Source organism: Perognathus longimembris, chromosome 8 (assembly GCF_023159225.1).
Source record: "Perognathus longimembris pacificus isolate PPM17 chromosome 8, ASM2315922v1, whole genome shotgun sequence".
NCBI classification, from domain to species: Eukaryota; Metazoa; Chordata; class Mammalia; order Rodentia; family Heteromyidae; genus Perognathus; species Perognathus longimembris.
Window position 1 is genome coordinate 887,873 of NC_063168.1, and position 284,866 is coordinate 1,172,738.

Below are 284,866 nucleotides of genomic sequence, written 5' to 3' on the forward strand. Positions count from 1 at the left end.
ACAATTAACCCTCTATATCTGAAGGTCCTCATCACAAACCACGGCTCAAAAATATTCAGAAAAATCTGCATCTGTGCATTATATGTGCATACTTTTTCCTTTACCATCATTCCCTAAACAAAACGGTATTAACAGCTATTTAAATAGCATTTATATCATATCAGGTATCATATGTCATCTGGAGATGTCCGAGGACTATGCATAGGCTCGGTGCAAATACTACGCCATTTTATGTAAAAGACCCGAGCATCATGGATCTGTGGTGTGGAATCGGAATCAGTCCCCCCGTGGACGCTGGAGGATGACGGCAGCGTTTCTTCTTTTGTTCTCTGTGGTTTCTTTGAACCTGTTGGGATGAGGTTTAGAAGTTGGTGGTCCAGTTGTGCTGTGACATTCCACAGGAAAACAGACACCGCCACCTATAGAAGCCTTCCACTCCAGTTCAGCGCCACGGTGAGACTCGCAAGTGGGCCGACCTCGCTGTAAATGGAGACCAAGAGGGAGAGACTAAATAACCGTAAGGCATGAAGTAAGATCTGAAGGAAATTATGCCAGGGGAGGAAAAAAAAGCCAGTTACAAAAGATTTCGCATTATCTGACTTAATTTAGCATTCTTGGAATAACAAAATCATCCAAATGGAGTCCAGGATGCAAGGAGTTGTGGAGACAGGTAACTGATTGTAGCGTCAGAAAGGTGGTAGAATAGGTTGGTGGTTACACAAATTTATTATGATAAAATTGCACAGACCTAAAAATACACACACACACACACACACACACACTGACACAAATGCATTACAATGGATGAAATCTGAAAAATCTCTGTAGGTTGAATGTCCAGTGTCCATTTCCTAGTTTTGACAGTGTGCTACCTGTAAGATAGACAGTGTCCTTCGCAAGGCATTAGCATTAGGGGACACTGGTGAAGGGTACACAGTATTTGTTTTAGTTTCTTATCACTTACCTAAATGAGTGATAAGAGTATTATTTCAAAATAATGGTTTCAAAGTAAAAGTTTTAAAAGAACGACAACAGCAAATCCAGGCAGTACGTGCCCCGGGCCTTCGCCTTCCCCATGGTAGCTTGGACCTGGGACAATTCTATATGTTGTACATATAATAAATCAATTCTTTTTATTAAATAACCTAATGTCTATTTTTTCAGCCTGTGATGATCTGTACCTCTTTAATGGACAAGGGGAATAGCTGTAATATTTGTATTCTAATTGTGCATTAGGTATTTTATTTTAATCCCTACATCTCAGTTCTTGTAAAAGGAGCAAAACCAACTTTGGGAAATAATTTTTACTTCCTCCACCAATCTCAATTCAATACAAACTTCTATAGATAGAGAACAATTCAGGAGGCAAACATTTTTATGAAAGCTTTAAAATGACCGTTAATGTGCAGCAGCCTAGGCCTAAGCTGCGTGTAGTCAAATTAAGTACAGCTCTGCATTCTTGCAAATCCACAGGAAAACTAACTGCCCTTTTGTTCTTCTTTAGTTTTTTTTTTTATTTGAAATTTTACACGATGGGCTCAGGAGGATGCTGTAACTTTGCTCACTGTGGTTTACTTTTAACAAGTGTTACAAGTGTGGAATCACAGTGTCCGCTGTTTACAGTTATTGCAAGGCCAGAGGTGTGTCTTGAGACCAGTGCACCTATCCACACAAAATCTTATGATATGACAGCTTTGATCTCCCAAAGGGAGAATGGAGAGGGGGGAGGGGGGGAGGAGAGGGGGGAAAGGGGCAGAGGGAAGGAGGAGGAGCAGGAGAGGGGAAGAGGTAGAGGGAGGGGGGGAAGGAAGAGGGAGAGGGGCAAAAGGAGAGGGACAAGGGGAGGGAGAGAGAGAGTAAGGGAAAGGGAGAGAGGGAGAGGAAGAGGGAGAGGGAGGAAGGGAGAGAGAGAGAGAGAGGGATAGGGAGAGAGAGATCTAAGTTTTACTAGTACATCACTTTTAAATGTCATTGTGTAGAAGTGTTAATTAGCCTCAGTGCCCATCCTGGAGGGAAGGGAGTTGGGACTGGTGGTACACACCTACAGTCCCAGTACTCAGCAGAGGCAGGAGGATCACCAAGGTCTAGACAACCTAAATTACATTGCAAGACCATGTCTCTCTCAAAAATATTTTAATTAAAAAGAAGAAATGAATCGTTTTACAGAAAGGATTACAGCATTCTAACTACACCCTTCAAGAGACTCAGCAAATCTATACATTTGATAACACTAAACTTTTCTTAGTAATGTACTAGGGCTTGAAATGTGAGCATCTCACTCTTGCTTGAACCATGATCCTCAGATCTCAGCCTCCTGAGTAACTAGGATTATAGGAATGAGCCACCGGCACTTGGCTGGTAACACTAAATATTTTTTTTCATAGCACTCATTAGTTCTATGAGTGCTATGATTTGACTGGGTCCCCCTGAAAAAGGATGGGTTGTGAGCCAGACCTGTCCTGGCAGTGCTCAGACAAGCGTCTCCCTTAGTGACGTGCTGGCCGTGGCTAGAGCGGAGAAGGGGCAGCATGCAGGAGAGGCTGTCCTCTCTGGCTTTGGAGGCAGGAGAACAATCCTAGCAGCTCACAGGTTCCGCCTCAGGTTTGCGTCTGGCCCAGGCTCACACCCCACTCACTTCTGAATACCACAAAGACATAAAAAGCCTCACTGCATGATATTAATGACCACAGAACTTCAGACACCTACCGGCGTCACAGGGCAAGAAGGAAGGAGTGGCCTGGGCGGTGGCTCACGGCTATAACCCTAGCTCCTCAGGAGGTTGCGGTTATTGGGATTCAAAGCCAGCCCGGGAAGACAAATCAGAGAGGTTCTTAAATTAACCAGCAAAAACCTGGACGTGGGGGTATGGTTCAAGTGGTAGAGAGCCAGCCTTGAGCAAAAAAGCTAAGTGACAATGCAAGGCTCTGAGTGTGTGGGGACACACACACACACACACACACACACACACACACACACGGAAAAGATGACAGAGTAGGACTCAAACCTCGGGTGCTGAACCCCATGAGCAGGCATGGCCTTGGAGGGCTCCTGAATACTCCATCTCTTTAGAGGGCAAGATTGGAGAGTGGCAGTTGAGGGGCTGTTTAATAACACAGGTCATGGGCACTGGTTGCCCCTTCGGCCTAAAGCTTCTTGATTCGAATGTTTGGAAAGTGCAAGAATTCTTTGGAAGAGTATTTGTCCTGATATGTAGCTCAGGCTGGCCTCAGGTGCCCCATCTTCCTGCCTCAGCCATTGAGCACTTGAGTTATAGGCATTGACTATCATACCGGGCCCTTTTTCCTTCTCTTTACTGGAAAGACCATCAAATCACAAGGAATTCTTGAATCACAGATTAATAGTGTTGTAGGAGAGAGAAAGTTGGGGAACACTGGAGTTTTGGAGCTTGAAATAACAGGCAGGAACTTTCATTGGAACCTAGAATGTTTGCCATGAAAATATTTCTTAAGAATGCTAGATAGGGGCTGGGGATATGGCCTAGTGGCAAGAGTGCTTGCCTCGTATACATGAGGCCCTGGGTTCGATTCCTCAGCACCACATATACAGAAAATGGCCAGAAGTGGCGCTGTGGCTCAAGTGGCAGAGTGCTAGCCTTGAGCAAAAAAGAAGCCAGGGACAGTGCTCAGGCCCTGAGTTCACGGCCTAGGACTGGCCAAAAAAAAAAAAAACAAAACAAACAAGAATGCTAGATATATTAGTATGTGCCAGTCAGTTTGGAAGGAAGATATCCAACACAACCATTATTCATCCTAGCACTGAAGTGCAATGTTTATTAATAAGGGTATATTTGTGGTCTGCTCATTGATGAGACCTTAGTTCATGTGGCTATAGAAACTGGAAAGAAACCTAAGGAGGTTTTTGTGGGTGAGGGAAAGGAGGATATATATAGCAAAGATCTTTAAGTAGGAGGGTATCAATTCACACAGAGCTCAGCCCTCCACCTCAGAAGCTGTTCTCTCTCCTCTCACAACATGAACTTGTTTTGTTCTGAGTCAGGATCTTTCTGGGTAGCTCAGGCAGACCTAGAATTCACTATATATCCCAGGTTGTCCTCGAATTTGAGGTCACCTTGCTTCAGTCTCCTTAAAGCTAGTTATAAGGTGTTGGGTCACACTCTGGCTTCCACATTTGCTCAAGGTTACCTTTGGCTATTTACCAAGGGTAATTTACCTAGTAAATTGATCAGGCCTAACTTCAAGACTTGGTAAGCTGATTTCTTTAAATTACACCAATGGAAAACTACCAAGGAATAATCTGCTCATATTGTGCCTTATTTTCTGGAAGGGTTCCATCAATACCATTCTTTAAAAGGAAAATCAATCAGCTTACAAAGTCAGCACACAGAGTACTGAATGTTGAAGATAATATACTACATTTCTTCTCATTCACTTAGTTGTTGTAGGCTTTGTTTATGACCAAAAAAGTCTGAAGATGTTGGTGAGAAAGGTAGATGGATTACCTATAGCACGGGCCCTAGGTCAGAAGCATGCCTGGTGGCTCATACCTATAACCCCAGCATTTAGGAGGCTGAGGCAAGAGGATTCAGTTTGAGGCCAGGCTGGGCTACACCTTAGACCCTATGTGAAAAAAAAAACAAACCTACATTGGTGGTGGTCAGAGCAAGTGAAATTGGTTGAGCCTGGAGGAGTGTAGTACAAAGAGATAGATGTAAGAGACACAACTAGCCTGTCTGGAGCTGGGGGGGGGGGGGGTTAGTGAAGGAGCTCTGCTTTGACTTGAGATGGAATCTACTGCAGGAGGGATGTGGAATGTCTTGAATAGATCACATGGCTACTAGTTAACAACAGAGAATAAAGGTAAACATTTATGTCAAATATAAAAGCAAAGACTACTGAAACTATGTCTACATAAACATCTAAGCCAAGTTTATACACTTGCCAGGTATGCAAACTCACCAAGGGAAAAGTTCATAAATGGAAAAAAAGTGAGAGTTTTCAAGTGGTTATGTTCATTGAAGACTGAAGACCTACATTCTGGATAGGTTTGAACTTCAAGGGTTAAAACAAGTCCCTGCAATCACTGGCCAGGAAGAGAATCTTCAGTTAGGGTGAGAAGGAGCTGAACCCAGAACAACTCCAAGTGTGCAGCTGTTCATGGACATCAGATGGCTAGAACCGGGCGTGCTCCACTGTGATACTCCACCCCGGTGTCAGACAGACCAGGGCTGCGTGTGGGATGTTCCCCCCTTACGGGTGGGAATGGAAATCTCTCAGGAACTCTGGCAGATGACAGGGCTCATCGCGGAGTGTGGCAGGGGAGGTGGTGATGAGAGTTAGGTCCCCATGGGCCTGGGGACCAGGAGAGGAGGACCTCTAGGTTTGGGCCTCCCTGGTGAGAAGGCTGGGGGTTGCCCTGGCGATAAGAAGGGCTGTGGGTGGGGTAGGCTTGAGAGGAAGATCGTAAGTTCAGTTGAGTTCAAGATGTCCACTAGAAACAATGACGTGGTAGGAGCTAGCACACCCCTGGACAGCAAGTGAGACAGAGCGGTCTAGAAACCCCAACAGTACTTGCCTTTCCCGACCCCAGATTTCAACTGACACACACATAAACACATGCACACCAACACAACACACGGTTGCCTTCTAAGCCTCCTCAAACATTTTGTACGATGCTGTGGGGTATGAATTGACGGATTTTCTAAAGTCTTACTGTGCTTTGAAAAGCAGGGACTCAAAAATCGCTGCTATTGAGAATATCCTATGAGCCGGGCACCATCTGATCTGCTTCCCACACCTGTCTCTTTTCCCTGATATTTCTTCATTACTGGGGTGTGACTTCAGGGCCTTGTGCTTTCTAGGCAGAAACTCTGCCATCTGAGTTACTCTGCCAGCTGGTATTTTCAAAAGTCCAACTATTAACATGCTAACTGGACAAATGGATAGGATTCACCGTGAAATTTTCTTACGTGCTATACTGTGCATTGGTTCCATCCACTTTTCTGCTCTTAGTCCGCCTTTCTGCTCTCCTCCTCTGACTCCTTTCCTGTTCTTCTCATAAACACATCTTGTTTAATATTTTGAAATGTATTAGACAGTTATCACACTCATTTACACCAAATACTTTCCCCAGCATCCTACAGCTAATAAGGCAGGCTAAGATTTAAGCTGATCTAGGGAAGGGAAAGAAAAATGAGGGTGTAAGATATCACAAGAAATGTATTCACTGCCTTATTATGTAACTGTACTCCCCTTTGTACAACACCTTATCAATAAAATTTTAAAAAAGATTTAAGCTGAGACATATCTGAGTGCCTTATAACTGTCTCCATTGGTCATTTACTAATCTGGGGATCAAGCGTATGGAAAATGAAAATCCTCAACAGCTCCTATCAGTCAGCACACATCAACTTGGTGCATCAGTCTTCAATCTTGAAGTGTGTCACGATCACCCAGGTTAGTTAACACGTGGATCACCGCACCTCAACCCAGGGTTTCTAACTCCCCAAGTTTGGGTGTAGCCTGTAATTTGTAATTTTTACAAGTTCCCATGTGCTTCAAGGAATAACACTGTGAAAACCACTGATTCAGTTGTTTCCCCCTGATTCTACCAGCTGGTAGCTGACAAATGCTCAGGTCTGTCTGAAGTCCAAAAATGGGAGGAGAAATGTTCACAACTCAGTGGTACGGAATGATGCTTGGTGTGACAGTTCCTGCAGCTTTAATTCATAGCTCTTTTGTCTGCATGGAATTTGAGTGTTAAAGGAAAGTGAATGATGAGGTGCTAGTGGCTAAATTTGAGGCCTCTCCAACACACAGGTTAACAAGGTTTCTAGCAAGCCATTTACCTTTATTACTATTATGCTCCTAGTGGTTACATCATCCTTTCCTGGAAAAAAAAAAAAAACAAAAAACGCTTCATCATCACTCCTACTCCCAATGCCCAAAAGGCATTTAGGTGTGTCCTAAAAGTCTACTGGGGTATTAGAAAGGCCCCCTTAAGAACCAGCAGGCAAGCTAAAGGGTTTAGAAGGAAGTTAGGCAAGAGAGGGGCTCTACTGTTTAAGCCTCATTAGCTTCATGCGAAATTGACCTCCAATCAAACATGCCTGTGTATGCCTAAGCTTATTGCAAGTTATTTCACAAGGGGTTCTTAAGTCTCAGTCTAGTAGGGCGTGTGGTTGATTGCTGCGGCCGAAGAGAACCCGAGCCACTCAGTGGCTGGAAAGACTTGTTTGCTGTGAACTTGGAATTGGGGGAAAGGCAGAAGCTCGCAGCTCGCGGGGAGGCTAAGCTTTGACCCAGCCCAGGCACTCATTTACATATCCCGGGGCTTCATTTCTTATGCTGGTTAGTCTTCCAGAAATCTCTTGCCTTAGGCACATACCAAATGCCTAATTTAGACATAATTATTCCTATCATATTACACCAAGGACAAATTTCAGCATGCATAAATCCCTAAGCTTAGTCTCGAGCACCGGAAAGAAAAACTGATTGCTCAGGTGAAGCACCGATAATCAGTTTAAAAATTAGGGTGCGGTTACTTCCAAATCATACTCACTTATAAATTCAAATGCTTGCTTGGCAAATATGACCGCTGCAGAGGAGGGCACTGTGCTCCTGTGGAAAATCTTCCTTAAACCCGCTTCCCTACCTATTCGGGGACACAGCGTGTGAAAATTCGGTTTGCGAACGCCTGGCCTCGGCTCAACACATGGCTGGCCCGGTGAGACGGTCCGGGCAGGCAGGGAGGAGGTGGGATCCGGCCTGCGAGGGGAGGGGAGGGCGCGGGGAGGGCGCGGGGGGGCGGTTCGAGGCCAGCCGCGGGCGGGCGGGCGGCCGGGGCGGGGCGGGCTGCTCCCCGCGCCCAGGCGGCCCGGGACGGCGTCGTGCCAGCGGCCCGCGGAGGACTGGTGCGGGGGAGCCTCCCGCGCTTCTCTGCGGGACCCCCGGGCACGGAAGGGCAAAAAGCCGCCTGCTGGCCCCACGCGGGCACGCGGGCACGGCGCGAGCGCCATCCCGGAGGAAGCACACCGGGGGCTGAGTCACACGCGGGGTATTCTCCACGTCGAGGGTGCGGCCGGCAGGAGTCACCGCGATGGCCTCGGCGCGCCGGGCCCGCCGCCCGGACGCGCGCTCGGACGCCGCCGGGGAGGCAGGGAGGGAGGCGGGCAGCCGGGCGGCCTGGCCGCTCGGAACACCGGGCCGGCTCTCCGCTGCGGCCTCGGGGGGCGCGGCGGCCCCGCCCACTCCAAGCCCCGCCCCCGCCCGGCCCCGCCCCCGCCCCACGACGGCTGCGCGGTGGGGGCCCACCCGTGCCCACGTGATCAGCGTCGCGGCCTCTGCGAAGCAGGGGCGGCCATCATAACTCCTGGCGGCCGGACCCAGGCCCGCGTCCCTCCTCTTCCCGGGACGGGCGGTGGTGAGCGGGCGACGTCGCGCTGCCCCGGCTCCGCGCCGGGCCTCCCCGAGCCGGCCCAGTCGCCGGGGCCCGCCGCCCCCCCCCCCGGGGGAACCGACGGCCGGGAGGCCCGCCCCGTGTCGGCGCGGCGGGGGCGGCGCCGGGGACGCGCCCCGCCCCTCGCAGGCCAGCGCCCGGCCCCCGCGGCCCTTGCCCGTTTCCAGTATGGCCGCCCGCCGAGCCTGACCCGCGGCCTCCCCGTCCCGGCTCCTCGTAGGCGATGCGGAGGCCGAGACCGTGACTGACACGCTCGCTCCCACGCACGCACGGACCCAGACCCACGCCGGGAGCCCGCGGCTGCGGCCCGGAACCGCCCTTCCGCCGGCCCCGGAGCCCGGACCACGGCTCCCGGGTCGCGCCGGCCCTCGAGCGCCGCGGCGCCCGGCCGGTAGGGATGGGGCAGCGGGCCGGAGGAGGAGCCGCCGCCGCCGCCTCCACGTCCGCCGGCGCCGGGCTGGAGCCCGCGGCCGGCCGCGGCGGGGGCCCGTGGAGCGCGGCCGCCAGCCTCCTGGGCGCGCTGCACCTGGTGATGACCCTCGTGGTGGCCGCGGCGCGGGCCGAGAAGGAAGGTGGGTGTCCGCGGCCGGCTGTCGGGGCGCGCGCGGGGGCCGCGGCCGGCGGGCGGGCGGGCGGTGGCGGCGGTGCCCGCGCCGCGCGGCTCCTGTCACGGCCCTGGCCCGACTTCGCGAGTCGGGCGCCCGGCCCGCGGCGGGCAGGGGCGGCTCCGGGCGCGGCGGCCGCGGGTCCGCGCTCCGCGTCCGGGGCGGAGGTTTTACCCGGGGCGCGCGGGGAGCGCTGGCCGGGACGCGCGGCGAACCCCGCGAGGCCCGGGGGAAGGTTCCAGGCGTCGGCCGCCCCCCGGCGTCGCCCTCCCGTCGCTCCGCGGCACCGGGGCGCCCGGAGCGCGGCCCCCTTCACCTGCCCGGGAAGCCGCGCGGAGCCGGGCCGCCCTCCCGGTGCCTTTCTGTGGGCCGGGTAGACTTGCCGCCTGCAGACCTTGTCACCATAATTTACAGCTCCGGAGAGGCTGGCGCCTGTTTTTAAAACTGGCCTTACTGTGACTGTAAAACTGGCACTTCGACCAGGGTTAAAAAAAGAAAACACTGTACGCTTGAAGATCAAATCCGAGTAATTCTGTCTGTTTCTGAGCCTCGGGGATAGGGAACAGGCACAAAGCTTTGAAGAATTCAGCAAAAGTGAATACTTTTTTTTTTTAGCCAAAAAATCTTGTTAGGTTAGCTTTCATTTCACATTACTACTACCAGACAATTAACTTTTTTGCCCTGGTAACTTAGAGTTGCTGTTAAACTTAATGACTAAAGTCACTTTATTGTTATGAGAGGCAACAGCAAGTGGAAACCAAATTAGTGTTAGAGTGTAGTTGTGGGTTAGTTGATTACTTCTGTTCAAAACATCCCATTCCTTCTTTAACTCTGTAAGTAACTTTAGTGTGGGTTAATACACAGAACAAACACCCGAGATTTGCCAAAGAATAATTGACGGAGGCAAGATTATTTCCACATATAATATTGCTGCCTTAGGACTAGTCAGGCCTGAGGTTGTGATAGTTCATCACTGCTTACATATCTGCATTTACTGTTCTTCTGTGTGATCATAGTACCCAGCATTTGGGCACGTTGTGGGTATTAATGAAACCTACTATATGGCTGTATTAAATGGAAAAGATCTTGGGGGTATAGTGTTCTTGCTTTTGTGTTCCTTTGCCTAGCTTGCATACAGTAGGCCCTTCCTTAACCTTTGCGGGAATGACTGTTTTCACACACTGTTAGCAGAGGGAAAAGAAGTAATGACAATCTAATAAAGCATGGAATTTGTATTATCCTGTTTGTTTTTTCAACAGTCATATGCTAATTTTCTAGGTACAGTTAAGTATACCTCTTATTTGAGAACTGTAGCCAAAAAATATGTTTGCTAATTCCCTATTTGCATAGTTTACAAGTGTTCTGCACTTCCCTCCTATCTATAGATGCTGGCAAGGGTTAGGCCAAGAGAATAGTTGCCAGGGTGTTGCGTATGAAAAGTGGTTGAATCAGCCAGTACTCCTGGCTGAATCAGACATCCTTTGTCACCCATGGTTCATCTGTATGCACAACTTTTATGAGCTAAGGAGTTGCTCAAGATATTGACAATGTAGAACATACTCTGCCTATCACAGATGGATCTGGTTCTAATCAGATATTTTCTGAAGACACCCCCACAAAGGACTTATGCTTCAAACCTATTTGGACATCAAATTCTGGTATAGGTTTTAATCTTTAGTAAGTAAGATGATTGATTGTAGTTGATTTTGTTACATGATTGTGACACTATGACTGGCACAAACATAACATTTGCCTCAAAAGAGTTCTGTTCTTTTTTTTTCTTCCAGTAAGTTTGGGCAGATTTCTGAATATAGCCAAATATTTACCCTCCTTTAATTTTTTGTTTCAAGTAATAACTCTTGAATTTTCAGTGTTAGGATTTACCTATAGCTTTAATGATGGTTCTCTAGGTATTTTGTATGCTTGTATATTTTTCTTACATTGCAGTAAAATTTTACTAGAAAAATCTTCAAAGAAAGAGAAAATTTAAGGCCTCCCGAAGAAAGCTGCAGACATAGATTACCTAATGCAGTTTTTCATGTTTGAACTAGATGTTGATTTTCTTGAGTAAGAAGCATGAGCCACTTCTTGTCTTCTTTATGTCTTAACACTCCAGAATCTTAACTGATCTGTGGGCGATGTTATCATGAGTACAGAGGAAAGGAAACCTTGAAACTATTTTGGCTATGTTCACAAGTTTGTTAGGACTTTGAAATAGTTACCAGATGGAGAAGTCACTATAATTACTACAGATAACTAGCTTAATTTGGGTTGGTATTAGGATTTTTCTTGAGGGTATGCTCTAGAAACTGAAATAGTGAAAGTGTGTATATACCCATGGTGAAACTAAATTAAAGCATGTATATAGATGATTGCAGTGTATGTACATAGTGTGCATATAATTTTGAGTAGTCTTTTGAGTTAAATCAGCTTATTGTGGCAAGCACATAAGCATTTAAAACAGTTTTTTTTTTTTTTTTTTTTTTGCCAGTCCTGGGGCTTGAACTCAGGACCTGGGCTCTGTCCCTGAGCCTGATCAGAGTTAGTGCTCTGCCACTTGAGCCACAGTACCCACATCTGTTTTGTTGTTATTGTTGTTTATGTGGTGCCGAGGAATTGAACCAGGTCTTCATGCATGCTAGGCAAGCACTCTACCACTAAACCACATTCCCAACCCCCAAATAAGCATTTTTAAGAAATCTTATACTTTGTAATACAGGTTCATTGTAAAATGGGTTTTTGGAAGGCATGGTGCCTTTTAACTCAGGGTTGAGAAACTATAATTTATCTACTAAATGTAAACTTGGACTATTTTCAGAAATATGGTTTTTTTTCCATTCATGACAAATTTAAACCTGAATGCTACCTGTATTATCATCAGTTGGTGATTAATGATGACAAGATAAAGTTTGACAGTCTTAAAACACATTTTTTGCCAGTGTACTGTTTCCTGTGCAAATTTTTGTTTTAATCTATAATTATGTTGTAAGTACAGAATAACAGTACAAAGTACTCTCTATAAAGCATAGTAAGAACAAAGTGCTTAGGACTAAGAGCCAAAAAAAAAAAAAAAGAGATTAAAAAATGTATTAGTGGGGCTGGGAATATGGCTTAGTGGCAAGAGTACTTTCCTTGTATACATGAAGCCCTGGGTTCAATTCCTCAGCACCACATATATAGAAAAAGGCCAGAGGTGACGCTGTGGCTTAAGTGGCAGAGTGCTAGCCTTGAGCAAAAAGAAGCCAGGGACAGTGCTCAGGCCCTGAGTTCAAGGCCCAGGACTGGCAATTAAAAAAAAAAAGTACTAGTGATTTGTCTTAGAATAGTAGAATTGGAGAGATAATTACTTTATAATGTAAAGATACATTGTAAATTGATTTTCTTTTTTTTTTCTTCTTTTTTTGTACCTGTCCTGGTGCTTGAACTCAGGGTATGGGCACTGTCTCTGAGCTTTTCTGCTCTAGGCTAGCCCTTTACCACTTGGTACAGTTCCACTTCTAACTTTTTTTTTCCCGTAGTTAATTGCAAATGAGAGTTTCATACACTTCCCTGCACAGTTTGGCTTCAAACTGTAATACTACCTTCAGCTTTCTAAGTAACTAGGCATGAGCCACCAGCACCCAGCTTAAAGTGATTTTCTTAAGAATGAGATGTCTTTACCCTCTTATGATGGTAGATGGTAGGGTCTGTTAGTAGAATAATACTTAATAAGTGCTTCTAATGATGACCGTTTCCCCCCCACCCCACCCCCAAACACAGGAACTGAGTGCTGTCCTTGAGCTTTTTTGCTCAAGGCTAGCGCTCTAGCACTTGAGCCACAGTCCCACTTTTAGCCTTTCGGTGGTTAATTGGAGATAAGAATCTCATGGACTTTTTCCGGCCCTCGGCTGGCTGTGAACTGCAATCCTCAGATCTCATCAGCCTTTCTAAGTAGCTACAATTATAGGTGTGAGCCACTGGAGCCATGCTTGAATTTTTACTTTTGATGTTTGCTTTGTTTTTTGAGAAAGGGTCTTAAAATGGGAACTTCACTGTGTGTAGTCAAGGCTAGTCTCTTAACTCTTAATTTCTTCCTACCTCCGCTACCTGGAGCACTGAGGTTTCCGGCATGAGCTAATACACTTATTACTAAACAAACCATCATTGCTTACTTTCAGTAGGAACTGTTTGATACTGTCACATACATTGGAGTCTTATTGTGGGAAAAGGTATGCCCTTTCTTGTACTAATAACTTTTTTCCTCTTCCTGCTTTGTACAGTGTATCCTGATCGTTACCTTTGCCTCCTGTGACTTGGGTTTTTTGATTGGCTTTTCCAGACCAAGAGGCTTTTTCCGCAATGCCGGTTTTTCCTTAATGTCTGTTGTAAGCAGCATCCGGTTCTGTTGCACTGCTTTGTGTTTCTTGGGTATAGTTGTGTTCTAGCTGTCTGTGGCTACACTTTATTTGAACATGTCCAGGGCAGGATTATCTTGCACTACCTCCAGTTTCTCCCAGTTTTTATTCATGCCATGATTTTTCTCCTTGCCACACTGGACTCATTTATTACCCTCATTTGATTAAGTGGGCTCAGGACCTGTGGCCCCTTTCTTTGGCCACCTGTCTCACAGTCTGTCCCTGGCCTGGGGCACTGCAGTAGACTTCTTCCATCTTCCACCATCAGTCCTTCACTCTCTCTTTGAATTTGCAGTACCTTATTACTCATTTGTCATTCATTCCTATGCTTAGTTGTGTACTGTCTTGTTCAGCTACTTTAAAATGAGTTCATAGGTGTCATTCTTTGCCCAGACTGGAATTTCTTTAGGCCAGAAACATGACTGAGGTTTAGAGTCTTTAGGACAGAAACATAACTTGAGTTTAGAATCAGAGTAGGTAAAAACCTCATCCTAGATGTAGGTGTCATTAGAAATCTACCATGATAGGACATTCAGTGACACCACTTTTTGCTTCCTCATATGTTTCATTACCTTGTAACAAAAATTATTTTTATGTACTTACCTAAGTCAGCACTTGCGTAACTTTGGGATTTGAAGATTTCAGATTCTCACAAAGCCCTAATGTATATAGTTCATAAAACTGAAGCATATAATGGTTAGCTAAATATTTAATGTATTGGTAAATATTTTCTAGAACTGGTAAGTGGTAGGGCCAGGAGTTTATCCCAAGCCACCCGTTCCTAGCACCAATGCCATGTATTGGGTTCTTATGAATATAGATTTTTATCATTATGTACCAATTGGGAAAAGAATAGACTTGCTAGCTGATGCAAAACAAATATTAAGTGAAGCACACATTGTTTTGGCTTTGCTTTTAAATGGACATATTCTGTCAGCTTGTTAACTATTAAAAAGTTCACAGCCTATTCTGAATTAGGATAGTTTTTAAAAGAAGTGAATGAATCCAGGAAAATGAATATTTGGTGTTGAAAGTGACTGATTTCTGTTTTCAATGATTTTAGGTACCTTGTTGTATTGCTTAGTTTAATATTAAACAATAGTGCATTCTGTAGCTACTCCTTAGCTCTAAAATTGGTGTGACAAGCTAGTGTGACTTAAGAAATACTCTTTGAAATTGGTTCTTTATTAAAAGGAACTGGAGGTAATCCAAGGGCTGGTACTAGAATTTGCTTCTGACAGTCTTTAAAACTTTATTGAAGAGTTCAGGGGCTTCAGAAGTGATTAATTTCTGGTGGTTAGTTGTTTCTTATGAAAGCTTTTGGGAATTAGTCTTTGCTCTTTGTAATGTTTATTTTACTGTATACAACAAGTTAGAAGTTTGAAAAATATTTTAAGGTATCAGAGGATTCTTGACATGGTCTGTCATGATAGTGTGAAACCTGCCCTATCTACTTACTTTTGTTTATTGCATTTTTTAAAAAATTCTGGAAAATAATTCAAAATTTATTGTCTTAATAATCACTAAGTGTATAGTTGAGTATTCACATTGTTAAATAGTAGTTCTCCAGAACTTTTTCATTTCATAAAACTTTTATACCCATGAAACCCATTGTCCCCATTTCTCTCTCCTCATTTTACACCCTTGTAGCCCTCATAACTACCATTTTCCTATTTCTGGGAATTTGAAGATAGATGCCTCATATAAGTATAATGATATAGCATTTGCTTGTTGTTGTTGTTTTTTTAGACAAAGTCTCACTATGTAACCCATGCTCTATCATACTGCCACAGCCTCTCAAGTGTTGGGATTACAGGTGTGTATCATCATGCCTCAATAGCATTCTTTTTTGACCTGCTTTTCTCACTTACCATAATACTCATAAATCTTATGTTGTAGCGTAAGATAGGATTTTCTCCTTTTGCCTGCTTTTAAAGAAGGAAGAAAATTACATTATACATATATACTGCTTTTTCTTCATTCATGTACACTTGGATTGCTTCTACCTCATGGCTTGTTGTGAATAAAGCCTTGAGGATGGATTTGTAAAGATCTCTTCAAAACCTTGATTTCAATTCTCTCTCTCTCTCTCTCTCTGTGTGTGTGTGTGTGAGTGTGTGAGTGTGTGAGAGATACTGGGGTTTGAATTTAAGGCCTTCTGCTACTAGGCAGGTAGTCCTATCTCTGAGCCATGCCATTCTGCCTGAAATAATCATGGTTCCCTTTTTGCACTAGTTATTTTGTCTAGGTGTGTTCTTGAACTTGACCTCCTATTTTACACTGCCTGCCATAGCTAGAATGACAGGCACATGGTACCACACCTAGCTTCTTCCTTCGAGATGGAATCTCTCAAACATTTTTTGCCTGGCTGGTGTGGAGCTGCAGTCCTCCTGATATCAGCATCTTATGTAGCTAGTAGACAAGTGCACATCAATGTACTCAAGCTACTGATTGAGGAGGAGTCTCAAACTTTTTGCTTAGACTGACCTCAGACTATGATCCTCCTGTTACCAACCTCCCAAGTTACTTGTATTACAGACATGAGTCCCCTTGAAGAGGCTGCACCTAGTGTCCTAAAGTCTCCAGCTAGGCCCTATCAAATGTGGCTGTAGACTTTTTTGACATGTGAGCATTTGGAAGCACATTCAGAATCTAGCCATAGGAAAAAGAGTGATGTCATTACCAATTAAAGAGAAAGTGATGAAAAAGTATTTCTTATGATAATATTTATACACTTTGGAGTGTCAGTACTTCAGGAATATATACCAGTAGTGTTTGCCTGTAATTGATGATGCCTATAATTCATAATGATGAATTATAATGATGCCACCATTGAGAACAGTGCTTAATGATGATTACTCATGTTTATCAAGCACGTTCTTTGTATCAGGCATGGTACTGATTATGTCCCATTCTTTTTCACAGTAATCCTACTTGTGTGAGAGTCTTTACCCCGAAAATCTGTTTGTCCTTAGCTACATTTTATCTACATCTATCTGTACTACTGGGGGTGCTTATTTGTGGCAGCTTAATCATTTTAACCCTCAAAGTGAAGCAATGTGATATCAGTTGGGTCTTTTTGCAAATACATTATAGAGATTTATTTTGAAATATTGTTTTAATTAAAATGTTAGTCTTCAATTTAAGACTAGAATAAATTAGTTGTAAAAACACACTTTGTAAAAGGTAAAAATAATTGTAACTAATCAAGAACCAACTTTAAGCACCTCTTCAGTTACCTCTTTCTGTGCCTGGTAATAATTTTGTATTTTTAAATTGGCTTACATTAGCTGTGGTGGGGAGGGGGTGGTATTTCATGGTTAATTTTCCAGACATACCCCCTCTGTCACTCTGCCTTCCCCATTTCCCAAAACAATTTCAACGGATTTTATTGTTCAGGACTTCATACTTACTCATGTTGATGTTCTACCATTTGAGCTGTGCTTCCGGTTCTTCCTGGTAATCTTTGGATAACTGTTTTACCATGTTGAGTATGTGCATGTGTGTGTGCGCACGCGTGTGCATGTATTCTTGACTTTGTTCTAAGATGTTGCTATATTTTTTCTCCTTCAGCTGTGAATTGAATCCAGAATTCATAAAATCTAGGCAAAGTTCTACCACTGAGGTACATACCCAGTCCCTTGAGGTTTTGCTTTGAAGGTATGTTATGTGAGTCTGGAGTAGTGTTCAGTTTTGGACTATTCACAATTGAGGCAGGACTCTTCTGAGTACTCTAACCAAGATTTCACAAATTCTGTTCTTTCTTTTGCCTCAGTTTCACTGGTTGGATTAGGCACCTATACCTGACCCTGTATGAATGCTGGGCACTGCTCCCTCCACAGTCTTTGAATGGTTTCTTCCCCTTCTCCTGTCTTAATTACTTCCCATACATATGTGAACAGTGCTTTGCTGAATAGGCAATGGGGCCCTTCTGTTATTCTTGAGAATTTGAAGTTCTTTCCTTTCCATGTTCTTTCCTAGAACTCTTACTGCCTCACTTTCCTTGCAGTCTCAGCTTTGTCTCATCAACTTAGAGAATCTACCAGGCTCTACCAGTTTGTCCTCCCTGCATTGTGGCCTGGTAACTCTCTCAGGCAGTAAACTGGGGCAGTCATAGGATTCACTTTGTTTCCCATCTGTAGTGGATTGTCTTAACTGACTGGCTTACTGAAAATTATCATTTACTGTATTCTAGGATTTGGGCTCTTTTAGGTTGGGAAGATTCTGTCCCTGTTGATCCATTATGACTGAAAGCAAATAGAGGCATATACATTAGTGTTTATTCTCCAGAACACTACTCTTTATTTTCAGGTGTTTTTCTTGAAACTTTTGCTACATAGAAAACTTGATAATTAATATTGAATAGGATAATGTAATAGGTTTCTTTTGCTGCTTCTGCTGTTAAACCAAATAACCACAAACTTAGTAGCTTTAAAACAACACTAATTTGCTGCCTTAAATTAAAAGTCTGAAATCTGTATCACTTTGATAAAGTTGAAATTTTGGTGGAATCATTTTCTTTCTGGAGTTGCTAAGGGACAATCTGTTTCTTGACTTTCTTTAATTCTTTTTTTTAATTAAACTTTTTTCTTTATTGTCAAAGTGTGGTACAGAGGGGTTACAGAGGGGCTGGGAATATGGCCTAGTGGCAAGAGTGCTTGCCTTGGTTCTTGACTTTCTGTCCGCTAAAGGCTATATATCTTGGCTTAGAAACTCTTCCTCTGTCTTCAAGGACAGCAGCTTTGGGACAACTCTTCTAAAGTGCCATCTCTCTGGTTCTCCTCTTCTGTTTCCTCTTCCAATTTTAAAGACATTGGACCCACCCAGATGATCCAGAATAATCTCTCTGATTAAAAATCAGCTGATAAGAACTGTAATTTATACCACACCCTCAATTCTCTTTTGTTTTTTGTTTTTTATTTTTTTGGCCAGTCCTGGGCCTTGGACTCAGGGCCTGAGCACTGTCCCTGGCTTCTTCCCGCTCAAGGCTAGCACTCTGCCACTTGAGCCACAGCGCCGCTTCTGGCCGTTTTCTGCATATGTGGTGCTGGGGAATCGAACCTAGGGCCTCGTGTATCCGAGGCAGGCACTCTTGCCACTAGGCTATATCCCCAGCCCATCTCAATTCTCTTTTGCCAAGTGACCTGACATATAATCATAGGATCCTGAGATTATGATGTAGACACCTTGGAGTGGGCTGGCAGATATTATTTTTCCCATACAGGTAAGTAAGTGGCTTTTCAGCATCATTATCTTTGCCTCAGACTTTTTTTTTTATAATAAGATTGGTTTTATATAGGATTTTCTTCTTAATCTCTACACATGAAAACATATTGTTAAAAACAATGGGGGGCTGGGAATGTGGCGTAGCGGTAGAGTGTTTGCTGTGGCGTAGCGGTAGAGTGTTTGCCTAACATGCACGAAGCCCTGGGTTGGATTCCTCAGCACCACATCAACAGAAAAGGCCGCAAGTGGCGCTGTGGCTCAAGTGGTAGAGTGCTAGCCTTGAGCAAAAAGAAGCCTGGGCAAAAAAACCAAACAATGAGCTGCCTAGAGCCCTGGTGGCTTTCATCTGTAATCCTGTAATCTTAGCTACTCTTGGAGGCTGAGCTGTGAGGATCAAGGTTCAAAGCTAGCCCACCCTGGAAAGTTCAACAGACTCTTAGCGCCAATTAACCATCAGAAAACCGGAAGTGGCACTGTGGCTTAAGTGATAAGAGTGCTAGTTTTGAGCTGAGGAGTCAGGGAGAGAGCTCAGTCCCAGAGTACAAGCCCAATGACCAACAAAAACAAAATAAAAAGCCCCTGTGTGAGCTGGGCACCAGTGGTTCTCTAATCTTAGGCACGGGAAGCTGAGACCTGGAGGATTGTGATTTAAGGATTCTGAATTTGGAGGTGTGGCTTAAAGAACCAACCAGGAACATGCTGGTTTCAAGTCCCAGTATGGAGGGGAGGGGGGTCTACCAAAACAATGAGACTGACTGTGTAGTCCAGACCAAACTTGTTGTTTGTGCATTTTTATGTGCTCATTATGTACATACACACATAACACTTAGAGGTAGCTTATTTTCATTCCAGATTGACTCAGAAATTAACTTTTATGCATCATTCACAGAGTTTTTAGAATTTCTCAGCCTGTTGGATTTGATTATCTATATAAACTCTTCAAACTTATGTAGAGACTGATTGCCACAAATTAAATTTTAGACAAATATTAGCTACTGTACCTTATATATGTGTCAGGTGTTTCATTCCTCTTAAAACTATATAATGCTATCTCACCCTCTTATCACTGCTTATTTCTTGTGTTCTTTGTCACTGTTTATCACATGGAACAGCTGTTCACTTCTTGTAGGAGCTTGTTTCCTATCAGGCCTTTAGCAGTGTCATCACATGCCAACAATGTCAGGGCTGACCAGGCCCAGAATTTTTTCCCTGACCTTTTCCCAGGAACTTTTGTGAAGGCATATATGTACTTGATATTGACAGAATAATTTATGTACATTAAGTTACCACAATGTTTCTGTGTACCAATTCATAGTTGCTGCTATAGATGTCTCATATTATATTTGATTGCTCTCTTCTTTATATGTTTAATTATTGATAAACTTCTACAGTAATTTATTTGAGTCAAAAGTTAATACTCAAGATGAATCTCTAATTTTAAGTATTATGTGTGCCTTACTCCCACCCCCCTAAACTGCATTTATAAACCATTCAAGTCCAAGAAGATTGGGTGTCAAGAGATCACAAGTGCCAGTTTCAGAGCACACAGTTAAGCCAGAAGGTATATGTGACATCTGCTGTTGCTCCTTTCTTCTGCTTTGCTGCTATGGACACATCCTTGGTGGAAATGAGTTAGATATCCCCAGCAGGGCAGGCTCGTAGAAGTTGGCCAAAGTGCTTAGCACTCTCCTTGAGGCAGAAGTAGGCTTGAGTTATCACCCTCCATTCCCCCTGCTCCTGGGACCTGGAGCCCAATCCTTTTAGCAACTGTTCTTGCACCTGGTTGATTTCTTCCTGGGGTCTACTAATAAGTAGATGAGGTCAAAGCTTTGCAGATGGATAGCTCTTATATAGTAATATTATAGTTATAAATCACTTGCTAGTTGTATGCTAATTTTTCTTGACTTTAAAATGGACATGCACATGCTTACTAGAGTTGTTCTACACTGTGTGTTAAGGGAATCTTAGTTTCTTAATAACTTTACATAGAAGACATTCTTCATTTTGTTTTCTCTTTTTTTCTATAGCTATTTGCTTTGGACTATAACTATATGTTTTACATCTTCTCTCTTTGTCTCTTTCTTTCTTACCAGTGGAAGAAACTGAGCATGCAGCCTTTGTCTCTTAGATTGGTTATTGCTATTCTTATTCTTTCTATTGAGCAGTTCTTTGGGAAAAAGGGAGCCTTAGGACATACCCTCAAAAGGTAGCCATTTGTTGAAGATGTTATGTTTAATTTTGATGGTGTATGCAAACATTTGTTCCAGTGGAAGAACAAATTTACTCAAATGCATGCCCTGGAGGATGGATCTCAAGCTTTGTACTTTTAGCTCACAGTAGCACATTCCTGGACACATTTGTGCCCTAACCATTGCCACACTGTCCTTGAGGCAGAAGTAGGCTTGAGTTATCACCCTCCATTGGCCCTGGTCCTGGGACCTGGAGCCCGATTATTATAGTAATTCTCAGTCACCAAGAAGATAATCTTATGGGATGTGGCACAGTTCTACAATAGAAAGGGGCTGGGTAAAATTTAGAGAAGGGGATGTGGTTGTATTATTATGGTAATATCAGATAGTCTGGGGTCATAGGTAAGGCAGCTTTGGAAGGATGATGGATGCCAACTACTTTGGGGAAAAGATGGGTTGGGACTTCAGTTTCACAATTCTGTTCCTCAAGGTTCTTACTATATCACCTTGCTCTTTTTTTTTTTTTTTGAGCAAGTTATATGTAGAAATGTATTGAATAATCTCCAGATAAGCTATGTGTAGCTATGTTTCTGACTCATTGTAGAATGAGTGCTTTAAGACTTTGGAATAGCAGCCTGGAAAGAGATGTACCAGCACAGAAAGCTACATTGGAAGCCTATCAGAGAAAGCCTGAAAGTGTTATTAATTAAGATCTAAAATGGAAATGTTTATAACATGCGTGAGACAGAAAAGTCAGCATGGAAGGAGGGTGGTGGGGCAGAAAGGTCCAAATAAGGGGAGTTTGGATAGGAGCCTGGAAGAAACTAGTGATAAAGTTCTAATGGGTTATCTAAGTATACATATGCTGCCACCCCCATCTTTAGGGAACTGGCTTAAGATAATGTACTATGTTTAGGGTGACTTCTCATTTGCATGATTGAAGATAAAATACCCAATTTATATATACCTCATGGCCCCAATATAGTAACAAATTGTTACTTAGAGAGTCAATATTGACATAATTATTGTCATATTGTCTTATCCTGGTGGGTGGGATGCATCTTACAAACTGGCTTGAAGTTTTGAGTTAGGGACAGAATGTCATTCCCTGATAGCAGTAGCTAGGAAACATGTTCTGGTCAGCCTCTGTCTTTACCACCTAAAGTCAAGTGGAGGTTGTTTAGAGTCAGTCATTCTTGCTTTGTGAGTAGTTTCCTACCAGCATATGCCAACACTCCTTGGCATGCTTTCTGAGGATTTCTGTTTTTTGTTTTGTTTTTTTGCCAGTCCTAGGGCTTGAACTCAGGGCCTGAGCACTGTCTCTGGCTTCTTTTTGCTCAAAGCTAGCACTCTACCACTTGAGCCACAGCACCACTTCTGTTTTTTTCCATATATATGGTGCTGAGGAATCGAACCCAGGGCTTCATGTATACGAGGCGAGCACTTTTAGCACTAGGCCATATTCCCAGCCCTTTCTGAGGATTTCTGTTTCTAACTAAGCATCTCATCATTCCAGAGAGAAGGGCAACTGCTGTGTCATCTGTGGTGAACATGACATACAGCAGGGGTTTGGTAATCCCATCTCTGCTGAAAGTGAACTACATGTGGACCAGTGGCTTGTGATCGTTCACACGAGTTCATGCTTGTGTCTTGAAACCTTAATACTTAAAATGTGTAAAAACTACATAGCTAGGATAGTCCTAGCAGAGGATCACAATAGCTCAATAGCTGTGTATATATGATCACATAAGATGATGCTAAGCGAAACGAATGCCAAGATATGGAAACAGGGTTTTCATTATTGTTGTTATTTTTAAGGTACTATGTGAAATTATTTCTTTTTTCTTTCCTATGGTTTATCCCCTGTTGTCAGTATTTTTGATTTTGGTACCCTGGGTATTGTATATATGTTTATCTGAATTAGGGAAGGGAAGGGTAACATCAAGATGATGAGACAAAGGACAAAGTGAAGTAATACAACAGTGAAATTCACAAGACAATATGTTGGAAATTAACCATACAACTTGGGGGGAGGGAAATGGGAAAGAATGAGGGAGGAGGTAACAAGTTTGACAAGAAATGTACTCACTACCTTATATATGTAACTGTAACCCTTCTTTACATCACCTTGACAATAAAAATTTTAAAAACACATATATTTTAATATTCTTTAAAAAAAGATTCTCTGAGCCCTTATCTGGCTGTCATGCCTCACTTCTTATCCAGTCACCAAGCTAGACTAAACTGGCAAATTAATTCATTAAGTTTTATTCAGTAGGAGCTATGCCCCAGGCTGAGTCTAGAAAGATAAGACATGGTTCTAGCCTTACAGAGTCTTCCATATGGTGAGGTGAAAGGTCTACAGACAGACATTTAGTGTTCAGTGTTTGAGTCACAACTGTCGATGTGTACTGGGGGTCCTGGGAAAGGCAGATCTCAAGTCAGAAGCCAGAGCGAATACATTCAGTGTGGTTAAGTTCACATACTTCAACTGCACTTCCTCCTTTTACACATGATCTTTAGCTTTGAATTAAGTATTTCAAGTCCCCAAGTAAGCAAAACACCTTTTGAACTTCTTGAACTTCTTTAGAATTATTAGTAACCTATGCAGTTTTGTTATAAAGTGTCTGTGAAGAGTTTGTATTTATTTTTCCTCTCCTTGTCTCCTAATCTTAAAAAAAGTAATCCAGTGTAAACAGTGGTATAAGACATCACAATAGGATGTTTTATATGCAAAGTCAGCTTGGTAGGATTAAAGAGGAGAGCATTGAGGCTCCAGTATTACTAATAACCTTGGACAAATTACTTACATTGAGTATGTTTTCTCATAGACTAAAGGGAAGACGTATTTTGTGGAATGTAGATAGTGTAAACTTTTTGTTTGAGTACTTCATCTATTTTTATATTCTCTCAACACTTTCAAAAAGCTTACCATTGCAAGATTTTAGTTGAGTATACATTTTTATTAAAAATAATTTTATTCATTAAAATATCTTATTTCCATATAATATTTATACTTTGATATTTTTGTTCTCTCCTTTTAGTTAGTTGGTTGAGAATTTAAAAATAAGTGAGTCTAATCCTCTCAAACATTCCATTTAGTGGCCACATAGGAGCAAATTTACCCTCTATATTGTTTTATGATAAACTTCTTGTTCTTTATCAGCATGTATTACTCATACACTTAGTACTTTTTTGAAAGTACTGTTGGGCTCTGGGACTGTGTTTATGACTTAACAAATAGTTATTAGCTTCCAAGAATTTCTTGATAGAGTGACGGGCATAGACAGGTAATTATAGTGTAAAGTTAAAGACACATATCAAATTGTATGTGTCATAGGAGGGAGTTGAGTTGACTCTATATATGTATTGATTGGCTTAAGATCTATGCTGGTAAGAGTATTTAAGTTTGAATCTATGTAACTCAGTTTCACTGTGTGTTAAAACCCTGCTCCAAGCCAGGCACCAGCGGCTCATTCCTATAATCCTAGCTACTGAGGAGGCTGAGTTCTGAGGATCACAGTTCAAAGCCAGACCAGGCAAGAAAGTCTGTGAGACTCTCATCTCCAAGTAAGCACCAAAAAGCTGGAAATAGGTTGTGTGGCTCAAGTTGTAGAGCACAAACCTTGAGCAAAAATGCTCAGAGACAGTTCACAGGCCCTGAGTTCAAGCCCCAGGACTGGAGCTGTGCACGTGCACATACACACACACACACACACACATACTGCTCTATGAGTTCCTTCTGACTCACCAACCTTCCTACCCATTTAATAAGTGTGCCTTCTATTGTTTTTTGAGATTGGGTCTCATTATGTAGTCTAGTCTGGCCTAGAACTCTTCATCCTCATGCCTCAGCTCAGCTACTATGTGTGCCTTTAAAAAAAATTTAAGTAGAAGGCAGATATTGAATACTGGGAAAAGCTTGATTAGAGCAAGCATGCATCTTCCTGATAAATGATCAGTCTTATCATTATATACATGTACCTGGCTGCCCATCTCTATGTAGAGAGAAACATAAAACAGACATGGAATACAGACTTGCTTGTGATTTTGAGCAAGAGATCTAACGCTCATGCCTTAGCTCCCTGATACATTTTAATAGAGATAGGACTGCTTGTCTTGTAGGGTTGGTGTAAGTTCTGAGTGACATAGTCAGTAGGGCTTGACATAGAGTAAGTGATAGATTAGTGCTGTTGTTGTTACATATTCATATCATGTTTCATGGTGGACTACTTACATAATACCGGGCGAGCCACATTGTAGTTATTTTCAATTGGACCAGATCAGCTCCTTGGCTGGAAGGTATTTCATACATTCAGCCCAGCAGACATTCATGGAGGCCCATGTTTCAGACACTGACTTTGTTCATTGATGCTTCAGGATGAAAAAGAAATGATCTCTGACCTCAAGAGATCTGTACATTTTATTTGTGTTGCTCTCTTTGTCTTCCCAAAGTGCTTTATTTAGATCAGGATACTCTTAAGAATTAGATTTGAAAAGAGAAGACATTTTAAAAATTAATAAAAGGGTCTCTCTTTTAAAGCAATACAAGCAATGGGAAATTGCCTTTTCTAGACCCTTATTAACCACTCCAGAAAGATTTTTGTTCAAGTTAGCTGTTAGGCGCCGTGCTGGTTTAAGTACTGCTGAGTATGTTGCAGTGATCAGGACAACCAGCTTTACTCTGTGAGGTTTACTCTGTGGATACATTCTGTCAGTTCTAGAAATCAATCTAACTTATTAGATTTTCATGGTAGAAATTTGCTTTATGACAAAGGAAAAATTAGATACTTATCAATGACAAACTAGTGGTAGCAAAGAAATTAAGTTAGATAAATTCACATATAAAGTTTTTTTTTTTTTAATTTTCTGAGCTGATAGAGGTTATACATTCCTTTAATCGCAGCCCTTAGAAGTACAGGCAGGAGAATTATTAGTTTGAGACCAGCCTGGGCTACATAGTGAGACCTGTCTCCAAAATGAAGGGCCTAGAGTAGTGGCTCACACTTGTAATCCCAGCTGCTAGGGGAGGCAGAGATTGGGAAAATCATGGTTTAAGGACAGCCTATGCAAAAGTTAAGTGAGATCTCATCTCAACAAAAAAGCTGGGTAGTGGTTCTGCCTGTAATCTCAGCTATGCAAGAGGTATAGATCACAGTCTAGGGTAGCTTGGCAAAAAACCACAAGGCTCCATCTGAAAAGGCTTATCACGGTTATCCATATTCATCATTCCTGGTGTTCACGAAGTGCTTGGCAGAGCAGCTCTTTGAGTGGCCCTGACAGTCGGTGTTTGGTGAGTAGTGTCTGTCATGTCCCAGATACTCTAGGTAGTAATTCCTGTTTTAACAAGAAATGTTCCCATAGTATATAAATAATGACACTGGCGTTAAGAGTCATTGTTTTCCTAAGTGTTCCTAATAGTATATTTTAAATAATCTTACTGTAGATTAAGCATCCCTTGCCAGAAGAATCTGCAATTCAAAGGTTTTTGAGTGCTGATATGATGCTTGCTACAAGGAGAAAATTCCATACCTGACCTGTCTTATATGAGGCAGTCAAACAAAGCACAGCCACAAGGCTGGGTATAAAGCTCGTGTGAGAGAGCCCTTGTTTAGCATGTGTGAGGCATTGGTATAAAAGGAATTCTAGGTTTTAGGCCTAAACTCCAAGGATTCCACATATGATACCTGGTCCCTGACTCCAATATGCCAGACAAAGAGATGTAAGTAATGGTAAAAGACAGAAAAAGATTTTTTAAATGTACTGTGGGCACATTGGAACAAGAGGCCAAGTGAGCATGTCAGTTCATCTTTTCCATATGGACGTGTGCCTTGGGTTTAAATAGAGAAAGAATTTGGGGCAAGTAAAGAGACATGTGCTTAATTATTAAACAGTCACAAGTTTGGTCTGGTAATTATCTCCCCGTTGGACAGGTGAGGCCTTATTAACCAGAAGAAAGTTGTTACCTGGTAAGGGGTTGCCTCAACTCTGTTGAAGTATGTTTATTCATCAGTAGTGTCCTTCCTGATTTAGTCTTGTCCTTCCTGATTTCTAGGAGGCTACAAAGTGACTTGAAGAGCTTAGGACAGAGATACAGAATGGAGGCAGGGATGCCAACCTTTTTTCCTACTTGGATATTTTTCAGGCTCAATTGAGGAGTCTTTTTTTTTTTTAAATTTTTCAGCCAAACCAGTGCCTGTATATCTGTTATACTCAGTTTGATCTCCATCCGGCTTTGAGGGAAAAATACAAATTAAAAAAAAAAGTAGGCATACTAACAATTACTTCCAATTACCTTCAGGCTGTCAATGTTAGAAATATGTAAAACATAAATGATTTGTGCCTAGTTTTAGATCCCATCCCTAAATATTCCAAAGTCTGAAAGCATCTGGAAAGAATTTCTTTTTTTTTTTTTTTTTTTTTTTTTTTTTTTTTTGGGGGGGTTTTTTTTTTTTTTATTAATTGGACATAAATTTTTTTACAAGGTGTTGTGCAAAGAGGGTGCAGTTACATAGTAGGGCAGTGTGTACATTTCTTATGATATCTTACAACCTGTTTTTCTATCCCTTGTCTAGGTCAGGTTGACATATATGCAATATACAATGTATCAAGAACATATACAGTATTCACAGACTTGGTCTCTACTGTCTCTCCGTCTCCCTTTGTTAACAGTCATATATCAGGGAGATCATGCCCCTTTGTTTTCTGTGTTCTAGGCTTGTCTCACTCAACATTATTTGTTCGAGTTCCGACCATTTCCCTGCAAATAACAATATTTCACCATTCCTAATCGCTATGTAGTATTCCATTGTGTATAAGTACCATATTTTTTGGATCCATTCGTCTGTGGAGGGGCATCTGGGTTGTTTCCATATTTTAGCTATTGTGAATTGTGCCGCAATAAACATGGTAGTACAAATGCCTTTTTGATATCTTGGATTTTGCTGTTTAGGATAGATGCCTAGGAGTGGTATGGCTGGGTCATAGGGTAGGTCTATATTGAGCTTTTTGAGAAACCTCCATACTGTTCTCCAAAGTGGTTGTACTAATTTGCACTCCCACCAACAATGGAGAAGGGTTCCTCTTTCCCCACAGCCCCTCCAGCATTTGTTGTTTCCTGAGTTCAGAGTATAGGCCATTCTAACTGGGGTGAGGTGGTATCTCAGGGTTGTTTTTATTTGCATTTCCTTTACTAGCAGGGATGTTGAGCATTTCCTCATATGTGGAAAGAATTTCTTAAATGTTCCAATTAAGGTGTACTCACCCTTACTTATCAGTTTAACCCTGTTTTAGGTAGGTATCTTCCCAATATTTGGTGGGATTAAATAAAAGTGAAATGCTTATAGATTGTTTAACACAATACTCCATATAGAGAAAGCATATAGTAGGTATTTCTAGACATTTTATTCCAATTATTTTTATTTTAATATGTTCTGTCTTGAAGTGAAGGTGTATTTTAAGGAAGAAGAAATCTGCATTAGCATTGACATGATAAGACATGTATCTCGTGTATTTAACAGTATAAAAGTAAATCCATTCTTAGCTGCATGTAAGTTTTGTTTTCTTCACTAACATTTATTTCACTATTTTAAAGGAAGTTATGGAAATAGTGTGGGGGTTTTCCTAACAGTTTCCCGAAAATTTTTTTTGCAGCTGGACTGAATTTACTCTAAATGAGAGATAAGTGACTGGCATGCCAATCAATAAGAAGTGACCCGAGTAGAAATTTCAAAAAGAGAGGTCAAAGATCAACCCTGAGTAAATTCAGTATAAAAATAGAAAGCCATAATTATCCTAATTCCCTGAATCTAGCCTAGCATCAGTATTTTTTAATATGGTAATCTTTATTTTCTCTTATCTGGAGACCTAGGAGCTCTCCTGTATTGTTGTTTTTCTTGTTGTTTTTAAACTAAAGCTGTGTGTAGTAATGAGTGTGTATGAATTGCTACCATTCTGTTGGTAGAACATCCAGGAATGTGAACTCTTGGTTTGCCAGTTTTCTTGTAAGAAGGTGGGAGTTTTAGAACATTACTATACTTATGCCACTTTATGTAAGCCTGTAGATTGAAGAACAGGATTTGGGCAAACATACTTGAGAAGGGAATTTTTTCTTTCAAATATTTATTTCTCCCATATCTAGATATTTTGAACTTTTGGCAGAAAGTTACCTCCATATATTTTCATGGAAGAAAAGACTTTTTTTTTTTTGGCCAGTCCTGGGCCTTGGACTCAGGGCCTGAGCACTGTCCCTGGCTTCTTCCCGCTCAAGGCTAGCACTCTGCCACTTGAGCCACAGCGCCGCTTCTGGCCGTTTTCTGCATATGTGGTGCTGGGGAATCGAACCTAGGGCCTCGTGTATCCGAGGCGGGCACTCTTGCCACTAGGCTATATCCCAGCCCGGAAGAAAAGACTTTTAAGGATAAGCAATGTAGGGAAACATTATTTGATATGTATTCATTTTTGTTTTGAGATATGGTCTCACTGTAAAGTGCATGCTGGTGTTGAGTTTGTGCTGCTTGCTCTTGCTTCAGCCTCTAGAGTGCTGGGATTACAAATCTATGCCACCACACCAGATCATTCCATTGTTTGGTTTTTGAAGTGAAAGCCGTATTGTAGCAAGTTAAAAAAAAAAAAGGTGTGGTTTGTGTGTGTGTGTGTGTGTTGGAGATTGAACCCAGGGTCTCATGCATATCGAACATATGCTGTACCAGTGAGCTATACATATACTCCACAGACTTTTAAAGCTGACTGGTTCCTTGGATCTTAAGGAAAAACCATTGAAATGCCAGCACAAGATCCTAGCATGAACTTACTAAAAGACTAAACTGAGGTGACAGCTATATATCTGTAAGGTTTATTACTGTAGGTAGCCAACGAGGGAGAACACCACTCGGTATTCAGGCAGGAGAGAAAAGTTTATTCCTGAACTGCTGGCCTGTGGCTGAGATGGTGCATGGCAGGAAGAAGGGCTGAATCACTGAGGGGCCCTGCCTTACCGAGGGCAGGGGCGGGAGATATGGCCAGGTGGATTGATGTGACCTCAGAGAAGGAGTAACTACCTCCAGGTGTGGCAGTTATCTAGGTAATGCAGGTACTGGGCGCAGTCTTAAATAGGTGGGGGGCATCTGCATGGAGCCCTCCTGGGGGTGGACCTTCCATTCTGGCTTTTAATAATTATGAAAAAGGATGTAGACTCTCAGGCCACTTCCTGCTGGCAAGGGGCATCAGTATTAGGGGCAAAGGTGGAAACATGGCCTCTCTGGGTGAAGGCAAGCAGCAGCTGTCCCTTGGTGGCAGATGCCGCCAGTCCTTGAATGAAGTCTGGAAGGGGTCTCATGAGGCAGGGGCTGAAGAGTTAAAAAATAAAAAAATAGAGAGCACACAAAGGCAAAGCGAAGGATTTAGGGCAGAAAAATTAAAAATTGGATGACTTGGCTAGTTCTTATACCTATCTCCTGTATTCCAGTCTGTCCTGGAGTTGGTGGAAAATGTCCCTAGCTACTTCTGACATCTGACAGCTGGGTAGGGAAGAGTATGCCGGACTAAGGCTGGATTGGAGAATGCAAATTTCTGTCTAGTTAGAAGTTTGTAGACAGGTATGGACATTAGATGGACAAGCTACTGTCTCTTGATACCCCCACTCTGATTAAATTTGAATAGGCAAGTATACAGTGACTCCATTTAGGATGTGACATTCTCCTACTCCTCTCCATGGAGGGCTCCATGCAGATGCCCCCCCCCCACCTGTTTAAATCTGCACCCAGTACCTGCATTACCTAGATAACTGCCAGGCCTGGAGGCAGTTACCTCCCCCTTCTCTGAGGTCACATCAATCCACCTAGCCATACCTCCCACCCCTGCCCTCGATAAGGCAGGGCCCCTCAGTGGTTCAGCCCTTCTTCCTGCCATGCATCATCTTGGCCACAGGCCAGCAGTTCAGGAATAAACTTTTCTCTCCAGCCTGGATACCGCATGATGTTCTCCTTCATTGGCTACCTGCTTCAGTAAACCTTACAATATTCCCTGAATATATTAAGAGTCTGTGCTAATAGGGGCCTAAAAATCTCTGTAAGGTGAACCCTTGTACTTTGTGAATTAGTTTATTCCACTGCTTCATGTTTTAACTAGTGTTAATGAAGTAAGATGTAATACTATATAACTCAATTTCACATATAGTTGTAGAAACACTTCCACAGACAAGACATTAACATTGTCTCAGAAAGTTCCCTCCTGCCTCCTTATTACCAGTGCCTTCCCCTCATAGCTAGTCCAACCTTCTATCTGCTTTTTTTTTGGCCAGTCCTAGGCCGTGAACTCAGGGCCTGAGCACTGTCCCTGGCTTCTTTTTTGCTCAAGGCTAGCACTCTGCCACTTGAGCCACAGCGCCACTTCTGGCCATTTTCTGTATATGTGGTGCTGAGGAATCAAACCCAGGGCCTCGTGTATAGGAGGCAAGCACTCTTGCCACTAGGCCATATTCCCAGCCCCCTTCTATCTGCTTTTTGTCACTGCACTTGCTTTTTTTTCCCCCCTCAATTTTTTGTTAGTTTACATTAATTATGGGGGGACTTTAATTATTTCCACAAATGTTTATGATGTGTTCCAATGAGTCTCACCCCCTCTATCACTCTCCCTATTCCCTTTCCCTTTCCCCAAAACAATTTCAGCTGATTTCATTGTCTTATTTTTATGGTTGAAAATAATCTATTTTGACCACACTCATCCTCATTCACCTAACCTGCTAGCACCACTAGTACCCACCCTGACAATCTATTTTCTCCACTCTCCCATCCCTCTAGTGTTCAACAGCTTTCATTGAGGTTCCTTACGCTATTTTCACATAGACTTTCACTGGGTTCCAAACTATTCACCTTCTGTATGTTTTTTCTTTTCCTTCTTATCCTAAGTAGTTTCTTTAGTTTGATTCATGTGCTCTGTGTGTATATGTATATGTCCATGCATATGTATGTCTTTTAGGTCTAGCTTCCACAGATGAGTGAAAATGTAGGATATTTTGGTGTTTTTTTCTTGCTGAGTATGCTATTCTACCATTGCACCCATTTTCCTGTAGATGTCATGATTTCATTTTTCTTTATGGCTGTTTAATATTCCATAGTGTCAGACACACAAATGCACACACACAAGGTTTTTTCTGCACTGATTGAGATGATCATGTGTTTTTGTTCTTGGTCCTATTGATGTGATAATCTTTTACTATCATTTAATTTACACATATTGATAATATTTGATTTATGTGTATTGCCTCTTTGGGATTTTAGATTATTATATTATTTGATTTGCATATATTGCTTCTTTGCATCTCTGGGATGAAACCAACTTGATCATGGTGTATGCTATTTTTTATGTGTAGTTTATTTCTAATTGAGAGGATTTTGTTGAGAATTTTTTGCATCAATGTTCATTGTCAAGACTGCTCTTTTGTAGCATCTCTGGTTTCATAAAATGAATTTGGTAGTATTCTTTTTCTCTTTCATGGAACAATATGAGTAGTATTGGTGGTGTTCTCTGAAGATCTAATAGAACTTGTCTGTGAATCCATCCAGCCCTGAGATTTTCTTTGTTGGTGACTATTATTGCTTCAGTTTCATGGCTTATTATAGCTTAAGGTGATTAATATCCTCATTGCTCAGTTTTGTTGTGTCACCTGGATATATCTAAAAGTTATCCATGTCTTTTAGATTTTTCCACTTATTTGAGTGTAGGTTTTCAAAGCATTTCCTCATCATCCTTTGTATTTCTTTGGTATTTGTTATGATATTCTTTTTTCATCTCTAAGTTTATTTATTTATCTTCTTTCCTTTTTTGGTCACATTAGCTAAGGGCTTATCGATGTTTAGGTAGGCAGGTAGGTAGGTAGAGAGATGGCTAGATATACATTTTTTTTCTAAGAGCCAACTTTTTCATTGATTCTTAGCTTTTTAGTCTCTTCTCAGTTTTTGTCCACATCTTCAGTATTTGTCTACTACTTTGGGGTTAGGCTTGTTCTGTTTTTGTAGACATTTGCATTGTATCAGAAGATTATTTGAGGTCTTTCTCTTTTTCTGTGTGTGTGTGTGTGTGTGTGTGTGTGTGTGTGTGTGTGTTTAATATATATAGGCTTTCAGGTCTATGAATTTTCCTCTCAACACTGCTTTTGTTGTATCCCAGAGTTTGTGGAAGGATGTCCTTTTATTATCATTGGTTTCCTGGAACTTTTTTATTTATACCTTAATTTCTTTATTTTACCAGATAAAAATATAGCTACTCTTGTCTGCTTTTGGAATCTATTTGCTTGGAAGGGCTAACCTGTGTTTGTCTTTGTTGGTGAGATATTTTTCTTATAATTAACAAATGCTTGGATTTTGCTTTTTGATTGGAGAGTTGAGCCAGTTGACAAAGTTAATACTGAGAGTTGTGCCATATTTGCCATCATTTTCTTTTTGTGATGCTTGCTGCTTTTCTGTCTCTGCTAACTACTTTTCTAGTAGGATTTCTCCTTTCCTATATTATTATTTTTATTATTATCTTCTATGGGTAAGATTTCCTTATTTATCATTTACAATGCTGGCTTAGTGTTCATGAATTCCTTTAACTTTGGTTTATCATGGAAGCTTTTTTATTTCTCTATCATTCTAAAGGATAGCTTTGCTGAATACAGTTTTCTATATGGAGTCCAAGATGTCTTGTGAGTCCCACTGGTATTTTCTAAGTGCTTTTTTTCAGTGTCTTTGACTGATCTAATTTTTCTGCTTCATCTTCAACTTATGATGCACATTTTTCATCTCCTACTATTCTGTTATGTAGGATTTTGATAGAGTTTTTGATTTGGGCAATTGAACTCTTCTTCATTTTTGGGATTTTTTTTACACTATTTTCATCTCTTTATTGAATTCCTCTTTCAAATCCTGTTCATTTAGTTCATTTAGCTGTTTGTATTTCGTTGTTTTAGTTCTCTTGTTTGTTTCAATCTTTTAGAATTTACGTAGTTTATTTTAAACACCTCTATTTCATTAACTGTTTTTTTTAGCTCATTGTTTGGACTTCCTTCTTCATTGTAGTATTACTGAGTTTTGAGGGAGACATGTTGCCTTATTTATTCATAAATTTTGTGATATTTCACTGGGGTTTATATATCTGGGTCCAGGATTTATATTTTCAATTGGTGGTTTCTTGCAGCTTCATTAAGTTGGAGTGATAGCTGAGTGGTGGTTTATGGACTGATGAGTTTCTGTTGACAAATAGTGTTCAGGATACTATGTGTGAGAGTCTTTTCCACTCATGTTAGGGAACCTTGGTTTCACCAGCTATTGCAGGTGGCAAACCACAGCCTTATGTTTGTGATTAAGTTCTGATGAAAAAATTTATCTGCTACTTTCTTGATCATTTTAGATCTTCATGTCTAGGAAGGTCTTCCCTAACCAGTATGGTAACAGGAATGAGAGAGGGAGGATAAATTATAATAGAATAATACTTGACATTTGGTTACATATGGATGGTGGGAAGGAGTGAAAACTAAGCTTTATGTGAGAAGTTAATGGCAAAGTGGAATGAGGTTCACAGAAAAGTAGTTAATGTCATATTTGATTAGGGATGGAGAAATGAGAAATAAATAGATATGTAGGCATCTCTATATTTATCTCTCTCTATATATTTATCTGCAGCTATACATATAAGATGTATAGTTTCCCCCTTCCCCCCTTGGTTTATCCCCTATTGTCATTGTTTTAGATTTTGCTACCCTGTGTCTTGTATATACATTTGTCTCATTTGGGAAATGGAAGGGGAATACAGAATGGTGAGACAAAGGGTGAACCAATGCAACAGCAATACTAACAAGACAGTGTGTTGGAAATGAACTTTAACTTGGAGGGGTAGGGGAAGGAGGGAAAGTGGGAGAAACATATAAGATGTATAGATATTGATAGATATATAGATAGATATGTAGACATACAAATAAACAAGCTGACAACACCATGATTGAGGAGAAGGAAGGAGCAAAGAAAAAAGAAGGAAAGAGAAAAATGTTTTAAGCAGAAAGTAAGCAAAAGCAAACAAACAAGGAGCAAATGATAGTCAGGTAATCAATCTAGTTACCAGGTATAAATTCAGATACTAACCAAGATGTAGGGGTAGGAGAGAGTATGGATAAGAGAAGAGTTCCTCTTGAAAGAAAAGTACGAATGGGTAGGGGCTATGGGAAGGGAATGAATGTGTTTCTAGAGAGAATATTAGAAGACAGATAATGAGGTTTAGATATAAGGGTTTCAGATAAAAGGAAGAGAGAAAAGCAAACTGTAAGAGGGGATAGCAGGTCTCTGTTAGACTGAAAGTTAAATAACTCTTACCTGATTTGTGGAAGAGAAAAGCTGTACTCCAAACACTTGAACCAATACAGGAACATAAACAATCAGACTTATATATGATAAATATGAATTTTTTATTTTTGTATATTTAATATGAATATTTCTATAGACTTCTCTAGGCTGCAAAGATATGGTTTCTTTTTTCTTCATTATTTTTTTTATTTTTTTATTTTTGGCCAGTCCTGGGCCTTGGACTCAGGGCCTGAGCACTGTCCCTGGCTTCTTCCCGCTCAAGGCTAGCACTCTGCCACTTGAGCCACAGCACCGCTTCTGGCCGTTTTCTGTATATGTGGTGCTGGGGAATCGAACCTAGGGCCTCGTGTATCCGAGGCAGGCACTCTTGCCACTAGGCTATATCCCCAGCCCCGTCATTATTTTTTAAAACTGTATTGTAAGGGTGATGTACAGAGGGGTTACAGTTACATAAGTGAGGTAATGAGTATATTTTCTTGTCGAACATTGTTACCCCTTCCTCGTCTTTCTCCCATTTTCCTTTCTTCCCCATCCCCTGCCCCAAGTTGTAAAGTTCATTAACAACATAGTATCTTGTGAGTATTGCTGTTGCATTGGTTCACCCTTTGTCTCACCATTTTGTTATTCCCCTTCCCTTCTCCAAATCAGATAAACATATATACAAGACACAGTGTGCCATAATCTACAACAGTGACAACTGGGGATAACCCAAAAAAGAAATAACTTCACATAATTCATTAAAAACAAAAAAAAAAACCCCCTCAGGTTACTATATCTTCGAGTTCATTTCAGTTAACATCATTTTATATGGTCATAAGATCCTCTGCTAGGACTATCCTAGACATATGCTAATTACTACAAATGAGGGAAACCATGGAGCCTATGTTTCTCGGGGTCTGGCTTACTTCACTTAATATGATTTTTTTTCCCAAGTCTTTCCATTTCTTTACAAATGGGGAGATGTCATTCTTTCTGTTGGAAGCATAGAATTCCATTACGTATATAAACCACATTTTCTTGATCCATTCATCTACTGAGGGGCATCTGTGTTTATTCCATATCTTAGCAATGGTAGATAATGCTACCCTGAACATGATTGTGCTGGTAGCTTTAGTGTGACCTTGTTTATGGTCATTGGTAAATGAGTTAAGCCACAGACAATCTGGGCGAAGTCAGAAATAGGAAAGGTAGGAACAACCATGAAATAAAACACTGCGACATTTAACTTGTACTGATTGCTTAGTGAAAGCATAACACAGTCAGTATAGTAATACATCTTAAGTGTGTTAAGCATATGTGTTGTATATGTAAATATTTGTAACTGTCATTCAAATAGAAATGTAGAATATTCAGCCTTCTTAGCATATTTCACTGAGAAATACTTCTCCATTCACTACTTTAATCATTGATTAAGTATTGGCTTTATAGGTATGTATGCGTGTTTTTGTAAATTTTTATTTTTTTGTGCTTATGCTGAAGCTTTGACTATTTCATTAAGTATTGTTTAGCTTAATGAGTAGTGGATGATAGCCATCATTATCATGTAATATATTTCTGAGGAAATATACTTGAATTTAAGAAGCCAGTTGGATTATGTAAGTATAAGAAATAAGACAAGGAAAATAGTTGGATTGGGGGGGAAAGCCTACCTGTAGTTGATGTGAGGTTATGATTTCAAATCCTTCAAAGACTATTGCCTAAAAATAACTGAAGAAGGGATATTGGCTATTAACAAATGGGCATATCAAGGTGTAACTCATGAACAGTAAACTACAATAAACTCAAAAGTTTTGGCTTTTATATCTATACCTGCAAAACGATTGTCACAATAAAGATCATGAACATATGAATCCCCGCAAAGTTTCATGGTTATCATTTATGATATTCTCCCCCATCCTCACTCCTAGGCAATACCTTTTCTGCATTGTCACTATAGATTAGTTTGCATATTCTAAAATTTTATGTAAGCATAATCATATACTATGTACTCTTCCATTGTATGTCTTTCAGCAATTTTCATCTGTAATGTTTTATGTTTTGATAGTTTGTTCCTGCTCTTGCTGTAATAATATTCCATTGTATGAATGGTTATACCATGATATTCATCTCTTTACCCATTGCTTAGAATGTAGTTGTTTCCTATAAATATTAATGTACAAGCTGTACTATACACATGTATTTCATTTTGTCTTGGTAAATTACTGGAATGGAATGTCTTGTAGGTAAGTATATGTTTAGCATTTTCAGAATTACTAACATCATTTGCAAAAGTGATTGTGACACTGTGACATTTTACATCACTATTAGTGGTTTGAATTCCAGTTCTTCTTCCTTAACACATGGAATGATAAGGATTTTGTATTTCAATCATTTTAGTGGGTACATAGTAGTGCCTCATTATGTTTTTAATTTATTTCACTAGTAAGGATATGTGTGTGTGTGTACTTGTGTGTGTGTGTGTACTTGAGAGACATGGTTTCATAATACTTCTGCCTGCAGTCTCCCACATGCTAGAATAACAGGTATGTGCCACCACACCCAGCATGACTAAAGATCTGGAACATCATTACATGTGCTTCTCTTTTGCTCGTTTGTTGTCCATCACTGCAAGTGTTCTTCCTCTAGAGCTGTGACTTTCACCCTTTTAGTTTTAGTTGATATTTCAGATAGGCTATCACCTTTTTGGGGGGAGGCTTCTCTTCTCGCTTTTCAGGCTATAATCCTCCTTACTCATCTCCTGGTTAGCTGAGACTACAGGCAAATACAGCACTCACCTAATTTTCCTCCTTTTTGCCAGTGCTGGGATTTGAAGTCAGGATTTTGCATTTGAGCCCCACCTCCTGCACTATTTGTGTTGGTGTGTGTGTGTGTGTGTGTGTGTGTGTGTGTGTGTGTGTGTGTACTATAGGATTACAGCCAATATCTGTAGCAGTCTGGTTTGAATTACCACCTGCCCCTTTCTGTCACCTGTTTTCTAGGACTCCCTCTGTATAGTGTTGATGATGTCTCATGATTCTCCTAAGGGGTTATTTATTCATTTCCTGCTTCTCAGAGTGGATTATCTCAACATGTGTCCAAGTACATGCTTGTTCCTTCTGCTTGCTAAAATATGCTGTTGCACTCCAGACTTGTAAAATTTCAAAATATTGTAGTTTAAAGTGCAGAATTTCTGTTTCCTTTTTAAAATTTCTTCCTCTGTATTGCTTATTTTCTTTTTGGTGAGACATCATTCCCATGCTTTTCCTTTGATTTCTTGCATCTAATTTCTTTTATTTCTTTGAGCATATTTCAAATAATTTATTTGAAGTCTCTATTTACTAAATCCTGTCTTTAGAGACAGTATTTGTCAGTTACATTTATTTTCTGTATATAGACCATACTATTTTGTTCCCTCTTCATCCCATTAGCTTGTAATTTATTTAAATAACTTCTAGTTGATTAAAATGGAATTCATGATAAAATATAAGATACTTGATGTATGATATAGGAAAAGGGCTTGGCACCCACACTAAACAAGCAACGCTTTTAAAACTAATGTTGATAGCAAGCAAATAAATCTTCATATGAAAAAAATCTTGCCCTTTATGTTTTTCTCATTTTTTAGTACAGCTACTAGAGAAAAATAATAAAAGCCCTAAAGTCTTGGTTTTCCTTTTTTGTTTTGGAGCCATAGTCTCATTTTATATAAACATTTTATACAACAAAATCTAGCAAGTGAGCAGCTGGGCCTTAAAAAGAAAATGATGTCTGTCTTAAAGGGTGTAAAGAATTATTGGAGCAAAACATAGTGAGAAAGTAGTTCTGATTATTTCTTATTATTTCCTTATCTTGGACTCCATCCCTTTCGTTCATTTCCTTCCCCAGTCTACATAGTATTTAAGACAAAATTCTTGAAAGCTTGAAATACTTTAAAATACTTAGAAAGAATAAAAATTCACATCAAAAAATGAGCACTCTCATCCAGAAACTTTGTTTCTTTACTTTTTTTCTTTGTTTTCATTGGGAACTGAGGATTTCCATTTCAGGTATTGTACTTTTCTATTTTGATTATTTTAATAATTACTATCTCTTTATTAATACTGTCTATCTGGTAAGACATCCTTGCTATACTTTGCATTCTTTTTTTTTTTTTTGCCAGTCCTGGGCCTTGGACTCAGGGCCTGAGCACTGTCCCTGGCTTCTTTTTGCTCAAGGCTGGCACTCTACCACTTGAGCCACAGCGCCACTTCTGGCCGTTTTCTATATATGTGGTGCTGGGGAATCGAACCCAGGGTTTCATGGATACCATGCAAGCACTCTTGCCACTAGGCCATGTTCCCAGCCCCACTTTGCATTCTTTAGATATGGTTTCCTTTAGTTCTTTGAATATATTGAATATTGCTGATTTTAATTGTCTACTAAGCTTGTCATCTGGGCTTCCTCAAGATAATTTCTTTTGAACACTTCTTTCCCTCTTTACTTTCTTTGTTTCTTTGCATGGCTCTCATGTTTTTTGTTTGTTTGTTTTTTTTTTGCCAAAAACTGGGTAATTAATATATAACGTGGCAGCTCTAGGCATCAGATTATTTCTTTTCCCAGGGCCTGTTTTGTTTAGTGACTTCTCCGAATTTTCTGAAGTCTGTCATTGGCAGTACACAACCACTGCAGTCCCTGCTTGGTTAGCTTCATGGTCACCTAATAATTAAAAAGAGGTTTCCATCAAAACCAGAGCTGGCAACTCCTTTGCCAAGAGGCTTTGATTGTACGAGCATGCACACATGTTGGGGTACACCTTCAGCACTCAGCTTGCTTCTGCTGTTCAGTATAACCTTAGGTGAGAGCCTAGGGCTTTCTGTGGTGTTGGCTTTCATGAGCATGGCATTGTGGATAGCCGGAAAGATGTGAGAGGTTTTTGAGGCCTAGATGGATGTCTTATTCCCAACTTTTTCTTTTAAACTTTTGAGTGTTGGATTGTTTGAGCTAGTTGTGTTATCCACTACGATAAGCCATATCCAAGTTTTTAAGTTTTGACTTTCAAGGTCAACTTTTTTAGGAGAGGTAGATTTGAGTTTGAATTTGGGACTCATGCTTGTTAGGCAGGCACTCCTATGTACTTGAGCCATGGCTCCAGCAGTTTTTTACTTTTTAAGTTCTGAGGGTCAAGGCTTTCCCCAGTGGGAAGGCTCTGGTCTGTTAAAGACAGCTTTCCAGGTGGAATCTCACAGAGAATTGCCATACATATCAAATAGTTCTCTGTAAATGAAGCTTTTGAGGGAGTGCCAAACTGCCCTGCCTCCTTTGGTGACTTTAAGGCTAGTTTTCACTGTGGTGGTTCTTGGTTGTAAAGCTGCTACAGAGCTAGAGAGAATAGAATGTGAAAAGATAAATCTCACTGTTTTTATAAAGACTCAGATTTTTGGGCTGGGGATATGGCCTAGTGGTAAAGTGCTCGCCTCGTATTCATGAAGCCCTGGGTTCAATTCCACAGCACCACATATATAGAAAACGGCCAGAAGTGGCGCTGTGGCTCAAGTAGTAGAGTGCTAGCCTTGAGCAAAAAGAAGCCAGGGACAGTGCTCAGGCCCTGAGTCCAAGGCCCAGGACTGGCAAAAAAAAAAGAAAAAAAAGACTCAGATTTTTAAAAATGAATTAACACTCATGAATTGCTATAAGATTTTGGATAATTTCCAAAATTCATAGAAAGTTTATTCAGGCACAATCAATTTTCTTGTTCTTTTTTATGGAGGGAAGATGTTCAAAGGTTCTTGATACTGCCATTTTTATTGGCAGTAGTTTGTTACTCTTGTTTTTCCCTCTTTCTATGCTATTTTTTCAAGGCATTATCTTCTGTTCTTGCTACAAGAATCATTTTTAATGATCAAATTAACTTTGATATTGGCATGTAGATCCTGAACTTATATTTCATAAATCTAATAAATATTACCCCATTTGGAACTACTCTTCCAAGAACATTTTTAATGTGAACTAGTGAGCAGGTAGAACAATTGCCAGGAGTTAACATTAGCTATTTGTATAGTAATTAGTGTTTTTAATGCAAATTTTATTTAGATAGATCACATCATTTCCTTAGTGACATCTTCAATGTTAATGTGTAGAAATAGGATTCAATTTTCAGGTTTTGTAATATATTTTGTAACTTGTTAAATTTTTCTTACCCTTCCATTTAAAAAAAATTTTTACATTGGCAGTTAGCAAGTCTGCAAATAGGGACAGTTTTATTTCTTTTTAAATGTATATGTCATTTGTTTCTTTCTCAGGCTTAATAATAGTGCCTAAAACTTCTGGTTTAGTAAGAGAAATGAGAGCCACAACCTTGACATGTTGCTAGTCTTGGAACCTAAACATTCAATTAAATAAAAATGATTGATATACGCATGAAGAAATGGTCAACATCTCTGGCCATAAAGGAAATGCAAATCAAAACAACACTGAGATTCCATCTTACCTGGGTCAGAATGGCATCATCAAGAATACAAATAAAACAGATTTGGGCGAAAGAAACCCTAATACACTTATAATAAACTTATTCAATCACTCTGCTTCTAGTTCTTGTTTTCCTGTTTTAACTAGATAGAAAGCTTCTAGGGCTTTTTGTCACTGTTTTGTGAGTGCTGTTCAGTTGCTACTTGTTAGCTGTTACGCTGATTACTTTGTCTTCTGTAGATGCTAAAAGAGTTTTTGAACTCTTCTTACATTTCATTTTATTAAAAGACGGTAGGAAGGAAGAAGGATGAAATGGGTGAGGTGAGCAGAGTTGAATATTCTAAAGGGCTTATCTCTTTAGACAGTCTTAAACATTATGTATGTGTATATGTATATATATTCAATAATTTTGGACCCATTCATTCTAATCCAAGTTTTGAAATTCCATTATCAGGTAGGGCTAGGAATAACATAACTAGAAAAGGTCATTTGCATCAATGAGAACAAATGCTAATCTTACACCAGAGGAATAAAAAGTGAAACTTCATGTATACCTTCAGTGTTCATTGGATGTCCTCTATGTGATAGGAAATGGCAGAGGAGAGCAGAAGTGGAATAGTTTGACTTGGGTGGAAAAGAAATGTAAGGCATAGATAGATAATAGGAGTTTCCTTTTTAAAAAAATCAGAATGTAAGTACTAGATGGTCAGTACAATAAAGAGTATACTATCTAGACTAAGTCATCTGGCTTGCAGATTTCCTACTCTCTTCATGCTTCCTTATTTTTGTGTTGTGTTGGGGCAGGGTCTCAGTGTGTAGCCCAGGCTGTCTCAAAACTCAGACTTCTGAGTGCTACTCTCTTTCTTCACTTGAAAGAAAAGCTAGATACATAGGATCAGAAAGTAAGCTAAAAGACTCATAGAACTGCTTTGTTAAATGGCAACTCTTTTGTTCAACTACTTAGAGGTGGGGGTGGGAGGAGTTGTGGATTTTCTTGGTGCCAGTCCTGGGGCTTAAACTCAGGGCCTGAACCCTGTCCCCAAGACTCCTTTTCTTAAGGCTAGTGTCTACCACTTGAGCCACAGTGCCAGTTCCAGCTTCTTCTGAGTAGTTTATCTTCAATAAGAGTCTCACAGACTTTGCTTCCCTGGGCTGGCTTTGAACCACGATCCTCTGATCTCAGATCTCAGCCTCCTGAGTAGCTAGGATTACAGGCCTGAGCCACCAGCACCCAACTTATTTAAAGATTAAAAAAAAAAAAGACAGTTAAATGCCATTTAAGGGCAAATGACGTTTTGTTTGCTATTTTTCAAAATAAACTTTGTTAGAACAATTTGAGATTTATTTTTGAAAAATTGCAAAGATAGAGTTTTTGTTGACCCCCTCACCCACTTTTTCCCTATTAATCTCTTCCTTTAGTATTGTGTGCAGTTTTTTTAAATTAATGGACCAAGATATATGTTAATATCAGAATTTCATACTTCAAATTTCTTTACTTTGAACTTAATGCTCTTTCTGTGCTAGGATTCTGTACATATAAGATACCACATTTATAACTATGTCTCTGTTGGCATCTTTTTGTCTATGATGGCTTCTGAGACTGTCTCCATTTCTGATGACCTATAGTTTTAAGAGTAATAGTAAGGAATTTAGCAGAATGTCCCTTAATTGGAATATGTTTGTTGTTTTCCTCAGCTGGGATTCTACATTTGGGGGAGGATGAGGGAGTACTTCAACATTTTTGTTACATCATATGAAAGGTACATACTGTCAGCATGACTCTTCAGAGTTAACCTTGATCTTCTGATTGAGTTAACATTTGCCTGATTATCACTATCTTCTTTCATCCCATACTGTATTCTTTGTGCGAAAGTCAGATTGTATCCTACATTTAAGGAATTGAGTTACTTTGTGGAGAGTTTTTGTTGTCGTTAGTTGTGGGACTTGAACTTAGGTGTGGGTGCTGTCCTTGAGCTTTTCTGTTCAAGGCTAGTGCTCTACACTTTGAGCCACAGTACCACTTCTGGTTTTCTGGTGGTTGGTTAGAGATAAGAGTTTCATGGACTTTGCTGTTTGGGCAGGCTTTGAACTTCGATTCTCAGATTTCAGCCTCCCGAATAGCTAGGATTACAGGCATGAGCCACCAGCACCTGGCAAGTTACTTTCTTGATAGCCGATTTCATACATAAATTATTGAGAAGTTCTCTAGGCGGATACTTACTTCTTTTCTCCAATTTAATTAGTAATTTTCTTATGTCACTATGGGCTCATGAGTGTTTAGTATATACTTCAGGTTATAATCCAATACTACTCCATTTTGTTGTTCAAATTGTTGTAGTTTTAGTCATTTGGACCTTCTTTCTGTTGACTCCTACTTTGCATATTCTTACAGATTTTTGGATTCTACTTTCTTTCTGGCACTACAAGATGCCTCGGTCTCATTCTATGTATTCTCTTCTCTAGTTTTAGAATCAGCCACTTGACCAGTTCCTTTCACTGAAGTATGGTCTTAGAACCCAAGATCTGGGTGGTACATGTGCTCATGGAGTGTCACTGCTTTTAGGTGATACAGCAAGGAAATGTATGGGTGTGAACTAACCTATTCATATACACATATGTATAATGTTGCCAAGCTTCAGTTCATACTGGTATCACTGAATTGGATCCATTATGACATGAATCATTCTGGCCTCTTTTTGCTTCTCTAAAAACCATGGTTCTGTGAGAGACCTGGTTCCCACATCCACCATCTATATATTTATTTGGTTGTTCATTCTAAAATACAGCACATATATACAGTTTCTTTGGTCTTTTAAGTTTTCACACATTTCAGCAGTCTCCCTTTCCTGCTTTAGTAAGATTGATTCATACCTTTGTAATAGAATATGAATCAATAATTAGAGAATTGCCTGTAGATTTGTATGTGGGCATAGGTTCAAGTCAGATTGCATTGCTCAACTGTCATAGCTTTTACTTTTATTTGTGAAGTTTTCTTGCTTTGTTTTTTTTGGTTTATTTATTTATTTGCAGGGTGCAGGGTTGCGGAAGAGTACTGGGTTTAAATTCAGTGTCTTTTGCTTGTTAGGTAGGTGTTTTACCATTGGCTCATGTCTCTAGCCTTACCTATGTTGTCTTCATGGTTCTGTTGCTTGAAACAGTAACTTCTTTTATTTTTTTTCCATTTTCCTTCCCACTTTCCTAGAGGTCCCATTAAGCTATTGCCCTCTGGCCATAGCATTACCACAAAATAGATGATACAGAGTTTTAGCTGATATTGTTTGGTGGAACATAGTTCCCTAGTGATTTTCCATGCCTTTATGATCTTTTCAAATAATCCATCAGTGAAATAAATGACTACATATAGTTGAATATGACTATTTTATGCTTTGTAATAATACAGCAAGAATAGGTATTAGTCAGGTTATTGAGACTACTTTGTTATATCAAATTAATACATTATATAATTTAAATGTTTTATTTAATACTTTTCAAAGCTGCCTATATTCTATAGTGGTCATATTTTCCTCTTTAACCATCACCATTAAGGAAGCAGTATGTGATTTGCTTTTGGTATTAGAGATTGCACCCAAACTTCACTTCACACATGCTAAAAACATGTGCTCTCCCAGTAAGCTACATCCAACAAGCAATGTACTTGTGTATATTTCTCTTTCTCAAGAGAGAAAGAGAATATGTTTGTGTGTATTTCATTTTCTCAAAAGAGAAAGGAAGTGAGAGGAGAAGAGAAGGAGAGGGAGAAAACGAGAAGGAGCAGGTGATTATTTGAAACCAGGTCGCCATGTAGTCTGGGTTGGCCTTGAATTCTTGATTTTTCCTGCCTCAGCCTTCTGAGTGCTAAGATTATAGGAATACACCACTATACCTAGCTAAAATATAAAGTGGCATTAACTTTAAAGTAAAATGTTCTACTAAAATCAAACGTGTTTCTGTCAGTGATCATCTGTTTTCTTTGCTTCACAGCATTCATTCAATCGGAGAGCATAATAGAAGTCCTGCGATTTGATGATGGAGGTCTACTACAGGTACTTTTCTTTTAAAGTTGATATTTCAGTGTTAAACCTTGAATAATGTCTGACTATATTTTATTTTAAAGTAGTGGTTTTTCTAAAATACATTCTATAAACTTTGTTTAGAGTCATTAGTGATATACAAACCTCATTAGTTAGATGAATTACCTTTTCAGATTAAAGATTTCTTTATAAAGCAAATGTATCAAAGCCCTTATAAGTAAGTAGATATCAGTCTAGAGGTGAAAGTGCCTGTGGTTCTGAAGGCGTAGAGATGAAGTCAAGTAGGAATCCAGTGAACAAAAGACTAAATTCACATGTTGGGCCTCAAAATGTCTATCTGGAAGAGAACTTCTCTAGAGAGTATAGTAAGTTTTATAGATTTCATTTATGTATTCTTGGCACTTGTAATCCTATGCTCCATCCTTAAATATATTATGCATAAAATTAACAAGTATGATCTAATATTATTTTATCAGACGTAGTTTAGATAACAGCATGAAACTTATTTCAGTCTTCTTAGTTAAAAATTACAAGACTTTCATACCTGAAATAGACAATGAAAGCCATCTTCACTAACACTGGTTTTTGGAGGATAGGGTAGAGTGGGGATTGAAACATGGTGTTTTATATGAACACACACACAGACACATCACGTACATATATAGCCAGGCTGGCTTAACTCACAAACCTCCTGTCTCAGCCTCCCAAATGTTGCAATTATAGCCATGTGCCATAATATTGGGTTCAGCCTCTGATTTTTATTGGTAGGTGTTTCCTCCTTTCTTTGGAACATTTATGATATCGTATGGCTAGCATTATTCATTATCAGTGATGACGGTGTCTTGTAAATGCTATGCTGTCTGGCAACATCATATTTAATGACAGTATTTTATTCCTTTTGTATCTGAGGGAAATCAGGTTTAGGTTAAGGAAGTGCCCAAGATTTCATGACTTTCCGGAATGGGATTTGGCACTAGAATCTTTGTTGTACTCACTCCAAGTATATTTGTTTCTTTTGTTATTGTCTGTAGTATATTGTTTACTCATTTGTAACCAAATAAACAACTGATGATTCAAAAGAGATTTCCTACAGCTTATAATAAAGGCAAAAAAAAAATCAGAGCAAGACAATATAGAAAATAGTTACTGGTAAGGACCTAGAATGAGATTTCTGTTTGCATTTTAGCATAGTTTTAAGTTTAGATTTTACATTCTAAGCCAGATAGTGGGGAGAAAAGTTATGGGTTTTAAAACTCCTTTTCTCTAGAATGAGACTAGTTTGTCTTCTGGGTGAAACCACTTGTAAATTTTAAAATAATTTTATCATTCATACCTTTTATAAGAGATGTTCAGAAACATAGCAGGCAGTGAGTGGTTACATGCTATGTGCAGAAAGTTTCTACAGGGCATTTATGTTTTAACCAAATGAAAACTGAATGTGACATAGTGAACTCAGTATTTTTATAGCCTTTCTACTAGAAAATGACCTAGTCTCCTTTTTTCTAGTTCTCTAATCTGTTCCAAGGTGAGATGTGGAGAACTTAATAGAATGAATATTTTACTCTCTTTATCCTGCAATTTCAGGATCTTGAGGGAAGATAAATCAAAACTGATATTTTGGAAATTTTCTTCCTTTTTTTTTAAAAAAAAATTTGTTTTGCCAGTCTTGGAGCTTGAACTCTGGCCTTGGTGCTGTCCCCGAGGCTACTTTTTACTCAAGGCTGGCACTCTACAAAGCACTACTATATCAGGCGTTTTCTGTGATTAATTGGAGATAAAAGTCTTATAGTCTTTCCTGCCCAAGCTGGCTTTGAACCACAATCCTCTGATCTCAGCCTCTTGAGTAGCTGGGATTACAGGTGTGAGCCTCTGGTGCCTGGCTAAAAATTCCTTAAGTATGGTTTGTTCTTTATTGATTGAGGGAGTGTCTTTGTCCTTTAAGAACAAGGTCACTAGATTATAAATTGGTAATCCACCCAGTCTATTTTGAGAATTCTGGAGTATGACTCACATTTTTGCTGAAGTTTTACCAGTCCCATCCAGAGGGACTTGGCTGTGGAAGAGCATGTGCATTGGGGTATGTTTTGCTTATATTCATTGGATCGTTGGAAATACTTGGGGTAGGGCTCAGTTGAGAGTGCAGAATTCTATGGCAAAAGTAAGTTTTAATCTGAGCAAGTGTTGGTTTACCTTGCCACATGATAAAACCTGATTAAAACTGCTTAATATCTAATGTTGAAGTGCTGCTTAAGAGTGTATTACGTACCTCCAAAATAGCTGTATGTGAAGAGCTTTATTTCAGTGAATCAGTTTTTTATTTCAATATTAAAGAATGTTTCCAGGAACAACAGTTTGGGTCTTTTTGATATAATGGTATTCTTTTTTTTAGCATAATTTACCAATAGATTTGACTATTTCTTAAGCAGTTCATGTTTTTTTCTGGTATATTTAGAGTGGAAGCAGGCAATTTGAGACCAGCCTGGCTACTTGGTGAGTTCTAGGCCACTCACTATAAGACTTCATCACAAATAAAAAAATTAAAAAAAGAGGCTAGAGGGGCTGGGGATATAGCCTAGTGGCAAGAGTGCCTGCCTCGGATACACGAGGCCCTAGGTTCGATTCCCCAGCACCACGTATACAGAAAAAAACGGCCAGAAGTGGCGCTGTGGCTCACGTGGCAGAGTGCTAGCCTTGAGCGGGAAGAAGCCAGGGACAGTGCTCAGGCCCTGAGTCCAAGGCCCAGGACTGGCAAAAAAAAAAAAAAAAAAAGAGGCTAGAAACAAAGAACACTTTACAGTTTTTAAAGTTTCAAAACAGAGCCAAGGATTACAGCATATGCCTATAATCCTAGTTACTTAGGAGGCTGAGATCTGGAAGCTGGAAGCCAGCCTGGCAGAAAAGTTTGAGACTATCCCTATTAACCAGCTTTTCATTAATTGGGCTGGGGGTGTGTCTCAAGTGACAGAGACAGAAAACAAAAACAGCAACAAAGAAAAAACCTCTTGTCTCCATTTCTTGGAGCACAGCCATGCTCATTGCAGCATTATTTAGCATAGCCAAGAAATGGAATCAGCCCAGATGCCCCTCAGTGGATGAAGTATATAGACACAATGGAATACTACTCATCCATCAGAAAGAATGATATGGTACTATTTGTAAGGAAGTAGAAAGACTTGGAAAAAATTATATTGAGGGAAGTAACCTAAAGAAACATACGTTTCATTTGTGGTAGCTAGAATGTGCCTGCAAATCTACACACAGGATGGTTAAAAACAAAAACAAAACACTGAGACATGATAAATTATACGGGTCTCTTGGCATTCATACATAGTGAGACCAAAAGAAGATATTCTTATGAGAAGAACATAAAGGCCTAATACCTTTGTGCATATGATCTTATCTACTTCCAATATGAGATTATTTGCAGAGAACCTTATGAAGTACGTTAAATTGATAAGAACCAAACTCACAACTTGAAGTAATGAAAAGCAAAGTTTACTCTTTACTCATACCCCAATTCTGGAGGAGGTGCATAATTTTACTTAGGAAAGGAATAAAGAAGCAGAGTCCAGTGTGATTATGATAAAAAAGCATTGTTTATGTAAATAGACCTGTTAAAATGAAATGCCCTTGTACAATTAACTGATACTGATAAAAAATAAAGAAGCAGTGTGATCACCAATTCGATTCCTCTTTTGAAGCATATTTACTTACAGCTGTACATAAATACCATTCATATGCCACCCAGTGTGGCTCCCTAGTACCACATGTCCTGCTATTAAGAAGCTCTAAGATGGGACAGGCCCCGTCTTACTTTAAAGCATTTAGTGCCTTGCTCACAACGGAGTCTTAACTCAGTTTTCTAATAATAAATTACCTTCAGTTGATTTTTTTTCTAAAAATACCTCATGTCTAGCAATAATAGTGTATATAGTTGTGACCACATTTAAAGTTATTAGGAATAATCTGGCCAACTCTAGCTCATATAAACTTAAAAGAAGTCAATATTAGCTATCTAATCATACTATGTATGTATGTATGTATGCATGTATGTATGTATGTATGTAGATCAGATCACCAGATTTCAAGTCTGACTGCTACCATTTGATTCTAGATTGCTAATTTGAACATTCAGAGGCCTAGTTTTCTTACCTCTAAATATAATCCTGCTGTTTTCAGTGTCTTAAAAAAGGAAGGGCAGTGCCAATTGCTATTTCAAATGAAAATATAAATTATTGTTATTTCTTTAGAAAGTCTAGCTTATACCCTGTTTTTCACAATTGGCAATATTTACGTATTGAACCAGATTTTATTGTTTGAGGTAGAGGGAAGATTGTCATGTGCATTGTGGAGTGTTTATCAGCATCACTTGATGCTAAGTAGTAGGCCCTCTCGCTTGTAACAACCAAAAATACTTCTAGCTCAGCAGTAGAGTTATTTGCCTAGCATATACAAGAATCTAGGTTGAATACCCAGCATCAGGTTTCTTTTCTTTTTAAACCTCTAGATATTGTTAAATACCTCCTGGTGGACAAAATTGCCCTAAGTTGAGAACCATTGAGTTACTGGGATAGAATTATTATTTGTGTTGTGTTCATAAATGCACTTAATATATGAGTGCATAAGTATTTTTGCAGAATCAGGTCTACTCAGTTGGAAGAATAGTCTGTTTTCTTTTCAGGTAATTCCTATTTGTAGTTGGAATGCTTTTTGACAGGTTGCTTTGAATTGATCTGGAATCTGCAGCTTACTGCTGAGTGGAGCTAATAAGAGTTCTTGTGCTGCAGATGAATGGAGTCTGAATTGGGGGTGGAGGAGTCTGTCTCTTCTGAATAGACATAGTGGAAAGACAATTTGCAGTAAGTTGGGAATTACTAAGTTCAAGCTTATCAGATTTAGTTATGTTTTTCTTGCAATAGTGTAGGATTTGTGTGGGATAAAAGATCCAAAACATATGGCCCAGGAATTATCTAGGGCCATGAGTACTCTTGGTAAACCCTATCTCTCATGTGAGTTTATGTAGTTCAGAGGAATCAGTGGTGAAATCACATGGTTATCCTGGGATTTCTTAACTTTTTTGTTTGTTTGTTTGCCCATTTTTGAAAAGTGGTACTATTTACTTAGAAAGTTTGTGTGGCTACCAGGTTGAAGGAGAGGAACACCAAGATTTTCTGCTCAAGTTCATTTTTCATTGTCATGTCTACTAGGCATCCAGGTCAGAAGACTGATGGTGAATGGAGATAAAACCTGAAGTAGATAGAGTTGTTAGGAATTAACAACTTAAGCTAGCTGAGAGTGCTTCCCTAGCAAATGATCTTCAGCACAGGAAAAACCTTAAAATATCTAAAAGTAAATTAGATCACTCAGTGGTTACAGAGAGAGAGATGGGTAGGGGTTAGCTCTGCCTGGGCCAGAGCATACATAGGGCGCGGTCAGGATGCGGATTGTCTGAGGAGATGGCGGGGGAAGTAGAAAGAGAGAGCAAGGCAGGTTTTTGTTATTGTCTAATGAAGTAACTGTCTTTTTCATGTGATTATTGGCCATTTAATTTTCTGAGTGAATTATCTTTGTTTTTTGCTTACATTTAATCATAATACGGCTTTCCCTTTTTTGTCTTTTCCTTTTCACTGTTGAATTTAAAATGTATTTATCAGGTTTTTTCACCGTAAGTTATTAATGTCGCAATCATTTGCTAGCCTTTATCCTTTTTGGTATTTGCTCTGTTTTTGTTCATATATGGATTTATTAGTTATATTGTATGGATATACCACAATCCATGTATCTGTTTACCAGCTGATAGAAATTTGGGTTATTCTGTTATTGAGCTATACGAAGCTTCGATGAACATTTGTATACAAGTCTTTGTATGAGTATATGCTTTTGTTTGTCTTGAGCAAGGATTTAAGAGTGGAGAAATTGGTTTATATAAAAGGTGCATGTTTAACTTTGTAAGAAATTGGCAAGTTTTTATTCCTAAAATGGTTTTTTATTTCATGTTCCCACCAACATAAATGTATGAGAGTTCTGTGTCTTCTATCAGTGGTGGGGAATGTCTGGCTGCATAAGGCTGAAAAATAATTTGCTTGTGATAGGACAGACACATAATGCTACTCACATTTCTCTTTGTCTTCCTGTGGCCTCTCTGCCTGTACTGATAGTTTTGTATGTCTGAAAATGGCCTGAGCTATGGCACCTGGATAACACTTACATTTTTATAATTAGTAGCCATTCTAGTGGGTTTGAAGTGGTATTATTATGACTTTGATTTGCATTTCTCTAATGATTATTGATGCTAAGCATTTTTCCATGTCTCTACTGGCTATTTGTATGTGTATATCCTTTAGACAAATACCTAATCAAGCCCTTTGCAAACTTCACTGTCTGTTTTTTTCCCCTTACTTGAATTATATGTGTTCTTTATGTATTCTAAATACTTACCTCTTATCAGTTATGTGATTTTCAAATAGTTTGACCCATTCTTTGGTGGAATGAATATAATTTTCATAATAATATATCAAAGTTAAATTTGTAGTACAAAAGCAAATTTCAGTGAGTATACATTTATCACTTAGACACAACTATTAACATTTTACCATATTTGTTTTATCTATAGATACATGTGCATACCATTTATGTTACTGAAACATTTTGATCAAAATTACAAATACTCTCACATCCCACATTGCAGAAGCTATTAGGCCACAAGGATCTTGTTTGTACACAGCTGGTAAGCGCTGAACAGTGATATAGAGCCTCACACTAAATGGTTGTAAAGGGAATCATCCTCATAGACAGGATTCATGTTTCTTGGCAAGTCATCAGTCACTTTGTTTAAAATTTGTTAAATTCTCATGCTTGAATTACATGTTACTTTGGGATCTGATAAAATCTGAAAATCCAAGTGGTATAAGGTAAAAATTCTGCATTCTTATAACTCTAGTACAAAGATCTGATTTGAGGTTTTCTTCGTCTTACAGACTGAGACAACTCTTGGACTCAGCTCATATCAACAGAAAAGGTAAGACTTACCTCCTTAGTAACACATACTTTCAGTTTCTTTTTCCTTTAGTCCTCTTCTTTCTGCACTGTTTTTTTGTTGTTTGTGTTACATAAATACCATCTCATGTATTTCTAAGTGTTGTTTATGGAAAATCAAGTTTAAATTTGTACATGATGCAGTTGTGTAACACGGTATCTTCTGTTACTGTAACAAGTACCTGAGAAAATCAACTTATAAAAGTGAAAAACATTATTTGGCTCACAGTTTGAACATTTTGGTCCATAGATGTTGGTCCCACTGTTTTGGCTCTGAATCAAGGCAGAAGGAAGAGCCTTAGGCTGAACAGAACTGGTCACCCCATCATCAAAGAGCAAAGAAAGTGAGGAAGGGGCTTAGGTCCCAGAAACCATTTCAAAGGTACCCCCCCCCCCACCCAGTGACCTAAGCACCTACAAAGGGTGTTTATTCACAACGAAAAATGCCCCTTGCCTTGTAAGAAAAGCAGCTTTGTAACTTGTCAATGACTTTTATCTCTACTTTTTATGGAATGACTGTTGCTACTCTCACTGACCAGGGGATCTGCCTGGTTTCCCCCAGAGAAGTTCAGCGCTGAGAAATCTGGTCTTGTAACAAAACAAATCTTGTAAACACAGGTTTTCTGTATTAATAGCATTTGATTTTACATCATGTACTATAAGAATATATGCATGTGGATTAGAAGATGCCCTCTCTGCTTCCCCATCACCAGATTCTTTGGTATTTTTGGTTCCTTTTCATGTCCTTTAGAACAAAAGATAAAAGTAAAATACTGGCCTGATTTCCTTGGCATTATCAGTGAAAGCCTGCAGCTGACACCCAATGGGAACAAGTGCTTTTTTAAAAAAAAAATTAAACAACCAGTCATTCCAGCAGCAGGTTATATTGAGTGTGTATTTGTGCTTGCACGAGGGCTTGAACTCAAGGCCTGGGTACTGTCCTTTAGGGTTTTTTTTGTTTTTGTTTTTGTTTTTTGCTTAAAGCTGGTGCTCGATCATTTGAGCCACAGTACTACTTCTGGCTTTTTGCTGGTGAATTGGAAAGAAGAGTCTCATAGACTTTCCTGCCTTGGCTGGCTTCAAACCATGATCTTCAGGTTTCAGCCTCCTGAGTAGACATGTGAGCCACTTATGCCTAGCTCCAGCAGCTGTTTCATGTTCACCTCAACTTTTACTGATTGCTCTCCTCTGGAACCATAGATCTAAAGGAGTTTAGATCTCAGCATCATGGTATAGTTGTAGCTCCTGTGGGCTGGCCATGTATTAGTGCATTTAGATAATTAACCTATTACAGACTTAAAAACTCAATTGCTTTACATTTCATGTTTATAGGAAAATATTCTGTCAGTATCTCTGTTCTTAGAATGAGAGAAGAGCAAATTGTCTTTAAAGACTCAAGTGGTAGACTACTTGCATAGCATTCACAAAGCCCAGGGTTTTGTCTTTAGTACCACATCTCCCAAATATCAGTAAATAATCTGATGAGGCGAGGTACATCACCGTGAAGGCAACTGTGGCAACACGAGAAGCTGTTGCCTCTTGCTTTACTACTGTAGTTCCATTTGGACTTGGCAGGAGCAGAGAAGCTCTTTCTTTTTAATAGACCTGGATACTTAAAGTACTTTGGAGAATGTCTTCAGATCAGCAGAATGTAGGCTGCATCAACAAAGAATTTTGTTTTGAGAGAAAAATGTCAAATAATCATATTACAAACAAGGCAATTAAGAGTTTACTTCTTAAAAAAAAGTTTACTTCTTTCTATGTAACAATGAAAAGCCTTCAATATTCACTGTTTTTTCTATTTTGACCCTTCCATACCTGTAATAACATAACTCCCTCTCCCTGTTGTACAATTTGCCCTTTTTTCTGATGCATTTTCTCAGTATAATGAATTCCCATACACACACACATAAAGATATAAAGTATATTTTCTCCTCTTGTTTTACTATTATTCACTATATTTGTCTGACTACCTCAAAACTTTGTGGCAGTAAAGTCAGGAATTCAGGAAGGGCACAGCAAAAATGGCTTGTCTCTGCTTCGTGAGGATCTGGAGCATCAGCCAGGGGAAGGCCAAAGCTGGGAATGACACGGTGTCTGGATGCTAGAGCCATGATCACTCACATGTTGCTGCTGGTTTGCTGGTTGGCACTTCATCTGGCTGTCTCCTGGATGCCTATTTGGAGACTTCTCTATGTAATCTTTTCACATGGGCTGTTGGGGTTTCCTGACAATACGATGTGTAGAATCCAAGAGTGATTGTTCCAAAGAACCAGTGGAAGCTGTATCTTCTTTTTGACCTACCCTTGGAAGTTGTAATGATAACCTCTGTTGCAGGCTTTTAATTACCCAGTAATGTAAGTGTTCAAGGATTTGGGGCAGGGATAGAGAGAAGAGACTGATACTGATTCAGTATTTGCTGACTCATTGTAGAATCAATACGTTTCACATTTTGTACGTATGACCAAAGCCACATCGTTGTTGGACAAACATTAGCTTCAGATTGTTATGCAGTATCCTATAAATATGGTTGTTACCTATGTTAGTCAACTGTGAGTATTCTAACAAAATACAATAGACACTACAAACATATGATCAAGTATATGATAAAGTTTTGGCCAGCTTATTTCCTGGTAAGGACTCATTTATTGGCTTTTCCTCTTCTTACCATGCCCTCACAGAAGACAGAGGAGAAGGAAGGACAATTTGACCAAGATAGAGCGTTCTTTCCTGATTTTTCTTATAAGAACAGTGATCTCATCATAAGGATCCATTCCTCATACCCTTGTCTAAAAAATTACCTTCCAAAGGCCCCGTCTCCAAATACCATCATATTGGGTGGTACCTTTAAACATACAAGCTTTGGAGAGACACAGTTCAGTTCATAGCAACATCTAAGTCTAATTTTAGCTTTTATGCCTCCTATCAGCCAATTTAAAAAAAAAAACTAAGAGCTATGTTTGTGGATTATCCCCTGCCATTTTAAAATATGTATGACATAGAAAAGCAAATACAATATCAGTATCAAGTGGCACATGATAATCAGAACATAGCCACCAATCCAATTCATTTTCGATGTGACCTCATGCTACACAGTCCAAATACTGCTAGAGCTCTCATTTAAACAATAACTTTAATGAAAATATATATGTAAAATATGTGTACTTTTATAAGAACAAACAATGTTATCTTTTTGTGTTAAAATTATTCTGTGTAAGGTGAACAAATGCAGCAGTAGTACTCAGTAGACACTATTGGGTGGGGATGGAAGTAGGGAAGAAAGGAAGGGGTGACATCCAAAAAGACCTATGAAATGGTAACTCCACTGTACATTGCCTTAATATTAACAATAAATTTTTAAAGGAAAAAAATTATTCTGTGTAGCTATCAGTTTGGATTTGAGTTTGAAAATTGATGAAGATGAAGACTATTATATAAGGTGGTTCTAATTGCAAAAGACCCTAAGGGAGTATCTTGTTGAGCCCTTTATTAGGCATATTAAAGGGATGAGACTTAAAAATCAACAGACTTTTTAAAATTTAATTTTCTCTTTATTGAAAAGGTGATGAGCACGCGTGTTAGAGTTACATGAGTAAGGTAATGATTACATTTGTTTTTAAACAACGTTACCCCATCCTTCATTTTCTCCTGCTTACCCCTCCCTACCCCCCTACCCACAAGCTGTAAAGTTGATATCCAACCTAGTGTCAAGTGAGTGTCATTGTTGCATTAGTTCGTCCTTTGACCTCCTGTTTTCTGTGATACAATCAACAGATTCTTATTCAATAAGAATTCATTGTCTTCTGCCTGATAGTCCAGTGTTTTAATATCTGCACAGTCTCATATTAAGTGTGGAATCTCCTGATATTTACTACATTTTCTTCACGAACTGGTATTTGTAAAACAGAATATATTATAAATAAATAAGAAGTGGAGGGGAATTGACAGCTGAGCAGCACAGTGATTGGAGCAGGTAGTTGTGGGAGCATTGGCAGAGTGCCCTGTGGCCACCCACACCACCAAGGCCCCTTCAGCTTTTGCTCTTTGCACTTCTGGGCCTGGGCCACCACTGTTGCTTCTTGTCTTCTGAACCTCAGGAGCCCTGCAGTTGCCCCATTGGCAGTTAGTTTTTTCTCTGGCCTCCAAATCCCTGCTTTTGAGTTTCTTTGGGGAGGGGCCAGTGGGGCTCCAATGAGGAAGACCTGGGTAGATAGGAAAGTCCCCCACTGAGCCTGCTGTGACAATGACCTAGGAGCAGCACTTATGAAGCCAAGAGCTAGCTTCCCTGAGCAGCCCACTGTAGCCAGCTTGTGCTGAGCTTTGTGGCACAGACCGCCAGGAAGTCGTCTTGAGGACTTCTGGTCCTCAGCAGCCATCACATCTTCTGTTTGTGGAAGAGAAAGAGAATCTAATGAGTCATGGCATCAGAAGAAGCCTCCCTCAAGGCACTAGAGAGTGATGACAGAATTTTTTAGGATTGTAGGACCAGTGAAAGAAAATGTGAGATAGAAGAACTTCTTAATTTCGCCCCATCAAGTAGGAGCCTGGAAATTCTGCCTCTATTTTCTCTCTAGCACTAGGAATGACTATGTCATGATGTACACTTTGATGGTTTGTAGGAGGCAACTGTGTTTTTTTGGTGGGAGAATTATTTAGAGAGGTTTGTAAAGAGATTTGAATACTGGGTATAGGAAAATTTCTTTTAAATTTCCAGGTGACTTGCTAAATGACCTGTTGCAAAGTCCTAGCTCAGCCAAAATTAAGAATCAACCTATTCCTATCCTTGATGAAGAGGTGAGTATATCTGTTTCCTTGCCTTGAATTGTCTGGCCCATCTGTTCAACTGGATTCCTCTGTCTGCCTGCATCACTTTGTCCCTCTTCATCAACATTTTTTACTTATCACACTTTGGCTGTGACATACAGGTCAGAAAGATGGCATCTGTGAATGGCAGTAGCCAGAACTATGTCTTGAGACGGGAGTGCAGCCAGCTTGGACTACAGGCCATGTTCTTCTTCAATGGACTCATGTTCAAGAACTTCATGCCTATAGAATTTGAGAAGTATTTGCTACATATGTTCCAGCAGACCTTTTCCACTTGCAGAAGATCACCAGGGATAGCAATGCACAGATGGTGAAGAGCAGGCTAGAAGAGCTTGAGAAAGCCTACTCATGAAGTTTACTTCTCTTGTTTGGATATCTGGACAGTCATTTTGGACTATCCAGCAAGCAAAAGGAAAAAGCAGTTCTCAATGGATCCAAGAGCAAGAACTACAGCAGACACCACAGCTCAATTCTAAGATTTGAAAGCTGCTAATTTTGAACTGTTTCTGTAGTTAGAGGTCAACCTAAAGAGGAGGATTTGAGAACAGCCCCTGGGCTCCCAAGGGGTGGGGGAAGGCAGTGGGGCCCAAAGGGCAGAGAGCAGAAGATCAACCATATGCAGGGCATTCAGGAAGTCAGCTGTTGCAGGGCCTTGAGCACTTGAGTCCTATGTGGCCCCATGCAGAAGGAAGAATCCCAGGAAATGGTCATTGGCCCGAGCGACTAAACCAGGCAGTGGCAGGATTCTCTCAAAGGTCCGCAAGACTGTGCAATTTGACTTGAGTCCCCCAAAAGCTACTGAACCTCCTGCTGCCAGGTATAAATGGACAGCAGAGAATACTCAACTGCTCCAGGCCGTTTATGGTAAAACAATGCAGCATGTCCTCAATGCCTGTTACCTTGAATATACAAAGTGTTACACTTTTAAATATCCTATTAACAAGAAACAAACAAGAAACTGTGAGCTCTCAAAGAGTTGAGGGCAAAGTTGTTTGAAATACCACCACAAAGGCTGCTTCATCAAGAGATGATGTTAAATTAGGAAGGTCCTTAAAATCTCGAGGAAGTTAAGGTTTGACCTGATCCCAAAGAGCAGAAAATCCAGCCCTTAATATCTGTCTGCTAGAGATGCAGCCAAGGAATTTAAGTGGTCTAAGGCTAACTCTCCCCCCAATATTGTACACAAGCCTCAAACCTCCCAAGAAGCAAAGGGAAAAACCACTAGACCCCAGGCTGCCATAGGAAACTAAGAGCCCCCAGTTAACTGAGGTTGTATTCATTGAAAACGAGTCTGCTGCAACTAATTGAGCAGAGGACACTGAACTGGATGAGGCCATAAACAGCACCAAGATCATGGATCAAACTGTTAGCCTCCCACAAGTAGCTGTCCAACCCACTGGGCTCCTACCTGCTATGGCCAATTCCTCCCAAGAGATTAAGCTTGGGAGGCCCTCAATAGGCATTAAAAAAAAAAAAAATGTTTGCCTCATTGTAAATCCTCAGAGCCAAACCACTGGACTTTTGCCAAGGGTACTGTGAAAACCAAAGAAGCTAAACCCCTTATGATGATTCAACAACAAAAATAGTGCAATGGACACTTCTGCCTACCAGAGTTAATCCAGCAGAATTTAAATGGCAAGAATTAAAATTTAAATGTCCCTGCTAACAGCAGGCTGAAGGCCATTTGTGATCTTGGAAATATTAGTCGTACTCATCCCCAAGTGGAGAAACTGCAAGATCTTCCTTACTAAACCTGTGGAGGTAAATATCCAAGGCCTCCCTCTTAGCTGTCAACTAAGGTCAGCAAACAATCTATGTGAATACGTGGATTCCAAGGACATCCTTCCAGAGTGTCCCAGAAGTTAGACACAATCACCAAATGTGAGAGACAAAAATAAATGCTGCAAACAACAAAAACTGCCCAGATGAAAGACAACTTAGTCAGAAAGACAATGGAGGGACCAAGGAAAGGTATCTTGTCTATTCAAGAAAAATTCAAATCTGTCAAGAACAGCTGCAACAAAATAGGAAGCAGCTACATGAAGAAACCATTATGGGCATAATATATCCTTTCTAGAACATTCAGCCATAAGTGATGAGCTTTATAAAAAAATATCCGATGGGCTGGGGATATGGCCTAGTGGCAAGAGTGCCTGCCTCATATACATGAGGCCCTGGGTTCGATTCCCCAGCACCACATATACAGAAAACGGCCAGAAGTGGCGCTGTGGCTCAAGTGGCAGAGTGCTAGCCTTGAGTAAAAAGAAGCCAGGGACAGTGCTCAGGCCCTGAGTCCAAGCCCCAGGACTGGCAAAAAAAAAAAAAAAAAAAAAAAAATATCCGATGAACCACCAAAAGAAATTTTTTAAGAATGTAGAAAGATTAAAGAAGTCTCCATCAAGCAATATGAAGCCAGCTACAGACCTTAAAGAACAACTCTTGATGAGCCAGTGATCAAAACCTCCTTACAGGAGTCGCAGGGTGAGAAAGCCGACATTGGTACAGTTGCTAAGGAACAGACTGTATGAAAGCCAGTTTCTTTAATAGAACATATCTACAGGCAAAAGTGAATGAATTAGACACTGTCCACCTTAGAGATGACACAAGAGAAACCACTTGGATTGTCAGGGTATGGGGGAATTGTTATGAAGGCTCTGATATCAACATAGACAAGGGAAAACAAACACAAAAGCCAATTTTTCTAGCCAGAAGCTAAATAGAAAAACCTAAAGTAGAAATTGGAGAAACAAAATAACAACAAAAAGAAATATTAATGAGGAGGAACTAGGCTGAAAACAGATATGAGCATAACAGTAGTCAGTACCCCAAAGATGCTCCAAGTACCACACAGAACCACCCAAAAGATACCATGAGTGAATCCAAAGTATTTCCTGCAACTACTCATAATTCAGAACCGGAACACTTGCATAAATTGCTCTAAGGAAGTCTTTTGATTTGCAGATTACAGATAATTTCTGCCATAGATCATTATTTTGGTTTTTTTTAACTTCTTTTTAGCTATAGGACACTAATTTTATTTTCATAGAGCACTAGTGACGTGCTTAGAATCTTCGTAGATTGTGATTGACATCTTAGCAGATGGAAAATTCTAGAATTGTTTCCCCCCCCCCCCCCCCCCCCCCAGAGCTGAGGACCTTGCGCTCACCAGGCAGGCAGCTCTTCCGCTGAGCTAAATCCCCAGCCATGAGAATTGTTTTTATTTGAAGTTTTTCCTCACAATTTCTGGGACTCATAAAGTTGATTCTACCACCCCATACCCAAAGCATTGACGGCACATTGGTTCATACTGCTGGGTTGGGGTTCTCCAGTCATTTGTGAGGCTGTGAACCCTGGCTTGGGAGTGTGACTCAGTGCTTGACCAGTGCTCCTGAATGGAAAGATATGGTTGATTTTGTGCGTTCCAGAGTTATGTGATGAAAAACTTCAAATAAATACTCCTATATGTTGTGTGTGTGTATACACACACAATTAAGCTAGCAACAGTTCAGTGTGACTTCAGTTCAGCATTTTTAGTGATTATATGTTTGTGTATACATACATATAGTATGAGAAACTGTAAACAATGAAAAATTTTAAAATAATTTTCTAGAATTTTGTCTTTCATTTGAAATTACTTCATATAAAATTAGATGAAAGATACCATTCTCCTTCAGGGTGGTTTAGTTTTAGCATTAATATTTTTTTCATATGTACTGTTATGCTTCCAAGAATTTTTAGGGGCTACAAAATTTTCAAAGTAATTTTTCCTTATGATTTTGGGGAAAAATGGACTCATACTGAATTCTTGTTCAGTGCAGTTTTAAATATTCACATTTACATTCTTTGGGAATGTGTGCTGTTGTTAAAAGGTATATTAATAAAAATAACTAAAATCCTTTAAAAAGTAGAGGAGAAAGGGTATAAAGGAGAAGTAGGGAAAACACTTGGGGCATGGGAAGAGTTGTCATGACTGAGAACTTGATAGGCCATTAATAGCGTGTATTAAAGACATGACAAGATGCAATTCACTTTGCAAAAGAAACCAGTGTGTTTGAAGAGGCTATTATAATCATGTTGTAAGCCTCAAGGGGTCGCGAGGTTCTTAAAGCGCACGTACTCTATAGGATGCCTGTCATTATCAAAACAGTGCACAAGCCAAGGTAAAAGTAGGGGATTCTGACACCAGAATTTGTCTCTTCATTCCTGGATTGTACAGTTTCCACTAGTCTCTTCTTTTGGGCACCCCTGCACATTAGAGATGGCTGAGATAGCTGTTTTTTGTTTTTTGTTTTTGGACCTATGGCATTTCTGCATGAGTCTCATTTCCCATGCACCCCCCCCCCGCTTCCCCCTCCCCCCCACCCCCCTCCCCCGGTATAATCTACATGCTGTCCTCTGGCTCTTCAGGAAAGCAATAGGTTCAGCCTTAGCCCAGCTCATACTGCTTGTCCATGATACCTGAAGCCTACCTTAAACTTAACATATGAGGGAGTATATATTGGAACACTTAATCACATGACTCTGTAGGTAGTGGATTGGATGCACTGATATTGGGCTCTGCCTAATATTTGGTTCACCTGTGCTTTGGGGATAAAAACCAAGCTCTAAGAGCTTCTGGGACATTGTGCAAAGGAAGGAGCTGCTGCTTTCACAGACTCAGAAGCGAGGGGAGTAAAAACCATGAAAAATAAAGGCAGTATACTTTTTTTTTAACTTCTGTCTTTGAGCTTACCCTTTCATGTGTGTGCACATGTGTTTGTACAGGAGCGTGCGCGCACACACACACACACACAGGTCCTGGGACTTGAACTCAGGGCTTTGGTGCTGCCCCTAAGCTTTTGTGCTCAAGGCTGGTGTTCTACCACTTGAGCCACAGCTCCACTGAAATATTTGGTGCCTAATTGGAAGTAAGTCTCACAGACTTTCCTGCTTAGGCTGACTTTGAATGACAATCTTCAGATCTCAGCTGCCTGAGTAGCTAGGATTACAGGTGTGAGCCATTAATGCCTGCCTTGACTTTTCTAATTTTTTAAAAATAGATTTAGCGAGTACAGTTAAATATTTTCTTTTGAAAAGTACAGGCTCCATAGTATGATAGAGGATGTGTGCATACAGAATTCCATCTATTCATTTGAGCTAAGAGATAAGATACTATAATGGATACTAGTTCTAGTTTAATGTCTTGTGACATGAAGCCAACTTTTGTGCATGGTGTCACCATTACTGGATGATTAGGAATTAGGACACTTGATTTCTGTTCTTACCACTGTGTAGTGTTAAGAGAAAATCTCTGACCTTTATAGCAAAAACTATTTTTAAAAATTGAAGAAAGAAATAGACAACATTAAGAAGTGGAAAGTCCTTCCATGTTCATGGATAGGTAGAATTAGTGTTGTGAAAATGTCCATATTGCCAAAAATGATCTACAAATTTAACTCAGTCCCCATCAAAATCTCAATGATGTTATTTACCTAGATAGAGAAAACAATCTAAAAACTCTTACGGAGCAACAAAAAAACCTCGAATAGCCAAAGCAATTCTAGGCAAAAGGTAAAAAAGAAAAAAGCAATGCCAGTAGTATGACATCCCAAATCTCAAGCTCTATTACAGAGCTGAAATAACAGCAATAGCTTGGTATTGGTACAAAAATAGGCCCAAAAATCAATAGAACAGACTAGAGACCTGGAACTAAAATCATATACTTACAGTTGTTATCTCATATTTTATATTTGATAAGGGAGCCAAAGATACGTAGTGGAAAAAAAGATAGCTTCAATAATTGGTATTCGGAAAACTGGACATCCATATGCAGAAACCTAAAAGTGGATCCCTGTTTGTCACCATGTACTAATATCAACTCAAAGTAGATCAAAGACCTCAATGTCAGCCCAGAAACTGAAATTACTGCAAAGAGGGGTAGGAGAAATGCTAGAAGTCATAGGAATAGGCAGAAACTTCTTGAAAAGAGTCCTAGGGGCATGACAGATAGGAGAGAGACTTGACAAATGGGGTTACATCAAAATAAAAAGTTTCTGCACAGCAAAGGACATAGTTATTAAACTAGAAAGACAGTCAACAGCCTGGCAGAAGATCTTTACCAGCAATACATCAGACAAAGGCCTATTATCCAAAATATACAAGGAACTCAAGAAAGTAACCCCTCCCAGAGCGAATACACCAATCACTAAATGGGCAAAGGAGCTAAGGAGAGGCTTCTTAGAATAAGAGGTAAGAATGCAAAGAAACACATGAGAAGATGCTTATCATCTTTGGCCATAAAAGAAATGCAAATCAAAACAGTTAGATTGGCCAACATTGTGAATTTAAACAATAAACATTGGTGGGGATGTGGGGAGAAAGGAACCCTGTTGCACTGTTGGTGGGAATATAAGCTAGTACAACCACTCTGGACAGTAGTCTGAAGGCTCCTCAAAAATCTAACCATAGATCGTCCCTACGACCCAGCCTTACCACTCCTGGGCATCTACCCAGAACATCACAAGCCAGGATACCATAAAGACACTTGCACATCCATGTTCACTGCTGCACTGTTCATAAGAGCCAAGTTGTACACACAGCCCAGATGCCCTACAGTCGATGAGTGGATAAAAAAAAAATGTGGCATCTATTAACAGTGGAATTTTACACAGCTATTAGAATACATAGAATACCATAGATTGAGTCTTAACTATGTTGCCACTTGCAAGGAAATGGATGGACCTAGAACAAATCATCTTAATTGAGGCAACCCAAATTCAGAGAGACCAATGACACATGTTTTCTCTCATACGTGGAATCTAGAGCTAAAATACATGATAAATTATATAGATCTCTAGGTGCCAACACAGTGAGACCAAAGGAGGATATTCTTAGGAGAGGTACACAAAGGCACGATACCTGTGTACACCTGGTCATATAAAACATCAAAATGAGCTGCAGGAAGTGAAAATGAGGTTTTTTTCCTTTCTTGCAGCGTTTTCTTTTTGTCTTGTTTTTTCATTTATCTGTCTTTGAGGGGGCATGGGAGGCACAGAAATGAGGGACAATGAGTGAATAAATTTGGCAGTGCTATGCAGTGGACAGTAAGTTGAAAATGAGCTATACGACTTGTGGGTGGGGATGGGAAGAGAAAACTGGGAGAGACTGAAGGAGAGGGTGACCTTGTCCAAATAGAAATGTATGCATTACCTGACTTACATAGCTGTAACACCTTTGTACATCACCTTTCTAATAACAATAAAGGTATTTATTTTAAAAAGGAAAAGAAAAGGGCTCTGGGCCTGATTTTATTTGCTAACTGAGAAAGAGTACTTCTCTGCATACTATGTGTATAATAGAAGGGTATTCAATTCTATAAGGTTATTTTGAGGGTCAAATTAGAAAATTCATTTGGTTTTCAGTAGCTTGCAGATGTTAAAACATTACGTGAGTATAAAGTGTGGGTATTTGCTAATTTGTTTGTAATGCTCATTATATATTCCTGTGTAATAAATTACCTCCAAATATTATTTCCCATTTTCTGTCAGGAAATAAAGAGTGGCTTAGCTGCATATTTGGCCCAAGCTGTCTCATGAAGTTGTAGTCAGGATAACATCTGAAGAGAGCCAACTAAAAGCCTCGTCTGTAAGGTTCTCTGCCATGTTGGCTCTTTCACATAATGGCTGCTAAACAACAAAAGTCTTCCTTGTTGGCTGATGTCAAAACGCCTTGCTTTACATGTAGAGCTCTCCATAGAGCCACTTAGCTGTTTCTATGACGTGGCAGCTGGTGTCCCCCAGAGCAGGTGACCCAGAAGGAAGAACTATGGGGAAACCACAAAGCCTCCTGCAGTTGGTCTTAGAAGTCACATGCCATCATTTCCACTGTATTCTATTTATAAGAAGTAAGTCATATCTAAGGAAGGGGGAGTTAAATCCTATCTCTTAAAGAAAGTATCATAATTTCCAGTTATATTTCAAAACTGCTACAGGGTTGATTGGCAACATAGCTAAGACTCCTTCTATGGTACAGCTTGTATTGTAATGGAGAAAATAGACGATAGGTAGTAAATAAATAAAATAGCAACTAGAGCGGTGTAGGACAGAGAAGCTTTCAGGGAAGGCCTTTGTGAGCTGATGCATATAAGCTTATCATATGAAAATCTTAGGGAAGAGCATTTCAGACATAGGAACAACTAGTATAAAGTCTTAAATTGAGACCAGTGTTGATACTATCATTATAAGAGCTGGAAATTTTGGTATATATGGCCCACAAAGTATTCCTAGGCCAAAAGTCGTGGGTTGGGGAATATATTTTATTTGGGTTTGAAGTTGGGGATTTTAGGGAATGTTTTTAGGGGTATTTTGTTTTGGTGCCAATCCTGGGGCTTGAACCCAGGGCCTGGGTGCCATTCCTGGGCTTCTTTTGCTCAAAGCCAATGCTCTACCACTAGAACCACAGTGCAGCCCTGGCTTTTGGTATTTATTGGAGGTAAGAGTCTAAGGCGTACCTGCCCAGGCTGGCTTTGAACCACAATCTTCAGATCTCAGCCTCCTGAGTAGCTAGGATAACAGGCTGAGCCACCAGCACCTGGCGGGTTTTTAGGTTTTTTTCAGGCAGGGCTCTGCTGTGAAGTTCAGGCATGTCTCCTATGTGCTGGGATTGTAGGCATGTGCCACCACACCGTCTCTTGGAAATATTTCTTAAAATGGCTAAGATTCCTTACAATTTGACTTAATTTGATAATTTTCTTATTATTAAAGACAACCATTTCAGTTGCCTATGGCAACTTGTAATCATGTAAAAGATTGTAAGCATTGTAGTTGTAAGATTGTAGTTTGATCCAGAACTTTCCATCTTTTTTTATTTAAATCTTACTGTAAAGGTGATGTACAGAGGGTTACAGTTACATAAACAAGGTAATGAGTACATTTCCTTTTGAACAGTGTTACCCACTCGAACTTGCCATTTTCTTAATGACAGATGAAACCACCTAACAGTTGCAGTTGACTGATGTTTTACATTTTGTGAAAAAGCTTAAGTTTATTTTTCAAGATTTCTTTTGAGTTTCTATTCATTTGTGTGTTTTTTTCTGTAGCATGCCCCCTCCCCCAACACGAGTGACATGTGGGAAAAGAAATGGTAATTCTTCCATAATTTTTGTGTGTATGTGTGCCAGTCCTGGGGTTTGAACTCAGAGCCTGGGTTCTATCCCTGAGCTGTTGTGCTCAAGGCTAGCCTTCTACTACTTGAGCCACAGCTCCACATCTGGCTCTCTAGTGGTTAATTGGAGATGAGAGTCTCATGGACTTCCCTGCCCGGGCTGATCTGAAACCATGATCCCCAGATCTGAGCCCCGTGATGAGCTGGGATTACAGGCCGAGCCCCTGGCTCTCAGCCTACCCATAATCCTTAAAAGTCAGTGTAGCAAGCTGATGTTAGGTAGGACAACTTACTTTAAAATGACTTCCTCTGTAACAGATTGGTATATTGTTACGGTTACTGGTATGTTGCTATTGCTGTTGGTAAACTTCTTTAAGTAAACTAGTATTTTTCAAAAAAAATTTGCTTTAAAATGAGCATGAGGAGAAATGGAGCTTGTCAGTGAGACATGCTCTAGTAAACTGGTCAGAATTAACAGGCACAACCAACCTCTGGGTGTTGCTCAAAGGACTTGACTAACCAGGTAACATTTCCTCACTAAAATCTACCTAAACCTGATAAGAACAGTGCAGGCCATAGTATTCAAGCTCCGGGACTGCTCCTGTCATCCCCACCTGTTTTCAGAGGGCTTGGCAGCTGAGCAGGAGTTCCCATCTCCTCCTGCTGTCAGTGAAGAGCTGTTCTAGGTGGGTTTGGCAGCCAAAAACCTAGGCAGATGCCCTTTTTCATCCTACCCATGCTACAAAGGCTTGAGTGGCTAGTGGCATGGCAGCAAAGGGTGTTTCATCCCCACAAGAAACAGAACACGGGGCTGGGAAAATGGCCTGGTGGCAAGAGCGCTTGCCTTGTATACATGAAGTCCTGGGTTCAATTCCCCAGCACCACATATACAGAAAATGGCCAGAAGTGGCCCCTGTGGCTCAAGTGGCAGAGTGCTAGCCTTGAGCAAAAAGAAGCCAGGGACAGTGCTCAGGCCCTGAGTCCAAGCCCCAGGACTGGCAAAAAAAAAGAAACAGAACACATCTATTCTGCATTTTTCAGTGACATACAGGAAGATATAAACATAATGAAGAAAGATGATTAATATAAAAAGGACCAAATGAAACCTTAGGAGATGAAAAATACTGTTTGGGGGAGGAAAATGTCACTGAATAAGTTAACAACTTAGACATTTGAGAAAGAGGGAAAAAGATCTGTGAATTCAAATGCATAGTAATAGAAGTAATCCAAACTAAAGGTGGGACGGAGGGAATGAGTAGAAAAAGAATGAACCAACCCTGTTACAATAGTAAACAATCTTAACATAGGTGTAATGACGCTCCCAGGGACAAGGGAACGGTCAAAAGTGTTTTGATACATCCAAAACAAGAATAACACAAAACCATACTCAGCCACAAAATATTCAAATTCATGAAAAACAGTGATAATTGTAGCCAAGGAGAGAATTACATAAAATGACTACTAGTTTTTCATCTGACCCAAATAAACACTAAAAATCAATAAATGACATCTTTAAACTATCAGAAGGAAAAATTGCCAATCTAGAAAGCTATACCCAACAGAAATATTCTTGGATAAAGCTAGAACATTTGTGGCTAGCAGACATGGATTTAAAAAAAGGTGGATAAATTGTTATAGGTAAAAACTCTAACAAAAGAATGAAGACCACCAAAAAGATAAAAATGTAATAATAAATAAAAGGAAATTTTTATGATTAAAAATTTAAATAAGTTTCAAATGTATATGGAAATGATAAGTACCTTGAATCATATAAACAAGTTTTGACAAGAATAAACAAATTGGAGGATGCTCTTAAGCCACTTGTTTTGAAGACCTAGTTTAGATAAGGCAAAATAATTTTTATCCTTAACTTGGACATACATCAAAATTAACTTAAAATGGAACATAATAGGCCTAATTTTAAAATTGAAAGCATTAAATTCTTTGAATAAAATGTTAGGTTACTTAGTGGAATTATTTGTAACCTGAATGAACTTGTCTCAAGATACCAAAGCATACATCATAAAAGAAAATGATAAATTGAGTGTTGTCTAAATTAAAAACTTCTGTTCTCCAAGATAATCATTAGTAATAAGAAAAGCAAGGGACAGGGGAAAATATATGTTAGGCTATCTCATATTGACAGTAAATAAATGAGCAGCTCTTTAACATTATTAGTTATTAGAGAAATGCAACATTAAAATGAAAATGTAAGGAATCAGGCATGCATACCTGTAATTCCAGCATTTATGAGGCTGAGGTGCGGAGATGTGAAGTTGAGGCCAGTCTGGGTTACACAGTGAGACTTCTTATCCCAAAAAAGTAGAACAAACTAAAATGTATTACAGGAGAACATACATTATCTTCTCGCTGACTTCTCTTAAGTCATTCTTTATTAACTGTCTCTGTAGTAGAAGTCACATTTGGAACCACTCTTAAGTGTTTGGTGACTGTGACAATCTCAGTGATGAGGTTCCCACCTGCACTTGTTTGTAGTTAGTGCTTGTTTGTGAACGGACATTGGCAGCTTCAGAGTTGACACCCTGTACTTCTTGTACTTCCACAAACACTAGGTATTTCACATTCAGGTAGAACCACAAACCATTCTTTCAGGAGATACTGTTATGGTAGTAGTTGACCCTGTGAAAACATGAATTCCTAGAACCCTGAGAAAGTCCTGTTTGTTTCATTTGGGAGTTGCTTGCTAACCAGAGTTACCATATTCAACCTGCCAGTCAGCCAAACAGCGTAGACCGTTTTCCAAAGGACTTGTATCTGTATCTCTAGTTATTCCTTAATTTGGAGCCAGAAAGTAGTCTTCAATCATTTTTGGGTTCCCAAATAATTAACATTTTAGTACCTTTTTCGCTGTCCCTCACCTGCTGATCCCCCCCGCCCCAGACCTCATGCCCTATCATCCGTATCATTTTTTATCTATATTCTGCCAGTGAGTGAAAACATGAAATATTTACCTTTTTGAGCTTGGCTTTTCTTGTTGTTGGTTTTTTGGGGTTTTTTGTTTGTTTGTTTTTGGCCAGTCCTGGGGCTTGAACTCAGTGCCTGAGCACTGTACGTGGCTTCTTTTTGCTCAAGGCTAGCACTCTACCACTTGAGCCACAGCTTTTTCTATGTGGTGCTGAGGAATTGAACCCAGGGCCTCATGTGTACGAGGCAAGCACTCTATCACTAGGCCATATTCCCATCCCCTTGGCTTTTCTTAATCCATTTGATGATCTCCATTTTCCTGCAGACATTGAAATTTCATTCTTCTTGATGTTGCACAAGCCCCCACTGACATGTTTGCCACATTTTATCTGCCCGTCAGTTGTTGGGCACTTAGGCTGCTTCTAGAGCATGGCTATTGTGACTAGTGGTATGAGTAACATGAGTAGGCAGGGGTCTATCTTGTATGTTGAATCCCCCTTCTTGGAATATTTGCCAAAGATCAAGCAAGGTCATGGATAGGACTCCTCAGCACCTCCATACTAGAGTTTGAACTCAAGGTCTCACACTTGCTAGATAAGCACTCTACAGCTGAGTCATGCCTCCAGCCATTTTTATTCTTGTTATTCTGATGTAGAGTCTTACTGTATATGCCTGGACCGGCTCCTGTTTTAGGCTTCCTACAGTAGCTGGAATGATAGACACCACTACATCTTTATTTAACTGGCCTAGTACCTCCAGCCTCCTGTGTAACTGAGATGACTGAAATGAGCCATCAACACCTGGTTTGATTTTAGTTTTTTTATGAACTTCTATACTAATTTCCGGTATACTAGTTTGCTTTCCCACCAACAGTGTATGAGGTTTCCTTTTCCCCACATCCTTAAGAGCACCTATTACTTGTCATTCTCTCTCTCTCTCTCTTGCAGAGCTGGGAATCAAACTTAGGGCTTTCTACAAGCCAGGCAACTACTCTTCCACTGAGCCCACATCCCAGCCCTGTTGTTTTTTCTTGATTATAACTGTTGTGGCTTGGATGAGATGGAAACTCAGTGTCTTTTGATTTGCACTTCATATATTTATTAGTCACTTGTTCTTCTGAAAAATGTTTATTCAATTAATTTGGCAGTTTATTAATTGGATTATTTGTTCTTTTGGCACTTAACTTTTAGTTCTTTATATATGTGTGTATATATATGTAGATATTAATCTTTTATGGATAGCTGGCAAACATTTTCTCTCATTCTGTAGGTCTTTCTTAAACATACTTTCTCATGTCAGAAGTCAAGTGCTCAACTAGTTTGGAGAATTAAAGAATTGATTCTTACATTTTGTCTTTTTCTTTACAGTATATCTCTGTACCGGGGTAATTGCAGGCCCATACGATTTGAGCCACCAATGCTGGATTTCCACGAACAGTAAGTTTTAGATTTGGGGGCTGTATATTTTCTTTAGAAATGTTTTACATGAATTTGTCTTGCTTTTTGCCTGGCTTAATCTATATGAGGAAGTTAAATGCTTAAGTCATCAGGAGAATAAATTATTTTAAATCTAGTTTAAAATTAAGAAACAGGAAGTTAGAAGTTTACTAGCTTGTAAAGTTAGATGTTCATTAACTTTTAAAGTGAAAAACATTCATAAGTTGCATTCTCTGATTCAGAGTATATTATCTTCAGAAGCATCATAAAATGTGTATATAGGCTGCCTTTTTTTTTTTTTTTTTTTTTTTTTTTTTGCCAGTCCCGGGCCTTGGACTCAGGGCCTGAGCACTGTCCCTGGCTTCTCTTTGCTCAAGGCTAGCACTCTACCACTTGAGCCACAGCGCCACTTCTGGCCGTTTTCTGTATATGTGGTGCTGGGGAATTGAACCCAGGGCTTCATGTATACAAGGCAAGCACTCTTGCCTCTAGGCCATATCCCCAGCCCCTAGGCTGCCTTTTTTGATAAGTATGCACATCATTTCTTATTGATATGGAATTGTTTGCTTGGTGCACATGCTTTAAAAGTCCAGATTTTTATACACCACCAAATAGTTTTGTCTCCAACTCAGAATGACAAAAAAGAAACCCACAAAAACAAGTGATACAGGTAGATTTGGTCCAAGAACAGAGTTGCTTCCTTAAAACATACTTCTGGCTTACCTTCTGTCTCAGGGACTTGGACTTCACACATCTCATATACTCAGGGAAAAAGTATTTTTTTTACTCTATTAGACTCTACTTCCGTTAAGCAGGTGAATGAGGAGAATATCTTAAGCAACTATATGAATAGTAATGTAACTATTAGAGCCTTTTCTTTCTGGTAAGTTAGCAAAACAAAAGAACACTTAAAAGTTTGAGATTTGTTTTACTTGTGTTTACACTTTTGGATAATGTTTTACTCAGATACTGTGCGATTTTGTGTCTTATATATCTCATTAACAGAAGTAATTATGTATAATTGCTTATAAAATTATATTCCATATAGCATTCCTGTGAGTTTATTTAAGTAACCTTATACTTAGACATATAGATTATTTCTTCTGGTTTTATTTATACTATTGCTACAGTGAATGCTTATGCATAGAGGCTGAACTTTGCTTTTTAAATTTTGAGTTTATAAGTAGATGGGTTAATGTTAAATATTTCCTTAGACTAAACTTTCAAAAGTAAAATAATTAAGCCAATCAATGTTTTTATTTTTATTTATTTTTTATTTTTTATTTTTTTTTGGCCAGTCCTGGGCCTTGGACTCAGAGCCTGAGCACCATCCCTGGCTTCTTCCCGCTCAAGGCTAGCACTCTGCCACCTGAGCCACAGCGCCCCTTCTGGCCGTTTTCCATATATGTGGTGCTGGGGAATCGAACCGAGAGCTTCATGTGTAGGAGGCAAGCACTCTTGCCACTAGGCCATATTCCCAGCCCTAATCAATCAGTGTTTTTAGAGCTGCTCTGAACAGATGAAAAAATTGATGCTCTTTAATGTTGCCAATTAGTATTTAGCCATTTTCACTATAGTAAGCACATTAAGTTTAGTTAACTTACAATTTTAGGCTGATAAATATCAAATATATCATTTATATTTGTATAGTAATTTTCATTGAGTTAAAGGTTATTTGATAGCAGATCTTCTGGAGCTTGTACTCATAGAGAAATTATTAATTTTAGGAGTAGCAGAAAAATCATTTAAATCAATATTTAATTTTTTTTTTTGGCCAGTCCTGGACCTTGGACTCAGGGCCTGAGCACCATCCCTGGCTTCTTCCCGCTCAAGGCTAGCACTCTGCCACCTGAGCCACAGCGCCCCTTCTGGCCGTTTTCCATATATGTGGTGCTGGGGAATCGAACCGAGAGCTTCATGTGTAGGAGGCAAGCGCTCTTGCCACTAGGCCATATTCCCAGCCCAATATTTAATTATTTAAATCAATATTTGGAAGTAGTTAATGCCTGTAAAATTGATCTGAATCGTGTGAGGTTTTGCCCTCCAGGTTGTCACTTACTGGTTAACAAGCAATCTTTTTTTTTTTTTTTTTTGGCCAGTCCTGGAGCTTGGACTCAGGGCCTGAGCACTGTCCTTGGCTTCTTTTTGTTCAAGGCTAGCACTCTACCACTTGAGCCACAGGGTCACTTCAAGCTTTTTCTATATATGTGGTACTGAGGAATCGAACCCAGGGTTTCATGCATTTAAGGCAAGCACTCTACCACTAAGCCATATTCCCAGCCCCCTGAATGGTGTGAGGTTTTAAAGACAGTAACGTTCAGATAGGACCTAAATCACTATTTTGTCTTTTTATCCTTTATCTCTCAATTTTGGTATTCCCTTTTCCTTACCTAGTTCCAATACATGTATATACAATATCCAGGGTACTAAAATCAATTACAGTGATATCGGGGGTAAAATCACAGGAAAGAGAGACAAAAGAAACAGGGCATAATTTCACATGGTATGTTAAAATTAACAACAACAGCATTATCCCACTTGTTTTCATAACTTGGAGTTCATTTCCCTTAGCATCATCTTATGTGTTCATATAGACATAGCTATTGAGCTATTGTGATCTTCTGCTGGGATTATCCTAGACGTGTACTAATTATTACCAATGAGGGAAACCATAGAGTCTATGTTTCTTTGGGTCTGGCTCACTTCACTTAGTATTTCAGTTGTTCCAAATCTTTCCATTTTCTAATGAATGGGGCAATGCCATTCTTTCTGATGAAAGCATAGAATTCCATTGTGTATATATATGTATGACATTTTCTTGACCCACTTATCTACTGGGGGCATCTGGATTAGTTCCATATTTTAAGTGATGGCAACTTGTGCCGTGATGCACTAGACTTTTTTATGAACCTGAATTTATTTGGTATATTAAAATCATCACCATGTTTTTTTGAACATTACTGTTTTCTAACCTCCTTTTTAACCATAATTAAATGCACATGCCTTTTTTTAACCATAAATGAGTGCACATATCTTTTAAAATCTCATTGAATTTTTCTGTTGCTTTACTCTTGTGGTGTTAAAGAATATCAAGCTGTATAGGTACAGTGTTAACACTTACTGTTCAGCATTTTTATGTTTTGTTTGTGTAATGATTGCTGAAACTAAGTTAAACAGTCATTGACTATGTCCTCAAGATATGCAGAATATTATAGTGAATCTTTAAGCTAGAAAAATAACTTGGTGTCATACACAGGGACAACTGATAGGAATTAAAGAAGCAGTTTGACTAGAATAAAATGAATGGGTTTCTTATTTGATTTGGTGATGGTCATACACAAACTGAAAACCCATGAGCTAAGATTTGCTGAAGATAAGTGAAAGATAAATGAACTTGAGCAGAATACAAACAAGGGTCAGGTGTCACAGGGAAGAAAATGTTTTGAAGCACTGGAAAGGAACTATTCCCTGAAGTTGCAAACTTATGTAGAGTTCCAAAATAGTGGAAATAAGCAAAAAGAAAAACTGGTTGCTGTGGTTTGTGTTAGGTTTTTAAAGTAGGTAGCCGGTAAAGGAGAACGCCACACGGTATTCAGGCAGGAAAGAAAGCTTATTTATTTATTTATTGCCAGTCCTGGGCCTTGGACTCAGGGCCTGAGCACTGTCCCTGGCTTCTTTTTGCTCAAGGCTAGCACTCTGCCACTTGAGCTGCAGCGCCACTTCTGGCCATTTTCTGTATATGTGGTGCTGGGGAATCGAACCAAGGGCTTCATGTATAAGATGCAAGCGCTCTTGCCACTAGGCCATATCCCCTGCCCAAGAGAAAGTTTATTACTGAACTGCTGGCCTGTGGCCAAGATGATCCATGGCCTGAGAGAAGGGAAAGAGAGACCCCCACCCAGCCCTGCCTTATATCTAGGGCAGGGGCAAGGGGTGTGGCCAGGTAGATTAGGAGGTGACCTCAGGGAAAGGGGAGGTAACTGCCTCCAGGTCTGCAGGTTACCCAGGTAACTGGGTGGAGACTTAATGAGGTGGGGGCATCTACATGGAGCCCTCAGGGAGAGGACCTAACATTCCAGCCTTTTAATAGTTATGAAAAAGGGCGAAGACTCTCTCTGGCTGCTTCCTGCTGGCAAGGGGCGTCGGCATTAGGGGTAAAAGGCAGAAATGTGGCCTCTCCTGGAGAAGGCGAGCAGCAGGGTCCCTTGGTGGTAGATGCCAGTCCTTGAGTGAAGCCTGGAAGAAGTCTCATGAGGCAGGGGCTGGACAAAAAAAATATTAAGGCAAAAAGAAGGGCTTAGGGCACAAAATTAAAAATTGGGTGACTTGGCTAGTTCTTATACTCAGGTATGGACATTAGATGGACAAGCTACTATCTCTTGATCCCCCGGCTCTGATTAATTTTGAAAGGGTGAGACAAAGTGACTCCATTTTGGATGCGATCATTTTCCTCTTACTTCACTCCATGATCCTTGTTCCCGGAACTGGCTGAGTCCCAGTGGTCTAGGTGCTTGTTGCTGGGATGGCTTGCCCCCGTTGGCATTCACAGGATTTGAACTCAGGGCCTGGGCACTGTCCCTGAGCACTTCTGCTCGAGGCTAGTACTCTACCACTTGAGCTCCACTTCCAGCATTTGGCTGGTAAGAGATAAGTCTCTTCAGCCATGCTTCCAGCCTGGCTCTTCGCTGGTTAGTCGGGAGATGGAGTTTGAGAGATTTTCTGCCCGGGCTGGCTTCGAACTGCAATCCAAGGCGTCTTTGCCACAAAAGCCCTTTTTTATTTCCAATTAAAACAACAAGGAGACCAAGGGGACTAGAGCTTACCTGTACCTTGTCAAGAATTGACCAAATACTTGCCAGAATTCTGCAATGACAAAATGATGTGATGTGTAGATGTGATGAGTTTTAGCACAGATATATAGCTAGATGGACATACTAACAAATGACATTTACACAGACACACACACTGTGCACATAGGTTTTACAGCATGCAAAAATGAATTTCAGCAGTAGACTCTTTTGGAATTCCAATAGTAAATGACATTTTTTTTTTGCCCAATATTTTAAAACCACGTGGTCGGTTAGAAAAACAATTTTGCTAGCAAACAACGATTTTCAGATTATAAAATGGAGAAACTATATTTTGATAAACTCCAGTGGGATGCCATGTTGAGGGGTGTGGCAGGAGGACACAAACACACTAACAGAGAACAGGTAGCAAGGCATAATGATGCCTGAGCTGGTTCCTGTTAAACCCAATATCTACCACGTGGTCAATGCTAGAGAAAAGAACTTTTAGATATCTTTGCTGACAGCGCACATTGGTGGTCAAGCCTCAGTATTGGAGGTCTGTAAAAAGAGGAAGCTTTGTGAGCAAGGCACGTTATCAGGATGGTACGACTTGGAGTTTTTATAAAGTAAGCAAGTAATCCGGCAGATGAGAGAGGGAAAAAAAGGAAGAGAAAGAGAGGAAAAGAGAGAAAGAGAGCCTGAATATAAGTGACTTCTGACCACTTACCATTGCAGTGGCAAAAACTGTATCTGTTTGAGTAATTCGAGCAGGCCTCATTGCACTGTCAAGAGGTGTGCTAGCAGTGTCCCGGCTCAGGTGTGACTGTGATGCAAAACCCAAAAAGCACGGGAGGGAGGCGCCTGGTGAGTGGATGAGCTTACTGGGCAGAAGCGGCAGAAGCGGACCGGAGCAGCAGCAGTTTCACTCACCAGGGTAGACAAGTGGTGTGGATGTGAATGTGGAGGCCAGCAATGATAGTGAAAAGTGCCACGTGGCATCTCGCAGCAGTTCAGTTCGTGGAAAAAGGGCCGTCAGGACTGGGATACTCCCAGAAAAAGAAGAAAAATGGATGGGAATTCCGCCTGTCCTGACTCTTAAGCCCCATCCAAGTCACGGCACCATATATGTTAGGTTTTTAAAGTAGGTAGCCGGTAAAGGAGAACGCCACGCGTTATTCAGGCAGGAGAGAAAGTTTATTACCGAACTGCTGGCCTGTGGCCAAGATGATCCATGGCCGGAGAGAAGGGAAAGAGAGACCCCCACCCAGCCCTGCCTTATATCTAGGGCAGGGGCAAGGGGTGTGGCCAGGTGGATTAGGATGTGACCTCAGGGCAAGGGAAGGTAACTGCCTCCAGGTCTGCTGGTTACCCAGGTAACTGGGTGGAGACTTAATGAGGTGGGGGCATCTACATGGAGCCCTCAGGGAGGGGACCTTACAGTTTGAATGTATTCATTTGTTGAAACTTCTCCAATATAATGATATTAGTCCTTTTCGAGGTGATTAAGTCATGAGAGAGTCTAGAACCCTCATGAGTGAAATTGGTTTCCTTATAAAAGATGCTATAATGATTGTTGGTGACTGGTGCCTGTAATCCTAGCTATTCAACAGACTGAGATCTGAGGATCACAGTTGTTAGGTTTTTAAAGTAGGTAGCCGGTAAAAGAGAACGCCACGCGGTATTCAGGCAGAAGAGAAAGTTTATTACCCAACTGCTGGCCTGTGGCCGAGATGATCCATGGCCAGAGAGAAGGGAGAGAGAGAGACCCCCACCCAGCCCTGCCTTTTATCTAGGGCAGGGGCAAGGGGTGTGGCCAGGTGGATTAGGAGGTGACCTCAGGGAAAGGGGAGGTAACTGCCTCCAGGTCAGCTGGTTACCCAGGTAACTGGGTGGAGACTTAATGAGGTGTGGGTATCTACATGGAGCCCTCAGGGAGAGGACCTAACAACAGTTCCATGATATCCAGGCAGAAAAATCTGTGAAACATTTACTTGTAATTAACCACCCAAATGCCAGAAGTGAAACTATGGCTCTACTGGTAGAGTGCTAGCCTTTGGCACAAAAGCTCAGGGACAGAGCCTAGGTCCTGAGTTCAAGCCTTCCCAAAGTGTTTCATCACACACTGCATAGCATCTGTAAGTAGAGTTGGGTCTATACAAGGTGGGAGTTATGGGCAGATAATGAATGTTCTATGTTACAAGTGTCTGTATTAAGCAGAACCAGGTGGAGATTTAAAATATGAAAGTATGTTTGTAGATTTATTGTGAGAAATTGGCTTATAGTGCTGTGGGTACTTGTTAACAAGCTCAAAATCTGTAGGTACAGGCAGTCAGGAAGGGAAGACCAGGAATAAGCTGGAACCTTCAGCGTAAGAGTTGACGTTTATTGTCTCTAGGCATTCTAGGGGGATGGAGAAGGAAGAGGGATTGTAGGTCCAGCCTGTGGCTTGGAGTCTCTTAGCTTTGAAAAAAACCTTATCACTCTATGAAAGGGCTCCTAACTAATTATCAAATATATCTACAGTAATTGCCCTTTTGGTTAACTTAAAGTCAACTGATGGGGCGCTGGGAATGCGGCTTAGTGGTAGAGCGCCTACCTAGCATGCATGAAGCCCTGGGTTGGATTCCTCAGCACCAGATAAACAGAAAAAGCCGGAAATGGCGCTGTGGCTCAAGTGGCCGAGTGCTAGCCTTGAGCAAAAAGAAGCCAGGGACAGTGCTCAGGCCCTGAATCCAAGGCCCAGGACTGGCAAAAAAGTCAGTTGATAGGGTGCTTTAATTACATCTACAAAATCCCTCCCAGCACCTACTAGAATTTTACTGTTACTTAAAGACTTTAAAATGCATAACTTAATTGACACAATAGATTTATTTTTAATACTGAATTAAATAAAAGAATTTAACACCTATAAGAATTTTCTGTATTTCTATGTAACCCCAGTTCTTACTATCATCATTAACTACACATTATAAATATTAAATGTTATGAGTTATAATTCCATCAATATAATTTTATCTTGCTTTAAGCATCCATATGTGTTCAATTAATGGAAATATAAAAAGAATACAAATACATGTTATATTGTACATATAGTTAAAATATTGCTCCCAATAGCACATAATTTTCAAAAGTATGTGTGGTACAAAATACCTTCTGCCTCTCTTCTATCTTCCCTCTCTCACAAGAGAACCTCATTTGTAGGTCACACTAATCCGAAATGTATTAGAAAAAAATTCTGGGGACTTGTAGATCAGCTCGGCCAGGTAGGTATAATAGAGAAACCTTATAAACCTAAAGTAAGATTCCTAAATTAACTAAATTAACTCAAAAAGAAGTACAAAGAAATATGGTTGGAAGCATTTGACTAGCAATTCTGGTTCTTCTTTAGAACCAGAACTTAGTTTTATAAAGCAATTTTAGGTCTCATGGGACTTTTTGTTTTGCTTTATTTGATGCTAGAGATTAAATCCAGGGCTATATGTGCTCTCCTTCTGAGATATATCCCCAGCCATTTTAAAAGTTTGTGTAGAACAATGAAAAGTAAAAATTACATTTTTACTGCAGAAAATAGCTGGGCATTGGGGTCTCACACCTGAAATCCTAGTTTTTCAGCAGCTAAAATCTAGAAAACCAAGATTAGAAGCCAACACAGCCTCCCCCCACTCCCCCCCAGCCAACCCCACCCAAAAAAAGTCAAGGAAACAAAGTAACCAGCAAAAAGCAGGGCTGGAGGATGACTGAAGAAGAGGGGAGGGGGAGGAACAACTCTCATTGGCTTCAGAAAGTAACTATTTGCTAAAGGAAATTCGATGTTTTTAAGATATATCCTCTTAAAGTTATAGGGTTCATTTTGTCACATAAAGCTTGTAAGTTGATTTAAGATTTATTCCTGCATTAATTCTTTTATGTCTTCAAACATTCCTGCTCTTTCCTAAATGAATACTAAGTGGTGTTTTTTTTAAATCATATTAAATTCTTCAGTACATCTGGGTTCCTGTGGTTCATGCCTGTAATTCTAATTACTTAAGAAGCTGAAAAATGAGAAGATCATAGTTCAAGACCAACCTGGGCAGAAAAGTCCATGAGGCTCTTTCTCAATCCATAACTGGACACAGTGCTTCACACTTGTCATCCTAAGTTATATGGGAAGCTGATATTGGAAAGATTGTGTTGCCAGGCAAACTAAGGCAGAAAACAATCTGCACAGAAAAAATAAATTTGCACAGAAAAGCTAGATATGCTATCATACACCTGTCATTCCAGCAACGACAGGAAGATCCCAATCCAGGCATGTACCCAGCAGGAATCAAAACCCTATCTCAGAAATAACCATGAATAACAGGGTTGGAGAAGTGCAACCCAAAAATCCTTAATATAGAATGTCACTCCTTCATGCCTGTAACCTATTCTGTGTCTACCCACTTTGTTTTCTTGTTAATACAATTCCAGTTTGTTGGGTTTGTTGTTGTTTTTTCATTTACCTAACCCTTAAGAAAAGTGACCATGTCAGTTTTAGCTTAGGAGTGAAATCCTATTTAAGTCAATTGTAACAATCACATTCTTGTTCAAGGTTGATATGTCCTAGTTCTCCTCAGTGTTATGTGGTCAGGTCTACTGAGGGACTGAATCACTCTAAAAGGAAACACAAGAAACACTTCTCTTCCATGGCTCTTTATGTCTGGGGTACTGTGGCAGTCATCTAGCAATCGATGAAAGATTTTAGTCTGAGGATAAAGCTAGAGCAGTTTAACAACAGAAAAAGGAAAAAGTACCTATGTCCTTGGTAGTACTGTGGAACTGCAGAATTCACCAGCCCTATAACTGTCCTACAGGGATCTTATTAGGTGACAGCCAAATGTGTCTCACTTGGTCTCTTATAGTGTACATGGCACTGCTGCTGACTCCTTCCTCTCAGATCTTTCTCCACCTGTACCCTCATGAAACACTGCACATTTTCCTTGAGGGCTTCTGTTCTACCCATTTCCTGCCTACATAGCTGCTGCTTTTTCCTTGTTCAAACCAGCCAACTCCACGTTTTGTCACTGAGTGATCTCTTCTATGCCTCTGGCATATACCTGTGATTTCTTGGCCTTGCATAGAGCCCTGTTTGCTACTCCAGTACCATCTTGAGCTCAACTTATTAACCTTGCTCAGGTTTTATTCTCTGTAATTGGTACCCAGCAGTCATAATCCTGAGGTTTTCTGCGTTCCTTCCGATCCCCCTGTAATCCTCACTGCTTACCTGTCCCTGAATGTGATTGTAACAATCACAGAAGTTCAGGCCCTCATTACTTCTCAACCTGACAATTACCACGTGTGATAGTTTTTGCTTTATGATCTATGCTATTTGTTTTGGGTGGGTGGGTGCGTATGTGTGTGTTTACTGGGTTTGAACTCAGGACTTCACACCTGCTAGGCTGGCATTCTATCAAGTACTAAACTCTTTTACTGATTATTTTAGAGGTTGAGACTCTTGGACATTTCTGCCTAGGCTGGCCTTGAGCTCACCACATGCTCTCAGTCTCAGCCTCTTGAATTACTGGGACTACAGGTGTGAGATACCTGTGCCTGGTGAAAAGTCTTGTTAATATTAAATTCTGATTCTGCCATTACTTGCCTACTTACCTCCCCACAAAATTGTTTCTTGTCGCTTTTGAGACAAATGTTGGTTATCTTCAAGCCCTTCACACTTGTATAGAATTACAGATCCTTTTCTGTTTTTGTTTTTTGTTGTTTTTTTTTTTTTGACCAGTCCTGGGCCTTGGACTCAGGGCCTGAGCACTGTCCCTGGCTTCTTCCCGCTCAAGGCTAGCACTCTGCCACTTGAGCCACAGCGCCGCTTCTGGCCGTTTTCTGTATATGTGGTGCTGGGGAATCGAACCTAGGGCCTCGTGTATCCGGGGCAGGCACTCTTGCCACTAGGCTATATCCCCAGCCCTACAGATCCTTTTCTGAAGTCACTGATTTTCCTCAGCTCTGGGCAGGATATCTGAACCTTGAGAATCTTCTCTAACAAGAATTTTTTTTGGCAATACTAGGGGGTTGAGCCCCATTCTAAGGGCTTGCACCATAGGCAATGTCTGCTGAATCATGCCTTCAGCCCTGATTTTTGCTCATTATTTTTGATAAGAGATCTCAACTTACAGCCTAGCCATGGTATACATATATTAGGTTTCCCAGTAGCTAAGCTAATAGTCATATACCAGTACATCTGGCTTTCTTTTTTTTCAATACTGGGCGTTGAACCCAGGACCTTAGATTTTCTAAGCAAGCATTCTACACCAGCCTTTCCTTTTTGTGTGTATTGTTTTGTTTGTTTGTTTTTTTCTTTTCTGGGGGAGGTGCTTATTTTTGTGCTGGTCCTAGGGCTTCATCTCAGCCTGGGTGCTGTCCCAGAGCTTTTGTGCTCAAAGTGAGTCCTCTACTACTTGAGTCACAGCTCCACTTCTGACTTTTTCTTGGTTAGTTGGAGATAAACCTCAGGGACTGCCCAGAATGGCTTTGAACCACAGTCCTCAGATCTCAGCCTCCTGAGTTGCTGGGATTATAAGTATGAGTCATCAGAACCCAGCTATACTAGTTTTAGAGATAGGATCTCACTAGCTTTATCCAGACTGGCCTCTAATGAAAGTAATTTTTGTCTCTACTTCCAAATAGCTGGGATTGTAGGCATGTACCACCACACCTAACTCCTTTATAAGTCTTCATCTGGTATTACAAGGGAATTGAACAAAATTAAAATAATTGTTTTCTTCATAGTCAAGTTCTCACTCTGTAGCCTAGGCTAGCCTTGAATCATCATGCTTCTGCCTACAAAGATCTGGGACTAACTGCCACCATGACCAGCTCTAGTATTGATAACATAAGAAAATTAATACTGACTGGTTGTGATAGAATAGTAAGTGGAACTCCTTAGGGTAAAAGTGGAACTATGTGGTGTCATCTGTGGACAACAGGATCTGTTGTCTAATTGCACTAGGACTTTCCTCTCTTCCATAGCTACTGCACTCTGAGCTTTTCTCTCACCACCAATATCCCTTTCCTACATTGATGGAGGAAACCCACAGACAGCTTTCAGATTCACATTCTGTAGCCTTCCAATGCAAGGAAGTATACCAGATTCTGTTCCTAGAGTGTTAAAAATCCCAGGCTAGAATAGTGGTCACCCTGGCTTGGGTCAGGTGTCCAACCCAGAGAATAAGAAATCATAAGATATGTGACTATTCAAATTGATAATGCATCACACACTATCAAATCTTTAATGATCAGTATTCCTACAGAGAACAGACTTCCTGGGCAAAACAAGCCTTCCTAACTCGCCCACCAGAAGTTTCTCTGGTATGGTGTTAGCCTTGCAGAAGTGGCTTGAATCTCCACCCAAAATTAAGTTTGGAGAACAAGACCGATGGTGTGTGCACGTGCACACACACTCCAAGAGAGTATCGGAAAGTTTATTGTACAGAAGCTCTCAAATGTAGGATGAAGTACTTCATAATAAACCCACCATAAGTTGAAACTATTATTAATTTGTAACACATGTATATCTACTATACATCATAGTTTAACCTGACCTCTCTTTTTCTTAGCTTTTCTTTCTTTTGTTTGTTGTTTGTATTCTTTCTGTAGCTTAAGAGTGAACTTAGTAAGTGTAAGCACATGCCCTGTCAGTGAGCTACATTCCCAGTCTGACCTGATCGCCCTCAAACTTGCTCAGATCATGCACATTAGTCTCCATAAACGTAGGCAAATCACCTAACAGAGCCAGTTTTATAATAACCTGCCGTTAACCCATGGACCTTACTAAATATCTGTATCGAAAGCACACTGGCCATACAGCACACATACAGTACCAGTTGTTGCTCCTCACAATTGCCTGGCTGATAAGCAGCTAACTAGGAGTTGGGGCTGGCTGCTGCTGCCTAACGTCAGGAGAGACGATCAGGCCCCATAGCAGTAGCTCAGCCAAAGATCAACTTCCAAGTACAGTTTCTACTAAACATATGTTATCGTTGGACAATTCACAAAATTGAAAAATCCTAAGTAGAGCTGTGGTAAGTTGGAGACCATCTGTACCCACAAAATGAAACTCCTTAGAGAGACCCTGGCAGGTTCCCAAGCATATCTGACAAAAGGGTTGAGTGAACCAAAAAAGGCGTCTGGCTTGGTTTTTATTGTGGTTGGGGGTGGGCTCAGCAGTGAAAGGAGGGAATCTTACTTGATTTTGAACTTCTCACTGGCTCTGAGAGTATGTGGGTTTTTTTAATTGGCTTGCCGTGAGGTAGAAAGAGGGGGCACCAGTGGGACTCGAACTCTGTGAGCAATGAACTATCACAAATGGACTAGCATCTTCTAAGCCAGGGGCCCCAGGCCCCTTTGTAGGAGTGCAGCAAGACGCCCCTTCTGTGCTAGGACATCCTGCACTGACTCCTGTTACCTGCAGCAGCATCTTCTATCCCTGGAGTGGATTTTACAGTGAACTTTAAACTTTCAGAAATAGGCTTTTCTTTGTTTTCATAATTCTGTTTAATTTGTTAATGCTGTCTTTAATTCTTTCTTGATTCCCCTCATTCCGTGCCTCCCACTACTCACCACAGCAGTCTGGGCACTATTACCTCCCCCCTTTGTCCCCATTCTCTATTATCTATGTGGTTTAATTATTTTTTTCCATAACAACTCTTCCTTTTCAAAGATTTGTCGCAGATAGTTAAAAAAACAACAAAAAAAACTTCAGATAGAAACCTGGTTTATTGACTTTGGTTTATATAATTATTAAGTGCAGAAAATTTTGGTTTCAAATCTAAACTTAAAAATGGCCATTTAATGACTTTAGGATAGACATTGCATAGATTGTGGTTAAAATGGAAGTCTACATTATCATAATAAATTCATTTCATGAAAGGTGTTTCTGTTTTTCCAGGAAAGTTAAATGTGACCTCTTTTAAAGGGATATTTATTAATGCCTCTGGTTTTTTTTGGTTTCTAACTAGTTGACCTTTTAAAATAATTTTTTATTATTATAAAGGTGATCTACAGAGGGGTTACAGTTATACAAGCCAGGTAAAGAGTATATTTGTTTTTGGACAGTGTCACCCCATTCCCCCCTCCCTTTCAGTTTTTCCCTCCCTTCCCCAACTACAAATTATATAGCTCATTTTCAACAGTGAGTAGCACTGCTATTTGTTCACCGTTTTCACAGTTTGTCCCTCCATTTCTGTGCCTCCCCTTATGCTACCAAAGACAGATAATTGAACAAACAGAACTAAAAGAAAATTTTAATTTTTTTTATTTTTGGCCAGTCCTGGGGCTTGGACTCAGGGCCTGAGCACTGTCCCTGGCTTCTTTTTGCTCAAGGCTAGCACTCTGCCACTTGAGCCACAGTGCCACTTCTGGCTGTTTTCTGTATATGTGGTGCTGGGGCCTCATGTATACGAGGCAAGCACTCTTGCCACTAGGCCATATCCCCAGCCCTAAAAGAAAAATTTTAAAAAGGCAAAAAAGAAAAAGATTCTTTCATTTCCTGGTGTTCATTTCAATAAATATTTTGTATGATCAGGTGCACATAGGTATCGTGCCTTTGTGTTCTTCTCCTAAGAGTATCCTCCTTTGATCTCACTGTGTTGGCACCTAGAGATCTATATAATTTATCATGTATTTTAGATCTAGATTCCACGTATGAGAGAAAACATGTGTCATTGGTCTCTCTGAACTTGGGTTGCCTCAAGATGATTTGTTCTAGGTCCATCCATTTCCTTGCAAGTGGCAACATAGTTAAGACTCAATCTATGGTATATCATGTATTCTAATAGCCGTGTAAAATTCCACTGTTTATAGGTACCACTTTTTTTGATCCACTGATCTCTTGTAGGGCATCTGGGCTGTTTGCACAACTTGGCTCTTGTGAATAGTGCAGCAGTGAACATGGATGTTCAGGTGTCTTTATGGTATCCTGGCTTGTGATGTTCTGGATAGATGCCCAGGAGTGGTATCGTAGGACACAGCCATGTTTAGTTTTTGTGGGTTTTTGTTGTTGTTGTTGTTGTTGTTGTTGTTGTTGTTTTTAGGAACCTCCAGACTGCTGTCCAGAGTGCTGTCTTAGTTTACATTCCCACTAACAGTGCAGTAGGGTTCCCTACCTCCCTTCCAACCTTGGTTGTTTGAATTCACAATGTTGGCCAGTGCAACTGGGGTGAGATGGGCTCTCAGGGTTGTTTTGATTTGTATTTCCTTTATGGCCAAAGATGATTAGCATCTCCTCATATGTGATATTGTTTTTGTTTTTGTCATTCTTCTTATTCTGAGAAACCTCTCCTTAGCTCCTTTGCCCATCTTGCGATTGGTGTATTCGCTTTAGGAGGGGTTACTTTCTCGAGTTCCTTGTATATTTTGGATATTAGGCCTTTGTCTGGTGTATTGCTGGTAAAGATCTTCTGCCAGGCTGTTGACTGTCTTTCTATTTAATAACTGTGCAAAAACTTTGCTGTGCAAAAACTTTATTTTGGTGTAACCCCATTTGTCAAATCTCTCCTATCTGTTGTGCCGCTGAGGCTCTTCTCAAGAAGTTTCTGCCTATGCCTGTGAGTTCTAGTGTTTCTCCTATTCCCTTTTGCAGAAATTTCGGCTTCTGGACTTAATGTTGAGGTCTTTGATCCACTTTGAGTTGATATTGTGCATGGTATGAGTTGAGCTTTTGTGAGAGATTATCCATTAATGCATGTTTGTGAAAATGGTAGGATAATGTGGTAAGTAAATAGTACAAATTGCTGTGTTGATTGAGCCCACCTTCCTTCCAAAAGCCATGTTTAACAGAATTCTGTGTCACTCTCATTCATAAAACTTGTCTCCAGACGATTGCTGAGCCGTTTCTTCATTGCCATTGCAGTGTCGTCTTTCTGTGGCCTAGGAAACTTGCCATAGACCACAGAATTACAGCTTACTTTCCAAACTCTGTAATTGATAGCTACTTCTCTGACTCTTTCCAAATGTGGATAGTTAGTCATTCATTCTGCAGCAAGCAGCACAGAGAACAGCTGTCTCCTTGCTCATCCTGATTCATCTATAAATACTTCACACTGTCCCTTTGGGTCTCCTCTGTATTTGGAGCAGCCAGTAATGGAAACAAACAGTACCTGTCCTGACAGGTGCCTGGACATCTTTGTTTTATTTTTAAACTTTTTCTGCATAGCCAATCAGGTCACACACAGGTCACACTTCTTGTAATAATCAGGATTCTAAGATCATGCAGGCCTCTAATATACCTACATATACCTTCCCATTATGTTTATCTGGGTATCCCTGTAAAAGATTTTGAAATTATAATTTAGGTGCCAGAATCAGTTCACTTTTATTAAGGAAATACTCTAGGAAGGTGGGACCTAGTTCCTGAGCCTCTTAGGTCTGGTTATAGCCAATGCAGAGGGGTCTTTTTGTTGTCTTTTAAGACAGTGTTTTACATTGTAGCCCAGGCTGGCCTCAAACCCTCACATTTCCTACCTTTGCTTCTCAAGGGCTGAAATTAAGATGTGTGCCACTAAAAACAACTCACAAAGGAAAATAAGGGGCTGCTATATGGAAAGAGTTTAAGAGGAAACTGAGTTTAGCCAACACCCTGGATAAGTTTAGAAAAGGACTTTTGAGTTTCAGAAGAATAAGCTTGCTTATACCTTGAGACAGAAGCCCTGTGAGACCCTGAGCAGATAAATCAGCCATTCTTACAGAATAAGTGGGCATCTCTTTAAGTCACTAGGTTTGTGATAATTTGTCACATAGGTAAATGAATGAATGTGTTGCGTATTTATACATAAGCATGTACTTTCCATGGTCCAGCGTCCATTCATATCACCAAGTGAACTAAGGAAAGTGATGTGTTCCTTCCATTGCACCTTCTGCTTCCTGTTAGGTGAGCTGCCCAGAGTTAGAATCTTGTGTGAACATGCAGGTCTAAAATTGCCTGCTTACAATCTTCTGACATTTCCCCTCTGTCCTCATAGCTCCAAACTTTTTGGTTCAGATTTCTTTGAACAACAGAGGGTGATGACCCTTCTTTTTTGAGTAAGAGTTCATCTCTATTGTATGTGGCTCAAGATTTTTCCTTGCTGATTCCTAGAAGAAAGAGCAAGACAGCCTCAATGGCCCTGGGTCTATAAGCCCTGGCCTGATGAGGCCATCTAATCACCTGCTTCCAGGCTCCTGGAACTCCCAGGCCTGTCCTCTTGTGCCCTCTCATGCTATACGTCATCTCCAGCTTGTTCTATCAAAGTGCCTATTTGTTGCACTAACATTATACACAAGAAAAATGAAGATCAAATTAATAAGGAAATGGCTCACTGGTTGTCAGTTAGCTTGCAGCTTATTTGAATTGTAAAAAACAACATTTTTTAAAAACTTAGTTTGGTGATACTGGGATTTGAAATCAGGGCTTTGTCTTGGTAGGAAAGGCCTGTACTGCTAAACCATGCCTACCACCCTGGTTTTGTGCTAGTTATTTTTTTAGTTTAATTTTATTGTCAAGGTGATGTACAGAGGAGTTACAGTTACATACATAAGGCAGTGAGTACATTTCTTGTCAAACTTGTTACCTCCTCCCTCATTTTTCTCCCACCTTCTCTCTTCCCCAAATCACCCCTCCTCAAGTTGTACAGTTTGTTTACAACATATTGTCTTGTAAGTATTGCTGTTTCATTGGTTCACCTTTTACCCTTTGTCTCACTATTTTGATGTTCCCCTTACCTTCCCTAATTCAGATAAATGAATATACAATACCCATGGTATTAATAAAAAATAGTGACAACAGGGGCTAAACCATAGGGAAGAAAAAAACGTAAGAAAAAAGAAATAACTTCACATAGTATATTAAAAATAACAACAATGAGGGGCTGGGAATATGGCCTAGTGGCAAGAGTGCTTGCCTCATATACATGAAGCCCTGGGTTCGATTCACTACCACCACGTATATAGAAAATGGCCAGAAGTGGCGCTGTGGCTCAAGTGGCAGAGTGCTAGCCTTGAGCAAAAAGAAGCCAGGGACAGTGCTCAGGCCCTGAGTCCAAGGTCCAGGACTGGCAAAAAACAAAACAAACAAACAAAAAACAATGAAAAACCACTTCTTTCCATATCTTAGAGTTCATTTCGCTTAGTATCATCTTATATGATCATATGTATATAGTCATTGAGCTATTGTGATCCTCTGCTATGACTATCCTAGATATATACTAATTATTGCCAATGAGGGAAACATAGAGTTTATGTTTCTTTGGGTCTGGCTCATTTCACTTAATATGATTTTTTTCCAAGTCTTTCCATTTCCTTACGAATGGAGCAATGTCATTCTTTTTGATAGATGTGCTGGTTATTTTTGAGATAAGGTCTTGAATCTTGAAGTCTAGGCTCATGTCAGGACTTCAGTCCACCTATTTTGGGCTTCCTATTACAGGTCAGATGACGGATGTATCTAATCACATCCAACCAGCACCTTTCCATTGAGATGGAGTTTCATGGAATTCTCTGTCTAGGCTGTCCTGGAACCATGATCTTCTCAATGTCAGTCTTCCACACAGCTTCAGATGAAAGACTTGTACCACCACACCAACTATGTGGAGAGAATTGGTCTCTTGAACTTGTCAGGCTGGGCTAGCTCAGTTCCCAATCTCAGCCTTCTAAGTAGTTAGGATTAAAAGTGTGGACCACCAGCACCTGGTAAGAGAATACGTTTTAAAGAAATTATACTAGTGAATTTTCAGGATATAAGGTGCAATTTTTAAAATTTCTGTATACTATTTGAGTATACTTTTATCCTACTGGCATGTCTATATAAAGCTTAAATGAGAAATTTTATCTTATACACTGTAATATATGCATATAGCTTATCCTTGAAGAATCTGGATCATAGTTTGAGGTCTCAGCTGGGTCTGTCCCTACTTCCCTAATTGGTTCCTGATTCTGGATTTCTAAACCACTTGTTTAAGGAATCTAGACTCCACCAGGGATAGAAGGAATTCATCAGGTCAGGTCTTGGTTTGAGGAGGTTAAAGGGGATACTCAGCTTCTTGCTCCTAACTCTCAAACATTCCCTTACATACCTGCCTTAGATAGCTCTCTGTCACTGTCTCAAGGCCTAAGCCTGACCTCATTCCTCCTGGCCCATAGACAGACTATTAAACCACAGAATTATGGCGGACTTCGTGATAGCCTGGCTATAAACCATGAAAAGATTTTAGCCAAGTTTTTGCTTCCCTGCATAAGACAAAGAAATTTTTGTGGAGTCTCTGAAGCAATGTGGGAAAAGCCTTCCTAGTGACAATTGATGGGGCAGGGTTATCAGCTCTCGGTGAGAAACTTGAAGGGAGGTTGTCTTTCCTCTCCCACTTGTACAAGATAGTGGCCTCTGCTGCTTTCAGAACACATGATTTGATTTAGACCTTAAGAGGCATCAGAATACATCTCCTCAGCAATAACAAGCATCCACATTATGAAGAAATTTTCAGAAAATAAGAGGTGAATTTGATGAAAGTAAGTTATATGCATTATGGAAATAGCATAGTGAAATTATTTGTACAATTAATGTGCACTATTAAATAATGTCAACAAATTAGTAAAACAGAATTCTTTACCAAATGAAATTAGTATAATTTTAACTAGAAGAAAACTGTCTTGTCTTGATTCATTAGTGTTAATCAGGTATATACATACCTAGAAGACATGCATACATAGAAATTTCAAATGGTGTACAAAAGCAGTACAAACTGTTACTAAAAACTTAGAAAAGAGCAGAGCATTGGTGATTCATGCATATAATCCTTGCTGTTTAGGAGTCTGAGACCTAGCAGATTGTGGTTCAGTGCCAGCTGGGGCAGAAAAATCCTCAAGATTCCATCTCCAAAATAATCAGTAAGGGCCAGCCTGGAGACATGGGTCACATGGTGTCCTCTGAGTGAGCATGAAGCCCTGAGTTTAAATTTCAGTATTAGAAAAAAAAAAATCCCGTCATGAGTTGTTTATCAGTTTTGGGACCTGGTGCATATAATATTAGTAATGTGTAAAGAAATAATTCCATCCCAAGAAAAATAAGCAAGTTGTTTGGTCCAAAATTCAACTCAACTGTAGATGAAGCAGATACTGATTAATTGGAATTTGATTTAGATGATACAGAATTTGAAAATAAAGTGAAATATGTGACCACATTAAAACTCAAGTTGAGTACATAAAATTCTGACCAACTTGTTACTTCAAAGATTTTACTCAAAAAGGGGTGAGAGACTAAAGATGAAATCCAAATGTGTGGAGGTTACACAAGTTTATAAGCAGTGAGACTAAAATTTCTATTTTAAGTTGATCATAACGGTTATATAACAAGTTTCCCTAATATTATGTTTTTAAATAACATTTGGTAGCATATTTTTTCAAGTTGGACTACTCATGAACCATAACATTAACTAGATAAGATTTGGCATTGATGCTAGATAAGAATGCTGGTCTCAAATATAGCATTCTCTTTCAATGCATTGACCTCAAGGAAATGGTTCACATAGCAAAGCTATCTTACTGACATTTGATTCTTCTAAATTTCAAAAAAGAGAGTAAGAGAGAGGTACTGGAGATACCTTATTGCATTTTTCAATAGTGGTAAACAGTTATAGAAAAGTATTACTTTCCAGACTGTTTCCATTACTGTAACATTATTTTCTTTTTTGTATGTGTATGAAATATACAAGACACATACAGTTGTACATCTACCACACACCTTAGAAATAGAACTTCTCGGGGCTGGGAATATGGCCTAGTGGCAAGAGAGCTTGCCTCGTTTACATGAGGCCCTGGGTTCGATTCCCCAGCACCACATATACAGAAAACGGCCAGAAGTGGCGCTGTGGCTCAAGTGGCAGAGTGCTATCCTTGAGCAAAAGGAAGCCAGGGACAGTGCTCAGGCCCTGAGTCCAAGGCCCAGTACTGGCCAAAAAAAAGAAATAGAACTTCTCAGAACCCAGACAGTGATGTATAACCCTCCCTGGTCATTTTCTTTGTTCTTCTCAGAATTAGCCACTGTCTTGAATTTCTTTGTTCCTTTTTTCCCCCCCAGCACACTGAGGATTGAACCTAAGACCTCACTCATGCTAGGTTTTTCTACTACTTGAACCATGGCCCCAACTCTTTTGGAGTTTGTTTTTTATTTATTTTGCTTTTGTTTTTTGAGACAGGGTTTGCTAATTTTGCCCAGGCCACACCCAAACATGGGATTGCCTGACTGTACCTGAAGAGTAGTTGAGATTAGAGATGTGCATTACTTTACCTGGCTGGAATGTTATTAGTGATTCTAGATTTTCTTTACACTTGTATTACATTTGCATACATGTCTCAATAATATGTTAGTCTTTTAACTTGCCCTGAAAAATTTGAATATTTTAAACATATTAAAACAAAAATTATACAAATGCTAGAGTATTCTTTTGTGTAACTTGTTACATTTGTAACCTTGTGTACCAGTGTACTGTATGATTTACATACCTGTGTTGTTGGTCCAAATCATCACTTTCGTTCTGAGTGGCCTCTGGATTCAGGCAAGTCTTGAGCAGCATCTTAGAAAGTCAAAACTTTGGATGTGGTCCAGTATTTTGCTCAGTGCCAAGGAGTAGCTCTGGAGAGGTGATTTGGTACCTTTTCCTTGAGGCTCCCATCATTGCCTCCTTACTCCTGCTAGCTTCTCTACTCTTCTGAGTTGAAGGAGCAGGCTCTTACAACAGCTTGGGAACCTTCCTTCACCCTACTCTCTGACTGTTAGCTCAGGCTGCCCTGTGCCCCTCTCTTCCACCCTCTGCCAGCTAAAGGCAGCCTCTGGCTCCCTCAAGGACTTCTCATTCATTTTTGCTTATTTCTTAGAATCAGTACCTCTCTCTAAGTTCGAAATTTTCTCAGCATTATTATTGGAGATTAGGTAGGAGTAGCAAGAAAATCCATCATGTACTAATTCGCCATCTTTAAAAGAACCCAAAACACCTGACTAATTTCCTTAAGTTAGTGAAAACTAGCAGCTGTCCACTGCCGTATCAACTTTGCCAACTCATAAATTAGAAACAAACTGAATTAAAAAAAGAAAGGGTAGAAGCAGAACTTGAAGGGAAGGGGGAAAGAATGATGGGCACTTGAATATAAAATGATTCTGGTTCTGCCTTGAAACTGCTTAGGATTTGAAGTTTATATAGAAACCTTGGGCTTAAATATAAAACACAAAATTTCAAAAAGTGTGGACTAATGAAGAGGAGAAAAGGGGGAGAATGCAATCAAGAATCCAATGTATAACTGCCAGGCTTAGCTCTACCTCCATCCGCGTGGAGGTCCTAGGCCTGTCCGCCCCTTCCGTGTGGCCCTCTATCGCCCTCAACGCATCCTCTGGCCAGAAGGAATTAACTGCGGGAGTGAAGGCCACGTGCAGCCTCGGTCAGCGTGTGGTCGCGAGAATGTCCTGCCCCCTCCCCATATTTCCCAAGGAAGACACGGGCACGTGGACTTCTCAGAGAACCCACAAGGGGTGTTCTGGTTTAATTAGGGGGAGGGCAAATACACTTATACCAGCAGTGACGCGGGAAGGAGAGGGACTGACCAGGTGCCAACGATAGGCTAATGAGCGTGCCCATCACGGTGATGTCACAGAACTTCCCGCAGAGGCAGAAACCTCTTGGCTCCACCTCCTGGGCTAGCCAGCACCATTCTGACACGTGTGCTCACCGCTGAGAGGCGGGGGCTGGCCTGGCTTCTCTTCCGGTTGAAGCTGGAAGGAAGTGGGACGGGCTAGCCGGCCGTCCCCTCTTAAAGGCATAGCCATCCCCTACATATAACCTGCAAATTAAAGAGAGAGTAGAAAGTTTCCATTGTGAAAACATAGGGAGTTAGGGAACATCAGATTGGGGAATAGTGTTTGCTGTTGAGGTGTATGTGTGTGTGTAGGTGTAAACAGGTGTAGTACCGTGCTTGGGGGTGCACACCTATAATCCCATCTCAAGGGATGCTAAGGCAGGTAGAGCCAAGAGTTAGAGGTCAGCCTGGGAAACATAGTAAGACATTGACTCAAAATATACACACACATATATATATTTCGTACATACACTCATGCATATAATATATTGAGTAACTAAATATATTGTGTAATTTTACATATAAAACAATTTGATAAATATTTGAATATGCTTGAAAGTGAATTTAATAACTTTAATATTTAATTTTTAACAATAATATCAAAAACCAGAATTAATATGTGAAGTATTTGTTTTGTTTTTGCAGGCCAGTTGGAATGCCAAAAATGGAAAAAGTCTACTTACATAATCCTAGTTCTGAAGAAACTATTACTTTAGTATCAATATCTGCTACAACATCACATTTTCATGCATCATTTTTTCAAAATAGGGTAAGTTTCTCTGCTTAAAATTATTTTTCCTGAATGTGAAATTGAAAATATCATGTATAATTATATACATATTAAACATATTAAATCAGTTTTTAATTTCAAAGTATACATTAAGCTTTAATGTGTAGGTTTCCAAACTAAGTAAAAAATAATTAATAAGCCAAGCACCACTGGTTCACACCTGTAATCCTAGCTACTCATGAGGCTTTGATTTGAAGTTCAAGATTTGAAGCCAGCCAGAACAGGAAAGTTGGTGAGACTTTTATCTCCAATTAATCACCAAAAAAGCTGGAGGTAGAACAGTGGCTCAAGCTGTAGAGCACTACTCATGCTCATGAGCAATAAAACTCAAGGATAGCACCTTCTGAGTTTAAGCCCCAGGACGGAGACACACACACACACACACACACGCACGCACGCACGCACACACACACACAGAGTTAACAAATAGGACCTCTCATAGGGAAGTAAATGAATGAAACTCCTTTTAAGGAATGTGATAAAGTCAAACTTCTTTTAAGTATGTGTCATGTTGGCTACTGTATTTATTTTGTATCATTCTTAAATTTTTGTATTTGTCCTTGCTCAAGTTCTTTTTCATCATTATCTTGTGAGGTAGCAACTTTAGTAAAAAATATAACCATTTTTGGTTTTGTTCTCTTTTCCTTTAAATTTATTTTATAAATACATTTTCAAGCCTAAGCTACTCAGGAGGCTGAGATCTGGAGAATGTCTCAAAGGCAGCCAAGGCAGGAAGTTTGCTCGGTTCCATCTTCACAATGTTCAGCTTTTTAAAAAGCCAGGTGAAATGTGTCTCAAATGGTTGAGCACCAGCTTAGCAAGTATAAGACCCTGAGTTCAAATTTGAATACCACCAAAAACTAGAATTTTATAAATAAAGGATATTAGCATCAGCATATTGCTTTTGGTAATAAAAAAATTTAATTTCCTTTGTGGAACTTAGGGAAAACATCACCTTTCTAAATATTTCTTAAAATACTTTCCTTTGAGTTATTTTTTATTGTTACCTAAAAGGTATTTTTTCAGCTAATGTACATGTGACAGTTGTCTCAAATAACAGAACTCTAATGTTGAAGGAAACCTGTGTATAAAAAAATGTAGTGCTAAAAAAAAAAAAAAAAAAAAAAAATGTAGTGCTGAACCCCAAGAGGTTTGCCCCAGTTCTGCAGTTTTTCACAATAGTCAAAGTGAAAGACGCCTCGTGTGCTGTCAGCCTGCCTGTGATTTGTGTAATACTATGCTACAGTTAATAGCATACATTATAAGCTAGAGAGAGAGATACCATCATACATAAATAGAACCACTTTCAGTTATTACAGTGTGCAGACATGTTAGACAAGCAAAAATGGAAACAATGCAAAAATAGCTCATGACCCAACTACACATTTTCTTTTTCACTTTTAACTTACTTTGCTAATTCAGATGGTGGTGTGTCTAAACACTCCAGCCTTCATCTGGGTTAATGGCCAGGGATTTTGCTGCTTTCATAATTAAGAGACAAAAATAAGAGTTGCAAGTATAGATTCTTGCTTGGCTGGATAAACAGTGCAAATAAGGGGAACTCTGGAGAGCATACGGCTCATCAAAGGGGATTTGCTTCAGCCAGTTGCCTTGTGGTAATATAGACCTTTGTGTAGCTCTTGAGTTTTCAAGAAGAGTCAGGGATAAGAAATTTCTGTATCTCAACCAAACAACACAAACTAATGACCACCCATTTGACATTTCTGGATGAGGTTCACCTAGGGACCTATTTTATAGAAGGAATTTTTTGCAGAGTAGTATTTCTGAAAATACTTTTAAAAATAAATGTATAGGGCTGGGAATATGGCCTAGTGGTAGAGTGCTTGCCTCATATACATGAAGCCCTGGGTTCTATTCCTCAGCACCACATACATAGAAAAAGCCAGAAGTGGTGCTGTGGCTCAAGTGGTAGAGTGCTAGCCTTGAGCAAAAAGAAGCCAGGGACACCGCTCAGGCCCTGAATTCAAGCCCCAGGACTGGCAAAAAATATATAAATAAAAATTAACTATAAGTAAACATATAAACACAAAAAATTATATACAGTTCATAGACTTCGTAAACTATGTAGAGTAGAATAGTTTTCATCATTTAACTTTTATTGTGAAAGTTAAAATGTGTACTGTGAAATATATGTAGTAATGTAAACCCAATAAAAATAATTTTTAAAAGCTTAAGTCTTTAAAGAAATAACCTAGTTTATGAAAATTCTAAGGTATTTATTTTAGAGTACTTTAGCTGTCTAACCTTGGTGATGTTTTTGTTATTGTTACCAATTTAATTTTATTGTTTTTCTTTTTCAGAAAATTCTTCCAGGAGGAAATACATCATTTGATGTAGTTTTTCTTGCAAGAGTAGTAGGAAATGTAGAAAATACTTTATTTATTAACACATCTAATCATGGGGTGTTTACCTACCAGGTAAGAACCAGAATTAGAACTTCTATTTATTTTACAGTCATTATCACTGACTTTTATGACAGACTTTTAAGAACTCACTTCAGAAACTTTGGAGATAATAGAAAATGTTAAGAGTTTAGACTTAGAATATTTTCATTCTCACCATAAATCTCCTATTCAATTCAGACTATGAACAAATGATCTTAAAATAGGTTTTGCTTTGTTTTTGAGGTGCTAGGATTGAAATCTAGGGTCTCATGCCTGCTAAGCAAATGTTCTACCACTGAGTTATACCTCTAGGTGTAGATGACATCCATTGTTGAGTAAACAAAAAGACTATTAGAGGAATAAAGATCTGTGAGGTATTCCTCAACAGACCTTAATAGTTACAGTGAATCTAGACTGTGTGAGGGTCAGGGTTAATTTGTTCTCCTGAGCCTTAATGACCACCTGTGTCCATATATAACCCTAAGTGTATCTCAGGTCAGTGTGCTTTTTTCCCCTTCACTACCACTGGTCCCTTCCTAGCGACAGACAACTGTCTTCATCAACTTCTTTTAATCTTTTTGTTGGCATCTGGTGTGTTCCAATACTAGACTGTAAGTTTCAGGAGAATAGGCACCTTGTTTATTATTAAATTACTTACTACTTAAGTACTCGTTCTTAGTACATCATAGACACTTAAAAAAAAAAACTTGCCATTTGAATATCTGGCTCACTCTGTTTAGTCAGCCTTGAGCTTTCCACTGTGGGCATGACCTAGAGTTGGGCTTGATGTTTCAACATTATCTGAGCCATGGTTGGAGTTAGGAAATCCTATTTTTTCCCTGTATGTTCCATGATTTCACGAGGGACTGCTATCATTTCAAGTTGCAATATATTATAGTAACATTTCCAAATGCACATATATAAAATAAATCAAACAGTGGCCCAAACTAATTAATAGAAGTGATTTTTTTGCATCAAAATTAGATTTAACTAGTTTTCCTAGGTAAAGCAGGCCTATGCAGTGCTACCTATTTTCTTATTTTAAACAGGTATTTGGTGTTGGGGTTCCTAATCCTTATCGATTGAGGCCATTCCTTGGAGCCAGAGTCCCAGTGAATAGCAGTTTCTCACCCATAATAAATATACACAACCCTCACAGTGAGCCATTACAGGTAAGTTTATGAAATGGGTTAATCCAATTATGCTTAGCATAAAATCTTAATTTATTATAAAGCTGTTTTAAATGATGAGTTCTTCTAGATTCTTCTAGATGCATTGAAGAGAGTAATACTTTCTGTACAACTTACTGTGGAGTTTGAATTTTGGAATATAGCAGTCTGGATGTAAAATTGGAGAATAATTTTCAGTCAACTATGGCTTTTTTGGTGTTGCAGTTTAGGTAGCTCTGCATTTTATTTGAATTTAGATTTTGCAGGCCAGAAGTTTCTACTTATTTGTGGTAATAACAATTTTTATAATATAGCCTGAAAATTAAGATTGAAGGAAAGGGTAATATAGAACCATGATTAAAAGCAAACTTATTCTTCTTTTATAAAGTCTACTAACTCTTAGCCAGTCTTTTAAAATTTTTTCTCATTAGCTCCTTGTCTTCTCTTCAGTGTTGAGTGTCACTCCCTGCGAGAATCCCTAAAATCTTCATTCCACATTTCAGTGCCTTCCAACTCTGAATATGCAGCCACTATAGCTTCTAAGTTGGCTTGGCCCTGTGTTAGAAAATGTAGATGTTGGCCAGAATTGTATATAGTAATTGCACCTAGGGCTCCAGAGTTCTTTAAGACCCTACCATAGTCATAATAGTAGCTCGAAAGTGCAGATAGATGAAAAAGAATATATTTTCTGGCAAGTACAGGCTTTCACAACTAAAATGGGTTTTGTCCTCCTAAAAGCTCCTGTTACAAATGTTTATAAAGAAAGAAGTGAAAGTAGATCAAAGACCTCAACATCAGCCTGGAAACTTTGGAATTACTGCAAGAAGGAGTAGGAGAAACACTAGAACTCACAGGCATAGGCAGAAACTTCTTGAAAGGAGTCCCAGGGGCACAACAGATAGGAGAGAGATTGACAAATGGGGTTGCATCAAAATAAAAAATTTCTGCACAACAAAGGACATAGTTACTAAACTAGAAAGACAGTCAACAGCCTAGGAGAAGATCTTTGCCAGCAATACATCAGACAAAGGCCTAATATCTGAAATATACAAGAAACTTAAGAAAGTAACTCCTCCCAAAGCTCATAAACCAATCACCAAATAGGCAAAGGAGCTAAGGAGAGGCTTCTCAGAAAAGGTAAGAAGGGCAGAAACAAAATCACACATAAGGAGATGCTTATCCTCTTTGGCCATAAAGGAAATGCAAATCAAAACAACAATTGGGCTGAGAGCCCATCTCACCCCAATTAGATTGGCCAACGTTGTGAAGTCAAACAGCAATAAACATTGGTGGGGATGTGGGGAGAAAGGAACCCTGTTGCACTGTTGGTGGGAATATAAGCTAGTACAACCACTCTGGACAGTAGTCTGAAGGCTCCTCAAAAATCTAACCATAGATCTTCCCTACAACCCAGCCTTACCACTCCTGGGCATCTACCCAGAACATCACAAGCCAGGATACCATAAAGACACCTGCACATCCATGTTTACTGTTGTACTAGTCACAAATAGCCAAGTTATGGAAACAGCCCAGATACCCTACAATAGATGAGTGGATCAAAAAAATGTGGTACCTATGAACAACGGAATTTAACACAGCCATTACATAGAACCATATATGTCATTTGCAGGGAATGGATGGACCTAGAACAAATCATGTTAAGTGAGATAAGCCAAGCCCAGAGACACAGGCAACTCATGTTTTCTCTCATACTCAGAAGCTAGATCTAAAATATACTGGTACATAATAAAGTGTACAGGACTGTAGGCATTATATACAGTGAGGCCAAAGGAGGCTATTCTTAGGGGAGGATCACAGAGGCACAATACCTATGTGTCTCTGATGATGTAAAATAATATTTATCAAAATGAAGCCCAGGAAATGGAATTGAGGGGTTTTTTTTTTCTTTGCTGTTGTTTTCTTTTTGTTCTGTTTGTTCTTTTCTGTCTTCTGGAGGGGAAGGAGGCATTACAACATAGAGGGACAAAGGGTGAACAAATGCAGCATTGGTACTACTCACTGTGCTCTATGTTCAAAATTAACTACACAACTAGGAGGTGGAGGTGGAAGGGGAAAAACTGGGGGAGAGAAAGGAGGGGAAAGGGGCGATGTTGTCCAAAAAGAAATTATTTTTTATCTGACTTATGTAGCAAAAAAGCCAGTTAAGAGCAGGATAAGGCACCAGTATGGGCACAAAAAAAAAGAAAAGAAAAGAAAAAAATGAAAGGGGAAATGAAGAGGATAAAAGGGAGATTTTCCTAAGCCTGAATAGTAAAAGGCTTAGAAATATAAACTAAAGTAGCAAGAAGGAAGTCTTTCCCGTAGACTTGCCTGATGTTGGGGGAGAATGGCTTCTAAGAGGAGCACTCTGTCCCAGTTTAAACTTAGCTTGATACTGTCATCACAAAAGAGGACAGTGCTTTTCTGTCCTGGTTTTCCAAGTAAAAATGTTTCTCTCTTGTCTACATCATCATCATCATTTGAGTCCTTTCTCTACACTATGTCATGGTGAGTTTTCCCTGTTCTGGTTAACTTTTTTCACAGACTTATACCTCAGAAATTCTTGCTACTTTTTTTCCTTGACTGTTGTTAATGAAAAAAATAAAATTGTCCTCTCATTCTGCCAAACCTTGATGTATAAGTTGCCTCACACTGCTGTCCTTGGGATGCTACAGAGTATTTAAGGAAGCTTGCTCCTTCATGGGAGGATGGAGCTCATGAGATTTGGCTCATGCGTAACAGTCAACAGTTGTTTAAATAGCCTTTCCCTTTTTTCTTTTTGTGCCTGTCTTGAGACCTGGATGCTGTCCCTGAGCATTTTTGCCCAAGGCTAGCATTCTGCTACTCAGGCTATAGTAGCTCCACTTCTGGTTTGTTTTTTTCTTTTATTGAGGTAGAGGGTTAATTGGAGATAAGAGTCTCGTGGACTTTCTTGCCTGGTCTGGCTTCCAGCCACAATCCTCAGATCTCAGCCTCCCGAGCAGCTAGAATGGCAGACATAAGCCAGTAGTGCCTGATTTAAGTAGCTTTTTCTAATCAGTTTTTAGAAACCAGCTGACATCCAAATGTTACTCTCTGAATTTACTTTCGATAGTCCTCTAGTTTATACTTTGCTTGTTTTGTGATGCTGGAAATCAAATGTTCTACCACCAAGTCCTAGTGATTGTGTGTGTGAGAGACAGACAAACAGACAGATGGCAGAGTTTTATAATATTTAATTCAGAATTTACCATGGTAGTCATTTCACTAGTACCCAGGAGAGCAAGGGGAAAACCAAAGTTGCATTCTAAAGAACAATAAAGATAGTTTAGGAATTTTTAGTCCTATAATACGTTAAGATTTGTCATTTGTCCTCAAATTTAAGAAAATATTCTAAAGTAAGAAAATGCATCTGATTTATTCTTTATACAAAACAAACATGATTCTCCCTGACATTTCAGCATTCACCTTTTTTCTTTACAATTCAGTGCTCATCACTTCCTGTGATGGTGAGAAAATTCTGCATCTCTTTGTCCAATATAGTAATCACTAGCTATGTGTGACCATTATATATACTTGAATGGGTAGCTATGGTGGCCAAAGAATTAAACATGTAATTTCCTTTTTATTTATTTTTTTCAGCTTTTTTTTTCTTATTTATTGTCAGAGTGAGGTACAGACAGGTTACAATTTCATACGTTAGGCCTTGGGTACATTTCTTGTACTGTTTGTTACCTCCTCCCTCATTCCCCCTTCACCCTTTCCCTCTCCCCCCATGAGTTGTTCAGGTAGTTTACACCAAATGGTTTTGCAAGTATTGCTTTTGGAATCATTTGTCTTTTTATCCTTTGCCTCTCGATTTTGATATTCCCTTTCACTTCCCTAGTTCTAATACCAGTATATATGTAATTTCCTTTTTTTATTTAAATTGAAATGACTGCATGTTGTTGATAGCTGGTATGTAGACTACACATCTCTTAATTCCAAGCCCTTACTTCTCGATACTATTCATACCTTCTTGTGTCTTTTCAGACTATTCTTTCATTTGGGACTATTCTGTCATTTATAGGCATATATGTGGTCACACAACATTTTTTGTTGGTATCTTTTTATATAAATTATATTTTGTATGTATTTTGGCTTTCCCTTTTACCTAAATTATACTAAATTAGGACAGATAATATTAGTCTAAAAATCAGGAATGTGGGGCTGGGAATATGGCCTAGTGGCAAGAGCACTTGCCTCCTACACATGAAGTTCTCGGTTCGATTCCCCAGCACCACATATATGGAAAATGGCCAGAAGGGGCGCTGTGGCTCAGGTGGCAGAGTGCTGTGCTAGCCTTGAGCGGGAAGAAGCCAGGGATGGTGCTCAGGCCCTGAGTCCAAGGCCCAGGACTGGCAAAAAAAAAAAAAAACCAGGAATGTGACAATGGTTCCTCATGGTAACATCATCTTTCATTTTGATTTCACAATTTAGTTTTTCTGTCTCCATCTCATACTGATTTTCCTCATCCTCAAAGTAATTTTGTTTCCAAACATTGTGCTTGTTTTCTTGATATGTTAAAAGATGTTAAAAGACATATATGCTGGTTATGTTGCCATTTTTTTCCCCAGAAAAAAAAAAATCTTCCCTTCCCATATCAATTAATGTGATTTTACAATAAGCACTCTCTAAGACTATTATGATAAACCTAGAGGCAAGTAGTAGTCAGACAAATCTTAGCTCAGTATTATTTGCAAAATGCCCTACTTTGTTTCAGCAACACATGCATATAGAAAAACAGAACAAAATCCTTAAGGTTATACTAAAGCTTCACAGTTTTACTTGCTTTTTTCCTTTTCTGTTCACTTTTGGAGGACTTTTTGTGATAAAAATAAATGCAAGCCTTCCATCACTACACCCCAAGTTAAAGTAAGTTAATCAAAAGTATTCTTTTCAAGAGCTAAAGTTACCCAGTCTTAAAGGAAAGTTTCCTATGACCCATTCTGTTCCTTGAAAACAGCTGTCTACAGTGAAGCTTGGACTCAGAGTCCTTAGGAACTTTATCTCCAATGCCAAACACTGGAAACAGCCTAAATGTCCATCATATGTGTATGCTTTAAAAACTGATTTAAGGCTGAATGCTGATGACTCACCAGTTATTGTATATCAGTGATAGCATCAATAAAGTTGTCTTAAGAAAAACACCAGCCAGGTGCCAATGGCTCACATCTATAATCCTAGTTACTCAGGAGGCTGAGCTCCAAGAAGCAAAGTTCAAAGCCAGCCTAGGCAAAAAAAATCTGTGAGACTCTTATCTCTAATAAACTACCAGAAAAGCTAGATGTGGAGCTGTGGCTCAAGTAATAGAGTACTAGCCTTGAGCAAAAAAGCTCAGGGACAGCACTGAAACCCTGAGTTCAAGCATCCCAATCAACAACAACAAAAGAGAAAAACCCACAGCATATGCTGGGGTGTGACTCAGTGGTAGGTGCCTGCCTAGCATGCAAAAGGACCAGCATTCAAACTACCATGCAACTTTTTAAATTCTTAAAAGCCACAAGCCATACAGCCATGAATGTTGAGATTTTGTTCCTAGCAGAAACCAAATACTGTGATATATTATTTTTGTTTTGACACGTGGTAATTGTGCAGACTTGTAAGTGACATTTTTGTTTTGACACGTGGTAATTGTGCAGACTTGTAAAGTCATAATGTGGCATCAGCGCATGCTTGCATTGTACAGTGGAAGTAAGATTAATTGTCTCTGTACCACCTCAGACATGTATCATTTATCTGTTGTAGAAAAATTCACACTCCTCTGCTAGCACCTTTGAAATATCCAGTGAATTATTGCCAGCTGAGAGCTGTCTATTGTTAAAGCACCATGCGGTACTACAGAGTATGAAAAATTATTCCTCCTCCTATCCAGCTGCCTTTTATCCATTAACAATCCCTCTTTCTGTTCCTCAGAAACTGAGTATTTTAACATTTCATTAGAATTGTTCTGTACACACCCACACCCACATCATTTTGGGAGGGAGGGCAGTACTGGGGTTTTAACTCAGGACCCCCCAGTTGCTAGGCAGGAGCTTTACCACTTGCCGCTTCCCCAGTCTTGAAGTATTTATCTCTTCACTATTTTGCAATTATTGTATTTATTGGATCCACCACTAGAAATGTGGCATGTGTGTAAGCACAGAAATACTTGGACAACTAAAATAAAGAGAATTTACATTTTTAAAACTTTTATTACAAAATAATAATTAGAGTGAGATCAAAGGAAGATATTCTTAGGAGAGGATCACATAGGTGCAATAGCTATCTATGTTCATCAGACCATGTAAAATAATATTTATCTAAATAAACTCCAGGAAATGGAAACGAGGTTTGTTTTTCCTTTGTTGCTGTTGTTGTTTTCATTTCCTTTTGTCTTGTTTGTTCATTTATCTTTCTTTGGAAGGGTAGGGGCACAGAAATGGTGGGACAAAGGGTGAACAGATGTAGCACTAATACTCACTAGACCTTATGTTGAAAACGAACTGTACAATTTATAGTTAGGGATGGGAGGCAAAAACTGGAAGAGCATGAGAGATGGGATGACATTGTTCAAAAAGAAATGTACTCTGTCTGACTTATGTAACCATCACTCCTCTGTACATCACTTTTACAATAACAATAAACAAATTTTAAAAACTTAATAGTAAAATTTAATAATAAAATAATAAATTATTGCATTTAGAAAAAAGAAAATTAAGTGTCCTGTAATGTTTTCTGAAATCTAGTCTCTAAAACAACTGTACTCCTTCCAGGTTTCATTTCTAGAGTTTTGGGGTTTTTTTTAGTTAAAAGTACTACCTAATTGCCAGGCGCTGGTGGCTCACACCTATAACTTTAGCTATTCAGGAGGCTGAGATATGAGGATTGCAGTTCAAAGCCAGCCCAGGCAGTAAAGTCTATGAGACTGTTATGTGAGACTCATCCCCGATTAATCACCAGAAAACGAAGTGGAGCTGTGGCGCAAAGTGAGAGCACTACCTTGAGCGAAAAAGCTCAGGAACAGAGCCCAGGCCCTGAGTTCAAAAATAACCACCTTATACTCAAAAGTAACATAACATGATACTTAACCCACATTTGTAACTGTAGGGGTATTTTCCTAAACAATTAGGATGCCAGACTCACTTCTCCCGTAACAGCCAATAACTGTCATTGAGAAGAGGATTTTGAATATGACTGTCATGTGCTCTTGGTATCCTAGGTTGTAGAAATGTACTCCAGTGGAGGAGACCTTCACCTCGAGCTCCCAACAGGTCAGCAAGGAGGCACCAGAAAACTGTGGGTGAGTGGAAGCACGTTGCTGTTGTCTGTGCTCAGAAAAGCCAAGCATCTTTCTTAAGTACCACAGAAACTACTTAACTTTTACTTCCTGAAAAGATATGGATGACTTCTCCTTAATTAATATATTAGTGCTAAATGTATATCAAATATATTTGAAAATGGGTGAGAAAGTAAGAGGAAAATATAAGTTGTAGATGAAAAAAAAAGACAAAATTGGCCGGAACTTTAGCCTTCTGTATGGAATAGAAGTCATCAGCTATTTTCTTAGAAAGCTGTTTCTGAGTCTGATCATGTTGTCCTTTACATAAGATTCTTTGAAAAACTGCGTGAAGGGTTCATGTTTTTGAAGGGAGAGAAGGTATGCAGGTGGTGGAAGGGGGGAAGGGAGTCCTGGAGCTTGAACTGGTTTGTGGGCACTGGCCCTGAGCTTTGTTTCCTCAAGGCTAGCGCTCTAACCACTTGAGCCACTGCTTTCAGCTTTTTGGTGGTTAATTGGAGATAAGGACAGTCTCTCCCTGCCTCCCAGCTACAAACCACAATCCTCAGTTTTATGGACATGAGCCAGTTTTAGGTGAAGGTAGAGAATTTTAATATTCATACTCAATTTGTTAGTAGCATTTGCAGAGAAAACCAACTTAAATTTTAAATCATTAAGTAATCTATGTTTACTTCAATATTAGTGAATATTTAACAATTTGATGACTGCTTAGATAACTACTTATTTTAGAAAATATATCAGATATTTAGCCAAGTTACAGAATATGCAAAAACCTTATAAAAGGGCTGGGGATATGGCCTAGTGGCAAGAGTGCCTGCCTCATATACATGAGGCCCTGGGTTCGATTCCCCAGCACCACATATACAGAAAATGGCCAGAAGTGGCGCTGTGGCTCAAGTGGCAGAGTGCTAGCCTTGAGCAAAAAGGAAGCCAGGGACAGTGCTCAGGCCCTGAGTCCAAGCCCCAGGACTGGCAAAAAAAAAAAAAAAACTTATAAAAGAGGATATTTAAAATTTTTATCTGCTATTCATAGACATACCCTACAACCCAGCCATACCACTCCTAAGCATCTATCCTGAGCAACAGGATCCAGGATACAAGGACACCTGCACTTCCTTGTTCATGGCTGCACTGTTCACAATAGCCAAGATATGAAAACAACCCAGGTGCCCCACCACAGAGGAATGGATCCAAAAAAAATGCAGTATAGACAGTGGAATTCTACACAGCCATCAGAAAGGATAAAATAGTGGCATTCACAGGGAAATGGAACAAATCATGTTGAGCATGACAAGAACAGAGAGACAAACAATGCATGGTCTCCCTGATATCAATGCAGGTATTAGATTTAAAACGCAACGAGATGTAACATAGTAAAGAGGACTCAAGATACCAATATACAGTGAGACCAAAAGAGGACAGTCTTAGGAGAAAAGTACCAAATAGTAAGACCCCAACACCTCTTCACATGTACATAAAATACTTTAGAAACTGAAAGAACCACAAAAATAAACAAGGGACCTCTTCTTAATTTGTCTTACCGTTTTTTGATGACTCTGTATTCTTGACCTCACATATAGTGTATACATGTGCACACCTGAGGGAAGCTGGGAGATGGGCAGAAATGAATGGAAAGCGGGTGAAAAAATACAGCAGAGGGGCCCAACAGCTGCACTGGACATTGATGAAAGTGAACTAAGCAGCTCAAGGGCAGGAATGGGAGGGAAGGAATGAGAGAAAGAGGGGACAGATGGTACTAAACAAAAGGAAAGAAATGTACACATCACCCAATCTGGAAGGAATGGTCTTAGTGTTAAAGTTCATAGAGTTCATAAGCTTTGTAGATTAGAATGATTTTCAATATTGTGATGGTTATAATGTGTGCTGTGAAATTTCTGTAATTACTTGATCTCAATTTTAAAAGGAGCCCCTAAAAAAAGACATGCAGAGAAAAATTCTACTGGTTCCTAGCAAGCCAGATAATTCTAAAAACAGAAAAAGAATTATGCATCTCCCAAACTTTTTTCAGTAAGTGTTCCCTCCAGTGAATGTTTTCTGTGTGAATGTTTTCACTACCAGACTGAAAATATGTGCTGATTTTTGTGCCAAGAAATTTACTAATTTTCTTGGGAAATTTTCTTCACATTATTATATTCTCTGTATGTGAGACATTTGTGCTTAGTTGGAGATTATTATTCCTTACTATAAAGTGATAAAAAAAAAAACTTTCAGTCCATGTTATCTGATTCAGCAAACAAGGTAATTTTACAACATTACAGACAAAACGTGGTTTGTTCACTTGCCAGGAAATCCCTCCTTACGAAACTAAAGGAGTGATGAGAGCCAGTTTCTCCTCCAGAGAAGCAGATAATCATACAGCTTTCATCAGAATAAAAACCAATGCATCAGACAGCACAGAGTTCATCATTCTTCCTGTTGAGGTTGAAGTCACAACAGGTTAGTGGAAAACCTGAAGAAATTTCAAGTTTGTTTTGTTTTCAGTGCATTTTATTCTGGCAAAGTGAAAGATAATTGCTGGCTTTTCTTTTTCCTAAGCTCCTGGAATTTATTCCTCAACTGAAATGTTAGATTTTGGTACACTACGAACACAAGGTAAAGAAAAACAGTCTTTATACATATTTTAAATTGTATCTATTTCCCTGCATGGGACTTAGTGCTACTGGCTCTATAGTTTTTTGTAATTCAGCTTTAAAAGTTATTTCTCAGTGTAATCTTGTAGAGATCTTCAATGACTTTATTCCATAAAATGTTTATTCCATATAACATATATGCATATACACATGCACATTTATGCTCTCTCTCTCCATATTATACATATATGTGTGTGTGAGAAAGAGAGAGATGTATGGATGTATGTGTACATATATCTTGCGAAAACATTCACCTGTCGTCAAATGGGTTGCATTGCTTCACAGATGGAAAAATACGGTCAAATATTAACTTAAATCTCCTAAATGGAGACTGAAGCAGAAAGTAGTATCCTAGTGTATTGAGTTCCTCACCCATTTGGTTATGTTGAACATTTAAGTATGAATTTTTATTCTGTGTTGTTTGGGTCATTGTTTTAAAAGGAAGCAGTTCTTCTAATACACAATGTCCTTATGAATGAAGTGATTTCTGCCTAATATTTTTTATTAATGTGATTGTTATTATATTTCATATTCTAGAGAAACTTCAGTTTGATATCTAATGAGAACAATTCTGACTTGCTATAAATCACAGATTTTTAAGAAATACCCCTTTTCCTTCATTTTAACAGACCTACCAAAAGTTTTAAATCTTCATTTATTAAATTCAGGAACAAAAGATGTACCAATAACAGTAAGTTTTTATTTACTTATTCTTTCTTTCTAAGAGGAAAAAAAAAAACTTTAGAATAGAGCTAGAAATAATTAAGCCTTATCTAAAGGGCTTAAAAAGGTAGCCTGGAAACGCCGGCCTAAGTGTGATGTGAGAAACCTAGTCTGCCTTTCACTGCCTGAAGTGTAAGAATGAGAGGAAAATGTATGATCTGCTCTAAGCCAGGTTTTAACCCAAGCTGTTAAGGATATTCAGAAAGAATTACAAAGGCATCTGAAATTCACTTTGGTCCATAGCCTTTCTCCCTGATATGGGCCCTGACACATTCATAGGGAATAATAGAAAAGAAAATCAGAACATTGTTCTTATAACCTGTAATGATGCTTGAAATCTAAAGTCAGGAGACTAAAAAATTATCCATCATGTGGGCTTGACGACTTTTGTCCATCTATAGCCTAACCCACATTTTACCACTGGAGGAGTGGAGAGCAGAGAGACAAGAGTAATGCAGACTGCAAGGGCTGAAACAAGAGACAGTCATTTAATTAACCTATTGTAATGCACAGTGGCCTTCCTTGGGGATAAGATATGGTCCAGGACAGGTCCTGATAGATGCTATATACTATTTCTTCCTTCTAGCCACTTTTCTATAATGTGGTATAGGGATTTGACAGAAAATTGCTAAGTAAACTGGTCTTTTTATACAGTAAATGGACTGAAGCAAATTTCTTTTTCAATAAACATTTTATATAAAAATGAAACTGGCAGTTCAGAGTGTGAATGAAAAAAAAACTGGGCTGGGAATGTGGCTTAGTGGTAGGGTAGAGTGCTTGCCTAGGAAGCATGAATCCCTGGGTTTGATCCTTCAGTACCACATAAATAGAAAAAGCCAGAAGTGCAAAAGAAGCTCAGGGACAGTGCTCAGGCCCTGAGTTCAAGCCCCGGAACTGGCAAAAAAAAAAAAAAAAAAAAAAAACCTGCAGTATTCAGTTTGCTTTTGACATGCAAGTCTCAATAGTCCTTATTACAGTTTTAAGATAAACTGTAAGGTGGATCTTCTTGCCCTTGCCATAGATCAAGCACTAATGCTAATTTCATCACATGCATTGCCTTGTTAAATACAACTATAGGAGACACATAGGTCCTAGCTCTCTAAATGGAGATCCTGAGACTGCTTTTTTTAACATAGGTCCTAGCTCTCTAAATGGAGAAGCTGAGTCAGCTTTTTATTTTTTTTATTTTTATTTTTTCAAATTTGTATTATCAAACTGATGTACAGAGAGGTTACAGTTTCATACGTTAGGCATTGGATACATTACTTGTACTGTTTGTTACCTCATCCCTCATGCCCCCCTTCCCTCCTCCCCCTTTCTCTTTCCCCCCATGAGGTGTTCAGTTCACTTACACCAAACAGCTATGCAAGTATTGCTTTTGTAGTTTTTTTTCTTTTTATTTTTTACCCTGTGTCTCTCTGAGTCAGCTTTTTAAAGTGCCAAACTCAACTATAAAAATAAAAAGACCTCCAAGTTATAAGAAAGTATATTTAAAGGTTAAAGACTTAGGTCAGAGGTAGAGTGTACATGTGTGGTTCTGGGTTCAGTCCCCAGCACAAGGTGAAATGGAAGGAAAAGAAAGAGGGAGGAAATATATTGTTACTTAGCAACCAAGTCTTGAAGAATACATCATTTTTATAAGCAATATTTCTATTAAAATATATAGCTGTAAGTCTATATATTTACATTTGTCCCTATATATTGTGTATTTTCTGTAATATCCAAAGCTTTTAAATTCTCCTTCAGGGAATTTAGTCTCTCTCTAAATACTTTTGTCTTTCTCAATATAAGATTACTGGTAGAGATGACTCCAAATATAAGTACCTCACCTGGTAATGGAGAGGTGCCCACCTTCCAGCTATTCTAAGGTTGTCTATGACAGAGCATTGAGGAAATAGTTAATCTGATATTTACATTAATGCTATATTTGTACCGAATTACTTTGCCTGAGATGTCTTAAAAGGAGAGTTTGTATAGTTTCCTTACTAATAGAATGATAGAAATCACAAATTTACTTATTTTCTTGGCAATTTCAGCTTGATAAATAATTTATGCATAGAATACAAATGCTATATAATAGAAGGATATGTTCCATGTTCACATGCTTTTGTGAAGTAGTTCCAATTTTTTGTGTGGATTCTTTTACTCTCACTTGAGAGTCACTGGGTGTTGTTTGAGTCTGAATAGCTTGGGAAAAAGCTGAAAGTATATTTAGAACATAGTTGCAAGCTGTCTTTCCTGGGAATCTTATAATTTTCCACTTTTTTGTTTTGATTTTTTTTTCTTCTTGGTACTGTGGCTTAAATTCAAGGTCTCGCCCTCTCTTTTAGCTTTTTCACTCATAACTGTCTCTGTCACTTAAGCTATGCCTCTACTTTCAGCTTTCTGCTGGTTTATTTGGAGGATGAGAATTTGTCTGCCTGGGCTGGTTCTAAAACATGATTCTCAGATCTCAGCTTCCTGAGTAGCTAGGATTATAGGTGTGAGCCAGCAGCACCCAGCTCTTGATTTTTCTTTTTGAGACAGGATCTCACTGTTTTGCCCAGACTGGCCCACAACTTGTAATCCTCCTGCCTCAGCTTTCCAAGTGCAAAGGCCTAGTATGCTCTGCTGTGCCCAACTCCAGTTCTTTATTATCTTTGAGTAAGCAATAGTGAAGTGACTAATACTAAGACAGGTTGCTTGTATAAATATATTTATCACAGTATAGTAGTTTTGTATTGTCTTTTATATTAAGCCAACAGATTGAACCACTATTTTAGGTATTTTATTTTGATTGTTTTGTTGTTTTGTTTCTTTAGAAAATGTGTTTTAACTGATGTATTTCTATTGATACTGAATAAGTAATTCAGACCATTTATATAAACCATGCATTATCAATTGAACATTTGTTTATTTCTAGTGCAATATATTTTAAGATACTAACATTCAATGTAAAATTTTCCTCTGGTATGGAAATTCTTTTTTGTTTTGTTTTGTTTTGTTTTTGTTTTTGTTTTTATGGCCAGTCCTGGGGCTTGGACTCTGGGCCTGAGCACTGTCCCTGGCTTCTTTTTGCTCAAGTCTAGCACTCTGCCACTTGAGCCACAGCGCCACTTCTGGCCATTTTCTGTATATGTGGTGCTGGGGAATCGAACCCAGGGCCTCATGTATGCGAGGCAGGCACTCTTGCCAGTAGGCCATATTCCCAGCCCCTGGAAATTCTTTAAGCAGTATATTTCATATAAGAAAAACAATTTTTTACCTTCTCTTCTAAGTTCTTCCTACTTTGGCAATATTTTAACAAAAAACATTACTTAGTTATTTTCAATGGGTTTGTACAGGCTTCTAGCACTCAAAAAGTGCCATGATAGTTACTGATGAACTGCCACTTCAGTACCTCAGCATGCTGGGCTGTGTATGGCCAGGGTGCCATTAGTGCTGCCTTACATCCAGTACAGCAGGGAAGGAAGCAGGGATGATATTTATGAAGGTTTTTGGTAAACTTCAAACCTTGTTAATACCTCTCTGATAAATCATGATCTCAAGACAAAAGTGACTAATCTTTTAAAATATTAAACTTAAATGGAGCTAGACAACTAACCTTGAGCAAAAGAACTCAAGGATAGTACCCAGGTGCTAATAAGTTCAAGCCCCACAACCAACAACAACCAAAAAAAAGTTAACATTTAGCTGGTGATTCGGGCCAGTAATCCTAGCTACTCAAGCAGGAAGCTGAGATCTGAGGATCGAGATTTGAAGCCAGCCCAGCAGGAAATATCTGTGAAACTCTATGATAAACTATGCACAAAAGGCCCAGAAGCGGTGCTGTAGCTCAAGTGGTAGAGTAATGTTAGCCTTAAGCCCAAAGAAGCTCAGGGACAGCGCCCAAGCCCTAAGTACAAGGCCCAGGATAGGCAAAAAGAAAAAAAATTAAATGTAATTGAATCACAAAATTTTCTATATAGGATCATAAAAATCTACCCCAGTCCCCTAGTATGTTTTTTACAGGTGCAAGAAATGAACCTGGGTGTGGATAGCTTACTCCAGCTCATATTTCTGTTAGTTCTGGATTATCATACATATTCTACACTGTTTTCCTTCTCTTTGGAAAAATTGTTAGTTTGATATAGTAGAATCATAAAAACAACTGAGACTTTCTTTGTAGCTTATTTTTACAATTCAGAGTTTTAGCTGTCAGTAATAAACACACATACCCCTCAAAGAATGGAAAAAATATATATTTAAGTAGTTGCTAATAACAGCAAGCTTATCGAGAAGTGAAGATTGTGCTCTGAGCACATCATTCACCTCCTGGCCTGTCTGAAATTCAGTGGCACATAAGAGGACATTCTCCAAGAAGAAAAGCAAAAGCAGATGAAAGAAAGAACATGCTGAGGGAGCCCAGGGCCAGCACTTAGACTGTTAACAATTCCAACACAGGCAGTTGCAAGGACTGTCTTTTACTACCATTGCAAGCCTGTAAAGACTTGCTAGCAACTCCAGACTGACCCCAAAGCAAGGCTGAGGGAGTTGTCCTGGCAGCAGTTGTAATAACTGTAACAGTTTCCTCCTTTCACTGTAATGGCAGATACAAGGCAAAAGGGACTGATCTCTTTCTTCACATTTTTCTCAGGTGCTTATTGTGCCTTTAGGGGTCTGCCCTTTGATATTCGTTGGGCAGATTTCTCTGTTGCAAGTGAGCTAAATGGGATGGGCAGAAAGCCAGGGTAACTTGCTGGGACCTGATTTCTGTCCCTATTAATCAGCATACCTGATAAGTTTCACAGAAAAGAACAGTGTGCTTTTCTACAAGGAATGACAGACTTTGGCATCAAGTTTATAAGGACCTTCTAAAATTGGACACATACCTTAGAGTTTTGAGACCAAGGTTAAGACTCAAAGTGAATGTTGAAAGAAAATTTTTTAAGAAGATTCATATGCAATACTATAATTTCATGTTTGTGCAGTGGGACATCAGGCAAAGGACCCTGGACAAAGGAAGTGTGGTTTCCAGGTCTGCCCCTTGGTACTTTACTATGGAAACACTATTCTCTATAAAGCAAGTTCCTCCATCAGTACAATAGGGAAAAGAGAGTAAAATCTTGGAGGCCTTCCATTTGAATTACTTGGTTGTTAAAGAGAATAAAAAATAACTATTTTTAAAATAAACCCATTTTGTTTTGTTTCATTTTTGTGGGCTGGGGTTCACACTCAGGGTTTTGCACATGCTAGGCAAGCTTTTTACCACTGAGTCACATTCCCAACCCAAAAATGTATGGTTTTTTTTAGACATGCTATTTTAAAAATAGAGACTTTTTGTGGGACTTTTTTCTGTTATTTGAAGTTCCATTATTTGAGTGGAAAAGCTTGATTTTCTAAGTCTGAAGCAATCAAACCTCTTCCAAGTTAAACATCTCTCTAATGTACCTCGCTGCTCCGTTCCCTAGCTGGTAGTGTGGCCCTGCCCCTTAACAGCAGCACGTCTCACCCATGCGCCAGGCCCTAGAGACGAAAAGAACCCTGTCCACACTGGGCCACTCGCAGGTATAGGGTCACCCTTCCCTTTAGTCAGATGTTACGTTTGTGCTATGGATTTCTTAACGAAGGATCATTTCATAACTTACCCTCATGTCACCTTCTGTGTTGTATGACTTAGGCATTCATTTGGAAAATAAGTACCTTCTAAAAAAAATATTTTATAGCCACATATGGTGTCTCAGACCTGTAATCCTAGCTGTATGGGAGGATCAGGCCAGCTCAGCTCAGGCAGACAGACAGATGAGGTTGCCATGCTCCATCTTAACCAATGGCTAGATGCAGTGATGCACACGTGTCAGCTGAGTCATGGAGGGAGGCAAGCAAAGAAGTTCACAGTTGATGCAGAGCATAGAGCAAGACTCTATCTCAAATATAACCAACTCAGAAACAGAATGGCGGTGTGGCTCAGGTGGTTGAGTGCCTGCCTAGGAAGCGTGAGATCCTGAGCTCAAACCCGGTGCCACCAAAACCTGAACCCAGGTGTACGTTTATCTTTAGATTCTCACATTTTCTTGTCTGTCATACTGTTTCTCCCTGTGTTCATCATTTCACTTCATAAAGATATTCTAATGAAATGAATTTGAAGTTTTGCCAGTTCCACATATTTCATTTAAAGCTATTGCAAAAGTTAATTTCTTATTCTGCTTTTCTAGTATAGACTAGCCCTAAACAGTTACACCAAATTAATGCTATTTTTTTCTTCGTAGAGTGTTCGACCTACACCACAAAATGATGCTATAACAGTACATTTTAAACCAATTACATTAAAAGCTTCTGAAAGTAAATACACCAAGGTTGCAAGCATTAGTTTTGATGGTAAGTATTTGTGCTTTTTTTGTGTGCCAGTCCTGGGGCTTGAACTTGGGCATAATCCCTACGCTTTTTGCTCAAAGCAGGCTCTCTGCCGCTTGAGCAACTGCTCTACGTGGAGCTTTTGGGGTTGTTAATGTGGAGATAAGAGTCCCACGTCCTGCCCAGGCTGACTTTGACCCACAGTCCTCAGATGTCAGCCTCCTGGTTACAGCCTTGAGCCACCAGTGCCTGGCTAGCTTTTACCTTTATTTTGCTTTAATATATTGGTGTAATTTTGATAACTAAAAAACAACTACGTTAGCCAGGTGCCAGTGCCTCACACCTGTAATCCCAGCTACTCAGGAGGCCAAGATCTGAGGGTCGCAGTTCAAAGGCAGCCAGGCAGGAAAGCCCACAAGACTCTTTTATCTCCAATTCACCACCAGAAAGCTGGAAGTGGTGCTCAAAATAATAGAGCAAAAGCCTTGAGCTGAAGAGCTCAGGGACAGCGCCCAGGCCCAGAGTTCAAGCCCTATGACCAACAAAACAAAAAAACCAACTGTGATGATGTATTAATATATAAATCCAGACTCTAAGTCAGATTTTATATTAATGTTTTTCCCTAAAAACTATCATAGACTCTTATTTGATTGACTCATCAAAGAAGAGACTCTTAACTTCATAAAGCTAAATCGCTATTAGCAATTGGAGAAGAAAGTATTAGTAATGGGTAAACATTAACAAATACATTGGAATTGGGATATTTTTGTAATCTGGCTAGCCCAGCATACAAAATTATATACATGTATATACATATGTATGCAGTATGTGTTGACCATATGTTTGCATATATAAATTGGTAATATGTTCTAATTTGCCTTTAACTATGAAGTCAAATTTTCTCAATTAAGCACTAGTGTATTTAAATTTCAGAACCATGTTTGCATTTGCTGGCAAAGGTATTTTTTGTAGCATTATAACATTTTTATGTATATTGACTTTCATGAGGAAGATAGAAATTCCTTCCTAGCTATTACTTCAAATCTGTGTATTCTGTCATTTGGAATGTCAGCTCAGATCTTTGTGTGTGTGTGCCAATCCTGGCATTACTCGGCATGGGCATTGTCTCTCAGCTTTTTCACTCAAAGCTAGCACTCTACCACTTGAGCTACATCTCCACTTCCAGATGTTTGGTTTTTGTTTTTTTGGTGTGTGTGTGTGTGTGTGTGTGTGTGTGTGTGTGTGTGTGTGTGTGTGTGTGTGTGTTGGGTTTGGGTTTTTTTGGTAGTTAATTGGAGATAACAGTCTCACAGACTTTCTTGGAACCATGATCCCTGGATCTCAGCCTCCTGGGTAGCGAGGATTACAATTGTGAGCCTATAATCCTGTACCCTGGAGTCCAGCTGGCCCAGATTTTAACAGCCAGTTTTTATTCAGTTTTGCCTAGTTTCATGGAAACTTACTGAATTTGCTGTCACAAAGTTTTTAGTGAATTAGTAGCTGTGTATTAGTAGTAATTGTGTATAAATTAGATTAAATGAGAACTCTTAGTCTGAATGGGGCCTGTCTCATAGGGACCCAGGCAAGTGAGGAGCTGTAGAGTTGAAACTTAAGCTTTTCATAAAGCCATGTCTGCTCAGAATCCATATTTTGCAGCTCAGTCTCTGTGGGATGATGAGAATACTAGAACCCTGGCATTACTCCTACCTCTCATTCCTGGAGAGTTCCAGAGGGGATCTGGAGCAGTGACACTGATGGTTGCTGTGCTAGCCTGAGGAGCAGCAAGAACTCCCAAGGAACCAAAATTAGATAGGCAGTGTACTTTTGTAAGTGGTGCTGTGGCTCAAGTGGTAGAGTGCTAGCTTTGTGCTGAAACGCTCAGGGGCAGTGCCCAGGCCCAGAGTTCAAGACCCAGGACCAACAAAAGAAAAGAAGAAGAAGAAATTAGATAGGGAGTATACCTTAATAATGCAGATGTCAAGAGTTAGTGTTATAGGAGATGTTGATACTACAGTTACATCCAAATCTGTTGTAAATTGACTTTTATGCTGCTGAAGGACCACATTTGTGACAATAATTGTTAGCATCAGCAGGCACATACAGAAGAGAAAGTGACCAGAAGTAATTTCTGAACCTGAGAGTTCTTACAGTGACTCATCTTTTGGATAAACCCAAGGAACAGAGTACCGAGCGCTCCCCTTCATTTCCTTGCTGATACCTCAGCAAATATCTTAATTGAGATAAATGTGGTGTCATTAGTGTGAGTTCTTTTGGATCAGAATCTAAAGTAAGTCCTCTCCTCCCTTCCTTTCACTTCCTATCACTAAATCTCATCTCAAAAGAACCCACACAAATTTTCTTAAATAAATGTATCCCCTCTTCTCTCTTCTCATCTTATCTCTCATCCTTTCTCTTTTTCTCTCCTTCTCCCCATCCCCCAAGTAGCTAGAATTCTAGTCATGAGCCACCACACCCCAGCTTAAAAGTGATTTTTAATGTCATTGGGAAACATCTCTACTTTCCATCTCAGCCACTGCCACTGCAGGCCCCTGCAGAAAATACTTCTGCAGTTGCTGTCACAGAAAGTGTAGTTTACTTTAACTATTGGTATGTTTAGACTATACCTTATTTAAGTTAGCTTTAATGTTTTATCAAACAAGTATCTTTCTCATCAAAAAAAAAAAAAGTGGGGGGGACTGGGAACATGGCTTAACAGTAGAGTGCTTGCCTAGTATGCACAAAGCCCTGGGTTCCATTCCTCAGCACCACATACACAGAAAAAGCCAGAAATGGCGCTGTGGCTCAAGTGGCAGAGTGCTAGCCTGGAGCAAAAAAGAGTCTAGGGACAGTGCTCAGGCCTTGAGTTCAAGGCCCAAGACTGGCAAAAAAAAAAAAAAATAGCCAGGCACCAGTGGCTCATGCCTGTAATCCCAGTTGACTAAGTAGGCTGAGATCTGAGGATCGCCATTCAAAGCCAGCCTGGAGAAGGAAAGTCCATGAGACTCTTATCTCCTATAAACTACTCAGAAAAAGCTGGAAGTGGTGCTGTGGTTCAAGTGGTAGAGCGCTAGCCTTGAGTACAAAGAGGCTCAGGGGCAGCACCCCCAGTCCCTGAGTTCAAGGCCCATTACTGACCAAAAAAAAAAAAAAAACCACTTTTCCTTATGATTTTTAACTGAAGTTTTCCGAGATTTTTTTTTAACCAGTTCATGTGCTAAAACATAACATGACATGCTGCTGTAAAATGCCTGAATTATGGCCCTTGCAATCAGCCTTGTATTGAAACAAATTGTGAAAACTAAAAGTACCTAGAAATGGCTAGTGAAGTAAGAGGCTTAATGGGAATTTTTAAAATCTAGTTACCATAATTAAATACTAAGTGCCATACTATTTTTTTTATTTTCTTGAAGTTGATTACTCACATTTGCTAAGCTCATATGTAAATTCTTCTGACAAATGCAAGTGTGCTTAAAAGGAGGGTAAAAATGAAGAACTTTATTTGCTTTGAAAGGAACTTCTAATGGATACCCTGACTAGATTCACTGAATCAGTTCCTATAGTTCCAGGTGGGATTATTCAAACTGCAAACACCTAGAAATTTTGCTTCAACAGTGATATGATGATATCAGATCAAGTCATCTCTTATTCACACTGCTCTTAGGCTTGGCTAAACTGAGAAGTCGGAGCTATTAACACCTAGAAAATAGAACCTCTGTTGCTGTTAGACATACTGCACTGTGCAAGAGAGCCCCTACAATGAAGAATTGTCTTGGCCTAAAACGTCCACAGTGCTGAGGTTGAAAACCCACAGTGTTGTTAAGTGGAGCCAACACCTGTGGCTACAGAGAGTAGCTTAGGTACTCTTTTTTCCCCTGACTTATACTCACTTGCTAATTTCTGATCTGCTTATCTCACTGCAGGAAAAAAAGATCCCCCTTTTTATATTAAAAAATTGGTTTGACTTGAAATGTTATACTACTGGGGCTGGGAATATGGCCTAGTGGCAACAGTGCTTGCCTCATATACATGAAACCCTGGGTTCTATTCCTCAGCACCACATATATAGAAAACGGCCAGAAGTGGCGCTGTGGCTCAAGTGGCAGAGTGCTAGCCTTGAGCAAAAAGAAGCCAGGGACAGTGTCAGGCCCTGAGTTCAAGCCCCAGGACTGGCAAAAAAAAAAAAAAGTTATACAACTATTTGCCAATTTACTAGTTTGGAATACTTGTCTTTTTTTTCAAACATAGTTTAGACCTGACTACATGGGGGGCGAAGGGGGGGAGGATTGTAATAGGGGTTTGAACTCAGGGCCTTGAGCCTGCTAGGCTGAATTTGATACCATGGAGCCATTCTACAGCACTAAACATTTGCCTTCTTTAATGATTTTTTTTTCAATTCACAGAAGTCACTCCTTTTCGACTAGTATTTTTTTTTTTTTTAAAGACAAGCCAGGCACTGGTGGCTCATGCCTATAAATCTTAGCTCCTCAGGAAGCTGAGATCTGAGGATCACAGTTTCAAGCCAGCCTAGTCAGGAAAGTCTGTGATAGTCTTACCTCCCTAAACTACCAAAAAAGCCAGAAGTGGAGCTGTGGCTCAAGTGTTAGAGCACTAAGCCTTGAGCAAAAGAAGCCAGGGACAGTCCCCAGGCCCCGAGTTCAAGCCCCAGGACTAGCATCAAGAAAAAAAGGGGAGGGCTGGGGATATGGCCTAGTGGCAAGAGAGCTTGCCTCGTATATAATGAGGCCCTGGGTTCGATTCCTCAGCACCACATATACAGAAAATGGCCAGAAGTGGCGCTGTGGCTCAAGTGGCAGAGTGCTAGCCTTGAGCAAAAGGAAGCCAGGGACAGTGCTCAGGCCCTGAGTCCAAGGCCCAGGACTGGCCAAAAAAAAAAAGAAAGAAAGAAAAAAAGGGGAAAAAAGACAGATTTTTATTTATTTTTTTTTCAGCTTCAAGGGCAAAAAAGCCATCTCAGTTTTCTGGGAAAATAACTGTTAAAGCAAAGGAAAAGACTTATTCTAAACTTGAAATTCCATATCAAGCAGAAGTCTTAGATGGGTGAGTTTCCTCTTTAAATAAGCTTTATAACTTTTGGCTAAATTCTGTTTTCCTACTAAGTAACGTAGATAGGAAAAATCATACCCAAGTTCATCTAAACCCAAAGGATTCTTAATGAAAAGTACAACTGCAGCTTAAAGAAAAACTCCTGCATCTTGTTTATTTTTTACTTTCTTAGAAGAAAAGGGTAAGTGTAATACTATGCCTTTCTTTTAATTATTTATTCAAAAGTAAATCTGTGTTAATTTTTTGAAAATATAAAGCACTTAAACCATTGCTTTCTATCATTCCTTTTTATGCGATTGTGGCTTGCTACTCAAGTATTTTGTGAGTTAAAAATACTAATTTTCCTTTATAAACTCATAAGTACCTCTAGAATTCTATTTTTGTTAAGTGGATAGTAACATCTAAATCATTTTGTAATTATACTTTAACTAATGAGTTTTGGGGCTGGGAATGTGGCTTAGTGGTTGAGTGCTTGCCTTGCATGCATGAAGCCCTGGGTTCTATTCCTCAGTACCACATAAAGAGAAAAAGACAGAAGTGGTGCTGTGGCTCAGGTGGCAGAGTGCTAGCCTTGAGCAAAAAGAAGCCAGGGACAGTGCTCAGGCCCTGAGTTCAAGTCCCAGGACTGGAAAAAACAAAACTAATGACTTTTATTGACATGCAGCCTGGTAAGTATGCATATTAACAAAACTGGTTGCAATTTCATTGATAAACATTGATTGTAAGTAATTGCTTATATGTAATTCATTGAAGAATAGTTCTTTTTATTGCATTGCAATATTTTGCAAACTACGCTTTGTGCTAAATTGTGTGGTAACTTGTTACAATATACTATAGTTCTAATATGATGACAGTCCTTAATGCTAAATGTAAATTATTCCAACAAAAGAACTTGGGTTTTACATTCATATATGAAAATAAAAATGATTCATTTTGTTTTTGTTTTCTTCAAATAGTTATTTGGGATTTGACCACGCTGCGACATTATTTCATGTCCGAGACAGCCCTGCTGACCCTGTGGAGAGGCCAGTTTACCTCACTAACACTTTCAGTTTTGCAGTCCTCATCCATGATGTGTTGCTACCAGAAGAGGCCAAGACAATGTTTAAAGTATGTCTAGGAATCCTCATGCTTCTTATTTTGCTACTCTAACTACTAGATTATACTGACACTTTTTTTTTTCTCCCCTCATTACCTAGGTTCACAACTTCAGCAAACCAGTCTTAATTCTTCCTAATGAATCAGGATATATTTTCACCCTGTTTTTTATGCCATCCACATCATCCATGCATATAGATAACAACATTTTACTTATTACCAATGCTTCTAAATTTCACTTACCAGTACGGGTATACACAGGCTTTTTAGATGTAAGTATGCTATCTTCCTTTAACCATCTTTCCTGTTCTCAGATATTGTTAGGCAATTGTGTAGCACTCCCTTTAGGTCTCACAAAGTAATCTAATTCTTTCCTTGTCAGTATATCAAGATATAGTATCCACCTCCTTATCATCAGGGGGCATATATAAGTCCCCCCCCCCCAATGAATACCTATGTTATCTAGAGTTTTGGGCTCCAGAATCCACTGTAGTTATCACAATCTGTGGATGCATAAGTCTTGTTTATTACACAGTATAGTATTTGTTATATAATCAGTGAAATCCATGGATGCGAAACCCACAGATATGGAGAGCCAATTATACATAATTTTTTTCATGTGGTTACCAATGATTAATATATAAATTAAGTACAAAAAAATAGATTAACAAGAATAAGTAATAAACTAGGATTTATAACCATATATTATAATTAAATTATTACTCTTTTACCTTTTCACTTAAGGAAATACTTTTTTTCTCCTTTTCTTTTTTTTTTGACCAGTCCTAGGGCTTGAACTCAGGGCCTGAGCTCTGTCCCTGAGCCTCTCTCTGCTCAAGGCTAGTGCTCTACCACTTGAGCCACACTACCACTTCTGGCTTTTTCTGTGTAGTTTATTGGAGATAAGAGTCTCAGGAACTTTCCTATCTGGGCTGGCTTTGAATAGCGATCCTCAGACCTCAGTCTCCTGAGCTAACTAGGATTACAAGTGAGAGCCACTGGCACAGGCTTAAGGAAATACTTTATGGGTTCTCTTTGTCTGAACTACTAGAAGCACTGCAAAGTAAGGGTTTCTTAAACACAGGTGCTGTAATACCACAACAGTCACACAAATAGCTTGAACGGCTACTAACTGACAAATGAATGCATAGTATATTTGTCACAGAAATGTTGGAAAATGGGATAATTCACACCCCAAACCAGGAAAACACAAGACCTCATTTCACTGTGCAGAATGACACACACTTGAAAATCTGATGAGTTGTTTACTTCTGGAATTTTCCTTTTTAGTATATTTGGACTGCCCTGACCGATCTCTCCTCATGATACAATTACCTCCTCTGGTTACAGACTCCGTTAGGTGTTTTTCATATCTGCTTTCTCTTGGTTTTACTTTTAAATTGTTGAAATAAGGGGAAATCTACAAAAGAACTAAGTGGAAGAAAAAATAATAGGAAAAGATTTATAAGGAAGATTAAGAGACAGTTTTGTAGGGAAGAAATGACCAAAGCCAGGAAATACCAAGACAACAACCAGATTTTTAAAAAAAGAAAATAAGGGTTGAGAAAGAGTCATGTAAATACAATACAGAAAGAAGAATAAATGTCCTCCCAGTATAGAAAATAAACCAGGGAAAAGAAATCTGGACAAGGGTGTTGTGAGAGTGAACAGTGAAAGAAGATCAGATAAGACATAAAGCTATTGGGAAAGTTAAAAAGGATGACAGGGGCTGGGGATATAGCCTAGTGGCAAGAGTGCCTGCCTCGGATACACGAGGCCCTAGGTTCGATTCCCCAGCACCACATATACGGAAAACAGCCAGAAGCGGCGCTGTGGCTCAAGTGGCGGAGTGCTATCCTTGAGCGGGAAGAAGCCAGGGATGGTGCTCAGGCCCTGAGTCCAAGTCCCAGGACTGGCCAAAAAAAAAAAAAAAGGATAACAGGATATACGTAATATTCCAGCAAGTCAACATCAGCTGGAATCATAGAGCTGAAGGAAGCCTAGTTTACCTCAGCCTTCAACATTTTGTTTAAATAATGACTTATTTATAATTCATATGTAAGTGCCCACTAAGACCACAGTTCTTCTTGGTTTGGGGTTTTTTGGGGTTTTTTTGCTTTATCATCAAGGGCTCACTTAATCTTTTCCAGTATTTAGCCTCTTTCTTTTGTGTACCTTCAGAGGAAAAGTAGAAGCTGTTTTGTTGAGAGGCTGTTTCCATTTCTGGTTGGTCATAAAATTGTCTTGGTGCAAAGTTCTGTGTTTATGTCTGTATGTATTTATACGTTAAATGTAGAAACTGCCAGGCACCAGTGGCATGAGCCTGTAATCCTAGCTACTCAGAAAGCTGTGACTTGAGGATTGCAATTTGAAGACAGCCCAGACAGAAAAAAAATCCAAGAGACTCTATCTCTGGCTAGCCACAAAAAGCTGAAAATGATGCTGTGATTCAAGTGGTAAAGCACTAGCCTTGAGCACAAAAGCTCAGGGACAGGGCTAGGCCCAGGTCTGGCAAAAAAAAAAATAAAAACTTTAGTGTATCTTACTGTAGTCACTTTTGATGACATTCTATTATGCAAGGATAATTTTATACTTAATTCAGTTCCTTTATCTCTTTCTAGTACTTTGTGCTACCTCCCAAAATAGAAGAACGTTTCATAGATTTTGGAGTGCTGAGTGCTACAGAAGCAAGTAATATTTTATTTGCAATTATAAACAGCAATCCAATTGAGGTAAAAAGAAATTGTTTCATTCTAAATCACATGTAAGGGTTTTACACTTGTATTGTGATAATCATTTCCATGTTTTCTCTTTTTCAAGTTGGCTATAAAAAGTTGGCATATCATAGGAGATGGCTTATCAATAGAACTTATTGCTACGGAAAGAGGCAATAGATCTACAATAATTTCAAGCCTTCCAGAGTTGGAAAAATCTTCCTTATCGGACCAGTCATCAGTAAGTAAGCTTTCTTACTGTTTCCTGAAATTAAGATGGATGCCTAAGGCAAAAAGTTGTTAGTAAGACTGTCAGAGCCTAGGACACACACCTGTGATCCCATCTACTTAGGAGGTATAGATAGAAGGACCAAAGACCACTCCAGGCACAAAAATCAGATCTTACCTGATAAATAAGGGGCATGCTCTCACTACCTGCATAGTCAGCTCAAGTCTCTAAATTCAAAACCCTAGTTACCAACAAAGTTAAAAAACCAAAAAGGATGGGTATCTAAACTGCAAATAAAAGACCTTTGCTCTGCTGCATATGTTAACTAGTATGTTATGTCATTCTTAATAACATTGGTTATTTGATATTGAAAGGCCCTTACAGATAATCTACTCCAGCCCTCTCTGAACTCTTAACAGGATTGGTCTACCTTGCTATAACAAGTTGTGTAGGAAGCAAAATGCATATAATCTTTATATAGCATAGTATCATTACAGGAAAAATTCCCGTGGATACTAAACAACCCTTCTGTTTAGTGAGAAAACAAGAGATCCTTGAACATTTGGAATAATTTTTCTTCCATCGGTCAGTTGTATGGATATGGTCTTGAATGTTTTCTATACAAACAAGAAGAAAGTTATCAAACATGGGGGCAAAAATTGGTCCCTGTGTACTTTTACTCTGATAAACATGTGTAGTTTGGGACTAAGAACATTAAAGAAGAAAAGCAGCTCACTCTCTTCCCTCACTACTACTGAAAAGGGAACTCAGAGTAAAGACCTACCGATAAAGGAAATATCATCTTTAGGTTAGAATAGAAGTTCTTGGAAGTAATTTTACAAAAAGAAAAGTAAGGGGCTGAGAATATGGCCTAGTGGTAGAGTGATTGCCTTATATACATGAAGCCCTGGGTTTGATTCTTCAGCACCACATATATAGAAAAAGCCAGAAGTGGTGCAGTGGCTCAAGTGGTAGAGTACTAGCTTTGAGTAAAAAGAAGCCAGGGACAGTGCTCAGGCCCTGAGTCCAAGGCCCAGGACTGGGGAAAAAAAAAAAGTGAATGTTCTTTGGTTTATTTTTCCTTTGTTGAAAACTATGCTTCCACGGAATGCCACAATTTGTGGTTTTAATATGACAAACCTTAACACAGATGAAGTCACTGTTAATAACATTAGTTACTATGCGAGCCTGAAGCAGAACTAACTGTATATGTACTTGTGACTAATGTGACTCAGCTGCCTGCTGAAAGCCTTGTCCCTCTCTTCAGCCTTCACTTGGTTTGGCTGCACAGAAAAGGGCAGGAGAATCAGGAGCTCTGCTGGCCCAGAGGACCACACTTCTCCTGCTTTGGCAGGCGGCAGTCTGACGGCTCCTTCTGAAGCCAGTGTTCTGTGTGGCACAGGGTGTAATGATCAAGAAATGGATTACTTTAGATGTTTATACGTGATGTGGTATTTCAGTTTCATACTGGCATGAATTAGGATTTAGAAGGTAGTTTATCATTCTAGCCTTCCTTTTCACTATCATAGGAAACTTAAAATTTCAGAGATAATGAATGTTACGTCTAATACTTACAGGTAATACTAGCTTCAGGATATTTTGCAGTATTTAGAGTCAAACTTACTGCAAAAAAACTAGAAGGGGTCCATGATGGAGCCATACAGATCACAACCGACTATGAGGTAAGGGCCTTCCTGGAAGCGCTGAACAATTTAGTCCTTTTTATGTTTTTCTTAATTTCAACTGATGCAGAAGAACGGTAAATAGTTCTAGAGCCCTTTATTTTTATAGAAAACAGAACTAAATATGGTTTATTCATTTCATGTCTTGAAAACTGAACTTCTGGGACATTTTTGGAAGATTGGTGTGATTTTTCTGACAAAACTGACACCTCATAAGTAAAAACGCTACCTTACAAAAATGCCCTTAGTACATTTAGAATTACTGTGTTAGAACCTTACCACAGATAGCTACAGCCTCTTACAGGACTCGAGAGCCATGTGTTTCCAATTCCTCCTGTAGTCATAATTGTCCTGTGTGACATTTTTTTGAAGGATGGTAAAATAGGGAAATCATTCCTTAACTTGAATTCTCAGCACTGATATTTATCGGAGTCATGTTCAGTCAAAGCACAAAAGAATCATTGAGCTCTTTTTATAATAGACTCTGCAGTTTACATCCTCAGGTTTGAATGGTTTTGTTTCTCTTCTGTGGATATATTTCTATCAGACATAAATATTTTTAATCTAACATTTAAAAGCTCTTTGGGAAAAAAAGCTAAATTCAACAAGTTGCTATCTTTATCCCTCTACATATTTAATATGCACAACCTCCTCATAAAATAAATGAACAGAACTTGTCATTTAATAAGTGATTTGTTGGTAATGTGTCAACTTAAGTCCAAAAGTGAAGAATTCATACTTGATATTCACTCAGATGTAGAAATAAGCCAGACAAGAGTGAGTCCTGCCTGAAAGCCTAGCTACCCAGAGGCTGAGATTTAAGTTTGAAACTAGCCTGGGCAGAAAAATCTGTGACATCTTCTATAAAAGTAACAGGCAGGGCTGGGAATGTGGCTCAGCAGTACAATGTTTGCCTAGCGTGCACAAAGCCCTGGGTTCGATTCCTCAGCACTACATAAACAGAAAAGGCCGGAAGTGGTGCTGTGGCATAGAGTGCTAGCCTGGAGCAGAAAGAAGCCAGGGACAGTTAGGCCCTGAGTCCAAGCCCGAGGACTGGCAAAAAAAAATAACAGGCAAAAAAAACTGGACTCAAAGCCCAGTGGTAGAGCAAGCAAACAAGTCAAGCAAACTTGAGATCCTGAATTCAAATCCCAGTACCACCAGAAATAAAAAGAAATTAGAAAATTATGTTTCAGAGTTAAGAGAGGTTTTGTCACGTGAATGAAGTAAAAATGAATATCCTCTAATAACACTTTGTTACTAACTCGTTTGTAATGGACTGTTAGTTGATATTCCAACTCTAGAATGTTCAGTTGTTTTTTTTTAAAAATGGGTTGATATCCATTTCTGTGTAGAAAAAATGGAGAGCTGTATAAATAGAAACTGATGATGTTTTACATTCTTTTAGGAGTATAATTTTCCTTTTTAAACAAATCTACAAAGTAGTTACATTTTTAAACTCTATCTTCATTTATCCCATTCTTTTAGTCTTGTTAAGTATGTTTTCAATGAATTGCTGAGTGGTGCATGGAAATTTATTGTATTTCATTACATTTTATGGAGAACCCTGAACAGATTATTAAATAGTATCTGTGGCAATTTTAATATTGGTTTTGAATTGATTATTGCCAGTTCAAGTCCCAAAATGAGTTTTATTTTTAATCCCCAGAATTATGCAGTATTTTTTAGCTCATTCTCAGACGTAAACATGGACTAATGGTGGTCTGCCATTTCACTCCACAGATCCTGACTATTCCTGTAAAGGCTGTGATTGCAGTAGGCTCGCTAACCTGCTTCCCTAAGCATATGGTTCTTCCTCCCGCTTTTCCAGTAAGGCACTTGATACATAGACTTTCTTATTTCAGGTTTTGGGGGGTGTTTCTGTCGGTGGTGGGGCTTGAACTCGGGACCTGGGCGCTGTCCCTGAGCTCTTCAGCTCAAGGCTAATGCTTTAGCACTTGAGCCACAGTACCACTTACAGACTTTCTTGTTAAGTTTGCCTTTGCCTCTACATTTCTAGAATTCAACAGGAAAGTCAGTTATTCTTCCCTAATCATTTATTATAATTTATTGCACCAAGCTCTTTTAGAAGACCTTAAGAGGAATAAGAAATATCCCTTCCTGCTGGGTGCCTGTATCTCACACCTGTAATCCTGACTACCCAGGAAGCTGAGATCTGAGGATTGCAGTTTGAAGCCAGCCAAAGAAGGAAAGTCCTCAAGACTCTTATCTCTAATTAACCACCAAAAGCCAAAATGTAGCTGTGTCTCAAATTATAGAGAGCCAGCCTTGAGTGAAAATAAGGGACAGAGCCAGACCCTGAGTTCAAGCTCCAGTACAAGCACAGAAAAAAAAGATAAACACACCTTTCCTCAAAAGTGTTACTGTCCACAATGGGAACTGGACTCATAGATGTGAAATAATCTCTCTTATGTAACCTGTGATAGACAACATAATGGATTAGAAGAATCAAAACATTGCAAAAGTATATATTATATACAGTAAAACCTAAATTCAAGGTAGCCCTTTAAAAATAGAAATTTTGAATGAATAGTTCATCAAGTTGTAATTTGATCTTAAGTAAACCTTCACCTTGTTGTCATTCTACTTTGTTCTAATTGTATATTGAACTCTTCACTGTTTTTGTTTGGAGGGGGGAGTGGTCTTTTTTTTTTTTTTTTGGTACTGGCGTTCGAACCCAGGACGTTGCACTTGCTAGGCAAGCGCTTTGCCACTGAGCTACATCCCAGCCCACTTCATTGTTTTTTTAAAAATACATTTACCTTTAAAGTGAATGATCTCTTTATTTTCTGCATAATAACTCTATGTGATCTTAAGAAAATTTAACTATATCTGATTGAGTTTGTTTGTTCGTTTTTTCCTTCAGGGGAAAATAGTTCATCAAAGTTTAAATATTATGAATTCCTTCTCACAGAAGGTAAAGATACAACAAGTAAGATCTTTATCAGAAGATGCACGGTTTTACTACAAGCGATTACGGGGTAATAGAGAAGACCTGGAGCCAGGCAAAAAGTCAAAGGTTTGAAAATGTTACACCCACTAAAGCTTGTTATTATGTCCTTCTGTGGATTAGGGATTCAGAGTTCTCCTTTGTCTTTTTATAGATTGCAAACATTTATTTTGATCCTGGGCTACAGTGTGGGGATCATTGCTATATTGGTTTGCCATTTCTATCCAAAAGTAAGTATCTTGCTTCCTCTGATTCCTTCACTGCCCATAAAATATCATAATTATTTTCCCCCTTTAATTATTTTTCTGATAGTCTCACAGTTTTGCAATGGGGCCAACCTCAAAGTATGATCCTCTCACCGAAAACTTCCCATGTAACTGGGATTATAGACATATACAATACCACCACACCCAAACTCCCAAAATAATATTTATTTAACTAAAGGCTGTTGCTGTCCATCTTTGTATCTGGGTACTGTAGAAGTTATTTGCAGGAAAATTGCAAAGTGGATATAGTTATAAGACTATATCCACTGTAAGTGTGTCTTACCTTGTGTTTCCTTGTTTTAGCTGAACCCAAAGTACAGCCCGGGGTGGCTATGCAGGAAGATATGTGGGATGCTGACTGGGATTCTCACCAAAGCCTCTTCAAAGCATGGATGGCAATCAAGGAAAATGCAGGTCATAAGTGAGTGCACAAATGTGAAATATCACCATTGATAGTGCATCTTAAACATCACTGTACTTTTATATAGTAACTACTTTATAGGCCTAATAAAGGAAATGCAAATCAAAATAACACTGAGACTTCACCTCACCCCAGTTAGAATGGCCATTGTCATGTAGCATGTAAAGCTCAGTAAAATAATGGGTCTGAATAAACTGTTGGGTTTTTCGGGGCCAGAATAAACTTTCTTAAGTATACAAGTCTGGTAAAATTTCTTGTGCTTGCAAAGCTCAAATATTTCATTTTGATACAATGACTTACAAATTGTTTTTCTAGGTTGAGTGCTATATTTGAAGTAAATACAGATCTTCAAAAAAATATAGTATCAAAAATCACTGCAGAGCTCTCCTGGCCTTCCATCCTTAGCTCACCCCGGCTCCTGAAGTTCCCACTCACTAATACAAACTGCTCTTCAGTAAGTGCTCAAAGCAATGTTTGGTTTTAGAAACATGTCATAGGATTGTAAAGAAGTTACTCTTAACTCTAGAAATCTTTATCTTTTGTATTGTTGCTTTGTTTAAGGAAGAAGAAATTACCTTAGAAAATCCTGCAGATATTCCTGTCTATGTTCAGTTTATTCCTCTGGCTTTATATTCCAACCCTTCAGTCTTTGTAGATAAGTTAGTCTCAAGGTAAGCATGCTTTAGTTAATCAAAATTATTCTCCATAGTTTTGATTACACATTAATGCTTTATTGTAGGCCATGTAGTAATAGACTTTTTTAACTTGGATTCTGAATCTGTAACGTTGCTCAACAGCTCAGAGGAAAACGGCTGCTAGTACATTAAAGTATTTAGAAAAGCTTTCAATGTAAGGCAATGTAGAACTCCCTCCTAACAAATTTGTAAAGAGAAAGTAGATGACACTCTTCCAGCATTTTCATTTATAAAATAGGCAAATAAGGTCAATTATAGACTCTTAATATTTTAAAGATTATCAATGTTGCATGGTTGATTTCCAAACCTGCAAAAAGCTAATTTGTAAATTAGGCATAAACTTGACCAGTATTCCATAATCCCCTTAATTATAATGCTGTTCATGAAGACATATGTACTTTTTATTGTTGTTTTAGGTTTAACTTGAGTAAGGTGGCAAAGATAGATTTGAGAACACTAGAATTCCAAGTCTACAGAAACAGTGTAAGTATTCAAATTTCATAGTATTCTTTCTGTGATACAGGTATGGCAAATATGAAGGAAACCTATGGACCGCCCTTAAATTTGGTTGAAGGGCAAAGTACTGAAATAGGTGAAACAATTCAGTAATTGAGAGGCAAACAAACAGGGAAGAGTGGGTGGGGTTTAAATCAAGGCAGGGCATAGTTGCTCTTGGTTGATATTAAGTACTAAGTCCTGACATTACAGGTGAAGTTTACACCTCAGAACATTGATTTCAAGTATTTAGCTTTTCTTTCTGTCTGCTTTTTAATAGAACTGTAAGCTCCATCAGTATGAGGCTTGTAGTGGCTGTTTCATAGTTGGTATGGTATTAGACATGGTTTTACTCAGTAGAAAATCTTTCACTAAATTAATGTATACATGGGCTGAACTGTTCGAAGAACTGAATTGTTTCCTATCATTCAAGCTGAGCAACTTCCATTCACCCATGGTTGGGTGAGGCCTTGATGAGGAGGGTGTGAGTAAGTAAGGAGTTACTGCTGGGAACGAAAGCCCCTGAAGACTGGCAAGGGACTTTGACCTCCCTGCCTTTTCTGCTCAGGACCAAATGCAAATGTTTCTCTTCAATTCCAGAACATTGAACCTTACCATTGCACCACAGGATCTTTATGGATGTGGTGTTGCTTATTATCTTTGTCAAACCAAGTGTCTATAGTTCTTGAAATATTGTGGTGTTTACCATAGTTTCATATTGTAATGGCTGGAACGCAAGGCTGAAGTTGAGAGTCCTGACGTCTAATCTCAGGCCTTTTCTCTTGAAATTTTTTTGTGCTTGCTTTTCCCATCCATAAAAGACCAATGTAACAAACTGTTGTTGGAGGTTATTAAGAAGGTCCCCAAAAATTTCATTTCTTCTGTTTTTATAAGGGCAACAATGTATATAAGAAATAAATAATAATGCTAAATAAATAATAATAATAAATAATGCTTGCCTTTTTTTTTGCATACAAGGAGTGTTTATAAGGTATAATGCACTGAACTTGGCAGTAGATAGGAAAAGGAATGACTTTTAGTCCCTGCAGGAATGTATTCTAAATAAGAAATTATAGGGGAGGGCCCAAGATAAGAATAGTGTAAATTCCATCCCAGTTTTCAACAGTGCAATAGAACTAGGGTTCTCAAAAAAATTGTTTTTCAGGACTCCTTTACAGTCTTTAAACTATTAAGGAGCCAAGAAAGGGGTTTTTTTTGTTTGTATGGGTTACATCTATTATTGATATTTTATCAGATTGGAAATTAAAAGATTTTTTTAAATATTGATTTCATTCATTTAAAATAATAAACCTTTTCCATTTATCATAGATGCATAAAAATGAAAACTAGTTTTATTTTTTAAAGATTTCCATTTTAAAAGAATGGATTTCTTTACATTTTTGCAAATCTCTCTAATGGTTAAGTAGTCAGGCTGTACCTCATTCAGTCTCTTAGGATGCATTGTTTAAATTGAAACATGTGATGAGAATAATAATAATAATAGGTGTAAATTATAAAAAGAAATAACCTAGTCCTACCATTACAATCAAATCACTATATGTTCATCGTAGGAAAAATACTAGTTTACTCTGATACTCAGACCCACCATATTCTTTAATATAGCCACCAATCTTACTCTGGTGAGAAATTTCTGACTTCTCGGCACTAGAAAGTAATTGGGCTAACGGGTTGGGGTGACAAGCCATCAAAAATACTAAATTTTTCTCAAAAGCTGATTTTTATCATAACTAGTACTGCATTTGTTTCCCTGAAGGGTCCTGAATGCCTTATTTTCTCTCTGAATGACCATAACTTGGCTGTCAGCCATTCTTTTGGACTAATGGGGTTTTATCAGCAAAGCAGCCACTTGCCTCTCAGGTAGCTTTTCAACACAACATGGAACTTCACTGTGCTCAAGGAGTGCTTTATGAATTCTTGGCGTATTGCTTCATCGAGGACTTTTTTTGCCCACTTGCACAAGTGCATGGCAGGGAAGCATAGGGAGTGAAGTTTGATGCCACTGCTTTGATTCACACTGAGGGTCCATTGCTTTTGAGGACTATCAGTGTAAGTATTAACCTAGTGACAAGCAAGTAGTGAGTCAGTGTTCTTAAGAAATTTATTTGGATTTCATGAATACCTTGAAAAGATCACCAGGAATTGTGAAGTTACTCTTTGAGAATTATTGCTATAAAGCTATTGAAGCTGTCAACAATATTCTGGGGAAATCACAACCTCCTGGAGTGCTTCCCAACTCATCAGAGTTTAAATTAGCTAGTATTTGTTGGAAATGTATGTAAATATACTGTTGTATCCATAAATATCAGGAATAGCTGGTATGAGAGAACTGATTGACTAGCCACTTGGGAGTGATGCTCTGTTGTCCTAGTGGACTTTGGTTTTGACAGAGAACATGCTAGATGTGAAAGAAAATGTTTTTACTGCAGAAGCAATAAAGAACAATGTGCTTTATAAAGCCCACTGATCCTTAAGTTTTCTCTATGTAGATTCAAGCCAATACAAGTATATACTTCTATATGTATTGGAGTTAAAAAAAAAAAAAAGAGAGATACAGAACTTGCTTTCCTGTGGATCAACAAGCCATGAAGAGCTTATGGAGAGCTAAAGTCAGGTGTTGCCAGCCTTTCCCCAAAATGCTTAATCTTAAAAATCAAAACAGTATATTTTCACGTATGAACTGTTTTTTAATTTGGGGATAAGTATTTTCTAATATTATTTATAACTGACCATCAAAATGTCATATTTAGGTATTAAACTAGTCTATACTCTAAAATTTAAATCATTAAATGTCTAATTTTCAAAACGAAATCCAAGAGGAGATAGGAATTGTCAGTATTTTTACATGTAAAACATAGGTGTCAGTCCTTCCATTGTCCCCTTAGGAAAGCAGCAAGAGGACCTGTGGGGACTGAGCTTCGGTTACATTTCCTGATAATGCATTGAGCTATTTATTTGTGTTAGGTTTATGACCTTTTCTCTATGTATGTTATGTTCTTCAAAGAAATCATAGAAGAATTTCTTTTGCTTTATTTTATTCATTCACGTACATTAGTTGTGCAAAGGGGATAGGTTTCATTGTGATATTATTACACATTTTTCCTTCATAGCTCTTCCCACATTCACTCCTTTTCCTTAACACAGTTTCAACTTAGTGATTTATTTTCCAAAAATAAAGGCTTAAAGTATGTATAAAAAACAAATGCTTAATGCAAACCTGCGAGCTTGGGTGACCGAGGTAATAAAGCCCTGTTTTGAATTAAATGCCAAATATGGAGTTTCTCCCCTGGTTGCCCAGCTCTGAGTGCCTGCTTACCAGTGTTGAAATCATGAAGAAAACAGTTGTTTGAATAATCACCTTGAAGAACTGTACTGGGCTCCAGATGGGGTTAAGGAAAGAAAAAAAAAAACAAAAAACAGTTTTCCCAGAAAATTAATGTTAATGACTCCTATTTGTTTACACAATGATTTCAAGGCTCATCCACTGCAGAGTTCAACAGGATTTACAGAGGGCCTCTCTCGACATTTCATTTTAAACCTAATTTTAAAACCTGGAGAAAAGAAATCTGTCAAAGTAAAGTTTACTCCAATTCACAACAGAACTGTTTCTTCACTAATAATAGTCAGGTAGGTTCTGTGATATAAGTGTTGGCTGACTATTTCACAGTCCTTATAGCACCCAGAAACATGAATGGTATTGTACTGTATGTACCATGTATAATTTAACAATGAGCAACTCTTCCTCTTTGGAACTTTTAATTTTTCACCTTAGAATTCAATGTTTAATTTCTTGTGGTACCTTATAATATATGGTAGATATATTATGCAAACTCAATGGTGAACAAGTCTGTCATCCTTGCTTTTGCATAGAAATAACTTGACAGTGATGGATGCTGTGATGGTCCAAGGACAAGGAACAACCGAGAACTTGCGGGTGGCAGGCAAGCTTCCAGGTCCAGGAAGTTCTTTGCGCTTTAAAATCACAGAAGCATTGTTGAAAGATTGTATAGACAGTGAGTATGAGTATTCTTAATCATACAAATGGCACAAATTTCAGCATTTGTTCTCAACAGCAAACAATTCCAAAAGAAAGCAAAATATGTGTACACACACCTGTCTGTTGGTAATGAATACTTACAATGTTAAGGAAATCATATGACTTGGTATTCAGTGTTTGATTTAAAGTATCAATATTCATACTTGAAAAGTAAAGCTAATAATTTTTGCCATCTAAAATCATGTATCAGTGAAATACTTGTGGGGGTTTTTTGGGGTTTTTTGTTGTTGTTGTTGTTGTTGTTTGTTTTTGTTTTGCCAGTCCTGAGGGCTTGAACTCAGGGCCTGAGCACTGTCCCTGGCTTCGGCTAGCACTCTAAGTCTTGAGCCACAGCGCCCCTTCTGGCCGTTTTCTGTGTATGTGGTGCTGGGGAATCGAACCCAGGGCTTTGTGCATGATAGGCAACACTACCGCTAAGCCACCTTCCCAGCCCAAAGTGAAGTACTATTTGATGAAACTTGACAGTGAGTGGCTGATCTCTTTGGTGTGTGAGTTTTAATCTCTTGCTGTAGTAGTTCCTAAGTATTTATAGTCTTGACCAGAAGTATGTAATGGCAAGATTTATCCTCTTGATTTTTTTCCTTTAGGTTTGAAACTAAGAGAACCAAATTTCACATTGAAAAGAACATTTAAAGTAGAGAATACAGGACAACTTCAGATTCACATAGAAACCATTGAAATCAGTGGGTACGCCTGTGAGGGATATGGCTTTAAGGTGGTGAATTGTCAGGAATTTACACTAAGTGCCAACGCCTCTAGAGACGTAATCATACTGTAAGTATTTCCTTGTAAGATAGGACATAATAAAACCAGACTTCTCAGTAACCCCTTTGAGTGAGTTGTTCATAAGGGTATGTTTTAATAGTTACAAAAATTTAAAAGTACTTTATCCACTAATGTGTTCCTTTTGTTTTCCATTAAGATTTCTTTGTTTTTGTTTAAAATTTATAAATTCTTCCTCCCAAGTGGATCAGATAATCTTAGAAACTAACTTCAAAATTGTTATCAGTGTGTGTTAAAACATGAAATGTTACTGAGTTTACAGTACGTCAGCTACAAAGCAAAGGCATGTACATTACATGAATAGCTTTTTTCATGTGTAATCTGAAAATAGGTACTACTATGGTCAGGCTTTTTGTTTTCAGTGTCTTAATCAGTATTAGTTGCAGCATATTTAAATAATTGCTTGTTATTTGTTAAGTTTATCGAATAAGTATAATCTGAATCCCCTTATGTGAATGATTTTATTATTTTAGTGGATATTTACTTAATAAGTATCAATATTATTATACAAAGTTTAAAGTTTGATAGTAAAGGTAGAATAAGAGATATGACACATTTCCTCCAGGTGCATACAATTCACAAAAATAAAATAATTGTGACAGTAAACAAGGTTTTTATTAACACGCTGTTGGGGAGATAACCTAGATAAAGGGAAGAAGAAAGGGAAAGAAGTACAGACATTGCTTTCAGGATTAGTGCTTGAGAAGCTGATTGTTATTCTTTTTATGTAACTTCTCAAATTTAGCCAAGAATATAGCAGTTCCTGTTATTAACCTCTGTGGCAATATTTTAACTTAAAATGGGGAAGTTGAATAAAAGCATACTGATTTTGTGTTGTATTTTATTGTCTTTGAACTGTTTGTGATCTATTCTAACACCTAGCCTCACTGCTGTCATTCTATTTTAGATTTACTCCTGACTTCACAGCCTCTAGAGTTATTCGTGAGCTGAAGTTTGTAACAAGCAGTGGTTCTGAGTTTGTATTCATATTGAATGCATCCCTCCCATACCACATGTTAGCAACCTGTGCAGAAGCACTACCCAGACCCAGCTGGGAGCTGGCCCTGTATATCATCATCTCAGGAATAATGAGGTACTTCACTTCAGTCAACATTGGGAGCTCTTGACTGAGTGCCTAGGATGCTGAGACATACCACCAAACAGACCAAACTCTAACGCTATCAGAAGCTTACGTGCTGTCAATGGTTAAAAATGAATCATTCTTTAGTGGTATATACAATAAACAGTCTTTTACATTTGAAAGTTTAGGAAAATGAAGTACATGTTAATTTCTTAAAGAGGAAAATATTAATTATGATTTGAGTGTATTATTATTTTAACACAATTATTTACCTAGGCAGCATGAAACTAATTAGAAATATTTTGAAGACCTACTTTATGTTCAGTAGAAAATCAGATACACCTACCTCTAAATTAATTTATAGGTACTGCACATATTCTTTAAGGGAAAAAATAGGTTCATTGAGTTGAAATTCAAATTCATCTCAGTCAGGAAAAATTACCCTCCAGGTGTTTCTCTTATACAAATTATCATTTCCATTCTAATAGAACAGTGTATTAAAATGTTCTCTGTAAACTTTTACCCATATACTTTGTTCCTTGTCATTGTCTTTTCATTACATTGTTCTTTGCCAAAAACTGTTTCATAGCTGATTTTGTTACTTTTGCCTTAACAAACAGTACTTAACTCTCTATCTTCTGTCCCCTTTCAGTGCACTGTTTCTCTTGGTCATTGGAACAGCCTATTTGGAAGCTCAAGGAATTTGGGAGCCATTTCGAAGGCGACTGTCCTTTGAGGCCTCAAACCCCCCCTTTGATGTGGGAAGGCCTTTTGATCTCAGAAGAATTGTTGGTCTGTCATCTGAAGGAAAGTATGTTCACACCTGGGGATCACTTGTCCCTATGCGCATTCAGCTGATGCTTGGGGAGGAGTGTAAAAACAAAAACCTCAATTCTAATGACACAGTACTATTGTAGTAGCACTTAGTTACTAGATGATTATGCCTGATACCATGATGGGTTTTTTTGTTTTTTCTTCTTTGCTTTGCAGTTCTAAGGATTGAACTTGTGCTTGCTTAGGCAAGTACTCTTGAACTCTACCCCCAGCCCTATACCTTATATGTATTGTATTAGTTAGGGTCAAAATACTCTTATTCATAATTGACTAGATTAAATTTTCAGATAAACTCTAGAAAGTTTTGGTAAATATTCTTGCTTTGCTGGTGTCCCATAGAGTAATTTCTGTTTGTGATAGCTGTAGATTACTGTTTACTGAGCTGCACTTGATCCCTTTTTCAGCTTGAACACGCTCAACTGTGACACCAGTCACAGTAGGGGATTCTGTGGAGCAGGCGGCTCATCATCCCGATCTGGCACTGGGAGTCACAAGCAGTGTGGCCCATCAGTCCACCCACACGGCAGCCACGGCAACAGAAACTCAGCTGACGTGGAAAACGTCAGGGCCAAAAACAGTTCAAGTACTTCAAACAGGACTTCTCAAACAGCCTCCGCACAGTCTGCAAGCAAAACAAACTCCCTTGTCTTAGACACAAACGCAGTGTCCCAAGGTCATGCATCAGGCAAAAAGTCTAAAGGGGCAAAACAGAACCAACACAGCCAGCATCACAGCCACAGTCCTCTGGAGCAGCACTCTCAGCCTCCACCACCACCACCACCACCACCACCAGTGCCTCCGCACCAGGAACCACAGCCTGAAGGGCCGTCTCCAGCCCCTCTTGCACACCCTTCCCACCCAGAACATGCCGGCAGCACAAGGCACAGCTCAGAGGACTCAGACATCACCAGTCTTATAGAAGCCATGGACAAGGATTTTGACCACCGTGACTCCCCACCCCTAGAAGTGTTTACAGAGCAGCCGCCATCGCCACTGTCAAAAAGCAAAGGTAATCATCTCTCTGTGTTGTCAGGAAACAGTGTGTGAGAGAAAAGCCAAACGGGAAACAAGGAAGTTATTGGAACCACAGGTGAGGAAAATGACACCTACAGTGAGTGCTCTTTGGTTCAAATTTATCCCAGTATTGAACACCAATTTTCCCACATCACAATTCAAATAGAGGTGTCCGTTACAGTTCAGGCTGGGCATGGTAGCAGTTTGTAATTCCATCTACAGAGAGGGAGGCAAAGATAGGAAGAGTGTAGTTTCAGTCTCCCCCCCCCAAAAAAAAAACCAAGACCTTATTCAGAAAAACAAACAAACAAAAAACCAAATTGGTTGTGATGGCAAATGCCTATAATCCCAACTATGCGGGAGCTGGAGATTAGAGGGTCCTCCTCCAAGGCCAACAGAGGCAAACCCTATCTGGAAAACAAAACTAAGGCAAAGAGAACTGGGACATGACACCCTGAGTTCTAATACCACCCAAAAAAGAAAAATACTATAAGGCTCATGGGATGGTGTCCATCCACTCTCCTTTTAGCTGACTATAAGGTAAGCAGTATTTTTGATTGTTACAATATTTTTTGAGGGGTTGGGGATATGCCCTAGTGGCAAGAGTGCTTGCCTCGTATACATGAGGCCCTGGGTTCAATTCCCCAGCACCACATATACAGAAAATGGCCAGAAGTGGTGCTGTGGCTCAAGTGGCAGAGTGCTAGCCTTGAGCAAAAAGAAGCCAGGGACAGTGCTCAGGCCCTGAGTTCAAACCCCAGGACTGGCCACAAAAAAATATATATATTTTTTTTTTTTTGAGCCAAGTACTGGTGTCTCACACCTATAATCCTGGCTACCTAGGAGGGTGAGATCTGAAGATGGTGGTTCAAAGCTAACCTGGGCAGGAAAGTCTGTGAGACTCTTACCTCCAGTAAACTACCAGAAACACCAGAAGGGGAGCTTTGGCTGGCCTTGAGCAAGAAAAGCTCAAGGATAGCACCCAGGCCCTGAATTCAAGTCCTAGGACCAGCCACCTCCCTCCAATGTAAACACAGTGGGAAAATGGAGATCATCTGAACTCTATATAAATAGCACTATAAATAAATATATAAATATATATTAATTTATATTTATTATGTATTATATTTATATATATTATATATTTTTATTTATATATTAATATATAAATAGCACTATAGGAGATCAAATCTCAGAAAAGGACATTTCTACAAAATCTTTTAGAGCACAGATTGGCAAACTGGCCAACTGGCCAAATCACTGCCTGTTTATATAAGTAAAGTTTTATTGGAAAACAGCTGTGGTTATTTACTTACATCTTGTCTTTTCATGCTACAGAGACAAAATGGAGAGGTTTCAGCAGAGACACTACTATCCTACAAAGCTAAAAATAAAAAAAAAACTTATTGTCTAGCCCTTTATTCAGAAAGATTGTTGACCCCTACTTCAGCTTTCTGTGTACTGTCCTTGTCAGAGTGGCATGTTACTCCAAAACTTAAAGGCTTAACATACCCACATTTACTCTCTCAGACCTTTGGCTAGGAATGAAGTACTTGCTGCTTCCAAGCTAGCACAGGTGGTTGGTGACAGGATTCAGTTCTTCATGAATACAAGACACAGTTCCCAACAGGACTGAAATGTGATATATTTATACAGCTATATCTGTAGGTATAAATATGTCCCCAGGCATTATTCAAGTACCTCCCTCACTGATTTACCAAGGAATTTTTGTCTCCAATTTACACAGGCACCAGGGAGCTTACCAATCCAAAGAGCCTAGAAAAGCCCCAACATCCCAGAACTACTTTTCTTTCAGAATTCTCTTAGCACCAGTGATATGAAAACTATCCTGAATCCTCTTATAATTCTATGCATTTTTAATAAAACAGTGCAGTGTTGTTAACACTAATTACCTTCATCTATAGAAATCTTTTTAAATCATTACTAATAAAGCTTCCTACTTTAGTGTAATTTTAATAACAGTATTTAATAAGCACCAAAAAGCTCTTTTGTCAGTTCAAATTACATATTATATTTTTCTCTAATTGGGGTATGAATAAAATAAAAGCAATGTATTTCTTTGTAATCACAAAAAGTAGGAAAATTAAGTTAAATATTCTATGTTAAAATAGGCCTCTGACACCAGGCAAATACCAGCTTTGCGAGTGGATGGCAATAGTTCAAGGTCAGCCCCAGGCAAAGCATGACACCTTGTCTGAAAAATGACTAAAGCAGAAGGTGCAGCGGCATGGGACACAGCTCAAGGAGTAAAGCACTTTTCTAAGCCCTGAATTCAAACCTCAAAGTAGGCCTCTCATGAGAGGTCCACTTGTTTTCAGGATCATTCATTTAGAAATTAAATTTTAAAATGAATTTTCACAGTGATCTGAGAGACACCCTACTAAAAGACAGTGAGTAATGGAGCATGGCCCTAAGGCCATGAGGAGGCTGGTGCCGATGCCCACCCCCTGCACACAGAGGCCACTGCCCTGGGGTCCCTGCCCACCCCCTGCACACAGAGGCCACTGCCCTGGGGTCCCTGCCCACCCCCTGCACACAGAGGCCACTGCCCTGGGGTCCCTGCCCTCCCCCTGCACACAGAGGCCACTGCCCTGGGGTCCCTGCCCACCCCCTGCACACAGAGGCCACTGCCCTGGGGTCCCTGCCCACCCCCTGCACACAGAGGCCACTGCCCTGGGGTCCCTGCCCACCCCCTGCACACAGAGGCCACTGCCCTGGGGTCCCTGCCCACCCCCTGCACACAGAGGCCACTGCCCTGGGGTCCCTGCACACAGAGGCCACTGCCCTGGGGTCCCTGCCTACTGTTTTTGTTTAGGAAGAAGGAGCCAGAATCTGTTTAGTGATGCATAACATGCATGTAGACAGTCTTTAAAATGAACTTTTGGACTGGGAATGTGACTCAGCAATCAAGTACTTGCCCTGCATGTATTAGGCTTTACATTCAATTTCCAGCACAACAAAACAAAAAGAAAAAGAGAAAAAAGAAAGTTGGGCAAATGGGGCTCAGTAGTTCATCTGTGTATTCCCCAACTACTGGGAAAGCCAAGATTGAGAATCGCAAATTGAGGCTTTGACACAAACTTTCTTTTTTTTTTTTCTACCTTCCCAAGATAAGCATCATCATTCTAATCTGCAACGCTTATGAACTCTACAAACACTAACAATAAAATTTCTTCCAGGTTGGGTGATATGTACATTTCCTTCCTTTTGATTAGTGTCCTCTGGTCCCTCTTTTTCTTTCATTTCTTCCCTCCCCCCACTGCCCTTGAGTTGCTTAGTTTGCTTTCATCAATGACAATTGCAGCCATTGGGCCTCTACTCTATTTTTTTCCACTGTCTTTCCATTCATTCTGTGCCTTCCTCTCGTCTTCCTTCAGATATGCACATGTATATACCTTATGTGAAGTAAAGAATATAGAATCCTCTAAATACTATAAGACAAATTACAAAGAGGTCCTTTGTTTCCTTATCTTTGGAGTTCTTTTCAGTCTGTGTATTATTTTAAGTACTACCTATGGGGTCGTTCGTGCTTGGGTCTTACTATTTGGTGCATTTCTCCCAAGACTGTCCTCTTTTGGTTTCACTGTATATTGGTATCTTGGATCCTATTTGCTTTGTCATATCTCATTGCCATTTGACTCTAACACCTGCATATCAGGGAGACCATGTGCCATTTGTCTCTGATCTTGGCTTACCTCATTCAACATGATTTGTTACGGTTCTACCTATTTCCCTGCAAATGCCATTATTTTATCCTTTCTGATGGCTGTGGAGAATTCCATTGTATAGAGGTACTGCATTTTTTTGGATCTATTCATCTGTGGTGGGGCACCTGGGTTGTTTCCATATATATCTTGGCTATTGTGATCAGTACAGCCATGAACATGGAAGTGCAGGTGTCCTTGTTGTATCCTGGATCCTGTTGCTCCGGGTAGATGCCTAGGAGCGGTACAGCTGGTCATAGGGGATGTCTATGTTTAGTTTTTTGAGGAACCTTCAGACTGCTTTTATGGAGTCTTTTTAAACCCTTAGTACAGGAACCAGCAGTGGTGATATCACTTGGGAATTTGTTAGGAATATAGTCTTGGGCCCCATCCAGACCTCCAGGTAACGTGAGGTTTTTTTATTGAGGCATTCTGACCCACACACTTGCTTTCTCAGGGAATGTAGCCAGTGATGGGTCTTGGAGGGCAGGGCTCTCTCACACTGAGTAGTTGTTTGGGCCAGGAGTTTTCTTTTTTTTTTTTTAATTTCTAGGATAAACAAAATAGAGCTCTAATTGAGCATAATAATATTATGGAAACCTTAAGTAATTACACTCTGGATGCTGTAAATTTTTGGTAATGCAAGTCCCCCTACCCCCAGTCCTGTTTACCTCGTCAGTTCTGCTTCTGCCAAGGATTGTGTACACATACAAGAATGCTCATATTCCATCAGTGTAAGAGAAATGAGAACAAAATAGGGTATTGAGTCTTCTTGCAAACTTAGGATTCATTCCTTCTCTGGGATAGGAGTAAAATTGTTTTGCTTCATACAAACTCTCTTCTAACTTCTGTTGGACTGTATGTGTTTAAAGATCTTAATAAGAAAAAATAATATGGCTACAAAAGTCTGAACAATACTGATTTTTTTAGCTTAGAGCTCCTGAAAAATATATGTGTGTATACACATATATATGAGGTATATTTTATCATATTCCCATGTGAGTTTGTGAAGTGGTCTCTATTGGTCCCATTTAGACCCTTCACACAGCCAAAAGAGGAAGAAGAAATGCAATTCCTGCCACAGTTGGTGATTCTGTAGAGATTCTCCTGGGTTGTCTCTTCTAGATGTCATAACTGACAGTGTATGGCCTGAGCTTCATCTATAGCTTTGGGACCTGGCCATGTTGAGAGACATCATTTTCTAGTAACAACTCCCCCAGCTGAAGCTTCTGGGTGGAAAGGAAATGAAATTATTTACGTAGGAGATAAACAACTGAAATAGCTTTCTCAGACTAGGTATTGCAAGTTCATTTACATGCTACTTGGTAGAGACAAAAAGCAAATACATAGGACATACTCTTTATAGTTCACACCTTGCCTACTTTTTAAAACAGTTTAAATTATTTAAGCACATGTAAAATAGTGAATAATAGTTTAAAATGATTTAAGGTATTTATCTATTTTCTTGTTTTGTGGGGTTTCTTTAATGCCATTACAATGGAAACCTGGAAGAAAGTTGGTAGTTTGTATTGAGCCCCTTCTCTTTAGAAAGTGTACGCTTGCCCCTCCTACCAGCATTTTAACTTGGGAATCAAAGCAGCAGAAGAAATTGTGTCTACCACTGGAGCAGGCACTTACCTGGAGGATTAGGTTGATATTGAGACCATATACCAGTGATTCTCTGCTGGGATGCAAACATTCTCTTAGAGTCTGGGATATACGCGCACGTGCTCACACACACACTTCTTTTTTAATGCTCCCTAGGTTATTCTAAAGTGTGTCTGGTTAGGAACATTATAGACTGAGAACCTAAAAGATGTTCTTAGTATATTTAACTCCATTTTAGGCATTTTTAGATTTGAATTGCTTTTATTTGTTTTATTGAATTGAGTCTCCAAGGAGGGAAAAGAGACAATACCAGAGATTAAGCCAGTAAGAAAGTTGTCCAAAGGGACAAGGTAACAAAACAGTACAAGAAATGTATCCAATGCCTAATGTATGAAACTGTAACCTCTCTGTACATCAGTTTGATAATAAAAATTTGAAAAAAAAAGAAGTACCAGAAGTGATAGTACCGGGAGACAACAGGGTAAAGATGCAGATGCGGCCCTCCCAGGAGTTCAAGAACTGTAATCATTAAGCCAACTAGGCTGTCCTCTTCTGATAGGAAGAACCCTAATGTCCCAGACTTAATATCCCACTTATAACTTCCAATCTAGTACATTCTTAATCAGGGTGAAGTAAACGATAAGATGACATTTCCCACAATCAGCTAGTGTCTTAACTTACTCTAAAGTATTCTTCTCAACTGTCAAGTCATACAAAGCAGGACATAGGCCAGATTTGATTTGATCCCAGCCAAAGTTTGTCAACTTCTGTTCTAGATGCTAAATTTTGAGTCTTTGGTAGCAATTAATAGTGACGTTCTTGTAGATAAAGCATCAAACAGTTTCTTCTAAGGATGTGCTTAGAAATGGTGACCTGCACAGAACGGGTTAACATGTAGCTTTGGTGGCGTCTGCCACTGTAACCTGTCCACCTGCATAGTAGTTCTGCAAGTGAAATCTGAGGTTCTGAAATGAGAGGAATTTTTTTTTTTCTTTTTGCCAGTCCTGGGGCTTGGACAAAGGGCATGGGCCCTGTTCCTGAGCTTCTTTTTCCTCAAGGCTAGCACTCTACCACTTGAGCCACAGTGCCACTTCCGGCCTTTTCTGTATATGTGGTGCTGAGGAATCGAACCCAGGGCTTTTTGTATGCTAGGCAGGCACTCTACCACTAAGCCACCTTCCCAGCCCCGGATTTTTATTTTGTACATCCATCTAGTCCTCATGTCAGCTCCATGAAGCCAGGATCATGTTGCTCTACTAGTATGGTATTCCCAGCACATGGGTCATAGTCTAGAAATATGCTGTGGTATGGTTATCATTTGTCTTGTTGGTAGGATCCCGATCTTCTAAAATACTAGGCTTTTCCTGGTCTGTTTTACTCTGTCCATGAACTGTGTAACATTACATAGTATTCCTGTGTCAGCCACTATCTGAAGGGCTTGTTGCAGTTGCTCAGTCCAGTGCTATGAGAATTTGTCTCTATCATATAAATGAGAGACCAGTATCATACAGCTGCCTGGAAAGCCAGGGCTAGAACTCGCCATATGGCTCCCCTGCTGAAGCTCTGAGCACCCTCCAGGTAATGCACTTGGAAGCACATTCTGTGTGTCACCTCTGGGCTTCCATCTCAAGGCTAGAAGTGGCACTGTGGCTCAAGTGGCAGAGAGCTAGCCTTGAGCAAAAAGGAAGCCCGGGTCAGTGCTCAGGCCCTGAGTTCAAGCCCCAGGACTGGAGGGGGAAAAAAAGTTCAAAGCTCCACACTAGTGAATATTTTCAGACAGAGGAACTGATTTGCCAAGTCTACTAACTTTATCCAAAGTCAGTGAATGCTTAAGACAGGTTATGTTCCGAGTATATAAACTGTATCTCAATGAAGTTGATTTTTAAAAGAATCTACTTGCAAGTGCTGGTGGCCCACACCTGTAATCCTAGCTACTCAGGAGGCTGAGATCTGAGAAAGTGAGTTCTACGCCAGCCCGGGCAGAAAAGTCCCCATGAGACTCTTATCTCCAGTTAGCCACTCAAAAACCGGAAGTGGCGCTGTGGCTCAAATGGTAGAGCTCTAGCCTTGAGCACAAAGAGGCTCGGGGACAGAACCCAGACCTTGAATTGCCACAGGAACAGCAAAAACATCTACTCACAATCCCAAACCTGATTTGAATAGCTTAAAATCAGGAAAAAATAAGAAAGGAATCTTTATTAATAAGAAGAGCCCAATCTCTTCCAAAAACATTTTTTTCTGACCCCATGAAATAGCACTTTCATTTTATTTTCATAACCGTGGTCTAACTACTACCAATTGTGATGAGCTGCATAAGCCATGTGTTTCCAGAAGGAAACTAATTGGTGTAGAATTCTCCCAGGTAAAGTTTTTTGTTTTTTTGTCAGCCATGGGGCTTGAACTCGGGGCCTGGGCACTGTCCCTGAGGTCTTTTGCTCAAGGCTGGTGCTCAACCACTTTGAGCCACAACACCATTTCCAGCTTGCTAGTGGTTATTGGAGATAAGAGTTTCGTGGACTTGTTGCCAGACTTCAGGTAGAGTCTTAATTGAGAGAAATAGATGTTTTGCCAAGCACTGATGGCTCAAGCCTATAATCCTAGCTACTCAGGAGGTTGAGATCTGAGGATCTTGATTTGACATCAGCATGGGCAGAAAAGTAAGTGAGAGACTCTTTATCTCCAACTAACCACAAAAAGCTGAAAGTGGAGCTGTGACTCAAGTGGTAGAGTGCCAGCCATGAGAACAAAATGCTTCAGGGATGGTGTCATGGTTTCCAAGCCCAGAGCTCAAATCCCAAGGCTAGCAAAACAAATAAACGATGTCAAAAACAAATTTATAATACCTTTGTTTTCTAAAGTATTTGAAGATTAAGAGTTGTTGTTTTTTACTTTAATTTTTATCCCTAGGGAAGGGAAAACCTCTTCAGCGTAAGGTTAAACCACCGAAGAAGCAAGAGGAGAAAGAGAAGAGAGGAAAGGGAAAGCTTCAGGAGGATGAGCTAAAAGACTCCCTGGCTGATGATGACAGCTCTTCCACCACCACAGAGACCTCCAATCCCGACACAGAGCCACTTCTCAAGGAGGTATGAGGGAGCTCACCAGGTACTGCACAGGGGGCAGGAACAGGTCCCCAGACAGCATCTGGGGGGCCTGCCTTTAATGCAGAACTAGTATTTTATATATCATGTCCACATGTTCCAAGGATCCATTCTTAGTGTGCTCGGATGACTAAAATGTCATCCTCTGCAGAACTTGTCCCAGTTTCAGAGCTGGCTGATTTTATTTCTCCTAGAGAACAGCATTGAGAATTAGGATAGTAAAGTCCATAATTGGTGCTTCTTAAAAATTAGGGAGTTTCTGGAATGGTAATTTCTATACATCACAAAATGTTTTTGGTTTCAAGTATCAAAAGAGAATGAAAAGCAGAACACTAGTGGTCATGCTTATAAACACTAGGTGTTTAGGAGACTGAGATCTGAGGGTTGCGGTTTGAAGTCAGCCGGGGCAGGCATGTCTGTGAAATAATTCTCATCTCCAATCAACCACCAAAAAGCTGGAAGTAGAGCTATGCCTCACTCAAATGATAGAGCACTGGCCTTGAGCAAAAAAAAAAAAAAGAAAAGCTCAGAGGCTTCTCCCAGACCCTGAGATCAAGCCCAGGACCAGCACGAGAGAGACAGAGAAAGACATTGTCATGCCAGAAGCATGGCTTTGGTAGCACCTCACTCCAGGCAGATGAATCAGTGTCTCACCTAGAGAGAGTGTGGTCCAGTGAATGGTCTCCTAAACGGGGCCCCAGGACCTAGCAGCACCAGGAGAATGCAGTCTTACCCACTATGAGTCCTCTACCTACAGCTGTTGGGTTAGCATCAGGAATAATACTGCAGAATGCCTGCTACATGCAGGCATTACAAAATGTCATGGCTGTGAATGTGTTCCACAGGGTAAGATACAACTAGTGTGCAGAAAAATGAGAGTACATTAAAAATTGAATATTTTTAATTTTTGAAAAGAATGTATTCTAATTTTGAAATTAGAATACAACTTTAATATTGCAGTCCAGGATCTCTTTCTCAGTTCTAATCTAGTGGCCTACAAAATGACTTCCTAAGCATAGCTAACAGTCAGCTAGATGAATTAATTTCTTGAAGGGTATGTGTAACTGAGTGTTCACATCCATTGCTTTCCCCTTGCATCTTCTTGTGGTTGATGTGGCAGACCGCCTCCTGTATTACAAATCTTACTAGCACTGAATTTACATTTTTTTTTACCCACCTAACAAATGACCAGAGAATCAAGACTCATACTCCTAACCTTGAAGGAAGTCTCAGCAGTTTCCACCATGTGGGAAGCGTTGGAAAGCATGTCCAGCACTGGCTTTGCCACACCCCCTGCCTGCCTGTCGAGTCTCTTTACTGGTCACCTCTGGTGCTTCTCTGGCTGGCATGTCATCTAGCCCCCAGTCACGTTCTGGCCTCTGCTGTTCCTGCCCTTGCCCTCACCCACTGTCCATGTCGCCTGCTCTCTCTCAGAGCTGCTCTTCTGGGGAACGCATGTCTGCCCCTTCTCCCTTTGATGAGCTCTGTCACTCCTCAGTGCTCTCAAGTAGAGGTTATATGCTTTTATTTCTTTGAGACTGTTCTTGATGTGCATATTGTGTGTTTTCTCTCCAACTGGGTCAACGTCTCTTGTGTATCTTTGTAGCCCTTGTTCTCTGTTGTGCACCTAAGTGTTAGTTCTGGTGCAGGTGTTTAACCTGATCAAAAGTTCAGAAAATAGTTCTTAAATAACTAAAAATAGTCTCAGAAGGTATATGGGGGCCGAGCATGGTGGTGTACTAGCATAATCCCAGCTACTCAGGAAGCAGAGATGGGAAGAATCACAGTTTGAATCTAGTCTAGGCAAAAAATAAATTCATTAAAAAGTTAGTGATCCCTCATCTTAACCAGTAAGTTGAGCGTGGGGGCACATGTCTGTGATCCTACCTGCATGGGAGGCATAGAGGGAAGATTCTAGTCCAGGCCAACCTTGAGATCCTATCTATGAGGAGAGAAAAGGATGGAGCTGTAGCTCAAGTGTTAGTCTGTCTACCAAGCATGAGTCCCTGAGTTAAACCCCAGGACCCAGCCCCAAAAAGAGAACACAAACACATGGGTAGGGAGAATCATAGCCCCACCTCCAGCTATTTGTTCTTGACTGTTAAACAGACTGATCTGGTGTGGCCTGTTAAATCCAGGTGTCCTACTAACCATACACTGTGAGGCCAGGCAGCTGGTGGGTAGGCGCTAATACCCACCCACTTGATCCTCACACCCATGGCCGGCCCCTCTGCCAAGTATGTCCTTATTGCGCCCCAATTAGCCCATGCTTCTTGAGCAACTATGGAAAAGAACCAGGGTGTTTTTAGTATACTTAGTATACGGTCCACCCCACACGTATCTCCTCAGGTAGAATCATTAGTCCCTAAACAGATGCACACCCTGCTCAGGAGCCAAATCCTCTGAGCTCATGTGCAACTAATGCCACAGCATGGTCAGATTACCCTAAAAACTTGTAGTGGAAATAGCCACTGGTGGGCCAATTGAATAGCATGACTTTCAATGGAGCTTGGATGGCTTCTGGGCAAGGCAGCCCCTCTGTGCTCCATCCTGGCCAGTGCCTCCTTGCTGCTAGACCTCACAGCATTTGGGGAAAGACATTGGGCCTTCATGGTAACTCCACTGCTTGGCACCAAATGGGTAACCAGTGAATGTTTGGGGGGTGAGTGACTGAACACCTGGGCCCTCTTTTTTTTCTTTTTTTGCCAGTCCTGAGCACTGTCCCCGGCTGCTTTTTGCTCAAGGCTAGCACTCTGCCACTTGAGCCACAGCGCCCCTTCTGGCCGTTTTCTATATATGTGATGCTGAGGAATTGAAGGCTTCATGTGAGGCAAGCACTCTTGACACTAGGTGCCACATCCCCAGCCCCCTGGGCCCTCTTTTTGAAGGGGGAGTGATAGTTAACAAGGGCTACAGCACAGTTACCAGTTGCAATAGAGTATATGCTGAGTGCTCTCTTGCCTGAGCTTTGTGTTCAGGGTTAGGCATATTGCTGGAAGTGTTTGGCTTTATATTGTAGTCCTTGCTGGACTTTTCTTATAAATGAAGGCTAATACTGAAAAATGAGATGTTCCTAATAACTGCCACCGTTCCCAGCACTCATCCCATCAAGACAGGATATGAGGGCTGGGAATATGGTCTAGTGGCAAAAGTGCTTGCCTCGTATACATGAAGCCCAGGGTTCGATTCCCAGCACCACATATACAGAAAAAGGCCAGAGGTAGCACTGTGGCTCAAGGGGTAGAGTGCTAGCCTTGAGCAAAAAGAAGACAGGGACAGTGCTCAGGCCCTGAGTCCAAGGCCCAGGACTGGTTAAAAAAAAAAAAAAAAAAAGACAGGATATGAGTATGAATGTAAGTGGCCACTGCCTCTGTAGCTTAGCCTCGAGAGAACATAACTATAGTAGTGAGTTAAAGATGGCTAGAACCCAGTGCCATGGGTCCACACCTGTAATTCTAGTAATTCAAGGTCCCAAGGACCTTGATTCAGAGCCGGGGATCCCATTCCCATCTCCAAAATAGCCAGCAAAAAAAACTGCTGGAGGCATAACTCAATTTGTAGAGTGCTTGACTGAGCAAGGCCAGCAAGTGCATTGCCCTGAGTTCAAACCCCAATACTGGCATTAAAAAAAAAAAAGAGAGACTGAAAAATAGACAAAACCACACCATAGGTTTCAAGAAAAGATTCTTTATGCATGTGACTTGTATATCTGTTACATCTTAGGTTTTGTGTCAGAATCTTGAAATGGGACTCATTTCAGACATTTTTGTTAATCCTTTACAGCAATTAAGTATACATGCTTTATTTTTTTTCAGGATACAGAAAAACAAAAAGGAAAACAAGCCATGCCTGAAAAACATGAAAATGAAATGTCACAAGTGAAGCAAAAAAGCAAAAAACTGTTAAGTGTTAAGAAAGAAATCCCAACAGATGTGAAATCCAGGTGAGAAAAAAATGATTGCAGAGAAATAAGACATTTAAAAGGAGCCACTGGTGAAAGCCAGATATTGCAGATATTGGTTTTGGTGTATTGCTTTTTAGTAAGGCTTAGTGGCAAAGCTGGGCACTGCTTCTAGGCACTGTTTCTCTTGGGGTTTTCCTGATGTCTAATGTTCACTGTGATTGACTAGAACAACCATGTGTTTCTGATATCAGGACAAGGTGAGCTATCTGTAGCAGAAATTTTAGGTATGATTTGTTTCCAGGCAGAGTGCCCTTTCACTTGTGTACCAAGGGTACACTGGTGCTCCAGGTATGAGTATAATTTTTCAAAAAAATCTCTTAATCTATTGAGTCACTATCGCAGAGCTGTACTCGAAATCTAGAGTCCTGTGTCACAAAACTTGGGAGTGTGTTCTTTTTAAACATTCTCCAGTTGGACAGTTGTACCGTGGAATGATCCGGTTCAGCTCTGTGGAACAGGCTGGACGTCAGGCCCCATTTCAAGGGCTGCAGAAGCTTTCCCAGTTAAGCTGACTAGCTTATAAGCTAAACTTATTTCATATTTTCATTAAACCTTTGGTCAGCAACTACATAATCCAATTTCCATGTTAGCATCATTGAGGATTCCCCTATAATTATGATTATAAAAATGGCCGACAGCATGGAAGCTAATAGGTATTGATAGTAGAAAAGTGATCCAGGATATTGGAGAGATTTATTATAAATTAAAAAGGAAGGCATAGTTGTTACTGTTTGTTTGGATCTTGTGGAAGGTCTCTTCCTTCTCTAATACTTGACTTTAGAGAAACACCATTGACCTATTCTCTATCCCTGGATTGTACAGCTGGCCTCAGACAAGACCAGCCCGTGCTGGTGCAGCTTAGGAAATGGCATGTGGATGAAATTTACTCTTTTGTTGGAATTATTCATTTGAATTGTACAGTCTCACATTCTGTTGAGACAGCCTGGGCCTGTTGGAATGTCATCTAGAGTAGTAATTGAACATTTGTGGGGAGAAAGAAGAGACCACCTCTTCTGACAAGGAGATTGACACCACTTCTATCCTGAGAGAAACCAGTGTGGGGCAATGATCAGACCTGATGTTGAGGCATCTCAGCACACCCCACTGGTCTAGTGATAAGACATTTTTCTTCTAGACCTTTTTAAATGATTTACGGGGTATTTTAAGGCAAATGATGCTAATAAACCCAAAGTATGAAAAAAAAACTTTATTACATGATTAGAAATGTTGTGTAAGTTGACAGTTATGTAATCGTTCTTACTGTAATTTTTTTAAACCAATGCTTCCAGCTAGGTACCAGTGACTCACGCCTGTCATCCTAGCCACTCATGAGGCTGAGATCTGAGGATCACGGTTCAAAGCCAGCCCAGGCAGAAAAGTCCCCATGAGACTCTTACCTTCAATTAACCACTCAAAAACTGGAAGTGGAGGGCTGGGAATATGGCCTAGTGGCAAGAGAGCTTGACTCATATTCATGAAGCCCTGGGTTCGATTCCTCAGCACCACATATATAGAAAATGGCCAGAAGTGCCACTGTGGCTCAAGTGGCAGAGTGCTAGCCTTGAGCAAAAAGAAGCCAGGGACAGTGCTCAGGCCCTGAGTCCAAGCCCCAGGACTGGCAAAAAAAAAAAAAACTGGAAGTGGAGCTATGGATACTCAAAGTGATAGAACACTAGCCTTGAGCAAAAGAGCTCAGGACAGCACCCAGGCTGAGTTTAAGCCCCACAACCAACCAAAAAAAAAAAAAAAAGTTTCTAAGAACTCTTAGAGATGCAATTCCATAAGTAACTGTCACCATCTGTGCCATTTACCAGTCCTGATGCCTGAGCCTTAGCACTGGAGACAAGGCAGGACCTCTTACTCCTAACCCTTTTTCTCTTCCACTGGCTTTTGTTGTATTTGCCTTTTTTTAATGAGTAAGGAGTAATTGTCAGATTGTAATTTAAGAAGTCTTTAAAAGACTTCACTTGAGTCCACCATGGTAAGTCAGCAGTGAGTGGTCTGTTTATAGTAGTCTCTTGATGTGTAGTTATGCAGTGTAATTTTTTTTCAGTGCTATGATGGAACCTAAAACATAGCTCATACTAGTCAAGTGCTCTACCACTTCAGCTACATCCCAGTCCCTGATTATATAGTTACAAGATAAATCATTACCAAGCAACAGTTCAAGTAATGTCCTCTAAATTGTCTTTTTTTAATTTAATTTTTTTTTTAGCAGTCCTAGTACTTGAACTCATGGCCTGAGCACTGTCCCTGGCTTCTTTTTGCTCAAGGCTAGTACTCTACCACTTGAGCCACAATGCCACTTCTGGCCTTTTCTGTTTATGTGGTGCTGAAGAATTGAACCCAGGGCTTCATGCATGCTAGGCAGACACTCTATCGCTAAGCCACATTCCTAGCCCCTAAATTTAAATTTATTGTAAAGGTTAAATTGTCATTTTTAATTGGAAAAATCCATATGCAACCTCTTGTTTTTAATCTCTTTAATCTCATTAAATTCACTGATCTTTTGTTTCTGAATTTAAGGATAAAAATATTGAGAATCAGAATTCATTAATACATCAACTTTGAAAATAAAATTACAATTGTGAAGCCTGCTGACATTTACTTTCATTAAGATTTAAATATTCAACATAGACTAGTAGAAAGCTTTTTTTAAGGATACAATGTCTAATATAAAATAAAAACAAACCTTTCAGAAATTAAAAAAAAACTTAAAAAAAAAAGTAAGTTGCCTCTCAGAATAGAGCCATTCTCTGTGTCCACTGAATTGTAATACTAAATGTGGTTCACTGTCACTTAGCTAGAATCATGGCCAGCCTAAGCTTAAGTGATACCACAGTTTCCCATGATTCCAGGTATCTGAAGGAAAGGTGCACCCATTCTTTGAAAGACATATCATAAGGCATGTGTCACTACTTTTTTAGGAAGCTTTGTAAGGGATAAAAAGGCCGGAGGAAAGCTCGGATGCTATCTCCATGGTACCATTCTTCCACACTCACAAGAGATAGACTCCAGAAAATCAGCTCCTGGAAGCAGGAGCATGGGGTTACAATGACAGAAATCTGGTCTGAAACACTACAGGAATGGCCTATAACCCTCCAAAAGACTCTTCTAAAACAGCAATGCTAGGAAGTAGGAATTAGATCTCAGGCACTAAAAGAAACCAGTTGGAGCCCAGGACATCCCTGTTTAGGACACCACTGTCCACAAAGTCAGTGTATAGTCTGTGTGTTTACTTGTAATCCTCACATGTCTACATAACTGTCATCTCCAGGAAGCAAAGGGAAGTGTCGCATGTGGACTGGCAGTACTCTCTCCGGTAATATATGTATGTAGTTAGTGTTCAGCTCACCAACCCAATTCCATCAGTCAGGGCTGGGATGTAGCTCAGTGGCAAAGCGCTTGCCTAGCAAGTGCAATGTCCTGGGTTCGATCTCCAGTACCAAAAAAAAGAAAACACAAAAAAAATACAGTTAAAAAAGAACCCAACCAAGTCCATCAGTCAGCACAGGAAGAGCCTCCTCCTTCCACTCTGCCTCTGTCTCCTCTGGACTCGAGGAGTCACTTTCCTCTCCCTCTTAGAATTATCTCAGGGATGTTGGCTCTTACCCATTTTATTCAGAAGCTTTAATAACGATTCAGCTGAGGTCACCTCTCAATTTAAGACCAGGTTAGTCAGCAAAAATAGTCTGCCACTTTTTTCTTAAAAGCAATTACTTTTACAGTAGCAGAGTTCATATAGATAGATAACTAACCCCACCCCCCACACTTAGACAGCTTACTAAGAATAACCCACAACCCACATGGCCTCCAACAAAGTTGGGTATCTGTGTCCAGGAGCCTTCTGGCTATTTTTAGAAAGCAAAGTTTTAAAATAACCCTTTTGGAGTGGAAGGAGGACAGGGATTTCATAATGCCTAGCAGTCGTGGTCTCACCAGTAAACTGACATTTTTTTCCTACCTAAAATTCTACTTTTTTTTTTTTAACAAAACCCTCTTGTTGGGGCTGGGGATATGGCCTAGTGGCAAGAGTGCTTGCCTCGTATACATGAGGCCCTGGGTTCAATTCCCCAGCACCACATATACAGAAAACGGCCAGAAGTGGCGCTGTGGCTCAAGTGGCAGAGTGCTAGCCTTGAGCAAAAAGAAGCCAGGGACAGTGCTCAGGCCCTGAGTTCAAGGCCCAGAACTGGCCAAAAAAAAAAAAAAAAAACCCTCTTGTTCCCATTTCCTGCAGTTCATTTTGATAAATTCTACTTAACTTTTGCTAAGAGAGAATCTCCCTTTGAATTTAGGTTAGCTCTTTTACCTGTCTTTTATGGACATTCTAGAAATGTAGTGTCCTTTGAGTCCTTTGACACCTTATAAAGTATTTGTAAACAGCTTTCTTTAAAATGTGCTTATTTATAAGGTCACACTCTGTGAACTTCTTCTCCTGGTCAGTTGTGGAGTTGCACCATTGTCTCTGGAACAGAGCAGAAATGGGCAGGATTGTGGTGAGCAAGGGAAGGAAGATGATGAAGTGCATAAAGGACTTCAAGGCTGGGAGCAGGGAGCATAGGCACAGGTAGAAAAATGCCAGAAAATACTACAAAGTTTGTGTACATGTTTTCACAGGTAAAACGTGTACGTGTAACTTTGTAGATGTGTAATGGAAAGTAGACTGTCAGTTCTGCCCTATTCTGCCGGCTTTACAGCCATCACCAGGAGTTGAGGGGCAATCACTGAACCCCCACCCAAGGAGGCCACTGAGCTCTCTCAGCTGTACTCAGCCTTCCCTCCCTGGAATAGCCTCCTTGGGTGTTGGTGGCTCCCTGAGTCCCCAATGTGATCATAGTGGGCATCATAGAAGCAGCTTTGCTGTCCAGGCAGTTACTCTGCTCGTAGTGCTGCTTCATGTGTACCTGCTATGAAGGTCATTGCCTTAAATGATTCTTTCTCAGCAAATGCTTGTCTTCCACCAGGCTTTAACATCTTTTTTTTAAATTTTTATTGTCAAAGGGATGTACAGAGGGGTTACAGTTTCATACATAAGGCAGTAAGTACTACATTTCTTACCCAACTTGTTACCTCCTCCCTCATTTTTCTCCCACCTTCCCCATTCCCCTCCCCCCATGAGTTATGTAGTTGGTTTTCAGCATATAGTTTTGTAATTATTGCTGTTGCATTGGGTCGTCTTTTATCCTTCTCTCCGTTGTGATGTTCCCCTCCCCTTCCCTTCCCTAGTTCCAATAAATATATATAGAATACCCAGGGTACCAAAATCAGTAACAGTGACATCAGGGTTAAAACCCTAGGGAAGAAAGACAAAAGAAAATGGCATAATTTCACATGGTACATTGAAAATAGCAATGACAATGATAAACCACTTATTTCCATAACTTGGAGTTCATTTCACTTAGCATCATCTTGTGTGTTCATATGGACATAGCTATTGAACTATTGTGATCTTCTGCTAAGGCCATCCTAGACATGTACTAATTATTACCAATGAGGGAAAACATAGATCTATGTTTCTTTGGGTCTGGCTCACTTGACTTAGTATGAATTTTTCCAAGTCCTTCCATTACCTTACAAATGGGGCAATGTCATTCTTTCTGATAGTGGCATAGAATTCCATTGTGTATATGTACCACATTTTCTTGACCCATTCATCTACTGAGGGGCATTTGGGTTGGTTCCGTATTTTAGCAATGGCAAATTGTACTGCAGTGAATATAGTTGTACTGCTGGCTTTATAGTGTGTCTTGCTTGTAATCTTTTGGGTAGCTGCCCAGAAGCGGGGCTGCTGGATCATAGGGGAGTTTTATGTTTAGCCTTTTGAGGAACCTCCATACTGCTTTCCAGAACGGTTGAACAAGTTTACACTCTCACCAACAGAGTAGTAGGGTTCCCTTTTGGCCACATCCTTTCCAGCTTCTGTTATTATTAGTTTTCCTGATAATGGACATTCTTACTGAGGTGAGGTGGAATCCCACTGATGTTTTGATTTGCATTTCTTTTATGGCTAGTGATGTTGAGCACTTCCTCATGTGTCTCTTGGCCATTCTCATTTCCTCTTCGGAGAAGCCTCTTTTTAGATCTTTAGCCCATTTATTAAGGGAGAAGTTGGTTCTTTAAGGATTTGTTTTGGGGGCATTTAATTTTTTGACTTCTGTGCATATTTTAGATATGAGGCCCTTGTCTGTTGTATGGCCAGTGAAGATCTTTTCCCAATCTGTGGGCTTTCTATATATCTTGCAAGCTATGTCCTTTGCCTTGCAGAAGCTCTGCAGTTTGATGCAATTCTCATTTGTCCAAACTTTCTTTGATTTGTTATGTTTCTGGGCCTTTATTAAGAAAGTTTCAACCTGTGCCAAGGAGCCCAAACATTTCTCCTATTCCTTCTTACAATGTTTTTAGATTATCTGCTTTTACCTTGAGGTCTTTGGTACATTTTGAATTGATTCTGGTACAGGTTGATATATAAGGGTCTAGCTTTTGTTACAGGTGTTTGACCAATTTTGCCAGCACCATTTGTTGAAGAGGCTGTCTTTCTTCCATCCTATTTTTTTTTTTAGCTCCTTTATCAAAGACTAAGTAGCCATAGGCCTGCAGGTTCATTTCTAGGTCTTCATTCCATTGGTCCTCAGACCTGTTCTTGTGCCAGTACCAAGCTGTTTTTATAACTGTATCTATGTAATAAAGTTTGAAGTGTGGTATTGATCTTCCTCCAGCACTGTTCTTCCTGCTTAGGATTATTTTTACTATTCAGGGTCTTTTATTGTTTTTGGACTTCTTGGATTGCTTCCTCTATTTCATTAAAGAATGGTGTTGGAATATTGATGGGTATGGCATTGAATTTGTAGAGTAAGACAAGGATGTCCACTCTCTCTACTCCTCTCCAACATAGTACTAAAATTCCTAGCCAGAGCAATAAGGCAAGAGGCAAATATAAAGGGGATCCAAATAGGGAAAGATAAAGTTACTTTTTCTCTTTGCAGGTGACATGATCTTTTATTTAAAGAACCCCATAGACTCTACTCCCAAGCTACTTGAGCTGATCTAAAACTTTGGCAAAGTAGTTTGCAGGATATAAAATAAATAAAAAATCAATGGCTTTTCTGTATGCCAACAATGTGAAGAGCAAGGCTGAAATGAGGAAAGCAACTCCTTTTACAATCATAGCCTTAAAAAACATAAAATACTTAGGAATAACCTTAACCAAAGAATTGAAAGACCTCTATGATGAGAACTTTAAAAAGATGAAAAAGGAAATTAAAACAGAACTAGTGAAATAGAAAAACCTCCCATGCTCCTGTGTTGAGAGGATTAACATTGTGAAAATGGCAATACTGCCAAAGGCTATCTACAAATTCACTGCTGTGCCCATCAGTATCCTAACATCCTTTTTCATCAGATTGTGTTTGTGGAAATTTAAAATGGCCCATCCAGCCTACCATTTTGCCTTGACTAATAGGAAGTTCCATCCGTTAATTGTCTACAGTATGCAGAGCCCTAGTCCCATCTCATTTAAGAGTTTCCATGGGAAAACGTGTTGAGGGTTTTAACTAGCAGAACCTATAATGTCTTAGTCTGAAGTCTTCAAAAGTCCCACAAGTCCTGTGATAGAAGGAGAGACTAGCCCACGGCAGCCCTTACCTGTTCCGCACAGCATGTCAGACCGGAGTCTTGCACACATTTCTGAAGTAGGCTGACTCCTCGTCTGTTACCAAACAGTGCAGCCCAGCACATGGCTGGCATTCAGAAACAAAAGCGAAGTCTGCATGTGCAGCAGTCCCCAGCAGTCCTGGACTGTCTCCAATGCAGCTTGTCCTAGGTTAGGACTATGGGACTGCAATAGGTAAGTCATACATACTCAGGAAGGCTTGCCTACTGTAGGATAATCACAGTTTTCAATGACTTTTAGTTACTTCCATGGTGTGTTCCAAAACAAGAACAAGTTTGAATTTTCCATCCTTGATTGTCTTTCAGTTCTTTAGAACTACCATATACTCCTTCATTGGAAAGTAAACAACGTAGAAATCTCCCAACCAAGATTCCTCTTCCAACTGCTTTGACAAGTGGATCCAAACCACGAAATTCCCAGAAAATAAAAGGTATTGTTACTTTGCTCATAGATACATTCTTTTTTTTTTTTTTTGGCCAGTCCTGGGCCTTGGACTCAGGGCCTGAGCACTGTCCCTGGCTTCTTCCCGCTCAAGGCTAGCACTCTGCCACTTGAGCCACAGCGCCGCTTCTGGCCGTTTTCTGTATATGTGGTGCTGGGGAATCGAACCTAGGGCCTCGTGTATCCGAGGCAGGCACTCTTGCCACTAGGCTATATCCCCAGCCCCATAGATACATTCTTGATTCACTGCTTTCATAAACATTGCAAGTTGTCAATAATCTGCCAACAGTTACCCGTCATAAGGCAAATAAATCTACATTGTTATCCTTATTGAAAGTTTCATTGCAACAGACCCAAAAGAGGAGAATTACTCTTCTTTAACAGCTTTTTCCTGATTTCCATGCAGGTACAAGTAAGCTCATAGATAACAGACCACCTGCCCTTGCAAAATTTCTTCCAAACAGTCAAGAGCTAGGCAACACCAGTAGCTCCGAGGGCGAAAAGGACTCTCCTCCACCCGAGTGGGATGCTGTGCCAGTTCACAAGCCCGGCAGCGGTAAGTGTGGGTTTCAGAAACCACCACACTCCCCTCACCGACAGCCACCTCCACTCTGGGCACGGGCAGCCTGCAGTGTGGGCTGTCCACTGCCCGTGGCAGCCAGAGGAGCCAGTACTCACACCACGCAGCCAGCAGGCATGCTCCACGAGATTGAAACTGGCCCTGACAGAATAGGTACACAGAGAAATCAGCAGAAGATTCCTGAGGCAACCCCACCACTATCTGAGTGTCTAAGAAATGGTCTGCTTGGTAAGAACTGTGACTCAGCAGTTCTTTATCAGTGACTAGTTTTGTAAAAGTTTACTCTCAACTTACAACTTTTACAGAAACAACCTACATGAAAGTTTTATGATTGTTCTCATTATCTTCTTGACTTTGTTTCTCAGATTTTTCCTGTGGTAAATCAAGACAGTAAGCACAGACTACTAAAATGAGGTAGAAGTCCTTACCCTCTAGACATCTTTGACCTAAAAGGGAAGATAGCAGAGACGAGGAACTGAGGACTTAGGATAGTGTGGAGGGACAGTCACCCTAACCTTACGACTGACTGCTCTGTCCACCATGTGGGAGTGGATTTGCAGCTGGCCTGTTTGTACTTAAGGGGAAATGAAGAGGACTAAAGGTGGAATCAGGTTGAACACTGAGCTCATTTAAGGTAACAGGCGATGGAGTTGAAGTATGGGTGACAAGCACTGAAGCTGGATGCTCTGGTGAGCTGCCCAATAAACACGCTGTTGCTTTCCTCACAGTCTGTGTCTTTGGGCTGCTCTGAGGCCAGGCAGATTAGCAGGCTCTGCTGTGAAGTACCAAACAGAGCACCAGGGGAGGGGTGCCAGCCTTCCAGATACTGAGGCTGACTGGCAGTGGTGCCACCAGGACGTGGCTTCTCTGGGATGGAGGGAAAAGACAACAGGATCCAGCCCCCTGGGACTTCATCTCCATACCATATAGAAGAGAAGAGATGGGAAGTGGAAGGCAAGGGTCTGTGGCAACAGCTCTTGGAGCATGGGGGCGGTGGCTGCCTCTGCGTCCTTCTCTACTTATCCAGCAAGGTAGAGGGGCCAGGCTGCTGGGCAGAGCTCCACAGCATGATGTGTGGAGTTCATCACCAAGTCCACTGTGCACAGTTCTTCCAAAGAACAATTTGCCCTGATCCCAAGCCTGTGACCAGCCCTTTAACCTTTGCTCTGCCCCAGCTTCACTAGAGAGCTCTTCCAGGGCTGCACTGCCTATGCCATGGCCTGAGGAAGCCCAGAAGAGCCAGCCCGTTCACTGTCTTTATACCTTTCCCGTTATCCCTACCTCCTCTACTTGCCTTCTTCCCACTGCTCCCATCATCTTTTGTCGTGCAGCCAGGATGAGGTGGTGTGGTGGGGCTGCATGCAGCCTGGTGAAAGATCTCCTCGTCCAAGCACTGACCCTTATCTTAAGGCTCCCGTAACACTTGAGATACCAGGAAAGCTCTCCGTAACTTAAAAAGTGGAAAGGTAAATAGAAAGCCCTGAAGGAAAAAGAATCATCCTATTTGAAGCAAACACCATTCTCTAGTTGGGTATACTCTGTGCAGTTTTTGGCCTCCTCCTCCCCATCTTCTCTTTCAACTTGGAACATTACTACAGAAGGTAACATTTTCAGCTCTACATACTTTTTTTTCCATTTATTTTGTTGTAAAAGTAATGTACAAAGGGGTTACAGTTACGTAAGTAAGGTAATGAGTACATTTCTTGTCAAACACTGTTTATCCCCTCCCTCGTTTTCTCCTACCTTTCCTCCCCCCACCTATCCTCCCCCCAGATTGTAAAGTTCATTTCCAACATAACATCTTGTGAGTATCTCCGTTGCATTGTTTCACCCTTTGTCCTTTGTCTCGCCATTTTGTTATTCCCCTTCCCTTCCCCAAATCAGACAAACATATATACAAGACAGAGGGTACCACAATAAAAAACAGTAACAACAGAGGATAAACCAAAGGAAAAAGAAGAAAAGAAATTACCACACAGTACATTAGAAACAATACACCTCGTTTCCATATCTTAGAGTTCATTTCAGTAGCATCATTTTATATGGTCATATGTACATAGTTATCAAGCTATTGTGATCATCTGTTAGGACTATCCTGGATGTGTACTTATTATTACAAATGAAGCTATGAAATTATGTTTCTTTGGGCTGGCTTACTTCACTTAATTAATTTTTTCCAAGTCTTTCCATTTCCTTACAAATGGAGCTAATGTCATTCTTTCTGATAGAAGCATAGAATTTCATTGAGGGTGGGGTTGGGGGATTGTGTGTCACATTTTCTTAATCCATTCATATACTGAGGGGGTATCTGGGTGGTTTCATATTTTATATATGGTAAATAATGCTGCAGTGAACATGGTTGTTCTGGTAGCCTCAATGTGGCCTTGTTTGTGGTCATTTGGGAAAAGGCCCAGGAGTGGGGCTGCTGGGTCATAGAGGAACTCTATGTTTAGCCTTTTGAGGAACCTCCATACTGCTTTTCAGAGTGAACAAGTTTACACTCTCACCATCAGTGTAGTAGTGTTCCCTTTTGGCCACATCCCTGCCAGCATCTGTTGTTACTTGTTTTCTTGATAATGGCCTTTCTAACAAGGGTGAGGTGGAATCTCAATGTTGTTTTGATTTCCATTTCTTTTATGGCCAAAGATGCTTAACATTAGTTCATGACTGTATAGGCCATTCTTATTTCCTCTCCAGAGATGTCTCTTTTTAATTCTTTAGCCCACTTGTTAATGGGGTGGTTGTTTCTTTGATGGGGGTAATTATTTTGAGCTCTAGGTATATTTTTTATATGAGGCCCATGTCTGTTGTACAATTAGTATAGATCCTCTCACAATTGGTGGGCTTTCTTTTTATCTCACTAGCTATGTCCTTTGCCATGCAGAAGCTCTGCGGTTTAATGCATTCCCATCTATCCAGCCTTTCTTTGATTTGTTGTGTTTCCGGATCTTCATTTAGGAAGTTTTGACCTGTGCCAAGGAGCCCTCAACTTGGCCAGCTTTATTTTCATTGTCCTTTTAAGTGCTTCTGCAGCACTGAGTCAGTGAGCATGCCCTGACAGCCCTGCACAACCACCTCCGGACAGGCAGGCACCCTCAGGCCGAGTGTGCTAGTTACCTTTTCCATACCCGTGACAAAATAAATGCCTGATAGGAACAATTTAAAGCTTACAGTGTCAAAGGTTTCAGTCCACGGTCAGCTGGCAGCATTGCTTTTCATCATGGTAGAAGGGTATGGTAGAAGAAAGCTGCTTACCTTGTGGCAGAGAGAGTCAAGAAAGGTTATCAGAAGGGGTCCACAGACACCCTTCAATGGCATGTTCCCAGTGACTTGCTTCCACCAGCCTGGTCCATCCAGGACTGATCACCACCAATGAGGTTAGAGCCCTCCTGATCCAGTCATTCTAAACACTGCCTCCAAACTAAGATTTCAACACATGGGCTTCAGGGACATTTTATACCCAAATCATAGCCTTCGCTAAGCATAAGCTACATGGTAGATGCCAGATGATTTCTTGCAGAGGAAGTGCCCTGCAAGAGCTGGGTAGGCAAAGGTCTAAACAGTTTTGTAAGGAAGGACCTCACCACACAGTAGTGTCGTGCCTCAGAGGCTTCTGAGGATCACAAGGAGGGCCAGAGATGCAAGCAGCTTCACGTGGGGACAAGCTGTAAGATGGGTGCTGGCACTACTGAGGAAAGCAGAGTGGCTCCAGAGGCAGCGTAACTTTCAGAAGGGAAGAACTTGACTTGGTTAGCCCTGCCCTGAGAGTGGGGAGCCTTACCCAGGCCCTGAGCCTGGGGACTTGAGTACAGCAGCTGGACCTGGAAAGAATGACCTGGGAAATGGAAACAGCACCAGAGAGGGCTGTGGTTCTGGAAGTAGCATGGAGAGGAAGAGCAGAAGGTACACACTTTAGAAGTGGGGTGTGCAGTGCCAGCACTGGGCCCCTCCTTCTAGCTCTTCATAGGACAGAGTTAGCAGCACCTAAGTAGGCACAGTGAATATGCGAAGTGATTCTGCTTGGAACTGTGTGCACTTTCATCTTCAGTCTTTAGCAACCATGTATATATGCATTATCATTACAGCCTTAGGAATCTACCCAGAGCTGATGGGCTAGTAAACTGGGCCCAGAGAACACGCAGCAGGTGCACCCTGGGCAAGGACCCAGACCAAGGTGCCCTTGTCCTCCCGCATGGCGTGTTCAGCCCAGGGTGCTGCACCTGCCACAAGGAGACGCCTAGCGGACACTGACTTCTCAGGCCCCCAGGAGGTGTCTCCAGCTGCCCTTGTTGGGGTGAAGGGGTTCAGACACCGGGGCTAAGCTTACCGGGTCTCCAGCTGCCCGTGTGGGGGTGAAGGGGGCTAAGCTTACCAGAAAGCATGCGTCATCGTGGCGTGAACAGAGCAATGCATGGGAGTCCTGAGAAGCCATATACACAAAGACACAAATTCCTCATTTCTCTTTAAAAAAATTTAGACAGAACATGCATGCACTTTGTTTTCATTACAGAAGCACTTGAATTCCAGTCTTAGACCATCAAAAGTAACTCTGAAGACTATAAAAACCAAATACATTAATGAGACCTTTTGTTTTTCACTTCCAGCGACTGACAGTCTTTATAAACTTTCTCTGCAAACCCTCAACGCAGACATTTTCTTAAAACAACGCCAGACCTCACCAACACCTGCCTCTCCGTCTCCCCCCACTGCCCCTTGCCTGTTCACATCCCGGGGCAGCTACAGCAGCATCGTTAACAGCAGCTCGAGCAGGTAGGCTCTACCACCTGACGGATGTCCCCGTTGGTCTTTATACAGGGCATTAGACAAAGCTCTAGAGAGGTCCTCCATGAACGGGAGACTGTCTCTGGAGGCTAAAGACTAGGCAAAGACTGTCTCTCGCACAAGGTGCCACTTAGAAGGAGTAAGCACACAGCCAGGCAGCTTTCTAACCATGTACACTCGTGGCAAGGGAGACGCACGGGCCATGAGCACTGAGCACAGCACCACTTTCCGTCTGAATATGTCACCTTGATGGAGGGTGGTCTCACCCTGTGGTGGCTGAGTGTGTCACAGCCTGCAGGCAGGCTCAGTGTCAGCATCTTCCACCGTTGTCAGAAGAGGCAGAGACTGACTTAGAGGAACCCCAGTGGTGAGCAGGGCCTTGGGTTCCAAACACAACCAGCCAGAGCTGAGGGAGGAAGCCCGCCTTGCCTTTGATCCTCACTGCAGTGAGGGGCCTGTCCCTAAACAGATCCTCCTGTGGGTAAGCTCCCATTCACTGCTCTCCCCGGAGGCTCACTTGTCCACTGAGCTCTGCTCAGCAAAGCACCCGCAAGGTGCCCGCAATTCCCAAGACAGGCGCCCCTCAGCTCCACCCTTCTCGCTGCTTCTTCCCCAAGTGACCTGAAAACAAAGCAGCCCAGCGGAAGCAAAAGCAAGTGGACAAAAGCAGCCTCACTCCCAGGTAAAAATGGCAACCCGACCTTTGCTGCAGTCACAGCAGGCTACGACAAGAGCCCAGGTGAGCGGGCGTGCGTGCGGGCGCGGGCGCAGGGCGGGCAGCATCGCGGCGCTTTCCTCCCCGCTCGCCCTGCACTCACACAAACTCCATTGTGGCAGGTGGGAATGGCTTCGCTAAAGTGTCTTCAAACAAAGCAGATTTCTCCAGCAGCCTTGGCATTTCACACCTTCCTCTCGACAGTGACGGCCCGGACAGGTACAGAAGGCCATTGGTCGCGTGAGCATCTTCTACCCTTAGGGAGAAGCCTCATTCCCGCATTTCCCCTCATTTTCAAGGAAGCTTTGTGAGGCGTGGTCACTCGCGTCTTTTCCTGGCTGAGGGCAGAGGCGCCTGTGGCCCGCCCCCGTCCACACATGTGTGGGTCAAAATCTGTTCCCATTCCTCTCTGAGATCGTGTCTGATGTACAAGTAGAGAACCGAAGCCTAGTTCAGAGGAGGGCAATGGAAGCGCGCGTCAGACCACTCAGGGCGAATCCCTCAGCCCGGCCGTGGCACTCGGCAGCATGGGGCCCGGGCGGTCATCTCCGTTGGTTTTCGCAGGCAAATAGGAACAAAGCCTGTCAGTGCTGTCAGGGCCACAGCTAACCTTGCTCGAGTAGAAGGCGAGCCCTAGATCTGAAATCACTTTCTAATAAGCCTTCCATTACAAAGAAAAAACGTAAGCATACATAAAGTAAGACACTTGCTCCAGGCCAGGCTGTCAGTGAGTAGGAAACAGGACAAGGCCAGGAGCTGAGCCCCGTGACCGAATCCTCGTGGTAGAGCAGCCGCGTTGCCCTTCGCCTCAGCCTTGAGCATTCCCCGTCCGAAGCAGCACTCCCGTGTGTGAAGTCGTGTGTGACGGAGCCCGCTAACTGTGACACATCTTCCTCCTCTTACGTCTAGCTCGGGCTTGTGGAGTCCCATCAGCAGTCCAAGCAGCCCTGACTTCACCCCTCTCAATTCGTTCTCGGCCTTTGGAAATTCTTTTAACCTTACTGGTGGTGAGTGTTTTACACCAGATGTATAACTCAGTAAGCCTGTGAACAGAAATGGAGGGGGAGTGCAGTTTGATGTGTGAAGAGCCAGCGTGGCTGCCCCTTGAGCAGATGTACTTGAAGCACCTCTCCTTCCCTTGCGGGCCCACGCTCCGAGCTCTGCGTGCTGGTGTGAGGGGAGCAGGCCCTAGAGGGACTGCGAGAGCCGCCACGTCAGCCCCTCCAGGGGGTCTGTGTGCTGTGCACGGGCGAGGCTCCCCGTCCTCCCCCCCTCCTGAGAGGGAGGGAGGACACAGTCTGCTCCACGGCGCGCGCTCAGGAGCCTCCAGACTCCTGTCGGCCAGGCTGCCGCCTTTCTTCTTGCTATCTAGAATTAGATGTTACCATGTTAGTTTTGCATTGCTACATGGTCAGGTTTGAGGAATGTCTGCATTTTCGTGTAAGGTAATGATGAATGTGAGTTAGGAGCACAGGTCCGTGTCGTGGGTCAGAGCCCCGAGCGTGTGGCAGCTCCACGTGAGCAGAGAGGTGTACCACTGAGTCCTGTCTTGTTGTAGTGATTACAGCCAAGCCAAATGTAGACTTGACGGTCGTCTCCTTACTTCCAGAAGTTTTCAGCAAACTTGGTTTACCTCGATCCTGCAATCAGGCCTCACAGAGAAGCTGGAATGAGTTCAACAGTGGCCCTTCATATCTTTGGGACTCTCCAGCAACAGATCCCAGCCCCTCCTGGCCAGCAACTTCTAGCTCCCCAACCCACACAGCCTCCGTGAGTACCCAAGGCCTCGGCCTGGCCCTGTCGCCACTGCAGACAGCCAGTGAACAGCAAAACACACTGAGATGGGTGGGTGACGCTTCCGTGATCTTCACTGCTTTGTCTCCATCTTGCCAGTCCCTGGCTTCTTCCCAGGAAGATAGGGGTGCCCTCCAGCCTCCCCCACCCTCCGAACTGGAACACGGGGTGTTATACCATCAGTCAGGTAGACATGGGTGCTCTCCAGCCTCCCCCCACCCTCCAAACTGGAACATGGGGTGTTATACCACCAGTCAGGTAGATAGGGGTGCCCTCCAGCCTCCCCCACCCTCTGAACTGGAACATGGGGCGTTGGACCATCAGTCAGGTAGACAAGAGTGTCCTCCAGCCTCCCCCACCCTCTGAACTGGAACATGGGGTGTTATACCATCAGTCAGATAGACAAGAGTGTCCTCCAGCCTCCCCCACCCTCTGAACTGGAACATGGGGCATTGGACCATCAGGAGCCACGAAGAAGAAAACTAGAAAGTTATGTGTATTTTGTTTCTAAGAAGCAACATGCTCTGCTTCTATGCTAATTTTTTTCTGTAAAAACTCAAGAAAAGTTCTCTTATTAAGGAAAAATAATTGGTTTCAGTCTCCACAAAATTGTAACAGAAAAATATGACCCCACTGTAATTACTGGGTTGTCGTCAAGCAAAGTAAATTATATGTGTAGGATTTAACTGGAGCTATTTTACCTGCTCATAAATTTTACTTTCATAAATTTCAAAGTTTGTCTTCACCACTTGTATTCCTCTGGCTTCAGTTTTAAAAACACCTTGACCAGCAAACTATGTTAAAGGGTCAGGAAATCAGTGCTTAAAGCTTTGCAGACTGTGCTATTTCCACAGCACCTGTTCAGCTCCACCGTCTAGGTACAGAAATAGCAGGGCCAGAACACATAAGCAGCTCACTGTGCCCATGGCGATGAGTTCTCCAAACCAGGCCGCCGTTGGCCAGCCCTTCTTTGGAAGATTGCAGCTGTCTGCCCAGACTTGGCACATGTGGTTTAAACAAAATAAGCCAGATACCATGCCTATAATTCCAGCTACTCAGGGACTGAGATCCAGAGAGCCGCATCACCACTGGAGGTTAGCTGGGGCAGGAAAGTCTGAGAGACTCCCTCCCCGAAATAATAGAGCAAAAAACACCAGGCTGGAGGGGCGGCTCCAGCTGAGCAAACTAGTATGAGGTCCTGAGTTTAAATACTGGTACCAGAAAAAAAAAAGTAAGTACAAAACAAAAGTCCCATTTTGTATACAGCTTCTTTACTCGCTTCCTGCCTGTCTCTTCTAATGCCCATCTCTGGGTGTTCTGTTTGGTCACAGTCCATCCTTGGCAATACCAGCGGCTTGTGGTCCTCCACTCCGTTCAGCAGCTCCATCTGGTCCAGTAACCTCAGCAGTGCCCTTCCCTTCACCACGCCAGCGAACACGCTGTCCGGCATCAGCCTCATGGGCACAGAAACCACGGCCGCTCCCCACGCTCCTTCCACCGCCGGTCCCTCCGACGACCTGGGACAGACCTACAACCCCTGGCGGATCTGGAGCCCTACCATCGGGAGGAGGAGCTCTGACCCCTGGTCTAACTCGCACTTCCCTCATGAGAATTGAACTTGAAATTAGGCAAAAACAAACAAAAGTGGGGGCCCCTCATCTAGATCATGAGACATCTTATTAAAGGCTCTTACTGCTGTTGCTTCCCACTCCCCCCCCTCCTCATCTTTGCAAAACAGACTTCAGCAGGGCAGGCTTATTCTACTTGCTTCTTTCAGATCTTTCTTGCAATTATGATACTATGAGATTTGTTGTTGTGCTTGTAGAGAAGTCTCAACTCAGCCACAGACCACTAAGCAGTGTCCATCTGAGAACCTTAACCGCGCCCACCCACTCCTCCCCACGCGTCTCCCCGGGCTTTCTGATCGGGGTGAACACAAGTCTGGCATTACAGCCTAGGGAGGAATTTGAGTTGATTCAGAAGTCCTGGCATGTGACAATTTTACTAAATTACCGTTTGTTTTTTAATAATTTCACAATATTATGCGCCAAGATCTAATTTTTAAAAATGTATGGGGACTTTGTGCTGAAAATACAGAGTATTTTTTTAAAGTAAGGCTGTCTTGGCTTAAACGCAGATTACAGAAATGTAAGTCAATTTAAGAGCAATGGATGAATGTAAAAACATTCAGCGGAGACCATACGCATTTTCTGTGCTGTTTGTACTTGAGGTATGTAAGATTTGTATACCTGAATTTATTTTAAAGATAAACTGAAATGCACATAGCCAAGTCTTGATACAAGATTGAATGTGTATTTCTTAAAAATACAACTTTGTGTTGTACTTTGAAATAAATGATGCTTTTTTCAAAAGCCTTGAATTGTTTTGTCTTGCTTTTTCTCACAGCGTGATGAGCCCTGGTATCATTGCCTTACCCTCTGGCGTTGACACATCAGGTTGGATTTGTCTTAGCCGGAGCCTGTGAAGGCATGAAGTTCCCATGGTAACCGCTGAGGGCCCCTGACCGAGAATCACCTCAAGCCTGTCTCTAGGGATAGCTTTTTCCCCTGACACTGTCTCACACAGAAAGGCCTTCAGAAAAACCCAAAGAGTTGCTCCTGTTTTTTTTTTGTTTTTTTTTTTTTTTGCCAGTCCTGGGCCTTGGACTCAGGGCCTGAGCACTGTCCCTGGCTTCTTCCCGCTCAAGGCTAGCACTCTGCCACTTGAGCCACAGCGCCGCTTCTGGCCGTTTTCTGTATATGTGGTGCTGGGGAATCGAACCTAGGGCCTCGTGTATCCGAGGCAGGCACTCTTGCCACTAGGCTATATCCCCAGCCCTGCTCCTGTTTTTTTAACATTTACTTTGTATTGAGCGCCTGGCTAAAGTGTGGGCTGTCTCCATTTTACACTCAGCTCCTGGGAGACTGAGGGAGTTGTAAGCTGGCTGATAAGCTGTTCCTCTTCCCAGGAGAGGGCCGTGTCCGGCCCATAGTGCCTGCACCCAGCCCTTGCCTAAGGAAGCCCTGGGACAGCGGGAAGACGGCACGGTGGGGAGGCAGCGGAGCCCCGGGGAGGGCTCCCAGCCCAGCCGCGCTTCCTCCAGCTCTGGACTGGGGGAGTCCACGAGAGCAGCACTGAGTTCGCGGTGGGTAGGAGACTTGGCAGCAGCCATTTACCCACTGGCAACCTAAACTGACAGAGCTGAACCCCAAAGTCAAGCCAGACGGAAGCTGCCTCTGTGACGCCGAGGGACGGAGCCGCAGGCGGGCAGGCAAGGTGGAGCTCCACACAGATGCCAGTGTGGACGGTCTGGCATTGAGGCCTTGGCAGACACGGATCAGCACCCATGTAGTCCATCTCTCAGAGGCCTGCCTGCTCCGACTTGCTGTTTCCGTGCTCATATTTCAGGTCTATTTTAAAGCTAGTCTTTGCTAAGTAGCTAGGATACGCTAAACATAAGTGTTCTGTTTGAAGTTAGTGATGTCATTATGGCATCAACCCCCAACGAAAGTCAAGAGAGTTAGTGGAATCACCGTGGGGTGAGGTTTTGACTCTGCCCTTGGCTCTGATCTCCACCAAATTCATTAGAACCAGCCACGGGATTTCAACAACTTGCGATTGGTCCCAGAGGACACACACACCCAGGGATGTGCACAGCTGGGCGGGCGGCTGGCCTTGCACGACCTTGTTCACACAGTCTCCCATGTACACTTACAAAGCCAGTATAGTTAAGGCTTCAGAAGCTCCACCGAAGCTAGGGTCTGTCAACCGGTGGCCTTCATAAGAACCCTCCTTAAGAAAGTACTTGGTCACCCCACTACTTCAGTGGGGTCTGAAGGGGGGCGCGTCTACACAGGCAGGAGTCCCAACAGACTGTCAGCGGGGTGCACGGCGCTGACTCCCAGCCCATTGGGATAAGAGCTGACCTTTACACAGTCGCCTAGGTTGGAAGGGGTCTCCTGGCGACGCCCAGTGCACCCCCAGGGTGCTGGGGGCAGGAGCCATCTTGAGAAGGGAGCCATCGTCAGAGTCTGGGCTGCTCGGGGGGCCAGAAATCCTGCACACGCCTGCCCTGGGACTCCGCAGGCCCGCACTGGCGCTGCCTTGCAAACCCAGCAGCAGTGACCACGGCCTTGCTCCCACGGGGAGCGGCCAGTGGGGCCAAGACACGCAGCCCGGGCGGCCCCATGGCGGTGCAGGCCACGCCGTCTGCCCACGCTGCGCCATGCCCGGGCTTCTCACCGTGCGGAAGGGAAGGGTGGAGAAGCCGCCGTGGGGCCTCGACCCACCAGAGCACGCGCAAGACAACCAAGCCCAGCTCCAGGGTGGCCCCACCCCAAGCGCATGACGTGGGCCCAGGCGGGAGGAGAGCCCTGGCCATCGCCACGGTCCCCGCTCACCCAGCAGGACGTCCCCAGAGCTCCTGACCTCCCTGCTCACCCAGCAGGACGCCCCCAGAGCTCCTGACCCCAGCAGGACGCCCCCAGGGCTCCTGACCCCAGCAGGACGCCCCCAGGGCTCCTGACCCCAGCAGGACGCCCCCAGGGGTCCTGACCCCAGCAGGACTCCCCCAGGGCTCCTGACCCCAGCAGGACGCCCCCAGGGCTCCTGACCCCAGCAGGACGCCCCCAGGGCTCCTGACCCCAGCAGGACGCCCCCAGGGCTCCTGACCCCAGCAGGACGCCCCCAGAGCTCCTGACCTCCCTGCTCACCCAGCAGGACGCCCCCAGAGCTCCTGACCCCAGCAGGACGCCCCCAGGGCTCCTGACCCCAGCAGGACGCCCCCAGAGCTCCTGACCTCCCTGCTCACCCAGCAGGACGCCCCCAGAGCTCCTGACCCCAGCAGGACGCCCCCAGGGCTCCTGACCCCAGCAGGACGCCCCCAGAGCTCCTGACCTCCCCGCTCACCCAGCAAGACTCCCCCAGGGCTCCTGACCCCAGCAGGACGCCCCCAGGGCTCCTGACCCCAGCAGGACGCCCCCAGGGCTCCTGACCCCAGCAGGACGCCCCCAGGGCTCCTGACCTCAGCAGGACGCCCCCAGAGCTCCTGACTGGCGGCTCCAGCCAGGGCAGGCACGGTGGGGACCTGCTCCCCCCCACCCCTGTCAGTGCACCTGAGATGGGGGTCACCCCTAGGAGCACAGACGGGGAGGGAGGCGCTCACGCAGTGACTGGGAGCCCGTGCACGGGTGCTGCTGAGGGCCCCCACGTGAACTGTGCCCCGCCTGGCCAGCCCGGCCCTCAGCCACCGACGGCCCAGCCATTCCAGGAGCACAGAGGAGCCACTGCCAACCCCAGACGTGGCTCCCCAGCCCCCGCCCCCCTCCCCCCCCCAACGGCGGGCCCCTCTACTACAGGACGGAGAAAGAAGCCCCAGGGTTCTCTGTGTTCCCTCTCCTGTAATCCGCAGCACTGCGGTTAATGTGTGCGTGTGCACCGGGACGGGCTTGCGCCGGGGGCTTGTTCACTCCTGCCACACCACGCGAGCCCCGACCTCCCGCGTTTGGCAGCTCACTGGAAGTAAGACGCGCCCGTGCTCTTCCTCCCCTGCTCGCTTCAAGCGCCGTTCTCAGGTCCCGGGCTCCTGGGGCTACAGTACCCCCGAACCCCTATTTATTTTAATATGGTTATTCGTGTTTACCTTTATCTAGTTTACTTAGGTGCTTTTCTGTTTCCTAAGATTTTTCATCTCTTGCTCTTTTCCTTTTCCTCACATACTTTTTTTCTTCTATTCACCAGGTTACTTTTTCCCCTTTACCTGCCACTCATTTATCTCATCTCGTAGTTATGTTTCCCTTTATTGCTTTTTTTTTTAACTTCATGATTTACCCTACATTATTGTTGTCACTATTTTGTAGGGTTATCGGTGAGATTTCAGCTTCCATTAGATTTTTACTTTTTCTTTCTGTATCTCATTTGTTTTGGGGTTGCTGCAGTTACAGTGCCTTGAACTCTCCTGAGCAGCTCTCCAGAGAAGGCAGTTCAGTGAGACTATCCCAATAAAAGCCTGAAAACGTTATCCATCCTAACAATTGTACAAATAACAAGAAATACGAGATGTCAAGGCAACATCAAGTGACTGGATAGAACGACAGGCTTAGTGGAACCTTTGCTCATCACTGATTCAGTCTCCTCTTGCTGTCCTAGTCCAGTGTTGAAATGAGCGTTAATGCTAGCTTCGCAGAAGCATTTTTCTGTTTCATAGGAAAGGTTGAGGACTATTGGGTTAGTTCTTTAAAGATCATGTAAAATTCAACTAACTCTGTCAGGCCTGGGATTTTCATTGTTAAGAGATTACTTACTGCTTCAATCCCATTGCTCGCTACAGATCTATTTAAGTGGCTATAGGTCCTTTAGGTTTAATTTGGTAGATCAAATACATCTACAAGTTTATCCATTTTTCTAGATTTTTCTAGTTGATGTGAACTTCATGATCCTTGGGATTTCATTGGTATTTATTGTAATTCCCATTTTAGTCTAAAATTTTACCAATTTGGGTCTTTTTTTCCTCCTGTTTTAGTTAGATCAAATAGGAGATTACCAATATTATTCATCTTTTCAAAGAACCAACATTTTGTCTTACTGCTGCTTTGCATAGTTCCTTTTACTTTGTGTGTGTGTGTGTGTGTGTGCGTGCACACATGTGTGAGTCCTCAGGCTTGAACCCAGGACTTTTGCACTGTCTCTGACCTGTTTTTGTTCAAGACTAGTGCTCCACTACTTGAGCCACAGCTCATCTTTCAGCTTTCTGGTGGCTACTTGGAGCTTCATGGACTTTCTTGCCTGGGCCAGCTTTGAACTCTGCTAATCAGGCTTCAGCCTCTCCTGAGTAGTTAGTATTATAGTTGTGCACAACTGGTTCCCAACTTTTGTATCATTTTTAAGGTGTCCATTTTAGTAATATTTATTATTTACTTTAAACTAGTTTGGGGTTTGGCTTATTTTTATTTTTCTTGGAGCTTGAAGTATGTCATTAGGCTATTTCTTTGTGATTTCTCTTTTATGAAGATGCTCATAACTTATAAACTTTTAGCACCACCTTGTGTTTTCATTTTCATTAGGTATTAAGAACTTTCCTCCACTATTTCGTCGATGACTCATGGGATGCTACTCAGGCTCTATGTGTTTGAATGCTTTCAGCCGTGTCCTTTGTTGTTGAGTTCTACTTTAATTCTATTATGGTCTGGTAGAATACAAGGAGTTAGCTTTGGGCATGGTTCAAGTGGTAGGGCACTTGTCTGGCATACATGAAGTTCTGGTTTTAATTCCTAGTACCATCAAAAAAGAAATCAAAGAATTAAATGCAATGAAGTTAGAACTTTAAAAAGAGAGAGAGAACAGAGGGGCTGGGAATATGGCCTAGTGGTGAAGTGCTTGTCTCATATACATGAAGCCCTGGGTTCAATTCCTTAGCACCACATACATAGAAAAAGCCAGAAGTGGCGCTGTGACTCAAGTGGCAGAATGCTAGCCTTGAGCAAAAGGAAGCCAGGGACAGTTGTGCTCAGGCCCTGAGTTCAAGCACCAGGACTGGAAAAAAAAAAAAAGTTATTTCATTTTTTTCTGTATTTGCTATGACTTGCTTTGTGTTATAAAAGATCATTTGAACTCACAATTTTGCATTTGATAGGCAGGCACTCTACCACCTCAGCCTTTTTTGCTTTATTTTTCTCCAGTTTTTGCCCAGCGTGGCCCCAGACCACAATCCTCCAACCTATGCCTCCTGCATAGCTGAAATCACAGACACACACCACCACCCTTGGCTTATTTATTGAGATGGTGTCTCACTAGCTTTTTGCCTGGACCAGCCCCAAAGGGTGACCCTCTTGATCTCTACTTCTAGAGCAGCTGGCATGACAAGCTTGTACTAACACACACACACACACACGCACACACACACGTGCGGTCTCACACTTTCATGAAGGTGACGTCTAGTCCCTGGTCAGCAGCTCATGGCTTCTCCTTCAGAGTTGGACCTACCCCTCCTCTAGAAAGCTGGCATCTGCCAGGTATCGGGTGCTACTGGCTGGCTCCGAAAGGTCCTCTGGGAGTAAACAGCCCCACCAAGGAGGGTAGAGGTGGATAGCGGGAAGACCCTCTGTGTAGCTCAGGAGACCTATGAAGGAGATCTGCTCTAGACTAAAGCCAGAGCCCTCCACGGCCCTCCACGCCACTACCGGGGAGAGGCAGCCGGAAGCTTCTCTTTATACACTTAGACACTCTCCTGCTCAAATCCTCCATGGCTTGACCCGACGTATCTTCTCTTTGCAGCCAGTCCACCAAGAGAAAATGAGGCAGGCGCTAGGGGGCTGAGCAAGGTGCTGCCCCGCAGGGGAATCGGGGCTGAATGCATACGGACGCCGTGAGTAACACGCGGGTGAAAGGCGTTCTGGATGGCAGCAGTAGTGAACACAAAAGGGCAAGAATCGATGTAGACATTTGGGGATTTGGTCCGATCCCGCAAACAGTCCTTCCCTGCAGGACACAGATGGTCTGGAGCCTTGGAGGTGCCGCAGACGAGCCCGGTGTGCGATGAGCTGACCTCGGCTTTGGAGGCAGCGCCACCTTGTGGCCACGTTGCGGGACTGCACGCTCCTAGGTCCACTCAACGTTCATCCTGAGTCCCAGTGTAGCGGACACCCGAACAGGATCGCTTTTTAACGCCCCCTAGCTACAAAATAGTACTTCCCGCAACAATCAATCATGACATTTTTTTTAAATGGCAGTGGCCACAAAAATTTTCATTTTTTCAAGCAGAGCTGTGGCTCAAGTGGTAGAGTGCCAACCTTGGAGTAGCCTTACGGAGTAGCCTAGCTTTATGCCTAGGCCAGCCAGGCTTTGACCCTCCTACTTGTAAGCTTCCCTGAGTGGCTGGGGCCGCGAGTCACAGACCACTGCACCCCCTCTGTGCCTCTCCCCTAGCAGAACTGGCAGCGTGCACCGCCACATCCAGCCGACTGGCTAGGACGGAACCTCGTGAACTTTGATGCCCAGGTGGGCCTTGAACCAGCCGCCCCACCAGCCCTTCCCATAGAGTTAGGATCGCAGGCTTGAAGCGCCACCCCTAGTGGGCCGCATGCATAATATATACAATATATCATATGTAACAATGTGTCATATATTATGTAGTAATATAGTATATATACATACTCTATGTTTCTGTGATCTTCCTGCCTAAGGGTCCCGCGTGCTGGGATTACAAGCAAATTCTATACCCAGAAATCTCCAAGTGGTCACACAGAACGATGAAACGGAACTAGTTGGAGTTGCATGTATTGACCCTTGGCTCTTTTTTGAATTTAGGGGGTCGGGGTGGGGGCGGGGAGGGACACCATCTGGTGGGGGGGTGGAGATCCTTCAGAAATACCCCAAACCGCTACGAATGTAACCTAAGACCCTCGACGCCCGTAGCGGAGTGTCTGCCGTTGGCGGAAGCGCTGGGGTTCTCTGCACAAACTTCCTGGGGGTTGCAACGTTCCGTCGAGGCAGGCAATGGAATAAGCTGACTGCAGCTCACGTCGAAGTGGTTGAAACGGACCAGCAGGCGGGAGTCAGAGCGAGGTCACTGGCCCGCCTTGAGTTTCGCGGCTGGACGATGTCACCCAGGCCCCGGGCGGCGGCACCGGGCGCCTCCCGTCTCCCGGAGTCCCCCGGGTGTCCGGAGCGTGGCAGAGCCGCCCCCCCGCCGCCCCCCCGGGCCCCCGCCCGCCCGCCGGCCAATCCCTCGCTTCTCATTGGCTGAGTGGGCGGCACGCCCGCCCCTGCGCCGGTCACTCAGGCCAGCGGGGCGAGCCATTGGCTGGGGGCTGGGGAGGGAGCCAATGGCGGGCCGCCGGGGGGGCGGGCGCCGGGCTCAGGGTGGCCTGGCGGCCCGACGCACACCCCGGGGCGCCCGGTCCCCGGCTCGGCCGGCGGCGGGCCGGGCGGGTTTGTGGGCACCTCTGCGGTGACCCGGATGCACAGGGACACGCCCGCCCCGGCGCGCCCGCGGACGGGAGGCCGAGCGCTGGGCCGCGACGCCCCGTACCAGCCGGCCTCAGTTTCCCCGCCCCGGCCCGGCACCTCAGCCACCGGAAGAGGCGGGAGGGGCCGCCCCGTCCCCGCCGAGGAGGGCCCGCCCCGCCGCCCGCCCGGCCCGACTCCAGTCGGGGAGGCGGAGGCGCTCACGCCCGGGGAAGGGCGCTCCGGCCCACCGCGGAGGCCACCGGGCCCGGGGCCCGGCAGGAAGGGGAGGGGGGCGGGCCTCGGGCCCAGGGGGCTCCGCACCCCCCCCATCCCGCCGGGAGGAGGGCCGGGCCGGGCCGGGCGGGGGCGCGGGCGCTCAGGCGCGGGCCGCCTCGGCCGCCCCCGCGCCCTCCGGGGCGCCCGGGGCCCGGCTCGCCGCGCTGTAGTAGTAGCTCCGCATGCGCTGCTCCACCGTCAGGAAGTCCGGGCGGTCCTCCCACCTGCGGGGAGCGGGGCAGGTCTGGCGCCGGGCCCGGGGCGCACCCCGTCCTCCCGGCTACTCTAGCCAGCGGCCAGTCCGGAGTGGGCGCGGGGCACCGTCGTGGAGCCAGCCGTGCGTGGGGAGGCTCAGCCAGAGGGCCGGGCCCGGGCTCGGGGCGGCTCAGAAGGGGCCGAGGGCCGAGGAGGGAAAGGAGCGAGTGACGGGCCAGACCCTGGGGTGGCCAGGGGCCGGGAGGTGACGGACATTTGGGGTGCAGGGGGCCGGCTGGGAGCGTGGGGCCGGCGGGGCGGCCGCGGGGGCGGGGCTCGGGCGGGGCGGGGCTCGGGCGGGGCGGCCGCGGGGGCGGGGCTCGGGCGGGGCGGGGCTCGGGCGGGGCGGCCGCGGGGGGCGGGGCTCGGGCGGGGGCGGGGCTCGGGCGGGGCGGCCGCGGGGGGCGGGGCTCCGGCGGGGCGCGCCGCGCACTCACTGGTAGGTCCAGCAGTCGCTCATGAGCGCGTACATCTCCGGGGGGCACTCGGGCGGGCGCTCCATCCGCTTGCCCTGCTTGATGAAGTCCAGGACCTCGGGGCCTTTCATCTTCTGCCGGGCCCGGGGCGGGGGAGGCGGTGAGCAGCGGGTGCCGGGCCGTCCGCGCCCCGCCCGCCCCGCCCCGCCCCGCCCCGCGCGCCCCGCCCCGCTCTGCTCCGCCCCGCCCCGCGCGCCCCGCCCCGCTCTGCTCTGCCCCGCCCCGCCCTGCTCCGCCCCGCCCCGCCCGCCCCGCCCCGCCCCGCGCGCCCCGCCCCGCCCCGCGCGCCCCGCCCCGCCCGCCCCGCCCCGCCCCGCGCGCCCCAGCCACCTTGTAGGGCTTCTGGCCGTAGGAGAAGGCCTCCCACATGGTCACCCCGAAGCTCCAGACGTCGCTGCGGCTGGAGAACTTGCGGAAGTTGATGCACTCGGGCGCGTACCACTTGAGGGGCCACTTCCCCGCCGAGCGGGCCTGCGGAGGGCGGGCTGCTGAGGGCGGGCGGGGGAGGGGTGGGGGGCGGCGCCCAGCCCCGGAGCCCAAGATCTCCGGCCCCCCGGCTCACGGTGTAGTAGCTGTCGTCGGGGTCCCCCCCCCGGCTCACGGTGTAGTAGCTGTCGTCGGGTCCCCCCCCCCCCCGGCTCACGGTGTAGTAGCTGTCGTCGGGGTCCCCCCCCCCCCGGCTCACGGTGTAGTAGCTGTCGTCCCCCCCCTCCCCCCGGCTCACGGTGTAGTAGCTGTCGTCGGGGTCCCCCCCCCGGCTCACGGTGTAGTAGCTGTCGTCGGGTCCCCCCCACCGGCTCACGGTGTAGTAGCTGTCGTCGGGGTCCCCCCCCCCCGGCTCACGGTGTAGTAGCTGTCGTCGGGTCCCCCCCCCCCCGGCTCACGGTGTAGTAGCTGTCGTCGGGTCCCCCCCCCGGCTCACGGTGTAGTAGCTGTCGTCGGGGTCCCCCCCCAGGCTCACGGTGTAGTAGCTGTCGTCCCCCCCCTCCCCCCGGCTCACGGTGTAGTAGCTGTCGTCGGGGTCCCCCCCCCGGCTCACGGTGTAGTAGCTGTCGTCGGGTCCCCCCCACCGGCTCACGGTGTAGTAGCTGTCGTCGGGGTCCCCCCCCCCCCGGCTCACGGTGTAGTAGCTGTCGTCGGGTCCCCCCCCCCGGCTCACGGTGTAGTAGCTGTCGTCGGGTCCCCCCCCCGGCTCACGGTGTAGTAGCTGTCGTCGGGTCCCCCCCCCCCCCCCGGCTCACGGTGTAGTAGCTGTCGTCGGGTCCCCCCCCCCCGCTCACGGTGTAGTAGCTGTCGTCGGGTCCCCCCCCCCGGCGTAGTAGCTGTCGTCGGGGTCCCCCCCCAGGCTCACGGTGTAGTAGCTGTCGTCGGGGTCCCCCCCCCCGCCCCCCCGGCTCACGGTGCAGTAGCTGTCGTCGGGGTCCCCCCCCAGGCTCACGGTGTAGTAGCTGTCGTCGGGGTCCCCCCCCCCGGCTCACGGTGTAGTAGCTGTCGTCGGGTCCCCCCCCCCCCCGCTCACGGTGTAGTAGCTGTCGTCGGGTCCCCCCCCCCCCCCGGCTCACGGTGTAGTAGCTGTCGTCGGGTCCCCCCCCCGGCTCACGGTGTAGTAGCTGTCGTCGGGTCCCCCCCCCCCGGCTCACGGTGTAGTAGCTGTCGTCGGGGTCCCCCCCACCGGCTCACGGTGTAGTAGCTGTCGTCGGGGTCCCCCCCCAGGCTCACGGTGTAGTAGCTGTCGTCCCCCCCCTCCCCCCGGCTCACGGTGTAGTAGCTGTCGTCGGGGTCCCACCCCCCCCCGCCGGCTCACGGTGTAGTAGCTGTCGTCGGGGTCCCCCCCCCCGCTCACGGTGTAGTAGCTGTCGTCGGGGTCCCCCCCCCCCCGGCTCACGGTGTAGTAGCTGTCGTCGGGGTCCCCCCCACCGGCTCACGGTGTAGTAGCTGTCGTCGGGGTCCCCCCCCAGGCTCACGGTGTAGTAGCTGTCGTCCCCCCCCTCCCCCCGGCTCACGGTGTAGTAGCTGTCGTCGGGGTCCCACCCCCCCCCGCCGGCTCACGGTGTAGTAGCTGTCGTCGGGGTCCCCCCCCCCCGGCTCACGGTGTAGTAGCTGTCGTCCCCCCCCTCCCCCCGGCTCACGGTGTAGTAGCTGTCGTCGGGGTCCCCCCCCCCCCGGCTCACGGTGTAGTAGCTGTCGTCGGGGTCCCACCCCCCCCCCCGGCTCACGGTGTAGTAGCTGTCGTCGGGGTCCCCCCCCCCCGGCTCACGGTGTAGTAGCTGTCGTCGGGTCCCCCCCCCCCGGCGTAGTAGCTGTCGTCGGGGTCCCCCCCCCCCCCCCCGGCTCACGGTGTAGTAGCTGTCGTCGGCGCCCAGCGCCTTGGAGAGGCCGAAGTCGCTGATCTTGGCGTAGTGCCGGTTCACCAGCAGCACGTTGCGCGCCGCCAGGTCGCGGTGCACGAAGCTCCGCTCCTCCAGGTACTTCATCCCCATCGACACCTGGTGCAGCAGCTCCGCCACGTGGCCCACCGGGACCTCCTCCCTGCGGGCGGGCCGCAGGCTCGGGGCTCTGCGCGCCCGCTCCCGGGGGCCCCGCCGTCCTCCCTCCTCCTCCCCGCCGCGGCTGCGGCCCCCGCGCCTCAGGGAAGAAGGCCCAGACCTCTCCTGGCCCCGGGGCCGCGGCAGCTCCCTCCCCTGCATCCCGCCGCCCGGCTCTCACCAGCACCGCGGGGTCCGCGTGGAGCGCGCTTCCCCCGGTGTGGAGCGAAGCGCGCACCCGTGCGCCCTGCACCCGCGCACCCGCGCACCCGTGCGCCCTGCACCCGAGCACCAAGCACCCGAGCCCCGCGCACCCGAGCCCCGCGCACCCGAGCACCGCGCACCCGAGCACCCGAGCACCCGAGCCCCGCGCACCCGAGCCCCGCGCACCCGAGCCCCGCGCACCCGAGCCCCGCGCACCCGAGCCCCGCGCACCCGAGCCCCAAGCACCCGAGCACCCGAGCACCCGAGCACCCGAGCCCCAAGCACCGCGCACCCGAGCGCCGCGCACCCGAGCCCCAAGCACCCGAGCACCCGCGCACCCGAGCACCCGAGCACCGCGCACCCGAGCACCCGAGCACCCGAGCCCCGCGCACCCGAGCCCCGCGCACCCGAGCCCCGCGCACCCGAGCCCCGCGCACCCGAGCCCCGCGCACCCGAGCCCCAAGCACCCGAGCACCCGAGCACCCGAGCACCCGAGCCCCAAGCACCGCGCACCCGAGCGCCGCGCACCCGAGCCCCAAGCACCCGAGCACCCGCGCACCCGAGCACCCGAGCCCCAAGCACCCGAGCACCCGAGCACCCGCGCACCCGAGCCCCGCGCACCCGAGCCCCAAGCACCCGAGCACCCGAGCCCCGCGCACCCGAGCCCCGAGCACCCGCGCACCCGAGCACCGCGCACCCGAGCACCCGTGCGCCCTGCACCCGCGCACCCCGCGCCCCGCGCACCCGAGCCCCGCGCACCCGAGCCCCAAGCACCCGAGCACCCGAGCACCCGAGCCCCGCGCACCCGAGCCCCGCGCACCCGAGCCCCAAGCACCCGAGCACCCGAGCACCCGAGCACCCGAGCCCCAAGCACCCGAGCACCCGCGCACCCCGAGCACCCGAGCCCCAAGCACCCGAGCACCCGAGCACCCGCGCACCCGAGCCCCGCGCACCCGAGCCCCAAGCACCCGAGCACCCGAGCCCCGCGCACCCGAGCACCCGAGCCCCGCGTACCCGAGCCCCAAGCACCCGAGCACCGCGCACCCGAGCACCCGAGCCCCGCGCACCCGAGCCCCAAGCACCCGAGCGCCGCGCACCGGAGCACCCGAGCGCCGCGCACCCGCGCACCCGAGCACCGCGCACCCGAGCACCCGCGCACCCGCGCCCCGCGCACCTGAGCACCCGAGCACCGCGCACCCGAGCGCCACGCACCCGAGCCCCGCGCACCCGCGCCCCGCGCACCCGCGCACCCGAGCCCCGCGCACCCGAGCCCCGCGCACCCGAGCCCCCGCGCACCCGAGCCCCGCGCACCCGAGCACCCGAGCCCCGCGCACCCGAGCCCCCGCGCACCCGAGCCCCGCGCACCCGAGCCCCGCGCACCCGAGCACCGCGCACCCAAGCACCGAGCACCCGGACACCGCACACGCGAGCACCGCGCACCCGAGCCCGCGCACCCGAGCACCCGAGCACCCGAGCCCAAAGCACCCAAGCACCCGAGTCCCGCGCACCCGGCGCCCTGCATACCCAACCCAAGCACCGCGTCCAGCCCCGCCGTTCCAGCCTCGTTTTCACCCGCAGAGCCTGCCCTCCAGCTTGCTCAGGATTTCGCGAGTATCCTTACTGCCTCTTACAGCCAGGGAATGGGGCCGCGGTCCCGGCCTCTTTCATTTACTGATAAACCAAGTGACTCTCAGTTCCTGACGCACACACACATCAGCGCTAGATCCGAGCTCGGGGCCTGGCACTGTTGCTGGGCTTTTTTGCTCAAGGCTGATGCTCTGCCACTTGAGTCACGCCTCTACTTCCACTTTTTGCTGGCTAATTGGAGAGAGGCGTCTTACACATGCGCCTGCCTCCGTTGGCTCCTAACCGCCGTCCTCCATCCTCAGATTCTCGAGTGGCTGCCTCCTTCAGGGTGGGCCAGTGAGCGCCCCGGGACCCCGCCCCGCGGACCCGGCCCCCACGCTCACTTTTTGCCCAGCAGGAACTTGTGCAGAGGCCCGGCCCCCGCCATCTCCATGACCAGCATGAGCGCCTCGGCCTTGCACAGCCCGATGAGCCGCACGATGTAGGGGTTGTCCAGCTGGTGCATGATCTGCGCCTCGCGCATCATCTCGTCCTTGTCCGCCTTCTCCGTGCTGTGCTTTAGCACTTTGATGGCCACGTCGATCTGCTTCCTGCGGGGAGCGGAGCGGGAGGGGAGTGCGGGAGGCGAGTGGCGGGGGGGGGGGGGGCGGGGGTGAGCGCGGACCGTCCCTGCTTCCCTAAGTGGGGCGATGATCTCTGGCTTGCCGCTCCCGTCGGGTCGAAGGCGTTTGGAAGACAGCTTGGAGCCATGCCCTCGCCGGGACTAGAGAGACTCGCCAGTCACTCCCTCAGCCAACGCCACTGCCGGCTCCCCCGCCCCTCTTCCCAGCGCCCCAAAGCAGACTGACGGGACAGACGGACACGGCAGGCCCCACGCAAGAGCGGCCGTACTTGCGCATGCGGTAGACGCCCTGGCGCACAGAGCCGAAGTTGCCACAGCCGAGCTCAATGTCCGCCACAAGAAGGTTCTCGCGCTTCAGGAAGAGCTTCTTGTCCTTGAGCTCCTCGGGGTCACTGTAGGGGCTCTCGTACACACTTGTGTCCATGGGCAGCGGCCGGGGCTTCTCTGGGGATGCTAGACCTGCTGGGCACGCGCGCACACACACAGACACACACACACAGCCTTGAACTCCCCCGCCAGGGGCATGGATGGGGACGGAGTGGGCAGGGAAGTCTCAGCCCTAAACAGGGCCACACCCCCGACAAGGCTGCTGCCCCCCCCCAGCACGTAGGGACATGTGGACGGACATGGTGCTCCTGTGTGTGCGTGTGTTCATGCCACACGCAGTTCCCTCCCATCTGTGGGGACCCTGTGAAGCCACATGTGCACCAGACCTAATTAGGGGGCCTGCTGGACGGTGCGTTCCCGGGTACCCCACCCCGCGCCTGCTGGACGGTGCGTTCCTGGGTACCCCACCCTGCGCCTGCTGGACGGTGCGTTCCCGGGTACCCCACCCCGCACCTGGGGATATCCACACACACGGCACGTGCGGCAGCACGCCTGGGGATATCCGTGCTCACACACGCACACACACACGGGCACGTGCGGCAGCACGCCTGGGGATATCCATGCTCACACACGCACACACACACACACGCACACACACGGGCACGTGCGGCAGCACGCCTGGGGATATCCATGCTCACACACGCACACACACACACGGGCATGTGCGGCAGCACGCCTGGGGATATCCATGCTCACACACGCACACACACGCACACACACACGGGCACGTGCGGCAGCACGCCTGGGGATATCCATGCTCACACACGCACACACACACACGGCACGTGCGGCAGCACGCCTGGGGATATCCATGCTCACACACACGCGCACACACACACACACACACGGCACGTGCGGCAGCACGCCTGGGCATATCCATGCTCACACACGCACACACACGGGCACGTGCGGCAGCACGCCTGGGGATATCCATGCTCACACAAGCACACACACACACGGCACGTGCGGCAGCACGCCTGGGGATATCCATGCTCACACACACACACACACACACACACGGCACGTGCGGCAGCACGCCTGGGGATATCCATGCTCACACACACACACACACACACTCGGGCACGTGCGGCAGCACGCCTGGGGATATCCATGCTCACACACACACACACACTCGGGCACGTGCGGCAGCACGCCTGGGGATATCCGTGCTCACACACACACACACGGCACGTGCGGCAGCACGCCTGGGGATATCCATGCTCACACGCACACACACTCGGGCACGTGCGGCAGCACGCCTGGGGATATCCATGCTCACACACACACACACTCGGGCACGTGCGGCAGCACGCCTGGGGATATCCATGCTCACACGCACACACACACGGGCATGTGCGGCAGCACGCCTGGGGATATCCATGCTCACACACACGCACACACACACACACAGGCACGTGCGGCAGCATGCCTGGGGATATCCATGCTCACACACACACGCAAACACACACACACTTGGGCACGTGCGGCAGCACGCCTGGGGATATCCATGCTCACACACACACACACTCGGGCACGTGCGGCAGCACGCCTGGGGATATCCGTGCTCACACACACACACACGGCACGTGCGGCAGCACGCCTGGGGATATCCATGCTCACACGCACACACACTCGGGCACGTGCGGCAGCACGCCTGGGGATATCCATGCTCACACACACACACACACACTCGGGCACGTGCGGCAGCACGCCTGGGGATATCCATGCTCACACGCACACACACACGGGCATGTGCGGCAGCACGCCTGGGGATATCCATGCTCACACACACGCACACACACACACGGCACGTGTGGCAGCACGCCTGGGGATATCCATGCTCACACACACACACACACGGGCACGTGCGGCAGCACGCCTGGGGATATCCATGCTCACACACACACACACACTCGGGCACGTGCGGCAGCACGCCTGGGGATATCCGTGCTCACACACACACACGGCACGTGCGGCAGCACGCCTGGGGATATCCATGCTCACACGCACACACACTCGGGCAGGTGCAGCAGCACGCCTGGGGATATCCATGCTCACACACACACACACACTCGGGCACGTGCGGCAGCACGCCTGGGGATATCCATGCTCACACGCACACACACACGGGCATGTGCGGCAGCACGCCTGGGGATATCCATGCTCAAACACACGCACACACACACACACACGGGCACGTGCGGCAGCATGCCTGGGGATATCCATGCTCACACACACACACACACACACACACACTTGGGCACGTGCGGCAGCACGCCTGGGGATATCCATGCTCAAACACACACACACACTCGGGCACGTGCGGCAGCACGCCTGGGGATATCCATGCTCACACACACACACACACACGGCACGTGCGGCAGCACGCCTGGGGATATCCGTGCTCACAAACACACACGGCACGTGCGGCAGCACGCCTGGGGATATCCATGCTCACACGCACACACACACGGGCACGTGCGGCAGCACGCCTGGGGATATCCATGCTCACACACACACACACACACACTCGGGCACGTGCGGCAGCACGCCTGGGGATATCCATGCTCACACACACACACACACACGGGCACGTGCGGCAGCACGCCTGGGGATATCCATGCTCACACGCACACACACGGCACGTGCGGCAGCACGCCTGCGGATATCCATGCTCACACACGCACACACGCACACACACACACACGGGCACGTGCGGCAGCACGCCTGGGGATATCCATGCTCACACACGCACACACACACGGCACGTGCGGCAGCACGCCTGGGGATATCCATGCTCACACACACGCACACACACACACACGGGCACGTGCGGCAGCACGCCTGGGGATATCCATGCTCACACACACACACACACACGGCACGTGCGGCAGCACGCCTGGGGATATCCATGCTCACACACACACACACGGCACGTGCGGCAGCACGCCTGGGGATATCCATGCTCACACGCACACACACGGCACTTGCGGCAGCACGCCTGGAGATATCCATGCTCACACACGCACACACACACGGCACATGCGGCAGCACGCCTGGGGATATCCATGCTCACACGCACACACACTCGGGCACGTGCGTCAGCACGCCTGGGGATATCCATGCTCACACACACGCACACACACACACGGCACGTGCGGCAGCACGCCTGGGGATATCCATGCTCACACGCACACACACTCGGGCACGTGCGGCAGCACGCCTGGGGATATCCATGCTCACACACACACACACACACACATGGCACGTGCGGCAGCACGCCTGGGGATATCCGTGCACACACACACACACACACACGGCACGTGCGGCAGCACGCCTGGGGATATCCATGCTCACACACACACACACACACGGCACGTGCGGCAGAACGCCTGGGGATATCCATGCTCACACTCACACACACGGCACGTGCGGCAGCACGCCTGGGGATATCCATGCTCACACACGCACACACACGGCACGTGCGGCAGCACGCCTGGGGATATCCATGCTCACACACACACACACACACACGGCACGTGCGGCAGCACGCCTGGGGATATCCATGCTCACACACACGCACACACACACACACACGGCACGTGTGGCAGCACGCCTGGGGATATCCATGCTCACACACACACACACGCACACACGGCACGTGCGGCAGCACGCCTGGGGATATCCATGCTCACACACACACACACACGGCACGTGCGGCAGCACGCCTGGGGATATCCATGCTCACACGCACACACACACACACACACGGCACGTGTGGCAGCACGCCTGGGGATATCCATGCTCACACACACACACACACACGGGCACGTGCGGCAGCACGCCTGGGGATATCCATGCTCACACACAAGCACACACACACACACACTCGGGCACGTGCGGCAGCACGCCTGGGGATATCCATGCTCACACACACACACACGGCCACGTGCGGCAGCACGCCTGGGGATATCCATGCTCACACACACGCACACACACACACATGGCACGTGCGGCAGCACGCCTGGGGATATCCAGGCTCACACACACACACACGGCACGTGCGGCAGCACGCCTGGGGATATCCATGCTCACACGCACACACACACACACGACACGTGTGGCAGCACGCCTGGGGATATCCATGCTCACACACACACACACACGGGCACGTGCGGCAGCACGCCTGGGGATATCCATGCTCACACACACGCACACACACACACACACTCGGGCACGTGCGGCAGCACGCCTGGGGATATCCATGCTCACACACACGCACACACACACACACACGGGCACCTGCGGCAGCATGCCTGGGGATATCCATGCTCACACACACACGCACACACACACACACTTGGGCACGTGCGGCAGCATGCCTGGGGATATCCATGCTCACACACACACACACACTCGGGCACGTGCGGCAGCACGCCTGGGGATATCCGTGCTCACACACACACACGGCACGTGCGGCAGCACGCCTGGGGATATCCATGCTCACACGCACACACACTCGGGCACGTGCGGCAGCACGCCTGGGGATATCCATGCTCACACACGCACACACACACGGCACGTGCGGCAGCACGCCTGGGGATATCCATGCTCACACACACACACACGGCACGTGCGGCAGCACGCCTGGGGATATCCATGCTCACACGCACACACACGGCACTTGCGGCAGCACGCCTGGAGATATCCATGCTCACACACGCACACACGCACACACATACACACGGGCACGTGCGGCAGCACGCCTGGGGATATCCATGCTCACACACGCACACACACACGGCACGTGCGGCAGCACGCCTGGGGATATCCATGCTCACACACACGCACACACACACACACGGGCACGTGCGGCAGCACGCCTGGGGATATCCATGCTCACACACACACACACACACGGCACGTGCGGCAGCACGCCTGGGGATATCCATGCTCACACACACACACACGGCACGTGCGGCAGCACGCCTGGGGATATCCATGCTCACACGCACACACACGGCACTTGCGGCAGCACGCCTGGAGATATCCATGCTCACACACGCACACACGCACACACACACACGGGCACGTGCGGCAGCACGCCTGGGGATATCTATGCTCACACACGCACACACACACGGCACGTGCGGCAGCACGCCTGGGGATATCCATGCTCACACGCACACACACTCGGGCACGTGCGTCAGCACGCCTGGGGATATCCATGCTCACACACACGCACACACACACACGGCACGTGCGGCAGCACGCCTGGGGATATCCATGCTCACACGCACACACACTCGGGCACGTGCGGCAGCACGCCTGGGGATATCCATGCTCACACACACACACACACACACGGCACGTGCGGCAGCACGCCTGGGGATATCCGTGCACACACACACACACACACACACGGCACGTGCGGCAGAACGCCTGGGGATATCCATGCTCACACTCACACACACGGCACGTGCGGCAGCACGCCTGGGGATATCCATGCTCACACACGCACACACACACGGCACGTGCGGCAGCACGCCTGGGGATATCCATGCTCACACACACACACACACACGGCACGTGCGGCAGCACGCCTGGGGATATCCATGCTCACACACACGCACACACACACACACACGGCACGTGTGGCAGCACGCCTGGGGATATCCATGCTCACACACACACACACGCACACACGGCACGTGCGGCAGCACGCCTGGGGATATCCATGCTCACACACACACACACACGGCACGTGCGGCAGCACGCCTGGGGATATCCATGCTCACACGCACACACACACACACACACGGCACGTGTGGCAGCACGCCTGGGGATATCCATGCTCACACACACACACACACACGGGCACGTGCGGCAGCACGCCTGGGGATATCCATGCTCACACACACGCACACACACACACACACTCGGGCACGTGCGGCAGCACGCCTGGGGATATCCATGCTCACACACACACACACGGCCACGTGCGGCAGCACGCCTGGGGATATCCATGCTCACACACACGCACACACACACACATGGCACCTGCGGCAGCACGCCTGGGGATATCCATGCTCACACACACACACACGGCACGTGCGGCAGCACGCCTGGGGATATCCATGCTCACACGCACACACACACACACACACGGCACGTGTGGCAGCACGCCTGGGGATATCCATGCTCACACACACACACACACGGGCACGTGCGGCAGCACGTCTGGGGATATCCATGCTCACACACACGCACACACACACACACACTCGGGCACGTGCGGCAGCACGCCTGGGGATATCCATGCTCACACACACACACATGGCACGTGCGGCAGCACGCCTGGGGACATCCATGCTCACACACACGCACACACACACACGGGCACGTGCGGCAGCACGCCTGGGGATATCCATGCTCACACGCACACACACTCGGGCACGTGCGGCAGCACGCCTGGGGATATCCATGCTCACACACACACACACACACGGCACGTGCGGCAGCACGCCTGGGGATATCCATGCTCACACACACGCACACACACAAACGGCACGTGCGGCAGCACGCCTGGGGATATCCGTGCACACACACACACACACACACACGGTACGTGCGGCAGCACGCCTGGGGATATCCATGCTCACACACGCACACACACACACGCACACACACGGCACGTGCGGCAGCACGCCTGGGGATATCCATGCTCACACACACACACACGGCACGTGCGGCAGCACGCCTGGGGATATCCATGCTCACACACACACACACACTCGGGCACGTGCGGCAGCACGCCTGGGGATATCCATGCTCACACACACACACACACACACGGGCACGTGCGGCAGCATGCCTGGGGATATCCATGCTCACACACACACACACGGTCATGTGCGGCAGCACGCCTGGGGATATCCATGCTCACACACACACACACGGCACGTGCGGCAGCACGCCTGGGGATATCCATGCTCACACGCACACACACGGGCATGTGCGGCATCACGCCTGGGGATATCCATGCTCACATGCACACACACACACACACTCGGGCACGTGCGGCAGCACGCCTTGGGATATCCATGCTCACACGCACACATACGGGCATGTGCGGCAGCACGCCTGGGGATATCCATGCTCACACACACGCACATACACACACACACTCGCACGTGCGGCAGCATGCCTGGGGATATCCATGCTCACACACACGCACACACACACACACTTGGGCACGTGCGGCAGCACGCCTGGGGATATCCATGCTCACACACACACACACACTCGGGCACGTGCGGCAGCACGCCTGGGGATATCCGTGCTCACACTCACACACACGGCACGTGCGGCAGCACGCCTGGGGATATCCATGCTCACACGCACACACACTCGGGCACGTGCGGCAGCACGCCTGGGGATATCCATGCTCACACACACACACACACACTCGGGCACGTGCGGCAGCACGCCTGGGGATATCCATGCTCACACACACACACACACACGGGCACGTGCGGCAGCATGCCTGGGGATATCCATGCTCACACGCACACACACACGGGCATGTGCGGCAGCACGCCTGGGGATATCCATGCTCACACACACACACACACGGCACGTGCGGCAGCACGCCTGGGGATATCCATGCTCACACACACACACACACGGCACGTGCGGCAGCACGCCTGGGGATATCCATGCTCACACGCACACACACGGCACGTGCGGCAGCACGCCTGGGGATATCCATGCTCACACACGCACACACGCACACACACACACGGGCACGTGCGGCAGCACGCCTGGGGATATCCATGCTCACACGCACACACACACGGCACGTGCGGCAGCACGCCTGGGGATATCCATGCTCACACGCACACACACTCGGGCACGTGCGGCAGCACGCCTGGGGATATCCGTGCTCACACTCACACACACGGCACGTGCGGCAGCACGCCTGGGGATATCCATGCTCACACGCACACACACTGGGGCACGTGCGGCAGCACGCCTGGGGATATCCATGCTCACACACACACACACACACGGGCACGTGCGGCAGCATGCCTGGGGATATCCATGCTCACACGCACACACACACACGGGCATGTGCGGCAGCACGCCTGGGGATATCCATGCTCACACACACACACACACGGCACGTGCGGCAGCACGCCTGGGGATATCCATGCTCACACACACACACACACGGCACGTGCGGCAGCACGCCTGGGGATATCCATGCTCACACGCACACACACGGCACGTGCGGCAGCACGCCTGGGGATATCCATGCTCACACGCACACACACACACTCGGGCACGTGCGGCAGCACGCCTGGGGATATCCATGCTCACACACACACACACACACACGGGCACGTGCGGCACATGCCTGGGGATATCCATGCTCACACGCACACACACACGGGCATGTGCGGCAGCACGCCTGGGGATATCCATGCTCACACACACACACACACGGCACGTGCGGCAGCACGCCTGGGGATATCCATGCTCACACACACACACACACACGGCACGTGCGGCAGCACGCCTGGGGATATCCATGCTCACACGCACACACACGGCACGTGCGGCAGCACGCCTGGGGATATCCATGCTCACACACGCACACACGCACACACACACACGGGCACGTGCGGCAGCACGCCTGGGGATATCCATGCTCACACGCACACACACACGGCACGTGCGGCAGCACGCCTGGGGATATCCATGCTCACACGCACACACACTCGGGCACGTGCGGCAGCACGCCTGGGGATATCCGTGCTCACACTCACACACACGGCACGTGCGGCAGCACGCCTGTGGATATCCATGCTCACACGCACACACACACGGCACGTGCGGCAGCACGCCTGGGGATATCCATGCTCACACACACACACACACACGGCACGTGCGGCAGCACGCCTGGGGATATCCATGCTCACACGCACACACACGGCACGTGCGGCAGCACGCCTGTGGATATCCATGCTCACACGCACACACACGGCACGTGCGGCAGCACGCCTGGGGATATCCATGCTCACACACGCACACACACACGGCACGTGCGGCAGCACGCCTGGGGATATCCATGCTCACACACACACACACACACGGGCACGTGCGGCAGCATGCCTGGGGATATCCATGCTCACACGCACACACACACGGGCATGTGCGGCAGCACGCCTGGGGATATCCATGCTCACACACACACACACACGGCACGTGCGGCAGCACGCCTGGGGATATCCATGCTCACACACACACACACACACACGGCACGTGCGGCAGCACGCCTGGGGATATCCATGCTCACACGCACACACACGGCACGTGCGGCAGCACGCCTGGGGATATCCATGCTCACACACGCACACACGCACACACACACACGGGCACGTGCGGCAGCACGCCTGGGGATATCCATGCTCACACACGCACACACACACGGCACGTGCGGCAGCACGCCTGGGGATATCCATGCTCACACACACGCACACACACACACGGCACGTGTGGCAGCACGCCTGGGGATATCCATGCTCACACACACACACACACGCACACACGGCACGTGCGGCAGCACGCCTGGGGATATCCATGCTCACACACACACACACACACGGCACGTGCGGCAGCACGCCTTGGGATATCCATGCTCACACACACACACACACGGGCACGTGCGGCAGCACGCCTGGGGATATCCATGCTCACACACACGCACACACACACACACACTCGGGCACGTGCGGCAGCACGCCTGGGGATATCCATGCTCACACACACACACACGGGCACGTGCGGCAGCACGCCTGGGGATATCCATGCTCACACACACGCACACACACACTCGGGCACGTGCGGCAGCACGCCTGGGGATATCCATGCTCACACACACACACACGGCACGTGCGGCAGCACGCCTGGGGATATCCATGCTCACACGCACACACACTCGGGCACGTGCGGCAGCACGCCTGGGGATATCCATGCTCACACACACACACACACACACACACTCGGGCACGTGCGGCAGCACGCCTGGGGATATCCATGCTCACACACACACACACACGGGCACGTGCGGCAGCACGCCTGGGGATATCCATGCTCACACACACACACACACGGGCACGTGCGGCAGCACGCCTGGGGATATCCATGCTCACACACACGCACACACACACACACACTCGGGCACGTGCGGCAGCACGCCTGGGGATATCCATGCTCACACACACACACACACACACACTCGGGCACGTGCGGCAGCACGCCTGGGGATATCCATGCTCACACACACACACACACACACACACACTCGGGCACGTGCGGCAGCACGCCTGGGGATATCCATGCTCACACACACGCACACACACACACACACTCGGGCACGTGCGGCAGCACGCCTGGGGATATCCATGCTCACACACACACACACACACACACACTCGGGCACGTGCGGCAGCACGCCTGGGGATATCCATGCTCACACACACACACACACACACACACTCGGGCACGTGCGGCAGCACGCCTGGGGATATCCATGCTCACACACACGCACACACACACACACACTCGGGCACGTGCGGCAGCACGCCTGGGGATATCCATGCTCACACACACACACACACGGCACGTGCGGCAGCACGCCTGGGGATATCCATGCTCACACACACACACACACACGGCACGTGCGGCAGCACGCCTGGGGATATCCATGCTCACACGCACACACACGGCACGTGCGGCAGCACGCCTGGGGATATCCATGCTCACACGCACACACACACACTCGGGCACGTGCGGCAGCACGCCTGGGGATATCCATGCTCACACACACACACACACACGGGCACGTGCGGCAGCATGCCTGGGGATATCCATGCTCACACGCACACACACACGGGCATGTGCGGCAGCACGCCTGGGGATATCCATGCTCACACACACACACACACGGCACGTGCGGCAGCACGCCTGGGGATATCCATGCTCACACACACACACACACACGGCACGTGCGGCAGCACGCCTGGGGATATCCATGCTCACACGCACACACACGGCACGTGCGGCAGCACGCCTGGGGATATCCATGCTCACACACGCACACACGCACACACACACACGGGCACGTGCGGCAGCACGCCTGGGGATATCCATGCTCACACGCACACACACACGGCACGTGCGGCAGCACGCCTGGGGATATCCATGCTCACACGCACACACACTCGGGCACGTGCGGCAGCACGCCTGGGGATATCCGTGCTCACACTCACACACGGCACGTGCGGCAGCACGCCTGTGGATATCCATGCTCACACGCACACACACACGGCACGTGCGGCAGCACGCCTGGGGATATCCATGCTCACACACACACACACACACGGCACGTGCGGCAGCACGCCTGGGGATATCCATGCTCACACGCACACACACGGCACGTGCGGCAGCACGCCTGTGGATATCCATGCTCACACGCACACACACGGCACGTGCGGCAGCACGCCTGGGGATATCCATGCTCACACACGCACACACACACGGCACGTGCGGCAGCACGCCTGGGGATATCCATGCTCACACACACACACACACACGGGCACGTGCGGCAGCATGCCTGGGGATATCCATGCTCACACGCACACACACACGGGCATGTGCGGCAGCACGCCTGGGGATATCCATGCTCACACACACACACACACGGCACGTGCGGCAGCACGCCTGGGGATATCCATGCTCACACACACACACACACACGGCACGTGCGGCAGCACGCCTGGGGATATCCATGCTCACACGCACACACACGGCACGTGCGGCAGCACGCCTGGGGATATCCATGCTCACACACGCACACACGCACACACACACACGGGCACGTGCGGCAGCACGCCTGGGGATATCCATGCTCACACACGCACACACACACGGCACGTGCGGCAGCACGCCTGGGGATATCCATGCTCACACACACGCACACACACACACGGCACGTGTGGCAGCACGCCTGGGGATATCCATGCTCACACACACACACACACGCACACACGGCACGTGCGGCAGCACGCCTGGGGATATCCATGCTCACACACACACACACACGGCACGTGCGGCAGCACGCCTTGGGATATCCATGCTCACACACACACACACACGGGCACGTGCGGCAGCACGCCTGGGGATATCCATGCTCACACACACGCACACACACACACACACTCGGGCACGTGCGGCAGCACGCCTGGGGATATCCATGCTCACACACACACACACGGGCACGTGCGGCAGCACGCCTGGGGATATCCATGCTCACACACACGCACACACACACTCGGGCACGTGCGGCAGCACGCCTGGGGATATCCATGCTCACACACACACACACGGCACGTGCGGCAGCACGCCTGGGGATATCCATGCTCACACGCACACACACTCGGGCACGTGCGGCAGCACGCCTGGGGATATCCATGCTCACACACACACACACACACACACTCGGGCACGTGCGGCAGCACGCCTGGGGATATCCATGCTCACACACACACACACACGGCACGTGCGGCAGCACGCCTGGGGATATCCATGCTCACACACACACACACACGGGCACGTGCGGCAGCACGCCTGGGGATATCCATGCTCACACACACGCACACACACACACACACTCGGGCACGTGCGGCAGCACGCCTGGGGATATCCATGCTCACACACACACACACACACACACTCGGGCACGTGCGGCAGCACGCCTGGGGATATCCATGCTCACACACACACACACACACACACTCGGGCACGTGCGGCAGCACGCCTGGGGATATCCATGCTCACACACACGCACACACACACACACACTCGGGCACGTGCGGCAGCACGCCTGGGGATATCCATGCTCACACACACACACACACACACACTCGGGCACGTGCGGCAGCACGCCTGGGGATATCCATGCTCACACACACACACACACACACACACACTCGGGCACGTGCGGCAGCACGCCTGGGGATATCCATGCTCACACACACGCACACACACACACACACTCGGGCACGTGCGGCAGCACGCCTGGGGATATCCATGCTCACACACACACACACACACACACTCGGGCACGTGCGGCAGCACGCCTGGGGATATCCATGCTCACATGCACACACACACGCACACACACACGGCACGTGCGGCAGCACGCCTGGGGATATCCATGCTCACACACACACACACACGCACACACGGCACGTGCGGCAGCACGCCTGGGGATATCCATGCTCACACACACACACACACACGGCACGTGCGGCAGCACGCCTGGGGATATCCGTGCACACGGGCACATGCAACACAGGGCGGATCACATCCCCTGCTTCAGGCCTGGCCTCAGCCTCCCTCCCCACACCCTCAGGGACTGGGCTCGGGCCCCGCCACCTGCCCCTGCCCCTGCCGGCTCACCTGGCTCAGGGGTGTATCCATCTGCGTTGAGGGTGTCCACCCGTCTCGGAGGCTAAAGGTCACAGGGTCAGAGGGTCAGGAGAGCCCATCCCCTCATGAGACCCGTGCCTGCCAGCGACTCCTGGGGCTGGGCTCTGGGAGACCCTCTTCCCTTCCCAGCAGCTCCGCTGTTCCGCGTGCCGCTCACCAGGTCCCCCCCCCCCCGCCCTGGCCCCTAGGTGCTGCCCATGTACCTGCGGGAAGGTGGACGGGTGGGCCGGGAGGGTGGGAGCGGCAGCACCTGAGGGCACAGGAGGACGGTGAGCGCGGGGGGGGGGGGGGGCTGGGGGGGCACAGGAGGACGGTGAGCGCGGGGGGGGAGGGGGGCTGGGGGGGCACAGGAGGACGGTGAGCGCGGGGGGGGAGGGGGGCTGGGGGGGGCACAGGAGGACGGTGAGCACGGGGGGGGAGGGGGGCTGGGGGGGCACAGGAGGACGGTGAGCGCGGGGGGGGAGGGGGGCTGGGGGGGGCACAGGAGGACGGTGAGCGCGGGGGGGGAGGGGGGCTGGGGGGGCACAGGAGGACGGTGAGCGCGGGGGGGGAGGGGGGCTGGGGGGGCACAGGAGGACGGTGAGCGCGGGGGGGGGAGGGGGGCTGGGGGGGCACAGGAGGACGGTGAGCGCGGGGGGGGGGGGGAGGGGGGCCCTGCCTGCGTGTCCGCCCCGCCCGCTGCCCTCACCTGCAGAGCTGGCACTGGCGTTGGGGCAGACCTCCTTCAGGCAGTAGATGAGCCCGTCGGCCTTCAGCTTCAGGTACTCCACCAGCTGTGGAGAGGGCGGGGGGTCAGCGCCTCCATACCGACCTAGCGTCTCCCCAGAACCGGGAGCATGCGCCTACCTGCCAGAGCGTGTCAAACTTGGTGCCCTCGGGAATGCAGTACTTGCCGGCCTTGTCCTGGCTGATGAGGTAGTGGTACACAGTCTTCCCGTAGATCATGGACAGCGCGTACGTGCCCTGCTCCTTCCGAGGCCTCAGCCTGGTGGGGAGGGAGGGGTGTCAGCCCCACAGCCGCCTGGGGGCCCGCTTACACCTCAGTGTCACATGGGTGTGCACGGGCACACACACGCACGCACACACACACCTATGGTGGGTCCACACCCTGTAGCCACACAGAGAAGTGGGGGGAGAGCAGAGGGGGGTCACGGGGAACGCGAAGCCGTCTAAGGGGACGGGCAGCTCTGTGGCCACCTGTAGGGGGCCCAGCCACCTGGCGGACGCTCGGCTTCGGGAAGTGGAACACCAGCCCCACAGAGCACGTGGCCCTGCACAGCCGAGCCCACGCTGCCCACGGCAGACTCCTGCCACCCACCCACCAGGGCACCCGGTCACCAGCTCTTGGCCACCGGTGAAGGCCTTTCTTCTCTAGGGACCTACACAGGCAAGCACAGCTGTGACCAGCTCACAGGGCACGGCGGTGTAAGCGAGAACAGTTCTGGTGGTGACAGACTCGGGCAAGGGAGACCCCTGACGTCCTCTGCTGGAGACTGCCCAAAACGAGCGTTCAAATCTTCCTTGTCAGTGATAGGCAATCTGGTGCGGCAAGAGGCTATCCACCATCCCTAGACCTGATCACCCATGTGTACACACACACACACACACACACACGCCGACTGTACGACTGTACGTCAGCCACCGGAACGGCCATGTGAAACCCAGGTGGAAGCCAATCAGCATCTTCCACAACCGCTTTCTGTGAGTCACTGGCATCAACTTTCACATCGGTTTCCAGTGAAGGAAGGAGGACAGCTGGTGTGGGGGGGGGAGGGGGTGTCTCATAGCTGCAGAAGGTCCACAGGACAGCTCGGGACGGCACTGAGTGATAAACAGCTGACCTGCGGTTGGCCACGAGAATGAACCACCAAGGTGGCCTATGAGTGTGAATCCTCAGGACTGTGAACGTGCAGGCCCAGCCATGCGTGTTCATTCACTGAACAGATACAACCAGGCCAGGCGTCTCTGAGAGCCTAGACAGCTGTGAGCACAGCTGCCCACTGGGCCCTTCCTGAGACGAAAACAGGACAATCGTGGAGCCCGAGTGAGAGACAGAGGGGGCTGCGACCCCCTATCCTTCCTAGACGGCTTGCTCCCCAAAAACAGTGCAATGAAGGATGACACCACTCTCAGGCTATTCCAGGATGGTCTGGGGATTACCTGAGGAGATAGGATATCGGGGTGGGGGTGGGTGGCCACGAGAAAGCTGAACACAAACTAAGAAGCACAAGGTTCCACCTCAGGAAATCATGTCAATAACTAGATCAAGGGGCTAGTCTGGAGATTGCAGCCACTAGAGACTTGTCCACTTGAAAGTAAAAATACTTCCAAAGGGTCAGACAAGGGAAAACCCAACACCAAGTGTGTGGATAATGCTCACATGTATACACACACATAAACACACATACCAGCTGTTCTCATGGATAGATAAAAGTCTATTTCTCTAGCTGCTACATCGACTAACCCAAGCGACCTGCTTTGGCTCCTATAATATTCACAAACATGGCACACACAGAGGCTTGAGAAAGCTGCGCAGCAGGCCTTCCTGTCCGCTCTTGCTCTTCCTGACAACTCTGTGCCTACCAAGCCAGCCTGGAGAAGCCATGCAACACAGTTTCTTAGTTGTTTTTCTACTATTAGTGAGGAATCCTTACTCTTGAACTTACCTGTGGCAAAAGAAACTTATTCCAGAATGTTTGGATGTGGTGTACACAATTTTTGATAAGTCAGCCAATAAATTAAAAGCTAATTAAAACCTATAGTGATAACACAATGTATCTTCAAATCTGTACTACTGCAGAGCCTTTAGAAACAATGATTATTAGTGGATTACAGTCGTATAGAATTTGTAATCCAACTTGATGAAAGCACTGAGATCAGAAATTATACAGCAGTTATATCAGATATGAGTGATGACATTATTTTATGAGGATTTTTTATGGTCCTTAAAATTAACCTCACATTTAAGTGGATTAGGTATTTTTTTACAGAATTAGAAGGTGCATCATTGTTGGTCATTACAAATTAAAATGAGAAATTGTAAAGGCATTACAGGTGATGGCACAGCCAGCGTAACTGGGAAGTGGAAGCCAAGTGCTCCCAGTGACTAATAATGCTGCCATGTAGAATCGCTGACTCCACATGCACAGACCTAACGGGATCTTACAGAGCTATGGGAAATGCCGTAAACGCATTAAAGGGAGCTTGCTGAACAACTGTTTGAACCCTGGAGCCAGTCAGACCCACTGACTAGCACACCAAGTCGCTAGTTTGCAAGAAAAAATGCTAAGAGTTTATGAATTCATGCATGAGGTTCACAATCTTTTTTTTTTTTTTGCCAGTCCTGGGGCTTGGACTCAGGGCCTGAGCACTGTCCCTGGCTTCTTCCCGCTCAAGGCTAGCACTCTGCCACTTGAGCCACAGCGCTACTTCTGGCCGTTTTCTGTATATGTGGTGCTGGGGAATTGAACCCAGGGCCTCATGTATATGAGGTAGGCACTCTTGCCACTAGGCCATATCTCCAGCCCAGGTTCACAATCTTAAGGGGGAAAAAATCTTACCTTGCAAATATTTTTGAAGGTGAGGACGCAATGAGTGCTTGAGTAATGAAATTGGCATATGTAACCAATATCTTTGGCATTTTTGGGTTTTTCTGTTATGCTTTTTTTTTTTTTTTGCTAGTCCTGGGGCTTGAACTCAGGGCCTGGGCACTGTCCTTGAGCTGCTGGGGTTTTTTTTTCACTCAAGGCTTGTGCTGTACCGCTTAAGTCACGGTGCCACTTTCGGCTTTTTCTGTGTGTGGGGTACCGAGAAATTGAACCCAGGGCTTTGTGCATGCTAGGCAGGCACTCTATCACTAGGCCAAACTCCTGGCCCCATTTTTAAACTGAATTTAAAATCAGTGATGTATTTCAACATGTTGAACAGATCCAAGCACTGGAGCGATAATGTAGCAAGCAAGACTTCAAAGTAATTGCCCTAGCAGGTGCCAGTGGCTCACATCTGTAATTCCAGCTACTTCAGAGGCCAAGGTCTGACCATGTTTCAGAGCCAACCCTGACAGGAAAGTCCATGACACTCTTATTTCCAATTAGCCACTAAAAAGCAGGAAGTGCAGCTGTAGCTCAAGTGTAGAATGCTAGCCTGGAAGTGGGGGGGGGGGGTGGGAGTTCAGGGACAGCACCCAGAATCCAAGTTCAAGCCCCAGGACTGGCACCAAAATAATAATAATAATAATAACAATAATTGTCCCGGATACTAGATGTTTCTACAGTTTTACAACATATTGAAGAGAATGTTATTAATGACATATTTTGAAGGAAATGAAACCAGCTATATCCCTGCATCTCATTTCTCTGTCTCAAACTTTAATCACTTTTTTCTAGAAAATAAAATGGAAAACTGGAAGAGGAACCTGGAACACAGTTGGTTAAAGCATCAGTCTGCTTTTCGAGACTCTGAAGCGGTAGCGGGGTTCAACCCGGCGCCTCGCGCGGCTCGCCGGTTCTGACAGCCGTAGGCCCTGACAGCCGTAGGCCCGACCGCGCCGCCCGGCCGCTCACCGGCGTCTCCGGGGTTGGAGCAGGACTTGGTCTCCTTCGGTGGGTGGGTGGTCCGCGTGAGCGGCGCCTGCCCCGGGCGCGGCGGGCTCGGCCCCGCCCCCCGCCCGCCCCGGCCGCCGGGCCCCGCGCCCCACGTACAGGAACTTGCCGTCGGTCTGCGCCCCCGAGTAGAGCTTGCGCTCGGCCTCCTCCCGCGTCAGGCCGCTGTGGTACCAGGGCATGCGCTCGTGCGCCGTGGTGGCGATCAGCTTCTCCACCTGCGGGGCCTGGCTGAGGATGGCCTGCTCCAGGGCGTCGCCCTGGGGACGAGGGGCAGAGGCTCGCGCGCGGCCCGGCCCGCCTCGGCGCCCGCCCCGCCCCGCCCCGCCCCGCCCCGCCCCGCCCCGGCCCACCCCGCCCCGCCCCGGCCCGCCCCCCGGCTCCTCGGCCCGGCCCCCGGCCCCGCCCCCCGGCTCCTCGGCCCGGCCCTCGGCCCCGCCCCCCGGCTCCTCGGCCCGCCCCGGCTCCTCGGCCCCGCCCCCGGCCCCGCCCCCCGGCTCCTCGGCCCCGCCCCCCGGCTCCTCGGCCCGCCCCCCGGCTCCTCGGCCCCGCCCCCAGCCCCGCCCCCGGCTCCTCGGCACGCCCCCCGGCTCCCCGGCCCCGCCCCCGGCCCCCAGGCCCCGCCCCCGGCTCCTCGGCCCGCCCCCGGCCCCGCCCCCCGGCTCCTCGGCCCCGCCCCCCGGCTCCTCGGCCCCCAGGCCCCGCCCCGCGCGCTCACCTCGAGCTTCCACGTCTGGCGCACGTAGTCCCGCACCATGGCGTCGCGCAGGCAGTCGAAGACGCCGGGCTGCGGCTCGAGGCCCGCGGGGCGGTTGCAGGGCTTGCGCAGGCTGCAGGGCAGGCCGTCGGGGTCGAGCGAGTAGAACTCGCAGAGCTCGGCGGGGCCGCAGTGCGCCTTGCCGCCCGCGATGGCGTAGGTGCCGTTGAGCTGGCGCTCGATGGGGAAGTGGTGCACGCGCACGTCGTGCACCAGCGACAGCACGTAGCCGCCCAGCGAGCGCAGGCACTGGCGCAGCAGGAAGAGCCCGTCCGCCATGCCCGCCAGCTTCAGGTGCTCCTCCGCCTCGGCGCGCGAGATGCAGCCGTAGAAGAAGGGCAGGTGCGCCGCGGGGTCCGGCATCGCGCCCGCCTGCGGGGGTGCGGGGGGGGGGGTGGGGGGTGGGGGGCGTCAGGCCGGCTCCGCCCCGCTCTGCCCCGCTCCGCCCCGCCGGAGCCCCGCTCTGCCCCGCTCTGCCCCGCTCCGCCCCGCTCTGCCCCTGGAGTCAGCTTTGCAAACGCCCCGCGGAGGGGGGGAACACGGAGCCAGGGGCATGGTTCAAGCAGTAGAGCAATTGCCTAGCGAGCCAAAGGCCCTGTGTTCAAAATCCAGTTCTGACAAAACAGCAAGTAAATGAATGATATCGGATTAAAGGAGGAGGAAAGAGAAGAGAGGGAGAAAGAAAAGAAAAAAAGGACGAAATGAATCTGGTAAGGAAAATAAAATTGCCTTATGTATGTCCTGTGTCTTTGATGGAGATTGTATCACACGGGTGTCTGAAGCGATCAGAACTTAAGTGTATGCACTCAAGATTTCTTGGCTTAAATTTTCCAGTGTAGCTGCCACAATGGCCAGCAACTTTTGTTGAAATGGAATCTTGCCAACTTTTGTCCTAGGCTGGCCTCAAGCTGCAGTCCTCTCCATCTCTACTTCCAGAGTAGCTGGGATGACAGACATGAACCACCGTGCCTTACCCTCCCTTCCTCAACCCTTACAGGGTAGCTAACTTGAAACTATACCTGGCAATCGCAATCGCTCTGTAAGATCACTGCAAGCACTGAGTTAGCAAATACTGAACCACTGCTTCTAGAGGAAATGCAGATTTGGGTTCCTCAAAGACTGTGATCACATTTTCAGCAAGTGATCAAAATGTAACTATTTTGTGTGGGTTTATGTGACACCTTATGCTATACATTGTTTCTGACCCATGCTGACCCATGTTTCTAACATTCGGCACGCCCAGCTTTCTCGGGAACACGAGGCATACTTAGCACTGTACTTGGGGACGTTTGTGTGTATAGGTGTGCCAGTACTGGGGCCTGAACCCAGGGCTTGGGCACTGTCCCTTCGCTTTCTTACTCCAAGTTAGTGCTCTACCGCTTGAGCCGTGCCTCCACTTCCCGCTTTTTGGTGGTTAATGGGAGATAAGAATCTCATGGGCTTTCCTGCCTAAGGTGGCTTTGAACTGTGATCCTCAGATCTCAGCCTCCTAAGTAGCTAGGATGACAGATGTGAACCATGGCATCCGGGACTTAGGATAATCATTTTAAACAGTGAAGTCATCAGCAAAATACAAAATTTCCAGAAATAGAGATCCAGATTGATGGTTTGAAAGCACACATTTAGTAGAATGCTTGCCTGGCATGTGCAAAGCTTTGAGTTTGAGTCCCTAATATCTTTAAAAAAAATTGCATTTAACTACAGAATGAGTGATGAGAACAGCCAGAGTCCCGCGTTATTTAACTTCAGTGGGGACGTGTGCAGTGTGACTTGAATGTTTTCCACTGTGAGCACGCCTAGAGAACCAAAAACCACCAGGTTAGCTGGAGCATTACAAATAAATCTTAGCAAGTGCGTGACTTAGAAGATGTAGAGTCTGTGAATAATGAATTGTCTTCTGCCATAAGTACTGCACATAGTGTAGGAGCTGGGGAGCCATTCGGTGCATAACGAGGGTACTTTTCCTTCCGTTTTCTGTGTGCTTGCAAGTTTTTGTATAATACTGGGGAAAAAAATCGCTCCCGCTAACAACAGCCCGCTGTCTGTCTGCGTTAGGCCCATCAGGACACCGGGACATGAGCTACGTTTGCAGGACATCTTCTCGGTGATACGCATGGAAGTGGAGAAGGTAACAAAGGCGTGGTGGGTGGAGAAAGGTGCCCTCTGTCCTGGGGTCCAGGGCCCACAGAGATGGCCCTGGGGCCAGAGGAAAATCCTGGAGGGAGAAGCAGGCAGAGTCTGAGTCGGGGCCCTGGAGGCAGCCGCCCAGGTGTCTCCACGCCGGGCTGCGTGGCCGGGCTTGAGTGCTCCAGCGGCCACAGAGGGCTGCGCTGTGTCTCCCTCGGGAGAAGTGTCTACAACCAGTGCCTTTAAGCTAGTCGTGGCCGTGCACACTATCATCCCAAAATTCAGGAGGCCGAGACAAGAGGATCCCGGAACTCATGGTCAACCTGGGAAATAAAATAGCTGGGCACAAATGGCTACTCGGGAAGGTAAGACCTGGAGAACTGTGGTTCAGAGCCAGCCCCCGCAGAAAGGTCCGTGAGATTCCAACTCCAAATTAACCAACAAAGTTCTGTAGGTGAGGCTCAAGTGGTAGAGTCAGCGACGCAAGCAGACTGACCAAGCATGGAGCCCCGAGTTCAACTCCGGCACCAGCAAAACATAAATAACAATGAAGTCTCCCAAAAACAATTTTTAAAGAATCTGCTCCATAAAAACGTTTAAAACAAATTGTGAAAGCCCCTGGGTATTCACCCTGGAGAACTGGAAACATACACACACGGAGAAGCCTGCACAAGGATACAGCAGCTCTATTCGTGATCGCCCAAACTTGAGGCTAAGGTAAACATTTCTAGCGGATGGAGACGCACTGCGGGTGCCTGTGCAGAGTCCTGCTGGGCAGCAAGACGGAGCGAAGCACTCAAGCATCGTGCTGCGCGACGGACGCCAGACCGAGAGGCGGAACCTCGGCTCCTCGGAACTACACCCTGGAGCCCAGCGCGGCGGCGTGGGGTGGAGCACACGAGGGAGGGAAAGCGGCCCTCCCCTGGATGGGAGTGGAATTCTCCGCATGCTCCGGTCAAAGCAACATCCTTCACCAAGATGGCCTGCGACCGTGACTGCTCATTGAGTTATCCTAGCTGTTCAGGAGGCTGGGATCCGAAAGGTCATGGTTCAAAGCCAGCCCCGACAGGAAGCTCTGGGAAAACGTCTTCATCTAGCTTCTATATGTGCATACACACACACACGACGGACTTGCCTCCGCCCTCTCGGCCCCATCGTTTTATGTGTCTAAACATGGAATAGGAAGGAGCCCCGGTCTTAGTCCCCCAGGTCAAGCAAAGTGCCAGGTACTTGCTCACCTGTTTGCAGCTGTGACCCGGGCTCAGCCCAGTCCCCTCACCCCAGGTGGGCGTTCCACTCTGGACCTAACCAAAAGCACCCGCCCCTAGCCCCTGAGTAATTGCAGCCTGATTTTCACTCCTTTACCTCCTGTTACGACCCATATAAAGTGGGACCCCCAATCCAGCCCTTCACACAACCTCCAAACCCATGAGAAGATATGAGCCCCTTGCTGGCGATAAACAGCCCTGGCCTGCTGAGAATCAAGTCCACTCTATTCCTTCTCTGTTCTCCATTTTCCTAACAATACCTCCTTAAAAAAAATTGTTAAGAAAGAAGAAGATCTGGGCACTGGTGACTCACGCCTGTCATCCTAGCTACTCAAGAAGCTGAGATCTGAAGATTGTGGTTCAAAGCCAGCCTGGGCAGGAAAGTCCAGAAGACTTTCATCTCCAATTAACCACCAGAAAACTAGAAGTGGTGCTGTGGCTCAAAGTGGTAGAGTGCTAGCCTTGAGTGAAAAAGCTCAGGGACAGTGCCCAGGCCTTGAGTTCAAGCCCCATAACTGACCAAAACAAAACAGGAGCTGACAAATTGTACACTAAAAATAAATAAATGATTGAAGTGGAGTCAGACTCTGGTGACTTCCATCTGCAGTCCTAGCTGCACAGGAGGCTGAGATCTGAGGATAGTGATTCAAAGCCAGCTGGGACAGGAAAGCTGTGAGACTCTCACCTCCAATTAATACAAAAACAGAAGTGGAGCGGTCACTCAAGTGCTAAGTGTTGAGCAAAGAAGCTCAGGGACAGCGATCAAGCCCTGAGTTCAAGCCCCAGCACCAGCAGCAAAATAAATAACTGAAGTAGGAAAAGTTAGTAAGGACAGACTGTATTGGGTCTCCCTCCCACGCCACCAGGCTCAAAGCTGCTCTGCCCTCCCCAGCACTGACCTCACCCTCCTGGAAGCCGGGTCCACCAAGCGTAGACCTGTGACCTTTCCCTCTTGCTTTGGTCTCACAGTCCCTCTGGCCCTTAGCAAATGCCCTGACCTGCCCCCCCCCCCCCAGCTCCGCTCCTTCCTGCTGTCTCTCCTTCCTCTGCATCCACCCCCAGGTTCCCTTACTTGGTCATTCTGTCTGTGGCTATAAAAGCTGCCACCCCCAGCGCCAGCCTGAGATGGGTTTGTGCTGGAAGCGTTAACCACCATCACTTTGATCTCCACCCACTGTTTCTATTAATACGAGCTGGGATCTGGGGCTCGCTCACTTGGCATCTGTGGTCGGCTGAGCCCATCAGTTTCCACTGGAGCTACGTGAGCTGTGGGGTCGGCGGCCGGCCACTCCCAGGTGAATCTTCCCCAAGGCCTCCTTTCCTCAAGAATCCACTGTGGCTCTCTCTTGCTTGACCTCACTGGATCGAAGACCCTCAGCCCTCTGCTCAACAGGCTGTGTCCTTTGCCTTCCTCCCAAACTTTTATCCAGAGTGCTCTCCGTGTACTATGCCTCCCCCTACCTCCGCCATCTTTCCCACGTCCGGCCCGCCTGTCTTGGGCGGCGCTGAGTGGCGAGGCTGGCACCAGGGCAGGGGGCTTCTCTGGGGCCTGCGGGGAGGGGTGGGCACAAGGCTGGCGTCTGGGCCAGGAAGCGGTGGCAGGAAGCTGCAGTTTGAGAAGCCCCGCCCCACGGAGGCCACAGGTGCAGCCTGGGTAGGCGGGGGTGAGTCAGGGCAGACGAGGAGCCGGGGGAGGCTGGCGCCCAGGGCTGGTCAGGGCCACGGCAGCCCAGAGTCAGCGGCCGGTCCTGCGCAGGGCCACAGCGCTGACCAGCTCCGCGGGCGGCAGGGCCCCGCTGGCCGTGCGGAGGGGCGGTGGAAGACAGGGCCGGGCCACGCGCGAGCGGTCACCGGGCCGCCCCGCCCCTTGGCCTGGAGCAGGTCCTCTCGGGAGAGCCCGGCCTCTCCGCAGCCTCCTGGAGTGACCCGAGACGCAGACCCTGGCCCTCCTGGGAGAGGCCCAGCCTGGCGTTCTTGGGAAGCTGGGGCAGCCCTTGGGTCGGGGCACCCACCATGACGAGCCTGCTCATCCCCGGGACGGCAGTTCTCGTGGGTAACCCAGGCCGCCTCCTCTGAAGCGCAGAGCTCCTATCTCCTTGCCGGTCTTTGCCGTCATTGACCGCCTGCCGGTCAGCTCTGTGCGCGGCCGTGGGTCCCTGGGCTTGTGCGGATGACCCTGGCTGGAGGAGGCGGCAGAAGGCCGTGATCGCGGGCGGGACAGCCCTGCGAGAAGTTCCACCATTCAGCCGTCCTCTTGGGGAATAGTGCGGTCACCCGTGCTTGTTCCAGACAAGGGAGGGGGGGCCTGTCAGAGGGCTCCGCTCGTGTGGCTTCAACCCCACGTGTAGCGATCATGACCTGGAAGGTCTGCTGTTCCACAGAACACGCTTTGAGCATCAGGAGCCTCAGATCAGTGCTTGCCGTGAGAACCATAGTGTGAAGCCAGTTCACGGGGAAGACTGTGCGGCCCTTTCCCCTTATCCCCGATGAAGCAGCCAATGCCAAGTGGTAGCGTACTCGCACTCGGTGAAGAGGCCCAGGAGAGGCCCAGAGCTCGAGCACCAGCGCTCCACACAGCTCTGAGCCGGGGCCCGGGCCTTAGGCTGGCCAATTGGAGCTGTCATTGACTACCAGGGCCTGGGCTGTTGAGGGGTCGGGAGCAGGTCCCCAAATTCGGCACCCCCCAAGTGTCTGTTGATTGAACAATGTCCTCTGTCCCGTGGAGCAAGGCTGGCCCCTCCTCCCCCACCCCCGGGGCACTAAGAGCTAGGTGACACCAGCAGGGAGCCCCCCATCCCTCGCTGAGTGTCAGGCTCCAGGAGAGAAGGAAAGGCGGGGTGAGCAAGAGGACAGGGTCTGACAGAGAGCCGGGCAGGGTGAGGCTCGGCAGCTCGCCTGGCCTCTGCCTCCCGAACCTCAGTCACAGCCCCAAGGGGAGAGGGAGACATTTCCAGGCCCTACCAGAGGCCCTGGGGGCCGGGGAGGTAAAGCGGCTCCAGACCAGAACCGCTGCCTTTCCCCCTGCGCCAGCGGCGGTCGGCGTGGGGCGGACAGCACAGAGCCAGCAGGGGCCTGGGGGTGCAGCCCACCCGAGGCCCTGGAGATTGGTCCCGGGAGAGCTCAGGGCCTGGTGCTCATCACTAAGCTTATACAGCACCGGCTGCGGGCCGGGCATCTGGGCCATCTCCTCAGCGGTCCTCAAGCCAAGCCAGGCAGGGCTGCGTAGGAAGGGTGTGTGGGCGCAGAGGTGCAAAGGGTCACGCAGCGGGGGCGCGTCAGAGCCAGGACTCAGACCCGCGCCCCGGTTCTGAGGGAGTCCTCGCACAGCACGCCGGCTGCCCGTCTCCCCAGGGCCCTGGCAGGGCTACCTGGTGGGCGAGGCCGGCGGAAAGAGGGAGACGAAAAGGAAGCTCTAGATTCGGCCAGAAAGGCTTTCCGATGGCACCTGAAGACCTTCCGCCCTGTGAGCCCCTGCCTGTTCTCTCGGCAAACACCTACAACCTGCTCACTGGCCGGGCCCAGCCGAGAGAGACGGAGTCCTGAGTTACCCATAAACCTCTGCTTCCTCCTGCCACAACTCTCTCCCACCAGAGACGCCTCCCCCAGCCTCTAACTCCGCGCCTCCTGAGTGCTCGCCTTGGTGTCTGCAGTTCGCGGACCAAGGCTTTCAACAGACCAAGCACAAACCAAGGCCCAGCTTGCCCAGGACACAGCACTCAGGTGGACGTCGGGCGGCGGCTCCCGTGACCGCGGAGGCCTCCCCGGCCGTGGGCTGTCTGTGCCGCCTGCCCCCGGCTCCCGCCTGCCCCCCCCCCCGGCTCCCATCTGCCCCCCGGCTCCCGCCTGCCCCCCCCCCCCTGGCTCCCGTGACCGCGGAGGCCTCCCCGGCCGTGGGCTGTCTGTGCCGCCTGCCCCCGGCCCCCGCCTGCCCCCGGCCCCCGCCTGCCCCCCGGCCCCCGCCTGCCCCCGGCCCCCGCCTGCCCCCCGGCCCCCGCCTGCCCCCCGGCCCCCGCCTGCCCCCCGGCTCCCGCCTGCCCGGCCTCCTCATCAGCATCACGCTGTTCCAATTCACAGAGCCAGTGAGCAGAGGACACGGTGGCTTTCTCTAGAGGCTTCTCTGCCGCCTGGAGCCAAGGACAGGGTCCTGACAGGGCCCAGCGAGAGGCGGGGCAGCGAGGGGGGCAGGCAGCTCCTGTGTCCGTGGACACCACTGTGCTGCTGGCCTTCTGGGGAGCGACCTCCTGCCCCACCGTGGCCACGCTGTGTGCGTGCCCCCCCCCCCCCGCCCAGCAGCTTCCTGCCTCGTGTCCGACACCCTGTCCTCCAGAGACAGGCCAGCCCAGGGCCCCCAACCGGGCGCCCCCACCCCGGGGCCCCCAGCCCAGGGCCCCCAACCCGGCGCCGCTCCGGCTGGGACCCGCTTACCTGAGGATGTGCGGATGGCGGCGGAGGCTCGCAGCCCCCCGGAAGGGCCCCTGGTCCCTACCACAGAGCAGAGTCTGCTCTAGATAAAGAACTGAGGCCCACGCGGGGAACACGGCCTCCTGACTGCTGAGCCCCAGCAGAAGAGCGCCTGCGGAGGCCCTGCCCTTCTTACACACTCAGCAAGCGTGAGAGTCACTTCCTGCCGAGGTTCACACCTGGGGGAGGGGACTGTGCTCCGGGCCCCCGGGGTGGTCTGCAGGCCCGGGCGGCCGGCGGCGGGGCTCAGGTCCAGCACCACGCACGGCCGGGCCAGAAGGCCTGCCGAGCCGTGGCTCGCTCACCGGCAAGCCCACGGGCCGCCCGACGTACTTCCTGGACGTGAGGGCAGGAGAGGGGGCTGCGTTTGAAGTGTGCGGCAGGGCCACAGAGCGCTGCGCTCAAGGAACGCCCCGGCCCCGGGCTCCGGCAGGGAGGGGGCCGTGCCCGCCCCACGCCGCGCCCGCCCGACGGCGAGGCTTCCTGCGGGCTGGGCGGGCGCAACGAGCAGTGGCCCCCAAACCCGGGAGCAGAGGAACGGGGGCGGGGGTGTGCTGAGATGGGGGTGAGTCAGCGGGAGGACAAGGGCTCTCGGGGCCGTGGAAACTGGAAGGCTCGGGGCCCCTTTCCCCCCAGGGGCACGGACCGAGCCCGCCCCGGCTGGACCCCCAGAGGGTGACTTGTTTCACGGGCAGCTAAATGGAGGAGAAGCCCAAGAAGGGGCGGCAGCCTTTGGGACGTGCGGGATGGGCGCTCAGTGTCTGGGGTGCCCCGAGCGGGGGATCCCCGCCCTCTGCCACCAGGGAGGGGCCCCGCACACCCCCCCCCCCAGCCCCTTCCTGTCTCAGAGGCCACATCCCCCAACTGGAAACTGTGAAGCAGCAGCTGGAGCGCAGGCCTCACCCAGCTCACGGGCAGGTCGCCGAGATGGGGGTGCAGATAAGGTGGCCCGCTCCACCGCGAGGGGAGGGGGTGCCGGTTCTAACGCTGAGGATGGGGCGACCGACGGAAGCGGGGCCGGGACGGGGACGTGCCCTTGCGCCGACGGGTTCAGGCAAGTGCTCTAGACACCAGCAGGTGGGAAGAAATCGCTGGCACACCCTCAGGCCCCAGGTCTCTGTGCACACCACCCCGACCCCAGTCTCCTCAGAGGCGGAGCGCTGGCCTCGCCCGGGTGCCCCGTGAAAGGCAGCTTCCTCCAGGAAGCCCCCTCCGTCCTGACACCGGGCAAAGCCGGGTCTCTGCGCCCAGGCCTTCTGAAGCTGAGCGGGCCGAGCTAAGCGTCCGCCACTGAAGGGACCCGTCTGGCTGGGCACCCGCGGCTCACGCCTGCAATCCTAGCTACTCCGGAGGCTGAGATCTGAGGGTCGCAGTTCAAAGCCGGCCCCGGCGGGAAAGTCCGTGAGACTCTGACCTCCGATTACCCACAGAAACCCCAACGTGTGGCTCCAGTGGTCGAGCGCCAGCCTCGCGCGAGGAAGCTCAGGGACGGTGCCTAGGCCAGAGGCCAAGTCCCACAACCAACAAAAAGGAAAAAAAAAGGAGGGGGCTTCCAAAGAAGTGTCCCACCCCAGATGAGTGCACCCCAGCAGTGGGAGGAGAGCCCCCCCCACCCAGGGGCCCTGTCGGCTACCCTCCCCCACCCGGGAAACCTCCCCGCCTTCCCTCTGGGCGGCCCTTCCTGCCGTGCCCGGGTTTTGCCATGGAGGGACCTTGTGCACGTTACTTGGACTCTCTGTGCCTCTGTTTCCTCATTCGGGAAATGGGGGGAGGACAACAGTACCTCCCTCATCACCATCACCCTCCTCCTCCTCCTCTGTTTCCTCCTCGCTGCAGCGCGCTGGGCCTGCACCTCCAGCAGCCCCGAGCTCCCCGGCGCCCCCCAGGGCAGCTCTGGGGTACTGCAGGGCAGCTCTGCCGCTGGAAACTCCGTATAGCCAATCCACCGCAGCCCTGCGTCTGAGCAGTGACCAGCCGGAGGGTAATTCAGCGGGATGCAAGCATCACGAAAGGGGTCAGAACGTTTATTAGGAAAGCGATACGGCGGGGAAGGGTGGCGACGTGGCACGGCCCCACAGGGAGGCGGCAGGTGAGTTCGTCGGCAGCCACGTTCCTGACACAGACGCAGCCTGAGGCTTGGGTAGAGGAAGAGTGGGGAGCAGAGGCAAAGGTGGGCCTTGCGCAGGAGGCCCCGGCACCGGTGTGGCCTGGCCTGGCCTCAGCTCAGCTCTGGTCTCCCCTGGGCTCTGGGAAGGTTGTCGTCCCTGAGGGGAGCGATCTGGTTTCTGTGAGGTGAGCTCAGCTTCCAACGGCGGCCTGGTCACGACGGGCAGTCGTCCCCCTGGCGGTGATCCGCCCCCGAGGCTGTGCAGCGCGGGGGGGGGGGGGGGGGGAGGTGAGGATGCTATCCGCCAGCCCGTCCTCTTCCCTGGAACTCAGGTGAGTGCAAAGTGACAAACCACAGGGCCAGGCTTGGCTCCGGCTCCTGCTCAATTCCTAGCAGCAAAACAGTTTAAGTACTGTTCCCAGTACACCTCCAATGGCCCGAGGACGGGTTATCCCTGCGGTGAGCACAGCGGCATAACCTCTGCGGCGTGAGTACTGACTGAGCCTACCTGTGACAAATGCTGGTCCCCTGCTCTGGGTCGCAGGGCGGAGGCCCCCCGAGCGCCGGCGAGCCTCCATCACCTCCGTTGCGAGGCCCCCCGGGCGCCGGCGAGCCTCCATCACCTCCATCACCTCCGTCACCTCCGTCACGAGGCCCCCCGGGCGCCGGCGAGCCTCCATCACCTCCATCACCTCCATCGCGAGGCCCCCCGAGTGCCGGTGAGCCTTCATCACCTCCATCACCTCCATCACTTCCATCACCTCCGTCGCGAGGCCCCCCGAGCGCCGGCGAGCCTCCATCACCTCCATCACCTCCATCGCGAGGCCCCCCGGGCGCCGGCAAGCCTCCATCACCTCCATCACCTCCGTCGCGAGGCCCCCCCGGGCGCCGGCGAGCCTCCATCACCTCCATCGCGAGGCCCCCCGGGCGCCGGCGAGCCTCCATCACCTCCATCACCTCCATCACCTCCGTCACGAGGCCCCCCGGGCGCCGGCAAGCCTCCATCACCTCCATCACCTCCGTCACGAGGCCCCCCAGGCGCCGGCAAGCTTCCATCACCTCCATCACCTCCATCGCGAGGCCCCCCGGGCGCCGGCAAGCCTCCATCACCTCCATCGCAAGGCCCCCCGGGCGCCGGCGAGCCTCCATCACCTCCATCACCTCCATCACCTCCGTCACGAGGCCCCCCGGGCGCCGGCAAGCCTCCATCACCTCCGTCACGAGGCCCCCCAGGCGCCGGCAAGCTTCCATCACCTCCATCACCTCCATCGCAAGGCCCCCCGGGCGCCGGCAAGCCTCCATCACCTCCATCGCAAGGCCCCCCGGGCGCCGGCGAGCCTCCATCACCTCCATCACCTCCGTCACGAGGCCCCCCGGGCGCCGGCAAGCCTCCATCACCTCCATCACCTCCATCGCAAGGCCCCCCGAGCGCCGGCGAGCCTCCATCACCTCCGTCGCGAGGCCCCCCGGGCGCCGGCGAGCCTCCATCACCTCCATCACCTCTGTCACGAGGCCCCCCGGGCGCCGGCAAGCCTCCATCACCTCCATCACCTCCATCGCGAGGCCCCCCGAGTGCCGGTGAGCCTCCATCACCTCCATCACCTCCATCACCTCCGTCACGAGGCCCCCCGGGCGCCGGCGAGCCTCCATCACCTCCATCACCTCCGTCACGAGGCCCCCCGGGCGCCGGCGAGCCTCCATCACCTCCATCACCTCCATCGCGAGGCCCCCCGAGCGCCGGCGAGCCTCCATCACCTCCATCACCTCCGTCGCGAGGTCCCCCTGGGCGCCGGCGAGCCTCCATCACCTCCATCACCTCCGTCACGAGGCCACCTCTCGGCGCCCTCGCCCCCCACTATCTAGGCGCCCCGTCGCTCGTGCCTAGCTATCACAGACTTCATCCCTCAACCCCACCCGCCTCACCCCCAATCCACTTGCACCACCAGCACCTTGCCAACCCCATCAATTCCCTGCTCCTCCATTTTCCTGCCCTCCTGCTTCTTGACCTTCCCCGCCTGCCTCCCTCCCATGCCCAACCCCCCCACTCTGTCCCTTCTCCTGTCTCCCCTCCTTCTTTCCTCCCTCTGGGTCCTTCCTCCCCCACCCCCGCCCCCGACCTCATCCCTTCCCCTCCCGCCCGCCTCCCTCCATCCGAGCGGCTCTGGCTCGTTCTCCCTGGCCTGGGCAGACTGAACGTCACCAGGCAATGGCTGGGCTGTTTGTACTCCCAGCGGCTCTGTAGGAAGAGCCCTCTGAGCCTCCTTCCGTGGGGTACAGGGGTGACGTCTGGGACTTCACCTTGTGTGGCTAGGTCTCTCGGTTGTGCTGGGGGTCATGATGCAGGCTGTCCAGGTGTGACAGTAGGTGTGCGTGTGTGCGTGTGTGCGTGTGTGTGTGTGACCGAGTATCCGGGCATGGGGGGAGCAGTCGGAGGGTCTCTGCCTGCTTGTGCTGGGGGGAGTTGGGGTGTGGTCAGGCTTTCTGTGGGTCTCTAAGCATCTGAGGTGGAGCGTGGGTGGGTGGAAGACACAGCCGCCAGTGCCAGGGTTGTGGGGGAGACAGGAAGTGCCCCCAAACAGGAAGTGGCCAGGAGAGGGAGGTGCACAACGCTCTCAAGTGGACAGAGGCTGCTTGAGAACCGGATCGGAATCCAGCCGAGGACGCTTGCCACTCTGGGGCTCTGGAGGGGAGCAGGGCCGGGCTGCCTTGGTCCCCCACCCCAGACCGCATGCGGCTACCGCAGAACCAGAGGCCACGATCACTAACGGGGAAGTTTTGGACACAAAGGGCAGACTTGGGAGAAGGGCATTTTCTGGGGACCTGCTTGGCAAACAACCGCACCGAGGTTTCTGGGCGACCTTCCTCCATTCCCCGTAGGGACTGGCCTGGTCCATGAGGCCGGAGCACGTCTGGTCCTCTGCCCGGGAGATGTGTAACGGCGCCTGAGGCCTCCGTACACTCCGTGCCAACACGGAGACGGCGGGGACTGTCTCTCGACATCGCCAACGACCCCAGGGCGCGAGCCACCGCCTGCGGGCGTCTGCGGGGGTGGCGGCGGGGCGGGCTAGCAGAGGGACTCGCCAGAGGAGAACTGGAAAGCTGGTACCAAGCAGGACTGGGAAGGAAAATATAGAGTGTGTATGAAATGTGAGACTATTTGTTCCACAAAAACACTACGTACACTGAGGCTCCAGGGTAGAGAAGGGCGTCCACTGCCAGCGCCCGCTTTGATGTAGCTCTTATCTGAGCGTCTCTGCACAGAGGCGCCTAGGTTGGAAGTCGGGGTCCCAGCGTGGCGATGTTGAAGGGGTGAAGCCTCAGACAGAGGAGGAGGTCACAGCAGTGACTGGGGTGGTTGACTCTGCCCCCCGGGGAAGCTGGGTCGCAAGTCTATGACGAGTCGGGAAGCCCCCGTCCAGACCCCAGAGACTCGGGAGAGGGACGAGAGTGTCACATCCACTCCGCAGTGACCCCTGCCCTCCCCCGTGGAGGGCCGGAACATTCCCCCGGACACCGAGCCTGTGCAGCCTGCTCTGGTCTAACTGCCGGTGGATTCCGGTGACTCCCTTGCCTTCTCACTTCCTGTTGGGAAGCTCGGACGAGACTGCAGGGCAGGCAGACTCTGAGTTTGCGGAGCGGAGTCCCCTCATCTGGTCACGTCGGGCTGTTACCACCCACTCGCCTCCCTCCCACAAAGGGGACAGCATGTCGGAGATTTCCCCCTGCTCTCCTTTCTTGGAGGTGGAAGCCAGGGCCTCGTGGATGCGAGGCAGGGGCTCCACCACTGAGTTCATCCTACCCCGCCTTGGTCCTCGCTTCGTCCCTCCCGAGGGGACAGCTTCTCCACCACTGAGTTCATCCTACCCCGCCTTGGTCCTCGCTTCGTCCCTCCCCAGGGGACAGCTTCTCCACCACTGAGTTCATCCCTACCCCGCCTTGGTCCTCGCTTCCGTCGCTCCCGAGGGGACAGCTTCTCCACCACTGAGTTCATCCCTACCCCGCCTTGGTCCTCGCTTCGTCGCTCCCGAGGGGACAGCTTCTCGAGCTGGCTTGCTCCGGGGTGCGTCTTCATTCTTCGTGGTGTCTCCCTAACTCTGCTCACACCTTTATAAATAAACCACCTTCATTACTTTCCCAGTGACCCCACTGACTTTCCTTATTAAAGCTCTCCTGATGAAGAGGCTACGCTCTGAGGACCGGGATTCGAGGCCAGCCGGGACAGGAAAGTCCATGAGACTCTTACCTCTAATTAACCACCACAAAGCCAGACGTAGAGGCGTGCGTGGCTCAAGCAGTAGAGCACCAGACTCGAGAAGAAAAAAAAACCCTCTGGGATGGTGTCAACATTCTGCATTCAGGCTTCGTACTGACACACAAAGTAAAAACCCTCCTGATCCTTTAAGCAGAAAACACCCTCCCTTGTGAGCTCTCAGAATTCTTCCCCGTCTTTGAGTAAATTTCCATGTATTCTGACTTTAAAAGGGTAGAAGGTATTTGGTACGGTCTTGTCCATACCCACACTGTGGTGCTCTTTCTTTTGGTGGCACTGGGGTTTGAACTCAGGACCTCAGTGCTCACCACTTGACTCCACCCCCAGAACAGTACTGTAATCGTCGTGGGGCCAAGGCCATGTCTGACGCATCCTCGGTTCCCTCCTGTTCTGATACTGTCCGTGTACCAGTTGTTCAGTGAACATCTGTGCAAGGAATGGCTGAATAAATGAGTCGCTGCTTTATTAAACGCCTAAACCCGTCGGTTGGGTTTGCCCCTGGGTACGTGTGCTAAGCGCCCTGCAGCTGCTACACCGTAAGCATCCGCTGGCCAAGCGCTCTTCCCTGGGCCACTCAGGACTGGGGAAAGGAGGCCAGCGATTGCGCGGCAGACGCAGGGAGAGCCGGCCTGCCCGCGGTGGCTGGTGAGTTCACGCTCCCGTCTCCGCTGCGAGTCCCGGCCGGCCCATCCCTCCCCGGCTTACACATAGGAACCGTTCCTCAGCCGCTTCACTTTCCCCCTAAATTTCTTGAGAGTCTTCTCCTGAGACTTTTGCCACCAAGTCTTTCCGTTCATTATAAAAATATTGTATGTCATGTTTGCCGGAGGACACCTAAAACAGAGCAACAAAGACGGACGCTGCTCACTCCGCACCCGGGAATTCCCAGTGCGCCCCTGCGGGGCAGGGACGGCTGGGGCCCCCAAAGGCCCGGAGGTCCCCCCTTACGCCGGGAAGGCTTGTCCCAGGCAGAGCCGCGCAATGCCTCCTTCCCGCTCTCTCATGGTCAACGCGGGCCATCGGCAGCCTTGCTCCCGTCCTTCCCAACGGAGCCACTGCCCTCCTGGGCACAGGAAGGAACCAGAGGGAAGACCACGGGCCCAACAGAGCTGCCGAAGGGGCCAAGCTACGCTCAAGAGCACTCAGATCCTGGGCTGGGAATGTGGCCTAGTGGCAAGAGCGCTTGCCTCGCATACATGAGGCCCTGGGTTCGATTCCCAGCACCACATATATAGAAAATGGCCAGAAGTGGCGCTGTGGCTCAAGTGGCAGAGTGCTAGCCTTGAGCAAAAAGAAGCCAGGGACAGTGCTCAGGCCCTGAGTCCAAGGCCCAGGACGGGCCAAAAAAAAAAAAAAGAGTACTTAAATCCTGTCTCTCATTTTTATCATATTCAAGCTACTCTCTCCCTTCCCCTCCCACTCCTGAATTGGAGGAGGAAACTGGATGTAAGCCTAAGGGGGGGGTGAATGTGTCAAGGGCGTTGGCATTAAGAAAAGCAATTCATTTTTCCTCTCTCTCTCTCTCTCTTTCTCTCTCTCTGTGTGTGTGTGTGTGTGTGTGTGTGTGTGTGTGTGTGTGTGTGTGTGTGTATTCGTGCTAATGCTACCTAGGCGCTATCCTTTAGCTTTTTCTGCTCAAGGCTAGCACTCTGCCGCTTGAGCCACAGTTCCACTTCTTTCTGCTGGTTAATTGGAGATGACTCTCACAAACGTTCCTGCCCAAGATAACTTCAAAGCCGATCCTCAGATCTCAGCCTCTTGAGTAGCTGGGATTAGAGGCATGAACCACTGGTACCAAGAGCAATGCCTTTTTTTTGGGGGGGGGGTACCAGTCCTGGGGCTTGAACTCAGAGCTGGGCGCTGTTCCCGAGCTCTGTTGCCCAAAGCTGGCGCTCCTCCACTTGAGCCACAGCCCCACTTCTGGCTTTTTGGTGGTTAATTGGAGATAAGAGTCTCGTGGACTTTTCTGCCTGGGCTGGCTTTGAACTGTCATCCTCAGGTGTCCGCCTTCTGAGGAGCTGGGATTTTAGGCGGGAGCCACTCGAGCCTGGCTCAGCGATGTATTCCCATGGAGAAATTTAAATACTGTAGCTTCGGAGCCAGAGGGAAGCGCGTCAGTGGGAGACAGACACCGTGCATCACGGGTACCTCCGTCCCCGCCCCCCGCCCGGCGGGGGGGGAGGGGCTGCCGTAGACCATTCTTCCCACCGTGCCCACGGATGTGCTTCCCTGGGGTGCAGAGTGAGCCTCGTGCTTCTGAAAGCCATCATACACCATCTTAGGAACCACCTGCCTCCTGGTGGCTACTAGAGCTCCTGGCCTCAGCACGGAGACGCGGGGTCCAGGCGGCTGAGCAGAACCGTGGACTTGAGAAGCCACGCGGCCACAACTGCCATCTTGTCTCTTACGGCCCCACTCTGCCAAGCCTGGGACCGCGGGGATTTGACAGCGCCCGGAAGACCCACGAGGTGGCTGGAGACACCAGGAGCCCCTCCCGTCTGGATCCTAGCACCTAGTGCAGCTGAGCCCTCTCTCCTCCCGTTCTGCACCCACATTCCCACCTCCCGGCCGTGGCCTCCGCCACCTCCTCCCGAGCAGCCCTCGGGGTGGAGAAGGTGTGATCAAGCCTTTAGTGGTCCAGCCAGGTCTCCCCAAGCCCAGTGAGCACCCCACCCCCCCGGCAGTGCCCCCAGCCCATCGCCCTGGCCCCGGGAGCGCGCCAGGTGACCCAGCCCGCGGGGATTCCGGCGTTCTTCCGGGATCCGGACGCCACAGGAGCCCCCGAGGGGCGCGTGTTCTCGAGAGCGAAGTGGGTGTGGAGAGCCACTCACAGGGGCCGTTTCCTGCGGAGGTAGGCGGCCAGCATGAGGAGCAGCAGCACGGTGACAGCCAGGATGAAGGCCGTGGCGACGGCGGCGGTGGTGATGTTCTTCTGCAAGAAGTGCAGCAGCGGCCCGCACGGCTGGCTCCTGTACTGCACGTCTACACAAGAAGCACCGGGCAGAGTGGACGCAGGGCGGACCCCGCGAGCGGCCCGCCCAGCCACCCGCCTCCTCAGCGAGGGAGGACGCCCGAGGGCCGCGCCCGCTCCCCGTCCCGGGCAAGGGGAGACGCCAGAGTAGGGGCTGGCCACCCACAAAGCAGCCAGAGGGAAGGCTCTGGCCAGGTGCCGGTGACACCCCTGCATCCTTGCTACTCGGGAAGCGAAGATCCGAGGAGCGTAGCTTGCTTTTGGCCAGTCCTGGGCCTTGGACTCAGGGCCTGAGCACTGTCCCTGGCTTGTTTTTGCTCAAGGCCAGCACTCTGCCACTTGAGCCACAGCGCCGCTTCTGGCCATTTTCTATGTATGTGGTGCTGGGGAATCGAACCCAGGGCTTCATGCGTGCTAGACAAGCGCTCTACCGCTAAGCCACCTTCCCAGCCCCAAGAATCAGAGTTTGAAGCAGCCTGGACAGGAAAATCCGTGAGACTCCTGTCTCCGATTAACCAGCAAAAGGCTGGAAGTAGAGCTATAGCTCGAGTGGTGGAGTGCTACCTTCCGGAAGGGGGTGGCATCCAGGACCTGAGCTCAAGCCTAGCACTGGCACACAAAAGAAGAAGAAGGTTCAATAAATCACAATCTGTGGGAGGCAAGGTCAGAGGAGAGTTCCCACTGGCATGCACACAGATCTGGGTTCTATCCCCAGCACCCTCAAAAATAAACAAAACAAAAACAAGTCTTCTCTGCACCCCCCACCCCCACCCTGCTCCACTAGCTTCAGTAAATTCTATCATCTGCACAGTACCCCTTGTTGGGATGGATGTAAAGGTTGATCTTAATGGTCAGCTTGATTGAGAGATGCCCCTGGCTGTGTAGAAACAACCTTGTCTGTGTAGAAACAACATGCCTAGGGCTCATTTAATTCATATTTTGTTGGGTGTGTGGGCCAGCACTGGGGCTTGAACTCGGAGCCTAGGCACTGTCCCTTAGCTTTTTCTCCTCGAGGATGGTGCTCTATAATTAAGCCACAGCTCCACTTCTGTCCTTCTGCTGGTTAATTGGAAACAAGAGTCAAACAGGCTGGCTGAACGCCGATGGCTCACGCCTGTCATCCTAGCTACTCAGGAGGCTGAGATCTGAGGATCACGGTGAGAAAAAGTCCCCAAAGTCCCTGTGAGACTCTTACTTCCAATTAACCACTCAAAAACCACGGAAAAACTTGAGCTACGGCTCGAAGTGCTAGGAGCACTCTCCTTGAGCAAAAGAGCTCAGGGACAGCACCCAGGCCCTGAGTTCAAGCCCCATGACTGACCAAAGAGAGGGAGAGAGTGGGGGGAGAGGCAATTTGCTTTTGCATGTAAATCCAAGATTTGCTGATCTCTCCTGGGGTAAAAATACTATGAAAGGTATCATCATGTGTATTGGAGTCTTAGTTCATGCTCTAAGGATTATTACCTGGACTAACTGCTTCAAGAAATACTTCTTTAGCTTGGGTAGTTGATTCATCTTTTACATCTCTGTTGAAGAGAGAGAATTCCTTATCCCTTGTCTCTTCTGAAATGTGATCTACGAGAGGCAAAAGATAATACGACACTGTTATTTGTACCCTAAAAACCCCCAAAGATCCTGCGTGGAAGGCCAGCTCTCCAGACTCTATAGACGGGGTTCAAAGCTTTAAGCAGCAAGGGCTGGCGGGAGGGCTTTAGGTCACTGGGCGCGCCCTGGAGGAGGACTGGGAACCGCTAGCCCCCCGTCTATAAGCTCCTTTCCTTCTCAGACCTGAGGCGAGCAAAGGTCCCACCACGACGCACCACAGGCCCGCAACCACGGGCCGGCCAACCCGCAGCCAGCGCCTCCGCAGCCGCAGCCCCGCCAGCCTTTTCTTTTTGTAAGTTGCTTGGCTCAGCTCTTTCACGACGGCGCCCAGGCCGCTCACCTGGGCCCAGCCCGGGCCTGGGAGTCACATCCCACGCTCCCAAGCTGCTTCTGCTGGAGCCGCAGGAGCCGGTGGGGATTTCTGGAGCGCTGATCCCTGATCCACTACGGCAGAGCGGCGTTTTAGACTTCTTTTTTTTTAACTCTAACAAATCCCTGGGTAACAACTAAGTGTCCCGTGACTGAACGCGGCGGTCCCCACGGTGGAGTGCACACCCCCTTCCCCGGGAGGGAGGGCTCTTCTCGTTTGGATTTTGTTTCTGTTGTGGTCATTGTCGTTTTAAAGTAAATGCAAAGTTTGTCTGAAGGTGAAGGGAACGCGGGAGGCTCTCCGCTTAGAACGGAGGAGAACCGCTGGCAGGGCTGTGCTTTCCGGGGCCCACTTCAGAGGCTCCGAAGCGTCTTAGGCCTGGGAACGGGCTTGTTGCACAGACGCCAACGCTGCCGGTCAGAGGTGACCCCGAGGGGACCCGCAGAGGGACACGGGCCAGTGCCTGAGCCTCCGTAACCTCAGTCTTGGTCTCCGCTTGTGTAAAGAAGGTTCTAGGTGGCAAGCTAACACGGATGGGCAAGAGCTCCGAAGAGATCTGTTTGAATTATTAAGTTAGAAAAGAGAGCGCTCAAAGGAGACTGGAGGAGAACGAGAAACAATGACCGTCTCATCCCAAGAAGACTTCGCGCCACCGTCAGCATACCGTGGAGACACCCATGTTCGTCACAAGTTGCGGAACCAACCAAGGAGCGCATCAAAGGATAAATAGAAGAAGAAAATGTGGTGCATGTATATATTTTTCAATGAAGGGCAAAATTACCATTGACAGGAAAATGAATGGAACTGGAGAACATCATATTAAGCAAAATAAGCTAGATTCAGAAAGACAAATACTGAATATTTCTCTCACATGCAGAATCTAGATTTGGGGGGGGGAAATACATGAAAGTGAAAGAGGGAATATTTATGGGGGAGAGGAATCCGTGGCCTAGGAGAAGACAATGAGAGAAGATGATTGGGATGAATATGATTAAAGAGCCATAAATGCATAGGTGAAAATGTCATAATAAAACTCATTATTTTAGCTGGGTGCTGGTGGCTCACGCCTGTAGTCCTAGATACTGAAGAGGCCGAGATCTGAGCGTCACAGGTCAAAGCCAGTCTGGGCAGAAAAGTCCCCGAGACTCTCATCCCTAATAAACTACTCAGAAAAAGCCCAAAGTGGCGCTGTGGCTCAAGCACTAGCGTGCGAGCCTTGAGACTCAGGGTCAGAGCCCAAGTCCCGAGTTCAAACCCCAGGACTGGCAGAAAAGAAAGAGAGAGAGTGCAAGGCCTTGAGTCTGAGTCCCTGTACAGGTACACACACGCACACGCACACGCACACACACACACACACTCTCTTGGGCTGGAGGTGTAGCTCAGTGGTCAGCATGAGATCCTGGATTTGATCTCCAACTCTCTCTCTCACTCTCTCTCTCTCTCTCTCACACACACACAAATCAAGGAGACCTGGCTCTCTTTTATCCTCCCAAAGCTCCGTGAGGATATAACCTAAGCATTTTCTAAATACTAACACAGTTTGGCATATTAATATTTAAAGTTCTACTTATGGGTTGGATTGATTCCATTTAGCTGTAAGCTGCCAAGGGGACCAAAATGGGCCATTTCCCTTGTGGCTTCCAGCACAGCGCCTGTGGTCGAGTAGGAGAACTCAGCAGTGAGAGCTTAGCAGGGGGGGAATACATCTAGAAGAATCGTGATACGGCCGGTCCTGAGGCAGAACCACCCAGCCACACGTTCCTGTGGGCCGAGGCTCAAGGTTGACCCGCTTCCAAGATGGCCGGCTAATAGGACAGCATCCCCGACGACGCGCCCTCTTGCTGGCTATAGCAGGAGGGCGTGATTCTGCACAACAGTCCGTGTCTATTAGACTGCTGGAACGTTCTCTCAACGTGAAGCTGACTTTCACCAGAGTGAGCGATCCAAGAGACAGCCGTGTCACGTGTGACGTAGCCTAGGAGCAGCCCCCCATCCTTCACAGATTACCCACCACCCTCATCACAAGTCACCAAGAGCCAGGAAGGTGGCTCAGCGGCACGGTGCTTGCCCAGCGTCCACGAAGCCCTGGGTTCGATTCCGCAGCACCACATACACAGAAAAGGCTGGAAGTGGCGCTGTGGCTCAAGTGGTAGAGTGCTAGCCTTGAGCAAAAGAAGCCAGGGACAGTGCTCAGGCCCTGAGTCCAAGGCCCAGGACTGGCCAAAAAAAAAAATTATTGCTATCATAAGGTGATGTACAGAAGAGTTACAGTTATTTAAGTCAAGGCAGCTGAGACTTTGCTATCTGGGAAAATAGAAGCTAGTACGGCCAGTTTGTACTTATAAAATGATCCTGCTACTATGAGGGAGAAAATTCTGTGTAAAGCTGATTCCTGAAAGACAGCTTTAGGGATGCAGTCTTTGGTATCAGGCAAACATTCTGGGAATATCTATCGGCATGACGGGTTGGGACCTGGCGCGAGGCCTGAGAGGGGGCTGGGTGCTTGTTCTAGGGCAGGTAAGCCGGCAGGGAGCAGCAAGGGCTGGCGGCAAGCTTCTGCGCTCGGCGAACACTCGGAGGGGAGGCGCCACCCCGTGCTCTCCGGGGCTCTCGCGCCATCACCCGGGCCTCACCTCCACCTCTGGGTTGTTGCTTGGGGTTATTTACAGACAAATCTCTCCAATTTGTCAGCTCGGCCTGGCTCTTACCCTCAGTGCTCGGATCTCGTCCTCCGGAGGCCTAATTACAGTCCTGAGCCACCCACGTGCCGCCCCCGTGGAAAGTTTCAAACGCATCATTGGCCCGGGTGGAATCCGCTCAGCAGAAGACAAATTGTCCCCCCTGGGGACCTGAGCTACCGGGTTCCTCGGGAAACTCGGAGGGGGGGAGGGCACGCGGCCGAGGACCATTCCTGCGGTGATGCCTGCAAAACTGCCTGCCTCCGAGTTCTCCCAGGTGTCCTTGAGACGGGTGTGAGCTGCGTCAGCCAGGCACCCTGCCGGTGCATCGGGCTCCTCAACCTGAGTCCGTAAGGAAAACAGACACACCGAAGAAAAGCTAACCCACCCAGGACTCCCGTGTGACTCGAATGAGATGATGTGGTTGAGCACTCAATATCTGGAAAGCAGACAGTACTACACACCCTCATACCCATTATGGTACCGTCACCAGCGTTACAGAGAAGCACGCCATCCCTTCACACACTGCTCATTTCTAATACATTATTAAACCCTTTTAGCATCACTAACTACCTATCCCTGGGATGCAAACTAGTGACCACATCAGATGGTGTCATGATCTGCCTCAAGGACTTTTCAGTGTATAGACGGCAACGATACCTGTAAATGTGAAAGGGGAAGAAGAAAACTCAAGATATGAAACAAAAAAGGCTTTAATTAGAAAATACTGTTTGTTTTTAACAAGGAAGAGCTAGGATGTAGTTTATTGTAACACGCACAAAACCCTGGGTTCAAACCACTGGGGGGTAAAAGAGGGCGTTTATAAATTAATACTGAAACCAAAAGAGAGCTTGGGGCTGGGGATGTGGCTTAGCGGTGGAGCGCTTGCCTAGCATGCATCAAGTCCTGGGTTCGATTCCTCAGCACCACATAAACAGAAAAAGCCAGAACTGGTGCTGTGAAAGTGGCAGAGTGCTAGCCTTGCGTATAAAGGAGTTTAGGGACAGCACCCAGGCCCTGAGTTCAAGTCCCAGGCCTGGCAAAAAAATGCAAATCAAACTACAACCAGATAATACCTCATGCACACGAATATGACTACTATATTAAAAAAAAAATCCAGGTACTAGTGGCGCACACCTGTAATCCTAGCTACTTGGGAGGCTGAGACCTGAAAATCAAGGTTCAAAGCCACCCTGGGGAAGGAAAGTCTTTTATCTCCAATTAGCCACCAGAAGATGGGAAGTGGCGCCGTGGCTCAAAGCAGTAGAGCGCTGGCATTGAGCTGAAGAGCTCAGGGACAGCACCCAGGCCCTGAGTTCAAGCCCCACGGCCAACAAAAAATATAACACAAGCAAACAACAGAAAATAACAAGTGTTGGCAAGAGTGTGAAGAAATTGGAAGCCTGCTCTGTTCCTGGTGGAACTGTAAACTGTCACATCAATGGAGAAACATGGCAGCGCTCCAAAAACTTAAAAACAGACTATACATTAAAAACAACAGAATATATGTACATATACGCACACACGTGCATGCGCACACACGCCCACGCGCACACACACACACACACACGCGCACACACACACACGCACACAAGAACAAAGCAGCCGGGCGGGCACATGGTCAGTCAGGAGACCTGAGGACCTCAGTTCACAGCCAGCCCAGACGGAGACGCCCGAGACTCATCTCCACGTCACCACCCAGACTGGAGCGGAGGTGCGCAGGCTCGAGCGGTCGAGCGCTGCCTTGAGGGAAAAGCGGAGGGGCAGCGCCCACACCCAGAGTCCAAGTCCCACCACTGGCACACGTGCCGCACACACGTGCTCACACACATGCACGCACACGCTTGCACACACGTGCGCACACGCGTACACATGCACGCACGCACTTGCACACACATGCACACACGTGTGCACGCACATGCACGCACACGCATACACACATGCACGCACACGCACACGCACACGCGTGCACACATGCACGCACACGCTTGCACACACGCATACACACATGCACGCACACGCACATGCGTGCGCACATGCACGCACACGCTTGCACACATGCACACACGCGTGCACACACATGCACGCACACGCTTGCACACACGCATACACACATGCTTGCACACGTTTGCACACATGCGTGCACGCACACACGCACAGAACAGAAAGCCGTGATCGTGTGCCCCCCGTAGTGAGGAGGAGAACGCGGCAGCATCGGCCACGGGTGGATGAATCGATGCGCAGCCCCGGCTCCGCGCAGCTCGCTGGCGACTCGCTGCCGCGCAGGCCCGCGCTGGGCGCGGACGCCCGGGCCGGGAGAGGCCGGCGACGGCCCGGGGGAGGCGGCGCCCAGAGGCCCCGCGAGCGCGGGAGGGCGGTGAGCGCGGACGGCAGCGCGCTGACGTCAGGCGACGCCGTGGGAGCCGCGCGGGGCGGAGCACGTGACCGGCACCGCGTGCCACTGCGCGTAGCTCGGGGCTTTGCACACTCGCTTGGTGTTTTCACTCACACCCGGCGCTTAGGCCCGAGCGGCGCCTCCGGGCCCCACGGTCGTCACGTGACAGGTGCTCCGCGTCCTCGAGGTCGGGCGTGCAAAGCCGTCGGGCGTGCAAGGCCCGCGCCCGCCCGCGCTGCCCGCGGGGCGCCCGGGGTTCTGGGGGCGCGAGCCGCCCACCCCGGCCCGGAGCCCGTCTCTCCCAGCTCGGATCCACGGCGACCTGCAGGTTTACCAGAGAAGAAACGCGTCCCGGGCCCCGGGGTCGCTGCGCGCGCTCCCGGGGGCCGACCGACCAAAGCCGGGTCCGGAGAGCGAGGCGGCCCCGGCTCGGGAGGGCGCAGTGCACGAGCTCCGCTCCTCCCACGCCCCGGTGCAGTGCCGCCGGCCTCCACCGGGCGGCGCCCCAAGAGCGTGCTCCGCTCCTCCCACGCCCAGGGTGCAGTTCCGCCGGCTTCCACCGGGCGGCGCCCGAGCCCCGTGCTCTGCTCCTCCCACACCCAGGGTGCAGTTCCGCCGGCCTCCACCGGGCGGCGCCCGAGCCCCGTACGGGGCTCAGCTCCTCCCACGCCCAGGGTGCAGTGCCGTCGGCCTCCACCGGGCGGCGCCCCAAGAGCGTGCTCCGCTCCTCCCACGCCCAGGGTGCAGTTCCGCCGGCTTCCACCGGGCGGCGCCCGAGCCCCCGTGCTCCGCTCCTCCCACACCCAGGGTGCAGTTCCGCCGGCCTCCACCGGGCGGCGCCCGAGCCCCGTGCTCAGCTCCTCCCACGCCCAGGGTGCAGTTCCGCAGGCCTCCACCGGGCGGCGCCCCAAGAGCGTGCTCCGCTCCTCCCACGCCCTGGGTGCAGTGCCGCCGGCCTCCACCGGGCAGCGCCCGAGCCCCGTGCTCTGCTCCTCCCACACCCAGGGTTCAGTTCCGTCAGCCTCCACCAGGCGGCGTCCCAAGCGCATTCTCCACTCCTCCCACGCCCGGGGTGCAGTGCCACCGGCCTCCACTGGGCGGTGCCCCAAGAGTGTGCTCCGCCCCTCCCATGCCCAGGGTGCAGTTCCGCCGGCCTCCACCGGGTGGCGCCCCGGGCGCGTGCTCCACTCTTCCCATGCCCGGGGTGCAGTTCCGCCGGCCTCCACCAGGCGGTGCCCCAAGCACATTCTCCACTCCTCCCACGCCCGGGGTGCAGTTCCTCCGGCCTCCACCAGGCGGCGCCCGAGCCCCGTGCTCCGCTCCTCCCACACCCAGGGTGCAGTGCCGTCGGCCTCCACCAGGCGGCGCCCGAGCCCCGTGCTCTGCTCCTCCCACACCCAGGGTGCAGTTCCGCAGGCCTCCACCGGGCGGCGCCCCAAGAGCGTGCTCCGCTCCTCCCACGCCCAGGGTTCAGTTCCGTCAGCCTCCACCAGGCGGCGCCCCAAGCGCATTCTCCACTCCTCCCACGCCCGGGGTGCAGTTCCGCCGGCCTCCACTGGGCGGTGCCCCAAGAGTGTGCTCCGCCCCTCCCATGCCCAGGGTGCAGTTCCGCCGGCCTCCACCGGGTGGCGCCCTAGGCACATGCTCAGCTTCTTTCACACCCAGAGTGCAGTTCCACTGGCCTCCACGGGGCGGCTCCCTGAGCTTGTACTCCGCTCTTCCCATGCCCAGGGTGCAGTTCCGTCGGCCTCCACCGGGTGGCGCCCTGGGCACGTGCTCCACTCTTCCCATGCCCAGGGTGCAGTTCCGTCGGCCTCCACCGGGTGGCGCCCCGGGCACTGCTCAGCGCAGGGACCTGGCGGACGCACCTGCGAGCCCAGGGCCGCTGGTGCTCAGGGCTCCCTGGCCCGGGACTCCACGCGCTCCCGGATGGCCCTGCCTCCCGGCCCCGCCTCACGCTCAGCTGGGATGGTGAGCTGACCCCGGTCAGGACCCCGTCCCCGCGTCCCCACGTCCCCGCGTCCCCGCGTCCCCGCATCCTTACCGGCTCTCACTTCGCCCACTGTGTCAAGAGAGGATTCTGGATCCGGAGACGCCCAGGCCACATTGATTCCTGCAGTGAGACACGAGAGCAAGGCCTGTCAGTGCACACACGTGCAAGAGGGAGGCCTGTGTCAGTGCACACGCGTGCAAGAGAGGCCTGTGTCCATGCACACGCGTGCAAGAGAGGCCTGTGTCCGTGCACATGCGTGCAAGAGAGGCCTGTGTCCATGCACACATGTGCAAGAGAGGCCTGTGTCCATGCACACACGTGCTAGAGAAAGGTTTGTGTCCGTGCACACATGTGCTGGAGAAAGGTTTGTGTCGTGCACACACGTGCTAGAGAGGTTTGTGTGGTGCACGCATGCAGGCATCTTCTCCTTTTCTTTCTTTCTTTCCTTTTTCCTTTCCTTCTGCCCCTGGGGCTGAACCCCCCCCCCCCCCCCGCTTCCCTCTTGGGGTGCTGGCTGGAGGTAAGAGTCCGAGTGGACTTTTCTTCCTGGGCCGGCTCCAAATGGGGAGCCAGGGTCACAGGCACGCACGCCGCCACAGAATCCGCTTCCATGGGGAAATGTGGGGTGTCACGTTCACTCTGGAGACTGCACCCGAGCGCTGGTCTCAGCAGCGCCGGGCAGGTGTGATGAGATGCGAGAATACACACCTGTGTGCCACACACCTACACTGCCCCCAGCGACTCTTCGCGCTCGTGGTAGCCTGCGATGACCCGATTCGATTCCATCATAATCACCCACCACCCCTGGCTGGCTGTATTCTCTCCATACTCTGGGTTTTTGTTCTGGTTTTTGTGTTCTCTTTGTTTTGTTTTGTCTTATTTTGGGGTTTTCTTCTTCTTTGCTTGTTGTTTTGTGCTGGTACTGGGGCTTGAACTCGGGGCCTGGGCGCTGCCCCTGAGCTGTTCTGAGAGCTTTACTCCACCACTTGAGCCACAGTTCCACTTTCCCTTCTTTTTTCATTTTCTTAGTTAGAGACAAGAGTCTCGCGTACGCTCCTTCCCCGGGGCCAGGCCTGACCTGTAGTTCTCGGATCTCAGCCTCCTGAGTAGCTAGAATGACGGGCTGAGCCCGGTGAGCAGCTAGTGTTTCTCCTTCGCGGTGGAATGAAGCTGCTTTGTCCTCCATTGTTGTCATGTCTAGGGGTGTGCCCAGGGCAAGCCACTGTTGTTTTGGTTGTCCCTTGGAGGGGGAAGGTATTAATGACTGCATGTGTCTCTCAAACGCCTTCATGCCCAAGCACATTGCGTGGAAAAAATTATTCTGCCACTTAGGGGTTCATGTGAACCAGGAACATGAGCCCCACTTGCACATCAGGTGTCTGTCCCCTGATCAGCATCTAGAAGGCCCCACCTCGCCTGACCCTGCTACATTGGGGAACGCCCCCAAATGCAAGGATAATCAACGGACCCCACTTCATGGGAGGTGATAAGAAGGACTTGAGACCGTTTTCCCTCCACATCTCAATCTGCTATTGTTCCACCACTAGCTGGTTTCCGGAAAGCTAAAAGGATGGCATTGCACACTTAATACTCAGGCATATGAAGTGCGGGCGTTTCCTGTGTCAACCACACGTACTTGCCTTCATTCACGGCCCTCTTTGTGACCAGTCGGCCTGCTGTCCGGGCTTCATCGTTGAACATGTGGTATGGATCTGCGGGAAACACCTGCAGCACAATCTCATCTCAACAAAGCAAAGACAGACGTGTTAATGCCAGCAACACAAGACCAGTGCATTCTGCTAAGTATCTAGAGCAGTCCATGAATAAATAAGTATTCTTTTCCATCCTGAGTTTCATGACAAAAACCTGCAAGAAGGGTATGAAGAAATTTAAAGGGAGAAAAATGAGGGAGGAGGTAACAAGTTCGACAAGAAATGTGCTCACTCCTTACGCATGTAACTGTAACCCCTCTGTACATCACCTACACAATAAAATTAAATTAAAAACAAAAAAGAAATTTAAAGCCGGGCACTGGTGTAATCCTAGCTACTCAGGAGGCTGAAATCTAAGGATCATAGTTCAGAGCCAGCCCGGGGAGGGAAAGTCCATGAGATGCTTATCTCCAATAATCTACTCAAAAAAAGCTGGCTCAAGTGGTAGAGCACTAGCCTTGAGCAAAAAAGCTCAGGGACAGCGCCCACACCCAGAGTTCAAGCCCCAGGACTGGCACTTTTTTTTTTTAATTTTATCATACGCTTTATTTTGCATCACTTAGTATAAAAATATAGGGTTTTTCTTCATTCTTTTAATGTAGTATACTGAACATACAGATTTCTGTATGTTGAACCTCCTTCAATTCCAAGAATAAATCCCCAAGTCTCTTGTGCTAGCGTTTTGTTGCGGGGGGTTGATATCTGTTTGCAATGGATATGTGTGTGTTGTTTCCCTGTAGCCTGTCTGCTGAGTGTCAGGGCAATACTGGCTTCTGAAAGGGAATAAGGAAGGGCTGGGTACCAACGGCTCCGGAGGCTGAGACCTGAAGAGCGTGGTTCAAAGCCAGCCCAGGCAGGAAAGTCCACGAGACTCTGATCTCCAACTAACCAGCAAAACAGCCAGAAGTGCAGCCGTGGCTCAACTGGTAGAGCAGCAGCACCGATCGAGAAAGCTGCGAGACCGCATGCAGGCCCCGAGTTCAAGCTCCAGAACTGGCCTGCACGCGTGCACACACACACACACACACACACACACACACACACACAGCGTTAAGTTGCTAGTTCTGTCTCCAGAAAGCAGTAGGGGGATCTTTTGAATCCCCTCGAGGAAGGTGAGGAGGCGTGGGCTGCACCAACGCCGCCGCCTGCGTTCAGGGCTGGGGGGTAGAGCATGGCGCCCACTGTACGAAGCACCCAACTCCCCTCTTCGCTGGGCTCACCCCGGGCACCGCCCGCACTTCACAAGTCCCCGGTGCTCCGCAGCGGAGGTTCGCCCGCTGAGGCCAGCGTCACTGTTGTTTTGGTAAAGAGACCGCGCGTTCCTGCCCCCCCGGCACCCTGGGTGTCCTCAAGTTCTACAGGACAGTTTTGGATCTGATCAGTGAAGATCAGTGAAGATCAGCTAAGAATCCACAGAGGGCTCTGAAAATTACTGAAGCAAAGGTTCCCCCCCCCCCCACACACACACCACACACACCCCGCACACCCCGCAGGGGCTGACGGCTGCGGGCGGGGCAGAGCGGAGCGGGCCCCTTCGGGTGTCTCCGGGGAACGCGCAGGCGCTGACCACCCGGCCCGGTGCTGCCTCTGTGGCCGCAGCCGCTCTGCGCTCCCCCTCGGAGCAGCGGGGCCAGGCCCCCCCGGATGTGTATCTCCCTCCATTTCCCTCGATTTCTCAGAACTTACGGGACCCGACTTCAGCCCCCGCCAAGCCACAGGACCAGACGACCTGGGAGGCAGCTCAGGACACGCAGGCGACTCTCCAATAGCGGCTCCCCGGAGGGAGGTGACTTACCAAATATCTTAGCCAAATGCTCCTCTCGCTTGACTGCGCTTGATGCCAAGTCCGAACTGTTTAAGCCGTTCGTCTGGAAGTGACCTACGGGAGGAGAACAAGCCTTCGTTGGGAGGAAACCTCGTGAAGAATCTGCGTGTGTTCTCTCTAGACCCTATTCTTCTGCGGGGAGTGTAAAGTGGGGCGCGTGCGATGGCACCAGGCGCCCAAGCAGCTCCTTCCCAACACGTGGCTTCCTGCCGGCCCCAGGCAGCCGCGCCCTGAGATCTGTGCACCCGGCCCTGTTAACGCTACAAGCGAAGCGGCTCTGTACAGAGTAGGCCAAATGACATCCATGCGGCTGCTTTGATCAGATACATACCAAGGGCCCCGTTCTCCATTAATGAGACACTGACAGATCATTTGGAATAGGTCCTCTTAATTCGGTGAGCACTTAGCTAAAATTGAGTCCCATATTGTGTTATCCAAAGAAACATAATAACTCAGCACAGAGCAAGCTAGCAAGATTATGCAGCCAAATGCATTTCTTTGTCTTCCACAAATAGCTTCTGAAATGCATCAACAGGATCATTAGTTATAAAATGGTTTTTCTGATAGTCTTGTAATTTTAATACAACACATCTGGTTTATCCTGATAAATAATACCCTATGCTCCAAAATCCTTTATAATTTAAACAGCTTCTCTGCTGTTTGTGCCATTTGGGGCTAGTAGAAATGGGGGGGGGGGGTAAGGTTGTTCTGGCTTTTGTTTGCCTAGGGGGCCAGCTGCTTCCTCTGGCTTTGGAACCGCCTGGGCGGCGGGGTTTACAAAGGCTGAAGCGAGGGTGTGGGCCATGCGGAGGAAGGTGGAGAGACCCGGCTTTCCCGGGCCCCGGCTCCCCTCACGGGCAGTGGACGAGAGAGAACCCACGAGAGGAAAGCTACTCCTCTGTGTAAAGCCTGTGCTGTACCAAGTGATGAGCCACTTTCAGATCAGGTGCCCGACTCTCCGGATCCGCACCCAGAACGGTGGAACCCCCTGGCCCTGCACATCAGGGATCAGGGCCACATGATGGCCCCCAAACACGGGGACAGCCACACGGCTCCAGAGTCAATGGAAGGTTACAGAAAGGACTTCAGACAGTTCCTTCTTCCGCACACCAATCTGGCCTCGCCCCACCAGAATGCTAACATGCTAGCCACCCCCCGCTTAATACAATACACAGCTATGGAACTGGGCACTCCCGTGCCAACAGCACACACTTGCCTTCATCCGTGCTGCTCCGTGCGATCAGTCTGCCTGCTGTCCTGGCTTCGTATTTTGACGTGTCGTATGGATCCGTGGGAAACACCTGCAGTAGAATCTCATCTCAAGTGAAGCAAACAAAGGCGTGTCAATATCGGCAGCACAGGACTGACGCGCTTTACCCTCTACGCACCTAAAGCACTCTGCGAATATGTGAACAAAGGTGGTAGCTCCGTGAGAATGAGCTACTGTGCTCTAAGATGCCGTCTTGGTAAAGGAAACTTCAAAGGCCTAACTCATTCCTGGGCATTGTGATTGCATTAGACAGTCTACACAAGTGACTTTATCCTCCAGAGATGCACACCTAGAAAACCAGTGCCCAATTCCAGGATATCCAGTGCCCAATTCCAGGATATCCAGTGCCCAATTCCAGGATACCCAGTGCCCAATTCCAGGATACCCAGTGCCACGCTCTCCCTCTTCTTCCTGATGGCATTCTGACTCACCTCTGAGACTGTCTGAAGCTGGCCCTGAATCTGAACAAACCCTTTTCTCATTGTTTCAGTGTGTGTGTGTGTGTGTGTGTGTGTGTATGGTGTGCCAATACTAGTGCTTGAACTTGGGGCCTCAGCGCTGTCCCTTAGCTTTTGCACAGAAGGATGGCACTCTACTGCTTGAGCCAGGCCTCCACTTCTGGCCTTTGTTGGTTAACTGGAGGTAAGAGTCTCACAGACTCGCTCTCCTGTTCTGACTTCTTCTTTCCAGCCTCAGATCTCAGCCTCTTGAGTAGCTAGGATCACCGGCACCAGCCACTGGCACCTACCTCCTTTTTCTTGTTTCTACAAGACACAGATTTCTTCTTCCCATGGCATCTGATTGCCTCTCCTAGGAGACGCCCAATTATTTTTTGGCAGAATGGCTGGAACCAAATTTTGACTTTGTTGCTTGCAAAACCCTGATGTTTCACAAGTGACTTCACCTCTTTGATCGTTGGTTCCCTCGCTAGTAGGGTACGGAGGCTATTATTTAGCTCAGAGGACTTTTGTGGAAATTGAGTATAATGATGTCTATAAAACATGTAACACCGTGTCAGCGTGGCTCGCATGCTGAAGGCAAAACGTCTCGTCGTCTTTCCTCTAACAATAATCCCCACATCCGCTGGCAAGCCTCGCTAGTGGTGTGTACTCACTGGCACCCTGCACAGGCGTGTGCAAGGAAGAAGACATACAAGACAAGGAAAATGAAGAGGTCACTAACACAGAACGGGCAACCGGAGCACGGCCGCCTCCGCTCGGCTCCGTCCCAGGTTTCTCTCCCCTCCCCTGCCCACAGGCCCCGAGGGCCAGGCCCACGCCAGGAGGCCGGCGTTCCCACTCTCCCTGGCGTCAGGGGCGGCCATGCGCACGCAGAGACCCTCACAGACTCCTGACGCCCAGGACGCGTCCTGTGCCTCCCCGGTTCTTCTCCTCTCGCTTTGAGAGCAGCCGTCGCGTCTGGAGCTTCAGACGCCACCTCGTGACCGGCAGGTACGAGCCTCCGGAAAGGCCTCGCTGTCCCCAACTGCCCCAAAGGTGCAGTTGCCCGCCTTGGCACGTCTGCCGAGGAACCGAAGCGAAGCGCTCATTGTTTCAGCCGCCGCGCGTCGGATTTCCCGGTGCCTGCCCCGCCCCACGTGGCGGAGGAGCCCAGCGGGCACCGGGACACCCCGTGCTCCCTCGAGACACCCCGGCCGCTCCACAGGGGCCCGAGCTCAGGTTCCCGCAGGCCCTGGGGCCGCGTGGATCGGGTGGCGGGGCGGCGCGAGGCTGGGGAAGGAGGCCCGCGGCTCTGTGTGTCCCAGATCCCTCAGGCACGCACAGCGCGGCCATGGTGACCCCACACACCGACACAGCCACGACGGACAGCAGAGACACGGCCAGGCGGAGGGAAGAGAAGACGGCGTGGGCTCACGGCCAGCCGGAGCGCAGGCCCGCGTCTGAATAGACCTCAGGAGGGGGACGCGGACCCCGTCGGTCACAGGACCTACTGTCCCAAGTCCTCTCTGCTCACAGCTGTTGTGTGTCTCCATCAATTCCCTGACTGACACGGGCACTCAGGGCCGCCCAGAGGCTTTGCCAGATCAGCCTGTGACACAGAGGCACCAGAAACCACGCCCCACCCCGTGTGTGTGTGAGTGTGTGTGTGTGTGTGTGTGTGCATGCTGGTCCTGCTTGGAGTCAGGGTCTGGATGCTGTCCCTTAGCTTTTTCACTCAAGGCCGGTGTTCTACCACTTGAGCCATAGCTCCACTTCCAGCTTTTTGGTGTTTAATTGGGCGTAGGAGTCTCGCAGACTTTCCTTCCCAGGCCGGCTCCTCACCTTGGTCGCCAGGTCTTCATTTCCTGGCGGGCAGAGGTGACCAGTGCTTGGCAGAACGAGCCTTTCGAGGCCCCTGGGTCAGCGAGCCCAACATCAGGAAAGCCCCGAAGCAGCCGTGGAGGGCCAGGCTGACCGGCAGCATGTGGACCCGCCCCAAGCCTTTACAAGGGACCCCGAGCGGCCAGGACGCGACCCTGACCTGTGCCTGGCAGGGGCGCTGCCCAGACCCCAGCAGCCTCCCGCTCAGGCTGTCCTCAGGGGGCTCAGGATGGGCCGGGTTATTAAACTGTCACTCATCCTTGGGTCTCCTTTGCTTTTTCTGAGAGGAACTCCTCTGTGGTTTAACTTTCACTTAATGGCGGGGGTATCGTCTGAGCAAAAGCCAGGTGATCCACTCACGTGAGCCCAGCTGACACCACCTGCCACCCCCAGCAAACACGCATCGCGAAGCCCACTCGCTCCTCTCCCGGGGGAGCCACCTTTACCCTAGAAAAGAGCCTGAAGCAGATGCTAGGAGCGGACGTCCCGAGTTCCCAGGACCACGGGGTCCTCCTCCCACCCGCCCCTGGGCGAAAGCTTTGACTCGGTGTCCCCGGAAACGTGGCCGCAGGCGCAGCGAGGCTGGCCTCCTCCCCGCCCCAGCAGAGGCGGCCTCCCGGCCCCCCCTGGCCCCCGCCGGCCCCCCTGGCCCCCGCCGGCCCCCCTGGCCCCCGCCGGCCCCCCTGGCCCCCGCTGGCCCCCCTGACCCCCCCAACCCCCCTGGCCCCCGTGGGCCTGGCGCACACACGGCGGAGGACCGGCCCGGGGCCCGCATGGCAGCGCGGAGGGCAGCGGGCTGCGCCGGGGCGTCTGCTCAGTCGGGCGCCCGTCGCGATGCCGTGCCGGCGGACAGAGGCCACTGTGACAGCACCGGGCCCTGCCGCAAACGGCTCCCGCAACGGGGGTCTTCCCCGTGTCGGTGAGGCGAGCGGGCGCGGTCAGCACCAGGCTGTCGTCTGGTTTGCTTATTTATGTTTCCCTCTCCTTCCTTCCCTCTTTCTCTTTCTCCATTTGCTGTCCCCCTCCCTCCCTCCCTCCCTCCCTCCCTCCCCCCCTCCCTCCCTCCCTGGTCCTACAGTCTGCCTGCCTGCTCGGCAGGTGCTCTACACTCAGGTGACTCCCTCAGCTTCAGCCTCAGCTTTTATTATTTTTTATCGGAGGGATAAAGGTGATGCACAGCGCGGTTGCAATTACCTAAGTCAAGTAAGGGTCCATTTCCTTCTGGGCAATGCTGCCCTTCCTTCCCTCACTCTTGCCTGGTTTTCCTCTCACTGTTTTTTAGGTAGGGTCTCAAACTTGTACCCAGAACGTGCCCCCTCCAAGGTCTCCTGCGGAGCCGGGCCCACGGGACACGGCGCCAGGCCCTCTGCTGCTCATCTCCTGCCCAACGCGACCTCCCCCCTCCCCCCGAGATCCTCGCCATCTCTGCCTCTCCGGCAGCTGGGGCTGCAGCCGTCAGCCCCTCTGCCTGGCTACCAGGAGACACGCAGATGAGAAGCGGCCACGACATCCACTCTACACCGCATCACAGGCACCAGAATTCAAACAGCTTCCTCAGCACACAGATATGGCTCCAACTCGTTTTTAGCCTAAGATCTCTACAAAGCTGACATCCTGGGCCTTCATTTTTCTCAAATCTTAAATGAGAGATTACATCAGTGAATGTCAGCCTTGACTAACCCGGAAGGCTTTAAAAAGTTAATTGATACAGCTGGGCACCAGTGACTCCCCTGTAATCCCTGCTACCCAGAGGACAGGGATCTGAGAATCTCGGTTCAAAGACAGCCTGGTCAAGAAAGTCTACAAGACTCTTATTTCGAACTGAGCACCAAAAAGCTGGAAGTGGAGCTGTGGCTCAGGTGGTAGAGCGCTAGCCGTGGGCAAAAACGAGGCTACTGAGAGAGCACCAGCATTGAGTAAAAAGCTAAAGGACAGTGCCCAGGCCTGACTTTAACACCCAGGACCAGCACACAGCCAGACACACACACACACACACACACACACACACACACACACTAACTGGTGCAGAGCTAGAGAGTAGCTCAGTCGATACAGTGCTTGCCTATCATTCATGAAGCTCTAAGTTCAAACCCCAATGGCTTAGAAATAATTGGTGCAAAGTTATAAGAACTGAAGCCCCTGCATCTGATTACTGTGGGCAGTGAGCCCAGTGTTCAGGCAACGCCTTTCTGGGTGTGGGCTGCCCTTCCCGGGCGCTCTGCCTGGGGACCCCTCCCTCTCGGATGAGCGGAGGCCTCGGCAGATGTTTTGCAGCTGCTCTGATGTGGGTTCTGACAGCTTGGATGATGGGCCAGCCTGGCCCTGGTGTGAAGCGGGGTCTTTTCCCAGGGTCTGTCATCCATGTGTGGCTTATTTGCTCAGGGCTTTGATGCTTACAGGAACAAATTTTAGCCACAAGGCCAAGTGCTTGCCTTCCCCTCAAAGCAGCAGGAAACAAACCACAAGTTGACTCTTCGAATGAAATTGCACAGAAGTAAGTAGCTTACCAAATATTTTCTCCAAGTCTTCATCTAGACTATTTGGCCTTGAGGAACGCTTATGCTCTGAACCTGTGGAGAAAATAAACCTTGGTTGTGATTCTTTTACTGGACATGGACACAGGGTCACCAACTCATCTGTGAGGGGTCTGTTCTAAAACCACGCCCTCCCCCCCGACCCCGTGCCTGAGACTCTACAGAGTACTGGATCTGGTCATGGCTTGCCTTGATTTGGATGTTTGGAGGGCTTTGAGTTTGGGAGGGTTTTTGGTGCCAGTCTTGGGGTTTGAACTCAGGGCCTACGCACTGTCCCCGAACGTTTCTGCTCAACGCTAGCTCTCTACCACTTGAGCCACAGCTCCACATTTGATGTTTTTTGTAGTTAATTGGGGACTTTCCTGCCTGGGACAGCAATCCCCAGACCTCAGCCTCCAAGTAGCCAGGATTAGGCAGGCAGGACCCGCCAGCGCCCAGTTGGTTTGGTTCTATGAAATAGGATGCTGCTGTGTAGCTCAAGTGGACTTCAAACTCTCACTCCTCCTGTCTCAGCCTCCCAAGTACTCAGCTTGTCCTACCTCCTAGGTCCATAAGTATAATGGCCTTTTTCATGGTAACTAAGCACCTGTATGCTGTCACGGGCCTCAGTGTTGCATCTTGCTGCACAGTAGCAGAGCTGGTGAGAGCAGGACGCGCTTGGTGGGTCATCAGGACAAAGACCCCTCTCACAGAGACTCCGCCTCCCTCGCCACAGCCTCGAGCAGTGCCATACGCAGGCCCCCAAGTACCCCGGGGGCCACACAGGCGGCCGGCCGGAGGGACCCCACGTCCCCGGGGAGCTCCGCGCAGCCTCCCATTCGGTCTGGGAACCCCTAGGGCCCACAGGCTGACAATGACGCGGAGCCCTCTCCCGGAGACACCTGGGGAAGCTCTGCCCTGCCCCCGGGCGCTGCCTCCCGGGGCGCCTCACGTCTAGCGGGAGCTCTGCTTATCTTTTCTCCAGTCAGTCCTCGCCATTTTCCTCCTCCCTCTGTGTCTGTGCACTCGTCCTTGGAGACCACCGCGACAAAGGACCTGAAGCAGGCACTGCAGATCTGCCTTGCCACCAGCACCCATGCGCCTCCCTACAATCAGACTCCGAAGGCTGGAACTAAAGGGCCGAGGTTCGAGGCATGCCTGGGAAGAAAAGTCTGCTAGATTCCATGTCCAAAATAAAGTATGGTGTTCCTGGGTGCAGTGGCTCAGGCCTGTGATCCTAACTATGCAAGAGGTAGGGATCAGGAGGTTCAAGGTCAGAGGCCAGCCTGGGCAACAGGTTAGCTAGACTCCATCTCAGACGAAGCTGGTCACCCCTGCGGTGCCAGTTACCCAGGAGGCCATAGCGGGAAGAATCACCGTCTAGGCTGGTCCAGGCAAACATACAAGAACCACCGAACAGTAATGAAAGCAGCAAAGAGGGTAGGGGCACGGCGCAAGTGCCAGGTCCTGAGTCCAAACCCCAGTACTGAAAAAGAAAAACAACAATGCCAGAAAAGCACAGCTTTGGTCACTTGGAGAATGTGGGGGAGGCAAATGCGATCACACGCTCCACCCCGTCAAACACGGCGCGTTTGGACCACGCGCAAATGGCTAAGGCTGTCTCTTCCCAGTCAAGGAATCCCTGCTGTCTCTAGTAAGTGAAGAAGTCAAATTGTTCATGGGAGTGGGATGCAGCAACCTGTGGAGATTCTAAGCTATAATCGCAGACTTTTATCTACTTAATTGGTGCTAGGCAGTGAACCCAGGAGCCCGTGCATGTCTAACTCTGTGCTCTGCTGCGGTCCAGGGCCACAGCCCCAGCCCTTGCACTTGGTTTGGTTGAAGGTGTGAGGACTCGCGTTTTCTTTTCTCCGTGTGTGTGTGTGTGTGTGTGTGTGTGTGTGCGCGCGCGTGCGCATGCACTGACTCTCGGATTTAGACTCAGGGCCTTTGCTTAGGTTTTCCACCCCAGGTTGGTGCTCTAACATTTGAACCACCTCCCCGCCTCCTCTTGGTTTCTTCTTTTGTTTGTTGGCTGGTTTCTCTAACGCAGTTCTCACTCCGCACGCTGACTTCTGCTGGGTGTGGTGGCTCAAGCCTCTAATCCTAGCTACAGCTTCTAGATGACTCGCTGCCTCGGAGTCGTGCCTCCATGTTGTTAGTGGGATGGAGATGGAATCCTGGGGACTCTTCTGCCCAGGCCAGCTCTGGAACCCCCTTCTCGGGTCTCATCCTCCTGACTCATCAAGATGTGGGCCGCTGGTGCACAGCGTCAAGGTCAAGGCCGGAGCTTTACCCTTGGGGAAGGAGAGGCCTGGCTACTTTCAAGCAGTTGGCAGGGTCACGGCACCCACACGTCCTCAGTGTCAGAGAACATCCCAGAAGCCTCTGGAGAGCTGCGGGTGCTGCTCACGGCGAGCTCAGGGCTGGCTCTGCCCCGGGGCTGCAGCCTCCTTCCCACCGATGAGAGATGGGCCCCTCGTGGCCTTCCTGCCCGGCTGGCTTCAAATCAGGACCCTCAGACCTCGCCTCCTGGAGCGGGGATGGTGGTCGTGGCCACCGGCACCCAGCTCATCGATGAATCTTAAGGATCAATACAACTGCAAGTCACACGGTAAGCTCAAGAGGAAACACAGCAGAGGATACCTTGGAATTCAGGTGTCCTCGCAAGAACAGCCGTTTTGCCCCCATCTATCAGTCTAAGCGACTGGCTCATTTAAGATGTGGTACCCCATGAGCTCCGTAACACTAAATGGCCCTCTCCCAGTGTTTTTCTAACTCAGCTGAACTCTGTGTCAAGTGATACTGTTTAACTGTTGGTAAACTATACTGGAGCTCCGTCGAACACATGATTTGTGTCTACGGCTTTTACTTTCTTTATAGACCCAGTAATGTAGTCAGGCACCGGTGGCTCGTGCCTAGCAACTCTGGAGGCTGAGAGCTGAAGATCACAGTTCAAAACCAGCTTAGACGGAAAAGTCCATGAAACTCTTATCTCTAACCATTATGAATTAACTCTTAGCCCTAAACTCTTATCTCTTTTTCAAGCCAAAGTAGAGTTGTGACTCAAGTGGTAGGGCATCAGTCTTGTGCAAAAGTCAAATGAGAATATAAGGGTCTGAGGTCAAAACCCAGTATTGGCACAAAAACAACTGACCCAATAACTTCCCATCGAGAGCATTTCACGGAATGTGGTCTACCAGCCAGTTTAGTGAATAGCAATACTGATTCTAACTACAGTGACATCTAAAATATAGAGAAAGCAAACCTAAAGAAAAGCAATGTTCATGACAGCAGTACCCATAATACCAAAATGTCCATCAGCTAAAAACCAAACAAAATGTGACATCCACAGACAATGGAATATTACTCAGCCATAGAAAGGAATTTAGTGCTGGGTGCCAGTGGCTCACATCCTAGCTATACAGGAGGCTGAGATCTGAGGATCACAGTTCAAAGCCAGCCCAGGCAGAAAGGTGAGACTCTTACCTCCAATTACCCACTCAAAAACTGGAAATGGATCTGTGGCTCAAAGTGGTAGCGTGCTAGCCTTAAGCAAAAGAGCTCAAGAACCATGCTTAGGCCTTAAGTTCAAGCTCAACTGACAAATAAACACACAAAAAACCAGGAATCTAGGGACATAGGCTGCTTGGATGAAGCAGCTTGGATGACACTACTCCCAGACCACATTTTACATGGTTCCTCGTCCATAAATACTTAGACTAGGCAATCCACCAAACAGGCAGCAGCTTGGGGAATTGGGAAATAATCGCCCATATGAGGCTGTTTTTTTGGAGTGACAAAAACGTTCTAACGTGAAGATGGTGGTGATTCACAACTCCGTGAATACACGAAGAACTTCAGAACATGTGCTTTTTGACTGGCAGCAGCCCCAGGGAGGCTGAGGTGGGAGGGCGGATGGTGACATGAAAGTCGTCCGTGCTACATATCAACACCCTGGTTCCACTTTTTAAGAAAGGTGGATTTTTTTTTGTTGTTGGCTGTTTTTCTTTTTATGGATTTCCCAGGCTTTTCTTCAAACTTGGGGACTTAGGTGAACCTCATAAATAGCTAGATTTCCTTCCTTTTCCTTTCCTTTTCTTCCGTTCCTTCCTCCCTCCGTCCCTCCCTCTCTCCCTTTCTTCCCCTCCCTCCCTCCCTTCTTTGCTTTTTTTCTTTTTCTTTCTTTTGCCAGTCCTGGGCCTTGAACTCATGGCCTGGGTGCTGTCCCTGAGCCTCTTTAGGCTCAAGGCTGGCATTCTGTCACTTGAGCCACAGCGCCATGTCTCTCATTTTCTGAATAGTTAATTGGAGATAAGCATCTCATGGACTTTCCTGCCCAGTCTGGCTTTGAACCATGATCCTCAGATCTCAGCCTTTTTTGTAGCTAGGATTACAGGTGTGAGCTACCAGCACCGGGTTAATGGGTGGATTTTCTATCCATAAAGCTGTTATTTAAACTATGGTGTGTGTGCAAGGTTGGGATGATTCGCACAGGGAAGTTCTTTAGACAGCCCTTTTTGCTTTTGTATTTTAAAATTTTTTTTTAACAGTCTAGGACTTGAACTAAGGATCTCGTGGTATTGCTCTCTTATTGTTCTCTTGTCTTTTTCTGCCACTTGAGTCACACTTCCACTTTTGGGGTTTTGTTTGCTTGGGCTATTTTTTTTCTGGTTAATTGGAGATTCAAAGTCTGAAGGATTTGTCTGCCTATACTGGTTTTGAACTACCATTCTCAAATCTTGGCCACTGGAGTAGCTAGGATATAGGCATGAGCTGCCAGCACCTGACTTTCAAAACTTTTTGTAGTAAAGTTTCAACATGCATCTACTTACTGGGAAAGGAACCAGATCCACCGTGGTTCAGTGTCCCCCCAAGTACATACATTATTCCTCTTTTTTTGTAGTTTATTTGTACTGATTTATTCATGCCCATTATTCCTCTTTTACTTGGGCCTTCTTTTATTTCTTTTCAGGGGTGGGCTGGCTAGACTGAGTCAGAAAGTTGAATCTCCATCATTTTCTTTTTTGTGGTCCCTTCCTGTCCCATATATCACCTGATTTCATCCTCCTCGATGCAAGGAATACAGCTGATGAACAGAGGCTCAAAATGACTGGCTCCCCGGTCACAGGGCTAATAAAAGGGACCCTAGGATTCTGCTCCCAGGGACTTTCCTTGAACGCAGCGGGAGGGAAGCTCTGCTCAGAACTCCTTTGGTGACGGTCCCACTGTGTGCTAGGCCAGACCCCAAGGGGCGCTGTGCTGGCTTCAACCGTGTGCAAAGGCCTCTCTCCTGCGGGGGACGCCAGGGGGCACGCGGGCAATGCCCTGCCCGGGCACGGATGCCCCCAGGGCTCTCCAGCTCTCTGGCTGGAAGGTGCTTGAACGGGAGGTCTGGATTTTGAGGAAGCTTCCGTGTGTGGGAAATGTCCAAGTCATCCATTCTCTCAAACAATACGGGCTGTGGTGAGTGTAGGAAGGCAGAGAGGGAGGGCAGAAGGACCGCGGTGTTTCTCAGGCCAGCACCCCTTGGGAAGGACCACCCGCCAAGCCCCATTTGGGCTTCCCACAAGTCTCACACTTCTCTAGCTGCCACGTCAGTATACTTGTGATGGTACCTTCATTCGTGGGGAGAGGATGGGGCTCGGCCCCTAGCCAATAGTCCAGGAAGAAAACAAAGGAGAGGGACACAGCTCCACTCATCTTTGTCACAACCTGTATACCAACAGGGAGAAGCCAAGCTTCTGAAGGTCCTTCCCAACTCCAGGATACTGCAGAACCCATGTCTGTGAGGTCACATTCAGTAGAAGGGGAAGGGAAGAGGCAGGGACCGAGTAGAAGGCCCTGGGGCAGCCTCTCTGCCCACTTCCCTTCTCTCTCTCTCTCCATAGCCTTCCCTGGATCCTGCTAGTCCTGCTGACACAGGTGGGGAGGCCCTGTGTCTTCCCGGGCCACTGGCTGGGCAGGAACTGTATAAAAGCAGTTAATGTTAATTGCAAGCCTTTGTTTCATAGCGTTTACACTCTTCCCTGAGGCCTCCATTGTCTTGGGGAAAAGACTGCCAACCAGGAAGTGGCTGGCCTCTCGCCCACACCAGCTGTTCTGCACCGCGCTCCGTGGACACTTGGAGTAAGCTCCACCACAAGCCCAGCTTGCCTCTACTGTCCGGGCAGGCAAAGCGCTGGGACAAGACTTTTCACAAATCCCAGCCTGGGTGAACTCAGGGGAGGAGGTGGAGGGAAAGGAGAGGGAAGCGAAGAGAGAATCATAATAGCCGCCCCCCCCCCTTTTTTTGGGCCAGTCCTGGGCTTGAAATCTGCTTTTTGCTCAAGGCTACCACTTGAGCCACAGCGCCACTTCTGGCTTTTTCTAAATATGTAGTGCGGAGGACTCGAACCCAGGGCTTTATGTTTGCAAGACAAGCACTCTACCACTAGCCCATATCCCACCCCAGAATAGTTCATTATCTACTAAAGAAATTGAGTCTGTAGATCATAATCTTAAAAAAATAAAAATCCACCTCGAGCCCAGGTGCCGCCGGCTCAAACCTGTAATTCCATCCACTCAAGAGGCTGAGATTTGAGGATCAAGTTTCATCAGCCAAGATAGGAAAATGCGTGACTCTTAGCTCCAATTATCCAGCAAAAACCCAGGAGTGAAGGTATGGTTTAGGGGTAGAGCACCAGCCTTGAGAGAAAAAGGCAAGCTAGAGCACCAGGCCCTGAGTGCCAAGCCCAGGTACTGGGGGAAAAGGGTTTAAAAAATAAAATAAAAGCCAGGTGCAATGACTCAGGCCTATATTGCAAATAACTGAGAAGGCTGCGATTTAGAAGGTTGCCATCCTGGATCTGCTTGGGCAGAAAAATCCAAAAGACTCCATCTCCAAAATAACCAAAAGCCAGAGTTTTTTTTGGGGGGGGTGGGGGGTGAGGTGGGGGGGGTGGAGATAGTGTGTGGCTCAGGTGAGCATGCATGAAACCCTGAGTTCAAACCTTGATATAAGCCAAACAAACAAACAAAAAGTAAGAAAAAAGAAGTGTGACAACAGCAAAGGTTAGCATGTGGCACAACTTGAACTCATGCACATTGCTGGTTAGAATGAACAAGGACACAATGTTTTGGAAAAGTTTAACATTCTCTTAAAATGTTAAACATATATGGGGGGCGGGGGGGGGGGGAGCCAGTGGCTCACACCTGTAATCCCTGAGAATCAGGATTCAGAGACAAGCAAGGCAGCAAAGTCTGAGACATTTATCGCCAATTAACAACACCCCACCCCCACCCCCCAAAAAAGAAGCGGAGCTGTGGCTCCAGCAGTAGAGCATTAGCCTTGAGCACACGGCTCAGGCACGGCGCCCAGGCCCTGAGTTCAAGCCCGAGGACCCGGACACACACAGGACCACCCGCGGAGGCCCGAGGCCTGGGGGGGGGGGGGGGGAGGCCCAGGCCCACGCCGAGAGGAGGGACGGGCCAAGCTCGCCCCCCGAGGGCGGCGGCGGCCCCTAGGGGGCGGTGACCCGGCGCCAGGCAGCTGCAGACCGTAAGGGAGCGCCCCCGAGCGCTGGAACGGCGCCGGCGCGGGTTTTCTGGCCCCCGGGTCGTGACGGGTCAAGGCCAGCCCCGGCGGGAGAGTCCAGGAGGCTCCGACTCCAATTCATCCCCGGAAAGCCGGAGGGGTGCCGGCTCAACGGAGAGGCGGGGTCGCTGGGAAGCAGGCGTCGTTCAGGGCCAGCGAGCCGAGCGGCCCGCCCAGGCCCGGGCCCCGGCCCCGGCCCGAGGACGCCCCGGGGCCCTTTAAGAGCGGAGCTATGACATCACCCTCGGCCCCGCGCCGCCGGCCCGGGCCCCGCCCCGTCCCGCCCCCAGGCTGCGTCCATTGGCTGGCCCGTCCCCGGAGGCCCCGCCCCTTCCTCCGCCGCGGGCCCGGCGCCCGTTGTCAGTTGGGCCCGGCGCGGGCGGTGATTGGCCGCGGGGCCCCCGGAGCTCGCGCCGCCGCGCACGCGGGGGAGGGGAGCGGCGCGGGGTCGGAGTCGCCGCGGTCCCCGTCCGCCCGCCGGTGCCCACTGCTGCCCGCCTGGAGGGCAGGGCCGGCCCGGCCCGGCCATGGAGTCCTACGACATCATCGCCAATCAGCCCGTGGTCATCGACAACGTGAGGCCCCGCAGGCAGGGGGAGGAGGACGGGCGCCCCGCCCGGGGACGCGCGCGGCGGCGCGGGGAGCGACCCGGGCTCGTCCTCCGCCCTCGGCCGGGTCGCCGCCGCCGCCGCCGCCGCGGGCCAGCCGGGCCGGGGTGGGCAGGAAAGGCCCGCGGGTCCTCTGCGGTGGCCTGGGGGCCCGCCCCCGCTCCCGCCCCGCCCGGAGCCCGGGACGCTGTCACCCCGGCCGGGTTGGGAGGAAGGCACCGAGGGGTCCACCCTTGCGGCTCCGGCCGCCGGACGGCGGGGGCCGGCGTTGGCCCTTGCCCGCCGCTGGCCCGCCTGCGGAGGGCTTGGCCTGGGGGGTCCCGGCCGCCGTCCCCAGGAGGCCGCGCCCCGGGGCCGACACCGACCCGTCACCCTGCCCGACGCACGTCCCTCGCCACCGGGCTGGCTTCCCGGCTTCCTTGACCCTCTCCATCTCCTTCAGTGCCCCCTGTGGGAGAAGAAATCCCGCAGCCAGCCAGGCAGTGCAGAGTCGAGAGCCATTCCTCCTCCCAAGAACCAGGAGTCAGGGGATGGATCATTGTTTACCAGCCCGAGAGGAAAGATGTCTGGCTTCAGCGCTGGGGCTTTGCTGGCTTGGGCTGCCCTAGGAGGATTTCTGGCCTCAGAGCCCTAGCCTGGGAGGATAACGGCCATGGTCCATGGATGTGCACCTAGCTGAAGCCTTTGATGTGCAGGCCTTTAAGTTTTTGACAGTGACTCACTAGTGCGGAGTCCCTCCCACGTGACCCTGGTGGCATCCTTTAAATGGCTGCCTTTTTTGAGTACTTATCTGGGCTCTCCTGATGTTTGACAAGAAGGTTAGACCGGGGCTTGGGGGTGTGCTGTCAGACCAGCAGGTTTTCAAGCTGATCAACAAGCTTGTAGGTCCAGAGGCAACTGCTTAAACCCTCTGGGTTTCCAGGCTCTGCTCCAGATTTTGGAGGTGTTTATTTCTACACTGCAGACCTGGAGGGTTGTGATGGAGATTGGTGGGAAGATAGGAACTGAGAGGCCGGTTCTTTCATTGGTGAGAGATTTCTGGATGTCACTTTGTTTTTCAGGTTCTAGACCAAGTTCTCCTCCTAGTCACTGGGGAAGTCACTTGAAGAAAGGTGCTGTTGACTGTGTACTCAGTAATAGTCCCTACAGGCCCAGTGTGTGCCACCACTCCTGGGAAATGGGGAGGGGCAGGCTCTTAAAAATCAAACTACTCTAGGGATTATGTCTAGCTAGCTTGGGAGTGGCTTGTGCCTCTGATTCTTCCAGCCAGAAAGTAGCCCTAGAATTTACAGAGAATCTACTCTATCCTCTAGTCATAAGAATCCTCAGTTTCTGCACTACTGACCTTCTGGGCTGGGTAATTGTTGGTCTTGGAGATGGCCCATGCACCGTAGGATGTTTACAGCACCCAACCCATGGGCTCCCACTATCCTCCTGCTCTGATCTGCCCCCTCAGTTGCTAAGCACTACCACATGTCTCTAGGTCAGGAGATTCAAAATCAGGATATCCCCCGTTTTGAGCTACTGATGTACTTGTAAATGCTTTTGCCCCGCCCCCACCCCCTCAGCCTGTATTGCTGTAGCACCTCTTCTCCACTGCAGGGCCCTCTCTTCCTCTGGAGGTGAATGTCAGAAGCTTAACATTGCTTTTCCTTGCAGGGTTCAGGGGTAATCAAGGCTGGCTTTGCAGGAGACCAGATTCCTAAATACTGTTTTCCAAACTAGTAAGTGTCGCTTGGGCAGCAGCCCTCCCCCACCCCCCTTTGTTGGCTTCCTGGGAGAACATGGGCTGCAAATCCCAGCCCTCTTTGAGGACAACTCCAGCACCATATTTCTGGGGTTGGCATTGTCCAGGAAGCTCTAGAAGGACAAGCCCGATGGGTTTCCCCTTCTTTAGAGAGCCTCGCTTTGTCTTTCCCTGAGTGGGGGAAGAGAAGAGGCATCGTGCACATTGCCCTTGGGATGAGGTGTGGTGGTGGCAGCCAGAATGAAAGGGAGCTCTCTCAGGGGAAAGAGCTAAACTCCTGCAGAAGAGGTGGAGGATCAGGTACCCTGATCTACCTTCCTCCCTGGGAATGCTTTGTGTATTTTGCGCCTCTTCTGGTGCTTGAGATTGAAGCTGGCGCCTCCTTAGTGCTAGACACACGTTTTGAGCACCCCGAGAACCCCTGGGAACCGTGTTTGGGAAATGCTCCGTGTCGGTTGAGGAAGGTCTTTCCTGTGTGGTGCTGGTGGCAGCAGGGTAGTGAGGGATGCCATCCCACAGGGAGTCTACAGTTCTTAGGTCACTGCGGCTCACTGGGGAAACTCCAAGTCCTGAGACGTTAGAATTAGCAGTCTCCAGACAAGATCAGAGCAGCAGCGTAGCTGGCTGGAGTGATAACCCCAGACCTCGTCTGATGACAGATAGGCACCCTGGAGGACTTCCGCTCTCCTACCAGAACTCTGCAGCTAGAGGGGTGTGGCGGACGGCTCCTGGTAGTGTGGGAACCGGGTTGTGTTTGGAATGGTGGCTCATGAGAGAGATCTCATGGCTTCCAAGAAGCTCTGTTGCAGAGTCCCTGGTAGTGGGATGGGGCATGGACGGAGCGAGGGTGGGGTGCAGGGGAGGAGCCACCACCTAGCTTCCTGGGGCTGTCCTCCCTGGGTCTACGGACTGGGGCGTCATCCCTGCCCACTAAAGACAAGAGCCTGGGCCGAGTCACGGCGCTTGCAGACGGCTGACCCTCTGCCAGGGTCGGGCATGACGTAGCCACACTCTCCCCTCTCTGGCCCCCGGGCGGCCGGTCCTGCCGAAGCCCGTGCCGTCATCCTGTGCCACGCAGGCCCAGGCTTGGCGCCTCTGCCTCTGGGCCTCGGCCCCGCTCGCCTCACTGATGCCGTGTGTCCTTGCAGTGTGGGGCGGCCCAAGCACATGCGGGTGATGGCCGGCGCGCTGGAGGGGGACCTCTTCATCGGACCAAAAGCAGAGGTAACACGGCGGGGCTGCCTCTCCTGGACTTGGGGACCTGCTGGGGTGGGGTGGGGGCGTTCTGAGGCCTCTGCTGGCGTGCTTCCAGCTCCTCCTCCCCATGCCAGCAGTGCGGCGCTGGTGGCTGGGGGACGTCCAGTCTGAAGCACTGGGGGACACTCCTGGGGACCTAGTTCAACCCTCTCGTGTCCTACCGTTTAGAAGCGATTTAGAAACTACAGAGGAAAACAAACAAATTTAAGAGTTAGACTCGCAGCTGGGCACGGTGGGACACCCTTGCAATCCATTCTGGCACTCGGTAGGTGGGGGCAGGAATGTGACAAGTGCCAGGCATAGTGAGGCTCTGTGCTCTGACTGGGGCTGTGGGGGCCACGTCTTGCCCTCTGATCTGGGGAGAGCCTTCTAGAGAACGTGTGCCAGAGATGCGTGGGGAGAAGAGCCCGCCAGCCTGAGGAGCACATTGGGGAACTCGGGGATGGAGTCCTGTATCTGCACAGGGACCCCCTGAGCCAGGACAGAGGGGCTTCTGGGAGATGAGATCAGTGGCAGCCCTGGCTGTGGATAAGAGAAGCTCAGTGGTGCATGAGGAAGACCGCGGGGGGGGGGGGGGGGCGGTGTCAGGTCGAGGCACACGCGGGGAACAGGCATGGACTAGACAGCTGAGGAAAGAGGCAAAGCCCTGGCCGTGTCCTCCACGCGTGGTGTTTACAAGGGCCCACTGGAGCAGCGTGCCGACAAACCTGAGTGAACAGGAGGTGTGTCAGCCGTGAGTGGGGAAGCCCGAGGCGCGAGGCGGGAGGAAGCTGAGGGCCTGCGGGCTGGGCGCACATGGCCACTTTCTCTGGTCCCCAACCGGTTGAGGGTAACTGCACCCGGAGTCCAAGATGCTAGAGCTTGTTGCGGGTTCTGGACCTAGCACCTAGCCAGGAGATGCCCAGCGCGCAGAGATGGCTCTGTTAAGGGCTAAGGGTGGGGGAGAAGCTGTTGAGCGAGGGGCCTTCCCACCCTCCCCAGGAGCACCGGGGGCTGCTGGCCATCCGATACCCCATGGAGCACGGCGTGGTGCGGGACTGGAACGACATGGAGCGCATCTGGCAGTACGTCTACTCCAAGGACCAGCTGCAGACCTTCTCGGAGGAGGTGTGGGAGCCAGCCCCCGACCTCCCCAGCCGTACCCCTCCCTCTGCTTCCGACATGACGAGCTGAGCGTGCCCAGGCCCTGTCTGCATGCCGATAGGGCCTACTGCCTTCCAATGCCTACCCGGCCCCCGGGGCAGCCGAGCTGTGCTTCCCATAGAGAGCCAGGTCTCTGGAAGAGTAGTTGCCAGAAAACAGTGGCACGAAGCCCTAGGAAGGGTAGCAGGCTGCGGCTTGGGAATGACTCCTCAGGACCTAGTTTGTCATCCGTGCACACCTGTGGCTCTCCCATCTCTTGTAGCATCCTGTTCTTCTAACAGAGGCCCCACTCAACCCCAGTAAGAACCGGGAGAAAGCTGCAGAGGTGTTCTTTGAGACCTTCAATGTGCCAGCTCTGTTTATCTCCATGCAGGCCGTGCTCAGCCTGTGAGTGGCCCTTTGTGCCCTTCCTCCCCGGGCTTTCGATTTCCCTAGAGAAACAGCACCTCCATTCCCCCCCCCCCCCGTGATGTTTCCTCTTGGAATCCCTCATGTCCTTTCTCAGAGTAGCTAATAGACGAATCCCAGGGCCCCCACCAGGGTGGGGTGGTCCCCAGGCCTCGGTGGATGAGGTGAAGGGATGCTGACTCGGTGACAGGTACGCCACAGGACGCACGACAGGAGTGGTTTTAGACTCGGGGGATGGGGTCACTCACGCGGTCCCCATCTACGAGGGCTTTGCCATGCCGCACTCCATCATGCGGGTGGATATTGCTGGCCGTGATGTCTCCCGCTATCTCCGGCTACTGCTGCGCAAGGAAGGGGCTGACTTTCACACCTCGGCTGAGTTTGAGGTCATCCGGACCATCAAAGAGGTGATGAGGGCAGGGGCGGGTGCGGCCGGGCTGGGGAGGGGCCCGGGTGAAGGCGGAAGGTCAAGCCTGGCTGCGGGCGTCCTGCCGCAGCTTTCCGAAGGCCGTGTCCCTGTCCCCCTCAGCGAGCCTGCTACCTGTCCATCAACCCCCAGAAGGACGAGGCTCTGGAGACGGAGAAGGTGCAGTACACCTTACCGGACGGCGGCACCCTTGATGTGAGTGGCAGTGGTTCCGGGCCTGCAAGAGGGGCCTGGCCTCTCTGGGAACACGCCTGCCTCAGCCTTCCCTCCACAGGTGGGGCCTGCACGTTTCCGGGCCCCCGAGCTGCTGTTCCAGCCGGACCTGATAGGGGATGAGAGCGAGGGGCTCCACGAAGTGCTGGCCTTCGCCATCCACAAGTCGGACATGGACCTCCGCCGGACACTGTTTGCCAACATTGTGCTCTCGGGTGGCTCAACGCTTTTCAAAGGTACTCGGGTGGGGTGCCAAGAACGTGACCATTTCTATGCTGTCCTCCCTCCTCCTCCTCCCCTCCCCTCCCTCCCTCCCTCCCTCCCCCCCTCCTCCTCCCGGTCCCCACCCCCCTCTTCTTCTTTTTTTTTTTTTTTGGCCAGTCCTGGGCTTGGACTCAGGGCCTGAGCACTGTCTCTGGCTTCTTTTTGCTCAAGGCTAGCACTCTGCCACCTGAGCCACAGCGCCACCTCTGGCTTTTTTCTATATGTATGTGGTGCTGAGGAATTGAACCCAGGGCTTCATTCATGCATGCAAGGCAAACACTCTACCACTAAGCCACATTCCCAGTGCATGCACCCCACCACCTTCTTTCTTGTCAGTCCCAGCCAAGTTAAGAACAGACTGCCTCATAACAAAATACAAACATTCCCTTAATTCTAGCTATTCAGGAGGCTGAGATCTGAGGACCCCAGTTCAAAACTCCCAGGTAGAAAAATCTGTGAGATGGGCCAGGTACTGGTGTTTCACACCTGTAATCCTAGCTACTCAGGCGGCTGAGTCCTAAGGATCACAGTTCAAAGTCAGCCTGGGCAAGAAAGTCTGTGAGACTCTTTTTTTTTTTTTTTTGAAGAACCAGGAATGACTCCTTTATTTTATTTTATTTTATTTTATTTTATTTTATTTATTTATTTATTTAGCCACTCCTGGGGCTTGAATTCAGGGCCTCAGCACTGTCCCTGGCTTCTTTTTTGCTCAAGGCTAGCACTCTGCCACGTGAGCCACAGCGCCACTTCCCGCCTTTTCTGTATATGTGGTACTGGGGAATCAAACCCACAGCATCATGTATAGGAGGCAGGCACTCCTGCCACTAGGCCATATCCCCAGCCCCTGTGAGACTCTTATCTCCAATTAAACACCAAAAAGCTAGAAGTAGAGCTGTAGCTTAAGTAATAGAGCGCTAGCCTTGAGCAAAAAAGCTCAGGGACAGTGCCCAAGTTCTGACTTCAAGACCTAGCATGCATATACATGTGCGTGCGCACACACACACACACACACACACACACACACACACACACCAATATCCATGAGACCCTTATCTCCAATCCACTAACAGTAAGCCAGAAGTGGAAGTGTGGCTCAAATGGTAGAGTACCAGCCTTGAGTGAGAAAGCCAAGGGAGTGTGCAAGGCCCTGAGTTCACGCCCCAATACAGACGCGCAAAAAGAGAACCAAAATACGAATGAAGGGACTAGCGTGAGGTTTGAGTGTTAGAATGCTTGCCTACAGTCACTTTAAGTAATACGTTTACAGTAGAGTGTTCAATTAGGAAGGGTGTGGGGATGAGGCAGGGCCATATTCTTTTTTATTTATTTATTTTTCCTGGTCCTGGAGCTTGAACTCAGGGCCTGAGCACTGTCCCTGGCTTCTTTTTGCTCAAGGCTAGCACTCTGCCACTTGAACCACAGCGCCACTTCTGGCTTTTTCTGTATATATGGTGCTGGGGAATCGAACCCAGAGCTTCATGTATTCTAGGCAAGCACTCTACCGCTAGGCCACATTCTTTGAGATGGCATATCACCTCTCTGAGGAAGCCACACCTTCCCACCCGTAGCCAGGGGCTGGACCTCTTTCCCTTAGCCTTTGCAAAGGTGAGTGGCAGCAGATGGGGCCACTGGAAGTTAGGTATGGGAAGGTCATGGCAAGGAAATCTGATGTCGACTCTACCACCCTTGATCCACAGGCTTTGGTGACCGGTTACTAAGTGAAGTAAAGAAGCTTGCCCCAAAGGACGTTAAGATCAAGGTGAGGTTTTGGAGGTGGCCCTGGGCAGGAAGTGCTGGATAACCTTGACCTGAGGGGGGTGGGCACGGGCCCCCCAACCCCCTCTCACCTTATCTACCCAGCCCTCCCCTCTGCCCAGCTCCTCCTCTCCTACCCTTCCTCCCTGCTGCCTGCCCTGGGCCCTGCGAGGGGCAGCTTCTATGTGAGGATGGGGCATTTACATGACCATTTGCCCCTTCTAGATCTCAGCTCCTCAGGAACGGTTGTACTCCACGTGGATCGGGTGAGGCGGGGCGCAAGGGGAGGGCTCCGGGAGGAGATTGCTGTGCCTGGACGCCTCTCCCAGGGTTGCCCAGGCCAGGGGGAGGTGGGCAGATCTCTCCTAGGGAAGGGTGTAGGAACTCCCGAGTACCCAAGGAGGGCAGTTGGCCCTCCCCACAGATCCACAAGGATACCGCACCTCCGTCCTTACAGTGGCTCCATCCTGGCCTCGCTGGATACTTTTAAGAAGATGTGGGTTTCAAAAAAGGAGTATGAGGAAGATGGCTCGCGTGCTATTCATCGCAAAACTTTCTAATGCCCAAAGAGGGTGGAGCATGCTGGAGGGGGCAAGAAGAAAGGGGACCCTGAGCCTGGGCCGGTGGTACAGAGTGCGTCTCTGCAGGCCTCCCCCAAATGCGTGCACGCACACACACACACACACACACACAGAGTAACATTTAACTGCATGGATGGCAGTCTAGAGCTGGAACAGGGGTGGAGGAGCCGGGACCAGGCGCGCTCCTCGGCAGGGCTGTTGGGCCTTGCCTTCCTTGCTCTAGCTCTCAGAGCTGCTTCCCCAAGCTCCAAGCCAGACACCTAGATGCCCCATTGTGTCTGGCAAGTTCCCACTCAGGGCCAGCGTCCGGAGTGTCTGAGGAGGAGCGTCACGCTCCCACGGGCGCGGTGACACACATCAGTGCCCCGTGCCACCGCTTCCTCCCGACCTAAGGGCCACTCAGACTCTTCTGCCTGTCCTGTCCCCCCATCCTGATAGGCAAAGCCTTGGGGTGGGGCTGAGGACCCGGCAGCCCTGCCTCCCGCGCCAGGAGGTGTGGCCCAGGGTCAGAGCATCCGAGCCATGGACAGCCACAGCCAGCCACAGCGCGTGGCGTGTCACACTCTCCCCTGAAGAGCACTTCATTGACTCGCTGCTCCTCTTTACCCTAGTGCCCTGGTGGGAAAGGGTTAACCGTCGTCATTGCTGAGGGAAAGCCACTTAATCAGGAGTCAGACCCGAAGGAGCACGCGCTTCCTTCGCGCCTCCCTCAAGAAAGGGGTCTTCATGTGGCCCTGGCCCACCACCCTCTCCCAGATATGTACAATAATTTAACACAGTTGCCTGAAGAGAACCTTTTTTTGTAAATCATTAATTACAGTAATAACTATGGACACCGCCCAGCTTGTGACTGTTTTCTGGTGGCTCTGTGTGTTGTTGGCTTGCCTGTCCCTGGGGCCCTAGAGAGGATGGGAGGGACTGCGGCCCAGGAGGCCCCAGGAGAGGGCTCACCCTGGAGCACAGCTCCCCACGCCTCACCTCCCGGTTGGCATCACAAGGGAAAAGCAAGAATACGGCTGCCTTCTCCTGGGCAGGGCTGTGTGCGTCTTACCTCCCCGGGTGAGCACCGGCTGGATGGTTGAGGCAGCGAGTACCAGAGGCCACGCAGGCTCCTCAGCTCAGAGCTCAGGTCAGGACGCTGGGGAGGCCAGCAGGGGGGATGGGAGTGCGCCACTCCGCAGGAAGAGGCTGGGAAACGAGCAGGACTGGCTCTGAAGGCCGACAAGGGGGTTGTAAGGCTCTGCTCTCCAGTTGTGAGCACCCATGGTAAGCAAGAATCTGGAGGAAGACACCCCGAACTCAAAACAGCTGAGGGGGCTAACCGCGCAGGCATCTAAGCCAGTCAGTGGGGCAGATACTGGAAATTCAGGTCCAGGGCTGAGCCAGGGATGGAAAGGTTTCAGGCAGAGGTTCTGGAGAGGACAAGTCAGCAGGGCCAGGCTAGTGCTCTGCTGCTGCCCAGTGTGGCCTAAAGGAAGAAGGTTGGGTGGGCCAGTACAGGGCGAGCCTGGAGTGTTAGGGATGTCCTAACATCCCTAACAGCGGGTGACAGGCAGCCCGCTATGGGGGAAGGATGGCCAGGGCCCAGAGTTAAAGGCAATCGGGTTGTGTGCCAAGGAAAGGCCTAGATCTGAGGTCAGGCAGGAGGGGAGAAATTAGTGAGTCAGGTATGTCTGTGCCAGGCTTTTGTGAAGTATTGTAGTGGAGTATAGTATCAATTCACACAAGACCCTACATCAGGGGTCCCTGCAGGTTCTGTTCAAGTGATCACTGGCTTCCTACCACCTACCTTTAAAGCCCTGGCTCCCCACCCCCCCACCCCCGTGTCAATCACAAGTTTGAGGGCCTTTCCTACCCATGCCTTTCCACTAGGGCTTCTGCCAGCCTAGCTCATGACTTGCCTGGTCTGTGTGCCTCATGCCCGGTCACCCCTTCTTAGATCCATCAAGAAATTATCCATGGAATTGGCATGACGCTGGTAAAAGCACCTTTATGAACTTAGGCATATTGTCCGGCCCCTGGAAACCCTTCCTTCTCCTTTAGGCTTCCCCATTCTGTGTCCTGCTATGCCTGCCATTCTTCCCACAAGAATGGCCTTCCCTTGTGTCTGTCAAAATCCTGTCCTCCCTTCCACCAGGGGGTAGCCTGCTCACAGCGCTCAGGCCCTGCCTGGCTGTGTCGGAGAAAAGCAAGCAGTCAAGGGAGGCAAGTGGCTGGAACAAACCTTGTGTCGGAGTGGAACTGGAAGAGTAGTATGAAGTCATGGCTCTTTATATGTACAAGCAGATGCTGAAATAAGTGCACATCTACTTGTGAGCATCAGGACTAAAATATATGTAGCCTTTCCTAGCCCTGTCCACTAGGAGAGCCTGGAAGCACAGCACTCCACTAACACTGTGTACAGGTCTTGGTTTCAGAATACCATGCTTTAATTCCCTATAACAGCAAATGCAAGATGTGCCTAGAATATTTTGTGGCACCATAAGCACTCAAACGTAAGTTGGCCGGGCACTGGCAGTTCATACCTATAATCCTACCTACTCAGGGGCTGAGATCTAGGATCAAGCTTCAAATTCAGCCCAGGCAGGAATGTTGGTAAGACTCATTTCCAATTAACCACCAAAAAGCAGGAAGAAGAGCTGTGGCTCAAGTGTTTGAGCAAAAATGCTCAAATACAGCATCCAGGCCCTGAATTCAAGCCCCAGGACTGGCACAAAGACATCAAAAACAGAACTTGTTCATAGGACATGGGGACCAAGTTAAATGAATGCTCATACTAAAATCTAGTGGAATATAAGCCACACAGCAAACTATCCACAGGTCCTATTTGAACACCCGTTCATGCCCTGCTCAGATGAGCTGAGGCAGCGCGGTGCCAAGCAATGGTGCAGAGTCCAAGGCTGAGAAATGAGCGGGACGCCCAGTACTTTCTGATATACATGGCTAAAGAAATACATACTCAGGGGAAAGGGACATCTCTCCCATTAGTAGAAACCACACTAATGAAATAATGGGAAAAGAAAGTTGCTATTAGCCAGGTACTAGTGGTTCATGCTCAGAAGGCTGAGATCATAGGACCAGAGTTCAAAGCCAGTGGGGGCAGGAAAGTCCCTGAAACTCCTATCTCCAATTAACTACCAACAAAATCCAGAAATGGAGCTGTGGCTCAAGTATTACAGCACTAGCCTTGAGCAACAAATCTCAGGAACAGTGTCCAGGCCCTGAATTCAAGCCCCAGGATTGGCACAAAAAGAAAAAGCTTTTGGGTGAACACAACAGTCATTGCAGGCAAGCAAGGATGCAAAAATTGGTAAAAATACACATATTTGCACTGTCTCCTATTATCTCACCATAAAGTACTTATTTTTATTGCATAATGGTCACTACATGATGTAGAAAACAAGTAGACATTACCTTAACCAAATGATCAAAGTTTACAGCTCCAGTTAGAATCCATTGTGTCTTGCACTAACAGCAGCCCAGATTTCCTTATGACATTCCTGCAGAACATATCTAACCAAGGGCCTACTAGCAGTAAGCAAATCCCAACTAAAATTTATAGACCAGGTCCCCCTTATTCTCAAGTGAAAGTTCACGAGGAGAAAGGATTTGAGTGCAATGTGAGATCTTGACTTGGGAAAGGATTTTTCAGAAAGCCAGCAAAATCCCGATACGGTCTGCTGATCAGTTAATAGTTCTGTATCAATGTTAATTTCCTAGCTTCAGTGATTGTACAATGGAAAACTGGGTGAAAGGTAAATAGGAACTCTGTAACTAATAGGAAGTTATTTTTGCAGTTTTTTCTGTAAATCAAATTTTTTCACAGTTAAAAAAATGTAAAGAGTCAGGTACCAGTGGCTCACACTTATAATCCTAGCTATTGAGGAGGCCAAGCTCCTGAGGACTGAGGCTCCTGGCCAGCCTGGCAGGAAAGTCCATGACATTTCACCTCCAAAACAACCAGTCAACACCTTGGCTGGAAGCTGGGTGCCAGTGATTCACACCTATAATCCTAGATTCTCAGGAGGCTGAGATCTGAGGATCACAGTTCAAAGCTAGCCTGAGCAGAAGTGTTCAGGAGACTCATCTCCAGTTAACCAAAAACAAAAAGCAAAAACCAGACATGGAACTGTGGTTCAAACGGTAGAGTCCTGAGCAAAAAGCTAAGTGACAGCATCCAGGCCTTGAGTTCAAGCCCCAGTGTCAGTAGACACACACACACACACACACACACACACACACACACACACGGACAACTCAGTAGCACTCTTGTCCAAGATTCAGAATATGAAGCCATTCACAAAATAGGCAAACCAAAGTTGTTGGTTGACTCATGCTCAGGAGATAGAACTGTCCCAGACATGACAGCTAAAGGCACTGGTGATCCTTCTATAAATGACCTTGGAATATTTAGTGAAACTTAACTAGGCTCTGAGGATTAGGTAATTGAAATATATCAACTGTATCTTGTTTAAATTGTTATTCTAAAGGTGTACAAAGGGGTTACCGTTTCACAAGTAATGAGTACATTTTTTTCTTTTCTTTTCTTGGGGTTCAAACTCTAGATTTGGGCCCTGTTCCTCAGCTCTGTTTCGCTCAAGGCTAGTGCTCTACCACTTGAGCCACAGCTCCACTCGTGGCTTTTTCTGTGATTAATCAGAGATAAGAGTCTCAGGGATCTTCCTGCCCAGACTGGCTTTGAACCTTGATTGTCAGACCTCAGCCTCCTGAATAGCTATAATTACAGGCTTGAGCCACCAGCGCGTGGATAATGAATACATTTCTTTTTGAACAATGCCACCCCTTCTTTAGCTCTCTCCCAGTATTTTTCTCTTGTCCCTCCCCACAAGTTGTATAGTCCATTTTCAACTAGTGTCTACTGAGTACCATTGCTGCAACTGTTCACCCTTTGTCTCTCCATTTCTATGCCCTCCTTACCGCCACCCCCCACCAAAGACATAAACGAGACAGTCTTATTTTCATTCCCTGAAATTCAACAAATATTTTGCTTTTATTTTTATTTTGTGCCAGTCCTGGGCTTGAACTCAGGGCTTGGACTCTGTCCCTGAACTTTTGTGTCAAGGCTAGCTCTTTGCCACTTGATCCACAACTCCACTTCTGGATTTTTTTGGTGATTAACTGGAGATAAGAGTACCATGGACTTTCCTGCCAGAGCTGGCTTTGAACCATGCTGCTCAGCTCTCAGCCTCCGGAGTAGCTAGGATTATAGGTGTGAAGCATGGACACCCAGCTGATAAATATTAGTTTATATGATCAGAGGCACATAGGCATTGTGTCTTTGTCTCCCTCCCCTGAGTGTCCTCCTTTGGTTTCACTGTGTGTGAATAACTAGAGTTCTGTATCAATTGTACTTTTGATGGTCATACCCTGGAGACTGAATTTAAGAACCAATTGAATGTGATGGGGGTATAGATCACCTTTCAAGTGGTCCTTGAAAAACATTGTGTACATGAGAATCACTTAGTGAATATCTTTAGACTGAGGCCCATATTCTTCCTTGACGAAGAGAAATGGCATCCACTTTCTAAACTGTAAATGGCTCAAAATTCAGCTAGAGCTCCCTTCCACACCGGAGCAAAGGTTTTGTCCCCCCAGTGGGGTACATTCTCTTTCCTCTGGTACCCAAAGGTTGCCAGTTACCAGATGAAAGGAAATGAGCTGTTCAGAGCACATGAGGATCAAGGCATGGACTCTTAAGATTGGAAAGTTCTGATGTCTGGACATATTATCCCAGACACTCTGTTTCGGTGGTCTGGATATGCCAGAGCACTGGGATTGTGAAAGATCCCCTAGTGGTTCCAATATTGTAGCTCCACTTGAAGACCTACTGTCCCAGGAAGCAAGAGGTGAATGTATTGGTCCCTATGTTAATTTCTAATTGCTGCTATAAAAGTTAATCACAAACAGAGTGGCTTAAAATTTAAATTTATTGTGTAGTTTTGTAGAAGCCCAGAAGGAGTGTCCCTGGTTCGCAGTCCAAGCTACTGTAGGGCTTTACTTCTGTCTTACTTTTCTCAGCTTCTGGAGGCTGCTTAAGAGTCCTTGGTTCAACTCCTTTCCCATCTCCATAGCCAGCAGTTATCACATCTCTATGGCATACGTGGCCATGTTTCCCTCTTCTGCCTTCTTTGTGTTTAGACTACTTAGATAATCCAAGCCTATTTAGGATCAATGATTAGCAACCTCAATTCTATTTGTAGCTATAATTCCTTTTAGCTATATTACACGTGCCATCCCTGTACCAGGGCTTAAATTTAGGGCCTTGAGCTCTTGCTGGGTTTTTTTTTTTTTTGCACCCAGCTGGTACCCTACCACTAAAGCTATGCTTCACTACCAAATTTTTTTTCTATCCATCAGCTCTAAGGTATGTCAGCTGATCCTTCTGTTTGGTTATTGTGAACAGAGCTACAGTAAGTATGAGCTTTCATGTACATTTGCTTCTTCTCTTTCAATATATATCCAAGAGAGGCATGATAGGTCATAATAAAATAGATCCCTTTTAGTTTTTTTTGTTTGTTTGTTATTGTTGTTTTGTCTTGTGGGGTTGTTTTTGCCTTTGGGGTTTGCTTTTTTTTGTTGTTGTTTTTTTGCCAATTCTGGGGCTTGAACTCGGGGCCTGGGTGCTATCTCTGAGCCTCTTTGGTGCTCAAGGCTAGTACCCTACCACTTGAGCCACAGCACCACTTCCAGCTTTTTCTGAGTGGCTTACTGGAGATCAGTCTCATGGACTTTCCTGCCAGTGCTGGCTTCGAACCACGATCCTCCGATCTCAGCCTCCTGAGTAGCTCTGGGCTTGAGCCCCCAGCCCAATTCAGTTTCCTGGGAAACCTCCACACTAATCTCCACAGTGGTGCCGCTAGTTTGCCTTCCCACCGGCAGTGCATGAGGGCTCCTTCACCCCACATACTCACCAGCATTCAGGCATGTCCTCACTCATTTGCACAATCTTGACTTAAGGGATACCAACTGAAATTCACTGACAACTATTGAAAAAAAGGGGATGGGGACACCAGGAAATAGAGAGCAAAATCTGAAGTTAATCTAAACTTTAATACATGCCTGTGTTTACTGTGGTGAGAACCCTTTGTCCCTTCACATAGAAAACAATGAATGCCAGGAAAGGAAGACAGGCTGGGTGTGCTGTGGGTCTGGTACTAACCAGAGGGTCAACAGGGGGTGGGGGCGGGGGATGAAGGTGAATGTGGAAGACGTGTATGCATGTGCAAGACAATGATGAACCTGTCAAGACTGTTCTAAGTGGGGGAAAGAAGGAGAGGGAGAAAGATGGGTGAATACGTAGGTATGTATAGAAACCTTGTACTGAAATGTGTCCCCCTTACCCCCCATGTAGAACTAATATGTGCTAATAAGAAAAACTTAAGAGGGAAATGAAGGAAGACTTTTGAAATGAGGGAGCTAGTTTGGTTTAATGATATAGGGACTCCAAAGCTCACCCTAAGCAGTTGGCACTATAAGGGGGCAGTGTACAGGGAAAGGCAGGAGACTCCCCAAAGCACTCAAATGGTCTTCAGGATTTTTTTTTTATAGTCCTGGGGCTTGGACTCAGGGCCTGAGCACTGCCCCTGAGCTTCTTTTTACTCAAGGCTAGCACTCTACCACTTGAGCCACAGGGCCATTTTTGGCTTTTTTTGTTTATGTGGTGCTGAAGAATCAAACCCAGGGCTTCATGTGTGCTAGGCAAGCGCTCTACCACTAAGACACATTCCCAGTCCTATAGTGGAAAACTTTACAACAGTAAGGTTTTAAGGTGCCAGTATGAGTTAGAGACAACAGCCATCTAAGGGCTTCCCTTGCAGGAGTAAAAGGCCTCTGGTGACAAGCCAATGCTTGGGCACTTCCTGAAAGTAGAGGTGACAGCAAGGGATGGAAACGATAGCTTGGAAAACACCTATAGGACAGGTAAGCAAGACGGGGAAGGACCTGTCTCGATGCACTCTACCATAAATTCAAACTCAAAACATCTAGTTTGAGCCCATTTTGTAGACAGAAGCCACTTGTGGTCAATCTCCACACAAAAGAAAAAGATGTTTTTGCTAGGCACTGGTGGCTCACATCTATAGTCCTAGCCGAGATATGAGGATCACAGTTCAAAGCCAGCCAAGGCAGCAAAGTCCCCTTGAACAAAAGAGCTCAGTGACAGCGTCCAGGCTCTGAGTTCAAGCCCCACAACAATAATAATAATAAAGTGTTTGCATTTTACAGAAGAAAAAAAATTGAAAACTTGTCTGCCATGGTACAAATACAGAAAAAAAAATTTTTTTAATGTGCTCCTAAAGCAGAAAAACCTTCTATACATACAATAAAATGTAATGCCTCATTATTAAACATACCTTTTTCTTCTTTTGAGACAGGGTCTGTGTTGCCAAGGCCAGCCTCAAACTCCTGGGAGGACCCTTTGTGAGCCCCTATAGTGGCCTCCCTGGTAGCTACCAGGACAGAAGCAATTACTATGTGCAGCTCCATTTTTCTTTTTTCCTTTTTCTTGTAACTTGACAAGCCAGAATTTGTTCCAGAGCCACGGAGATAGGTATAGTGCCACTGCAACGAGGTCTGGCTATCAGGAGATTAGCGCCAATAATCAAGGCTGATGTAGCTCAGTGACACAGCCTTTACCTAGTATGCATAAGACCCCAGTGTTCAATTCCCAGCACAACAATCAAGATCCAGCCATCCACACAGTGATTTGTTTTCCCTTGTTACTTCCTCCTGTGACCGCAATGCCCCTCCCCCCCACACTTGTAGTTTATTTAAAGAAACCTGATCTTCTCTTGCTTTGAACCTGATCCCTCAAGACTTCAGAGTTCCCAAAGCACTCTGTGCAAGGCCACTCTGCCCCTATGATGCAGCAGGATTACCACCTTCCACGCTATTTACACATTTCACTTCTCAAAACCACACAAGGTATTTAACTTTTCTGTAGGCATAACCAACCACAGATCATGCCCATGGTCACAGCACATCCTTTTCCCCTGTACCAGGTGGTCCCACTCATCCAATTATGTACTGTCCGTATATCTTTTACCATCGGGCAGGGTGTGTATGTGTGTGTGCATGCTGGGATTGCACTAAGGGCTCATACATGCTAAGAACACTACCTTTGAGCTATATCTCCAAACCCAATCTTTTTCTTGTGTGTGCCACCCCTGGATCTTGAACTCAACTTCTGGCTTTTTGTTAGTTAATTGGAGATGAGTCTCACAGACTTTTCTGCCCAAACTGGTTTCAAACCATAAACCTCAAATCTCAGCCTCTAAGAAGGTAGAATTACAAGCATGAGAGCTACGAGTGCCCAGCTGAGTCTTTTTTTTTTAATGCCTTATTTAGCAATGTTAGGAATTAAACCCAAGCTTCATGTACACTAGGCAGGAGCTCTACCACTGAGCTATAATCCTAGTATCCAATCTATTTTAATTATTAGTGTAAAGACTGAAGTGGTTATACACTTTAAGTTGATGACAAGCTAATACTGAAGGAAAGCAATTTACGAAAATCATGTGTGCCTACCCCCCAAACAAAAGGCTAGCCACCTATAGGAGGAGCCAAAGCAATGGCTAGTCTTTATTGGGAAGAAGAACCTTTCAGCACATTCTGAGAACATTAGTGACCCATCTGGTGGGGTACCAGCTTGTAGTGGCTTCCACAACTTGGGCATCGCTGAGTTTCCCCTTTGTGCAGCCAGAACCAGATGACAGTACAGTTGTCTTCTTCACCTGAAAGGAAAAAGGTTAACTGAAAGTCCCCCAGCTTAGACAGGGAGAATTTCAATATTAATCTCTTTCCCTCAGACAGATAATGTAATTGTCACACAGTTTAAGCTCTCCTCTTCTGAAAGAACTTGTAGCCTTGAGTTTGCCTATAAGTAAACTGAATTTTTCCCAGGACCACTGGAAAACTTAAAAACTCCCTTGCCTATGTAGTCTCCTTTTCAAAACAAGGTCCACACTAGTAGGTATCCTTCTATGTGTGGCATAGGAGAAGTATAATCATAAATATTATCAGGATGACTGTTTCTTCATGACCCACTTTAGGCCATTCTTGTGGCTAGTCTACAGCTCTTTCCAATAAGATGATCTACCCATGCATAGTGAGGCTTCAGAAGACCAGAACCCTTAGAAATTAATTACACATACACACACAAAACATCTTTTTGGTCATGGGGCTTGAACTGGAGTCCTGGGTGCTGTTCCTGAGCTCTCTGATTCAAGGCAAGTGCTCTACCACTTTGGGCCACAGCAATACATTCATTCGGTTTTGGGGCATTTAATTGGATTTAGAGTCTCATGGACTTTTCTGCCCAGAGTGATTTTGAACTACGATCCTAAGATCTCAGCCTCTTGAGTAGCTAGCATTACAGACATGAGCTACCAGCACCCAGCCTAACACAAAACTTTTGAAGCAGCTTATAAATGTCCTGTATTAAACAGAAAACAGAGGTGCGGTACTTACAAATGCAGCCCACTATCCTCTTGTTGCTGATGGATGGAACCAAATTAGGGTCTTCCTTGGTGCCTGAAGTTGCTTTGGGAGCTGCCATATTATAAGGGTCCTGAAAAAACAAACAAGCAAACAAGAATTGAGCAATTATGCTAAACCATCCCTGCCTCTCCCTGGTCCCCCCCTACTCCCTCCCCCCCCCCACAGGGAAGCTGTTCCCACATATCAGATTTCTAGGATCATCTGCTCCCAAGGAGACACTACTTGTTATCCCATCCAAGGCCGTGGGCTCCAGAGAGAATGTCCTCACCAGTCCCTTTCGTGTGGCCATCATGATCTCCCTTTCCAGCCCTGTAGCCTGCTCCTCATCAGTAGGAACACCACCTAAGGGAAGACACGGGAATTATATCAACCGACGTGATCAGGATTCAAACACGCGCGCGCGCGCACACACACGGCAAAGGTCAAGCACACGCCTTCCAGTGAGCTCAAGGGCTCTTTATTTAAAAGCCTCTGGTACTCAGGGTCTTCTAAGTCGGAGTGCCCTAGTGGCCAGCGTGGCGGACACGTCTGTTCTCCGAGCCCCGACACAATTTTCACACCGTTTCACAGATCCGAGCCCATCCGCGTCCGTTCCGTGCGGGGTCAGCGCGGTCTAAGGGACCGTCAGGCGGCCCGGCCCGGCCGCAGCCCCGGCCCCAAGGTCACCCGGCGCCCCCGGGCTGGGGCCGGCTCCGCAGCAGGGGCGGCGCGGCGGCGGCGGCTCAGCCCGGAGCGACTGCGGGCGCCGACGGGGCCGGGGCCTCGGGGGCCGGGGCCTCGGGGGCCGGAGCGGGTCCGAGGAGCCCGAGGAGGTGAAGGGCCGGCCCCGCTCTGCCGGGACCCCCCGCCCCCCCCCGAGGGCCGCGACGCCGGCTCCCGGTACCTCTAGACGCCATGGCGCGCACCGCGGCCGCCCCACGGGGGCCACGGGCCCTCACGGCCTGCGCGGCCAGCGCCCCGGCTCCGCGAAGTAACCTTGACGCCATCGCGCCTGCCACCAGCCGCCGCAGTTCCGGGAACACGCTCCGCCGGCGAGGGGCGGGACTTCCGGGGCGGGCGGGCTCGCCTCGGCCGGCTTCCGTTTCCGCCGGCTCCGCTCACGTGACGCGGCCCGGCGCGGCGGTCCACCGGCGTCCGTGTCGCTCCGCGGGGACGGCGTTCCGGCCAGCCTGGGAGCTGCCGGTGAAAACGCCTCCTTCGGCCCGGACGCTCGCTGGACGGCGGATCACCGCGAGCCGGGGGGCCGGGGCCGCGGGGGCGCTGGGGCCCGGGGACCTGCCCGCCGGCGTCCGGGGAGGCCCGGCGCCGCACCCGGGCGCACGACCGCCCTGGGGGTTGCCGCTGACGGGCGCCCCCCGCCCTGGGCACCCGACGGGTGTTCACGGGGTCCACTGCCCCGCTCCGTGAGGCGGTGAGCCCCGGGAAGGGGGGAGGGGAAGGGGGGCTGTGGGGAGCAGAGTCGGGCCGTGCGGGGACCGCAGCCTCCTCCGCGCACGCAGAAACCAACGCGCCTAGCTCCCCATCGCGTACAAGCCAAGTGTGCGAACGCTTGGGAAACTTGGCCCCTTCCCTGGGCCCTGTCTCGTCGTCCACGATGCCCGTACGTTCCCGGAACCACTTAGCCACGTGCAGTTTAGTCTTTTCCTTACCAGGTGGAAAATGCCTTCAGTTTTACTTCAATGGTTGAGTTTTCACACTACCTTATCGAGCCCTGGTCTATAATGGCATCGGGTAATTTTTAGTAAATTTACTTCTTGGAGGCAATATATAGGCCCAGTTCATAAGGCTGCTTCTGACCAACGAGGATAGTTTGCTTATTCGTCTATTCATTTATGCCGGTAGTACTGGGACTTGAACTCGGGGCCTGGGTGCCGTTCTTTAGCTTTTTCTGCTCATGGCTGGTGCAGTACCACTTGAGCCACAGTTGCACTTCTTGCTTTTTTGGTGGTTAATTGGAGATAAGAGTCTCAGACTTTCATGCCCGGGCTGATTTTGAGCCTTGATCCTCACTCAGATTTCAGTCTCCCGAGTAGCTAGGATTACAGGCACAAAGAAGTCAGTTGAGGCAAACTGAGGAGGACTGCCCAGTTGTCCCTCTCTGCCCTATGCTGGTTATATCCTAGTAAGAAGAAAGAATTGTATTTTTAAAGGGCAGTCACAAGATGCTTACCTGTTAATCCTGGCCTTCCTGAAGTTCTAAAGTGATTGTGAGAGAAGACTGAGGGAGGAGATTAAGAGGCAGAAAGGGATGAAATGGACTTCGCTAGGGAAGTCTATATGTGTGAGGAACAAGCCTCAACTTAATTTTCCAATTTATGGCCTGGAATGGACATTATATGATGAGGCAGCAGGAACAGTCTACCACCCTTTGTTTCATCATTGTCTTTGCCAAAACAATAAACCTTTATTGAGAATATTTTACTTCATAAGATAATTTTTAGCTGTCAAAATAAAGATACATTTCAGTAAGTCATAAGGAAAAAGCTTGGTGATAGTTCTTTTTTGGGTCTGGAATTTCTCTGCAGGGGATGAGATTGTCCTGTGGGGGTTGTAGGAGTTAGCTGCAGTGTGATTAGTACTCCCCCCGTATGACAGTATTTGCCACGTGTACCTTGGGGGCAAAACCACCTCCCGGGACAGTTCCCTTTTGGAGAAGGAGAAAAGTGCTCTGGACTCTTCCATGTGGTAAGTATCAGCACAAGGACTTTATTTGTTGAAAAAGAAGTAATAACAGCACTCACCATGCAAAGGCCTTGTGGAGCAAGTGAAGAAAAACCACAGAACATGCCAAAGGCAGAGGGAGACCATCTTTCTGAAGATGGACTATAGGAGGCAGAAGGAAATCCTCAACCTCAGGAAGGTCTGTGAGACTTTTTTTGCCAGTCCTGGGCCTTGAACTCAGGGCCTGAGCACTGTCCCTGGCTTCTTTTTGCTCAAGGCTAGCACTCTGCCACTTGAGCCACAGCACCACTTCTGCCTGTTTTCTATATATGTGGTGCTGGGGAATCGAACCCAGCGCTTCATGTATTTGAGTCAAGCACTCTTGCCACTAGGCCATGTTCCCAGCCCCTGTGAGACTCTTATCTCCAATAAACTACTTCAAAAAAGCTGGAAGTGGCACTGTGGCTCAAGTGGTAGAGCAGTGGTGTGGTAGCTCTGAGCCCATAGAGACTCAGACAACACTCAGGCCCTGAGTTCAAGCCCTAGGACCTGCAAAAAAAAATAAATAAAATGCAGATTAAGCTGAGCACCAGTGGTTCATGCCTGTAATCTAGGATTGCGGTTCGAAGTCAGCCCAGGCACAAAACTGTGAGACTCTTCCAATAACCTGCTCAAAAAAGCTGGCAGTGGCTCAGTAGCTCACATGGTAGAGCACTCACCTTGAGCAGGAGAAGCTCAGGGGCAGCGCCCAGGTCCAGAGTTCAAGCCCCAGGATCAGCAAATTAGAATGCAGGTTAGTGTAGGTTGCTTTTTTTTTTTTCAGTTAAAATATTTTGTGGCCATCCCTCCATATTAAAAGCTATTGATCAGAAATGTTTTCTACCTAACATGTAACTAACTGCTCTACATCACCTTTATAATAACAGTAAATTAAAAATAAAACTATTGATCAGGCCAAGTGCTAGTGGCTCGTGCCTGTAATTCTAGCTAGTTAGGAGTCTGAAATCTGAGGAAATAGGTTTGAAGCCATCCTGGGCATAAAAGTCTGTGAGACTCATCTTCAATAACCACCAAAAAGCTGGAAGTGGAGCTGTGGCTCCAGTGGTAGAGTGCTAGCTTTGAACAGAAAAGCCAAGTGATAGCACCCAGGCCCTGAGCTCAAACTCCTCCAGTGTTGGAAAACAAAACAAACCCATAAAGATCTAATTTATCTATATACTTGCTGTATAATATTCCCCGCTACTGATATATCCAACCATTCCCCTTTGATAAATATTTCAATTTCTAGGTTTTGTTTTGTGGTACTAGTGGTGTGAACTCAAGGCTTCTCATAATCTAATGGTTCTTCTTCAGCACTATTTCCCAATAATAAACTTTACTGGAAGCAGTCAAAAATGTGGATGAATGCAACTGGGCACCTTATTAAACCTCTTTGAATACCCAGCTTCCCTTTTGTAATGTCTAAAGACAAAATTAGGGCTGGGAATGTGGCTTAGCAGTAGAGTGCTTGCCTAGAATGCATGAGGACCTGGATTTGATTCTTCAGCACCATGTAAACAGAAAAAGCCAGAAGTGGTGCTATGGCTCAAGTGGTAGAGTGCTAGCCTTGAGCAAAAAGAAGCCAGGGACAGTGCTCAGGCCCTGAGTTCAAGCTTCATGACTGGCAAAAAAATAAAGATATAATTACAACACATCAATTTTAAAGATCTTGGCTGGTTTTTCTCTGTAGCAGTCCATAAAATAAAACAAGCTTGTTGTAAGTTGAATTCAGTCAGCGAAATACAGAGAAGCCACATTTTGAGAGGTTCCATTGGGAGTCTATTAGAAGGCCAGAAACTACAGGTGAACTCTTGTTACATAACAAGACCTACAGCCCCATCTACCCAAAAGATTACAAGCAAGATCACACCAAAGCCACCAGGCTAACTATGTTCATCGTAGCACAATTTGTTATTGCTAAAATATGGAACCAATCCAGATGCCCCTCAGTAGATGAGTAGATCAAGAAAGTGTGGTATACACACACACAATGGAATTCTATTCCTCTATCAGAAATAATGACATTGCTCCATTTGTAAGGAAATGGAAGGACTTGGAAAAAATCATACTAAGTGAAGTGAGCCAGACCCAAAGAAACATAGACTATGGTTTCCCTCCACTGGGAATAATTAGTACATGTCTAGGATAGTCCTAGCAGAAGATTACAATAGCTCAATAGCTATGTCCATATGAATGTATAAGATGATGCTAAGTGAAATGAACTTTGAGTTATGGAAACAAGTAGTTTATCATTGTTATTTTTAACATGTCATGTGAAATTATGTCCTTTTTCTTTTGTCTTTCTTTCCCATGGTTTCACCACTGATATCACTGTAACTGATTTTAGTACCCTGGATATAGTATATGCCTGTATTGGAACTAGAGAAGGGAAAGGGAATACCAAAATTGAGAGACAAACCAATGCAACAGCAATACTTAAAAACCTTGTGCCGGAAAGTAACTACAACCTGGGGCGGGGGCGGGGGGGGGGGGCGGAATGGGGAAGGGAGAGGCAACAAGTTGGGTAAGAAATGTACTCACTGCCTTACATATGAAACTAACCCTTCTGTACATCACTTTAACAATTAAAAAAACAAACCTACAGCCCCGAGAATACAGTTACACTGTTGAAAGCTGAGCCATGAAAGTCAGAGAGGAAAGAAAGGGCAGAAAAACAATACCAACAGCCAGATCAGCTCCAGTGGAGAGCTAAAGTGGAAGGACATGTTGACCAGGAGGACCGCCAGGAGTCATGGAGGCCTGGCCTACCCGCACCTGAGCTAGTCCAGGTCTGAAGAGGGTCAGCTCAGGGACAGGGTCCCTGAGAGCTTGAGAGTTCATGACCCAATGCTATGATGCACTTCATTTTAGTGAAAATTGGCCATAAATTTCCTGAAATCCCAGTGGCAAAAGACCCAGTCCATGATAGAATCATGCAGTCAATGCTAGAAAAAATAAGCAACACCAACCAAAATAAAAGGCAAAACTCGGGCTGGGGATATAGCCTAGTGACAAGAGTGCTTGCCTCGTATACATGAAGCCCTGGGTTCGATTCCCCAGCACCACATATACAGAAAATGGCCAGAAGTGGCGCTGTGACTCAAGTGGCAGAGTGCTAGCCTTGAGCAAAAAGAAGCCAGGGACAGTGCTCAGGCCCTGAGTCCAAGGCCCAGGACTGGCAAAAAAAAAAAAAAAAGGCAAAACTCAAAATTTTTGCCAGCAACAAACAGATTTCTTACAGATAACCAATACCTAGGTAGCAAAGAATAGAATATGTTTGGACATCTTTGCCAGCAAAGCACATCAGATGGTTTCCAAGGCCTGTGAAGAGAGGCAGCAGCTATGTTAGCAGGGCAAAGTAGCACATAATTGACCACTGAATGCCTTCTAAATGAATGGAGGAGGAGTAAGCCTGGCGGAAGGATGAGGTCAGGTAAGGCTAAACCCTTAACCCACCACATGTCCAAGATGGCAAATTTCTGAACAAGTCATAATGGTAAGAAAACTTGCCAGAGCCTGAGTTAGCAAGCAGATAGACAAGGAGAAAGGAAGGGGCACATTCTAACAAGAGTGTGGGAGCTCCCGAGGACAGACAGAGACAGACAGTTTTAAATGCTCTCCAGTCGGGATGTCATGAGAGAGGAAGAGATTGAACTGCAAGACAAAGAAAGTTACCTTTCTAGAGGAGATGGCTGGAAGGCAGAGGTGAAGGTCGACAGAGGGACTTTGCTTAGAGAGACAGGAGGACAAGCAAAGAGCAAAGAAAACCTGAATGTATGGGAACTGACCATTTTTCATTTCCTTGCGAGAAACTGCCCAAATCTTGCACTATTTGGGGGTCAAAAGTGCTGTATTCAGGTCAGTGATTGGAATTATCCAACTCAACTGGTACTAAGACCAAATTTTTAAGCAGTTTTTAAGTTTTGTGATCTTCCAAGTGATACTGAGGCCAAATTTCTAAGCAAATAAGCTTTTGATTTTATCTCTGGTTTCAAGCCTGGAACAGCTAGTCTTCGGGAGGTTCAGGACCCAGCCTGTGTCACACTCTCAAGGGAAAAAGCCACAACGGTAGGCCATTGAGATGGATATTTTAGCCTATAAGGCATTTTGCCTTTAGTAGGAGAATATCTAAAGAGCGAAGGCAACATCCCAAGGGAATGTCTGGCTCAGGCGTTCCTGGTGGCACCCCAATGGAACCAGAAACATGGGCAGGGGGTCCAGTGAGGACATGGGGTGGGGAGAGTCTTGGAGGACGTAGAAGGGGGAAGTCCCAAGTGGCACAGAGGGAGGAGTTCCGTAGGACATAGAAGGGTCCCACAGAATGTAGAAGGGTAGATAGAGCCTGGTGAGTGCTACGCAGTTACAGATGGAAGGCGTCCCTGTCCACCCAAGGTTCTTTAAAATGAGGATCAGATCCCCAATTCAGGCATCCCTGAAACAGGAAGTGCCAAGCCAAGGAGGATTAGGGGCTCTCTGGCATGCTGCCACATCTAAAGAGAAAGAGAGCAGAAGGCTCATAGAGTAGACACACGCCAGACAGAGAGAGGAGGGAAGTCTCAGTCACTCACCAGATGTAGAGGAGATGGTGCGGTGGATGCATAGCCAGCAATGGTAAAGGTGAGAAGCCTGAGGTGGGGTTCCTCTGGCTTTCAGCAGTTTGGTCTGAAGAGGGGTGGTCAAGGAGGTGGACGGGGCCTTGGAAAGAGAAGAGGAGGGGATCTGGTGACCCCTGACTCTGTCCCCACCTGGATTTTCAGCACCAGAGATAAGGTTTGCTAAAAGGAACTGGCCCCATCATTCATGTAGAAAAGAGTTTATTGGGGGAGAGCGTACTGCCAGCTTGCATGAGATGGAGGCATGTGGAGAGAGAATGGAAGGGAAGAGGAGGAGGGAGAAGGAAGAAGGGGTAACTTCTGGTGGGATTGGGGCTCATGTAGGGAGAGGGTAGGGAGGAAGAGTGGCCATGGCAGATACAGATGTGATCTCAGCATCCGGGAACCTCCCATGGTCTGAAGGAGGCATGACCGGGGCAGTCCAGGGAGGTAACTGCCCCCAGGTGAGCCAGTTACCTGGTTATGAATGCTGGGTGGGGGCTTGTTGGGAAGGTGCCACATGTGCACCCAGGAAGAAAAGTGAGGAAGAGTCCATTTGTCCTGAGCACACCAAACATGCTCCCCGTACTTCTTCAATTTCCCAGAATAGAGAAAAACACAGAAAACAGGACAGAGAAACGGAGACTTACTTCTGGAAGACATCTGTGTGACTCCAAAAAGATTTTTGGATGGCATGTCCAGAGTCCACGCGCTGGCTGTCAGAGCCGCAGAAACACCCCTAGAACGTCTCAGGGTGCACCTCCCCTGTGGGGTTTCTGTCCGTTGGCAGCCTGCTTGCCAAAGCCATCTACCAGTGGCTTCAAGGAACCCAGATGCCCTCCTTTGCACTGGGATCTTGCGGGGGCCTCCAAATCTCCAATCTCCTTACAGGGATTTTATTAGCAAGATACTGAGATGCTACAATTTAAGAAGTCAAATTGTGAGTCTTTATTGGAAAACTGGCATCTGCAAGGCGGACTCCTATCCAAAGACCTGCAGCCCACAACAGAGCCAACCCATAGCTTTTAAAGACAAAAACCACATGCTTGGGGTGGAGGCCAAGCCTTAACCTTAACAAAAGTGTTATACATAAAACAAGCTAGATGGGGATACCTAACCTTAATGAAAGGTAGAGCAACCTACCCAGGGGAAGAATAAGGGGCAGTCAGGACCCCAATTATCTAGAGAGAGCATGAGTTTCCTGGAGCTCAACAACTCATGACAGATTTGCAATCCAAAGAATGTGCTCTCTAACCTCTAGAGTTCTCAAAAAGTCTTCACCTATTAACTTTTATTAAGATGCCAAGACGGAATTACTTAGCTCCAGTATCCTTATTTCAGTACAAAATTTTGTTTCATTGCTTTGACTGGTCTTAAGCTTATAGCTTCATCAAGTGATCTTCCTACTTGAGCCTCCTAAGTACTTGGGGTACAGGCCTATGCCATGGTTGAGTCAACCCATGAGAAGTGAGCACGTACACCATATAGTTCCCCAGAGTAAGGCCTGAGGAAGGACAGAAGAAGGGGTGGAGGAGTATTTTTTAGAGCAGACCTACTGGGGTTGTAAGCTCCTTGAACCATCCCCATCTACCACATCTTTTGTGCTTCTTCCTGGACTCCCTGGAAAAGGACCAAAAGGAATGGGAGCCTAAAGGAAGTAAGGGCAACAGATCCTTAAAGTGAGAGTAAAAACCTGGGAAACATAAAGGAAGATGGATCCGTGGTAATAAAAGCTCTGGATTCCAGTGTCCACTCTCTGAAAGCAAGGTTTGACCCTGGGCTGGGCAGTTGGACTCTGAGCCTCAGTTGCTTCCTCTGAAAAGTGATTCTAGGACTAGCACCCTATATAGCCTGTTGTAAACACCAATGAGGTCACATTTCTGCAAGTAATTTGTATACTGTAAAGGCTTATGCTTGTATAAGTTATCATTTTTTGCCTGTGATTGGCTTTGTCTCTTTGTATTCATCTTTCAGGTGGTGTTCATTAAACTGGACCTGCCTAAACATTTTAAATGGCAGGAGTTCCCCAAGAACACTAAGAAGTTCCAAGGAGATGCTGACAACTTCTCCAACATGCCTTGTGACATTGGAAGTCAACTAATTAACTTGCCTAGACTCCTAGAAAAACCCATGAAAAAAAAGAAAAAACCAGGTAGTAATTGGGAGGGTGCCAGCCACACACTAGCGTGTTTCCTTCTCACCTGTCCCGTCCTGGCTCCAAAGAGGGGCTTCCTCCAGGGACTGGCTTTGTTGGACTCCCAGCCGCTGCCTGGCAGCCTCAGCTCAGTTCAACTGTGCTTTTCCCGAAGAACCGCACAGGCAGAGCCTTGGTTGGCCACTCACAATCCCTGATTAAGCACACCAGCTCCTCACAGGGTGGGGCGCCGATTTTCAATCTTACAGAGCTGGCCCAAGCTCAAGTGAAATCATTTGTTTAAATGACCTAGCTCAGTGTGAGTTACAGTGCCCAGCTCAGCTAGAGCCTGGGAGGTGGATGGAGGCCCACGTCCCCCGAGCCTCGTGCACACCCCGGGGGCTCTGCACACACTCAGCTAGAGCCTGGGAGGTGGACGGAGGGCCCGCGTCCCCGAGCCTCGTGCACACCCCGGGGGCTCTGCACACACTCAGCTAGAGCCCACGTCCCCTAGGCCTCGTGCACACCCCGGGGGCTCTGCACACACTCAGCTCGAGCCTGGGAGGTGGATGGAGGCCCACGTCCCCCGAGCCTCGTGCACACCCCGGGGGCTCTGCACACACTCAGCTAGAGCCTGGGAGGTGGACGGAGGGCCCGCGTCCCCGAGCCTCGTGCACACCCCGGGGGCTCTGCACACACTCAGCTAGAGCCCACGTCCCCTAGGCCTCGTGCACACCCCAGGGGCTCTGCACACACTCAGCTCGAGCCTGGGAGGTGGATGGAGGCCCACGTCCCCCGAGCCTCGTGCACACCCCGGGGGCTCTGCACACACTCAGCTAGAGCCTGGGAGGTGGACGGAGGGCCCGCGTCCCCGAGCCTCGTGCACACCCCGGGGGCTCTGCACACACTCAGCTCGAGCCTGGGAGGTGGACGGAGGGCCCGCGTCCCCCGAGCCTCGTGCACACCCCGGGGGCTCTGCACACACTCAGCTCGAGCCTGGGAGGTGGACGGAGGGCCCACGTCCCCCTAGGCCTCGTGCACACCCCGGGGGCTCTGCACACGCTCAGCTAGAGCCTGGGAGGTGGACGGAGGGCCCGCGTCCCCCGAGCCTCGTGCACACCCCGGGGGCTCTGCACACACTCAGCTCGAGCCTGGGAGGTGGACGGAGGGCCCGCGTCCCCCGAGCCTCGTGCACACCCCGGGGGCTCTGCACACACTCAGCTAGAGCCTGGGAGGTGGACGGAGGGCCCGCGTCCCCGAGCCTCGTGCACACCCCGGGGGCTCTGCACACACTCAGCTCGAGCCTGGGAGGTGGACGGAGGGCCCGCGTCCCCCGAGCCTCGTGCACACCCCGGGGGCTCTGCACACACTCAGCTCGAGCCTGGGAGGTGGACGGAGGGCCACGTCCCCTAGGCCTCGTGCACACCCCGGGGGCTCTGCACACACTCAGCTCGAGCCTGGGAGGTGGACGGAGGGCCCGCGTCCCCCGAGCCTCGTGCACACCCCGGGGGCTCTGCACACACTCAGCTCGAGCCTGGGAGGTGGACGGAGGGCCCGCGTCCCCGAGCCTCGTGCATACCCCGGGGGCTCTGCACACACTCAGCTCGAGCCTGGGAGGTGGACGGAGGGCCCGCGTCCCCGAGCCTCGTGCACACCCCGGGGGCTCTGCACACACTCAGCTCCAGCCTGGGAGGTGGACGGAGGGCCCGCGTCCCCGAGCCTCGTGCACACCCCGGGGGCTCTGCACACACTCAGCTCGAGCCTGGGAGGTGGACGGAGGGCCCGCGTCCCCGAGCCTCGTGCACACCCCGGGGGCTCTGCACACGCTCAGCTCAAGCCTGGGAGGTGGACGGAGGGCCCACGTCCCCCTAGGCCTCGTGCACACCCCGGGGGCTCTGCACACACTCAGCTCGAGCCTGGGAGGTGGACGGAGGGCCCGCGTCCCCCGAGCCTCGTGCACACCCCGGGGGCTCTGCACGCACACTGAGGACAGATGTGCTCTCATATGCACGAGTGCAGTGGCTCACATCTGGGGAGCTCTGAGTGGCTCCCCCCGGGTCTGTAGCTGTCCGTGAGGCCTTCGTCCCAGGTGCGGATGGGAATGGCTCAATCCTCATTCGTGGGGAGGAAACCCAAGGTGGGCCTCAGAGCTCAGATGCCGCGTTGCAGGCCCGGCCTCCAGGGGGCGCCGGGGCGCCGCGCAGCGTGGCGGACACGTGGCAGGCACGTGGCGGGCACGCGGCGACGTGGGTGCGCCGCCGCACTGCGTGGAGGACACGTCACGGGCACGTCACGGGCACGCAGGCGACGCGGCGTCGGCGCGCGCGCCGGCGGGAACTGGACACCGAACCCTAGCCACCAGGTGCAACGTCGGGGGCTCGTGGGGCCTGGAGCCCGGCGCCCCGTGCCGCCCTCCGCGTCCGCCTCCGCCTCCGGGCCGGCTGCTCCCCCTCCGGCCCTCGAGGGCCGCGCAGGCTCCGGCCCCCACGCGGCGCGGCGTTACAGGTGGGCAGGGCCGGGCGGAGGACCCCCCGGGCGGGCCGGCTCTGTGTGCAGCCCACCGCGGCCGTCGGAGTCGGGGGGTGGGGTGGGGGGAGGCGTCCCAAGGCGGGGTGCAGGGGGTGGTCCCCCGAGGCGGGCGGTGCGCCGGGCGCGAGGGCACCCCACACGGAGAGAGCCCAGCCCTCCGCCTCGCCCAGGCCGGGCTCCAGCTCCTGGGAGCGTGGTGACCGCGGCCGGCCTCGTTGCTGTTTCTGAAGGCTTTCAGGGGCTCGGAGGAGGGCCCTCGGTCTCCCCCCTCCTCTTCATCCGTCTCCTCTCTCTTCCCCGCTGGCCTGCTTGCTGGCCCTGGGCTTGAACTCGGGGCCTGCGCGCTGCCCTTCAGTGTTTTCCCTTAGAGCTCTCGCGTTTGAGCCACGCTTCCTCCTCTGGCTTGTTGTTCTAGTTGGAGACGAGAGCCTCACAGACTTGGCTGCCCAGGCTGGCTTCAAGCCGAGATGCTCAGATCTCAGCCTCCAGAGTAGCCAGAGCCATAGGCATGAGCCCCTCGGCACCCGGCTGTTGTTTCTCTTTCCAGAAAGAGTTTTTGTGTCTATCCCTGCTCTGTTTGGTGTAGGGCTTCCATGACACTGGGGACTGTTTTTCTTTGAGAGTAGAACTCCTATCTTTTCGTCTTTCAAAGTTCAAACAACCCTACCTGACCAGAGCCACTGCCTCAGAAGCATTCCTCGGCTATTAAATGTTTGTTTAAAGGAATAGATGCAACACATGATGTTAGGAATAAGGCATCTTGCTAAATAAAGCGATATTCACAGTAACTGGACAGCTATGATACTGTGAATTCATCTGGGCTCTGTAGACATCAAGGCTTAATGTATTTTGGATTTTATAATGATTTGACCCTATAAGATTGTTTGCTTTTGGGGCTGGGAATATGGCCTAGTGGTAGAGTGCTTGCCTAGCATGCGTCAAGCCCTGGGTTCGATTCCTCAGCACCACATATACAGAAAAAGCCAGAAGGGGCGCTGTGGCTCAAGTGATAGAGCACTAGCCTTTGAGCTGAAGAGCTCAGGGACAGCGCCCAGGCCTGGAATTCAAGCCCCATGTCTGACCAAACAAAAGTCTCTACGTCTGTACATACCGTCAAACAATCTTAGCTGAAGTCTAAGAAATCTTTTTGTATGGGTAAAGCATCTAATTGTAGAAGGAGCACCTAAGGTTGGCTAGGGTGAGACAGCAGCAGACCCTGAAGGCCGGTTCAGGGCTCCTCTGGAAACACGCAGAAGGTAATCTTGTCCTTAGGAGATTCTCACTCTCTCACTTCCTAGTGTTTGGCACATTGCCTATTAATGTGCAAGGGCCTCCATTCCCTCATTTCCTGAAAATGCTTTCTAGGTTGGGCCCCGGGTGCTGGGTTGCAGAGACATCTGTGCCCTTAAATGACTCAGGAAGAGAACCAGCTCATCAGTGTGGTACAGAGGCACAAAGCATCCTCATGAGGATGAAGAGAGAATGAGAAATTGTGTCCTTTTTTCTTTCCAGTCAGCTGTGACACATTTTCTCCTCCGATCCACTTTTAAGATTTCCTCCCCCTCTCCTCCAAGCAGTGAACTGCTGAACTTGCAAAGCCAAACAGTGCTGGGCCTGATGATGTTGAGGAGCAGCAAGAACTGGAACAGCAAAACCCGTCTGCCCCACAGTGGACGGAACAAAGGCTGGCATTATGTGGCCTAAACTTAGTGCTACAATCGTTGGGGGGCACAGAGAGCCCTTGTGCTCAGAAAAGAAGCCGATCTAAAAAGGAGAAAGTGCTCTTCCCTCCCACTCCTCCCCCACTTACTCGGCTTCTGCCGCGTGGAGTCGGTTTCACGGGCGCATCAGCAGTTTCTTTTCGTTCTGGGTTTTAGCTTCTCTGTGGACTTCTGCATGCTGCAGCATTCACTGGGCTTTGTTGGTGGGTTTAGTCTTTGCAGATGTTCCAGACTTTCTTGGTGTTTTAAGGCTTTCAAGACTCTAGTTCTCTCTGTCACCCATTAAGTCCTCACATGAAGTCTTACTGGAAGGTTTTAGTATTGAAAAAAAAAAACCCTGCACACCATTATTCTTAGCATTTTTTTACTCAAGGCTGGTGCTCTACCTCTTGAGGGACGCTCCATTTTTTTATGATTAAATGAGCACATATTAGTTGCACCAGCGGGGTTCCATGAGCCTTGACCCAGCTTCCCACCGCCATTGCTCCCTCTCACCCTTTCCCCTGGCCCGGAAGGCCAACTGTTTCCCAGTTCCCTGTCGACGTGTCATCTTTTTTGAAAATTCAACGTATTTAATTTTAATTTCTCTACACGTGCTGGTTTTTATTTATATATTTATTATTTGTTTTTTGAGATGAGGTGTCCATTACTCAGGCTGGCATCAAACTGTTGTGCTCAAGCAGTTATACTGCTAATATAGTTGATGTAATTGATATAACTTCCTTAAACTAAGTAAGAAGTACATTCATTTATCATATACAACATGTCCTTTTTTCCAAATATATCCATGTTGTAGAATGACTATGGGTGTGTCAGCACACAATATTTGACTTCGAGTTTTACCTTTTCTGGGTCATTTTATTAAGCCATATAGTTCTTTTTTTTTTTTTTTTTTTTTTTTTTGGCCAGTCCTGGGGCTTGGACTCAGATCCTGAGCACTGTCTCTGGCTTCTTTTTGCTCAAGGCTAGCACTCTGCCACCTGAGCCACAGCGCCACTTTTGGCCATTTTCTGTATATGTGGTGCTGGGGAATCGAACCCAGGGCCTCATGTATACGAGGCAAGCACTCTTGCCACTAGGCCATATTCCCAGCCCAGCCATATAGTTCTTATGCCAGTCACCCCTAATGTGCACAACCCATAGAATTGTGCTACTTGCATTACAGTTTTAGAACATTTTATCACTTGCATCCCATGGCTAGCTGTCACCTCAGCTTCTCTCCTGTTGCCCAACCCTAAATAGTGTTAATGCATCTTAAGTGGAACTGTGCAGTAAGTAATTTTTTGTGCCTGGGTTCTTTCCCAAGTTCACTACTGTTGTTATATATATATATATATATTCACTATTTCATCCCTTTATGTAGCTGAGCAAATTGCATCATAGGGATAATACTACATTTACCCTATTAACAATAGATGGGCGTTTGGGCTCTTTCCACCTTTTGGTTATTTTGCAGGTCCTGGGGCTTGAATCTCAGGGCCTGGTCTTTGTCCCTGAGCTTCTTTTGCTCAAAGCTAGTGCTCTACCACTTGAGCCACAGCCCCGGCTTTTTCTGAGTAGTTAATTGGAGATAAGAGTCTCTCGGACTTTCCTGCCTGGGCTGGCTTAGCGCTGTGATCCTCAGATCTCGACCTCCTGAGTAGCTAGGATGGCAGGTGTGAGCCACCAGCACTCATTTCCTTTTGGTTATTATAATAATGAAATTGTGGATATTACTGTACAAGTTCTTATATGAACATTTGTTTGTCAGTTCTCTTGGGTGTGTATTCAGTCTTTGTACATTTTTTTGAGATTTGGTTTGTGACCTAACATAATTGCTCCTAAAGAATATTCCAGGGCTAGGAACATGGCTTATCAGTAGAGTGCCTGCCTAGCATGCATGAAACCCTGAGTTTGATTCCTTAGCACCATGTAAACAAAAAAACCAAGTTGCTCTGTGGCTCAAGTGGTAGAATGCTAACCTTGAGCAAAAAGAAGCTTAGGCAGGAAATTCTGTGAGACTCTTATCTCCATTTAACCACCAAAAAACCAGAAGTGGAGCTGTGGCTCAAGAGTGCTAGCCTGGAGCACAAAAGCTCAGGGACAGCACCCAGACTCACAGTTAAAGCCCTAAGCCAGCACCAAAAAACAAACAACAAAAAAAAAACTATACGTCCTAACCATAGTCAGCATGCTACATAATCTCTTGAATTTACTCCTTCTATCTTACTGAAATTTCATAGCCTTTGAGCAACATCTCTGTTATAGTTTCTTGGTGACTGATTCTTACATCAGTATATGATATCTTTCTTGGTCCCTTACAGTAGTTTTTTACTTAAAGTGTCTTTTATCTGATACCATTACAACCTCCACAGCTATCATTTGTTTAGTATTTGTAAGTAATATCTGTTTCCGTTCCTTCATTTTCAATTTATTTTTACCTTTGGATTCAAAGTGAATCTTATTGGCATCATATAATTGGATCATGGCTTTAAAATCTGTTTGCCAGTCTGTCTTCTGATTGGAGAATTTGATCCATTTGCATTTAAACTAATTACTGATAATGAAGGACTTCTGCTACTTTGCTTTTGTAAAATATGTTATATCTTTTCTGTTCCATAAGTGCCTTTGTGTTTGATAGTTTGGTGTGTACTGTTTTGAGCGCCTCGTTTTCTTCTCTATGTCGTGTGTGTGTATTCTGTGGTACTGGGTGGAACCCAGGCCCTATGCTAGGCAGGTGCTCTGCTACTGGCTTTCATTATTTTTTGAATTGGGTCTTGGCTTTCATCCAGGATGTGATCCACCTGGATCACAATCTTCCCATTGACACTTCTCACAGGTGTACACCACCACGTCCAACATTTTTATTATGTAAGATGAAGTTTTATTAATTTTTAGCTTTTAATTTTTTAGCTTTTACAAAACTAGTTACAAAAAGAAACACACACAACTAACCTTCAGCAAAATAAAAAACTTCATTTCTATATATCTCTGTTTTCTCTGCCTCCTTTGTGCTGTTGTCATATAAATTAAAACTTTATGAGCATCTATCAAAACAGGTTTATGAGAATTGTGTTATGTAATTATCTCTTTGGTAATATAATTTTATTGTTTTATTAAGGTGTTGTACAGAGGGGTTACCATTCTATAAGTCAGGTAATGAGTACAATTCTTCTTGGACAATGTCACCTCTTCCTTTGCTTACAATTATCTTTTAAATAAGATAAGAGAGGCTGGGTGCTTATGGCTCATGCCTGTAATCCTAGCTACTCAGGAGGCTGAGATCTGAGGATTGAAGTTCAAAGTCAGCCTGAGCAAAAAAAGCCATGAAACTCATATCTCCACTTAACCACCAGAAAACCAGAAGTGACACTGTGACTCAAGTGGTAGAGTGCCAGCCTTGAGCTGAAGAGCTTAGGGACAGCACCCAGGCTCAGAGTTCAAGCCCCATGACCGACAAAAATAAATTTAAAAAAATAAGAAAAAAATTACCAAAAAGATATTTGTTTCTTATATTTCTCTATGTATCATCTTTATCACTACTCTGTTTTTTCGTATGCATTCATATTATTCTCTATTATTCTTTCATACCAGCATGAGGATTTATGTTAGTATATTTAACATGATACATTTACTAGCAACAGACTTTTAGTTTTTGTTTACCTAAGAATGTCTTTAGGGCTGGGGATATAGCCTATTGGCAAGAGTGCCTGCCTCGGATACACGAGGCCCTAGGTTCGATTCCCCAGCACCACATATACAGAAAACGGCCAGAAGCGGCGCTGTGGCTCAAGTGGCAGAGTGCTAGCCTTGAGCGGGAAGAAGCCAGGGATGGTGCTCGGGCCCTGAGTCCAAGGCCCAGGACTAGCCAAAAAAAAAAAAAGAATGTCTTTAATTTCTCTGCCTTTACTAGAAGATGCTTTTGTTGAGTATTATATACTTGGTTTATACTGTAAGTATTAATCAACCTCCTTTTACCCTCCTTACTATCTAATGAAAAACTGACTTTTTTTGTATGCCATTTTAGAGTTTGAACTTACGGCCTAGATGCTGTCCCTAAGCTTTTCTGCTCAAGGCTAGTGCTCTACCACTTGAGCCACTTGAGCCACAGCTCCACTTCTTTTAGGAGGTTAATTGGAGCTGAGTCTCATAGACTTTCTCAACCTCATGAGTAGCTAGGATTATAGATATGAGCCACAGTGCCTGCTTGGTAGCTATTAATCTTCTTAAGAATTCCTTGCATATGGTAATCATTTTGAGCTTCATGCTTAAGGTTCTCTGTCTTTATCTCTTGACAGTTTGATTATGATGCATTTAGTTGTGGATCTCCTAGACTTTATACTGCTTATTGTTCATTGAACTTCCTCAAAATATAAATTAATATTTTCATCAAATATCAGAAAGTCTCTGACTTTATTTCATTCTTCTTCCTTATCTCTCTTTCCTTCTGGGATTGTAAGTATGTGTATATTAACATGCTTTCCAGATGCTGGTGGTTCGCGCCTATAATCCTAGCTACTCAGGAGGCTGAGATTTGAGGATGGCTGCCCAAAGCCAGCTGGGACAGGAAAGTCTGTGAGACTCATCATCAACCACCAAAAAAAACAGTAATGGAGCTATGGCTCAAGTGATAGAACACCAGCCTTGAGCAAAAAACAGCTCAGGGATAGTGCCCAGAAGCCCCAGTACTGGCAGGAAAAAAACCCAAAAAACAACAACAACAAAGAAAAAACTTGGGGCTGGGGATATGGCCTAGTGGCAAGAGCGCTTGCCTCGTATACTTGAAGCCCTGAGTTCGATTCCCCAGCACCACATATACAGAAAATGGCCAGAAGTGGTGCTGTGACTCAAGTGGCAGATTGCTAGCCTTGAGCAAAAAGCCAGGGACAGTGCTCAGGCCCTGAGTCCAAGGCCCAGGACTGGCAAAAGAAAAAAAAAAAAAGAAATGTACTTATTACCTGACTGATGAAATGGTAATCCCCTCTGTACAACACCTTAATAACAATAAAATTGTATTAAAAAAATTACAAAAAAGAAAAAACTTGGTTGTGTACTGGTTGCTGTGTCCCTGGTCATCTTCCATCATTCTTTTTTTTTTCTTTTTAATCTTATTCCTCAGGCAGGATAATCTCAGCTGACCTATCTTAAATTAACAAATTCTTTCATCTACCCGCTCAGATTTAGTTCTGAGACCACGTATTGAGTTCTTCATTTCAGTTGTACTGCTTTATTAATATCTTCTATTTGGTGAGACATTATGCTTCTAGTTTCTATTCTTTGTTATAGATTTCTTTAACTCTTTGAAGATATTTAAGACAGTTGATTTAGGGTTTTGTTCAATAGATCTAGTCACAGCTTGTCAGTTTATCTCCTCTCTAATTATTGCCCTCCCACTCATATTTGCATGCATTTAATCTTATGTTTAAAAGTGGATATTTTTAATATTATAATGCGTAACTCTGGAAATCAGATTCTTTATCCTTAGGACTTATTGTTGCTACTTATTGTAAATTATAGTTGTTAGAATGACTTTTTAGACTATTTATAGAGTCTATCGAGTGTAGTCATTTGCCTCTGTTCCCTTAGCTTTGTAGTCAGCTGGTGATATCATAGAATTTCTTTAAGCATATAGAGTCAAAACAAAACTTTATGAGGCAAAGTCAGGAGAAATGTGAATTCAAGGCTAGTCCAGGCAAAGTTAGAAAGTCCCTATTTCAAAAGCGAAAGTAGAAACAAAAGGGCTTGGGATGTGTCTCAATTGGAACAGCACTTGCCTAACATGTGTGAGGCCTTCGGTTCAATTCCTAGTACCAGGAAAAAGAAAGGAAGGAAGAAAGAAGATAAAGGAGGAAAGGAGGGTATGAAGGGAGAAGAGGGGACAAATTGGGTAGGGAGAAGGGAGAGAGGAAGGGAAGAAGGAGTGAATGGAAGGAGGGAGGGAAGGATGGGGGAGTGAAGGAAGGGAGGGAGGGAAAAATAGGAAACTCGGAAGGTCTCCTGGATCTTGCTGATTGCATTTGTGTTGAAGCATTCCTTCAACACATAGCCAGGTCTTACACAATTCTTCCTTAGCCTTTACTTTCTGACTGTGTGACACCAAAAGATTAGTCAGGGGTGAAAGCTTAAGGTCTTTGTAGTCTTTCCTGAACATGTGCCTAGCCCTTGTCATGCACATGGTCTTCTAGATTTTCTAGTTTGTGTGGAAGGATATTACATGGGGTGATATCCCTTATTGCTCCAGGTACCTCATTCCGTAGCCTCTTCCTTTTCTAGCTTTTTTGTGTCCTTACCTTTTGTTCCGTCTGTAATCCCCAGCTTCAGGTGTATTTGCCTTTAAGTACATTGGAGAAGCACTTTCCAGAATGTTCCCCCAGCCCTGAGAGAGGTCTAGGGTGAGTGAATCCAAGGCAGAGCCTGAGTGTGTGTGGGGGTAGCTGCAAGGTAGGTGAGACCCCACAGTCGAGGGCTGGTTTCCATCCCTAGCACAAGAGTAAATAAGATAAGCAAAGAAACAAAACTTTGAGAACAGAGTTTATATCACCACTTTTAGCACTGGTGTGCAGTACCTGCGAGCTGGGGATGAGAGTCAGGTTTAAAAGCAGATGCGTAGTTCCTTCATTTGGCCCTTCCCTGGTTATCAGCACTTTGTTGTTGGTTTGTTTTGCTTTAAGACAGTCCCACTGTGTTGTCCCAGGCTAACCCCAAAGTACTAAACTCAAGTGATCCTTATGCTTCAGCCTCCAGAGTAGCTGGAACTACAAGCATGTGTCATTACAGCTACTGTTAGGTTTTTTGTTGGTAGTGGTAGTGGCTTTTGTTGTTGTTGTGGGCTTGAACTCAGGGCCTGGATGTACCCTAGTCCTCCAGCATGCTGGACAAGTGTTCTACCACTTAAATCATGTTTTCTTGCCCTTTTGTTTTTATTTTAGTTTGTTTTTGAGATAGGGTGTCAATAACTTTGCCAGCAATGACCTCAAACTCAGAATCCTCTTACCTCTGTCTCCAAAGTAGCTGGGATTACAAGTATACACCACCCTACAGCTCCAACTTAATTCTTTTACAATCTATTTTTTGT

At 46.9% G+C, this 284,866-nt stretch overlaps 5 protein-coding genes across 9 annotated transcripts; 3 read left to right on the forward strand and 2 right to left on the reverse strand.

Annotated features, from left to right (window-relative positions):
* The first annotated feature begins 8,353 nt into the window (after nt 1–8,353).
* Nucleotides 8,354–168,936, forward strand: Tmem131 (transmembrane protein 131). Of its 3 annotated transcripts, none has more exons than XM_048352289.1 (41): nt 8,359–9,008; nt 45,591–45,652; nt 52,618–52,658; nt 70,933–71,001; nt 94,059–94,182; nt 96,525–96,641; nt 97,658–97,780; nt 104,997–105,077; nt 107,381–107,531; nt 107,631–107,687; nt 108,355–108,416; nt 114,676–114,784; nt 119,710–119,818; nt 120,781–120,934; nt 121,024–121,194; nt 123,544–123,654; nt 123,743–123,877; nt 125,443–125,547; nt 127,291–127,377; nt 128,435–128,587; nt 128,673–128,748; nt 129,088–129,205; nt 129,521–129,659; nt 129,767–129,876; nt 130,317–130,383; nt 133,889–134,040; nt 134,284–134,426; nt 135,058–135,244; nt 136,161–136,346; nt 136,987–137,145; nt 137,573–138,177; nt 146,423–146,598; nt 150,429–150,556; nt 158,555–158,679; nt 159,097–159,246; nt 163,875–164,040; nt 164,670–164,791; nt 164,890–164,986; nt 165,677–165,774; nt 166,380–166,537; nt 167,893–168,936. In XM_048352289.1, exons 1-41 carry the CDS (start codon nt 8,834–8,836, stop codon nt 168,175–168,177), a joined length of 5,643 nt encoding a protein of 1,880 aa, XP_048208246.1. In that variant the 5' UTR covers nt 8,359–8,833; the 3' UTR covers nt 168,178–168,936. The 3 variants fall into 3 exon arrangements, with proteins under 3 accessions (XP_048208247.1, XP_048208246.1, XP_048208245.1); XM_048352288.1 differs by having other exon boundaries at nt 8,360–9,008; nt 166,377–166,537; XM_048352290.1 differs by lacking the exons at nt 159,097–159,246; nt 163,875–164,040; nt 164,670–164,791; ... (2 more) ...; nt 166,380–166,537; nt 167,893–168,936 and adding an exon at nt 158,925–159,041 and having other exon boundaries at nt 8,354–9,008; nt 158,555–158,704.
* Nucleotides 168,937–176,877: 7,941 nt separating this feature from the next.
* Nucleotides 176,878–202,119, reverse strand: LOC125356042 (tyrosine-protein kinase ZAP-70). 2 transcript variants are annotated; one of them, XM_048352300.1, is made up of 12 exons: nt 201,715–202,119; nt 201,096–201,256; nt 197,242–197,380; nt 197,084–197,168; nt 196,599–196,645; nt 196,366–196,417; nt 182,721–182,910; nt 182,213–182,419; nt 179,850–180,042; nt 177,844–177,984; nt 177,475–177,587; nt 176,878–177,006 (listed from the first exon to the last, which is right to left on the reverse strand). In XM_048352300.1, the coding sequence occupies exons 1-12, from the start codon at nt 202,114–202,116 to the stop codon at nt 176,883–176,885; spliced, it is 1,854 nt and encodes a 617-aa protein (XP_048208257.1). In that variant the 5' UTR covers nt 202,117–202,119; the 3' UTR covers nt 176,878–176,882. The 2 variants fall into 2 exon arrangements, with proteins under 2 accessions (XP_048208257.1, XP_048208256.1); XM_048352299.1 differs by having other exon boundaries at nt 182,721–182,913.
* A 23,727-nt stretch (nt 202,120–225,846) lies between these two features.
* On the forward strand, nt 225,847–235,669 carry LOC125356788 (basic proline-rich protein-like). The gene is made up of 6 exons (XM_048353495.1): nt 225,847–226,077; nt 226,175–227,630; nt 227,803–228,123; nt 232,477–232,605; nt 234,210–234,484; nt 235,520–235,669. Exons 1-6 carry the CDS (start codon nt 225,847–225,849, stop codon nt 235,667–235,669), a joined length of 2,562 nt encoding a protein of 853 aa, XP_048209452.1.
* Nucleotides 235,670–245,636: 9,967 nt separating this feature from the next.
* Actr1b (actin related protein 1B) lies at nt 245,637–254,458 on the forward strand. 2 transcript variants are annotated; one of them, XM_048352302.1, is made up of 11 exons: nt 245,638–245,790; nt 247,483–247,547; nt 248,719–248,794; nt 249,809–249,934; nt 250,233–250,357; nt 250,569–250,785; nt 250,908–251,000; nt 251,080–251,254; nt 252,980–253,041; nt 253,263–253,303; nt 253,495–254,458. In XM_048352302.1, exons 1-11 carry the CDS (start codon nt 245,743–245,745, stop codon nt 253,595–253,597), a joined length of 1,131 nt encoding a protein of 376 aa, XP_048208259.1. In that variant the 5' UTR covers nt 245,638–245,742; the 3' UTR covers nt 253,598–254,458. The 2 variants fall into 2 exon arrangements, with proteins under 2 accessions (XP_048208260.1, XP_048208259.1); XM_048352303.1 differs by lacking the exon at nt 249,809–249,934 and having other exon boundaries at nt 245,637–245,790.
* An 8,732-nt stretch (nt 254,459–263,190) lies between these two features.
* On the reverse strand, nt 263,191–265,176 carry LOC125356048 (cytochrome c oxidase subunit 5B, mitochondrial). Its single transcript, XM_048352309.1, has 4 exons — nt 265,020–265,176; nt 264,405–264,478; nt 264,107–264,206; nt 263,191–263,370 (listed from the first exon to the last, which is right to left on the reverse strand). The coding sequence occupies exons 1-4, from the start codon at nt 265,120–265,122 to the stop codon at nt 263,258–263,260; spliced, it is 390 nt and encodes a 129-aa protein (XP_048208266.1). The 5' UTR covers nt 265,123–265,176; the 3' UTR covers nt 263,191–263,257.
* Nucleotides 265,177–284,866: the final 19,690 nt, after the last annotated feature.

What these genes read in the sequence shown, in the direction of transcription:
- LOC125356048 (XM_048352309.1), bottom strand. Translation starts at nt 265,122, where the DNA reads ATGGCGTCAAGGTTACTTCGCGGAGCCGGGGCGCTGGCCGCGCAGGCC. An exon ending in GCGCGCCATGGCGTCTAGAG is followed by an intron (nt 264,479 to 265,019) that starts GTACCGGGAGCC and finishes GTCTTCCCTTAG; the next exon opens with GTGGTGTTCCTACTGATGAG. An exon ending in TGGCCACACGAAAGGGACTG is followed by an intron (nt 264,207 to 264,404) that starts GTGAGGACATTC and finishes TTGTTTTTTCAG; the next exon opens with GACCCTTATAATATGGCAGC.
- LOC125356788 (XM_048353495.1), top strand. Translation starts at nt 225,847, where the DNA reads ATGCGCAGCCCCGGCTCCGCGCAGCTCGCTGGCGACTCGCTGCCGCGC. An exon ending in GTTCCGCCGGCCTCCACCGG is followed by an intron (nt 227,631 to 227,802) that starts GTGGCGCCCTAG and finishes TCCCATGCCCAG; the next exon opens with GGTGCAGTTCCGTCGGCCTC. An exon ending in AGGCCACATTGATTCCTGCA is followed by an intron (nt 228,124 to 232,476) that starts GTGAGACACGAG and finishes AGCCACTTTCAG; the next exon opens with ATCAGGTGCCCGACTCTCCG.
- Actr1b (XM_048352302.1), top strand. Translation starts at nt 245,743, where the DNA reads ATGGAGTCCTACGACATCATCGCCAATCAGCCCGTGGTCATCGACAAC. An exon ending in AGCCCGTGGTCATCGACAAC is followed by an intron (nt 245,791 to 247,482) that starts GTGAGGCCCCGC and finishes TTTTCCTTGCAG; the next exon opens with GGTTCAGGGGTAATCAAGGC. An exon ending in TCATCCGGACCATCAAAGAG is followed by an intron (nt 250,786 to 250,907) that starts GTGATGAGGGCA and finishes TGTCCCCCTCAG; the next exon opens with CGAGCCTGCTACCTGTCCAT.
- LOC125356042 (XM_048352299.1), bottom strand. Translation starts at nt 202,116, where the DNA reads ATGCCGGACCCCGCGGCGCACCTGCCCTTCTTCTACGGCTGCATCTCG. An exon ending in TGGATACACCCCTGAGCCAG is followed by an intron (nt 182,914 to 196,365) that starts GTGAGCCGGCAG and finishes GCGCGTGCCCAG; the next exon opens with CAGGTCTAGCATCCCCAGAG. An exon ending in ACGGCCAGAAGCCCTACAAG is followed by an intron (nt 177,588 to 177,843) that starts GTGGCTGGGGCG and finishes CGGGCCCGGCAG; the next exon opens with AAGATGAAAGGCCCCGAGGT.
- Tmem131 (XM_048352288.1), top strand. Translation starts at nt 8,834, where the DNA reads ATGGGGCAGCGGGCCGGAGGAGGAGCCGCCGCCGCCGCCTCCACGTCC. An exon ending in GGTCTGTCATCTGAAGGAAA is followed by an intron (nt 137,146 to 137,572) that starts GTATGTTCACAC and finishes TCCCTTTTTCAG; the next exon opens with CTTGAACACGCTCAACTGTG. An exon ending in GCCACTGTCAAAAAGCAAAG is followed by an intron (nt 138,178 to 146,422) that starts GTAATCATCTCT and finishes TTTTATCCCTAG; the next exon opens with GGAAGGGAAAACCTCTTCAG.